This window comes from Schistocerca americana, chromosome 5, assembly GCF_021461395.2.
Source record: "Schistocerca americana isolate TAMUIC-IGC-003095 chromosome 5, iqSchAmer2.1, whole genome shotgun sequence".
Classification (NCBI taxonomy): Eukaryota; Metazoa; Arthropoda; class Insecta; order Orthoptera; family Acrididae; genus Schistocerca; species Schistocerca americana.
The window spans coordinates 309,697,436-309,985,793 of NC_060123.1; the positions used below are offsets into that span (position 1 = coordinate 309,697,436).

Consider the following 288,358-nt stretch of genomic DNA (forward strand, 5'->3'; position numbering starts at 1 on the left):
TACGTCCACTATGACTACATTCAGCAACTGCACAATACGATGTATTTGTAGACATAATTCCAAGAACTAAGCTACAAGCCTCACGGAACAATTCCTTTCCAACTGAACACTTGGCAGGCCAAGAATTACACACAAACTAACGTGTAACACGAACTCACGTGCACACCTTCGATAAAAACACTGAGCGACACCGTTGTAAACAAACTGCAGTAGCTGCCAGGTGACGTCACAGCTCGAGATTCATCATAGCGGATAGAGGAGTGGGAGGTCGCATTTCCACTCCCGTGGATACGCGTTTCCGCAAATTTATACAGGATCAAAATAAAGTAAAACGACAAGTAATGGAAACAATCACTGCACAGAGACTAGAAGATAAACGTAAAATGTTCGCGAAAGCAAAAACATACGTAGACAACAATATTGCTACAGTGTCCGACGAAATTAACACCAACAAACAGTCGAACATAGAATTACGTGATGAAATTTCTGATCTTAAATCAAAAACAGATACACACACAGCAGATATTCAGACAGTGACCGACAGACTCGAACAATTAGAGCTAACACAGGATTCCGATGACATCAAAGCTGACGTTAAAAAACTGAACGAAACCACACGTAAAATGCAAAAACAGATTAATGCCTCTGACACTAAAACCGATGATCAGGTGAAAATACTGACTGAAAAATGTGATGAATTGGCCAGTCGTATTGACGTTATTGAAAATAATAATGACAGCAAATCAGACGATACTTCACCGGTTTCGTTTAACCAAACTCCTGAATTCCAAAATTTACAGCAGACAATCAATGAGATCGATTCGTCTAATAACACATTGCGTAGAAAATTGTCAAGTTTACAGCAAGAGGTAACAGAGATAAAAAATGTTTCAGGGTATAACACATCACAGCAGACGCCACTTTAGGAGCATATTTCAGACTCACGCAGCGCGTATAATTTGGGTAATCTACAGAGAGTACGGGACTTACATTCCGAACAGACACAGACAAATAGATTCTCTTACAATCATGAACCTGTTCCATAATACAGAGACGATAATTTTGATTACAAACATTTTCTGTCAGTAAGAAAATTTAAAGTGTTTAAATGACAGAACACAGATTCATTCGCTAGATTGGATACAACAATTTAGCTTGGCTTTTCCACCAACTTGGCCTGTAACGCACAAACTTGAATTCATTTGTAGTTTTTTAGAAGGCGAACCGGCAACTCGTATGAGACCGATCGCGAGACAATGTTATTCGGTAGAAGAATTTCAGAATGCTTTTCTGTCAGCGTACTGGTCGAAGACGACACAGCGCGGAATTAAAGATCAATTAATTAGTTTACCAAATTATGAGAACTCCAATTTTTCCACTGTCACGCAATTTTTTGAGCATATGGTACAACAAAACCAGTACTTAAGTGAACCATATAGTGAATCTGCACTCATTCATTATGTATTTCTAAATTGCCACGATCATTAAGAGTGTCACTTTTAACGGGTCAGCAAAAAGAAAATATTTCGGCATTCAGGGATCTGTTGCAGCTTTTAGAAGTGCAGCAATCAGGTTATTCCTTCGTAAACAAAAACTTTTCATATAACAACCAAGGCCAACAAACTTACAGTAATTACGGTCAACCACGTAATTTCAATAGCAAAGGTAACAGACGCTTTAGGAACGACAAACACCAGAACTTTAATAACAGACAAAATTCTAATTATCAATATCGTCAAAATTATCAGCAACAGGAACCACATTTTAGTAACAATAGAGGTTTTTCACCACAACAGCATGAAAGTCAGCCGGTTAGCATACATAACCAACAATGTAATGCACAAGGTCAACCAAGCTTTAATGTTTCGCTGCGTGCACGTATAGTCTCAGGTGCAACAAATAGTAACGCACGCCAGCAAGTAAATAGCTACGTACAGAAAACACAGTATTTCAATTCCTATCGCAATGCACCGTATAGGAATGACTATTACGACAGACGTAAAAATAATGAGGACAATTTTCGGCGTACGTTTAATAACAGTCGGTCTTACCAGCAACAAAATGATCAGCAACAACATATTCTCGTGAATGAACCCCACAGTAGATATCATCCAGAGCGTAATACGTCTGGAAGAAATAATAGAACAGTTCAAATAGTAGAAATGCCACAACATCCTCCAGAAAATAATAACACGTCAGATAGAATCTCACTAAATACTGTACAGGTCGCATCTTCCAATAACACAAGCACTACCTTTGACACACAGAATATTGTTCACGAACATGTAATTACTTTTGACGATATCAGAGACACTCTTTTGCAGGAAAGACCAGTTGTTCAAAAAACCATTTCACATCCTGTCATCGAAATTAAAATTGGTTCATCGAAATTTTCCGCAGTAATCGATTCTGGGTCACCTATGTCAGTAATAAATGAAGAAACTTTCGACGAGTGCAACAAAGTGAATACCTATCCTACATTACCATTAGGCAAAACGAAAGTGGAAGGAGCAGTATCGAGTAAAGGAGTAGACGTTAAATTACAGACACATTTATCATTTTGTATTGCAGGTCATACCTTTCACTCAAATTTTTGGATTGTTCCTTTACGAATTTTCTGGTACAACACGACGCAGTTATCGATTTTCAGAATTCTTATTTAATGTTAAAGGATGAAAATGTGCAATTGGCTTTAGAATTTCAGCACTCACTATCTGCGGAAGAACAAACAATTAATCGCACAGAGGTCATTTCCGTATCACGTAACATAGACTGTAATCCCATATTGTTCACGGATACGTACGTACATAACTATAACACTACAGACGACGCTGACTATGACGTAATGCAGATGATTTCTGATAAAGTTAACCAAAGCAGTGCAAATACATACGACGAACGCACGCAACTACACAAAATTCTTTTACAGCAAGCTCCAGTTTTCGACAACATTCCTGGTACTATCTCCGGTTTTGTGTACGAATTTCAAGTCAAACAGCACGACACATTTAAAGCCAAGCATTATCCCATTCCGTATATCCACAGAGAACAAGTTAAGAAAGAATTGCAGGATATGCTTGACCAAGGAATTATTGAACCGGCAGTTAGTCCGTACATAAACCCGTTACATATTGTTAAGAAAAAGATTGGCTCACTTCGCCTCGTACTTGATTCACGTCACATTAATGACATTATTTTTAATGAAACAGATCGACCACAGACACTAGAGGAACTACTACAGAAATTTCACGGTACTGCCATTTATTCTACATTAGATTTGAAATCGGGATTTTGGCAAATTCAGCTTCATCCGAACTGCAGATAGTACACAGCGGTTCTCTGTTTTGGCGACTGTTATCAATTTTGCGAATTACTATTAGGTTTAACTATTTCTTCTGCAGCTTTTATTCGCGGTTTGAATACAATACATCCGACAGAACGTAAAGACAGAATTACAACGTACGTAGACGACATTCTTATCGCAGAAGCTAACTGGTCTGAACACAATGTAATTTTAGAACGACTGTTAGAAACTTTTCATGCACAAGGACTCACAGTTAACCTCAGTAAATCGCACTTTGGCAAAACTTCTATAAAATTTCTTGGACATGTAATTTCAGCTGAAGGCATTGCGTCTGACCCGGAAAAACTTCAAGCTTTACGTGATATTACTGTTCCTACGACAAAAAAACAATTACGCAGTTTTTTGGGTTTAATTAACTTTTTTCGTAAATTTATTCATCACTCTGCTTTAGACACACCTAGATTATGCCAATTGACAGGTAGAAACACTATTTGGTCCTGGGATAAGCAAGCACATTCTGAATTTATGAACCTGAAACATGCTTTGTTGAATGCACCACTTTTATCGCACCCAGATCTTACCAGAAATTTTTCCATTGCCACTGACGGTTCCAACACCGCTTTAGGCGTACATATTTTTCAGGAAATTGAAGAAGATGGCTCAACAGTAATTAAAAACATCGCATTTGCAAGTCGCATTCTGTCATCTGCTGAACGAAATTATTCTGTTACAGAATTGGAAACGTTATGTGTTGTTTGGGCTTTTACGAGATTTCGGCACTTTCTTTATGGAAGACACACGACCGTTTACACAGACCATAGAGCTATACAATTTTTACTTTCAGCTAAATTCACTCACGACAGATTAAGCAGAGGGAAGCTTTATTTACAGGAATTTAATTTCACAATTGTTCACATTCCCGGTAGACAAAATGTTATAGCAGACGCACTATCTCGTTCTCTCAGCAACAATCAGCATGACATCGCAACCAACTTCTGCAAAGCAAATTTCAGCGTTATGCACATTCAACAAGTTGCATTTGAAAATTTTATTTCGTCGTCATTACAGGACATAGCAAAAGAGCAAAATAAAGACAACGTGTGGAAATAAATTAAACACCTTTGGCAAGATAGGAATAATGTTACGATTAGAAACCATTACCATTACACTGTACGCAATGACATTCTGTTTCGCCGCTCTCATCCTGACAGCAACAATTGGTTATTATGCATTCCTGACGAGCTTGTTAACAACTTAATCTGGTATACTCATTTAAATTATGCACATTACGGAGCTAGAAAATGTTTTCTTATACTGAGACAGAACTGTTATTTTTCGAACATGGAGAAACGTATACGACGAGTTTTAGCGTCATGTAAAATCTGCCAGAAAGCTAAGTCAGACACGACTTCACATAATCCTCCATTATATCCCATTGTACCTGTTAAATTAAAACACATGGCCGCTGTAGACATTTTTGGTCCGATTCCCAGAACTAATAGAGGTTTTTGCTACATCCTTGTCGCTGTTGAACTCACTTCAAAATTGGTTACCTTCACTCCGTTACGCAAAGCTACTGCTAAAACCGTTTCGAAAGCATTTGTAAAGCATTTCTTATTTCATGTAGGGCATGTGATGAAAGTAATTTCTGACAATGGATCACAATTTCGTTCTGCTATATGGACACGCATGTTACGAGCTAGAAACGTTTCTCCGATCTATATATCCAAGTACCATGCTTCTTCGAACCCTTGTGAACGATTAATGAAAGAAATTGGTAAACTGTGTAGAATATACTGCCACAAAAGACATATTGATTGGGACACACACATATTCTCATTCCACGATGTAATTAATTCCATTCCAAATGAATCCACTATGCTATCTCCGTCTGTTATACTGAAAAATGTTGAACCACCTAACAAAATTACAGAATTAGTATACTTTCCTACATCTCGTCGATTACGACACCACGAAATAATTAACATTGCGCTAAACAACATCAAACGTGCCGCAGAGCGCCGATGAAGACAGCAAATACAGGTTTGTACACGCCGTGACTTTCACATTGGACAGAAGATATTAGTACGTACACACTATTTATCCAGCAGAATAAAAGGTAAGTGCAGTAAATTTGAACTTCTATACGCAGGTCCATATCGGATTCGCAGCATTCCTCACCCCAATGTTGTACACGTCGAAACTTTGAGAACCAGGAAAAGTAAGGGCAACGACCATGTGTCGAACATTAAACCCTTTCTTGAATGAAACCACTTCATGATTTAACGTGCTATGATGCCACTTATGACCACTTATACAATTATATTCACGTGATTAATTATTGATGACTATCGTATTTTTTCTTGGCAAGTGCCCAGCAAGGTAAGGTTAGCAGGTCGCTCTTCTTGTCGTTACACATCAGACCGTGCATATTTTTCAAAACAAACTTACGTATTTTATGAATAATTATGCAATTCTATGTAGTGACGTATTAATTTTATCAAATTCTCTCTCCATTAAAGTCTTTAATTCTCTCCTCTAGTAACTACACTACGTACAAGCTGGACACAACGAACGTCACATTTTGTCTTTCTTATGTATGTACAATTGTTTTCATGTTTTGTTTGTATGCACTGTGAAATAGTTAAGGTATAAAACACACCAGTTGACTTTGACATTTTTTGCCCTATGATATCTCAACATCGTAACTGTTTTACATTTTTCTTTTTTTTTGCTGCTGCATTGTGATATTCTCTGTACATTTTCGCCTTTGAACACTGTCTATGCTTTTGACATATTACGTTTTCTGTCATGTTATTCTGTATGCTTAATTATGTCACCATAAACCAGTCATTATTTAGTGGGTATATGATTTAAATGCAAGACATTAATCTTTGTTCATCAATTTCAGAAAGAAATGATTCATAAAGGAAATAAATTAAACCGAAATGGGAATTTCAACTACGGAATAGACGAAAGAAGATACAAAAACCTTATGAGGAAGAGTAAATGGATCAGAATTAACAAGCATTAACAAGAATATACTATACACATCGTAGAATAGCAGTCTTAACTAATTTTTTCTTTCAGAATACAAGGCGATTGATGCAAGCTGTCAGACAGAACTACACATCTTAGTTTTAGTGATGAAATATGCTAGAGATAAGGAATAGTTATGTAATGAGTAACGAAGTGATTTTTTTTGCAGATGATAATGAATGCTGATGAATAATGACGAAGAATATGCTACTATGGATAATGAAGTTTTTCTTTACAGGTGATGATAATAATGGAGTTATGATAATGAAGTGATGGATGATGAAGTTTTTTCTTTACAGATGAGGATATTGTTGAAGTTATGTATTTATGCTATGTGATTATTTAAGTATTTGTTGCAGTTTGCTTTGACAGCAGGTGTTATATTGCATAGTATAATGACGAAAGGTTTTGGATAGGACAGCTATGGAACACATTTTTATACACATTTCACTACCTGTTAATTCGAAGTTCAGTACTTTTCAGCACAAAATGCATTTCTTCTTTCAGCTTAATAATCCATTTTTTGTATATTTTCGCAGGAGAAATTATTTATGAAATTAATGTGCTATAAGCAGTTGTTCATTAAATCTATGTCATTTATGAATGTGATTACATATACTCTACTTGTTTCATAATCTTGCCACAGCTGACTCATGACGAATGAATTTACACATTTTCATTTACAGCAACAACCCAAAAGCAAATTTTTTTTCTTTCCCCTGTAATGACCCAACGCAATGCATTGCTAACAAAAAAAATGTATTACCAGTCCCAAATAGTGATACCAGTTTAAGAGAGTTCTGAGTAATGCTGATCAGCTATGAATAATATGTCACTTGAATAATGAATGCTACTGATTACGGTATTGACATGACCAATGATTAATAATGCTTTGTAACTAGGAAATGAATGCTACTAATTATGCTTTGTAACAAGGAAATGAATGCTACTGATTATGCTTTGTAACTGGGAAAAGAGTGCTACTGATTACTGTATTGAGATGATTACTGTATCTAATTGACCAATGATTAATAATGCTTTGTAACTAGGAAATGAATGCTACTAATTATGCTTTGTAACAAGGAAATGAATACTACTGATCATTCTTTGTAACTGGGAAATGAACGCTACTGATTACGGTATTGAAATGATCAATGACAATGTTGTCTGTAAATCAATTAATGAACATCTTTCTGTAATACTACATACATGGTACAGAAATGTTCAATAACTGGGCTATGAATGCCGCAAACTACTAATGTAATTCCCAATGAAGACTAGTATGTGACTTAATGTCCTTCACTTTCTGACCTAACTACCCTGAATTACTGTAATATCCATTTGTCCTGTATATCCTCTTGATCATGGAGCACTGTATTTGGTTTTTGCACTAATTCTACGTTGGTGTGCCTTGTAAGAGCGTGGTGTTGACACGACATGCTGTCCACCACCGTGAACGATGGAGACGTTATTGTGGTTGCACTGTTTGGTGTACCTGATGTACTGCCAAAATGATAACAGGGAATATTACTACGACATTTCAGTGTCTTGGGTACGCTGATAAATACTTCTGGGAAAAGAACTTCAGATTGTCTGACTTGGTGGTGTACTTCTGTGGAAAGATATGGACTTTCAGTGCAGCTGTGTGCAACCTAAAGTGCTACAACCATGATGCAATCCTTCCCTTTCCTATCCTAATTCTTGTAACATAGTGAAAATCATTTTTTGCTAACATCATTTGTATTCATGGCCTATACATTATTTTTCGAACTACAGTGCGAGTGCACTTTTGTTATTTTCTAACATGATTACTACTCATTGTATGTACATTTTGATTTGCTGATATATTCTGAACTACAGTGCGTGTGCACTTTTGTCATTTTTCTAACATGATTTCTACTTATTGTATATACATTTTGTGATTTGCTGATATATTCTGAATTTCAGTGCATGTGCACTTTTGTTATTTTCTAACATGATTACTACTCATTGTATGTACATTTTGATTTGCTCATATATTCTGAACTACAGTGCATGTGCACTTATGTCACTTGTCAACATGATTGTTTGCCATTATGTTTATTTGTTGTGAAAATACTAAAGAGCTTTTCAGTGCATGTGCACTTATGTCATTTGTTTTATACTCATTGTATATATATTTTGTACTCGGTGCATGTGCACCACATTTACTTCGTGATCTACATCTGAATATTCTGTGATTGTAAAGTTAATTAGTTAAGAAAAAAATTTGTTACTCATGGCAAGTCCAAATGACTCACCATCGCTGCCAAATTTTTGTCCCCCCAGTGGAGGGTTATGAAACACGTATGTATTCAGTAGCAGCGATGGCGAGGCATGACAGAATCTCTGACCAGAGAGTTATTTATCGTTGCTAGTCTGCACTTGACCGCGCGTGAGTGCAGTTGTTGCACGTAGCGAGTCGCGAGAGCATGTACGTAGTTCAGTTCCGAGTTGGACGCTGTTGCGTGTTGGACTCAGTTTCGAGTCGGAGTTGTGTGTGAGGAGTCGGCGGGCGTCGACATGGGTCTTTGGTCACGATTCGGGACGAGGTATATTGTTAAATAAGGTAATGAAGCAGCATTGCGCACATCTGATAATGTAATGTATGTTAATTGTAATTAATTTGTTCAAGAAATGCCCCAATAATAATTTTGTTTTCAAAGCAGTCATTTTTAAGAAAAGAATTATTACAATTGAAAAAATATTTCCCATGCTTTTCCTCCCAGAATCAATTTATTAGATTAATTATTGCACAGGGCCTAAGGTCAGCGATGCTGCCCTATTATTGTGGGTTTAATGATTAATGTTCATTTCTCAATTTTTGTGTCAAGTTTACATTGGGCCATTATTTTTCAATATTTTTGTAGCGAAGGTACAGTTGCTTTTATTTCAATTTGACAATTTGACTTGTTTTGTGGGAGCTCAACAACATTTGGGTCATTATTATTCAGTAATTTTGTGGGGACTTAACATTTTTGCACATTTTCATTATCATTGACTTTTATTACTGTGGGAAGCTAACATTTGGCACTATTTGCAATTCTATTCAATTCTTTTCATTTTCATATTTTCACAGGGAGGTTACACTTAGCACGATGTCCATTTACATTTAATTAATTATTATCTTTCATTTTTGCGGGGAGGTTACAATATATATATATATATATATATATATATATATATATATATATATATATATATATATATATCAAGACAATTTAAATAAAAAGAAATAAATCAGTTTATATTTGGACATTTATTTTAACACTCATCATTGTTCCATTAAAATTTCAGCATATCAAACTTGATTCATAACGAAACTGGTGCCTTATTTCGGATTGCGAAAATGTGAGTCTGTAATTTTACGGAATACATCAAATAGGGAGACAAGATTGGGCGACTACATACAACACTGCTTACATAAAATAACACACGAAGAACTCTGAAACATATCCAAGAGGAAATTAACCACAACCAACCGATTCAATTTTTACCCAAAGAAGTTACGTTCGGAGCGCAATCCTGTCCGTCATGAAATTACCACACACTGGTGTTATACTACCTCTCTGTGAAATCTTCCTGAAAAGAATAGCTGAGGGCTACTTAGATGCTTACACCACATGCTTCACGTGGTCAAGTTGGTTTACACATAGAGTGCAACTCCACTATAATTTTGATAATTAAAATAAATTACATCGATATGCAATTTACAAAAGAAAAACCTCAAACTGGTTACTATCGTCTTACTATTAATCTGATGGGTCAAAGAATTGTATAAGCACGTGGTACTGGTCTCACAAAGTACACCCCACGTGGGTTGAACATAAAGAAAATATGCTATATTGAAAAATATTGTCAAGACGAGACATTATAATCTCACGCACATTCGCATTTAAGATTGATGATCTTAGTTAGAGTTACTGATCAAGACGTGGTTCCACTTTATTCACAAAGTAGTGACAAAGCAACTACTGGAAGATATTCTGAACTTCACACTCGAATTACACTGCGTTGCAATTTAAGATAACATTAGATATTTTAGAGCTAAACCTAAAATAAAGGTGATTAAATTTCCAGTTAGGCTGAACTTAAGAAATTCATTGTCCTACGGACTTAGCAGACATGCGCTTAGCTGGAGATCTTATCACTTCAGACTCCCGCCGCGGACCGACTGACCTGGGCCCCTACCAAGCGTGCTTAACAGATGTAAACGGAAGTGACCAGAGAGGCAGCTTCCTATACCAACATGACAAGGGACGGGCAGGACTATACTAAGAATAGAAACCCCTCTGCTTTTAGGAAGCGTAGCTACCTGTTCCGATGTTGGTCCTACTGTTCTCTAGCAGACAGGCTTGTCTGCTACCATCAAGCATGCAACTAGAAATACATTTGCTCATTCATCCTCTCACACAGAAGGGAAGGGGGATGACAGTATCTTATCATATACAGTATATAAAAGAAAGCGGATGTAGGTTCCGTAAGAGACTGTGTGACATGAATTACATATAAACTGTGTTTTAAAGTGTAGTAGTGTGGCAGATCGTTCTTGTTTATGTGTAAAAGTAACACGTTTCACCGCTAAGTCTCCTCCCAGATAATGAGAAACACCACAGTAAATTTAGAAGAGGAATTTATGCTGTAAATGACAACAGATTTAAGAAATTAACATGAAAGGAATCCAACAGAGACCTTTCACTGTTTGGAGACCAAAGTTCCCACACTTGTCAGATAAATGAGTTTTTTCTCTTATTATTCCTGTCCCATTCGGTTCCTGTTCATCAGACAGCTGCACAAGACCACTTGTATCTGGTGTGTGAAATATGTCAATAACGTCAAGATGATTTCAGCTAGTGCTGGGAAGATCATGCCACAATGCACATACACTTAGTGCTGCAAGTGAGTCTCTCCCACTGCTATCAATGTTATTAGAAAACCCCATCCATGGTTGAACCAAACTAGTTGGTGAATATACTTTCCCATTATGTCACCAAGGTCATCTATGTTTTCTGCTGTCTGCACTTCATTTGTACGTATTACATGAACTTTATGGTCAGATTTTGAATGAAAGTTGGGATCTTGTACATTGTTCACATTGGCCGATGTTGCACAAAAAAACTGTCCAGCTTAACAAGTCTTGTGCCGTATGCACAGTGTCATATTCCTCATTATCGGTACAATAACTGCCACTGACCCGGTTGTTGGGTGTGTCAAGGGTGCAACACCCGACCGCTCATAAGACGCGCTTGTCTTACACCTTCCTGCATTTCAGTTGTAAACTCTGTAGTCTATGATTATTACAATGCAATCATTAAATTCTTTTGAGTAAATGCATGTAATTCTTGCAAATATCACTCGGCATTGCGACTAGCGTTGCGAATATAGAGCGGTAACATACGTTCTGTACCCACGGCAAACATTTCTGTGCCCATGTCTGTGTCCAGATACTTAATTTGTTCTCACCAGTAATCGCAGAAACCTTTCATTATGCCATGATCTACTTCATACTTACTACTGCTTCAGAAATCTATAAGCAGTTCTCGTTGAGTTTCTACAGACTAACACTCGTTTAAAAATTTGTCCTTGGACTCCTGTAAATCGTTTCAGTCGTTAGCTACATCATTCCCACCCGTGATATATCCAGCTGCACAAGAAATTTCCTCTCATGCAGACTAGGAGAATGATAATCTGTCCACAGATTTCTGTGTGAATAGTTTCAGATGCACATTTCTGTTCAGATCGAAATAACTACGTTTTTGACATCCAATCAATGCAGCTTCTTCTGATGTAAGAGGTGAATGCTCTAATACACTCCTTAACAACTTCGAAAATTGTTTGTCGGTTTTAACTAGCTTCTCGTGAACTACTTTATAATGGGGCAGCCACTGTGTCTGAAACGACACATGTTGTTTGCTCTCCGTTCAGCGTGCAACCTATCTCTGTTACATGTGCCATAAAATTAGTGTGTTAATCAAACATTGTCTTGTCACTGATATTATTTAATTCTTGGATCACTGTCTGCTCATGTTAAAACACTTCTGCTCGAATCCTCAGTGAATCTGCAGCAGACAGTTTCGTTCATTTCCAACCTTTTCAATAAGTTACTTTCAGATCCCTAATGTTGGGCCTCACAATTTTTGCACACCTCGTTAAGATCTGAATTTACTTTTGAAACCAACTTTTTCAACTTTTCATTAACCTGCTGTTGTAATTTTATTCTGTGTAGGACCAGCTGTTATCAATGCTATGCCTTACATCTAATTTTAACTTTGGCATTTCTATTGACACATGAGAATTAACATTATATAACTCAACTTTTACACAGCAATTGACATTTAACTTTACCTTGTGATGCTACAGAATAATGTGAACATGATTTGTACTTACAGTCTGCGCTAGTAATATTCTTGACAACATTCAACAATATATATACCGATTTGCCTCTAAAATTAATCACTGCAGTGGTCAAAACTTTGTGTACTGTTCCACAAATTAATATTTAATTCACAGAACGTACAGCACTTACGTACTTCCTGACCAGGCAGTGCCAATACTCTATGTATGATGTTGACTTTAATACCAATATGAGCGGATACTGAGTGTATGCCCCCATGAACCAGGGACCTTGCCATTGGTGGGGAGGCTTGCGTGCCTCAGCCACACAGACAGCTGTACCACAGGTGTAACCACAAAGGAGGGGTATCTGTTGAGAGGCCAGAAAAACATGTGGTTCCTGAAGAGGGGCAGCAGCCTTTTCAGTAGTTTCAGGGGCAACAGTCTGGATGATTGACTGATCTGCCCTTGTAACACTTACCAAAACGGCCTTGCTGTGTTGCTACTGCAAAAGGCTGAAAGCAAGGGGAAACTACAGCCATAATTTTTCCCGAGAGCACGCAGCTTTACCCCTTGAGTAAAATATTCCAGAAGTAAAATAGTCCCTCATTCGGATCTCTGGACAGCGACTACTCAGGAGGACGTCATTATCACGACAAAGAAAACTGGCGGTCTATAGATCGGAGCGTGGAATTCAGATCCCTTAATTGGGCAGGTAGGTTAGAAAATTTAAAAAGGGAAATGGATAGGTTAAAGTCAGATATAGTGGGAATTAGTGAATTCGGTGATAGGAAGAACAAGACTACTGGTCAGGTGAATATAGGTTTATAAATACAAAATCAAATAGGGATAATGCAGGAGTAGGATTACTACTGAATAAAAAAAATAGGAGAGTGGGTAAGTTACTACAAACAGCATAGTGAATGCATTATTGTGGCCGCCGGCCGCGGTGGTCTAGCGGTTCTAGGCGCTCAGTCCGGAGCCGCGCGACCGCTACGGTCGCAGGTTCGAATCCTGCCTCGGGCATGGATGTGTGTGATGTCCTTAGGTTAGTTAGGTTTAAGTAGTTCTAAGTTCTAGGGGACTGATGACAATAGATGTTAAGTCCCATAGTGCTCAGAGCCATTTGAACCATTTGAGCCATTATTGTGTCCAAGATAGACACGAAGCCCATGCCTACTACAGTGGTACAAGTTCATATGCAAACTAGGTCCGCAGATGACGAAGAGGTTGAAGAAATGTATGATGAAATCAAAGAAATCATTCAGATAGTGAAGGAAGACGAAAATTTAATAGTCATAGGTGACTGGGATTCGATAGTAGGAAATGGAATATAAGGAAACGTAGTAGGTGAATATGGAATGGGGGTAAGAAATGAAAGAGGAAGCTGCCTGGTAGAATTTTGCACAGAGCAAACTTAATCATAGCTAAGCCTTGGTTCAAGAATCATGATAGAACGTTGTATATATGGAGGAGGCCTGGAGATACTGGAAGGTTTCAGATAGATTATATAATGGTAATACAGAGATTTAGGAACCAGGTTTTAACTGTAAGACATTTCCAGGGGCAGATGTGGACTCTGGCCACAATCTATCGGTTATGAACTGTAGATTAAAACTGAAGAAACTGTAAAAAGGTGGGAATTTAAGGAGATGGGTTCTGGATGAACTTAAAGAACCAGAGATCTTACAGAGTATCAGGGAGAGCATAAGGGAACAATTGACAGGAATGGGGGAAAGAAATACAGTAGAAGAAGAAAGGTAGCTTTGAGGAATGAAATAGTGAAGGCAGCAGAGGATCAAGTAGGTAAAACGACGAGGGCTAGTAGAAATCCTTGGGTAACAGAAGAGATACTGAATTTAATTGATGAAAGGAGAAAATACAAAAATGCTGTAAGTGAAGCAGGCAAAAAGGAATACAAACATCTCAAAAATGAGATCGACAGGAAGTGCAAAATGGCTAAGCAGGGATGGCTAGAGGACAAATGTAAGGATGTAGAGGCTTATCTCACGAGGGGTAAGATGGATACTGCCTACAGGAAAATGAAAGAGACCCTTGGAGAAAAGAGAACCACTTGCATGAATATCAAGAACTCAGATGGAAAACCAGTTCTAAGCAAAGAAGGGAAAGCAGAAAGGTGGAAGGAGTATATAGAGGGTCTATACAGAGGCGATGTTCTTGAGGACAATATTATGGAAATGGAAGTGGAGGTAGATGAAGATGAAATGGGAGATATGATACTGCGTGAAGAGTTTGACGGAACACTGAATGACCTAAGTCGAAATAAGGACCCGGGAGTAGACAACGTTCCATTGGAGCTACTGACGGCCTTGGGAGAGCCAGCCCTGACTACACTCTATCATCTGGTGAGCAATTTGTTTGGGACAGGCGAAATATCCTCACACTTCAAGAAGAATATAATAATTCCAACCCCAAAGGAAGCAGGTGTTGACAGATGTGAAAATTATCAAACTATTAGTTTAATAAGTCACAGCTGCAAAATACTAACGGGAATTCTTTACAGACAAATGGAAAAACTGGTAGAAGCCGACCTCGGGGAAGATCAGTTTGGATTCCATAGAAATGTTGGAACACATGAGGCAATACTGACCCTACAACTCATCTTAGAATATAGATTAAGGAAAGGCAAACCTCCATTTCTAGCATTTGTAGACTTATAGAAAGCTTTTGACAGTGTTGACTGGAATACTCTCTTTCAAATTCTGAAGGTGGCAGGGGTAAAATACAGGGAGCGAAAGGCTATTTTGTACAGAAAGCAGATGGCAGTTATAAGAGTCGAGTTGCACGAAAGGGAAGCAGTGGTTGGGAAGGGAGTGAGACAGGGTTGTAGCCTCTCCCTGATGTTATTCAATCTGTATATGGAGCAAGCAGTAAAGGAAACAAAAGAAAAATTCGGAGTAGGTATTCAAATCCATGGAGAAGAAATAAAAACTTAGAGGTTCGCCGATTACATTGTAATTCTGTCAGAGACAGCAAAGGACTTGGAAGAGCAGTTGTACGGAATAGACAGTGTCTTGAAAGGTGGATACAAGATGAACATCAACAAAAGCAAAAAGTCGGTAATAGAATGTAGTCAAATTAAGTTGGGTGATGTTGCAGGAATTAGATTAGGTAATGAGACACTTAAAGTAGTAAATGAGTTTTGTTATTTGCGAAGCAAAATAACTGATGATGGTCGAAGTAGAGAGGGTATAAAATGTAGACTGGCAATGCAAGGAAAACGTTTCTGATGAAGAGAAATTTGTTAACATCGAGTATAGATTTAAGTGTCAGAAAGTTGTTTCTGAAAGTATTTGAATGGAGTGTAGCCATGTATGGGAGTGAAACGTGGAGTATAAATAGTTTAGACAAGAAGAGAATAGGAGCTTTCGAGATGTGGCGCTACAGAAGACTGCTGAAGATGGGTAGATCACATAACTAATGAGGAGGTATTGAATAGAATTGGGGAGAAGAGAAATTTGTGGCGCAATGTGACTAGAAGAAGGGATTGGTTGGTAGGACATGTTCTGAGACATCAAAGGATCACCAATTTAGTATTGGAGGGCAGTGTGGAGGCTACAAATCGTAGATTGAGACCAAGAAAGAGCACAATAAGCAGATTCAGAAGCATGTAGGTTGCATTAGGTACTGGGAGATGAAAAAGCTGGCACAGGATAGAGTAGAAGGGAGAACTGCATCAAACCAGTCTCTGGACTGAAGACCACCACAACAACAACAACAACAACAACTGAGTGTATTACTTGTCAGGAAATATTTTGTAAGCAGTCTATGATTATGTATGTAAATGGTGAGTAGATGCCCTGCATGTATTGGGTTTATACTATCCCTTTCCAGTATACATACCACCCATATATGTATGTGCATTCTTACACAATTTCACATACATAGTACAAAGATCCAGGTGTTGTAAGAGGTTGTGAGTTGTGTTTGAATTTCTAAAACAAAATCTACAGTATCTTTCTATACAGACTCAAGTACTAGAACCAATAACTCCCTTTTTATAGATACATGAACACCTATAAAGTATCCTTTTGTTAATACTTAAATAAAATTATAAAGTGACTTCAGTAGTCCTGCAAACTTGCTAAGAACTTAATACATCTTAATATATTTTTGACTTGTACATACCTTCCATATGATGCACTAGCTTTATTACTGTTTAGTAAATCGTAATTCACGTATTACTAACACTTTTTTCCTTTTACAGCATATAAAATGCAACAGTAAGTGATTTATGATTCTTTAAAAGTCAGTTGGACATTTACTATATCACTGACTTGTTGTACATATAATATAATTACGTTTCGTTATTACCCATGAAAGCCTCAGTATTCCGCTTATTTATGGTTAAAATGCTGAATATTTGGGGGAAACCTTGCGATAACAAACATTCTTTTACTTACAGTTTACCAAATTAGCGAAACAAATTTCGTGCCTTAGTTCTTTTGTCGTACAAATTTTGCTAACTTCAAAAAAAGAGCAAGTTAAATGCCAAGTGAAAGATGTGATATTAGATTTTTCTTATTATTTACCACTTCCTCCTTTTATGAAAATTACTATTAACTAGACTTGGCCACTGTTTCTATGTTTCGATACAGTGTATCGATACCTGGAACTGTTTCAGTGCTTCGGAACGGCTATGGTTCATTGTTTCGAAACAGTGGTGTTTCATTCCGCCCCTGTCTCGGATCTCGAGCCAGACACAGAAACTGTATCGTTGTTTCAAAATAAGACTGTTTCAGTCCACCTGCGCCTGGAACGGACTAATTGTATCGAAATAGTGATGTTTCATTCCGCTCTGTGTCGGACGAGATTCGGGCTCGGCACAGGTACTGAAACACAACATACCACTTCATGAAACACTTTAAAGAGTATCGAAATCTTTTGACAAGCAATAGCATGAAGCTTAAGATGTCCGAAAATAAAGCTTCGTTTCTAGCTGACTGTCCTATTCCGAAATGGCGTAACATCTGCTTTATAAACACTAACCAAACAATAAAACAACTCATACTATTCGCATTCAAAATAATAAATATGTGAAAATCATTCAGTTAAATTACACTTTTTTTACAACATACGCTTCTCTGTTACTATTCGCATTCAAAATAATAAATATGTGAAAATCATTCAGTTAAATTACACTTTTTTTTACAACATACGCTTCCCTGTTTATGTACAGTAATCATATTAAGAAACGCAAGTAAGACTACAACATTTTTAAATAAAAAAAGGCGTAGAGTGACAGTTATTAGACATGTACATTAATTTGATGTAGGTATAATTGCAACCAATCTGTTTGACATATCACTGATAGTGTAATGGTGAATGGGAAGCATCGTAAATTTATAGTAATGGTTCTAAACACTTTGAAACACAAAATTTTTTCTGTTATATTTTATTATTTGTTCGAATTATTTGGCGTTATTTGTGAGTATATAGTCACTGTGTCTATTATCCACAATGATTCCCTTTGTGTGCATGGAAATTAGCAGGATGGGTATATTAGCCATACTAATGAAATGTGGGAATCCCAGTAGCATATGTGTTGTTTCTGCAGTTTGCTCCCACCTCCAGTTCCGTTCGTGGTGGTTCTTCTGCCTTCAGCTAAGGCTTTCCTCAGCCAATTGAAAAGTATGAAAATCACATGACACAAAAGCAGCGCATTTGCTGCAGGAAATACGAAACTGCCAAGACGCCTAAGTGATGGTTTCATACTTTTTGCGATATGATTAGCGCTCTCGCACCTCATTTGTGTTTATATGGACATACTTATACAGTAGACATTCAAGATGATAAAATGTGTAGGTTTATTAGATTACAAAACACAAACTGTTTCACTGTTTCGAAACACCGTATCGAAACATTACATTGTACTGTTTCATTTGTTTCGAAACATTTACGTGTTTCAGTTTGCCCATCTCTACTATTAACCATTTCTTATACATAAAGGAAACACTCAATTACCTTAAAGAGTACGGGATGGGACCACTAGCCACAGGATAATGAACAAATCAGATCACAATCTGATTTCAACAAATCCTTATACCAAACTACCAATAATAATTGCTTGGTTAAGATAAGATCTATCACCACAATACTGCGATAACCTAACTGTCCATACACGCTCACTCTCGACTCCATTATTTCTCAAGATCTCCCCGCAATAACAATGCTGTCATGCATTTATTACCAGTTCTGTCAATGATAATCGGAACCTGCCTTCCTGTATTTTGCCTGTAGGAAACTTGAGAAGCTACAACATTACCTGGTAAGCAAAAGCTCTATTGCCAACTTACAACATTTGTAAGTTAGCTCCTACTTATGTCTGGATTCCCAGACGCACATCATCAGTAACTAGTCTAGCTCCACGAGTTCCCAAGCTCAACTGCATAACCCATTAGGCCCACCTTGAACCTTTTTGGAACCATTAAAGCAAACAAATATACAGCACTGCCATAACTTTTTGACAATTAGTATAATATTAAGAGTGGCCTTCAGTTCATCGTCTAATGGCCACCTGCTGCATGCTGTAATGTCTTTGCGACTCAATATCGTTATGAGTACATGTTTTTTAGTAGCATTAGTTCCTCTTTGTCTGCAACTCATATTTGAACATCAACATATAAACATAAATAGATGACTCATGAAAAACATCATTTTTATGACAGTATACACCCAAGCGCTGAGGCAGCAAGTTATTACTGTAACACTAAATAATATCAAATCTTTTGAGCTGTCACAGAGCTCTCTCCCCATCTTAACTTGCTGCAAAGCATCTGGTTTCTAAAATTTCTTTATACAATATTAATTTTCTTTTTTACTTTAACTTAGATATTATGATCTTAAACGTATTTTCTAAATAGTAATTTTAAATGTAACTGGTGCTTAAATATCAACATATGAATGGTAGTATGAGAAGACTACTTTCATCTTTTTTTTTAAAAAAAAAAGAGTTTTGTAGGGTTTCGTAACTTTAGTTTCTGAACTGTTACAGTTTGCATTTTTATTACCCTGCAAGTTTTTCAAAGCACCCTTCATAGAGAATTGCAAAATAATCTTCAGTGTGCTCAGAGATCACACACAATACTAACTAGGAAAATAAAAGGCTTAGCTGATGGTCATTCCGTTTTCTGAGAGTTAGTTTAGCCACTTCCAGTTTATAATAAGATTCCTGATTCTGGCAAACTTTATCAACCAACTACTACTCTGAGGTGATTAGCCTATAAATCAGGTTATTTCTTAGATACATAAAATATTATAACTACACGCTTTACCTAGTACATCAGTCACTTAGTTTCAAAATAAATTTGGTACACAGACAGAAAAGATAATGTTGTCACAATGACCCTCTATGGTGCACAGCAGGAAATTAATACAGGTATTTCTAGTTTTAGAGAGCTAAAGAAAGGGAAAAGTAGGGAAAGAGGAGATCAAAGCTGAAGAGGAAAAGAAAATAGTACATCAAGATTATCATCCTTGATATCAGTTACACTTTCAAACTAATATAGCTATACATAATGTACTAACTAAATACGCTTCTAATATACTTACTTAAAACACCATACATGTCATTAAAACTATCTTCTCACATTTTTATTTCATAACCTTAATGAAATTTCACCATATGCACAAATGCTCAGAATACCAGCTAATTACTACCTGCTCCTTGTGCCGATGAATATCTTCAACCAAATTCTGATAAAACCTCAACAAGATAAAACTTCATAACAATTGTGAAATAATTGCGTAACTAGAACCGTCGTCTTGCTATTTCTGTTGTGCCTCATGGCTACAGTAAGTGCATTCAACAAATGAACCACAATAAAGCTTGATCTTTCTTGTAGGCCCAAGGCAATCTTTCTTTCATTTCAAACTCTTTTTCGCTTTCTGTCATTTTGTTCGCTTTAACCAAAAACTTACTTCAAACCCTCTTTTCCTTTTTCTAGCAATTCTTTTCTTTTTCTCGTATTTCCAATGTAATAATAATTTTTCTATCTTTTGCTGTCTGAGGGACAACTTGGCCCCTTTATTTAGCATAGACTTGATCAACTCCTTAATAATAACAATAATAATAATAATAACAGATTAAGATTCCTCTTCTGTTTCTCCTACATGGTATTTCATCTTTCTCTTACATTCATATCCCTTCATATCCATATACTACACTGGGCTTATCACTCGACGTAAGTGTATTGCTTATCAACCCCTTTTCTAGTTAATCATTTTCTTCCTTGGTTAAAGTAGACGATTATGACCATATGCTCATAACATGCTTCTCCCCATCCGTTTCTGTACTACCATTACCTTACTCGTTGATCTCTATCTCTTCCTGTAGTTCTGCTCCTTTCTCTATTTCACCAGGGACTGTAGGTAGTGCACACAGTAACCTTCCTACTTCTCATCTGTCATTTATTACCTTATTTTGTAATTCAGAGTAGTGCAATAGAAAGTTTAAGGTAACAGTGACTTGTTTACTATTAGAAAATTGTAACAGTGACTTGTTAAACTATTAGAAAATTAAATATTAATTTTTTCCATTTTATAGCGAAATGCTTGGTCAAATTTCAGAAGAAGCAATTTTCTGGCATCATATTGTTTTTTACTTTCACAAGGGCAATAATGTAACAGTTGCTACAAAAATATTTTCGATGTTTATCCATGTGCTTAGGAAGTTTGAAAATGTGAAAGGTGGTTTTCTAAAACCAAATCTGGTAATTTTAATCATTTCAACTCGTATCAATTTAGTAAACCAAGAATATTGGAATGTGATACCTTAACAAGCGACTGGAAGCAAATACATGTCAAACAATCGAGGAACTGTCATGCAGTGTTAACCAATCGTAGTCGACCATCCAAGAACATTTTCAACAGGTTGGTAAAGACAAACAAGGCTATTCATGTTATGTTATGTTAACCGGGGACCTAGAAACGATGGAGAGGCTCTGTCCCCAATGCAGCCACAATGGTGTGCAAGCCCACGATGACTACCACAGTCCACATCACCCCTCCACTGCCCCACACCGAACCCAGGGTTATTGTGCAGTTCGGCCCCCGGTGGACCCCCCCAGGAGCGTCTCACACCAGACAAGTGTATCCCCTATATTTTCGTGGTAGAGTATTGGTGGTGTACATTGTAACCTCCCCAGAGAAATTTGAATGACAATGATTAAATGTTAACGAGAATAGAACCTAGTGTAACCTCCCAGCAAATAAAATAATTTATTGACAATGACAATTAAATGAGAAATACCAATCTGAGCCATGTGTAAGCTCCCCACAAAAATGAAAGTCAATTCAACAAAAATGAAATCTCAGTGACAATGAAAACGCAAATAGACCGAAATGTCGATCTTAGGCCCTGTTCTTACCTCAGTAAAATTGCATCTGCTCTTATTTTTCGCCATAGCTTGGAGGAAATGCATCGCAAAAATTCTTTGAACTTAAGTAAATTTTTTCTTTAAGGAAATGCATGGGAAATTTTCTTTCAATAAAATGTTTGTTTTGTTAAAATGCTTGGTTTGAAAACAAAATTATCATTGGGGCGATTCTTGAACAAATTAATTACACTTAAGATGCATTACATTATCATATGAACGCAATGCTGCTTCATTACCTTATTTAAAAAATATACCTCGTCCCAAATCTTGACCAGAGTCCCATGTCGACGCCCGCTGACTCCTCACACACAACTGCGACTGTCTCTCACGCGCTACTACATGCTCTCGTGACTAGCTACGTACAACTGAACTCTCTCGCAACTCGACCGCAACTGCACCTGCCGACTCCCTACATGCAACTGAACCTGCCGACTCTCTACATGCAACTGAACTCTCGCGCGGTCAAGCGCAGACTAGCAACGATAAATAACTCTCTGGTCAGAGATTCTGTCATGCCTAGCCATCGCTGTACTAAACACATACGCGTTTCATAACCCTCCACTAGCGGGGCAAAAATTTGGCAGCGATGGTGAGTCATTTGGACTTGCCATGAGCAACAATTTTTTTCTTAATTAATTAACTTTTACAATTTACAAAATATTCAGATTTAGTACATGAATTAAATGTGGTGCACATGCACCGAGTACAAAACATTCCAGACAATGACAATGAGTACAGAAAATATGACGTAAGTGCACAGTTACTGACGTTCAGCACAAAACATATTAACACATGACATAAGTGTACATGCACTGAAAAACTCTTTAGCATTTTCATAACAAATAAACGCAATGGTAAAAAATTATGTTGACAAGTGTCATAAGTGCACATGCACTGCAGTTGTGAATATATCAGCAAATCACAAAATGTATTAATAAATGGCAAAAGTGCACACGCACTGTAGTACAGAACATATCAGAAAACCACAAAATATATACGTAATGAGTACAAATGGCATAAAGTGCACACGCACTGAAAAACTCTCTAATATTTTTACGACAAATAAACCTAATGAGTACAAATCATATTGACAAATGACAAAAGTGCACACGCACTGTAGTACTCTCTAGTATTTTTCTACAACAAACAAACAAATCAAGGAGTGTAATAAAGTGCACATGCACTATAGAAGTCTTTAGTAATTTCAGGATAACTGATCTTATTAACAAATGAAAGGAAGTGCACACGCATTGTATATGACTTTTTCATTTTACAAGAATTAGGGAAGGAATAGGAAGGATTGCGTCATGGTTGTAGCACTTAGGTTGCACGCAGCTGCACTGAAAGTCCATATCTTTCCACAGAAATACAACACCAAGTGAGACAATTTGCAGTTCTTTTCCCAGAAGTATTTATCAGCGTATCCATGACACTAAAATTTCGTAGTAATATTCTCTGTTATCATTTTGGCAGTACATCAGTTACACCAAACAGTGGGACCATAATAACGTCTTCATCGCTGACGGTGGTGGACAGTGTGTCGTGTCACCACCACGCTCTTACAAGGCACACCAACGTAGAATTAGTGCAAAAACCAAATATAGTGCTCCATGATCATGAGGATGGACAGGACAAATGGATATTGTAGTAATTCAGGGTAGTTAGCTCAGAAGGTGAAGGACATTAAGTCACATAGTAGTCTTCATTGAGAATTACAGTAGTAGTTTGCGGCATTCATAGCCCAGTTATTGAACATTTCTGTACCATGTATTTAGTATTACAGAATAATGTTCATAAAATTAACTGATTATAGCAATTATTGGCATCATGGGTAATCGTATTACAATAAACAGTGGCAGTCCTTGGCCAGTTACAAAGCATATTTAGTATGACAGAATAATGTTCATAAAATTAACTGATTATAGTGAACATTGGCACTTATTGGCCAATTATAAACCATCAGAAGTCATCATTGAAAAGGACCTAATGAATGGCATAGTATTAACATAATTCATTTAGTTACACTAATTATTGGCACTCAGTGGCCAATTATAAACCATCAGAAGTCATCATTGAAAAGGAGCTAATTAATGGCATAGTATTAACATAATTCATTCAGTTACACTAATTTTTGGCACTCAGTGGCCAGTTACAAAACATCAGAAGTCATCATTGAAAACAGGAGCTAATGAATGGTATAGTATTAACATAATTCATTTAGTTACACTAATTATTGGCACTCAGTGGCCAGCTACAAAACATCAAAAATCATCATTGAAACAGGAGCTAATGAATGGTATAGTATAACATAATTCATTTAGTTAAACTAATTATTGGCACTCAGTGGCCAGCTACAAAACATCAAAAATCATCATTGAAACAGGAACTAATGAATGGTATAGTATTAACATAATTCATTTAAACTAATTATTGGCACTCAGTGGCCAGCTACAGAACATCAAAAGTCATCATTGAAACAGGAGCTAATGAATGGTATAGTATTAACATAATTCATTTAGTTATACTAATTATTGGCACTCAGTGGCCAGCAAGTATTGAATAGTACAAAACATTGTTCATCATTCAGTATTATTCAGAACTCTCTTAAATGGGTAGCATTATTTGGAACTGGTGATACATTTTTTTTTTTGTTAGCAATGCATTGCTTTGGGTAATTATAAGGGAAAGCAAGAAGAGAAAAAGAAAAAAATTTGCATCTGGGTTGTTCCTGTAAATGAATATGTGTAACGTCATTCGTCATAAGTCAGCTGTGGCAAGATTATGAAACAAGTAGAGTATATGTAATCACATTCATAGATGACATAGATTTAATGAACAACTGCTTATAGCACATTAATTTCATAATTTCTCCTGCAAAAATATATAAAAAATGGATTATTAAGCTGAAAGAAGAAATGCATTTTGTGCTGAAAAGTACTGAACTTCGAATTAACAGGTAGTGAAATGTGTATAAAAATGTGTTCCATAGCTGTCCTTTCCAAAACCTTCAGTCATTATACTATGCAATATAACACCTGCTGTCAAAGCGAACTGCAACAAATACTTAAATAACTACATAGCATAAATACATAACTTCAACATTATCCTCATCTGTAAAGAAAAAAACTTCATTATCCATCACTTCATTATTTATATTATCATAACTCCATTATTATCATCACCTGTAAAGAAAAACTTCATTATCCATAGTAGCATATTCTTCATCATTATTCATCAGCATTCATTATCATCTGCAAAAAATTACTTCATTACTCATTACACAACTATTCCTTATCTCTAGCATATTTCATCACTAAAACTAAGATGTGTAGTTCTGTCTGACAGCTTGCATCAATCGCCTTGTATTCTGAAAGAAAAAATTAGTTAAGACTGCTATTCTACGATGTGTATAGTATATTCTTGTTAATGCTTGTTAATTCTGATCCATTTACTCTTCCTCATAAGGTTTTTGTATCTTCTTTCGTCTATTCCGTAGTTGAAATTCCCATTTCTGTTTAATTTATTTCCTTTAAGCATCATTTCTTTCTGAAATTGATGAACAAAGATTAATGTCTTGCATTTAAATCATATACCCGCTAAATAATGACTGGTTTATGGTGACATAATTAAGCATACAGCATAACATGACAGAAAACATAATATGTCAAAAGCATAGACAGTGTTCAAAGGCAAAAATGTACAGAGAATATCACAATGCAGCAGCAAAAAAAAGAAAAATGTAAAACAGTTACGATGTTGAGATATCATAGGGCAAAAAATGTCAAAGTCAACTGGTGTGTGTTATACCTTAACTATTTCACAGTGCATACAAACAAAACATGAGAACAATTGTACATACATAAGAAAGACAAAATGTGACGTTCGTTGTGTCCAGCTTGTATGTAGTGTAGTTACTAGAGGAGAGAATTAAAGACTTTAATGGAGAGAGAATTTGATAAAATTAATACATCACTACATAGAATTGCATAATTATTCATAAAATACGTAAGTTTGTTTTGAAAAATATGCACGGTCTGATGTGTAACGACAAGAAGAGCGACCTGCTAACCTTACCTTGCTGGGCACTTGCCAAGAAAAAATACGATAGTCATCAATAATTAATCACGTGAATATAATTGTATAAGTGGTCATAAGTGGCATCATAGCACGTTAAATCATAAAGTGGTTTCATTCAAGAAAGGGTTTAATGTTCGACACATGGTGGTTGCCCTTACTTTTCCTGGTTCTCAAAGTTTCGACGTGTACAACATTGGGGTGAGGAATGCTGCGAATCCGATATGGACCTGCGTATAGAAGTTCAAATTTACTGCACTTACCTTTTATTCTGCTGGATAAATAGTGTGTACGTACTAATATCTTCTGTCCAATGTGAAAGTCACGGTGTGTACAAACCTGTATTTGCTGTCTTCTTCGGCGCTCTGCGGCACGTTTGATGTTTTTTTAGCGCAATGTTAATTATTTCGTGGTGTCGTAATCGACGAGATGTAGGAAAGTTTACTAATTCTTTAATTTTGTTAGGTGGTTCAGCATTTTTCAGTATAACAGACGGAGATAGCATAGTGGATTCATTTGGTATGGAATTAATTACATCTCGGAAGGAGAATATGTGTGTATCCCAGTCAATATGTCTTTTGTGGCAGTATATTCTACACAGTTTACCAATTTCTTTCATTAATCGTTCACAAGGGTTCGAAGAAGCATGGTACTTGGATATATATATCGGAGAAATGTTTCTAGCTCGTAACATGAGTGTCCATATAGCAGAGCGAAATTGTGATCCATTGTCAGAAATTACTTTCAACACATGCCCTACATGAAATAGAAAATGTTTTACAAATGCTCTCGAAACGGTTTTAGCAGTAGATTTGCGTAACGGAGTGAAAGTAACAAATTTTGAAGTGAGTTCACCAGCGACAAAGATGTAGCAAAAACCTCTGTTAGTTCTCGGAATTGGACCAAAAATGTCTACAGCGGCCATGTGTCTTAATTTAACAGGTACAATGGGATATAATGGAGGAATATGTGAAGTGGTGTCTGACTTAGCTTTCTGGCAAATGTTACATGACGCTAAAACTCGTCGTATACGTTTCTCCATGTTGGTAAAATAACAGTTCTGTCTCACTATAAGAAAACATTTTCTGGCTCCGTAATGTGCATAACTTAAATGAGTGTACCAGATTAATTTGTTAACCAGTTGGTCAGGAATGCATAATAACCAATTGTTGCTGTCAGGATGGGAGCGGCGAAACAGAATGTCATTGGGTACAGTGTAATGGTTTCTAGTCGTAACATTATTCTTATCTTGCCAATGGTGTTTAATTTCTTTCCACACATTGTCTTTATTTTGCTCTTTTGCTATGTCCTGTAATGACGACGAAATAAAATTTTCAAATGCAACTTGCTGAATGTACATAACGCTGAAATTTGCTTTGCAGAAGTTGGTTGCTACGTCTTTCTGATTATTGCTGAGAGAACGAGAAAGTGCGTCTGCTATAACATTTTGTGTGCCGGGAATGTGAACTATTGTAAAATTAAATTCCTGTAAATAAAGTTTCCATCTGCTTAATCTGTCGTGAGTGAATTTAGCTGAAAGTAAGAATTGTATAGCTCTATGGTCTGTGTAGACGGTGGTATGTCTGCCATAAAGAAAGTGCCGAAATCTCGTAAAAGCCCATACAACACATAATGTTTCCAATTCTGTAACGGAATAATTTCGCTCAGGAGGTGACAGAATGCGACTTGCAAAGGCGATGTTTTTAATTACTGTAGAGCCATCTTCTTCAATTTCCTGGAAAATATGTACGCCTAAAGCGGCGTTAGAACTGTCGGTGGCAATAGTAAAATTTCTGGTAAGATCTGGGTGCGATAAAAGTGGAGCATTCAACAAGGCTTCTTTCAGGTTCATGAATTCAGAATGTGCTTGCTTATCCCATGACCAAATAGTGATTTTACCTGTTAATTGGCATAATCTAGATGTGTCTAAAGCAGAGTGATGAATAAATTTACGAAAAAAGTTAATTAAGCCCAAAAAACTGCGTAATTGCTTCTTCGTTGTAGGAACAGTAATGTCACGTAGAGCTTGAAGTTTTTCCGGATCAGGCGCAATGCCTTCTGCTGAAATTACGTGTCCAAGAAATTTTATGGAAGTTTTGCCAAAATGCGATTTACTGAGATTAACTATGAGTCCTTGTGCATGAAAAGTTTACAACAGTCGTTCTAAAATCACATTGTGTTCAGACCAGTTAGCTTCTGCGATAAGAATGTCGTCTACGTACGTTGTAATTCTGTCTTTAAGTTCTGTCGGAAGTATTGTGTTCAAACCGCGAATAAAAGCTGCTGAAGAAATAGTTAATCCGAACGGTAATTTTCAAAATTGATAACAGTCGCCAAAACAGAGAAAAGCTGTGTACTTTCTGCAATTCGGATGAAGTTGAATTTGCCAAAATCCCGATTTCAAATCTAGTGTGGAATAAATAGCTGTACTGTGAAATTTCTGTAGAAGTTCCTCTAATATCTGTGGTCGATCTGTTTCATTAATAATAATGTCATTAATGTGACGTGAATCAAGTACGAGGCGAAGTGAGCTATCTTTTTTCTTAACAATATGTAGTGGGTTTATGTACGGACTAACTGCTGGTTCAATAATTCCTTGGTCAAGCATATCCTGCAATTCTTTCTTAACTTGTTCTCTATGGATATACGGAATGGAATAATGTTTAGCTTTAAATGTATCGTGCTGTTTGACTTGAAATTCATACATAAATCCGAACATAGTACTAGGAATGTTGTCAAAAACTGGAGCTTGCTGTAAAAGAATTTTGCGTAGTTGCGTGCGTTCGTCGTCTGTATTTGCACTGCTATGTTTAACTTTATCAGAAATCATCTGTATTACGTCGTAGTCAGCTTCATCTGGAGTGTTATAGTTATGTACGTACGTATCAGTGAACAATGTGGAATTACAGTCTATGTTACGTGTTGCGGAAATGACCTCTGTACGATTAATTGTTTGTTCTTCCGCAGATAAAGAATGCTGAAACTCTAAAGCCAATTGCACATTTTCATCCTTCAACATTAAATAGGAATTTTGAAAATCAACCACTGCGTCGTGTTGTACCAGAAAATTGGTACCTAAAATAACATCTGTTGTCAATAAAGGAACAATCCAAAAATTTGAGTGAAATGTGTGACCTGCAATACAAAATGATAAATGCGTCTGTAATTTAACGTCCACACCTTTACTCGATAGTGCTCCTTTCACTTTCGTTTTGCCTAATGGTAATGTAGGATATGTATTCTCTTTGTTACACTCGTTAAAAGTTTCTTCATTTATTACTGACATAGGTGATCCGGAATCGATTACTGCAGAAAATTTCGAAGATCCAATTTTAATTTCGATAACAGGATGTGAAATGATTTTCTGAACAACTGGTCTTTCCTGCAAAAGAGTGACTCTGATATCGTCAAAAGTAGTTACATTTTCGTGAACAACATTCTGCGTGTCAAAGTAGTGCTTATGTTACTGGAAGATGCGACCTGTACTGTATCTAGTCAAATTCTATCTGACGTGTTATTATTGTCAGGACGATTCTGTGGCATTTCGACTATTTGAACTGTTCTATTATTTCTTCCTGAAGTATTACGCTCTGGATGATACCTACTGTCGGGTTCATTCATGAGAATATGTTCTTGCGGACGATTTTGCTGTTGGTAAGACCGACTGTTATTATATGTACGTTGATAATTGTGCTCATCGTTTTTACGTCTGTCGTAATAGTCATTCCTATACGGTGCATTGCGATAGGAATTGAAATACTGTGTTTTCTGTACGTAGTTGTTCCTTTGCTGCCGTGTGTTACTATTTGTTGGATCTGGGACTATACGTGTACGCGGCGAAACATTAAAGCCTGGTTGACCTTGTAGACTGCATTGTTGGTTACATATGCTAAGCGGCTGACTTTCATGCTGTTGTGGTGGAAAACATCTATTGTTACAAAAATGTGGTTCCTGTTACTAATAATTTTACACATACTGATGATTACTATTTTATCTCTTATTAAAATTATCGTGATTGTCATTTCTGGAGTGCCTAATGAAAATTGTCACATTCGGTAAAAATTTGTCTTATCGGGTTTTCATTACTTATTCTTAATCCTAGATAGAGCAATAGTTAAAGAGCTGTTTTGATAGATATAAAGGATAGTAGAAGAGAAGGCAGCAGTGCAGAAAACTAAAGATGAAACAGCACTACTACAGCTCGGGGCCCTATGCACGCTACGGCACATATTCATTAAAGCGTAATGAATCCCCTGAGGTCAATTACGCACTGCAAATAAATTTTACCTTTTGCGTTACAGGCAATAGCGGTAAAAATCCGAAAGCAAATTGTTGTATCCATGCTAATTCCACTTTCTGCATTACAGGTAATAGCGGTGAAAGTACAAAAATAAATTGTCGTATACAGCTCAAAGCGTGTACCTGTGTTCTGTCATTATTAATTTCCTTTGATTTTCTTACAAATGCAAATTGCTTATAATCAACGTTCTCGTCACTGAATTTGAGAACACGTTCAGTTTTGTGTGAGAATCTGTTTGTCTGTGTCATTTAGGATTTCAAGTTGCGTAACTTTTCAGATTTTAAGTCGCGTAGTCTCTGTAAATTGCTCAAATTATACACGCTGCGTGAGTCAGACAAATGTTCGCAAAGTGGCGTCTGCTGTGATGTGTTATTAACTGAAATATTTTTTATCTCTGTTACCTCTTGCTGTAAACTTGACAAATTTCTACGTAACGAGTTATTAGCTGAATCTATCTCATTGACTGTCTGTTGTAGATTTTGGAATTCAGGTGTTTGATTGAATGAAACCGGTGAAGTATCGTCTGATTTGTTGTCATAAGTACTTTCGATAACATCAATACGACTGGCCAATTCATCATATTTTTCAGTCAGTATTTTTACTTCATCATCGTTCTTAGTGTCAGAAGCATTAATCTGCTTTTGCATTTTACGTGTGGTTTCGTTCAGTTTTTTAACGTCAGCTTTGATGACATCGCAATCCTGTATTAGTTCTAATTGTTCGAATCTGTCAGTCACTGTCTGAATGTCTGCGGTGTGTGTATCTGTTTTTGATTTAAGATCAGAAATTTCATCACGTAATTCGGTGCTCAACTGTTTGATGGTATTAATTTCGTCGGACACTGTCGCAACATTGTTGTCTATGTATGTCTTCGCCTTCGCAAACATTTTACGTTTGTCTTCTTGTCTCTGTACAGTGATTGTTTCCATGACTTGACGTTTTACTTTATTTTGATCCTGAATAAATTTGCGGAAACGCGTATCACTGTTTTGTATGTGCTGATTAAAGCGCTCGTTAGTTTGAGTGTTCTGTTGTTCGAATTTCGCGTCTATCTTTGCGTCCATTGTGCGCGAAAGTTCTGCTGTCATTGCTTTAAACTCGTCGCGTAATTGTGTAGCCTTTTCAGAGCATTGTTTACCGACTGCGCTAATTTCCTCTCTCAGTGTTTCTGTTGTAGCTGTTTGCATATCCCTTAATTCTTGAGCAACAGCTTTAATTTCTTCGCCACATTTCTTTGAACAAGCCTCAATTTCCTCGCGTAACTGTACCTTAGTGTCATGACACTGCGCAGCAACGGCTTTAATCTGTTCACTAAGCTGTCTCGAATTGTTGTCTAATTTTTCATTTAGCTGTTGTTTGAGATTTTCGTTATTTTCTTTAAGCTCTTGTTTATGATCTTCTTTAAGTTGTTTGGAATTGTTATCTAGTTTTTCATTAAATTGTTTAAAAAATCCCATAATTTGATCCAACCCAAAATTAGCATTTCTATTCTCTGTGCTGTTTAATGGTGGATCTGGAACTGTCTCGCTTTCTGTAACCATTTGGTTATTCTGAGATTTACAAAAAGGTTTGCCAGTCGAATGTACACTGTCGGTCACTATTTCGGAATTAAATAAATCCGTCCTACTTTGTGTATCCTGTTCATTTTCATTAGACAAATTTGTCTGTTCGTCACGTGAATTTAGTAAACCGATAGTGTTAAGCTGGGCAGCGCTCATTGCAATAGAACGCCCCGCGTCATCAATTGTCGTCATATTAACAGAGGACACAATTGAGTTCGTTTGTTCATCAGTAAGATAAAAATTATCATTAGTGGTTGGAACGCATTGATTGCCAGTGAACGCAGGATTGTCATCATTACACTGCGTGTCACAATTACTATCGGTCACGTTGTTTAAGTCGGTAATTTCGTTCATAATACCTCGCGATACCCTATTCACAGTCTTTCGCGGCATTTTTGCTATAGTCACAATTATTCACAAAAGAAATAAGCACAATGCAAAGTGCAACAAACACAAATACAACAGAGCAACGAATTGCCGATGATCTGAGGAAAGAAATTCACAAAATTAGTAAAAGCGTTGCACCAAATGCTAATTATATTTAAGCAAATAAGAGCAGATATCTGACTGTTTCTAAGAAGATTCCCAAAGAAATAAGATCCTGGACTGGATGTCGCCAAGTGTAACCTCCCCAGAGAAATTTGAAAGACAATATTTAAATGTTAACGAGAATAGAACCTAGTGTAACCTCCCTGCAAATAAAATAATTTATTGACAATGACAATTAAATGAGAAATACCAATCTGAGCCATGTGTAAGCTCCCCACAAAAATGAAAGTCAATTCAATAAAAATGAAATCTCAGTGACAATGAAAACGCAAATAGACCGAAATGTCGATCTTAGGCCCTGTTCTTACCTCAGTAAAATTGCATCTGCTCTTATTTTTCGCCATAGCTTGGAGGAAATGCATCACAAAAATTCTTTGAACTTAAGTAAATTTTTTCTTTAAGGAAATGCATGGGAAATTTTCTTTCAATAAAATGTTTGTTTTGTTAAAATGCTTGGTTTGAAAACAAAATTATCATTGGGGCGATTCTTGAACAAATTAATTACACTTAAGACTCATTACATTATCAGATGAGCGCAATGCTGCTTCATTACCTTATTTAAAAAATATACCTCGTCCCGAATCTTGACCAGAGTCCCATGTCGACGCCCGCCGACTCCTCACACACAACTGCGACTGTCTCTCGCGCGCTACTACATGCTCTCGCGACTCGCTACGTACAACTGAACTCTCGCAACTCGACCGCAACTGCACCTGCCGACTCCCTACATGCAACTGAACTCTCGCGCGGTCAAGCGCAGACTAGCAACGATAAATAACTCTCTGGTCAGAGATTCTGTCATGCCTCGCCATCGCTGTACTAAATACATACGCGTTTCAACGTGTACATGGAAAACTTGTTTGCCCAGCGATCGCCGACACAGTGTAACTGAGGCGGAATAAGGGGAACCAGTCGGCATTCGCCGAGGCAGATGGAAAACCGCCTAAAAACCATCCACAGACTGACCAGCTCATCAGACCTCGACACAAATCCGCCGGCGCAGCTTCCCACCCGGAAAGCCCGCACGGCCAACCAGACAGGCTGAAGCTAATCATACACCACGTGCAACTTATTCCTTCATCAGTACAGTGGAGAAGCGATTTTTGATCCCTTGATCACTGGAGAAAAAATATTCTTGGGGCCATTCATTTTGAAGTACTGAAACCTGGGGAAACTGTACCGTGAACTACTAGATCGAGTAAATCAGTCTTTAATTGAAAAATGGCCTGTGGTGTCACCGCCAGACACCATACTTGCTAGGTGGTAGCCTCTAAACCGGCCGCGGTCCGTTAGTATACGTCGGACCCGCGCGTCGCCACTATCAGTGATTGCAGACCGAGCGCCGCCACACGGCAGGTCTAGAGAGACTTCCTAGCACTCGCCCCAGTTGTACAACCGACTTTGCTAGTGATGGTTCACTGACAACATACGCTCTCATTTGCCGAGACGATAGTTAGCATAGCCTTCAGCTACGTCATTTGCTACAACCTAGCAAGGCGCCATTACCAGTTACTATTAATACTGAATCATGTACCGTCAAGAGCGACGTTCACCATTAATGGATTAAAGTTAAGTATTCCACCAGCTACGTCCGTTTTTTCTAAAGTCTAATTTCCTTGTCCTGTTCCAGACCTCACACCCGCCTGCGTGAGCTAAAACGCGTGCCTTTTGGCTTCCTCTAGTAACCCGGTGTTGGCTCTCCTGCCAACCACAACATTGGCGACGAGGCAGAACCGCGTTCTTAACTATACTGCCCTGATTTACTTGTGTAATGGCTTCGACACCATCTCCAGATGTACTGTCCGAATTTTATCGCTTACAGAATCAGCAGATGCAGGCCTTACTGGATGCCCTTGGACAGCTCGTCCAGGGTCAACGTGCAATGCAAAACGACATGGCAGCCACCGCTCCACCGCTAATGCAGCCACAACACGCAGTTGCACCAACTTTTCGGCCTTTTGATGCTGCACTGGAAAGCTGGACGGAGTGGTCACGCCAATTTGGATTCCATCTCGCCGCCTACAGAATTCTAGGTAACGAGCGGCAGCCGTTTTTGTTGTCTTCGGTCGCCGTACAAACGTACCGTGTGATAGTCAAATTATTTCCCCGGCGCGACGTAGCAACTCTGTCCTACGACGATATTTTGTCTGCATTAGATGCATATTTCAAAGAATCAGTCAATGCAGTTGCCAAATGGTATACCTTCTTTCGTACAAAACGTACGGCAGGTCAGAGTAATCGGGAGTGGGTTGCAACCTTGCAAGGCCTTACTAGGGATTGTGCTTTTGAGTGTCAATGTGGACTCCCTTATTCAGATACTATGGTACGTGATGCAATTGCACAGAACGTTTCTGATGTTCGTATAAGGGAACAGATTTTGAAACTAGTCAATCCCTCCCTTCAACAAGTGATGGACGTATTGGATCGGCAGGACACACTTGATTTTGCTCAGGACTCATTTGAAACTTCGCCACCCGTGTGTCAGGTTAACCGGCCCGCAGGGCGAGCTGCACGGAACAGTAAACAGTACTCGCGTCCGGCCATGCCGCTGCCGCCAGGCTCTCAGCCACGGGTACCGCGCCGGCAAGCAAATGCAGTGCTAAAATCATGCCCGCGGTGTGCTACTAGACATTCGCGTGAAAATTGCCCGTCACGCCAAGCTATTTGCTTTTACTGTAATAAAAAAGGACATGTTCAAAGTGTTTGCCAGAAAAGGCTCAGATCGGAAACTCAAAATCATTCCAGGCCCTTTGCTTCACGCCGGAATCTGAATCGAACCAAGGATACTCAGGCTCGCGAAACTTCGCCCATGGAAATTCATATAGTCCATTCCACTCCGCCCAGTGCCACTTTCTCTAACAGTGACTGTGTTCGTCCCACAAATAGTGTGCGTCGACATCGCCGGAACTCCCGTCAAGTCGCAAAGTGATTTTGTACCAGTGTCAGTTCACGTTGCACGAGACAGTCGCTCTTCTCGTCAGCAGGGCAATAAACTTTTAGTGGACTTGGACATTAACGGCAAAGTGATACCATTCCAGCTCGATACCGGGGCTGCAGTTTCACTGATCACTCAAGACACTTACCAACTGCTGGGCACACCTCCGTTGCGTGCCGCAAATGTTAAGTTAACTAGCTATTCAGGTCAAGCGATCCCTGTGTTAGGACAGTGCAGCCTTCTTGCAACATACAAAGGACAAACAAAACTTGTGTCATTTTACGTCATTTGTTCTTCTTCTGCAGTGAACTTGTTTAGTTTCGATTTATTTCAGTTGTTTAACTTGTCTATAGTAAATCAGGTCCTATCAGTGAACCAGACTGTGCCTTCAGACAGTGTTTCTCGTCTATGTGAAGAATTTGCAGACATTTTTGCACCGGGCCTCAGTTGCGGTAAGAACTATAAAGCACATTTGGAACTGAAAGTAAACGCGCAACCGAACTTTTTCAGAGCGCGCAATGTTCCCCACGCATTGCGTGATGAGGTCGCAAAAAAATTACACTATTTGGAATCACAAGGTGTAATTGAACGTGTGCAGGCTTCTCTCTGGGCATCACCCTTGGTAATTTTGCCAAAACCTTCCGGAAAATTGAGACTTCGTGTGGACTTCAAGACAACAGTGAATCCACAAATAGTGACTGCAACTTTTCCTTTACCCTGCCCGGAAGATCTTTTTGACAAACTGTGCCCGGGTAAATATTTTTCGAAGTTGGACCTAGCAGAAGCGTACTTGCAGATACCAGTGGACGAAGAATCCCACGCATCCTGGTTTGTATCGATTCAAACGACTGCCATTCGGGTGTGCATCCGCCACTGCATTATTTTAGCAATATCTACAAACTGTTTGTGCGTCGGTCCTTACTGCAGCAAACTATCTGGACGATATTGTGATCTCCGGAAAGACGGAAGAAGAACATTTAGCCAATCTCAGAACATTATTTCAGGTCTTGCGACAAAATGGTCTTCGCTTGCGGAAGGACAAATGTGTGTTTTTTGCTCGTGACTTGCCCTACCTGGGACATGTACTCAACGCCCAAGGCATACATCCCAGTCCCGAGCACCTCCGTGCCATACAAGACTTGCCCTCGCCGCAGAGTTTGAAGCAGCTACAGAGTGTGCTGGGAAAAATTAACTATTATCACAGATATGTGCCACGTGCCCCTTCCATTTCAGTTCCGCTTCATCGCTTACGGAGTAAAGGTGTTCCGTTCGTCTGGACGACGGCATGCGAACGCGCCTTTCGCCAGTTGAAATCGGCGTTGCTTTCCAATACTTGCCTTACGCCATTCGATCCCCAGAAGCCCCTTTTGTTGATGGTAGATGCATCGGATTTCGGGATCGGTGCTGTGCTTGCGCACAAAGATGGATCGCACGATCGCCCTATTGCCTTTGCGTCCAAATTGCTCACGTCTGTGCAAAGAAATTATTCACAGATCGAGAAAGAAGCATTGGCTCTCGTATTTGGTGTTACAAAGTTTCATGATTTATTGTATGGTCGTCACTTTACCATCATCACAGACCACAAACCTTTGACATTGCTTTTTCATCCGACCAAGCCTGTACCTCCACGTACAGTGCAGAAATTCATTCGCTGGTCTATTTTCCTCTCGCAGCACCGCTACGATATCTTGTATCGGTCCACTGCTAAGCATGGAAACGCCGATGCATTGTCCCGTTTGCCTGTTGCTGAGGATAGAGCATTCGATTCCTCCGAACTTGCTTGCATGTTCATTGATTCGGAAACCGATGACGTGGTCGAATCGTTTCCGATTGATTTTCGTCGTGTAGCTACAGCCACAGCTTCCGACCATGTCCTTGCTACCGTTCTGCGTTTTGTTGCTACGCAATGGCCCTTGTCAAAGTCACGGATCGGGGACTCGTTGGTTCGCCGATTTTTTGCTCACCAAGAGAGACTTTTTGTACGACGTGGTGTTTTGCTGTTGCGTTCAGATAATGATCAGTCCACGGTCGTGGTACCACGTTCGTTGCAGTCCTCTGTCTTACAGCTTCTCCACCAAGGACATTGGGGTATAGTGAGAACGAAACAACTTGTTCGTCAGCACTGTACTTGGTTCGGAATCGATGCCGCGATTACGAATACGTGCTCTTCTTGCATGGTGTGTGCCGAACAACAATCAGCACCACCGCGGAATTCTTTGCATGGCCAAAAGCCACTTACCCTTGGCAACGCTCACACATCGATTTTGCTGGTCCATTCTGGAATGCTCGATGGTTGGTTGTGGTAGATTCATTCAGTAATTTTCCTTTTGTTGTCCGGATGTCTTCCACGACGTCATCTGCCACCATCCAAGCGTTATTTGCTATCTTTTGCATTGAAGGTCTTCCACAGACTATTGTTTACGACAATGGCCCACAATTCATGTCCGCAGAATTTCAGTCATTCTGCAAGGCCAATGGTATTCAACATCTGACGTCCGCGCCGTTTTCGCCGCAGTCAAACGGTGCCGCTGAACGATTGGTCAGGACTTTCAAGTCACAGATGTTGAAGTTGAAAGAGTCGCATTCTCGGGAGGACGCGCTATTGCTGTTTTTGTCCTCGTATCGCTCTCAGCCCCGAGATGGTCGCTCGCCGGCTGAGTTGCTCCACAGTCGCTCTCATCGAACCTTGATGTATTTGCTACATCCGCCGCATCAGGTTCCTGTGCAGCGGGAGACACCTGCTTTTGCCCCAGGCGACGTTGTCTACTACCGCCACTATCGAGGTTCACGGCGTTGGCTCGAAAGGCGCATTCTTCGCTGCCTCGGCCGCGCTATGTATCTGGTTTTGGGGGCCTCTGGTGAGGTGCGTCGGCATCTCAATCAGCTGCGCCTCTGTCGTCGCACGGGATCTGCCGCTGCCCGTCTGCTTTCAGCGACGGTGCCGTTCGGTCCTCGCCCTGGGGACCCATCTACTGGCTCGCCTCAGCCCCAGGTGTCACCGACGCTGCCTTCCATTTTGCCCCATGGCGACGCGCCGCCGCCACCGCCGCCGCCGCCGCCGCCGCCTGTTCTCCCGCCGGCGACGCCCGCAGTGTACGCGTCGCTGCAACCGCCGGGCGCCTCCCTGGGTCACACGCCGCCGATCGCTTCCCGTGACCAGTTGTCCTCCGACATGGAACTCTTGCCCGCTCCGGACCATATGTCGTCTTCGCCCGTCGGGTGCCCCGGCCTGATGGAGGTCGACCCTACGGCCCCTCCTGTCTCTCTGCGGGCGCATACACCGCATGTTGGCGTGCACCCTGGAGCAGGTTTTCAGGCGTTTCCTAGCTGCCCGCGGTCCGAATGGCAGGGTGCAGGTGGCACAGCCTCGCCTGTTCTTAGACTCCCCACCTCGTCGCATACGTCAACATGGGGTCCTCCCCACGGCGGGCGGAAGCCTTATGCCACAACCGTACGCCGATTTGCGGGGGAGGAATGTAGTGTCACCGCCAGACACCACACTTGCTAGGTGATAGCCTTTAAATCGGCCGCGGTCCGTTAGTATACGTCAGACTCGTGTGTCGCCACTATCAGTGATTGCAGACCGAGCGCCGCCACACGGCAGGTCTAGAGAGACTTCCTAGCACTCGCCCCAGTTGTACAACCAACTTTGCTAGTGATGGTTCACTGACAACATACGCTCTCATTTGCCGAGACGATAGTTAGCATAGCCTTCAGCTACGTCATTTGCTACAACCTAGCAAGGCGCCATTACCAGTTACTATTAATACTGAATCATGTACCGTCAAGAGCGACGTTCACCATTAATGAATTAAAGTTAAGTATTCCACCAGCTACGTCCGTTTTTCCTAAAGTCTAATTTCCTTGTCCTGTTCCAGACCTCACGCCAGCCTGCGTGAGCTAAAACGCGTGCCTTTCGGCTTCCTCTAGTAACCCGCTGCTGGCTCTCCTGCCAACCACAACATGGCCAGTGATTGCCAACAGACAAGGTTGCAACATGATAATGCAAGACTGCACTGTGAACGACGAACCCTGGAGAAATTAATGAGTATGGGTGGGAGATATTGCCTCACACACCATACTCGCCCAGTATTGCGCCAATGGATTTTCTTTTAGTCTACTCGCTCCATCTTTTTGTATGTGGCAAAAAATATAACAATGTGAATGATATCAGAAATGTTATCTCGAGATATTTTGGTCGAAAACCAAATGATTTTATCAATCTGGCACTGAAAATTTGTAAACTAGTGGCAAAACGTTGTTGATGATGAGAGTGATTGCATCATTGATTAAAAATAAAAAGTTTTTAAAACCTTCCAGTTACCCTAATTCTTGCTCCAGTTCCTCATTTCTGGTTTTAAATACATTTGTAATTCCTCACTATGCTTCCTTATTTCCTCCACATTATTTTTCTTAATTTCTACCTGACCTTTCAAACTTCCTCTTGTCCAGCTATATTTGCGCTGAAAAAGCCTTTAGGTCTCTTTGATTTTGGTAAATTAACACAGTATATATTGGTTGTCTGTTATCAACATTCAATGTTTGTGATTTCCTCTACCTAACATCTACACAGAAATGTAATCCACCAAAATTAATATTATCCAATTACTAATAAGGTTAAACACTCTTTCCTTTTCTTCTAAAGTATATGAAGATCTTCAACAAATATCACACAGTCGAGATTCTATACAGCACGGTACTTGGAGAAATAGATTGTTTACTGCTCAAATCTTTATGGTTATGCCTCCTCTGGATTGTAGTCTCGTTCACATTGAGATGCCTCTGTAGAAGGTAGATACTAGATACACTACATGCTATCTCCTCTACTTCCTTATACATAGCTATTGACATTTTCAGAGACTAAAAAAAGTTGAAAATTAATAAAACCCATAAATTGCAGGTATGGATTCCTGCCTGGAAACGGAGGATAAAAGGTCCTAAGAACACTGTTTGCCACAGTAGAAAGTTCCTGTGACCATATGCTGTTTCTTGTGTGTTGTAGACTGTTTGATTGATGAAGTGTACCTGTAAGCAGCAGAATGGTCCAGTATTCATGTTGGGAACAACCTGAGATGGTGTTTGTGTACAGCCAAGCAGATGGAAACAGTCGAGAGCCATTGATAATATCTTTATAGAAAAGTCAAATGAACAAAATTATATTACAAAACCAATAGTCAATGGCCTCTCAGACCATGACATGCAGTTCCTTCTGTTAAATGTTAATACTGAACAGGATATAAAATCTGTTAAATCTGAGCTCAAGAGGGTAATCAGTAAGCCAAAAATTGATTATTTTAGGACACTCCTCAGAGACATTCACTGGACTGATGTTTACAGTGCTCATGGCATGAATGAAAAATATAACATTTTTGCTAATAAAGTGCTTACCTTATTTGAACACTGCTTTCCCCCAAAACTTACCAAGGTTAGAGCAAAGTCTACAAAGAAGCCATGGATTACTCGAGGAATAGGGGTATCTTGTAAAACAAAAAGAAAACTGTATCTGTCAATCCGAAACATTTCCAATGTTGATGCTATAGCACATTATAAGAAATACTGCAAAATATTAAAGACTGTAATACGGATGTCAAAGCAAATATATTACAAGGAAAAGATAGTCATATCAGATAACAAAATAAAGACAATATGGGATATAGTGAAGGAGGAGACCGGTAGAACCAGACATGAAGAGGAACAAATAGCATTAAGAGTAAATGATGCATTGGTGACAGATGTGTATAGTGTTGCAGAACTTTTTAACAAACATTTTATAACTGTTACTGAAAAGATGGGGTTATCAGGTTCGGTAGATGCTGCTATGGATTACCTTAGACCAGACATCTCAAGTAACTTCCATAATATGAATTTGACCCTCACTACCCCAACAGAAATAATGTCCATCATAAAATCTTTAAAATCAAAAACATCTAGTGGGTATGATGAAATATCAACAAAGTTAATTAAAGAATGTGATTCTGAGCTAAGTAACATATTAAGCTATCTGTGTAACCAGTCGTTTATCAGTGGAATATTTCCCGAATGGCTGAAATATGCTGAAGTTAAGCCACTGTTTAAGAAGGGAGATAAAGAAATAGCATCAAATTTCCGTCCAATTTCACTGTTGCCAGCATTCTCAAAAATTTTCGAAAAAGTAATGTACAGTCGTCTTTATAACCATCTTATCTCAAATAACATACTGTCAAAGTCACAGTTTGGATTTCTAAAAGGTTCTGATATTGAGAAGGCTATCTACACTTACAGTGAAAATGTACTTAATTCATTAGACAAAAAATTGCAGGCAACTGGTATATTTTGTGATCTGTCAAAGGCATTTGACTGTGTAAATCACAGTATCCTTTTAAGTAAACTAGAATATTATAATGTAACAGGAAATGCTGCAAAATGGTTCAAATCTTATATCTCTGGCAGGAAACAAAGGGTGTTATTAGGAAAGAGACATGTATCAAGCTATCAGGCATCATCCAACTGGGAACTAATTACATGTGGGGTCCCACAAGGTTCCATTTTGGGGTCCTTACTTTTTCTTGTGTATATCAATGACCTTTCATCAGTAACATTACCAGATGCCAAGTTTGTTTTGTTTGCTGATGATACAAACATTGCAATAAATAGCAAATCAAGTGTAGTCTTAGAAAGATCAGCCAATAAAATATTTGTAGACATTAATCACTGGTTCCTAGCCAATTCTTTGTCACTAAACTTTGAAAAAACACACTACATGCAGTTCAGAACTTGTAAGGGGTGTCCCAAGAGTATATGTCTAACATATGATGACAAGAAGATAGAAGAAGTGGACGGTGTTAAATTCTTGGGATTACAGCTTGATAATAAATTCAACTGGGAGGAGCACACCACAGAACTGCTGAAGCGTCTTAACAAATCTCTGTTTGCAATGCGAATTTTGTCAGACATAGGGGATATAAAAATGAAAAAGCTGGCATACTATGCTTACTTTCATTCCATAATGTCATATGGGATTATTTTCTGGGGTAATTCATCAAGCCAAGCTAAAGTTTTCCGGGCACAAAAACGTGCAGTAAGAATTATATGTGGTGTGAACTCAAGAACATCCTGCAGAAGCCTGTTTAGGGAACTAGGGATACTAACTACAGCTTCCCAATATATTTATTCCTTAATGAAATTTGTCATTAAAAATATATCACTTTTTCAAACCAACAGCTCAATTCATGGAATCAATACTAGAAATAAGAATAATCTTCACAAGGATTTAAAGTCACTTAGTCTTGTACAAAAAGGTGTGCATTATTCAGGAACACACATTTTCAATAACTTGCCAGCAGCCATAAAAAGCTTAACAACCAATGAAATTCAGTTTAAGAGAAGCCTAAAGGATTTATTGGTGGCCAACTCCTTCTACTCCATTGATGAATTTCTGAGGAAAACCAACTGATTTGTATATAAGTACAACATAACTTCTGCACAATTTCAGTGCAGTAATGTGTTCACTGAAAATTTGTGTGTGTGTGTGTGTGTGTGTGTGTGTGTGTGTGTGTGTGTGTGTGTAAGTATAATCTAACTTCTGCACCATTTCAGTGCAGTAATGTGTTCATTGTAAATAAGTATTACAGTAGTTGTATTACATGTTTCTTACCTTATAAATAAATATAAAACTTTTTTATTTTAAATTCAGTGCAATAGTATTTGTAAAATGACTCTTAGTGTTCATTAAAAAATGACGATCATTCCACTTGGGACCTGTGGAATGGTACATTAGCTTATTTGTTTTAGTTTAAATATTTGTCATGTATTGTTGTTTTTCTGACATGTTCCACATCCTGGAGGACCTCCTCACTACGGATCAATTGGAATGAAAGTAAATCTAATCTAATCTAATCTACCCAAAACAAGTTCCCTCACAGATACCAACCACATCACACAACATTTCAAGTCCTTTTTGGGCATCTGTGTGATCATGGGTCCTTTTAAGACAGATGGACATTCAAGGAGGTGACGGACTGTGTGTATACCAGATCTGGAGGATCGGGTCCTGCTACTCGACTGTTTCCATCTTCTTGGCCTTACACAAACACCATCTCAGCTTGTCCCTGACAAGAACACCAGACCAATCTTCTGCGTACAGTACACTGCGTCAATCACACAACCTGCAACACACAAAGAACTCATGTCACATGGTCAGAGGAACTTTCATTCACCAGACACAAGTTCATAGAATATTTTTTCCTCCATTTCCAATCAGGAATTTGTAAAAAAGAGGTTCACGTACTGTGAACTTAGAGGGGAGGTTTTTGAAATTTAGACTCCTTAAAACTTAATTTTGATGCTAATCTGAGCATTCTTAAAAGGGGGATACAACATTTGTACTAATAAGAATGTTCTCATGTGTACCAACAATCTTTTATTACATGTTTTATTAATTAAGTTAAACACAATTTCTCAGTTGCCTAAACGCAACAAAAAAGAAATTACAGAAATGTGAACACACTTAAATTCGAACTACAAGACGTTAAATAAGGGAAAAATCTTAAATGTTTTAATTTACAGTTTATATAACTGTCAAAACCTTTGAAAAGATTTCGTTGCATGTCCCCCCTCTTTCTCTGTCCTTGCTGTTGGTGTCCATAGCAGAGTGCCACCCATAAAACAGTGAAGATTTCAGTGATTTGAAGGGTCAAAACGAATTAGCGATGGGCCATTCCACTTAAGAAAAAGTAGTGAAGGGACAGTTTTTGCTAACAGATAGGCTCTGCCGCTAGTAGTGATCATATTAACATTCACTAGATGACAATGGAATTCTCTTGGTGGTACTTGTCAATAGAAACTAATTTGTGAACTACTTTGCTTTGTATTCACATTTACCATCAAAGTTCTCACAATTGTCAAAAATAATCTCATGAAATGCTTTATTCGTACTTTGCTCATTCAACTGAAAGTGAACTGCAAGTCTCTCAACACATTTTTCTCCTAAATTTCTATAGTATCCCATCTCCAAATCAATTGTTACGTTTTATCGGTGTGTACCATCAGAAATCAAGCACTATATATATATATATATATATATATATATATATATATATTTTGAATAGCATATTTCATGACAGGTGGATTGGTCGTCGAAGCATATATATATATATATATATATATATATATATATATATATATATATATATATATATATATATATATATATATATATAGGGTGGTCCATTGATCATAACTGAGCCAGATATCTCGCGAAATAAGCGTCAAACGAAAAAACTACAAAGTCGAAACTTGTCTAGCTTGAAGGGGGAAACCAGATGGCGCTATGGTTGGCCCGCTAGATGGCACTGCCATAGGTCAAACGGATATCAACTGCGTTTTTTAAATAGAAACCCCCATTTTTATTACATATTCGTGTAGTACATAAAGAAATACAAATGTTTTAGTTGGACCACTTTTTTCGCTTTGTGATAGATGGCGCTGTAATAGTCACAAACATTTGGGCACAATTTTAGATAAACAGTTCGTAACAGGTAAGTTTTTTAAATTAAAATAGAGAACATAGGCACGTTTGAACTTTTTATTTCGGTTGTTCCAATGTGATACATGTACATTTGTGAACTTATCATTTATGAGAACGCATACTGTTACAGCATGATTACCTGTAAATACCACATTAATGCAACAAATGCTCAAAATGATGTCCGTCAACCTCAATGCATTTGGCAATACGTGGAACGACATTCCTCTCAACAGCGAGTAGTTCGCCTTCCGTAATGTTCGCACATGCATTCACAATGCGCTGACGCATGTTGTCAGGCATTGTCGGTGGATCACGATGGCAAATATCCTTCAACTTTCCCCACAGAAAGAAATCCGGGGAAGTCAGATCCGGCGAACGTGCGGGCCATGGTATGGTGCTTCGACGACCAATCCACCTGTCATGAAATATGCTATTCAATACCGCTTCAATCGCATGCGAGCTATGTGTCGGACATCCGTCGTGTAGGAAGTACATCGCCATTCTGTCATGCAGTGAAACATCTTGTAGTAACATCGGTGGTACATTATGTAGGAAATCAGCATACATTGCACCATTTAGACTTCCATCGATAAAGTGGGGGCCAATTATCCTTCCTCCCATAATGCCGCACCATACATTAACCCGCCAAGGTCGCTGATGTTCCACTTGTCGCAGTCATCATGGATTTTCCGTTGCCCAATAGTGCATATTATGCCGGTTTACGTTACCGCTGTTGGTGAATGACGCTTCGTCACTAAACAGAACGGGTGCAAAAAATTTGTCATCGTCCGGTAATTTCTCTTGTGCCCAGTGGCAGAACTGTACACGACATTCAAAGTCGTCGCCATGCAATTCCTGGTGCACAGAAATATGGTACGGGTGCAATCTATGTTGAAGTAGCATTCTCAACACCGACGTTTTTGAGATTCCCGATTCTCGCGCAATTTGTCTGCCACTGATGTGCGGATTAGCCGCGACAGCAGCTAAAACACCTACTTGGGCATCATCATTTGTTGCAGGTCGTGGTTGACGTTTCACATGTGGCTGAACAGTTCCTGTTTGCTTAAGTAAAGTAACTATCCGGCGAACGGTCCGAACACTTGGAAGATGTCGTCCAGGATACCGAGCAGCACACGTCCGTTGGGCATTTTGATCACAATAGCCATACATCAACACGATATCGACCTTTTCCGCAATTGGTAAACGGTCCATTTTAACACGTGTAATGTATCACGAAGCAAATACCGTCCGCACTGGCGGAATGTTACATGATACCAAGTACTTATACGTTTGTGACTACTACAGCGCCATCTATCACAAAGCGAAAAAAGTGGTCCAACTAAAACATTCATATTTCTTTACACGAATATGTAATAAAAAATGGGGGTTCCTATTAAAAAACGCAGGTGATATCCGTTTGACCTATGGCAGCGCCATGTAGCGGGCCAACCATAGCGCCATTTGGTTCCCACTTCAAGATAGACGAGTTTCGTTCTTTGTAGTTTTTTCGTGCCTTCAGTTATTGTGCTTCCAAGATATTTAAATGCACTTACTTGTCCTATTTTAATATTGAACAGTCTGCGTCTTGTACTGATGACCATACTCTTTGTTTTTGCTGTGTTTATTTGCATCCCATATTCCACACAAGCTTCATTGAGATCGTTCAGCGTGTTATTCACTGTCCGCTCACTTTCTGCCACTAATACCATGTCTTCATCAAATATTACACATTCTGTTCTCTTTCCACCAATAAATATTCCTCTTTTCCCATCCAAACCTTTGGCAATAATCTCTTCAAGGTATACGTTAAACAACAGTGGGGAAAGGCAACAACCTTGTCTAACACCTCGTCCAATGCTACCTCCTTCTGACATTTCATTTCCAATCCTTATCCTTACTTTCTGGTGTAAATGTAGATTCTGTATCAGTCGTATCTCTTCCCTGATCTACTCCTTTCCTCTTCAAAATATCCATCAGCTTGTTCCACTGAACTCTGTCAAAAGCGTTTTCTAAATCTATAAAAACAGCAAAGATTTCTCTACCTTTTTCCGTTTATTTTTTCCCTATAGTTCTTAATAGGCCAATAGCATCTCTTGTTCCTTTTCCTCTTCTAAATCCGAACTGCTCCTCTGCAATCCCTCTATCCAGCTTGCCATATAGCCTTCTATTCAACACTCTCAGCAAGACTTTAGCTGCATGAGAAATTAGACTGATGGTCCGGTGCTCTTCACATTTTTTAGTGTTTACTACTTCAATAAATTACCTAACCTGCATCGAATGCCCTTCACTGAGAACTGAAAATTAAAACTTCAGCTCATGTTGGCATTTAACCCTTCGACTGCTATATGCACGACTGGCAGTCTCACCGCATGTGCTTCATTACTCTCAACCAAATTGTTTACATTTTAGGTATGTAGATGATACCCTCATGCTGGTAGGTGGCAGCCAAACAGATATCGAAAATATCCACCAAAAACTTAACCAACTACACCCTAAAATTAAATTCACTATGGAAACTGAGAAGCACAATACCATTACCAGATCAGGTCCCAAGTTCGAGTCTCGGTCGGGCACACAGTTTTAATCTGCCAGGAAGTTTCACAATACCATTAATTATCTAGACCCCACAAGTAGCAAAAATAATAATCGCCACATATGTGATATCTATGGAAGGAATACTACTTCTGTCAATGTACTATAAATGCCTATTCCTGTCACCAAATGGCTCATAAAATAACATTTTTCCATTCAGTGATTAATAGATTAAATAACCTCCCATTAGAAAAGCCAGAAATTCAAAAGAACTTAACACATCTCTTTATATAGCCTATACAGATGATTTTGACCCTAGCATAATCACAAAATTATATTATAAATGTAAAATACCAAAGCAGAACACAACACATAGCGAGATATGCCTAACTCGAGAGACATCACCGACACAGAAAAAAAGATACATACCAGCAGTCTACCTTGGTAGAATCTCCAACAGAATTAATGCACTTTCTAAAGCCGCAAATAGTCAACTAGTCATTTCGCGCCGCTCACCGTGTGCTGGGTGCTGAATGCTTCTGGCGCGCTCGCCACGTGCAATGCTTCCAACGCGCACGCTGTTTTTCGGCTTTCTGTTTTGTTCTGGTCTTTGGAAGAATTGGGATATTTATTTACAATATTTACAATTCATTTCCGTGTGAGGTACATTTTTATTATAATGTACATACAAACAAAGCCGTTTACAATAGTGATATAGAATGAGATTTTCACTCTGCAGCGGAGTGTGCGGTGATATGAAACTTCCTGGAAGATTAAAACTGTGTGCCCGACCGAGACTCGAACTCAGGACCTTTGCCTTTCGCGGGCAAGTGTTCTACCATCTGAGCTACCGATGCACGACTCACGCCCGGTACTCACAGCTTTACTTCTGCCAGTATCTCGTCTCCTACCTTCCAAACTTTACAGAAGCTCTCCTGCGAACCTTCCAGAACTAGCACTCCTGAAAGAAAGGATATAGCGGAGACATGGCTTAGCCACAGCTTGGGGGATGTTTCCAGAATGAGATTTTCACTCTGCAGCGGAGTGTGCGCTGATATGAAACTTCCTGGCAGATTAAAACTGTGTGCCCGACCGAGACTCGAACTCGGGACCTTTGCCTTTTGCGGGCAAGTGCTCTACCATCTGAGCTACCGATGCACGACTCACGCCCGGTACTGACAGCTTTACTTCGCCTACCTGTACCACATGCGTTTGTCATTCTATCATACAACCAACAAAACAGATCTGGGCTGGTATACCAGTTGTCGACAAAAAGCATTTCTCAGTTCTCCAGGTAAGGTTGGAGTAACGTGGCTACTGTATTTCCAGACACTCCCATACCATGACTATCAACGTCTGTCTGTGCGCCAATGTAAACGATAAAACCTAGTACATAATTTGTCCTGGAATCGCAAATTACAAAAAATTTAATTCCAAACCTACCTCTCTTTGCTGGAATATATTGATGTACTTTCAGACAGCCTTTGAACAGCATCAGAGATTAGTCTATACAGAGTTTCTCTTAAGTATAGAAAGGTTCCTTGAACATTTTTCGAAAATGTTCTACAATAGGCCGGATTTTCGATAAGTAATTCCCATTTAGGGCAAAGTGTTGTCATGGAAATGCAGTAAATTCAAAGCAAAAAATATCAGTCTCTGCAGATTACTTTGGAAAAAAATTGTTTCCAGCAAAGGATCTGTCGACCAATGCCAGTTTTAACTTTTTCACTCCAGCCATCAGAAAGGAAGGCTGACACATTTGTGTCACTTCATTTGTTTATTCTAGATTTTGTCTTTGGTTTGCAATTGGCTGATCAATACGTATAATACTTATTTGCCTCGTAGCAAATCATTTCAATAGTGTCTATATTTACAAAAAGTCTAAAGAAACAGAGGCAGCTCTCATTTTCATTTACAGGAGCTTTCGTTCCTGATGAGAATTCGTAGAACTGATGCTTCTTTTGATTTATGTTTTCACATCTCCATTTGTTTTTTGTCGTCCTTGTAAGTCGCTGTGCGTCTTCATTTGAAGATGATGAGCATTGAATAGAAGTATCCAGCTGCGGACTTCCTCTCGATGTCATAGGCTTTGCACTAGTAATTACAAATGGAGACTAATGAGAATCAACAACGTCCGCAGATTGTAAACTATTCGTAAGAGAATCTTCTTCATCTGACTCGCAGTCTAATGATGAGCACAGTGATTCTTCAGAGTCACTCTCCATCAACATCTGTATTATCTCTTTGGAGGTGAGGAGCTTTTTACATGCCATCACAATAAGTAAATTCACTACGCAAACACAAACGAATAATAGGCGACTGATGTCTGAACCAAGAATAGAGTCTCGCAGAAAGGCACGAAACTACAGTTCGTCAGAAATGACAGTAGCATCATCTGTTGTGTCTAAAGCAAATTACTTGGACAAGTGCTGTAAGGATCCACTAAAAGCGCTGATATCGACTTATGTAGTCGTGTTCCGCATATTGAAAAGCCATCTGATGTGGTTAGAGCAAACGATGAAGGTGTGGCGAGAGTCAGTCAGTAGCTCTGCAAATAAACAGACGTCTTCTTCAAGCACAGCTAAACAATAGGCGAGCGAACGTCTCAAAACTTCTACAGTAGTTGGCAGCACCTGGGGCACGGCAGCACTGAACTGCTGTGGCAGTCAGCTGCACCCAGGGCATGGGGCGCTCGAACTGCTCTAGCAGTCAGCTGCAGTCAAAAGGTTAAACTCATTGTGGCAGAGTTGCCACTTCATCTACTGCTGCAGAATAATATGGATAGGATTTGCCCAAGTAATTTGTCTCCAGTGACACTGCTGACAATATTCAATAATACAAATACTAATGTACCTCTAAAATGAATCACTGTAGTGGTCAAAATTCTGTATGTTGTCCCACAATGTAATATTTAATTCATAGAATATACTAGCACTTCAGTACTCCATGACCAGACAATGCCAAAACTCTATGTACAGTGTTGACTTCAACACCAATATAACCAGATACTTCATAATATATACACTCCTGGAAATTGAAATAAGAACACCGTGAATTCATTGTCCCAGGAAGGGGAAACTTTATTGACACATTCCTGGGGTCAGATACATCACATGATCACACTGACAGAACCACAGGCACATAGACACAGGCAACAGAGCATGCACAATGTCGGCACTAGTACAGTGTATATCCACCTTTCCCAGCAATGCAGGCTGCTATTCTCCCATGGAGACGATCGTAGAGATGCTGGATGTAGTCCTGAGGAACGGCTTGCCATGCCATTTCCACCTGGCGCCTCAGTTGGACCAGCGTTCGTGCTGGACGTGCAGACCGCGTGAGACGACGCTTCATCCAGTCCCAAACATGCTCAATGGGGGACAGATCCGGAGATCTTGCTGGCCAGGGTAGTTGACTTACACCTTCTAGTGCACGTTGGGTGGCACGGGATACATGCGGACGTGCATTGTCCTGTTGGAACAGCAAGTTCCCTTGCCGGTCTAGGAATGGTAGAACGATGGGTTCGATGACGGTTTGGATGTACCGTGCACTATTCAGTGTCCCCTCGACGATCACCAGTGGTGTACGGCCAGTGTAGGAGATCGCTCCCCACACCATGATGCCGGGTGTTGGCCCTGTGTGTCTCGGTTGTATGCAGTTCTGATTGTGGCGCTCACCTGCACGGCGCCAAACACGCATACGACCATCATTGGCACCAAGGCAGAAGCGACTCTCATCGCTGAAGACGACACGTCTCCATTCGTTCCTCCATTCACGCCTGTCGCGACACCACTGGAGGCGGGCTGCACGATGTTGGGGCGTGAGCGGAAGACGGCCTAACGGTGTGCGGGACCGTAGCCCAGCTTCATGGAGACGGTTGCGAATGGTCCTCGCCGATACCCCAGGAGCAACAGTGTCCCTAATTTGCTGGGAAGTGGCGGTGCGGTCCCCTACGGCACTGCGTAGGATCCTACGGTCTTGGCGTGCATCCGTGCGTCGCTGCGGTCCGGTCCCAGGTCGACGGGCACGTGCACCTTCCGCCGACCACTGGCGACAACATCGATGTACTGTGGAGACCTCACGCCCCACGTGTTGAGCAATTCGGCGGTACGTCCACCCGCCCTCCCGCATGCCCACTATACGCCCTCGCTCAAAGTCCGTCAACTGCACATACGGTTCACGTCCACGCTGTCGCGGCATGCTAACAGTGTTAAAGACTGCGATGGAGCTCCGTATGCCACGGCAAACTGGCTGACACCGACGGCGGCGGTGCACAAATGCTGCGCAGCTAGCACCATTCGACGGCCAACACCGCGGTTCCTGGTGTGTCCGCTGTGCCGTGCGTGTGATCATTGCTTGTACAGCCCTCTCGCAGTGTCCGGAGCAAGTATGGTGGGTCTGACACACCGGTGTCAATGTGTTCTTTTTTCCATTTCCAGGAGTGTATTACAATATATTTCGTAAGTACTCAGTGACTATGTATACAAACAGCGAGTAAATGTCCTGCATGTGTCAGATTTATATTATTTTTTTCAGTACATGTTTTAATTACATATTCATATGCAGTCTCACACAACTTCACATACATAGTACAAAGGTCCAGGTACTGTAAGGGATTGTGTGTACATGTTTGAATTTCTAAAATAAAGTCTACAGTATCTTTCTATGCAGACTCAAGCACTAGAATCAATAAATCCCTTTTTTATGCGTATAGTAACCCCTATAAGGTACCCTTTTATTAATACTTAAATAAGATTACAAAGTGGCTTCAGTATTCTTGCAAAACAATGCTGGAAAGTTAATATGTCTTAATATATTTTATAAAATGTAAATATCTTGCATCTGATTAGAAAGAATTACTATTGTTTATTAAGTCACAGTTCACGTATTACTAACGCTCTTCTACAATATTATTGAAGCATGGATCTTTTCTTTATTGAGTATTACGATTACAGCGTAAGAAATGCAACAGTAAGTGATGATGGTTCCTTAAAGTGCAGCTGGACAGCTACTATACCGCTTACTTGTATTACCGATGAAAGACTCAGTATCCCACTTATTTTCAGTTAAAATCTGAATATTTGGGGAAATCTTGCAGTAACAAACATTATTTCACTTACAGTCTACTAAGGTATATGTACAAATTATGTGCCTTCTTTCTTTTGTTGTACAAATTATGCTAACTTCAAGGAAAGATCAAGTTAACTGCCAAGTGAGAGATATGATATTAGCATTGTTCTTATTATTTAAAAACTGCTATTTATCTTCTTTTTTCCTATCAGTAAAAAGGAAGATTTGGTATTGTGACTTTCTGGGAGGTGTTTCTTTCAAATTTAGACACCTTAAAACGTTATTTTAACGCTTCTTTATCATCAGAGGTGTTGCTACAACATCACAAGTGAAGAACTGTATACATATTGTAAGTAGGCTGTTTAGCTTCTTTTATTGGTAACGCCACCTATGTATGAAAATCACTGGTTGTGCTGTGTGCAGTCTGTGGCTGCTTTGCATTGTTGTCTGCCATTGTAGTGTTGGCCAGCGGCAGCTGGATGTGAACAGCGCGTAGCGTTGCGCAGTTGGAGGTGAGTCGCCAGCAGTGGTGGATGTGGGGAGAGAGATGGCGGAGTTTTGTAATTTGTCATGAACTGCTATATTTATATATGATGATATCAAGGTAAATACATTGTTTGTTCTCTATTAATATCTTTCATTTGCTAACTATCCCTATCAGTAGTTAGTGCCTTCAGTAGTTTGAATCTTTTATTTAGCTGGCAGTAGTGGCGCTCGCTGTATTGCAGTAGCTTGAGTCGTGAAGATTTTTGTGAGGTAAGTGATTTGTGAAAGGTATAGTTTACTGTTAGTCAGGGCCCATTCTTTTGTAGGGATTATTGAAAGTCAGATTGCGTTGGGCTAACAAAATATTGTGTGTCAGTTTAAGGACAGTCGTGTATAATTGTTCAAAGGGGACGTTTCATAATATGGTCTATGCAAATTAATTATTCGCTTTATTTATGTCTTCACCTGAAATAATGTGTAAATGATCATTATCACCTAGATAGACGAAAAATATGGAAATTTTATCTTTAGACTATCATTCACTAATGTGGCGAACAGAGAATTACTAATATCTTTGTTCACTCTTTATATATCTTTCAAAATATTATTTAATTTTTCTTTCTTTTTTCTTGGACTAAGGGTTAATTTACATAAAAATTCTATATACTTCAAATGAAAAGGCAGACCTGACTTAATTTTTCACCAATCAAATATTTATTTAATCATGTTTTATCTTTACAGAAAACAAAGAACCTAGGCACCAGCACCATTTTAGGCCCTGAAGTTATATGATCAAATCAAAATTATACTCCTTCATGTGTTGGCAAATGCATCCCATTGATGTTCCCCTTATGAATGGCCACTCACTGCAATAATTCTGTATATGTACGATAATTAAGCCTTAAGCTCACATTAATGTTTCCTTTAGGCTACAATTTATTAACAATTTGTAAAAAGATCATTGAAATTTTTGGTCAACACACACACACTGTATGACCAGATTGGAGTCCCATTTTAATATTTCTAATGTCTATTAAGCAAAACATCCTGCAACTGAGTCAATACCTCACTCAATGCACATCACCAAGCTAATCTACAGCAAAAATGAAGCGACCACTCAGTTACCTTAGTGGGTGCTAAACAAACCACTCTCTAACACAAATAAAGCAACCTTTCAGTCAACTTAGTGGGTGCCAGGATCACTAGCCACAAAATATTGAGGAAAACGAAATTGGTTTCCAGTCTGATATCAACAAATCGTCAACCAAACAACCAATAATTATTTCTTTGTCAAATGCATCTCTATCGCCACAATACTGCAATAATCTAACAGTTCATATACACCCACCATTTCATACCGTTATTTTACAAGATCTCCCCATATTAGCAGTGTGATCATGCATTTAAAACCAGTTCCATCAATGATAGTCAGAACTTGCTCGACCGTATTTCACTGATGGAAAACTCTAGAAGCTACAAAATTTCCTGGTAGGCTCTCTCTGTGTAGTTGACGTAGCACACTTGTAACCTAGCTCCAGACTATATCAGGACCCTCAGACACCTACGATCAGTACCTAGTCTAACCCTACAGGTACCCAAAGCTCGACCAAAACCCCACATAAGACCTATGAAGACCAATTCTGAACCTTTTGGAACAATTAAATCAAACAAATGTACAATGCTACCATTACTTTTGACAATTCGTATAGCTGCTGATCCACCTTCTAGGGGCCAACTGCTGCACGTTGTAACACCTTTGCCACTCAAGATGCTGTTGGGCGATTTTGCAGTGGTGGTCGTTTGTTTTTATCTACGATGTGTATTTGAACAACACCATATAAGCAAAAATTCATAACGACACATGAATAAACACCCTTTTTGCGACAGTAATCACCCAGTCTTTCTCGGGGTATTCCTCTGATGAATTCTTTTCTGGTTATCAGCCGAGTGGTGGCGTCGTCTTGTCGCAACATTTCAATGAGTTTCGTACCCATGTCTATCGCCAGAAGATGATGGGTACGAAATTCATTGAAACGTTGCGACAAGACGACGCCACCACTTGGCTGATAACCCGAGAAGAATTTATCAGTATTCACCCAATTGCTGTGCCAACAAATTACGCCAATAATATTACTGTAACGCCAAACATAATCAGTTCTTTTGATTGGCCATAACGTCTTCATTACCCTTACTAATTTAATTCATCAACTCTAAATTGAAGCTATCTAATGTTTCAGGGCCTATATCAGTATTGGCAATTCTGCTACATTATCTTTCTAGTGTGCCCAACAGCTGATAAAGTATATGAGAACTTAGTTGTGGATGTATTCAGGGTTGCATTGTCTGCATCTATACCAACTTTCTTCACTGCTGAATGTCACCTCTCTACTTCATCCCAGACTCCCTGGAGCAACCCCCCCCCCCCCCCACCTTTGTCTGGTTGGGGCCATAACTTATACAAACTTTTTGGCTAAAGTACCCGGTCTGTTACTTCACTCTCGCCTCCTCTAGCAAGCAGTATGAGTTTTCGCCTACAGCTGCTACTGCTAAATGTTGTGTTTCTTACTCAAAGGTTAGTGCTGGAGGATCTTCTCCACATTACCCACTCGATTATTTGGTTATTGCATCGTTCCATGGTAGTTTCTGACAGCACTCTATCCTGGCTTATTATTTTTTCCACAACATCCCATATCATTTTCGCACGAAACGATGCAATATTTTGAAACATTTTCCACTATTTCCTCTCATATTTTAAGTTAATTTTGACTCGGAATTTTAATGTCAAACGAAACAAAGCTCAGTGGTTGACAATAAAGATAAAATAACTGATGTCCAAACCCAAAACAACAAAAGTCTAACAGGGATGTGTGGTGCTAGTGAATAGCAGACTTACCTTGTGGATGTACACCTCTGAAGTCCAGCACCACATCTTTGACTTGTTAAACTTACCTGATCTTACCTGCAGTGCAGTTGCCAGTATGTTGCGCTCTACCATATGAACGCCGACAACGAATTAAACTATGACAACAACTCTCTGGTACAACTTGTTACACTGTAAATAAATAATAGACAAATTTCGTAAAAGCCAAATATATTTCTGAAGCCATGTGGCATCCAAATTTATAGGTTTACATTCGTTACAGCAACTGCACGAAGTTCACATCTACATCTACATCTACATCTACATTGATACTCCGCAAGCCACCCAACGGTGTGTGGCGGAGGGCACCTTACGTGCCACTGTCATTACCTCCCTTTCCTGTTCCAGTCGCGTATGGTTCGCGGGAAGAACGACTGTCTGAAAGCCTCCGTGCGCGCTCTAATCTCTCTAATTTTACATTCGTGATCTCCTCGGGAAGTATAAGTAGGGGGAAGCAATATATTCGATACCTCATCCAGAAACGCATCCTCTCGAAACCTGGCGAGCAAGCTACACCGCGATGCAGAGCGCCTCTCTTGCAGAGTCTGCCACTTGAGTTTATTAAACATCTCCGTAACGCTATCACGGTTACCAAATAACCCAGTGACGAAACGCGCCGCTCTTCTTTGGATCTTCTCTATCTCCTCCGTCAACCCGACCTGGTACGGATCCCACACTGATGAGCAATACTCAAGTATAGGTCGAACGAGTGTTTTGTAAGCCACCTCCTTTGTTGATGGACTACATTTTCTAAGCACTCTCCCAATGAATCTCAACCTGGTACCCGCCTTACCAACAATTAGTTTTATATGATCATTCCACTTCAAATCGTTCCGTACGCATACTCCCAGATATTTTACTGAAGTAACTGCTACCAGTGTTTGTTCCGCTATCATATAATCATACAATAAAGGATCCTTCTTTCTATGTATTCGCAATACATTACATTTGTCTATGTTAAGGGTCAGTTGCCACTCCCTGCACCAAGTGCCTATCCGCTGCAGATCTTCCTGTATTTCGCTACAATTTTCTAATGCAGCAACTTCTCTGTATACTACAGCATCATCCGCGAAAAGCCGCATGGAACTTCCGACACTATCTACTAAGTCATTTATATATATTGTGAAAAGCAATGGTCCCATAACACTCCCCTGTGGCACGCCAGAGGTTACTTTAACGTCTGTAGACGTCTCTCCATTGATAACAACATGCTGTGTTCTGTTTGCCAAAAACTCCTCAATCCAGCCACACAGCTGGTCTGATATTCCGTAGGCTCTTACTTTGCTTATCAGGCGACAGTGCGGAACTGTATCGAACGCCTTCCGGAAGTCAAGAAAAATAGCATCTACCTGGGAGCCCGTATCTAATATTTTCTGGGTCTCATGAACAAATAAGGCGAGTTGGGTCTCACACGATCGCTGTTTCCGGAATCCATGTTGATTCCTACATAGTAGATTCTGGGTTTCCAGAAATGACATGATACGCGAGCAAAAAACATGTTCTAAAATTCTACAAGAGATCGACGTAAGAGATATAGGTCTATAGTTTTGCGCATCTGCAAAAGCTTTGATTAGAATTTACGAACCCCCCCTTGACCATAACTTCTTACTCTTGATCCGACCATACTGAAGAAAAAGTAACTCACACACAAATTTCCACAGCTACGCTGCCATAATTCCACTACTCTACGCAGTATACTACCTCTGGTACCTGCCGCGTGGGAGTTGTTACCACCACACCAGGATAGAACAGGAATTGCTGGCACTTACTAATCCAATGTTCTCCCAAAATCAAAATTATAAATTAATCTCTCTGTCGCAACCATGTGCTCATCAGTGACCATAAAATCACAACACTTAGGCAGTACAGACGGGAGTAGTCCAAGCATCCAACTTACTGACATGAACTGGAGGATGGCACCGCGCCTGGCGTAAATGTAGCACATTATCAAACATAGTCTAAGTCTTCATTGTCACAAATCCAAATATGCATTGACAATACCAAACAAATTCATTTCCTAGGTGAGTTTACCCTCTGAGACGTTATTGACTTAATATGCACAAAAACAAAGCTTATTATACTATAACTGTGGAGCTGACATTCGCTGCATCTTCGACCGCTCCAACTGCCAGGTGCATTCTCTTAGCAATTGCATGTCACCTGTACTGCTGCTCATCGTAGTGACGTCACACCATCCTCTTTAAGAACGGTTGATGCTTTTGACGTTATAATAGCTTACATCGTTGCTCCATTGTAGAAACTCTCAGAATGAGATCTGTCAGAATTTCACCTACCTTCTAACTGTCTCACTATGTAACTTTATCATGCACAATTATTCTTCTTCCCTTCCGTGCTCCTTTAGACTCTTCCATCAGATCGTACAAAGGGCCTTACAGTTCCACAAACTACATATAATTTTGCTTAGGACACAGTAGTATGAATCTGTCAGGTTTTGAACATTTCAGACAGCATGAGCTGAGTCTGGCCCACAGTTGCCTCTGGCTTGCACGGTTTCAGATCAATGAACTAAATTAAAATTTTAAATATCTCTTAATTCTCCACTTCTTGTAATACAATTTCTGTTCATCTAGATATAATTCCACCTGAGTATGAGGAGTGTGATAAGTGTGCACATTGGACAGGCATGCCAGTACCACATCTCAGACACTGCAGAATTACGAAGTCCATTCTTTTCTGTATCGCCCAGCGCGAGATGTATTTATCTGCGTAGATGATGAGGATTTGATGGCATCTGCATTACCGATGATCGACGAGCAGTATTGTAAGCAGCATGTCTCACTATCTATGCGCATTTGTAAGTTTTCATAAATGCACAATACTTATTAATTGTATCTGGTTTTAGAACTACTCAATAAGAAACTAATTATGAAGCCTGTTTCATTAGACGTCTTTGAATGGTACAATGCAATTGCTGATTACTGTTTATGTTAAGTATTAGTTCATGTATATTTTCTTCTCATATTTTTATTGTTTTTTTTTTCACACTTGTACGCACATAATACTTATCTCTCTTCTTTCCATAGAAATGTTCGAACCCATGCAGGGACGTTCCACCCTCTCATGACAGGTCTCAGCATGGGAATACACTTCTACATTAGGGCTGTCTACAAGAATGCCATCGATATCGTTTGTAGACTGCAGTTACCTGTACAGTTCTCTCATGTTCAACAATGGAGCTCTTGCTGCTGCTTCGTTAACGGATTGTTAGATCTCAAAAGCCAGAGAGCAGGAGCTGAAGACTTCCGACTTTTGACGGTTTCTGCCGAATGAGGACTATTAATAACTTATGAGGTGTAAATAAACTCTCTTCTTTATTATGCATCACACCAAAATCAGTGCTGCCATAAATAATAAGATATAATTTTGTTTACTTTCAATTTGTTTTAGGAAAGATTGTACAGTCACTAACTTATTTGCAATAATGATGCGTGTAATTTATATTGTGCAATATTTTTCATCAATATAGTTAACAGAAGTACTGTTTTCCAGTAACGCTTAATTTTTATAAAACGTATGGTACTTACAGAATTTGCTAAATCTTCACAGAAAATATTGCAAAATGGGAGAGGGTGCAGTTTTGACAATTCTGTCAAGAGTTCAAGATCACTCGGTTGTTGTTGTTGTGGTCTTCAGTCCTGAGACTGGTTTGATGCAGCTCTCCATGCTACTCTATCCTGTGCAAGCTTTTTCATCTCCCAGTACCTACTGCAACCTACATCCTTCTGAATCTGCTTAGTGTATTCATCTCTTGGTCTCCCTCTACGATTTTTACCCTCCACACTGCCCTCCAATACTAAATTGGTGATCCCTTGATGCCTCAGAACATGTCCTACCAACCGATCCCTTCTTCTGGTCAAGTTGTGCCACAAACTTCTCTTCTCCCCAATCCTATTCAATACTTCCTCATTAGTTATGTGATCTACCCATCTAATCTTCAGCATTCTTCTGTAGCACCACATTTCGAAAGCTTCTATTCTCTTCTTGTCCAAACTATTTATCGTCCATGTTTCACTTCCATACATGGCTACACTCCATACGAATACTTTCAGAAATGACTTCCTGACACTTAAATCTATACTCGATGTTAACAAATTTCTCTTCTTCAGAAACGCTTTCCTTGCCATTGCCAGCCTACATTTTATATCCTCTCTACTTCGACCATCATCAGTTATTTTGCTCCCCAAATAGCAAAACTCCTTTACTACTTTAAGTGCCTCATTTCCTAATCTAATTCCCTCAGCATCACCCGACTTGATTAGACTACATTCCATTATCCTTGTTTTGCTTTTGTTGATGTTCATCTTATATCCTCCTTTGAAGACACTGTCCATTCCATTCAACTGCTCTTCCAAGTCCTTTGCTGTCTCTGACAGAATTACAATGTCATCGGCGAACCTCAAAGTTTTTATTTCTTCTCCATGAATTTTAATACCTACTCCGAATTTTTCTTTTGTTTCCTTTACTGCTTGCTCAATATACAGATTGAACAACATCGGGGAGAGGCTACAACCCTGTCTTACTCCCTTCCCAACCACTGCTTCCCTTTCATGTCCCTCGACTCTTATAACTGCCATCTGGTTTCTGTACAAATTGTAAATAGCCTTTCGCTCCCTGTATTTTACCCCTGCCACCTTTAGAATTTGAAAGAGAGTATTCCAGTCAACATTGTCAAAAGCTTTCTATAAGTCTACAAATGCTAGAAACGTAGGTTTGCCTTTCCTTAATCTTTCTTCTAAGATAAGTCGTAAGGTCAGTATTGCCTCACGTGTTCCAGTGTTTCTACGGAATCCAAACTGATCTTCCCCGAGGTTGGCTTCTACTAGTTTGTCCATTCGTCTGTAAAGAATTCGTGTTAGTATTTTGCAGCTGTGACTTATTAAGCTGATAGTTCGGTAATTTTCACATCTGTCAACACCTGCTTTCTTTGGGATTGGAATTATTATATTCTTCTTGAAGTCTGAGGGTATTTCGCCTGTTTCATACATCTTGCTCACCAGATGGTAGAGTTTTGTCAGGACTGGCTCTCCCACGGCCGTCAGTAGTTCCAATGGAATATTGTCTACTCCGGGGGCCTTGTTTCGACTCAGGTCTTTCAGTGCTCTGTCAAACTCTTCACGCAGTATCATATCTCCCATTTCATCTTCATCTACATCCTCTTCCATTTCCATAATATTGTCCTCAAGTACATCGCCCTTGTATAGACCCTCTATATACTCCTTCCACCTTTCTGCTTTCCCTTCTTTGCTTAGAACTGGGTTTCCATCTGAGCTCTTGATATTCATACAAGTCGTTCTCTTATCTCCAAAGGTCTCTTTAATTTTCCTGTAGGCGGTATCTATCTTACCCCTAGTGAGATAGGCCTCTACATCCTTACATTTGTCCTCTAGCCATCCCTGCTTAGCCATTTTGCACTTCCTGTCGATCTCATTTTTGAGACGTTTGTATTCCTTTTTGCCTGTTTCATTTACTGCATTTTTATATTTTCTCCTTTCATCAATTAAATTCAATATTTCTTCTGTTACCCAAGGATTTCTACTAGCCCTAGTCTTTTTACCTACTTGATCCTCTGCTGCCTTCACTACTTCATCCCTCAAAGCTACCCATTCTTCTTCTACTGTATTTATTTCCCCCATTCCTGTCAATTGCTCCCTTATGCTCTCCCTGAATCTCTGTACAACCTCTGGTTCTTTTAGTTTATCCAGGTCCCATCTCCTTAAATTCCCACCTTTTTGCAGTTTCTTCAGTTTTAATCTACAGGTCATAACCAATAGATTGTGGTCAGAGTCCACATCTGCCCCTGGAAATGTCTTACAATTTAAAACCTGGTTCCTAAATCTCTGTCTTACCATTAAATAATCTATCTGATACCTTTTAGTATCTCCAGGGTTCTTCCATGTATACAACCTTCTTTCATGATTCTTAAACCAAGTGTTAGTTATGATTATGTTGTGCTCTGTGCAAAATTCGACCAGGCGGCTTCCTCTTTCATTTCTGTCCCCCAATCCATATTCACCTACTACGTTTCCTTCTCTCCCTTTTCCTACACTCGAATTCCAGTCACCCATGACTATTAAATTTTCGTCTCCCTTCACAATCTGAATAATTTCTTTTATTTCATCATACATTTCTTCAATTTCTTCGTCATCTGCAGAGCTAGTTGGCATATAAACTTGTACTACTGTAGTAGGCGTGGGCTTCGTATCTATCTTGGCCACAATAATGCGTTCACTATGCTGTTTGTAGTAGCTTACCCGCATTCCTATTTTCCTATTCATTATTAAACCTACTCCTGCATTACCCCTATTTGATTTTGTGTTTATAACCCTGTAGTCACCTGACCAGAAGTCTTGTTCCTCCTGCCACCGAACTTCACTAATTCCCACTATATCTAACTTCAACCTATCCATTTCCCTTCTTAAATTTTCTAACCTACCTGCCCGATTAAGGGATCTGACATTCCACGCTCCGATCCGTAGAACGCCAGTTTTCTTTCTCCTGATAACGACATCCTCTTGAGTAGTCCCCGCCCGGAGATCCGAATGGGGGACTATTTTACCTCCGGAATATTTTACCCAAGAGGACGCCATCATCATGTAATCATACAGTAAAGCTGCATGCCCTCGGGAAAAATTACGGCTGTAGTTTCCCCTTGCTTTCAGCCGTTCACAGTACCAGCACAGCAAGGCCGTTTTGGTTATTGTTACAAGGCCAGATCAGTCAATCATCCAGACTGTTGCCCTTGCAACTACTGAAAAGGCTGCTGCCCCTCTTCAGGAACCACACGTTTGTCTGGCCTCTCAACAGATACCCCTCCGTTGTGGTTGCACCTACGGTACGGCTATCTGTATCGCTGAGGCACGCAAGCCTCCCCACCAACGGCAAGGTCCATGGTTCATGGGGGGGGGGGGGGGGGGATCACTCGGTACGAGTCTCGAAATCTAAACCAGTTAATATTTACTCATTTCGAACAGCGCCATTTCTTTCCAAAGTTTCATGTCACCACGTAACTGGGCCAAGCGTTTTCAATTCAGAGAACACACAGTTGGGTACAAATATTTGGACATAGTTAAATTATAGTACCTATCTGCCTCCACGTCTCCTACTTTGTAGTGAAATTTTAGTCCAGCACCATGGAGCGCTTCGTTTCCCAGGGGCTTGGGTTCTGACGGGTCCTGATGTAAAGACTTGTGCGTAAGCTCTCGTAAGAATTAAAAAAGTGCGAGAGCTGTATTACTCGTAGATGGTTGGAGGAGGGAGGGAAACCACAACAAAATCTGAGTTATTTACTCCTTCCGAACACAGTATCGTTATGGTTGCGAATCTATTGAATACCCTTTAATTTATATCTCATGGTTACATTACTGCCGTCATTTGCGGTGTTGGATTCAAGAAACGTAATTATTTTAGTATGTACTTATACACCGAAAATTTTTCTATGTTACAGTTACGGGTAAAAAATGTGGTGTGTTGTCTCCCAGGCAACACGTTATAACAGTTATTACTGGGTTCCATTGCAGTCTCGGATGAATACTGTCGTGTTTACTGCTTTCGAATTGAAATGTACACATAGCACTGATGTGCTCGATCGTGAAAGTAAAACCATACTCCATCACAATGTAAAAGAGTCACTGAAAGATTTCTTCACTGATCTTTTGGCCTTATATATTAATGATAATAGTACATCAACACACAACACTAAAGTTTCCTTGGTGAATCTTTGTCTACAAAATCGCCAGGATTTTGTTCCGCCGAATAGACTGTGCTAAACGACAATAGGTCGATCGTTGCTTTGCGTGCTAATGTTGTGAATGCGTTTCAAACGAAGATGGCGGTATTAAGTATGTGTTTTGTGTTGATAAACGAATGTTTCGTTTCTTGCAATTGTGATGTTTTGAAATAACGGGTTATTATGAACATTAAACAGATTATATTTTCAGCGAAACTTTGCCTTCTAGTGAACATTTCCGCCGATTCATAACGTGAAGGTTATTTTTGTGGTGGTGTCAGCTGCAGTGTAGCATCGGTTCTGTGTGTAAACATAGGTTATGTGTACGCTATATTGGTCGCAGTTATTATAGTGGCCGCAATACAAGTTATATAATCCGTGAAAGAAAGGAGAAAAGTTTCACGTACATCGACTGTTACGATGTTTGTTGAACTTGTTACGGACTGCAAAGTTTACGAAGTACTAATAAACTTGAGGTTATTAGTTTCTACCGGGAAATGTTTACATTTTGTGTGATTTGTTTTGTGGGTGTGACATCGAATATCATTTCATCATGTCGGTATTCAATGAGCATCAGTTTGAGAAAAGACTGCAGTTGCTGAAGGATTCGCAAGACAGTATACAAACACTGTCGGCATGGTGTCTTCAGCACAGACAGCACCACAAGAAAATAGTTGCAACATGGCTTAAAATATTGAAGAAAGGTAAGCAGTCATAAGACGCCTTTGTACATACAAACAATTGATCTGTCCATTTTTATTAAATGTGGTTTAGTTGTTACTATCATTAAGTTTTATAATCACCATGTTCCACTTGGGTATGATTATCGCATAGCGTATCATGTTTGTATTTTCTAAACAGTCGGATTGCTGTAACTTCAAGGTTGAAGGAAACAACTCAATTTCGTTATAATACAGAAGAGACACTGTCCATGTGATGATATTTCTCATATATTTCCTGTCACTGAGCAGGTTTATCACACAAGTTATTGAAATTTAAATTATTTATCAACTGCATGAATTAGTAAAAAATATTGTGTCATAACGTTACACAGTGCCTTCCCAAAGGGTGCTGCTCTTGCAGTGGATCAAATGTATTCACTCTTCATGATTTTGTGTACGTACTCTGAGACTAGAAGAAGACAAAAATATTTTCAATAGTAGGGCCTACTGTACTGTCATTTTTTTCCATAACATAACTGTAGGTTACATTAATTCAGTCATGTAATATCCGGACAAGTATTTATGGATTTGTCCATCTATTTCACATAATTGAAAGACTACTTTTAATTCCAAATTTTAATTCTTCCCCCCACCAGCACCTTGACATTTTCATTTTCATCATCGTGTATGGTAAACCATTTCTATTCCCTTCCATGCATGAGATGTATCTGTACCAATTTTGCTTGTGATGTGAAAATCATCAAAGGCAACAACTGTTTATTTGTCGTATGTATTAACCAGTGTGTTTCATGGAACATGAGAAGAGAAGTGTCTTTCGATTTTCCAGTAATCTCTGAAATTAGCATTGTAAGCATTATAGGTATCCAACAATAGTCCTTGTAGCACCTCTCTACATGTTTTATAAGCATGTATTATATCATATATGACCTTTTGATTTGAAATACAGATTCAGTAACACATTCATAAAAGCAATGAAAATAGTTTTTTTGGCAGTTTAGTATGTAGACCCTGTTACGCACATTTGTCACTGCTGTAGTCCAGTAGTTGGATTTTAATAGATAAATATGGGAACACATTGCTGATTTTGTCTAGGCTAACCTAATTTAAGAGTTTACCTGAAGTTTATGCAGGTTGTTGAGATCTGGATGGTCATGATGCTTTTGCAGCTCATTATTGCAATGGATATTCACCACAAGATTTTATAACTTAGTGCTGAATGCGTTTGTAGTTTCACAAAGTGCAGTGTGAACTCAATAGGCCTGCCAACTAAATGAGACTTCCCATAAACAGTGTCATTTCTTCTGTGTATGTGTCAGTCCAGTTTATTCTCTCTCACTACACAATGAATTTTTCTGCTCAGTGGAACTTGAAACTGTTTTCTTCTTTACATTAAGTTCAGCAGTGTCTTCATAAATAAATCTCGGAAATTAAAACAGTTCTCATTTATCCACAGTGAAGTCTGCATACACTAAATTTTCTTTGTGCAGAAACTTATCCTTCATTCTATCAAAATACGAACTGTCGTTTCGCCACTGAGATGAATACACTAAGCAGATTCAGAAGGATGTAGATTGCAGTAAGTACTGGGAGATGATGAAGCTTGCACAGGATAGAGTAGCATGGAGAGCTGCATCAAACCAGTCTCAGGACTGAAGACCACAACAACAACAACATTGTTCTTTCTGTTTCTATCTCTAAAATAATTTATCACTAATTTCCTCCCCTTCTTCTTTGTATGCTGTGCAATTAATGAAAAGCACAACATCTTACAAAATTTGAAGATATGAAATACACACACTTCTGTTGGACTTAACATTAAATTTATTGTGTTTATTTTCCTTAAGACTCTAGGTGAAGGCTATGGTTGATATGAAAGTAATACTCATAAAACAACATCCTGTACCAGCGTCTCACTCTTGAAGCTGTTCAAAACTATGCACATCTCTAGCTAGTGTGGTTTGATTTCATGAGAACAATGGATTCCTCACTGATAACTTCTGTCCTTGCGAATGAGTTAACTGTAAGCTTAACTACAGTTACATGACGCCCCCCCCCCCCCCCCCCCCGAGTTGCGTATTTCGTTGGTGACAGGGAAAATCAGGTTTTGCTGACAGATGGACCTGTAGCAAAGCCAGAGGCCGTGTTTAGGTTGGAAAATGACAAATTGTTTTAGAGTTGGTGAAGGCAATGAATGTCAAAGCAAAATACCTGGTTGTAGTGACAGATTGATGTATAGCTTAGCGTGATGTCTGGGTTAGGTTGGAATATGATAATAGGGTCGACAGAAGGGTCTGATCCAACGCGTAGGCTTTGACCCGTGACGTAAGGGTGTTGTCGTGTCTGACGTCATGACAGCGCGGAGTTTGGTTTGAGTGTGGCTGTCTCCAGTTTCATTTTATCTTATTTTATTTACTTTTCTGATCTGTTCGTTCTATCTCGTGTGTTTTTTTAAACACTTATAAATTATTTTAATTATCTGTTTCCTCGAATTTCTGTTTTAGTTTATTATATTTATCTTTCTGATCTGTTCGTTCTATCCCGTGAGATTTTTTTTTTAAAAAGACAAAAAACACTAATCGGCTACTGAATCATCTTTATCTTCTATGGGTTGCAGGGGTTACGACCCCTGGGGAGGTGGGTGGGTATTCATGCATGGCTGTCTTCACTTATACGTTGTAGCTACGCAAGGCGTCTAAATTTGTTTATATTTAGTTTGCCCCCCACCCAAAACACCCCATTTCCCGCGCTTGTCCCGTTAGTGTCATTAGGCTTCTTGTGGAAAGTGTGTGCGTTTGTTTTTGTTTCCACCATATTTGTGACGTCATGGGTCAAAGCAGACGGGTGGGATCGGACGCTTCCATATTTCCTGATAATATTTATGTGAGCTGGCAAAGCCGACAAATCTCAACATGAAAATAAGATTACTGTAATAGATTGATGTATAGTGTAGCCTGAGATATACTATACATTCATTTTGTATGTCTTGTTTCTGGAAATTCTGATGGTATTGTTAAATTTTAACCGTATATAATAAAATAGTAGCTAACTTTATTTACAAACTATAGGAAATTATTAAATAATGATTCACTTGTCAACTTTCCATGATTCATTGTTTGAAACCTTACCAAGAGCAGCATTCAGTGGAAAGCTACTGACACCATAAGTGCACTTTGGGTCATTCCATGTCAGTTCAAACAGGGGCTCCAGCTCATAGTCTCAGATTTGACTGAAATTTAGTAGGCTACACTAATTCTACCATGTGTGGAACACTCGTGTACAAAGTATTAGTTTCCCCTGCGAGTTAGTTCCAGAATTATGACTTGTGAAAGAAGGTGGCATGACTCGGAAATTGCAACCCGCATCTGCCAATCTATCTTCAGACCCAGCTTCAGGTCTTAATAACTTTGGAACTATTCCACACAGTCCAGTGAAATTTATACAACCCAGTAACATCCATTTACAGAACACACTCCGTGAATCAAAACACCTACAACATATTTTTGAGGGAAAATAAAAAATTCCAAAATGTGATTTAAAAAATGTAATACGTTACATATTGTAGGTGCCCTCTATGCCAAATATAATTCACTCAAAAAGGGTATAAAATTTTTTGTGGTAAGCTTAATGTGTCCTAAATACACACAGAACTCATCATGCCCATATCAGTCACAAAAACTCAGTTCCATGCACACGAAAATACAAAAATTTGAAAAATTACCTGAAAAACATGGATTTTTGAAGTGTGGTAGCACAAAAGGGACAAGTGGTAGCCAATCCAAATTTCACACACTGCATAAGTAGACCATAATGATATATATCTCAAAACTTCAGCATCTTATTGCAAGACATTTGTGTACAATTTAAGTTGACATGTATTTGGTGATGTGGCCATTGTTCCACAACACAAATTTGTAAAAACATATCGTAAACTGTTCTGCTTCTTCTTATCCTCTCCCACAACTGTTTAATCACTAAGCAGCAACAGATTAACACAACCTATCATTAATGTTTACTGCACCTTAACTGCTAAAAACCAGTCGATTGTGCTTCGAACAGAATTTCTCCCGCACTTTAGCTACTGTACTCTGTACATTGAGTGGCAAATTGTACTATCTTCCTGACACTGTGGTAGGAACTGGAACTGTCATAAGAATATGTTCAAAAGGAATCCAACACCTGTCTGCCAAACGTGGCCAATGAAATGATCATGCTGGTCCTGCTGGTGCCGTGAAGTTCACAAATACATCACCTTCTGCTTCACAGCACTCTGCAACACATCCTGAGTACCATTTGTCATCATAAACAGCAACCTGGTTGTATGTTGCTGCTTTTGCTTCTGAATCCTGAGTCAGGCACACTGTGAAGGCACATGTTGTGCATGAACCTATAGTTATAACTGGACAGTCTGCTCATCTGCACGTTGTCAGAGTCCACTGGAGAGAAGTGATGATGGCTCCTTGTGCCTGCAGCAGTTTTAACATGTTCTAGTCTGCTTTTTAGCAACTCTTCGACTGATTTCGAAACATAGAATGATTGTATGCCAGAGATATTTTTCTGTACCCATGTAAATAATTGAAGAGGTGTTAGAATGTGACCTTCTGGTGCTGCAGACTAGCCCGTGATGCCATGCACCTAATGGTAGCACCAATACCATCACATACATTTTTACCATGACTTTTTGCACAAAAATTCCATTCTGCGTTAATCTGAAAACCGTGGTAACGCATGCAGAAATTTTTGAGATTTTTACAGTTTTTGTACTGACTAGCTGCCCCATCACTGAAGTATTTTGCAAAATGTATGTGAGGCAGCTTGTTTTTCACATATGCCATGACAGTGCGAATGTGGGCATGAACTGCAATGGCATCATGAATTAAACAGTCACTAAAAATGCACGGGTTCATGACAGACACATCACCTGATTCACCTCTATAGTAAATTGCAAATGGCTGGAGAGTTGCTTGACAGTTGTCCCAATGTTATCCTTGGATGACATCTTGACCTATAACTGCATAATTTTCAGAAAAGTCTAGTATTACTATAATTTCATCTTGTTTCAAATTATCCTTACAAAACTGGAGATAAGCCGATTGTGCCGTCGCTGTGAAGCTGTGTGTGTGGTCAGTTTGTCTGTTTTTTGACAACACACTTCAACAAAATCTTCCATTGCACTTTGCTTTGTTTCAAGACTTGTGCGATCCGTGTGTGTCCATTGTTTATAAGAAACAAGTTCATCGTCATCCATAAGGAGTTCACCATACAGTTTGTTATTCATGTGTTGTGCAAGATTTGCCTTACCAGGACACTTTTCACACACTAGCAGCTTCATTGCACCTTTGTAATCCAGACCAGAATCCTTTATAGCACCAAACATCAGCTTAACATTTTGATGGGTCTCACATACACAAACATTGTGTGTGCCCCTTGCACTTACAGGCACAATCCATTTTGGCCGAAGATTGAAAAAAGATGATAAACCTACTTTGGTGTTGGGATACTTTTCCTTGAATTCTACATGTAGTTCTGATATGTTGCCTAGCAACAGTCTTTTTTGCATCTATACACGTACATTTCCCATTTTGACTGTTACATAGTCTTTTTTCCAGGCGTTATTCCTTGGGTTGCTTTTATTTTCCTAGCCTGCTTTACCATATATGTAGAAACATTGAATTCCTTTGCAGTGTAGTCAATAGAGCAGCTGGAAGGTGCAAGGGTAAGAATAGCTACTTTTTTCTGACGTGTGGATATGGCACATTTTTCTTTCAAATCGTGCACAATTTTGTCCAAATCAGAGCATTTCTGGCATGATTTCTGTTCCTTTGGAGCAGATAGTTCTTCCTCTTCCACCATTAGTGTGTCAGCTATTTTGTGTTTTAATTCCATTTGAGCTTCTTGTAGTTTTCTTCTACCATAGCTGGACCTGTCTCTTTTCCCAACTTTGTGTGTCTTCATGGGAGACAAACCAAGAGCAGTCACTGAAGTATTTAATTGCTCATCCGCTGTGGTTGTAGGTGGCTGATACTCTTCATCACTGTCATGTAAATTATCAGAATATTCTTCATTTTTTAGCCGTGTAACACACATGGAACATGACTTTTGTCCTGGTTTCATGTTAAGTCCCATGCACTGATTCACTTTCCATACTGATTTTATATCAGTTTCTCTGAGGCTACACTTCACTGTCTTCTTATGAATCCGAAATGGATCAAAACAACTTCTTTGTAGGGAAGAATACTTATCCAGAAACACTTTCATATGATGATAACAAACACTAAAGTTTCCTGGAACTGTACTTCTTGTGCCCACGGGGTGTATCCTGGATCTCCATAGCAACAAATCTTGGTCCGATTCATCCAGAGCATACAGTACAAAGCGAATGCCACATTTTGTTCCATATGTTGTTTTATGACATTCACATGCTTGTGCTCTACCAATACTGCAACTTGTTTGAACAAAAGCACCACTAGTAGTCTCTTCTGCCTCCATACTGACTTTCCACGACAGTACTGACCAGCCTGAACTAGAATCTTCAAAACATGAGTAACTTGCAATTATTGCTTGTTTCTTTTGTCGTTCCTGCCTAACAATGACTCAGTCTGTCCCTGAAAACTACCATTGTTTAACTTTCTGTTGCCTAATGGTTCCCAACAATTGCTGCAGCTTTATCTGAAACAAGCTGCCTGCATCATCACTATTACTTGCTAAATCGTGTTAAAAGAAATGTAATCAAATACATCTCTGTCAACTTTTATTGTACACAAATGCCTTGCAATAACAAGTTGAAATTTTTGCCACATATTATATTATGGTCTACTTGTGCAGCGTTTGAAATTTGGCTTGGGTATCACTTGTCTCTTTTGTGCTACCACACTTAGAAAATCCAAGTTTCTCAGATAATTTTTCAAATTTTTGTATTTTTGTGTGCATGTAACTCTGTGTGACTGATACGGGCAAGATGAGTTCTGAGTGTGTTTAGGCCATATTAAGCTTACCACAAAAAAAATTTATACCCGTTTTGAGTGAATTATATTTGGCATAGAGGGCACCTACAATATGTACCTTCTAACATATTATATTTTTTTGATCACATTTTGGAATTTTTTATTTTCCCTCAGAAATATGTTGTTGGTGTTTTGATTCATAGAGTGTGTTCTCTAAGTGGATGTTACTGGGTTGTAAAAAATTTCACTGGACTGTGCGGAATAGTTACAAAGTTATTAAGACCTGAAGGTGGGTCTGAAGATAGATTGCCAGATGCGGGTTGCAATTTCCGGGTCACACCACCTTCTTTCACAAGCCATAATTCTGGAACTAATTGGCAGGGGAACTTAAAATTTTGTACATGCGTGTTCCAGACTTGGTAGCATTGGTGTGCTAAATTTCAGCCAAATCTGAGACTATCAGCTGGAACATTTTCTCAAATTGGTTGAATTGAAATGGAATGACCCACATGATGTGTTTTCTATTGTCTTTCACATCAGTAAACAACAACAACAACAACAACAACAACAACAACAGTAGTGGCAGCAGCAGCAGCAACATCAACAATACACATGCTTACCGTACATCCTCACTACATACACTTTTACTTGTGAATTGTACCCAATCTAACATACAGTGTCACTACTTTGCACAGTTATGCCAGGGGTTAGGTCAGCAATACAGCCACTTCGAAACAGTATGCTTTGCTGCAGTACTACTAGCTATTGGGGGGGGGGGGGGGCAGAAGTAATTGAATTGTGATATGCATTACTTGCCTTATTCGTGCTGGATTTTGAAATCTATTCAGCTCTCCAGCATTATATTCTTTGAAGAGTTTATAAAATATTACTTCAGTTCACAAAAGAATACCAACATAAGTTCATCTGAGAGGAAAAAGTATCAGCCATTCCTGTCATTAGCATTTCTAAAAAATGCTGGAGACTTCCATTCTTTGCATGTGCATTCTCATGCATAGATGTAGCTGGTAGATTTCATCCACTAAGTACTGGTATGGCCCCATCTCCACAGTTGGGGGGAGGGAGCAAGGAGAGGGGATGCGACTTATAGTTGCATGATTACCAAGGTTTATGGGTAGTATCTCTTATCCCTTTTTCCAGAGTGACCTTCAGACACCAGCATACTTGCATGCTTTATTGTTCCCACAGTGGTTTGCATCCAAAGAAGACAAACCTCTTAGTGAAGAAAAAAGCAGCTGTCAACAACTTTAAAACAGATCCTGATGTGGTCATACCTAATGCAGAAAAACTATGCACCATTGTTATGATGGACCACAGTGGTTACCTGATGGAGGGTGTTGACCAGGTGTCTGATTCTTTCACCTAAAAACCCTGCAATTGTGATTGTCTCCCAGAATTCCATTAAATGAAATCCAAAATCAAACATGTAAGCCCATACTACTATGTCTGTGACAATGTCATCTCATTATTTACCCCAAATAACCTTCAATTCCAGTGAGCTCTCACTTCTTCGGCTCCTCTCTTCCTCTTTCTAGGAAAGGGTCCCTGGGGTCACTCCCTTCCCAGGTTCCTTCCAGTGGCAAAGCGGACACCCGCCAGTGGCTGAAGCATCCGCAGGTAGCTGGTCGTAGGGCTTCGTGGTCCTCCTCAGTCCCAGAGACTGAATCAGAGAAGCCCTCTCAGCTAGAGAAACCCAAAGAAAAGCGTGAGAATTCAAAAACGAAGACCCCAAGAACAAGGAAGTTACGGTGGCACCCACACCACTGTTACCTACAAGCTCTGTGTCTGAGGATGAGGTGGAGATTCTGGTGCTCACTGAGGACCAAGATCTCGCCGGACCCTCAGACATGATAGTTATAGACTGCTCAAGCAATAAGTTGATGGCAGCAGGTGACCATGAAGCGTAAACTGCTTCATTGAATGCTCCATGCCTTCACAGTCTCACAATGACATCATCCTCCAGTGGAATTGCGGCATTTTTTTCCAACGCCTGGCTGAGTTATGGCAACTGTTAAGCTTTACACCAGCTTTCTGCATTGCCCTCCAGGAAACCTGGTTCCCGGCAATGCCGACCCCTGCCCTTTCTGTGGTTATAAGGGATATTACAGGAACCGTAGTGATTATAATTGAGTGTCAAGTGGAGTTTGCGTTTATGTCCTAAACTCAGTCTGTAGTGAAACAGTGCCCCTTCAAATCCCTCTTGAAGCTCTGGCTATCAGGATAAGGACGACACAGGAAATAACTGTCTGCAATGTATATCTTTCTCCAGATGTTGCAGTACTTCTGACTGCATTGGCTACACTGATGGCTCAACTCCCTAAAACCTTCCTTCTATTGGCAGATTTTAACACTCATAACCCCTTGTGAGGTGGCACCATGCTCATTGGCTGAGGCAGATATGTCGAAACTTTACTGTTTCGGTTCGACCTCTGCCTCTTAAACACTGGCGCCGCCACACACTCCAGTGTGGCTCATGGCAGTTACTCGGCCATTGATTTATCACTTTGCAGACCAGGACTTTCCCAGCTGTCCACTGGAGAGCACATGATGACCTGTGTGGTAGTGACCACTTCCACGTCTTCCTGTCACTGTCCCAGTGTCAGGCCCATGGATGACTGCCCAGATGGGCGCTAGACAAGGTGGACTGGGAAACTTTCACCGCTGCTGTCACCGTTGAATCTCCCCCACATGGTAACATCGATGTGGTGGTTGAACAGGTGCCTACAACAATCATTACTGCAGCAGAAAGCGCGATCCCTCGCTCGTTAGGGTGCCCCCGGCGAAAGGCAGTCCCTTAGTGGTCGCTGGAAGTCGCTGAAGCAAATCAGGAGTGTTGGCAAGCTCTACAGCGGTGTAAGCGGCACCCTTCCCTGGAGCACCTCATAGCCTGTAAATGGTTCCGTGCCTGTGTTCGCCAACTTGTCAAACGACGGAAGCAGGAGTGTTGAGAGAGATATGTCTCGGCCCTTGGGTGCCATACGTCACCTTCCCAAATCTGGGCAAAGTTTAAATGTGTTTTCGGGTGCCAGACCCCAACAGTTGTTCCCGGTGTTAACAATAATGGCTTGTGCTCTACCAATGCAAATGCGATTGCCGAGCGCTTTGCTGAGCACTATGCTCGAACCTCTGTGTCGGAGAACTACCCTCCAGAATTTCACACCCTCAAACGGTGGATGGAAAGGAAAGTCCTCTCGTTTGCCACCCACCACAGTGAACCCTATAACGCCCCATTTACAGAAGTGGTAGCTCCTCAGTACCTTTGCAGTTTGCCCCCACACAGCTCCGGGGCCAGATTGGATCCATGGTCAGATGATTAAACATCTCTCATCTGACTACAAGTGACATCTCCTTTTCATCGTCAACCAAATCTGGTGCGATGGCGTCTTTCCGTCGCAATGGTGGGAGAGCACCGTCATTCTGGTGCTTAAGCCTGGTAAAAACCCACTTGATGTGGATAGCAATCGGCCCATCAGCCTCACCAATGTTCTTTGCAAGCTGCTGGAACGTATGGTGTGTCGGCGCTTTGGTTGGGTCCTGGAGTCATGTGGCTTACTGGCTCCATGTCAGTGTGGCTTTCGCCAGGGTCGCTCTACCACTGGTAGTCTTGTGTCCCTCGAGTCTGCCATCCAAAAAGCCTTTTCCAGATGCCAACACCTGGTTGCTGTCTTTTTTGATTTACGAAAAATGTATGACACCACCTGCTGACATCATATCCTTGCCGCATTATACAAGTGGGGTCTCTGAGGCCCGTTTCTGATTTTTATCCAAAATTTTCTGTCGTTCCCTACTTTCTGTCTCCAAGTTGGTGCCTCCCATAGTTCACCCCACATCCAGGACAATAGGGTCCCGCAGGGCTCTGTATTGAGTGTCTTTCTATTTTTAGTGGCCATTGATGGTCTAGCAGCAGCTGTAGGACCGTCAGTCCCACCCTCTCTGTATGCAGATGACTTCTGCATTTCGTACTGCTCCATTAGTACTGGTGTTGCTGAGCGTCGTCTATAGGGAGCCATCCACAAGGCACAGTCATGAGCTCTAGCCTATGGCTTCCAGTTTTCAGCTGTGAAGATGTGTGTCATGCATTTCTGTCGGCGTCGTACCTTTCATCCAGAACCAGCACTTTACCTTAATGACGATCCACTAATTGTCGTGGAGACATATCAATTCTTAGATTTGGTTTTCGACGCTTGTTTGACATGGCTCCCTCATCTTTGTCGGCTTAAACGGAAATGTTGGCAGCATCTCAATGCCCTCTGCTGCCTGAGCAACACCAATTGGGGTGCATATTGCTCCACGCTGCTGCAGCTCTACAGAGCCCAATTGTTCAATCCCGCTTTGACTATGGGAGTGTGATTTATGGTTCGGCGGCACCCTCAGTGTTGCATTTGCTCGACCCATTGCACCATTGCAGAGTTCGACTAGTGACAGGAGATTTTAGGATGAGTCCGGTGACCAGCGTACTGGTGGAGGCTGGAGTCCCTCCATTGAAGATCAGACGTACACAACTGCTTGCCAGTTACATTGCACACATTCATAGCTCTCCTGAACATCCTAATTACTGTCTTCTTTTCCCAACCACGGCGATTATGTACCTCCCGCATAGGCGGCTCAGGTCAGGGCTAACGATTGCGGTTTGTATGCGATCGCTTCTGTCTGAACTGGAGTCCTTGCCTTTATAACCTCTCCTCAAGGTCCATTCACATACCTCCATGATATAGCCCTAGTCCGAAGCTTCACCTGAAGCTTTTGCATGGGCGTAAGGACTCTGTTAACCCTGCGGCTCTCCGCTGTCACTTCCTCTCGATTCTTGACGTGTTCTGGGACTCTGAAGTCATTCACACTGACGGCTCGATGGTTGATGGTCGTGTTGGCTTCGCCTACATTCATGGTGGCCATATTGAACAGCATGCCTTACCCGATGGCTGCAGTGTATTGACTGCAGAACTGGTGGCCATATCTCGTGCACTTCAGTACGTCCATTCATGCCCTGGGGAGTCTTTTCTTTTATGTACTGACTCCTTGAGCAGCCTGAAAGCTATCGAACAGTGCTACCCTCGTCATCCTTTGGTAGTGTCCATCGAGGAGTCCATCTGTTCCCTGAAACAGTTCAGTGGTGTCCGTCTGGACCCCTGGTCACTTTGGAATCTAAGGAAATGAACTTGCTGACAGGCTGGCCAAATGGGCTGCACGGAAACCGCTTCTGGGGATTGGCATCCCCGCAATTGACCTGTGTTTGTTTATTACGCTGCAAGGTTTTTCACCTTTGGGAGATGTAGCAATTAATGGGACCACGAATGTGTGGAAGTCCTCGATGAGGGCCTCTCGCAGGGAGTGTGTGGTTTTCTGCCGCCTCTGCATTGGCCATGCCTGGGCGACCCACAGCTACCTCCTGCGCCTTGAAGACCCACCTCAGTGTCAGTGCGGCGTCCGGTTGACAGTGGGGGGGTCGACCCAGCCACTGTGTAATCTGTTTCATTGTTTTACTCTCTTCTAACTGTTTCTTGCGGCTTTCTGTTGTTTTCTTGTTCTCTTTTGTTCCTTTTAGTGCTTGTTGCCTTTCCTTTGTTCTTGTGGTTCATTTCTTTCTGTTCTGTGTTATACGTATTGTATATTTGATTCTCATGTGTGAGGCATTGTTTTATTCGGAATAAGGGACCGATGACCAAGCAGTTTGATCCCTTCCTCTGCCCCCCCCCTCCCCCTCCCCTTTTTTAAACCAGCCAGCCAGCATTGCTAGCACATAAAGTCCAAACCATAATGTCTGTGAGATTAATGTGTAACTGATATGAAAAGCAGCTGTTTCTCAACATGCCAAACCAGCAAATTATGTATCAGAACACATGTTTTTATGTGTACATTCATTTTATATTCATCTCATCATCAGGTGATTGAATTTATTTGCACGTCGTGAACATTGTTCCTTTACTGATGAAGTTTTACAACAGCTGTCTTAAAAGTTGGTGTGTCAAACTTCTGCAACACCTTTGCTAAGGAAACGATGTTCATGACATGTAAATAAGTGTAAACATCTGAAGATGGGATGCTAGGCATCTTGAAATGTCATCATGGAAAAATAAATGGTTATAAAAACAACTAGCTGCAGCTAATTCATTGTGCATTACCTTCGGTTTCGACAGCTGCAGCATTCTTATATGTCCGCATTCTTATATGTTGGCTATCAGATAGGCTATCCCAGCCGACAAGCAATTAGGTGTAACTTTGTGATTTTTTGCAACAGGTAGGTCATTCGAGTGTTTGAGATTTACTGTATTAATATTCACAAACGCTATCAGCCAGCAGTTTTTAAATATTTGCCAAAATAATTTTGGTGACTGCTGATATAGGCATGGGTTGCTTCTGCATCATTAAATAAATTAAGCCATCATTTCTTTGTTAATTTTATGAATTTTGCACTTGAACTTAACTATGTAAGTTGTATTATACAGAGGCCAAATTGGAAAAATGCAAACAACAGGACGGTGAACTGTCAAAATGATAACTCTCACCCCCGCATCCACAATATATATTGGTGGTACTGAGAATATTTTTACTGGCATCAGTACTGTTCATAATTAAATCAGGTATTGACAGTAAGACAATAGTTGTCCTCAGATGGCCATTATATTGAGGTATTGTCAGTAATGTTGAATGTGTGAGTGCCTCATAACTTGCTGAATCTCCCACAATTACCATACTAGTCACACTCAGGTGGTTCAAATCTCTATCCCGCCATTCAGATTTAGGTTTTCTGTGACTTCTCTAAATCACTCTAGGCAATTGCCGGGATGTCTCCTTTGAAAGGGCATGGTCAATTTCTATCTCCATACTTGACATCATCTGAGCTTGTGTTCTGTCACTCGTGGCCTTGATGTCGATGGATGCTAAATCCTAATCTTCCTTCCTTCCTTCTTGTCGTGTAAGACAGTAAGGCCACTTGTGAAAGCATTCGTGCCATAAACAGGATGTCTCAAAAGAAAGTTTATATTTGAAGAGCTCTCTGTGCATGCACAACAGATTGGAGAAGAGTTGGAGGTACATTCATCACTTTCTTGGCCTTTAGGAATTCAGGCGATATGGAGTGCTTCTTGGGAGTGGACCACACATTCTGTGTGCAAGAATTTTACATAAGCGGTGATTCGGCGACTATTGCAAGGAGGAAATTTTGCCATGTTTGTCAGTTGCATGATGTAAATGATGATCCAAATGTTTCCCTTAACTGGAAATGGATCAGAACAGTTGAGAAGACTGGTTCAGCACTGGACAAACTGAAATCCGGACGACCTAGGTCATCAAGAATAGGCAAATCCATGGAGAATGTAAATTGGTCTGTTTGTGACGATTCTGACCTCTCCAGTCATAAGCCTGCAAGTTCTTTAAATGTGTGAAGATCATCACTGCATCGTATTCTGCAAAAAGACCTTAAACTACACCCTTACAAAATGCAATTGGTGCAATGATAAAGCTTCAGTATCCCACACATAGGTGCTTTTTGTTAATGGTGTGACTTAGTGTCCTTCATTTAACATCATCTTATTTTCATCTGAAGAGTCATGCCAATAAGCAGATTTGGCACAACTGGAGTGCAACAAATTCTAAGCAGAAGCATGAGAAACCTCTTCATACACTGAAAGTTACCGTATGACCTGCAATGTTGGCTCAAGGAACAATCAGCCCATAGTTTTTCAGGGATGAGAGTGGCTCTGCGGTTACAGGGAATTTGGAGTGTTATGTGATGCTGTCAAATGCCTTTTTGGTTTCTGAATTGCAAAACTGTCTTGGTTTTAACCAAAGAACAAGGTTTCAGCAAGACAGGACCACAGCACACACGTCCAATGCGTCTATACTGCGAGTTCATGAAATTTTCCATGACAAATTGACCTCCAGGAAGAGTGACATAAATGGGCCCCCATGCCGTCCAGATTTTTTCTTGTGGGGATATGTCAAATCTAAGTGTATGTCAATAACCCAGCTTCTCTGGAGCAATTGAAAGAAAGTATCTGTAATGAAGTGGCAGTCATCCCAGTGTCTACATGCCAAGCCGTCATGCAAATTTTTGCTCATCATTTAAATGAGGGCTGTAGGCATGCTGGATTGCATTTAAATGACATTATTTTTAAGAATTAAATTCCTTAACCTGTATATTTCAATAATAAACAAAGATTTTGTTGATAGACTTTGACCTCTATATTATTTTGACACATCAAATATAAACTTTCTTTTGAGACACCGTGTACTAATTTTGCCGTAACATTTTAGCCTCTTACATGGATTTGACCACCTACCAGCAGCCAAAATTGCCCACCCAGTGGCAGAATATACTGCCAAACACGTTGTACTTGATTTTTCAGTTGCTGCTTCACAATACATGCCATCTGGATCCTCATCCAACACTACCCCACTAAAAAAAAAAGCCCTGATTTTCTGCATTACATTGATGAGAATTAAGGAAGTCCTTATAGTACATTCTTCAACCTTTAAATTCTCATGCCTTCAGTCGCTACTGTCTCTTGTGCCAATATCTCTCACTTCACTCCATTAATCTACCCTCACTTGCCTCCCTCCCTCCCTCCCTCCCTCCCTCCCTCCCTCCCTCCCTCCCTCCCTCCCTCCCTCTCTCTCTCTCTCTCCCTCTCTCTCCCTCTCCCTCTCCCTCCCCCCTCCTCTCTCTCTCTCTCTCTCTTGTCTCCTTCTCCTATGTTGTACCTTCTACGTCCCTTTACAACTGAATCCCCCACATAGTGTGCCAAGTTGAACTGCTTGGTGCCACATTCATACCCCCTTTCTTTGTTGCTTCTGTTCTGCTCCTAGCCATATTAATCACTCCTGCCACCTTACCTGTCTTCCAAACTTCATTTAAATTTTACATTGTGGCATCCAGTTTGATCCATGTGTTCACAACAGGTAGATAAGAGGACCTCCTTTTCTGATGAGAGTTTGCATTGTGGATCTGACCTTGTTATCATTTTCCCTTAATATGGTCACAATTAGAGACCCTGTACCTGCACTGCCCTACTATTAATCTGTTTTCATTCACTATGTTTGTGCAGGTATCCTTTTTCATGTTCCATTTTCATGTTCTCTTAATCTCTCAAAAACTGTCATTTGGGTCAGTTGTCAATATTTGTCTAATAAACAAGACAGGTTATTTTTTAATTTCATTATTGTGACTCGGGTCTGTAAAGAATTTGGTAAATCGCTATTCACACTGCACTTTTACTTGAATGTGCCAGCATGTCGTCATTAAAAATTTGTTGGATGGTCTAGTTTTGCTCTTCATCTGGCCAGTATTCCTGCTGGAATTTATTTGTAAATTCTGAGTATTTGGTAATATTTTTGTTGGTATCTGCATCCCATTTATAAAATGAAGTAGACCAGTTGCTTGCTTGTTTCAGCCTGGCACAGACTTTAAAAATCAGTGGCAACCCGTGGAAACTCCTTCAAGAAACATAACAATACCCGTTTCTTCAGATTCAGTATTCACAATTAATCTCTCTCTTTTCTCTCCTCACAGTCACCTGTTGTTGTTGTTGTTGTTGTGGTCTTCAGTCCTGATGCTGGTTTGATGCAGCTCTCCATGCTAGCCTATCCTGTGCAAGCTTCATCATCTCCCAGTACCTACTGCACCCTACATCCTACCAACCGATCCCTTCTTCTGGTCAAGTTGTGCCACAAGCTCATCTTCTCCCCAATTCTATTCAATACCTCCTCATTAGTTATGTGATCTACCCATCTAGTCTTCAGCATTCTTCTGTAGCACCACATTTCGAAAGCTTCTATTCTCTTCTTGTCTAAACTATTTATCGTTCACATTTCACTTCCATACATGGCTACACTCCATACAAATACTTTCAGAAACGATTTCCTGACACTTAAATCTGTACTTGATGTTAACAAATTTCTCTTCTTCAGAAACGCTTTCCTTGCCATTGCCAGTCTACATTTTATATCCTCTCTACTTCGACCATCATCAGTTATTTTGCCCCCCAAATAGCAAAACTCCTTTACTATTTTAAGTGTCTCATTTCCTAATCTAATTCCCTCAGCATCTCCTGATTTAATTCGATTACATTGCATTATCCTCGTTTTGCTTTTGTTGATGTTCATCTTATACCCTCCTTTCAAGACATTGTCCATTCCGTTCAACTGCTCTTCCAAGTCCTTTGCTGTCTCTGACAGAATTACAATGTCATCGGCGAACCTCAAAGTTTTTACTTCTTCTCCATGAATTTTAATACCTACTCCGAATTTTTCTTTTGTTTCCTTTACTGCTTGCTTAATATACAGATTGAATAACATCAGGGAGAGGCTACAACCCTGTCTCACTCCCTTCCCAACCACTGCTTCCCTTTCATACCCCTCGACTCTTATAACTGCCATCTGGTTTCTGTACAAATTGTAAATAGCCTTTCGCTCCCTGTATTTTACCCCTGCCACCTTCAGAATTTGAAAGAGAGTATTCCAATCAACATTGTCAAAAGCTTTCTATAAGTCTACAAATGCTAGAAATGTAGGTTTGCCTTTCCTTAATCTTTCTTCTAAGATAAGTCTTAGGGTCAGTATTGCCTCAAGTGTTCCAACATTACTACGGAATCCAAACTGATCTTCCCCGAGGTCGGTTTCTACCAGCTTTTCCATTTGTCTGTAAAGAATTCGCGTTAATATTTTGCAGCTGTGACTTATTAAACTGATAGTTCGGTATTTTTCACATCTGTCAACACCTGCTTTCTTTGGGATTGGAATTATTATATTCTTCTTGAAGTGTGAGGGTATATCGCCTGTCTCATACATCTTGCTCACCAGATGGTAGAGTTTCGTCAGGACTGACTCTCCCAAGGCTGTCAGTAGTTCTAATGGAATGTTGTCTACTCCTGGGGCCTTGTTTCGACTCAGGTCTTTCAGTGCTCTGTCAAACTCTTCACGCAGTGTCATATCTCCCATTTCGTCTTCATCTACATCCTCTTCCATTTCCATAATATTGTCTTCAAGTACATCGCCCTTGTATAGACCCTCTATATACTCCTTCCACCTTTCTGCTTTCCCTCCTTTGCTTAGAACTGGGTTTCCATCTGAGCTCTTGATATTCATACAAGTGGTTCTCCTTTCTCCAAAGGTCTCTTTAATTTTCCTGTGGGCAGTATGTACCTTACCCCTAGTGAGATAAGCCTCTACGTCCTTACATTTGTCCTCTAGCCATCCCTGCTTGGGCATTTTGCGCTTCCGTCGATCTCATTTTTGAGACGTTTGTATTCCTTTTTGCCTGCTTCATTTACTGCATTTTTATATTTTCTCCTTTCATCAATTAAATTCAATATTTCTTCTGTTACCCAAGGGTTTCTACTAGCCCTCGTCTTTTTACCTATTTGGTCCTGTGCTGCCTTCACTATTTCATCCCTCAAAGCTACCCATTCTTTTTCTACTGTATTTCTTTCCCCCATTCCTGTCAATTGTTCCCTTATGCTCCCCCTGAAACCCTGTACAATCTCTGGTTGTTTCAGTTTATCCAGGTCCCATCTCCTTAAATTCCCACCTTTTTGCAGTTTCTTCAGTTTTAATCTACTGTTCATAACCAATAGATTGTGGTCAGAGTCCACATCTGCCCCTGGAAATGTCTTACAATTTAAAACCTGGTTCCTAAATCTCTGTCTTACCATTATATAATCTATCTGATATCTTCTAGTATCTCCAGGGTACTTCCATGTACACAACCTTCTTTCATGATTCTTGAACCAAGTGTTAGCTATGATTAAGTTTTGTCAGGACTGGCTCTCCCAAGGCTGTCAGTAGTTCTAGGGCACTAGAAATGACTTCTGTACACTACTGTGGTTATGGTACTTACATCGAAAATTCTGCGCAATTTTGTTGCGAAGTTGCAGGATTGTATTTTTCAAATATTCCAAAATATATGCAGCACTTGTATAATTTGCACATCACCATGTTGTGCAAAGCATCACACACACACACACACACACCAAAAAGTATTTGCCACATATTTGGTTGACACAAAGACTGCAATCTTTGTGTCAACTACACATGTGGCAAATACTTTTTGGTGTGTGTGTGTAATACAAGTGCTGCATATATTTTTTAATATTTGAAAAGTACAATCCTGCAACTTTGCAACAAAATTGCGCAGAATTTTCGATGTAAGTATCATAACTACTTAACCTCACATATTTATTTATTCTGTATTTCATCGTTTGGAGGTTAGTTATGTTTCCATAGGGCACTTGTAACACTGTTTCTACCGTAGGGCACCAACACACCAAGAATATTTCGCCACGGTGGAAGAATAAAAATCGAAAGCTGATGATTATGTAAAGTGTATCTTGCAAATCACGTGAACAGCCGTCTGATGATGAACTTGTCAGTTCAAAACCGGTTACGCCGGCTGGTGTGGCCCTGCAGTTCTAGGTGCTTCAGTCTGGAACTGCACTACCGCTACGGTTGCAGGTTCGAATCCTGCCTCGGGCATGGATGTGTGTGATGTCCTTAGGTTAGTTAGGTTTAAGTAGTTCTAAGTTCTAGGGGGCTGATGACCTCAGATGGTAAGTCGCATAGTGCTCAGAGCCATTTGAACCATTTGAAACCGGTTACGGTGCTATTTACTTAAGTAAATAGTAGTATTAATAGTGGCTGGTTGCTGTCTTCTTCTCTGTAAGAATCAACCTACATGAAAATAATTGGACTGATGCACATAATAAGGGGCCTGTACCACTGATAAGCAGGTGTAGAGTTATGTAACACATATCATGCTTGTATATGATGAGCTGTATTATGACCTAAAACCTCTGCAGGAATCAAAATTGATTCCACAAATAGTGATCTTGTGAAAACCAACTTACTTTCTTTATCATTAGGTTCCAAAGGGGAGTACATAATGGAATCCAGGTTATGCTGTATTCCTTGGTTTCTTGAAGGCATTCAGTGTAGTTTTACTCTGAACCTAGTGAATAAATTACAAGCTTGCAGAATGTTGTATTATCTTTGTGACTAGGTGCAGGACTTAAAAGCAGATAGAACTCAACATATCATTATTAGCAATGCCAAATTATCGGGTGTAAAAGTAATTTCAGAAGTATCCAGAGGCTTAGTTCCAATGTTGTTAACATTCAAAGTACATAGAAATTAGCTGTTGAATAGCACTTAAGCTGTTCATGATTAATGCTAATTGTGAAGAGGAAAGTCTTAATGTCAAAAAATTGTAGCAAAATGTAAGAGACAGATGGAAGATCACTGCTTAAAAATTGGCAGAGATATCCATTACTATTCAATTACCAGTCACAGGAAACTGTAACAACCTGAAAATAGCAGGGAGTAACCATCTGCTATGACCTAGAGTAGAATTGCCTCACACAAATGGTTGTAGAAAGTGTTAAATGTGAGACTGAGATTCATTAGAATAATCCTAAAGAGATTTAATGTACCCATGAAAACATACATTACGAAACCTTTGTGTGAACAATTCTTCACTATTGTTCATCAGTTTTGGAGCCTCACCAGACAGGATAAACAGAACAGATAGGGAAGAATGATGAATTTCATCATGAGGGTGTTATGAGCAGATGTATCATTAAAACTCCAAGTGTGAATGTTCCAAGCAGTGAGGCATTATGTTATCCCCCCCCCCCCCCCCCCCGCCCCCCAGCGAGGCATTATGTTATCCCCCCCCCCCCCCTCCCCCCCCACCCCTAGTACATCTTACAAACTTCATACTCTTGCATACACCATTCATGGTTGGAATAGAAAAGGGGGGCAATCATATCTTTTACCACACACCAAAAGGTGGCGTGAGGATTATATATGTAGGTGTAGTGAATTTGTTATTAAATTTACATTCAGTTTCATAAAATATGCCTTGTTCATGTAAGAAAAAAATTATTACTCACCTCAGAGTTCTTCACCAGATTGAACACTGATTTCATTGAGCAATGGTATGCCAGAAGTTTGCATTTAACCTTACGTTTTTTCAGTTTCAGAATGTTTTATTCTGCTGTAATTTGCATCCTCGGTAACAATAGTATCAGGGTACAGCCATGCAGTGTCAACAAATGTGTCTTGCTGTTTGGTGTATCCTCTGATTATGGCTTGTTTACAACTGACCTATCTCCATTTTTATAAATCTGTGAAGTGCTGCTACAGAAAAGTGCCAAAATTTCTTAAATTATATATCTGCATTGCACTTGGACCCAGATTGCTGGCACCAGTTCATGCAGTTGCCTGGAAAATGGGAGGCTTGTTGCACCACATGGCCATTGACTCTGTAACTAGCAGGCAGCCACACCTGTGCTATGTTTTCTTCCTTCAGATGGTTCCCTCAATTTGCTGGCAGTTTTGCACTTGGTAGATCGGCATCTGCTTTCTTGACTTCAGGTGCAGCAAACATTCAGCCATCTGCATTGTTTTGATACTTGCAAGACAAGCAAGGACCTTTGATGCTATGCTTCTATAGTGATAGGCACTTCTCAAGGAATTGTTTTGTTCTGCATGTTATTCTTCTTCACAATATTGGTGTTTCTTCAGTTAATTAAATCAAATATCTTAACCTCCATTATGAAACCAAAAGCAGCTATAAGGGGACACATGTTGATTGACGAAGCTCTTAACGTGGCTACCAAAAATTAGTTTGGGTACAAAACTTCATCTCTACACTGAATATACAAAATCTTGTCTCTGCTCTATCATACGAACACCCACAAAATGTTTAATGCTGGATAATTAGCAAGTCACACCAAGTCTGTTTACACCATACAACTGCTGCTGTTGATTCTAAAATATATGTTCATGCTTTCATGTTTTGGCTGTGGCACAAAGAAGCCGTCAGAAAAATTTAAAATACGTATAGTACATTTTTGTATATAACTAAAAAAACCTTTTGTCAGTTAAAATTTTCATTCACTTGGAACAACAATAGTAATGATAATGTTGATGAGAATAATAGTGATGATAATAGACATTTTCCAGATTCTTTCTCAGTATACCATACAGTGGTTCACAATTGCACAAGAACTCTGGGAATAAGAGTAGCATAGCAACTGCGTACAGGAGAGAGGACACCACAATCCCTTGGTTGTTTTTATAGTGGTTTGTCATGTTTTCCTTGTTATTAAGGTGGATGCACCTGTTTGTAAACAAGGCTTCTAATAAGTGATGCTAATAATTAGGAAAATATAAATTGCTCTTCCTTTTCCTCTTCTCCAGTAACAAAGGTTCATGACAACAACTTTTCTGCCACTCATCTCACTAAACTGGGAAAAGTTGATGGTCATTTAGATTCAGTTTCTGGTAAATTAAGTGAATGTATCTTCTTTGTTATGACCCACAGAGCTCACTATACCAACATGGATACTGCCGATTCTGAAACTCCCTTCCACAGAGTGATAATTCATTTGGTAAATATCCATTCCTTTAAGCTGATCTTTCAATTCAAGTCCCTTGCTGTCCCTGAGAGAATTATAATGTAACTGGCAAGTCACAAAGTTTTTATTCCTTTTTCCTGAACCTTAAAGCCCTTACCAAATTCCTCTTTGATTTCCTGCAAAGCGTGCTCAACGTATGCACCGAATAACATAGGGCAGAAGCTACAACCTTGTCTCAGTCCCTTCTCAGTTACTTCTTATGTTTCATGTCCTGTGACTCTTAGTACTGTGATCTGGTTTCTGTACAATTTGTAAATAATATTTCACCTCATGTAATTTGCTGAGATTACTTTCTTCTGAATTACAAAGAATGTATTCCAGATGGCATCTATCTTTCCTCTATTCTTGTGTACTTTTACAGCCTTGTATTTGTTCTCTAGCCATTCTGGCTTGCCCATTTTGTACTCTCTGGCAGTCTCATTTTCTATATGCCTGTATTTTCTTTTGCCTGCTTCACATGCTTCATTTTTATATTTTCTCTTTTTGTCAGTGATATCTTACATGTTGTTGTTGTTGTTGTTGTGGTCTTCAGTCCTGAGACTGGTTTGATGCAGCTCTCCATGCTACTCTATCCTGTGCAAGCTTCTTCATCTCCCAGTACCTACTGCAACCTACATCCTTCTGAATCTGCTTAGTGTATTCATCTCTTGGTCTCCCTCTACGATTTTTACCCTCCACGGTGCCCTCCAATGCTAAATTTGTGATCCCTCGATGCCTCAAAACATGTCCTACCAACCGATCCCTTCTTCTAGTCAAGTTGTGCCACAATCTTCTCTTCTCCCCAATCCTATTCAATACCTCCTCATTAGTTACGTGATCTACCCACCTTATCTTCAGCATTCTTCTGTAGCACCACATTTCGAAAGCTTCTATTCTCTTCTTGTCCAAACTAGTTATCGTCCATGTTTCACTTCCATACATGGCTACACTCCATACAAATACTTTCAGAAACGACTTCCTGACACTTAAATCTATACTCGATGTTAACAAATTTCTCTTCTTCAGAAACGCTTTCCTTGCCATTGCCAGTCTACATTTTATATCCTCTCTACTTCGACCATCATCGGTTATTTTACTCCCTAAATAGCAAAACTCCTTTACTACTTTAAGTGTCTCATTTCCTAATCTAATTCCCTCAGCATCAACCGACTTAATTTGATACATTCCATTATCCTCGTTTTGCTTTTGTTGATGTTCATCTTATATCCTCCTTTCAAGACACTGTCCATTCCGTTCAACAGCTCTTCCAAGTCCTTTGCTGTCTCTGACAGAATTACAATGTCATCGGCGAACCTCAAAGTTTTTATTTCTTCTCCATGAATTTTAATACCTACACCGAATTTTTCTTTTGTTTCCTTTACTGCTTGCTCAATATACAGATTGAATAACATCAGGGAAAGGCTACAACCCTGTCTCACTCCTTTCCCAACCACTGCTTCCCTTTCATGCCCCTCGACTGCCATCTGGTTTCTGTACAAATTGTAAATAGCCTTTCGCTCCCTGTATTTTACCCCTGCCACCTTCAGAATTTGAAAGATAGTATTCCAGTTAACATTGTCAAAAGCTTTCTCTAAGTCTACAAATGCTAGAAATGTAGGTTTGCCTTTTCTTAATCTTTCTTCTAAGATAAGTCGTAAGGTCAGTATTGCCTCACGTGTTCCAACATTACTACGGAATCCAAACTGATCTTCCCCGAGGTCGGCTTCTACCAGTTTTTCCATTTGTCTGTAAAGAATTCGCGTTAGTATTTTGCAGCTGTGACTTATTAAACTAATAGTTCGGTAATTTTCACATCTGTCAACACCTGCTTTCTTTGGGATTGGAATTATTATATTCTTCTTGAAGTCTGAGGGTATTTTGCCTGTCTCATACATCGTGCTCACCAGATGGTAGAGTTTTGTCATGACTGGCTCTCCCGAGGCCATCAGTAGTTCTAATGGAATGTTGTCTACTCCTGGGGCCTTGTTTCGACTCAGGTCTTTCAGTGCTCTGTCAAACTCTTCACGCAGTATCTTATCTCCCATTTCGTCTTCATCTACATCCTCTTCCATTTCCATAATATTGTCCTCAAGTACATCGCTCTTGTATAAACCCTCTATATACTCCTTCCACCTTTCTGCTTTCCCTTCTTTGCTTAGAACTGGGTTGCCATCTGAGCTCTTGATATTCATACAAGTGGTTCTCTTCTCTCCAAAGGTCTCTTTAATTTTCCTGTAGGCGGTATCTATCTTACCCCTAGTGAGACAAGCCTCTACATCCTTATATTTGTCCGCTAGCCATCCCTGCTTAGCCATTTTGCACTTCCTGTCGATATCATTTTTGAGACGTTTGTATTCCTTTTTGCCTGCTTCATTTACTGCATTTTTATATTTTCTCCTTTCATCAATTAAATTCAATATTTCTTCTGTTACCCAAGGATTTCTATTAGCCCTCGTCTTTTTACCTACTTGATCGTCTGCTGCCTTCACTACTTCATCCCTCAGAGCTACCCATTCTTCTTCTACTGTATTTCTTTCCCCCATTCCTGTCAATTGTTCCCTTATGCTCTCCCTGAAACTCTCTACAACCTCTGGTTCTTTCAGTTTATCCAGGTCCCATCCCCTTAAATTCCCACCTTTTTGCAGTTTCTTCAGTTTCAATCTGCAGTTCATAACCAATAGATTGTGGTCAGAATCCACATCTGCCCCAGGAAATGTCTTACAATTTAAAACCTGGTTCCTAAATCTCTGTCTTACCATTATATAATCTATCTGATATCTTCTAGTATCTCCAGGATTCTTCCAGGTGTACAATCTTCTGTTATGATTCTTGAACCAAGTGTTAGCTATGATTAAGTTATGCTCTGTGCAAAATTCTACAAGGCGGCTTCCTCTCTCATTCCTTCCCCCCAATCCATATTCACCTACTATGTTTCCTTCTCTCCCTTTTCCTACTGACGAATTCCAGTCACCCATGACTATTAAATTTTCGTCTCCCTTCACTACCTGAATAATTTCTTTTATCTCGTCATACATTTCATCTATTTCTTCATCATGTGCAGAGCTAGTTGGCATATAAACTTGTACTACTGTAGTAGGCATGAGCTTTGTGTCTATCTTGGCCACAATAATGCGTTCACTATGCTGTTTGTAGTAGCTAATCCGCACTCCTATTTTTTTATTCATTATTAAACCTACTCCTGCATTACCCCTATTTGATTTTGTATTTATAACCCTGTAATCACCTGACCAAAAGTCTTGTTCCTCCTGCCACCGAACTTCACTAATTCCCACTATATCTAACTTTAACCTATCCATTTCCCTTTTTAAATTTTCTAACCTACTTGCCCGATTAAGGGATCTGACATTCCACGCTCCGATCCGTAGATCGCCAGTTTTCTTTCTCCTGATAACGACATCCTCTTGAGTAGTCCCCGCCCGGAGATCCAAATGGGGGACTATTTTACCTCCGGAATATTTTACCCAAGAGGACGCCATCATCATTTAATCATACAGTAAAGCTGCATGTCCTCGGGAAAAATTACAGCTGTAGTTTCCCCTTGCTTTCAGCTGTTCGCAGTACCAGCACAGCAAGGCCATTTTGGTTAATGTTACAAGGCCAGATCAGTCAATCATCCAGACTGTTGCCCCTGCAACTACTGAAAAGGCTGCTGCCCCTCTTCAGGAACCACATGTTTGTCTGGCCTCTCAACAGATACCCCTCCGTTGTAGTTGCACCTACGGTACGGCTATCTGTATCGCTGAGGCACGCAAGCCTCCCCACCAACGGCAAGGTCCATGGTTCATGGGGGGATCTTACATGCTATACAATAATTTCGCCTGGGCCTAGTCATTTTTGCCTATTTGATCATCTGCTGCCTTCACTATTTCAACTTTCAAAGGTGCCCATTTGCCTTCTTTTATCTTCCTTTCCCCCCGTTTCAGTCAGTAATTGCCTAGTGTGTCCATTGAAGCTCAACTACTTCTCATTCTTTCGATTTGTCCATATCCTATTTCTCTAATTTCCTATCTCTAATGTCTTCTTCAGTTTTAATCTGCAGTTGATAACCAATAAATTATGGTTAGAGTTCACATCTGCATCTGGAAATTGTTTGCTGTTTAAAATCTGGTTTAGAAATCTGTCTTGCCAATATATCAGCTATATGAAATCTTCTGGTGTCATCAGGTCCCTCTTTCATGATTCTTAAATCAATTGTTACCTGTGATTAAATTATGACCATGCAAAATTTCACTGAGTAACTCCATTTTTATTCCTCCTCCCCTCTCACTCTGCCATGTTCTATTATTATTGCTTTTCACTTGTATTTTGTACTGTTTAATTCCAGTCCTCCATCACTAACAAATTTTCATTGCCTTTAACTACATGAATAATTTATCATCTCTCCTCATACCTTTCTTCGATCTCATTATCACTATCAGAGTTAGTAGGCCTATAAACTTGTACTACTGTGATGGTTTTTGGTTTTGTGTCTGTCTTGCTACTGTAATGCATTCACTATGCTATGCATAGAAAGTTACCCCATTTCTTTTTTTTTATTCACTATTAAACCTAGTCATGCAGCATCCCTAGTTGATTTTTTACTTATAATCCTTTATGCACCTGTCCAAAAGTCCTGTTTTCAACCTGCCCATTTCCTTTTTTTAATTTCTCTAACCTACCTACCTGATTATAGGATCTAATATGCCATGCTCTGACCCATGGAATACCAGACTTTTCCATTTTTAGTCCTCTGCAACTCAGTTGGTAAAAATGGAATCCTAGTACATTCATTATGTTGTCCATCTGCCTGTCCCAGTCTTAAGATCCATTTTTTCAGGAACAGCAGAGGTATCAAGTTGAAATTTGTTTCACATATTAAGGTCTGCAATCTGTCGGTGGTGCAAAAAAATTTAAGCTTCAAAGTCAATGCAACCAAAAGATACAACTAGTTTAGTCACTTATTTTTATACTCGCAAACACACTCATCAAAACGTGTAGATAAACTAATTATATACATACAGGGTCTGGTGGCCTAGTGATAAAGCAGATGCCTGGGACCCCAGAGGTCATGAGATCGACTCTTGGTTAGACCACGGATTTTTCAGTCTTGGTTGTAACATTGCCTTTTACCTCTCAGTGATGTGAAGAGTTGCCAGAAACAACATGTGCTTCAGATTCCAAGTTGAACTGTAGGCCCCTTTCCCCAGTCGCATAACTTGGATGTCCCCCAGGGGGCCCACAGTCCTTTTGTGGGTACGTGCATGGCGTGCACGGGCCCCCGAGCTATTGCAGTCTCCTTTCCTTTCCAGGCTGCATTACCATCCCTGTTCCTCTCCCTCCCTATCCTTGCTCCTTTGTCCCTGCCCCCTCTTTTCCCTCTTGGTGGTCTTCTTTATGTCGACCTGGCTATCCTCCTGGCTTTGTTTTGGTCAGTGCTATTGTTTAGTTTGTTGTTTCCACTTCCTTTTCAGCATTTTTGGTCCCCTTGGGGTTTGACCTCCATTTCTAAAATTTTCCATTCAGTGTGAGCCATTTGAGGATGAACTCCCTGCCTAGCTTCCATGGTGCAGGTTCCTCTCCCCCTCCCCTCCCCATTCCCTTTGCACCGTGGCCTCACTCCTGCTAGGTCACCAGCATGGTAGCCAGTCCATGTGATGGGGCTGTTAAGAACACACTTCGCTGAGCCCCCTGAAACCACAGGGATCACACTGCTAGTACCTGAGCTGTTAATGCTTCATGTATGCCCAGGAGCGCGGTGCTCATCACTTTGGGGCACCAGAACTCCCGGCAATGGCTGCCGTGCCACACGGCCCTTGCTGTGGCTGCGTGGCGCCCATGGGGGGAGCCCCTGATCGGTGTGGGTGGTTCTAGGGTGGACGCCTTGCGCATGAAGCAACAAAAGCTTCACCATCCTGGCCATTCTATGGCCATTTCTAAGTGTGGTAGCAGACGTGACACTCCTTCTGATCCTTCGGCCTTCTCCTCCCTGGCCACCCCCTGTGAGGAGGGTCAAACTTGCTGGCTTGGGTTGAAACCTTTCCCTTGGTACCTGGTTTGTACCGGGACAGATAGCGGAAGTTTTGCCATGACTGAGCCTTTTTTTTTCGTGGAGACGATTGAAGATAAGTATGGCGAAGTGGAATCGATGAGTAAAATGTGGTCCAGTGCTTTGCTCATAAAGACATCTTCTGCTACCCAATCTGACGCCCTGCATGCTTGTGACCATCTCAGTGATGTCCCAGTCTCTGTCACGCCCCACCAATCTTTGAACTCAGTACAGGGCATTATTTTCCACCAGGATCTTCTTCTCCAAACTGACGAGGAGCTCCGTGCTAGCCTCGAGCGGCGAGGGGTTCGTTTTATCTGCCGTGTACAGCGAAGCCCTCCAAACAATCGCACTGCTGTGGGTGTCTTTATCCTGGCCTTCGAGGGCGATGTCCTCCCAGAGAAGGTCAAGGTAATGGTGTATCAGTGTGATGTAAAACCTTATATTCCACCAATGATGAGATACTTTAAATGCTTATGGTTTGGACACGTGTCTTCCCATTGCACCATTGATCCCCTGTGTAGTGACTGTGGGTGCCGGCTCCATGAGGGGAGTGCCTGTGCTCCCCTGCCAGAGTGTGTAAATTGTCATGGACACATTCTCCATGCTCGCGTGCATGCCTGGTGTTTGTGAAAGAAAGGAGGATTCAAGAGTACAAAATCTCAGATCGGCTCACTTACACTGGCGACTTGGCAGCGTGACCGACTCTGGTCCGTTCGCTTCCCATTTGGACTCCGGCTTGAGAATCCTCCAGTTTGTTCAAGCTTCGGCATCGGGTCAGTATCCGCCCACGTTCCTTCTCCTGAAAGAGCACTCAGAACGACTGCTTTTGTCTTTTGTTTCTCGCTGCTTGGAGCTCTATAATGCCCATTCAGTGAGTGGGAATTCACCAGCGCCCTCGTCCTTAGTCCTGACACGTCTCCTGGACTGTATCAGGTACATAAGCAAATGCTCCAACACTTATCGGTGGCTGGTCACCATCGTACACTGACCCTCTTCAACTGTCTGTGGAATGAGGGAGTCTTTCCTACCCAGTGGCAGGAAAGCATTGTTGTTCCAGTGTTGAAGCCAGGGAAGCCACCTCTTCAGTTGGAAAGCTACCGTCCAGTTAGCCTTACCAACACCCTCTGCAAGCTCCTTGAACGCATGGTGAGTCGGCGGCTGTTTTGGATCCTTGAATCCCGCGACCTTTTGTCATTGACTCAAAGTGGTTTTCACTGTGGCCACTCTACGGTGGATAACTTGGTCCACGAGGAGTCTGCTATCCAGTCAACTTTTGCCCATCGGCAACACCTCCTTGCAGTCTTCTTTGATCTCCATAAAGCCTATGACACCACTTGGCGCCACCTCATCCTCACCACCCGTCATGAATAGGGCCTTTGTGGCACTCTGCCCATTTTTATATGTAACTTCCTTTCTTGTCGCTTCTTTCGGGTCCAAGTTGGCTCCTCCTACAGCATTCCCCATCAGCAAGAAAATGGGGTTCCACAGGGTTCTGCACTGAGCATCCCTCTCTTTCTCATAGCCATTAATGGTCGGGTGACAGCTGTTGGGCCGACAGTGTTCCCCTCTTTGTATGCTGATGATTTTTGTATCTACCTCTTAGTAACAAATAATCCTGAGTTAATAACAAGCATCAAAACCGATTCAGGGATTAGTGAACACAGGGTTGTCGTAGCGAGATTGAATATTGTAATACCCAAATCCTCGAAAAATAATCGAAAAATAAACCTATTCCAAAAAGCAGATAAAAATTCACTTGACGCCTTCCTGAGAGACAATCTCCACTCATTCCAAATTAATAATATGAGTGTAGACCAGATGTGGCTTAAATTCAAATAAATAGTATTGGCAGTAATTGAGAGATTTATATCAAATAAAGTAACAAATGACGGAGCTGATCCTCCTTGGTACACAAAATGGGTTAGGACGCTGTTGCAGAAAGAATTAAACAAACATGCCAAATTTAAACAGGTGCAACATTCCCAAGATTGGTGATCTTTTACAGAAGCTCGAAATTTAGTGCGGACTTAAATGTGAGATGCCTATAACAGTTACCACAACGAAACTTTGTCTTGAAACCTTGCAGAAAATCCAAAGAGATTCTGGTCGTATGTGAAGTATGTTAGCGGCAAGAAACAATCGATGCCTTCTCTGCACGATAGCAGTGGAGATACTATCAAAGACAGTGCTGCCAAAGCAGAGTTACTAAACACAGCCTTCCGAAATGCCTTCACAAAAGAAGACGGAAGTTAATATTCCAGAATTCGAATTGAGAACAGCTCCCAACATGAGTAACGTAGAAGTAAATATCCTCGGAGCAGTGAAGCACCTTAAGTCACTTAATAAAAGCAAGTTTTCTGGTCCAGACCGTATACCAATTAGGTTCCTTTTGGAGTATGCTGATAGATTAGCTCTGTACTTAACAATCATATACAACCGTTCGCTCGACGAAAGATCCATACCCAAAGACTGGGAAGTTGCACAGGTCACACCAATATTCAAGAAAGGTAGTACTAGTAATCCACTAAATTACAGGCCCATATCGTTAACGTCGATATGCAGCAGGATTTTAGAACATATGTTGTGTTCGAACATTATGGATTACCTCGAAGAAAATGGTCTATTGACACACAGTCAACATGGGTTTAGAAAACATCGTTCCTGTGAAACATAACTAGCTCTTTATTCACATGAAGTGTTGAGTGCTATTGACATGGGATTTCAGATCGATTCCGTATTTCTGGATCTCCGGAAGGCTTTTGACACTGTACCACACAGGGGGCTCGTAGTGAAATTGTGAGCTTATGGAATATCATCTCAGTTACGTGACTGGATTTGTGATTTCCTTTCAGAGAGGTCACAGTTCGTAGTAACTGACGGAAAGTCGTCAAGTAAAACAGAAGTGATTTCTGGCGTTTCCCAAGGTAGTGTCATAGACCCTTTGGTGTCCCTTATCTATATAAACGATTTGAGAGACAATCGGAGCAGCCATCTTAGGTTGTTTGCAGATGATGCTGTCGTTTATCGACTAATAAAGTCATCAGAAGATCAAAAGAAACTGCAAAACGATTTAGAAGAAATATCGGAATGGTGCGAAAAGTGGCAGTTGACCCTAAATAACGAAAAGTGTGAGGTCATCCGCATAAGTGCTAAAAGGAACTTCGGTTATACGATAAATCAGTCTAATCTAAAAGCTGTAAATTCAACTAAATACCTAGGTATTACAATTACAAACAACTTAAATTGGGAGGAACACATAGAAAATGTTGTGGGGAAGGCTAACCAAAGACTGCATTTATTGGCAGGACACTTAGAAAATGTAACAGACCTACTAAGGAGACTGCCTAAACTATGCTTGTCCGTCCTCTTTTAGAATAACGCTGCGCGGTGTGGGATCCTTACCAGATAGGACTGACGGAGTACATCGAAAAAGTTCAAAGAAAGGCAGCATGTTTTGTATTATCACGAAATATGGGAGAGAGTGTCACAGAAATGATAAAGGATTTGGGCTGGACATCATTAAAAGAAAGGTGTTTTTCATTGCGACGGAATCTTCTCACTAAATTCCAATCACCAACTTTCTCCTCCGGGTGCGAAACTATTTTGTTGGCACCGACCTAAGTGCACCATATGAGATTGGGATAATAGAGAATTGTGAAGGTGGATCGATGAACCCTCTGCCAGGCACTTAAATGTGATTTGGAGAGTATCCATGTAGATGTAGATAGACGTAGATGTACGTCGCTTCCTCCATAATGGGTGCTTCAGAATGCTGTCTACAGTGGGCAATCTGCCGGGCACACTCACGGGCTCTGTGTCATGTATTTCTGCCATCACCGTACAGTACAGTCCATCCCCATCCGGACCTGTTCCTTGATGGCCAGCCCCTCGAGCTGGTGGACACCCATAGCTTCTTGGGTTTGGTTTTTGATGCCTGGTTGACATGGCTCCCTCATCTTCGCCAGCAGAAGAGGACATGCTGGTCCCATCTCAACGTTCTTAGGTGTCTGTGCAATACCTCCTGGGATGCAGACTGCTCTGTTCTCCTGCGATTGTTATCAAGTGCTGGTCCAGTCTCGTTTAGACTATGGAAGTCCTGTCTATGGTTCTGCGTCGCCTTCGACATACAGATACTAGACCCCATCCACAACTGTGGGGTCTGACTTGCGACTGGTGCTTTCCGGACTAGCCCCGTACTTTGCCTTCTCGCAGAGGTGGGGATTCCACCACTGCGAGTTTTGCACCAACAACAGCTGATATCTTATGCGCTCCACATTCACTTCACCCCAAAGCACGCTAATTATGGTCTTCTTTATCCAGACATGGAAATCACCCTGCCGCAGTGGCAGCCACAATGTGAGCTAACCGTGGCTGTCCGCATTCAGTCGCTCTTTTCTGAGCTCCAGCTGTTCCCTTTACAGCCTCTTTTCTCTGCTCACACACGTACCCCTCCGTGGTGCATCTCTCGGCCGCAGCTCTGTCTTCATCTCTCAATCCATTCAAAGGATTCTGTCCCTCCTATGGCTCTTCACCACCACTACAGTTCTACTGTCTCCTCAGTTCCTTTCAGGGTTCAGAAGTGACCTATACTGATGGCTCCATGTTTGCTGCCCGCACTGGTTTTGCTTACACCTATGCACGACGCACGGAACTTCGTTCCTTGCTCGATGGCTGCAGCGTTTTTACTGCATAATTGGTAGCCATCTTGCGCACACTGGACCATATCCGCTCCTGTTCAGGACTATCCTTCACTATCTGTAATGACTCATTGAGCGGTTTGCATGCTATCGGCCAGTGCTTCCCTTGCCACCCGTTGGTCATCGCTATCCAGGACTCCTTTTCTCTCCTTGCTCATTGTGGATGATCGGTGGTTTTCATTTGGACCCCAGGCCATGTTGGGATTCCTGGCAAGGAACTTGCCGATCAACTGGCTATATTAGCTACTACCAGGTCATCTCTTGCTATTGGCATTCTGGAAATAGACCTTCGCTCGACATTACTTTGTCAGGTTTTGGGCCTTGGGATGCAGAATGGCACATACTTTCCCCGCCGAACAAGCTCTGAGGGATTGAGGATTCTACAATTCCGTGGCCGTCCTCCTTATGGGCCTCTAATAAGGCCTCTGTCGTCCTACGCTGGCTCCGCATTGGCCTTACTTGGCTGACTCACGGTTATCTCCTCCGTTGTGAGGACCCCCCTCTCTGTTGTTGTGGATCAATGTTGACTGTGGCTCACATCTTATTGGACTGTCCCAATCGAGCCACCCTGCGATGAATTTTAACTTTTCAGACTCGTTACCCCTTGTGTTGGCTGACACTGCCTCAGGGGCGGATCTCATTTTACGTTTTATTCGTGATGGGGGTTTTTATCACTTTATTTAAGGGAGGGACCTTCCACCTTATTGGTGAGTGGAGGGGATGGCAGGCCCTCTTGCTCTCCCCTTCGCCCTGACTGGATTGGCTTCAACTGGGCTTGGTGGTTTACCCCGGCCCTCTGATTTCCCACTCCTTTCCTTATGGGGTCTGTTATGTCTTGAGCATCTCTCTTGTCTCATGTGCTTCTTCCTTCACACCCCTGTCATTAGTCACTTTCTTTCCCTCACCTCTTCTTCTTCCCTTTTCTTTCCTTCCCTGTCAATAGTTTATCATTTAGTTCTCTCGTCTAATATGGAATTTTATTGATTTTAGTTAATTCAAGGTCTGAGGGACTGATGACCGCGTAGTTTGGTCCAGGGACACGCAATTCGACAAAGTGGCGTACAGTAAAAAGATTTGTGTCACACCATTGAGCCACACGAAATAATAATAATAATAATAATAATAATAATAACCTGTATACATAATTAAGTTTGTACAGAACCCTCAGAGTACATCCCCTGCTCACATTTATCCAGAATTTTACCTCTGGAGGAATATTTTACCTAAGAGGATGCCATCATAATTAAGTCATACAGTACTGCCACATGCTCGTGATAAAAATAATGTGGTGGTGTCGTACTTAATAAGGTTACATTCCATTGTACTGCACTTTAATGAAATGTACATGCTAGACTTCTTGCATACTTAACAACTCACTGTAGGCCTACTAAAATGATGTAAGGCAAGAGAACATTACCTCTCAGAATTTTTGGAGTAATGCTCTCCTTAATGCACAATGCCTTCCTTGTAGCACACCTCTCAGTCTAGTTTATTGAACGTTTCTGTGATGCTCTGGCACTGACTCAAGAAACTGGTGAAGAAGTGTGCCCTTTTGATAGATAAGTTCCAAATAGTTGTTGTTGTGGTCTTCAGTCCTGAGACTGGTTTGATGAGTTCCAAATTAGTCTAGTGTAATATATGTTTTATAGATATGTGTTAACAGGGACATTAAAACATGAAGAATAATGAGTACTTCATTGGCGACTGAGCAGCACTGCTGTATGGTGGTAGCAGTCAGTGCACGCCACGATGGTGCTGAGAGTACTGGTTTTTGTTCGTGTTGTACTGTTCCTGTTAATACGTACTATAAAACAAATATTGCACGAGACTAATTTGGGACCTCTCTATCAACAATAATAATGGCATCTGTCCATCCTTGAGGGATGATGGTGTAGCATGCTTGGTTCAGAGTCTGCAGCGTCTGCTGTGGCTAAAAAGTCCCACTCGAGAGTGGCAGTCCCTACTGCAGTTTGGACATGTGAAATTTGAGGGACTTCGAACAGAAGCCGCTCTGTCTCTTCGCTTTGTCCTCTTCCTGATTTGTTCCTGTGTGCGTTTGTCCTCTGAGAGCTTGACGCCGTTGCGCACAGTTACTCGCCACCTGATACGGTCATCTGCAATGCTTTCCCAGTGACTTGGATTGATTCTGGTCTTGGTCAGGTCTCTCTTGCAGACATCCTTGAAACGAAGATGCGGTCGTCCCACTGGCCTCACATTTTCCTGAAGTTCGCCGTACAGCAGCTGTTTCGGTATCCACTCAGGATCCATGCGCCTAACATGTCCCAACCATCTTAGACGTCGATGACTCAGAAGTGCAAAGATGCTGGTTGTGCTTGCATGATGAAAGACTTCGGTGTTGGGTACTCTATCTCTCCAAGAGATCTGAAGGATCTTCTGGAGACAGCGGAGATGGAAGCTGTTGAGTCGAGATTCATGCCTAGAAAGAGTTGTCCATGTCTCTCAGCTATAGAGAAGGGTGCTTATAACACAAGCGTTGTAGACTTTTAATTTAGTTTTTGTGGTAAGCAGTCCGTTGTTCCATACTCTGTTTTTCAATCTAGCCATGACAGATGATGCCTTTGCGATTCTGTTAGTAAGTTCAGTGTCCATGGACAAGTTGCTACATATTGTGGATCCCAAGTAGGTAAAGTCATCAACTATCTGGAGAGGATTGCCATCAATGCTAATGGATGGAAGGTTGGTAGTGCTCTGCGCCATGATCTTAGTCTTTTGAAGGCTGATGAGTAGACCAAACTTTTCACAGGCATTTGATAATTTGTTGATTATATACTGCAGCTCATCTTCTGTGTTCGCTACTAGAGCTGCATCGTCCGCATATAACAACTCACGGATAACGACTGTATTTACTTTGGTCTTGGCCTTGAGGCGAGCAATGTTGATAAGATTTCCATCAGACCTCGTATGTAGATACACTCCCTCCTCACAGTCTTCAAAGGCAAATCTGAGCAGAAGGGAAAAGAAAATCCCAAACAATGTAGGAGCTAACACACACCCCTATTTCACACCGCTATTTACAGGGAATGCTTCTGATGTTCTACCGTTGAAGCAAATTGTTGCTTGTGTTTTCTCATGGAAAGAGACAATTATCTGCAGTAGTTTAGGTGGGCATCCAATCTTCTGCAACAGTTTGAAAAGCCCATTTCTGCTCACTAAATCAAATGCTTTAACAAGGTCAATGAAAGCAATATAAAGTGGCCTCTGCTGCTCACGACATTTCTCTTGTAGCTGTCTTAAGGAGAAGATCATATCTACGGTTGATCGGCCGGGCCTGAAGCCACACTGAGATTCTGGGTAGATTCTGGAAGCTAAGATCTGTAATCGCATTAGGATGACTCTTGTATAAGCTTTCCCGGCTACACTTAGTAATGAAATGCCTCGGTAATTGTTACAGTCACTTCTGTTCCCTTTCTGTTTATATAGAGTAACTATCCTCGAATTCCGCATACTCATCGGGACATAACCTTCTTCCCAGCTGGTTGTGATAAGTGAATATAAATGTTTGAGAAGAACAGACTTGTTATACTTAATAACCTCTGCAGGGATCCCATCTTCACCTGGGGCCTTTCCATTAGCAAGAGAATCTACTAAGTTCTTCCATAGTAGGCATTGCATCTAGTTCTTCCATAACTGGCATTTGTTTGATGGCGTCACATGCATCCTTGCTAACTTCATTCTCGACTGCATACAACTCGAGGTAGTGTTCAACCCAGCATTCCATTTGTTTGCCTTCATCAGTAATGACTTCACCCGTCTTGGACTTCAGAGGAGCTGTTTTCCTGACAGTTGGTCCAATTGCTTTCTTAATACCATCGTACATTGCCTTAGCATTCCCAGAGTCGGCCGCTTTCTGTATACCTACACATAAATTCAGCCTTGATGTTTGCTGTGCCCTGTTCTTTGCTTTTCGTAGGTCATCTCGAGTTCTTTCATTTGGGTTTCTTTTGTAAGCAAGCAGGGCTTTCCGTTTGGCCTCAGTGACTGGTTTCATTTCTTCCAAATTTTGCTCGTACCAGTCCTTATTTCTTTTTCCTTTTATTCCATAGGCCAATACTGCTGAGTTGTAGATTGCACCCGAGAGTTTCACCCATTTCTTATCAACATTCCTTTCTGCTTGCACATTTCCTGGGAAAGCACTTTCAAAATTACTGGCAAAATCCTGCTTTCTTTGTGTGTCATGAACATGATCTGTGTTGATACGGGGATGACCTCTTGGTTTAGCGTGGTGACATTTCTTAGGAGTGAGCCTCAATGTGCACGCCACTAGGGCGTGGTCTGTGTTGCAATCAGCACTATGATAACTTCGTGTCAGTAGCACATTTTTGAGACCAGTATGCCTAGCTATGACTAAGTCAAGTTGATGCCAGTGATCTATCAAAAAGGTACAAAAATTCCACAATAAAAATGGTTTTGTTTGTAATGGGCAAGAATTCGACACTTTTGGCCAACACTTGGCATTGTATGAATACGTGATGAAAAATATTTGTTTGGGTTGACTCCAGCTACACATTTGCAAAAGCAAAATTTCAGATATCTGGCAAAACACCAGATAAAATGCATTTGATGACTTTTAGGAGGGATTCCCAAAATATATCTCTGTTCTGTGTGGTTAAAGAAGAGAAATTCCACATAGGAATATCAATGAGGTAGGAAAAGGTAGATTGCTGCATACTGTAAAAAAGACACATTACGTTCCAGACAGGCACAATTAAAAACACCTACACAAAGCTTTCAGCCATAGCCTTCATCAGCAAAAGAGAATCACATGCCATTCATATACACACGCAAGCACACCTCATGCACACATGACCATCAGCTGCGGCATCTTAGGTCAGAATGTGACCATCATGTGGAATGGCATGGAAAGGCAGCAGGAATCTGGAGGAGCAGGGAAGCGGAAGGAGTAGTAGTGTATGGGTGGGTGGGTGGGTGGGGGTGGGGGGTCAGAGGAACAATGTCTCTCAGAGTGTGCAGGGACTAGAATGCCAAAAGGTGCAGTATCAGGAGGTTGTGAGCCAACGAGGTGGGGAAAAATGGAGCGAAAAGGAGAGAGGAGCAGGGAAAGATAGGCAGGTAGTTCACAGAGGGCAGCAAAAGAAGAGGCTGGGAGACAAGAATGGGGAGGAGTTGATAGGAGTGCTGAGATGGAATTTGTTAGGTAGAGTGTGTGGGGACAGTATGTTACTGTAGGTTGAGGTCAGGATAGTTATGGGAGACATCTGCGCAGTACAGGAAAGCTGGTAGCGGAGGGGAGGAACTAGATGGCTCAGATAGTGAAGCAGCCATTCAAATCAAGCATGTCATTCTCCACTGCATGTTGTGCCACAGGGTGGTCTACTTTGTTCTTGGCCACAGTTTGATGATGGCCGTTCATCCTGGTGGACAGCTGGTTGGTAGTCATACCAATATAAAAATATGTGGAATGGTTGCAGCAGAGCTGGTAAATGATATGACTGCTTTCACAGGTGGCCTACTCTCTGATGGGGTAGGATAAACGTGTGGCGGGACTGGAATCAAAGTATGGTGCAGGTGGATTGGGCAGGTTTTGCACCTGGGTCTTCCACAGGGATGTGGTCCTTGGGGCAAGGGGTTGGGATTGGGAGTTGCATAGGGATGGACTAGAATGTTGTGGAGGTTGGGTGGGTGATAGAACACCACTTTAGGAGTTGCAGGAAGGATCTTGGTTAGGATGTCCCTCATTTCAGGATATGATGATAGGTAATCAAAGCCCTGGGGTACTCCTTTCTGGCTGGTTCTTGGAGGGTGGTGGGAAGGATTGGGGTTACGAGAGGAAGTGGCACAGGAGATCTGTTTGTGGACTAGCTTTGGGGGATAGTGCCTGCCTGTGAGGGCGTTGGTGAGACCCTCAGCATACAGAGCAAGGGAGTTCTTGTCACTTCAGAAATACCTCCCACGGTGGCCAAGCTGTAAGGGAGGGATTTTTGCTGTGAAAGGGATGACAGGTGTTGAAAGGGAGGTACTATAGGTGGGTGATGGTTTTCATGTGGACATAGGTATGGGTGGAACTATCAGGGAGGAGGAGATCAATGTCAAGGAAGGTGGCACTCTGGTTTGAGCAGGACCAGGTGAAGCATATGGGAGAGGTGGTGGTGTGGTTGTGAAGCAATAAAGATAAGGTGTCCCGGCCCTGAGTCTAGATCATGAAGATATCAGCAGTGAACCCTAACCAAACTAAGGGTTTTGGGTGGCTGGGAAGGCTTCATCTAGAAGGCCCGTATACATGTTGGCATAGCAGAGTGCCACGTGGGTGCCCATTGTTCTGTCACAGATTTGTTTGGATACATTCTCTTCAAAGGAAATTTAGTTATGGATCAGGATAATGTTAGGAAGGTGTATGAGTGGTTTGGAGTCTGAAGAACATTGTGAAAGATAGTACTCAATAGTGGTAAGACCAAGGGCATGAGGGATGTTGGTGTATAAGGAGGTGGTGTCAACAGTGACAAGTAGGGATCCAATAGGTAAAGGGGTGGGGATTGTGGAGAGTCGGTGATGGAAGTGGTTGGTATCTTTGATGTGGGAGGCTAGATTATGGGCAATTGGTAGGAGGTGTTGGTCAGTGAGGGCCAAAATTCTTTCAATGGGGGAATATTAACCAGCCACAATGGGACATGTAGAAGGTGTGTGTATGGGGAGTCATAGTGGTGAGAAGGGAAATGGGTTTGGGGGAGAGATTCTGGCAGGGGACTAAGGCTCTAAGCAGGGATTGGAGGTTGAGCTGGACTTCTGGGATGGGATCACTATGGTAGAGTTTATAGGTGGAGGAATCAGGTAATTGGCAGAGATCTTCTACCAGGTAGTCACTGCTATTCATAACAAGAGTGGTGGGATCTTTGTCTGTAGGTAGGATGATTAGGTCAGGATTTGTTTTAGGTTGTGTATGGCTATTCTTTCTTTTGCTGAAAGGTTGGTACTCTTTAGTGAAGAACCTGTGGAAGGATGGTGATGCTAAGTTGGGAAGGTGACCAACGGGTGGTTAGCTGGAAGGAGGATGGTATCATGGTTGGATAGTGGTATGAGAGGCAGGGTTCAGTATTGAAATTAGGTTGGAAGGATTGGCGACAGAGAAGTTCTTCCATGGGAGGTATCTGGAGAAGGAGAGTAGATTTTTGACAAGTCCAGGTGTAGGGCTAAAGAAGAGGCCTATGAATAGAACTGAAACTTCTATGGAGCTGGGTGTTTTGGTGGGAATGTTAATGCAACAGCGTTATGGGAATGTTTCAGCTCTGGATTTTGTGGAGTGTTGGTAGGGAGTTTTGATGGATGTGGCAAGTTGGTGAGGTTTAGGTGCTGTGAGAGGTGGATGAGGAGGAATACAGTGGATAGGATAGGGGTTGTAGAGTGGGGTCCTGACATGGGAGAATATTAGCTGGTTAGATAAGTTATGGGGGTGCGTTTTTGGAATCCTCCTCCAGGTGTGCTGGAGAGCAAGGAACACAATTTCAAAGATCTGAGATATAGAGTAGGGGTTGCACAGTAGTAGTATCTTGCGGAGGGAACGAGGTAATTCTGGGATGCCTGTGCGACGGAGATGAATTTTGGCAGTACCGGGGACTGGCAGAATTCGAAAAGGTGAAGGTCATTGTGAAATGAGGGGTGGGATCCAGGGAAAGGAATTTTTATGGTTAGGTAATTTGGAGGACCCATGGTTTAGGCAGCATTTGGGAATTAGGATATGGGACTGGGCTTTAGCCAGGGAAAGGGGTACCTTCTGAACCAGTGCAGAAAGATAAACCAGTGATCCATTATGGCAGGAACGCTGTAAAGAAAATGGGAAAGATGCGGTGATGGACAAAATTAGGTGTTGATGGTTGTGAGAGGAGCTGGATAAGAGAAAAGATGCATAAAAAATGCATCAAAGACATGCAGAAACACATACAGATAAGTGAAAGTACGCACAGATATCCAAAAATACACACAAGTACATAAAAAGGCAAGAAACCATGCAAAAATATACACAAGTATGTTAAAAACGTACAGAAACATGGAGGAAATGAACGAACAAGTTTGGGAGTGTTTGCGAGTTGTGATAAGGGAAGAGAGGGGAGGTGGAAGGGTTAGGTCAACTATCATAAGTTCGTGTGGCGTGGGTAGGTGTGGAAATAAGAATCTAGAGTATGTCGGGCAAAGGGTTGAAGTGGGAGTAATAGGAAGTAATATTGCTATGACTATTGTAGGAATTCTGGGGCATCAGATGCTGCATCAACAATCCACATGGTCACGAAGCCGGTGTTGTGCGTGAACGATTGTTGATACAGTGTAGCTCGGAAGTAGAAGCGGTATGGCGGGTGGTGAATAAACATAAGAAAGGAGAAAAAGTAGGTACACTGAGAACAGTAATGCTATAGAGAAGAGTAACAAAGGAAAATAACACAGGGTTGTAGAATGGAAGAAAAGCTGCTCGCAAAAATCGAACAGAAACTGCACATACGAACATCAAGAATGTAGGAGAGGGTAGATGGCTAATTACCGTAAAGAAGACACTTTAAGTTGCAGAAGAACACAATGAAAGGAAACTTACATATAGCTTTCGACCACAGAGAAGCAGGTGCGTGCGCGCACACACACACACACACACACACACACACACACACACACACACACACACACACACGTACACACGTGCGCACAAGCACAAGCACACCACACTCAAACATGATCACTGATTCCGGCAGCTCAGGACAGAATACAACTATCATGGCCGATGGCAGCAGCGATCTGGAGGGGGCGTTCTTTTTCTTCTTTCGTAGGTTCATTCACTGCCTCCCATACCACATCTACTTCCGAGCCACACTGTATCAACGACCGTCCATGTGGATTGTTGATGCAGCATTTGCTTCCCCATATTCTTTCTTCTAATAGTTGTAATTCTATTTATTCCTATTCATCTCACTACATCTCTCATCATGACATATTTTAGTGTCTTTCTTCCCACACCTGCTTGTACCACACAAACTTATTATCTTTGACCTGACCCATCCCCCCTCCCCCACTCGCCCTTATCGCAAAATGCACATGCACCCATACCTCATCCCTTCCTTTTCCCCAAATTGTATAAGTTTTTAATGTACTTTTACATGGTTTCACTCATTTTTACATATTTTTGCGTATCTATGTGTACTTTTGTTTGTATATACATTTTTCTGCTCATATTTACATATTTTTTACGAGTCTTTTTTCTTATCCAGCTCCTCTCACAACCATCTACACCTATTTTTCCCATTTCCATGTCATTCCCGTTTCCTTTACACCATTCCTGCTGCAATGGTCCTCTGCTGTATCTTTCTGCACCATTTCAGAAAAGTACCCTTTCCCTGGCTAAAACCCAGTACTACGTCCTATTTCTCAAATGGTGCTCACAGTGAAAATTACTTTCTCTGGATCCCACCCCACCTTTGAAAGTGACCTTCATGCTTTCAGAGCCCACCAGTCCCTGGTTCTTGTGAACCTGCTGCTGCAAAAACACACATCCATGTCCCAGGCATCCCAGAACTACCTCTGTTCCCTCCACAAGATAATACTACTGTACAACCCCTGCTCTATATATCACATCTCTGAAATTGTGCCCCTTGCTCTCCAGCACTGCTGGAGGAGCATTCCAACCACCACCCCCATAACTTATCTAACCAGCTAATATTCTACTGCCATGTCGAGGCTCCATTCTACAGCCCCTATCCTATCCACTGTGTTCTTCCTCATCCATCTCTCACAGCACCTAGACCTCACCAACTTGCCACACCCATCAAAACTCCCTACCAACACTCCACAAAATCCAGAGCTGGAACATTCCCATAACACTGTTGCGTTAACATTCCCACCAAAACACTCAGCTCCATACAAGTTTCAGTTCTATTCATAGGCCTCATCTGTAGCCCTACACCCGGACTTGTCAAAAATCTACTCTCCTTCTCCAGATACCTCCAATGGAAGCACTCCATTGTTGCCAATCCTTCCAACCTAATTTCAACACTGAACCCTACCTCTCCCCTTTCATACCACTATCCAACACAGCCTCCAATCTCTGCTTAAAGCCTTAGGCCCTTCCCAGAACCTCTCCCCTGAACACATTTCCCTCCTTACCCCTATGACACCCTACACACACACACACACACACACACACACACACACACACACACACACACACACACACACACACACACCTTCTACATGCTCCCCAAACTCCATAAACCCTGTGATACCTGGATGACCATTGTGGCTAGTTATTGTGCCCTAACTGAAAGAACTCCAGCCCTTACTGAGCATCACTTCCAACCAATTGCCCATAATCGAGCCTCCCACATCAAAGATATCACCCACCTCCTTCATCGACTCTCACCATCCTAACCCCTTTACCTCCTGAATCTCTGCTCGTCACAGCTGATGCCATCTCCCTGTACACCAGCGTCCCTCATGCCCGTGGTCTTACCGCTATTGAACACTATATTTCCCAATGTTCTTCAGGCTCTAAGCCCACTTCCTCATTCCTCTCTTACCTTACTAACATTATTTTAAACCACAACTCCATTGCCTTTGAAGGGAAGGTATACAAACAATTCCGCGGCACATTCACCCACATGGCACCCTCCTACGCCAAACTGTTTATGGGCATCTAGAGGAGACCTTCCTGGCCTCCCAAACGTCAAACCCTTTGTCTGGTTCAGGTTCATTATAGATATCATCATGATCTGGACTTGGAGGAGGCGAGACACCCTTTCTTCATTCCTTCACACCTCACCATCTTCTCCTCCTCCGTCCACACCTCTGTCCGCATTATACCCACCAACCACCAATAGTACCTGCATTTCATCAGCTGTCATCCCTTTCACAACAAAAAATCCCTCCCATACAACCTGCCCACCCGGGGATGGCATATCTGCAGTGAACCACATCCTTTGCTACGGCTTTGATTACCTATCATAATGACCTGAAATGAGGGACATCCTACCTGAGATTCTTCCCACCTCTCCTAAAGTGGCGTTCCATTGCCCACTCATCCTCCACAGCATCCTAGTCCATCCTTATGCCAACCCCAATCCCAACCCCTTGCCACAAGGATCATATCCCTGCAGATGCTGAGGAAGCAGAGGCTGCTGCACTCTCGATTAAAAACGGAACGCATAAATGACGACAAGCAAATGTTGGTAGAGATTTGTACATCCGTGAAAAGATCTATGTGCAAAGCGTACAACAACTACCACCGTCGCACTTTAACAAAAGATCTGGCAGAGAACCCAAGAAAACTGTGGTGGTATGTAAAATTACTAAGTGGGTCTAAGGCTTCCATTCAGTCCCTTGTTGACCAGTCTGGTGTGGCAGCTGAAGATAGCAAAACAAAAGCTGATGTTTTAAATTTCACATTCAACAAATCATTCATTTAGGAGAATCATACAAACATGCTGTCATTTAACCCTCAGATAGACTCCCGTATGGACGACATACTAATTAAGACAAAATTTCCAGTTGGTGTGGTGAATGGCACTAGCCCTAAATTTGGAAAAAATCTAAGTTAATGCAAATGAGTGGAAAGATCGATTCTGTAATGTTTGTATACAGTATTACTAGTGTCCTGCTTGACAGACAGGTCATTTAAATATCTGGGCATAATTTAGCAAAGCAATTTGAAATGGATGAGCATGTGAGAATTGTGGTAGGGAAAGTGAATGGCTGACTTTGCTTTATTGGGAGAATTTTAGGAAAGAGTGGTTCACTTGTAAAGGAGACTGCATGTAGGATGCTGATGCAACCTATTCTTGAGTACTGCTTGAGTGTTTGGGATCCATTTCACGTCAGACTGAAAGAAGATGTTGAAGCAATTCGGAGGCGTGCTGTTGGATTTGTTACCAGTAGTTTCAAACAACACGTAAGTGTTACGGAGATGCTTTGGGAATCCTTGGAGGGAAGACGATGTTCTTTTCAATAAACATTAACGAGAAAATGTAGAGGAGAGGAATTTGAAGCTGATTGATGACCTATTCTATTGCTGCTATCATCCATTTTGCGTAAGGACCCCAAAGATAAGAAATGAGAAATTAGGACTCATATGGAGGTACACAGACAGTCGTTTTTACCTCGCTCTTTTTGTGAGTGGAACAGGAAAGGAAGTGGTGGTACAGGGTACCCTGTGCCCTATACACTGTACAGTGGCTTTCGGAGTGTTGATTAAGTGTAGATATAGAAGATTCAGGTGCAAGACCTGCCAAATCCACCCGCCCATCACTTCCTATTCCATTCCTGTCACAGGTTTACCCTACCCCATTGGGGGATGGGCCATCTGTGAAAGCAGCCATGTCATTTACCAGCTCTGCTGCAACCATTGCACAGCTTTCTATATTGCCTTGACTATCAAATAACTGTCCACAAGGATGAATGGCTACCACCAAACTGTGTCCTAAAGCAAAGTAGACCACCCTGTGGCATGACATGCAGCGGAGTATAACATGCTTGATTTGAATGGCTACTTCACTACCCGAGCCATCTGGATCCTCCCCTCCACCACTGAACTGCACAGATGGGAATTATCCTTACAACACGTTCTCTGCTCCTTTAATTATTCTGGCCTCAACCTACACTAACATACTGTCCCCACACACTCCACCCAACAGTTTCCACCTCCTTTCTCTTATCATCTCCTCCCCATTCTTGTCTCTAAACTTCTTCATTTGCTGTCCTGTGCCGGCGCACCTACCCATCTTTCCCCAATCCTCTCGTTTCCTCTCCCAACCTCCTTTTCCCACAACCTTCTGGTACTGCACCTGTTGGCATTCTAGTCCCTGCACACTTTGCCAGACAGCATTCCCCACGCATACGCTACTATCCCTTCCCTTCCCTGCCTCCTCTACATTGCTGCTGCCATCCCACATGGTAGTTGCATTCTGGCCTGAACTGTTGGAGTTGGCAGTTATGTGTGCATGAGGTGTTCTTGCTTGTGTGTATGAATGGTATGTGTTTCTCTGTTTCTCTTTTTCTGATGAAGGCTGTGGCCAAAAACTTTCTGTAAGTGTCTTTTAACTGTACCTGTCTGGAACTTAATGTGTTGTCTTTACGGTAAGTAGGAATCTGTCTTTTTCTGCATTCTTGATAATATATTCCAGGATATTGCCCTTAATCTTCGGTGCCACTGGAGGCAAGCAGATTGGATCTCATGATACACTAATAATGACTTCAAAATAAATGAGAGTGCAGGAAGTTTCTATTATAATTTATTATGTCACAATCACCCACAAATATATAATATTCATATTACCGGTTTCAGTATTCACCTTACCATCTTCAGATGTGATTAACCCACTAAAAAGCATTTCCGAGTTATATAACAATTACAGTTAGGCACTTTGAAGATTGTGAAATGTAAAATATATTATTATTTATTCATACAAAAGAATATTTCAATGCTTGTACACTTCCTGGAAGTAAAAATCAAATTGCAGAATGCTGTTTTCTTCAGAAGTATTTTGTTTGAGCAGACACACCATTTCAACTAAGACCTTAGATTTGTCATTCACATTTCCATTACCTGAAAGTTTTTGGCACTCATCCTTAAAATTTCTGAAGATAAATCTTTCTGCTATGTAATAGTTTAAAATTTGTAGCATTTTGCTTCACCCTGTAAATCATACAGCTGTCTGTATTGGGAATTTGTTATACTTTACCAATATTAAAATATGATCTTAGTGAGAAATTGAATATCCGTTCTTTTCCACCCCTTTTTGTCCATATCTTTCACTGCCAATATGTTCTCTGCACTGTCCTATCTATCAGGAGTGTCTGAACACCCCTATTTAATGCAGAATTGACCACTAGATGTCACAAGAGGTGGGCCCACCAGTATAAAAAAAAAGGGTGGGAGTATATTGTTGCCAGTAGAGGAGAAGTAACAGCAGAATGGGTCAGTTAAGGGAGATCAGTGACTTCAATTGTGGGCTAGTCATTGGGTGCCAACTGAGTAATAAATCCATCAGGGACATTTCAATCCTCCTAAAACTGCCAATGTCAACTGTTGGTGATGTGACTGTGAAGTAGAAACGTGAAGGAACCAAGGCCAGGCAAACCTCATGTCCTGACAGACAGGAATTGTCCAGCGTTCTATAGAGTAGCAGTAAAAAATTGCATGAAATCAACAGAAGGAGTCACTGGTGAGATCAAAAGTGCTACCAGCATTTCAGCAAGCACAGGGACTGTGCACAATAAGTTAAAAAGAATGGGGTACAGTGGTTAAGACTCTTTTCATAAGCCACACATTTTTGTAGTCAGTGCACACTTGAAGTGATGTGACGAATGATGCCACCGCCTAACGTATAACGGAAATGAGTGATTTGGAGAGATGAATCGCGCTATATCCAGTGGCAACTGATGAAAGATTTAGAGTTATTCAAAAACCTGGGAAAGGTTACCCTGCTATCATGAATAGTGCCAACGATGAAGTATGGAGGAGGTGAAATTACAGTACTGGTATGTTTTTTGTGGTTAGTGCGTGGTTGCCGTATTGTGCTTAAGAAATTTCTAAATGCAGAAGGATGTAACACATTTTGCAGCATTGTGTACTGCTTACAGCAGAGGAACAGTTCGAGCACGATGATTGATCGTATCAGCATGAGAATTTGCTGTGTCATAAAGCAGCATCTGTGAGGCAGTGGTTTATATACAATAACATACCTGTAGTGGACTGGCCTACCAAGACTCCCAACCTGAACCGAGTGGAACACCTGTGGGGTGAGTTAGAACATTGACATCACTCCAGACCCGAGCATCGAACTTCACTATTTCCTCTGGTTTTGTTTCATGAGGAACGATTGGCTGTCATTTCTGTACAGACATCCAGACATCTCATTGAAACTACCCCCAGCCGAGTTCAAGCTTTTGTAAACGTAAAGAGTGGGTACACCCCATATTAATGTCTACTAGTTGGTGTTCAGATACTTTTGATCAGATACTGTATATGTATGAGTTGCTTTAAACTTAATAGCTAGAAATACCTCTATTCACTGAAATAGTGAATGTGAAGATACAGAGCTCCAGAAGTAAATGAGAAAACCTGGATGAGACATAAATGCTGTTATGTATTTTAAGAGAAAAGTGTATATGTAATTAATACAGGACTACTATATCCAAAAACAAAGATGATGTGACTTATCAAACGAAAGCGCTGGCAGGTCGATAGACACACAAACATACACACAAAATTCAAGCTTTCGCAACCAACGGTTGCTTCATCAGGAAAGAGGGAAGGAGAGGGACAGACGAAAGGATGTGGGTTTTAAGGGAGAGGGTAAGGAGTCATTCCAATCCTGGGAGCAGAAAGACTTACCTTAGGGGGAAAAAAGGACAGGTATACAATCGCACACACACCCATATCCAACCGCACATACACAGACACAAGCAGACATTTGTAAAGGCAAAGAGTTCCGACAGAGATGTCAGTCTAGGCAGAAGTACAGAGGCAAAGATGATGTTGAAAGACAGGTGAGGTATGAGCGGCGGCAACTTGAAATTAGCGGAGGTTGAGGCCTGGCGGATAACGAGAAGAGAGGATATACTGAAGGGCAAGTTCCCATCTCCGGAATTCTGACAGGTTGGTGTTAGTGGGAAGTATCCAAATAACCCGGACAGTGTAACACTGTGCCAAGATGTGCTGGCTGTGCACCAAGGCATGTTTAGCCACAGGGTGATCCTCATTACCTACAAATGCTGTCTGCCTGTGTCCATTCATGCGAATGGACAGTTTGTTGCTGGTCATTCCCACATAGAAAGCTTCACAGTGTAGGCATGTCAGTTGGTAAATCACGTGGGTGCTTTCACACGTGGCTCTGCCTTTGATTGTGTACACCTTCCGGGTTACAGGACTGGAGTAGGTGGTGGTGGGAGGGTGCATGGGACAGGTTTTACACCGGGGGCAGTTACAAGGGTAGGAGCCAGAGGGTAGGGAAGGTGGTTTGGGGATTTGATAGGGATGAACTAAGAGGTTATGAAGGTTAGGTGGACGGCAGAAAGACACTCTTGGTGGAGTGGGGAGGATTTCATGAAGGATGGATCTCATTTCAGGGCAGGATTTGAGGAAGTCGTATCCCTGCTGGAGAGCCACATTCACAATCTGATCCAGTCCCAGAAAGTATCCTGTCACAAGTGGGGCACTTTTGTGGTTCTTCTGTGGGAGGTTCTGGGCTTGAGGGGATGAGGAAGTGGCTCTGGTTATTTGCTTCTGTACCAGGTCGGGAGGGTAGTTGCGGGATGTGAAAGCTGTTTTCAGATTGTTGGTGTAATGGTTCAGGGATTCCGGACTGGAGCAGATTCATTTGCCACGAAGACCTAGGCTGTAGGGAAGAGACTGTTTGATGTGGAATGGGTGGCAGCTGTCATAATGGAGGTACTGTTGCTTGTTGGTGGGTTTGATGTGGACGGACGTGTGAAGCTGGCCATTGGACTGGTGGAGGTCAACGTCAAGGAAAGTGGCATGGGGTTTGGAGTGGGACCAGGTGAATCTGATGGAACCAAAGGAGTTGAGGTTGAAGAGGAAATTCTGGAGTTATTCTTCACTGTGAGTCCAGATCATGAAGATGTCATCAATAAATCTGTACCAAACTTTGGGTTGGCAGGCCTGGGTAACCAAGAAGGCTTCCTCTAAGCGACCCATGAATAGGTTGGCGTACGAGGGTTCCATCCTGGTACCCATGGCTGTTCCCTTTAATTGTTGGTATGTCTGGTCTTCAAAAGTGAAGAAGTTGTGGGTCAGGATGAAGCTGGCTAGGATAATAAGGAAAGAGGTTTTAGGAAGGGTGGCAGGTGATCGGCGTGAAAGGAAGTGCTCCATCACAGCGAGGCCCTGAATGTGCGGAATATTTGTGTATAAGGAAGTGGCATCAATGGTTACAAGGATGGTTTCTGGGGGTAACAGATTGGGTAAGGATTCCAGGCGTTCGAGAAAGTGGTTGGTGTCTTTGATGAAGGATGGGAGACTGCATGTAATGGGTTGAAGGTGTTGATCTACGTAGGCAGAGATACGTTCTGTGGGGGCTTAGTAACCAGCTACAATGGGGCGGCTGGGATGATTGGATTTGTGAATTTTCGGAAGAGGGTAGAAGGTAGGGGTGCGGGGTGCTGGTGGGGTCAGGAGGTTGATGGAGTCAGGTAAAAGGTTTTGTAGGGGGCTAAGGTTCTGAGGATTCCTTGAAGCTCCGCCTGGACATCAGGAATGGGATTACCTTGGCAAACTTTGTATGTGGTGTTGTCTGAAAGCTGACGCAGTCCCTCAGCCACATACTCCCGACGATCAAGTACCACGGTCGTGGAACCTTTGTCCGCCGGAAGAATGACGATGGATTGGTCAGCCTTCAGATCATGGATAGCTTGGGCTTCAGCAGTGGTGATGTTGGGAGTAGGATTTAGGTTTTTTAAGAAGGATTGAGAGGCAAGGCTGGAAGTCAGAAATTCCTGGAAGGTTTGGAGAGGGTGATTTCGAGGAGGAGGTGGGTCCCGCTGTGACGGAGGACGGAACTGTTCCAGGCAGGGTTCAATTTTGATAGTGTCTTGGGGATTTGGATCGTTAGGAGTAGGATTAGAATTATTTTTCTTCGTGGCAAAGTGATATTTCCAGCAGAGAGTACGAGTGTAGGACAGTCCTACCCAGTCTGTTACCCCCGGAAACCATCCTTGTAACCATTGATGCCACTTCCTTATACACAAATATTCCGCACATTCAGGGCCTCGCTGTGATGGAGCACTTCCTTTCAAGCCGATCACCTGCCACCCTACCTAAAACCTCTTTCCTCATTACCTTAGCCAGCTTCATCCTGTCCCACAACTTCTTCGCTTTTGAAGGCCAGACCTGCCAACAATTAAAGGGAACAGCCATGGGTACCAGGATGGCCCCCTCGTACGCCAACCTATTCATGGGTCGCTTAGAGGAAGCCTTCTTGGCTACCCAGGCCTGCCAACCCAAAGTTTGGTACAGATTAATTGATGACATCTTCATGATCTGGACTCACAGTGAAGAAGAACTCCAGAATTTCCTCTCCAACCTCAACTCCTTTGGTTCCATCAGATTCACCTGGTCCCACTCCAAATCCCATGCCACTTTCCTTGACGTTGACCTCCACCTGTCCAATGGCCAGCTTCACAAGTCCGTCCACATCAAACCCACCAACAAGCAACAGTACCTCCATTATGACAGCTGCCACCCATTCCACATCAAACGGTCTCTTCCCTACAGCCTAGGTCTTCGTGGCAAACGAATCTGCTCCAGTCCGGAATCCCTGAACCATTACACCAACAATCTGAAAACAGCTTTCGCATCCCGCAACTACCCTCCCGACCTGGTACAGAAGCAAATAACCAGAGCCACTTCCTCATCCCCTCAAGCCCAGAACCTCCCACAGAAGAACCACAAAAGTGCCCCACTTATGACAGGATGCTTTCTGGGACTGGATCAGACTGTGAATGTGGCTCTCCAGCCGGGATACGACTTCCTCAAATCCTGCCCTGAAATGAGATTCATCCTTCATGAAATCCTCCCCACTCCACCAAGAGTGTCTTTCCGCCGTCCACCTAACCTTCGTAACCTCTTAGTTCATCCCTATGAAATCCCCAAACCACCTTCCCTACCCTCTGGCTCCTACCCTTGTAATCGCCCCCGGTGTAAAACCTGTCCCAGGCACCCTCCCACCACCACCTACTTCAGTCCTGTAACCCGGAAGGTGTTCACAATCAAAGGCAGAGCCAAATGTGAAAGTACCCACGTGATTTACCAACTGACGTGCCTACACTGTGAAGCTTTCTATGTGGGAATGACCAGCGACAAACTGTCCATTCGGATGAATGGACGCAGGCAGAAGTGTTTGTTGGTAATGAGGATCACAGTGTGGCTAAACATGCCTTGGTGCACGGCCAGCACATCTTGGCACAGTGTTACACCGTCTGGGTTATCTGGATACTTCCCACTAACACCAACCTGTCAGAACTCCGGAGATGGGAACTTGCCCTTCAGTATATCCTCTCTTCTCGTTATCCGCCAGGCCTCAACCTCCGCTAATTTCAAGTTGCCGCCGCTCATACCTCACCTGTCTTTCAACAACATCTTTGCCTCTGTACTTCTGCCTAGACTGACATCTCTGTCAAAACTCTTTGCCTTTACAAATGTCTGCTTGTGTCTGTGTATGTGCGGTTGGATATGGGTGTGTGTGCGAGTGTATACCTGTCCTTTTTTTCCCCCTAGGGTAAGTCTTTCCGCTCCCAGGATTGGAATGACTCCTTACCCTCTCCCTTAAAACCCACATCCTTTCGTCTTTCCCTCTCCTTCCCTCTTTCCTGATGAAGCAACCGTTGGTTGCGAAAGCTTGAATTTTGTGTGTATGTTTGTGTGTCTATCGACCTGCCAGCGCTTTCGTTTGGTAAGTCACATCATCTTTGTTTTTAGATATATTTTTCCCACATGGAATGTTTCCCTATTATATCCATATCATTAATACAGGAATACTATATAGGTAGGGAGTGAATACCATCCACTTTACATATGGAGTAGGGCCAACAGCAATCTAAAGGGAATTTAAAGCCAAGCCAACAAGGTGTCAGTTATAACGTTCCGTTGTTACTTTTCCACTTAATATTTTTCTCTGTCTGGTATTTTAAGTGCTGTTACATCTGCAGTAATACTAATGCATGCCCTGCCATTGTTATCAGCTTCTGAAATAAACCACAATAATTGGAAACTGTAATGAATCACAGTTGGTGTCATTATGTTCCTTTTTTCCCTGATTTAGTTCATTATGGATAAAAGTATATTGATGTTCATGCTTAAGCTAGATACATTTTTTATTTTTTTGACATAATATTTAGTTTATTCTTTCATCTTAAATTCACTGTTTGGTGTTTTGTAAATTCCAGAATTTTTTATTGAAAAATGAAAAACTTTTGTAGTTATGTCGTGAGACATTATACTCTGACAGAAAAAAACCACAACACCAAAAAATTATTAATGTAGTGTAATAAAATTTCAGAAATATATTTGTCTAGGCAACATATTTAAGTATTAATATTGCAAGATCACAGGATAATGTAAGCATGAGATAAACCATTGCAAATGTGAAGTGCTAGTACATTAATAATTGGTGCAACTACCAGAATATTGAATGTAAGCATGCAGACGTGCGTACAAAATTGTGTTTTATAGGTACTGAATCGAGTGAGGTGGCACAGTGGTTAGCACACTGGACTCTCATTCAGAAGGACAACAGTTCAAACCTGTGTCCGGCCATCCTGATTTTGATTTCCAATGGTTTTCCTAAATTTCTTCATGCAAATGCCGGGATGGTTCCTTTGAAAGGGTGCAGCCGACTTCCTTCACCATCCCTCCCTAATCTGATGGGACTGATGACCTTGCTGTTTGGTCCCTTCCTCCAAATCAACCAACCAACAGATGCTGGATGTCAATTTGTGGGATGGGTTTCCATGCCTGTTGCACTTGGTTGGTCACTACAGGGATGGCTAATGCTGTTTGTGGATCACACTGGAGTTGTCGTCCAATGATGTCCTATATGTGCTCGATTGGAGACAGTTCTGGTGGTCGGGCAGGCCAAGGCAATGTGTCGACACTCTGTGCATGTTCAGTTACAGCAGTGTTACGTATGCTAGTTTTATCCTATTAGGAAAAACACTCGAGAATGCTGTTCATGAATGGCAGCACAGCAGGTTGAATCACCGGATCAATGTATAAATTTGCCATCATGGTGTGTCATATAACCACAAGAGTGCTTCTGCTGTCATATGAAATTGCACCCAAGACCGAAACTCCAGGTATAGGTTCTGTGTGTCTAGCATGCAGACAGGTTGGTCCCAGGCCTCAACTGGCCTCCATCTAACCCATGCACGGCCATCACTAAGAGAGAACCAGCTTTCATCACAAAACACAACAGACCTCCATCCTGCCCTCTAATGCGCTCTCGATTGACACTACTGAAGTTGCAGATGGCAGTGGTTTGGGGTGGGTGGAAAGCACGTTACAGCGCATATGACTCAGAGCTGTCCTTGAAGTAACTAATTTGTAATAGTCATTGTGTTACCAGCTGATGTCATTGTGTTACCAATTGATGCTCAAATTGCTGCTGCAGATGCAGTACAATTTGCCAATGCTGTACACCAAACATGATGGTCTTCCCTCTTGGTAGACCCATTTGGCCATCTGAAGCTTGCTCTTCCTGCGATTGAACATTCCTGTGACTGTCGCTGCCAGCAAAAATGTACAGTGGCTACATTCCTGCCAGGTCTTTCTTCAGTATTGCAGGAGGTACATCCAGCTTCTCATAGCCCTATTCCACAGCCTTGTTCAAAATCAGTGAGGTGCTGATAATAGTGTTTTTGTCATTTTAAAGGCGTTCTTGACTAACATAAACTTAGCAGTTGAATCTCAAAGGTAACTGATGCTCACAACTGGTACAGTGTGTATAATACGTAAAGCAAACCTGATTTGCATCCTCATAGTGGCGCTCCCAGTGACTGTCCAGAAATTTGAACAGATGTCAGCTTTCAGATGTAGAAACACACCTACCAACTTTTGGTTATGTTGCACAAATCTTTCTTGGTCTTGCAATTCTTTTTTCTGTTGTGTATTTGTAGAGTTGTTCAAAACAACAGTCTTTCATGGACTTAATGGAGATATTATTGAAATTTCTTTCTGAACCCTTATGTGTGCAAGGTTGAAGATTATGTTTACTTCTGACTGTCATGGACTGAAATAATGTTTGTTGTTTGTAAGTGGAAGGAAAACTTAACTTTTTGTGAATCTGTAATGATATTCAGATCACAGACACTATCCTAAATAGTTTTTCTTTGCTGTTATTATTGTGTGAATAAAATTAACTTCTTTTCGATTTTTTCAGTAAAAGTCGAGCATCGAGTTACACTTTTCTATTTGGCAAATGATGTCATACAGTACAGCAAACGGAAGAATTATGAGTTTGTGGAAAGTTGGGGTACTGCCCTGCAAAGGGCAACGACAATGGTCAGGTAGGTTTAATATTAGTTTTGTGCTGTGTTTTGTGTGTGATTTATTTATCATTTTCAGACTTATAAGGCGTAAAATCTATTTATAATTAAGATGCACTGATATGTCATAAAACAATGTGCAAACTAGTATCGGTCATTGCTGTATACAAATATTGAGATATCATCAAAGTAGCGAAGTGTAAAAAGTTCTTTGCTGTGTGTATTTTCTTATATTGTCAATAATACGAAATCTAGGAAAGTCTCTGAAGAAAGTGTAAGTATTGTGAAAAGTCTATTTTGGAAGAAACGATCAGATTTCTAAGTAATTACTTCCTGATCATTGTCAGGAAATATGCACAGCAAATATGCCAATCTAGAGAATATGCTGGTCAGCGAAGTCAAATTTCGATTGTGTTCTTCCAACCATTCTCTATCACTTCTACCAGTATTGACAGGTACATTATCTTGCTTTAAAATTTCATCTCCCTGAGGGCAAGCATACACCATGTATTGGAAAACTTGATCTCAGTCGATGGACACATACACAAATCTAATACGAATATCCTCCCTATGGATTAATGATCCTGGTAAATGCTGTGAAAACACATTCCTGGAACATAATGCTGTCTCTTTCAAATTATGTCTTAATGGTTGCAGAGTATTCTTTTGTTCTGCTATGAAGCAGTGGATTTGACTCATTGGAGAATGCCACATATTGTCAGTTGCTGTAATCCAACCTTAAAACTGTTAAAATGACTTACAGGAATGCAGGTGAGCAATGTCTTCAAAAACTGCCCTGTCATTTTCAAGGTACAAATGCAAAAAGAGATTGCAATGCACGGGAGTTTTAACTGTTGGTGACCAGAGCACCTCTGCAGCAAAAACCAGTAGGACAACAAAACACACACACACACACACACACACACACACACACACACACACACACTAATAACAACTAGTGCCATACACACCCAAAGCCAACATTGTTATTAGTGAAGCATTAACCAACAATAAATAAGTGAGCAAATACTGTTAACTCCCCCCCCCCCCCCCCCCCCCCCCCCCCAGTGTTGTTTAATCTGTAAGAGAAATATTCCAAACAGAATTTAGGCAAAAACCTCAATATCTCACTTGTTAATCTAATCTTAACAGATTCATTAGTGACACTAGTCCAGTAATTAGAAGTGCAAGTGGGATCAACAGTACCAAGACAGTGTTTTACAATCAAAGATATGTCTGACTACTGTAAACATGTGACTTTATTCTCTGCATAACAGTTCTAATAGCCTGGCTATGGTATGACAAGTCTGAGCTGCAGGGGATAAAGTAGACACCTGCTTAGGCAAACCAGAATTTCCTTTACAGATCCTAAATGGGCCCTAATCTTAGAGGACAGGAAAAAAAAGCTGAACACTGTGTTTTTGCAGAATACAACTGTTTGTGCTGGAAAGACTACCTGCATGAGGCAAACAAGATGTAGACTTAAATGCCACATCATTGTTCTCATTCACAGTTGGTTGATAGCATAATGCACCCCTTATAAATTGCACTATACCCACTGTGGAGAAAGGTAACATCAGAGTGGAGTAACTCTCCTGACAAACTTAACAGGGTCTCAAATGGTATAGGACCTATGAACCAAGATATGAAGTATCTCTTCATGCTGAAATGGTTATTAACAACTGTCAGCCTGAAAATAAAATTCATTGTGCTGTTGACTTCCCATAAATTGCGTGTAATAACATACCATCACCTTTCATCCTGACCAACACGAGGAAGGGAAGACAGCCATCCATTTCCACGTGCATAAAGAACTTAATATTGGTTTGCATTAAATTTAGTTGATTGAAAAAAAAACTGCAAATTCTCACTTGCTTGAAGCCAAATGACAACACAGAAAGTACGCAATAACATTGAGCAACTGAAACAGCTTCTGAGTGAAATCAATGTAAAGATTGTCCTGATGTAATAAAAGATTGTCACAAATACTTCAAGATGCAAGTTGAGCACTCAGTCAGTCACGATTGAGAAACACTGCCAGACATATGGTCAGTATAGGCTGCATTGGCGTTGTCCTAGATTCTGATGGGGTGCACAGTACTCTGAGGAATATACTGATGGCACTTCCAATGTAGGATGTTGTTAAAGTTGAGGCTGGAACTCACATTGACTGCTAAGCTGCTAGATGGCATCCTAGAAATGCTATCTGGCAGAGGAATAATAGGAAATTTGGCTAGTATCAGGTGGCTCATAGTGCTGGTACAGCAGTGCTGTATGTGGCAGATGTGGTGGCCCCAAATACTGCAGCAGCCGTCGCAGGCAGAGTGGTCTGCAGGTGCAATGCAGATGCCTTGAGAGAGCGGCAACCCGCCCTCAGTCCTTTGTGGTGTGGTGTGTGGCTGCCTCATAAGGCACCAGCCGTATGCCACATTCCTCTTTCATCATTCCGAGAAGATACCAGAGGCATCTCGCTGCATAGATGGTGGTTGCGGTAGAGAAGAAAGGCAGAGATATGACAACTTCTTACCCATGGAGAAAACGGTGGAGCCATCCAGGAAAAGTGTACCTGTGGGGGGGAAACAGTAATCAGGCAAGGTCATTGTCGAGAAAGGCAACTAAGCCATCAAAGACAGCATGACTTGGCGAGGCCAGGTTTGTGACAAAACTTCCAGGACTAGAGAACAGGACTGCCAGTGAAGTCCAACCAAAGGTCTGGAGATGGTGTCCTAGAGAGAAGACATTCGCACTTTGTGGTGAGGAGAAGACTCTGGAGCACACAGGAGATGACCAAGATCAGTAACATCCCTGACTTGCAACCAGGATGAAACTGTGCAGAGCAAGAACCAGAAGAAAGCATGTGGCACACCATGAAGGTGCCTATCAGAGAAGAAACCCAGTGCATTAGACATGTGAAAGTCACGCTCAGAAGAGGAAGAGTGCAGGGAAGGACTTAGGACCCGGAGGAAGTGGGTGGCAAACTGGCAATAGGCAGGAAGGACAATGGAATAAAGGACCACACATCCAGAGGAGACTAGGACTGGACAGCAGGGACGACAGAGGATGGGGACATTCCTCTTTCTTACTGAAAAGGTGATAGATTACAGGAGGCTGGAGTCTATGCCACAGGAAACACCAGACAGGAACTAACGGTACAGGATGGTGCATGCGTGCTGGCGATATGGAGAGTGCTACTGGTGTTGGAACATGAGGTGACGCCAGGGCTGGAAGCCACAGGACAGGCAACATTGGAACATGGCACCCCAGCACAGGGGCCGCAAGGCATGCTGTGTAGCACCGATGCAAGCTGGCCGGGAGGACAGCAGCCAATGGGAAACAGGCACTCAAACCAGTGGTGGCTATTGGGATGCAAGGGTGCTGATGGGAATGGCCAGGCAGTAACGGATTGAGAGGACTTCGTGGCAGTCCAAGTGAAATTCCCAGTAGGTTGGCTGATGCAGATGCCTTGTCTTCAGCTGTAGGTGGTAGGTGGAGCACAGGGTGTTGAGCTATCGAGGAAGAAAGGTTGGCCATTGCGGCTGGGTTCTGGCAGAAGGCATAAGCATGGCAGGCAGCTGCTGGGCAGACGAGGGGGGGGGGGGGGGGGGCTGACTGCCGTGATATGCAGACCAGTTGTTGAGAAAGAGCAGGGCCACTGAAGGCAGCTGGGCATGTCAGCAAAGCTTCCAAAACTTGAAGGCATGTGGTGTAGGGAAGTACAGCAAGCCCTGTGAGGACCCTGAGGTCAGTGACCAGATTGAGACAGCACTGGGCAGACCCCCACAGAAGACAGAAAGTGCACAGTGGAGGCTTCTGTCGGAGAAGAAAGCAAGAACAGGAGATGGGCGAGACCCTAACTGAGAAGGAAGGAGGCGCAGCAGTGCAAGGAGGACACTGGAGGTGGTTGTGAAGCTTCAGCAACAGATGGAATGATGGGAGACATGTCAGGATATGAAGGGCCAGGATCTGCAGAAAATAGATGAGCAACAGCATGAGCAGATGAAGAAGGGCAGCCCCTGGAGTGGGTGGCACCTAGGGATTTGGAAGTAAAGGAGAGGGTCTGATGGAGAGGGCCATTGACCAGGCTGACTGCCGAGAGGCACAGGAGGAGCCAGAACAGGACTAGGTGGCACAGGAGCCGGTGGCACTTCAGGAGGAGGCATTACAGTTGGAGGTACTGGATTGGGGGATAGCCAGTGTGGGCAGTACCGATTGAGGTGTCACCAGACCAAATGATGCTGGATGAGAGTCAGTGGCAGCAGCAGTGGGCGTGAGTATCATCGAGAAGGGTGGAAATGTGGTAGTGGTGTTCAGAGCAGCCAGTAAGGTGGGCCATAAATCTAAGGCATTGTCAAAATCTGGCGGAGGTGGGGACAGCAGTGTGGAATCCTGTGGGGGGGGGGGGGGGGGGGGGGGGAGTCATCAGATCAGGCAAGGTGCCACCAAAGAAGCTCTGACATGTGCATGAAGTGTCTTGTGTGATTCAGAAACTGTGTTGTCATGTCCTATCCACAGCACTTGGGGGTGCTGCCACCAAACAGTGCTGTGTAAAGCAAGATATATTCTGGGTGAAACAGAGCAGCTGTTGATCCTGTAACAGAGAAAGCTGCAGAAGGGATGTTGCAGCGTGGAAGGAGATGTAGGAAACATGCAAGAGAGGCCAACAACCAAAATATGGAGGGGGATCCAACATTGACAGGGAGCAGCAGAAGTGGGCGGGCATGGTGAAATGTCACAAAAAGAAAAACATGAGAACTAAGAAATGAAGCTGCACTCGTATGAGACAGAGGCAAGGCAAAACAAGGAACAATAAGATGTAGAATCATGGAAATTGAGAGAGCAAAATTGTGCACAGCAACTACATCATTCGAATGTGGAGGGGGGGGGGGGGGGGGGGGGAACTCAGAGAGGAAGGCTACCTAGTTGAGCACGAGACGTTGGGAACAAAGTTGCAGAGACAGAAGAGTCATGAAATGTTTACCCTCGTGAAATGTTTACTTTTGTCGCCATTGTAGTATCCTTCTGTGGGTGATGGACACATAAGAAGTGAAAGATGGCCAGGTGGCCAAAGACAGTAGTACTTTATTAGAACACGGAAAGTACATGATATAACATTGAGCAATTGAAACAGCTTCCAATTGAAGGCAAAGTAAAGATTATTGTAATCCTATAAAAGATTGTCACTAATACCATAACATTTCTTGAAATTGAAAGTTTCTGTTATGATCAAGAAACTTTATTGTAGGCACGGTTGGTACAGGCTGCCCTGATGGAGTCCTAAGTTCTGAGGAATATGCTTGTGGCACTTCCGAAGTAGTGTGTTGATATCAACCCTGGAAGTCACATTGACTGGCAGGCCATATGGAAGCATCCCTTAAAGGCAGTTTGGTGGAGGGATACTAGGAAGTTAGGCTAATATCATGTGGCAAGGCACAGCAGTACTGTATCCGGCAGATGTGGTGCCCCCAAGTACTGCATCGACTTACGCAGGTGAATTGGGCTGCGGTTGTGTTGCTGATGCATTGACAGAGGCAGCCTGCAGTTCTCTAGTGTGTGGTTGGATCATAAGGCACCAGTCGTACACCCAAAGACTAATGTTATTGAGGAGACTATTGAGATTGTACTAACAAGTGACCTTATAAATACAGATAGAGCTTTTTTTCCCTAAATTCAGCAAGGGGCCTGGCTCTACCCCTGTTTAAGCAGCAGAGGGATGGAGTTAGTGTTATAAATGGCCTTGTTAGTTAAAGTTTCAGTATTAATAATGCCTGTCATTAGTCATCTCGTAGTTGTGTTGTGGCACTAGTTGTTTACTTGTGTTATGTCACTTTTTGTACCATTGTTTAATTTTCACATCTGTGCACCCCAGCCCACTGAGAATTTATACTGCCATGCTCAGTGATCTCTCATGCATTTGTACCGTGAAAATGGTGGGGTATTGTAATTGTTACCTGGAAGCGTTCCTGTAAGGTCCTTAATCATTTGAACTGCTGGGAGAAACTCATGTTTAACACTTTTATATTCTAGGCAAATTTGATTCTTTTATGTCGATTCTGTGCCATTAATATAGGTTCAGATCACCACTTGCAACAGTTTTCAACAAATCGTTGTGATAGTCGCAACGTTGGTAGCCCATTGGATGATTTGTTTATTTGTGATGTGGTCTCTAGTAGCAAGTCAGTTGGCCTGCATGCACTGTCATATCTGGCATTCACTTCCAAAGTGTCAGTGGTACCATATGTATTCACACTGGTTGCCAGTAGTCCACTCACTATACCCTTCCGCCACTGAGACATGCAAATCATTCACAAATCAGTGATTATTGTTTCTTACATCTCTCTATATTTATTTCTGTACCTCCATATTAGTATGCAAAATCCCTACAGACATTACTAGTTTGTTCATGTTGGCCTGTTATTGTCTGAGAGCATCAGTAAGCACATTACTTTTTGCTATAAAATTTCAGTTGGTGAACTGCTTATTGCAAATTATCTCTCTCCTTCACTATTAGGGCATTGTCTGCACAAAAATAGACAATAAGGTTTATTTCAGTTAACGGTCACAATTGTTTTGTGGCTATACCCGTTTCAGTTGTCATTATCAATAGCTCATAAATAGTGCTTAGTTGATGGCTGTGTCAAAACATGCTAGGAGTTAAGTACTCATTGAGGCTCCTACTAGAGCAGCCTGAGCAATATTTATGGGCTGTTGATGATGATGAGACAGTTGATAGGGGTAGAACTGGTAAACAATTTTGTCAGCATTGACTGAAATGAATTTTGTTGTGGATACTGTTAATCTCCTTGCATGTCTGTTTTTTGCAGACAGTGTGTTAATAGTGAAAGAAGGAGATAATATACAGTAAGCAGCTCACCCGTTAAAAAATCATCTGTGTAACCAATATGATATTGAAATCACTGCCTGTTATGTTTTCTGGGTCAAAGAGCAGTTGCACAATGTGGTTTTGGAAGAAGTTTGTTCATCAGCTGTTTGGGCTATCAGACGGGCCAGACAGTAGTAAAAATCTAGGTATAAAAATGACTACGTTTGGATTTATGTGTGTCACCATCCATAACATGTTGCAATATAAAACCAGACAAAAATGAGAGTAAAATCGATAAAACTTAGGTTCTTCCAGTACTGATTGATGGGAGTTACTGCTAGGTACACACCTAAAGAAATTTATGTAAAATACAAAGTATAGAAGTGAAATTTTTTGGAATGAAAAGAGATTACTGAAGGGCAGATAACATAAGAAACAAAACAACCCAACAAAAGTTAGAAGTAGAGGTAATTGAATCTAAAATAAGTAAATATTTCTGTTCCTGTTCCAAACATATACAGAAGATGGTCAGCACATAACTTTCCTAGTTGACATAACTCACAGTATTGATAGAGTGGCAGATAAAAGAAATGTAGAAAGACATAGCAGAAAAAATTCTATAATGTGCTAAGCGTTTCTAGGAGATGGTGATAATACTGTGGCTTGGTAGCGCAGATACTAGTGATACACACAGATTATCGCAGGCTTGCATTTTTTCGGTTGTATCATGTTTTTCGAGTTTTGATGATGGACTCCTGTGTGTGTTTGTGTGCTGAAACCAAAAATGACCTTACTTTTTTCCCCATTACATCAGATTTTTATGCAAATTACAGTTTGTCAAAATGTGTGGAAAAAAACCACTCACAAATATAAAATGTACTGACAAATTTCAATATGTAGAAAATGCTGTCATGTTGGTTTATGATGGAAACGAATTATTGACATCATAAACTGACAGATGGCAGCACTTTCATCATTAAATGTATTGGACATCTCAACTGTTTTTGTTGGCACAGCCATTTGTATGTGTCCCCCTTGATCAGATGTGTTTGTTTCGGCAGATATATGTTAAAAAGCAAACATCTAGTGTTTGAAATGGTATCAAGAGGAAGTAGATGGTTCAGAAATTGAATAGAGTAAAGCAGCTGAAGATAAAGAAGAGGAGTATGAACCTGGCAATTCTGACCACAATCATTTACACAAATTGAACTGAACGATTTGATCTGTAACTTACATCTGACCTAAGAAGCTTCATAATTGCATGGTTCAAGGCTTAAAAATAAGAAATTTCTCACAGCTAATGCTTCATTTTTCTGGTTCAGGTACAGCGAAAAAGATTTTATTCATACTTTTTGGAAGAGGCGTAGTATTCTGCAATGATGTGTGTGGACTGTTTAAGACGTTCAGTATTCCGTACAAAAGCACTTGTTATAGACTCTTCATCAGTTCATTGAAACGAAGCATTAAAGTTGTCCTGCTTCACAACAGAAATGAGTATGTGTCAGTACCCATAGGGCATTCTATACACTTAAAAGAATGGTATGGCAGTTCACAGTTTGTTCTCCAGAAAATTAAGTACGATGATCATAAGTGGATCATGTGTGATGATCTCAAAGTAATATTGATCAGTCTTGGACAGCAAAGCAGGTATGCAAAGTATCTATGTGTTTTATGCGAGTTGGATGGCAGACACAGGGAAAATCATTGTGAACAGAAAGATTGGCCACAGTGTGCTTCATTGGAACCTGGAGTAAAAAACGTGTTCCAAAAGCATTTCATTGAGTCACCGAAGTTCTTCCACCTCTGTGTATTAAAGTAGGCTTGATGAAGCAATTCGTGAAAGCCTTACAAAAAGATGGTAAATGTTTCCAGTACATTTGTAACAAATTTTCAGCCCCCTCAGCCACAAAACTAAAAGAGGGTGTATTTACAGATCTGAAAATTAGCAAACTTTGCAAAGATGGAGATTTTGAAAAAGAAATAGAAGTTGCTGTTAAAGAAGCTTGGGTTGCCTTTAAAGACATAGTAGTCAAGTTTCTGGGCAACAAAAAGGATCTGAATGTAAAGTCATTCCCTGAGATTATGCTGCAGAAGTTCCAAAATTTAGACTGTTCTTTAAGTTTATAGGTTCATTTTCTATGTTCACATTTGGACTACTTTCCTGAGAATCTGGGTGTTGTTAATCAGGAGATGGGTGACAGATTCCATCAGGATATCAAAGAAATGGAAAAGTGTTACCAAGGAAGATGGAATACTGCAATGATAGTGGACCATTGCTGGATGTTCCACTCAGATGATCCCAGAAGAGCCACAGGCTCAGAAAAGCCTGAAACACAGCGTGGCTGGTCCGAAGGGACATAGACACAACGAATAAAATAGTCAGTTTTTTTTTTATTTTCCATGTGGTGTTATATTATTGTCTACTATAAGCTGCAAAATAATCTGTTTTATATGAAACAAATCTCTTTCATTCTGCCATTAAGTCTCAGTTTGTTTTACATATACTAAATTTGGCAAATTGCGATATGCAAAAAATTCTGGCACGATGCAACAGAACTAAGGTCATTTTTGGGTTCAGTGCATCCAGATGCATAGAAATCCATCATCAGAAACTACAAAACAGGACCATCGCAGGGTATTAAGTTGGCAAACAACCAGTATTGAATGATTTTACCATTAGTGGAAATTTGTGACATTGAATCACAAAGACATTAAATGTCCTTTGGAGGGTATCTCCTTTCAGGTTACTTCAATAGGAGATCAAAATTCATCACCGTTGTTCTTCAGGGGCATTTATGGGCTGTTAGTGAGCTACTATACCTCTCATACATCCATTGCATTGTGTGGCAAAGAATCTCTCAATAGTAAAAGTAGTTGTAGTAGCTACCGTACATTTCAAAAGGAATGATATTTTGGTTATACAACTATAGTTGAATAAATGAGATTAACTACCTGTCTTGTCCCACTACAGTGTTGGCACCATAGCTGCTGCCTGCCTGTGAATTATGCCAGTCAAATAAAAAGCAGACAGAACGTGCTGCAGTCCACTTTGGTTAGTGATAGTCAGACAGACAACGTGCTGCAAAGTGTATCGGCTGTTCTGTATTGCACAGACATTGCAAGTGAATTTATGCTTTATTGTCACCCTTGACCATTTCAGACAGTTTTTGATGGCAGTGAAAGCGCTGATTGTAGTATCTTAGTTAGATGGCTTTAAATGTTGACGAAAAAGTGATCAGTCAGATTTATGCCTGGCTTGTCAACTATCCAGTATGTATATAAACATCTAAAATATTTACCTCAGCAAAAATGAAAAATAACTGCCCACTAAGGAACAATTTTGATGCATTCCTGCATACTGTTTTTGACGTAGATCTGTGCCTTCATTCTCTAAGAAGTTTCATAAAAATCAGTCAGTTCTGCGACAATGGATGAGCACTACCAAAGTGTTCTCCCATGAGGTAAAATAGCCAAACACTTCAATTTTTATTTGATGTTAATAAATTTCTCTTCTTCAGAAACACTTTTCTTGCCATTGCCGGTCTACCTTTTGTATCCTTTCTACTTCAGCCATTCTCAGTTCTTTTATTACCAAACAGCAAAACTCATCTATTACTTTTAGTTTCTCATTTCCTAATCTGATTCCCATAACATAACATGATTTAATTCTGTTACATTCTATTACCCTTGTTTTGCTTTTTGTTGGTGTTCATTTTGTACCCTTCTTTCAAGGCACTGATCATTCTTGTCAGCTGCTCTTTGAAGTCCTTTGCTGTCTCTGACAGAATTACCAAGTCATTGACAAACTTTGAATTATTTATTCTCCCTGACCTTTAATTCCTTCTCCAAATTTTTCTTTATTTTCCTTACATTTCATCAGTGCACGAATTTGATCATGTATGCTTACCGCTCATGTCCTTCAGCTCTTATAACTGCCTTCAGTTTATATATAGGTTGTATATAACCTTTTGCTCCCTATATTTTACCCCTAATAACTTCAGAAGTCCAGTATTCCAGTCAAAATTGTCAATAGCTTACAAATGCTATGAATGTAAACCTTTCTTTAACCTATCTTCTTAGATAATTCATAGGGTCAGTATAGCCTCACATGGTCCTATATTTCTCCAGAACTTGGAATGATCTTCTTTGAGATCATTGTCCACCCATTTTTCCATTCTTCTGTGAATAATTTGTGTCAATATCTTGCAACCATGACTTTTGCAGCTGGTAGTTCAGTAACATTCACACCTGTCAGCACCCGCTCTCTTTCGAACCGGAATTATTAGACTCTTCTTGAAGTCTGAAGGTATTTACCCTGTGGTGTACATCGTGGAAGCTAGATTGAGTAATTTTGTCATGGCTGGCTCTGCCAAGGATATATGTAGTTCAGATGGATCTTTGAGCCTCTTTCAGGTTCTGCTCACAGTGTCATGTCTCCCATCTCATCTTCATCTGCATTCTCTTCCCATTCTATAATATTTCGTTCAGTTTAATTTCCCTTGTGTAGCCCATCTGTATATTCCTTCTATTGTGCAGCTTTCTCTTCCTTGCTTAGGACTGGTTTTCCATGTGAGCCCTTTTTTCATACAGGTACTTTTCTTTCCTTAGGACTGGTTTTCCATCTGAGCTCTTTATATTCATACAGATACTTCTCTTTTCTCCGAAGGTCATCGTAATTTTCCTTTAGGCTTTACCTCTCTTTCCTCTAGTTGTTTGTTCTTCTAAAGGCTTGCATTTGTCATCTTGCCAGTTTGGGCATTAGCTGTAAGCCGAGTCTTGTTTGCCTAATAGTTAAAGCAAACTTTACATACAAAACAACAGAAACAGAAATACAAATTAACTTCAACGTATTCAGTACATCTTCAATTGCAATAATTAGTCATATCTATCCAGAAATAGTGTAGCAAATTTGAAAGGAACTTGTTTTCAGGCTGTCCATTGGAATAAACAGAAAAGGGAATTTTAGTAAAATGGTACTAGCAAAGTTATCTGGCAGATGGATCAAAGAAACATGTTCTGATATTAAACAGTGGACTCTAACTGTGTATGTCTACATCAGAAATGAAGCATTAGTAGTAGAGTAGTTGTTTGGAAAGTTAGATAAAGGCAGTTGTTTTAGCAAATACAAGCTCATTTGGGGAGGGAAGGGGGAGAGAGATACTAGGTGTGTGTGGGGAGGGGGGGAGGAGGGGGGGGGGGTACATTCGTAAAAATATACAGTTCAAGAGGGAGAGGGGAGATGAAAGTGTGGAATAACAATAAAAGCTGTAAAATACATAGACCACCAGAGCCTGAAAAGTAAGAAAGGAAATAGCAACAGCAGTGTGTGTGTGTGTGTGTGTGTGTGTGTGTGTGTGTACACATTATTAACATTACGTTAGTACTAGAGGTCTAATGATATTGTGTGTGAGGTGGGAAATCTATGGCTGGTGAGATAAAACCCTGAAGTATCGTCATTTGCCACAGTAAATACTTTAAACTGATGATAATTATGTATTCATGATATCCTGCAGCTTCAGCTGCATCTTTATGAGAGATTAACTTCATAACACATATTGCAATTTCAGTTCTTCATTACTGTCACTGGCAGTTATGGCTGTTAGTCATTTCTTCAAATCCTTGCATGCTGTAGTACAAGGGAAATGAGACATTTGTTAAGGTGAATTCACTAATATTAATTAGCTTAAAAACTTGTGACTGAAAACTAAGAATTTATACATGGCAATAAAACAGATGTTATTGAAGGAACTGTTAATGTGGGGTGGAATGAAGTAGCACATATGATATGTCCAATTAGAACAGCACTAAATAGAACATAAACATGAACAATACTGATCTAGAAATCATTAATGAGAAATTTCCCTGATGTTGCAGAGAAGAAAAGGTGAAGTCCAAAATATTGAGGATATTTCAAGTATGGGATGATAGAGGTATTTATGATGAAGCTTTCATAGCTGATCTACGTGGGCTCATAAGTACTTCAACCAAGAAGACAACAACACAAGAGCCTCAGCCTGATGCAGTTGACTTTCAGGTAACACAATTTGCAGCATCATTTTCAGCTTAGCAGAGTTCACTATGTTGTAATATCATAAATTCCATTTGCTACCCTCAGAAAAGATACTGCATATTAATTGATGGAATGCTCATTTTGGAGTTGATTATGGCCAGATAATGCTCTTGCAGATGCTTCTGTTTGGGGATTGGTATAAATAGTAAATCTCACTTGCTTGTGAAAATTAAGTTGTCGTATGTACCTACAGTAACATATAATATTGTTATGCTTGGTATTTAAGCTATCAAGTAGAGAAGATATTTGAGCTACTACTACGTGTGAGGTCTGCTGTGATTTGCTAGAATTCACTTGATACCACATGGATCGGAAAAAAAGTAATAATCATTAACCATATTGACAGATTAATTATCATTGACTGTGTTATAATGAAGGATAAAAGTTTGTAGTGCAACCAGTGCTAATCTGTAGGATTATCAACCTTTGTGCTCATTGTTCATCATCAAGTATCAAGCAATATAAATCACTTAATTATTATTTATACCATTAATACCATTAAATAGATTATCATTGATTTTTCCCCCCCATCTAGAACTCCTGTGGTGTGTACCGTTTGTTTTCTGTTTTATCCCATGGACTTGGTTCAGTGCAACAAGGGACCGACGACCACGTACTTTGGTCACTTTGAAAATCAAACAAACCAACCACCAACCAATTTCTTGAGTTTCCAGGATTTTCATTTGACTCAGAACATATGCCTCCCTACATATGCCTTCCCCCTTTGTATTGCAACATTGCACAGACACAATATCAGAATTCTGACCAACCAACTTTTATTCTGTTTCCACGTGCAGGAGTATACTAAGACACTGAATGAAATAGTACTTTCTGTAAATACAATTAACTGAGAACTACATTATACACAGTCTAACTTGGAAAATTGTCAGATAAACATTTGTCTGGCTGAGGGCTTTGGCCCTCTGGGTTACAAACGGCTGTTTGGCACATGGTGTAGTGCTTGCTATGCCATCTGTGCCAATATGTGGTGGCCTCTTTAGGCTGGTCGAGGCAGCATGCACTGTTTGATTATGCATGCTCGCTGTATAGTGTTATAGCACTCCTTCGCCCTTGGGGAAAATGTTCTCTGTGAAGATGTCCATGTCCTTATCAGAAGGAGACGATTGTTGGAGCAGATGTCATGCCATCATAGGAAAACACAGTCTGAAAAGGCTTTGGACATGAACAGAAACAGCACCCACTCTCCATGAGAATGTAAGGGAGCTCCGGTGGTGGAGGTGTTGTATCCGTGTCCGCATACAGCCAGGCACTCGGCGACAGAGGTTGCAGAGAAGGCGGCAACGCTGTTGACGATGACGGCAGGGACTGTGGAGGTAGAGGCGGCCCAGTGCGGAGTACACTGCCCAGTGGAGTCGGCACCCACAACAAAGATGATACAGGAGCTGGACAGTGTGTGGACCACGCTGTGGGGACTGGCGTGGATGGTGAGGGCGGGCACGGGCTTGTGGAGTCTCCAGTGCAAGGTTGATTACACATGGGCAGAGCTGATCATAGTGTCAAGATTGCAAGTAAGTGGAGGGTGCGAATGACAGAGAGGTGATGGCCTTGGCAGTGCTGGATTACCACTGGTGTCCACTTAGGGGTCCGGACAAAACCGCAGATCCAGATGGTGAAGCCCGGATGGAATCGCAACGACATGGACACTGGCGGGTGGCCGGGTGTCAGCAGGTGGCTGAGCGTCGGCCAGAGCAGATGAAGCGGTGCATGGGGGCTGGTGGCTGTGAAGCAGCTCTGCCTCACTACGGCCATCAACAGAAGTGAATCTATATGTGCTCAAGAACTTATTGAGAGCTTCCTCAGGAGAAGATTGCTTGATATGTGTTTGAGTTTTGAATATACGTACCAGTAACTCTGCCTTGCCATTGGACTGAGGATGAAATGGAGGGGCGGGTAACGTGCCGGATGCCACTATTTGGAAAAAAAAAAAAAAAAAAAAAAAAAAAAAATCCTGAGGAGCACAAATTGTGGTCCATTGTCCATCATAAGTGTATACAACAATCCTTCCAAGGAAAAAATCTTTGAGAGGTTCGTGATCATTGCAGATGTTGATGTGGGCAGAAAACAGACCACATAAGGAAATTCTGAGAAAACGTCATCTACCACGAGCCAAAAGAAGTTAAGGAATGGACCCACCATGTCAGCATGAATATGCTCTCAGAGGCACTGTGGCAGGGGCGGTGGATGGGGGGCCCTGGGTGCTGCTTAATGGGTGATGCATTGCGAGTTGGCTGCCACAATTCGCATGCTCTCATTGTCAATACCTGGTTAAAATGGGGCAGCAGATCTACAATTTTTTATGAGAAACACCCCAGTGTCCAGGTGGAGAAGGTGCACAACGTCCCACTGCAACACCAGCGGGATCACAATCCTGGGCATAGCCAACAGTAACACACCATCAAGAATATAGTCAGTGGTGGAGTGCATAATTATTACGCAAGGGATCTAACTCCAGGCTCAGTGGTTTATCTGGCCAGCGATGGTGGACGAATTGAACAACCTGATGTAAGACAGGATTGGCCATGACAGCCACTGAAATCCAAGGACTGGTAATTGGAAAAAACTGTCCTGTGTTTTGAGCTTTGATGTCGGAATGGGAACCCTACAGTTCATTCTGATGAAATGCTGGATTGGAGCCAATCAGTATCGAAAAAGAGCGTCTGCATTAGTGTGTTGTGCCATGGGGCAGAAATGAACCTCATAGTTATAGTGCAATGAATAAATAGTGATGCTGCCAGATGGAAGAGAGAAACGATAGGTTTGTGATTAGTAATCAAATGAAATTTAGAACCATAGAGAAAAACATGATGTTTCTTGGCTGCATACAGAATACCAAGGGCTTCTTTTTCTTTTTGGGAGTAGTGCAGGTGCACCTGATTCAAGGTTTTGGAAGTGTACGCAGTAGGGCATTTGGAAACATCTGCACATTTGTGCATGAGAATGGCCCCAATGCCATACTGGCAGGCATCTGTTGGCCTGATTGGAAGGTAACCAATCAAGGTGTCAAGCGTAATTTTGACTTCAACAGGGTAAAAACAACAGGGTAAAAGCATGCTCACAGGCGGGCAATCAGTGAAAAGGAACACCTTTATCTAAGAAAGTATGAAGAGGCTGAGCCTCTGTGGCTGCATTAGGAAGAAATTTATGGTATTACACAATCATTTTGAGAGAGGCTGTGAGCTCTTTGACATTTATAGGACACGGCAAAGGCATAATGGCATCGACATGCAGGCATAACCTAGTGGTGGCACCACCCATGACTTTGAAACTGAGATAGACAAGAGACAGTTGAAAAAACTGTGATTTGTCCAAGTTATATTTCAACCTGGTCTTCTGCAGCATGATGAACAAAGCCTGAAGGTTCTGCAGGTGTTCATCAGTTTAGGAACTGGAAACCACAATATCATCCAGGTAGATAAACTCTTTAGGTCTTATATGAAATGTCATGTTATGCAAAAGATTATAATTTACATTTTAATAAAAGTGTTTGCATTTTTCCATAAGTGTTTCAATCATATTTCACAAGCATTAGAAATCTGAACATTGTGTAAGAAGACCAGTTGCTGTTGACCGAAGCAATAAGAATGCAAGCTGCAGTTGATCTGGAGTTTTGTGGTTGTGGCAGACATCATTTGATTGGCTCTAATTCTCTGGTATTCCTGGAGTCATTCTTTTTGGACCAAAAATCTCTGGTATTCTTGGAGTCAATCAAATGATGTCTGCCACCACCACAAACTCAAGATTAAGATAGTCGGGTATTGCTTCAGTCAACAGCAACTAGTCTTCTTACACAATGTTCAGATTTCTAATGATTATACACACACACACACACACACACACACACACACACACACACACAAATAAATTTTTAGGTTGCTGGTAATGAAATGTCAAGTATACTCGTGCTCTGGACTTTGACGAAAATATCCTGAAACTTCAAGTCATTTATTTGTTTCTGTGTATCTGTGAAGTTCCCTGTGAACATAACTCTTGGAGAAGCTGGCTGGAGCACAGTGGATGTATTTACTTTGACCACTGTGGCACTTTTCACTCAACCGATGATCTGTCGTCACTTTCTGTCTCTAGTGAAGTAACATCACATTATTGTTGCCATTGTTTTTTGAAAGTATTGCCTAAACAACAGTGTGGGAGAGAGAGAGAGAAAGTGCACGTTTTGTTGTTGAGTATCCAAAGTTGCACATAGTAAAGACAGTATTTAATGGCAATCACCTCAGCCAGAGCATGACAGATAGGCTACCAATATAGGGCCAGATTCTCTCTAGCGATTGAATACTTAACTATCAGTGCTGAAACAGATATAGATGCGGTGTCTGTTCTTAAGTTGACCGAGTATACTTGTGACTTTAAGTCTCTGTCAAAATAATAAAAATGAGATAAGTCGGGGGAGTTTATGTTAAGGTGTTAAGATACTGCATTTCTGATATTTAATGTGAAACTATGATTTTTTTTTTTTTAGCCGAACGTTCTATATGATAAAATAAGGAGTTGCAAAACACTTGAAGATGACACTGACATGAAACTGAAGAAGTTGAATGATAGCCATTTATCATTATCTGATGTGGATGCCTTACGAACTCAGTTTAAAGGTAAAACTATTTAATAACAGTCTCTTTTTCTTTATTTATGTATTGTTTTTTAATACAGTTTATTTTTATTCATCTAATGTAACCTTTATGTAGGTAATTGCAGTGTGTCAGTTGCATTGTAACTGCACTTCTGTGAACCTTTGAAAATTAGTTACTACAGAATTGTTACGTAGATTTTGTGTAGCATATATCTACCATACTAATAACAAAACGATGACAAAATGAAAAAAAGTAACAGGTTCAGGGAGGTGCCAAAAAACAAACAGTTTCAGAAATATTTATTAATATGCTGGCTGTCCAGAAGCTTTAGAACATTGTGAGTAAGTGTCATGTTGTTTCCTTTTGGGGTAATGTTGCTTAAAGATGCCCAGCAGGAAATAATTGGCTGATCACTAGTATCAAAATAGAAAAATGACTTCTTTTAAGAGATTTGTGGAGGCTGTGGGCCCAGATATGTATTAAAAAAAATAAAAAAAAAGCTATTAGGTTGAAGCAGTGGTGATATAATTACTTGAAGAGCATCCAAACACAAAATTAAATGGTGTTACATTCGAGATGGTGATAATTCCATGTGGTTCAATGGCTTGGTGCAAAATGAATGATTACCCCTTAAACAGGGAACCATATAAAGCTGGCAGAGTGCTCTGTAACCGTAGAAGCACTTGGTCAGAGGAGGAGACATTGTCAGTAGTGAAGACTGCCACACAGTGCAGAGAGGTTTATGGAAGAGTTATGGGAGATGTAAGAAGCACCACTACTTGTCTGTTGACATTACGTCACATAGAAGTTTTAAACACTGCTAATTTACAAGATCATGAGTCTTATAGAATATCTAAATGCTTGTTTTTAATTATTTCTCGAAGTACTTTTATATCAATAAACACGTGCCAACCTAAACTCCAAAATTTATTGAAATAGAACTTAAAATGATGTACTCTGTTTCTCTGTCATGGTACAATACCTTATATCGTACATCTGTTACATACATAACAGTAAAAGATGTGAATGTCACCTGTTTGATATTGTAGAGCATTCAAGGTGTTACAATGTTTGCTGGACATCAAAGTCCTGTCCATTGATGGAGCTAAGAAAGCTGTTGACATGGATTATGAGTTCATAGACCAGTACAAGTTCGAGACTGTATATATTGCCTGTGGAAGTGCAAAGTTAAGATATATTTTAGAAACACTAGAGTACACAGCAAACTCTATTTATAATAAATTTATCACCTTATGCAATGCCCACAGAATAGTCATGATGTTCATTTACACAACAACTCTGTGCTCTATGAATTTATGAAATAAGTCAGCCATCTGCAAAATCATATTTGTGTGGGTCTTACAAAGTCACTGCGGATGCGCAGCAGCAGAAGCACTAATGTGACAACTAAACTCGTTGGACCCTCAGATATTCCACACTATCCTAAAGTACCATACGCTAATGTCCTACAGTGATAAAAATTATGATGTGGATGAGGTACAATGAAAACCGGAGAAGGAGAACCAAACATTATAGGGAAGTGGTTTCTAAAAGTATACCAAGCAAACAATACCATAGGAATTTTGTGCAAAACAGCACGAAAGAAATGTCATTGAAGTTAGTAATTGGTAATGCACTGCCTATGGAAGGCACAGACCTGGATTTGAAACCCAGTTTAGCATTTGATTCTAAATTATCGTTTGTAATTCTGCATCCAAAAATACTCCATGAACTCATTTGATTACTTGAGAATTTAATACAGTGCTAACAGTCATCATCCTTAAGACCCACACATATATGTTTTGCAGTTCAGAAATAATTACACAAAATACTTTATTGTGAAATGCCAATTAATACTTCAAATGAATATTGGTTTCAAGGTAACAAAGTGGTACTACCAGCCTAATCCCTGCATAAATTGGTATGTGCATGTTATCTTGTCCAGAGACGACCACTCTAAGATTCTAAGCAGAATACCAAACTTTTATTGTGACTGTAGGTGTGTGTTATGAGAACACTGAGGTGTGTATAGATGCTGCAGTGCCTATTTGTTCTATTTTTATATAAATCTTTACTTACATGTTGACATTGCTTCTCTGCATAGTTGCCACCCAAATCCAAACAGTTTTCATACATCGCACTAGGTTCTTAATCCCTTCAACAAAGAATGGTGGTTCCTGATGCTTCAGCTAGCTGTTGACAGCATTCTTGGTGTCATCATTAAACGTGAAGTGCTGAGTAGCCAGCCAGACCTTAGCCTTGGAGAAAAGATAAACACCACTTGGTGCCAAGTCTGCATTACAGGGACAAAGTTGAAAGATCTCCAAGGCAAAAAGTCTTTGTGTTCCTTCATTTGATTTGCAGTATTGGGTCGCACATTGTTGGAAAGAGAATGGTTTGTGGGGTTATCAGGCAATTTTTTTTTTATTTGCCTTTGAAGTTTTGTAAGAGTTTTGGAATGAAAGTGTAATGTCATTGTATTCTCACACATTACTCTCATGAAATATGTTGTCAGAATTCCTTAGCGATCCTAAAAAATCTGTAACCATCATTTTGTGATTTGACAGAGTCTACTTGAATTTTTTGGGCTTACTAATAATAATAATAATAATAATAATAATAAAGATTTTATTGTCTTTAGGCCATTACAGCAATTGACAACGTCAAATGAAGTTACAATTTATAATACAGTGTGATAAGGTATTGACTACTGAAATATTTTAGCTTATATTACAATAAATGTACAGTGGGTCATCTGTTGGATTACTGCATTTTACAGTTGAAGAATTCATTGATATCATAGAACGGGTGGGCAATAAACCATTCATGCAGTCTTTCTTTGAATGTATGTTCAGGAAGATCCTGTATGGCATGTGGCAGATTATTAAATAGCTTGTGCCCTGTGATTTCATAGCTATTTATTGATTTTGATAGTCTGTGGTAAGGCGTGTATATGTGTTTGATGCTTCTTGTGTTGTAACAATGTATATTTTCTCTACGTTTCACATCTTGTAGGTTCTTCTTCGTAAAGATTAAGACATTCTATATATAGAGGTTCATTACAGTCATAACTTTTTGTTTAGTAAATAAGGGTTTGCAGTGAGCCTTATGTGAAGAATTTGTAATTATCCTAATGGCTTTCTTCTGCAATAATAGGATGTCATGTATATGACTACAGTTACCCCACAAGATAATGCCATAGGATATTATACTCTGGAAAAATGCAAAATAAGATGATCTGATGTATGTTTCAGGTACACAATTTCTGAGTTGTCTTAATAAATAAATTACTCTAGATAGTTTACTACTAATATAGTTTACATGTTGGCCCCAAGATAACTTTTCGTCTAAATAAACTCCCAGGAATTTAACAGAACTAGGGTCATCAGATAGTGGCTTGTCTCTTAGAGTGAAGATTATCTGCTGAGTTTTATTTTCATTTAGCAGGAAACTATTTGCTCTGAACCAATATGCTGCATGAGTGAGTGTATTTTCAGCACAGGTTTTAAGATCATTAAGACTGTTACTGATATGGAGAAAAGTCGTATCATCTGCATACAATACAGTGGTGGATCTAATAAACGAGGGGACATTTCCTTACCAACACAAACTACCTGTTTACGGTTGTTGAGATAAGCTTTTAATAGTCTGAGACTGTTTTCTTTGATGCCGTAGAATTCTAGTTTCTCTAGTAGTGGCATGTGCTCAACACAGTCGAAGGCCTTGCTTAGGTCACAGAATGAGACCTGAGCAAAGCCTTTGTTCTCAAAAACTTTGAGGATGTAACTGACTACCGTGTTGATTGCATCAATGGTCGACAGATTCTTCCTAAACCCGTATTGTGTAGCATTAATTATTCCTAGATTCTCAAAGTGAGATGATAATTGTTGGTACATGATGCATTCTATTACCTTGGAGAATGTGGGTACTATTGAAATAGGCCTGTAGCTAGATGGAGAGTCTTTATCTCCCTTTTTGTATACTGGGACGATCCTAGACAGTTTTAACTCATCAGGAAAATATCCCTCAAGTAAGCACTTGTTTATGCAATGGGGAATGCAGTCACACACTTTTTTTAGAAGGTTGGATGATATGCCATATATATCTAAGCTATCAGATGATTTCAGTTGTTTTATGACCCCTTGTACATATCTAGGCGATACTTCGGAGAAGGTTACCATGCTTGTATTTAGTGGCTGTCTACCCCAATTTTGGGAGAGTAACTCTGATGGACTAATGTCTGGTTTGATAATTGCGTCTCCTATTTCTTTCACTGAATTAATAAAAAACTCATTGAGTGTTTGTGGTGGGATATTAATTTTGTCTTTTTTAGTATCTCTGGCAGCACTGTTAATTACTTTCCAAGCGGTTTTGCATTTATTGGTGGAATTATGTATGCTGTTGGCATTGTAGGTTTTTTGGCTTGCAGGATGGCTTTTTTGTATTCATTCCTGCATTCCACATAGGCTGATTTGGCGCAGTCAGACTTCATACTATTGTATATGTTGTACAGTAACAAAACTTGTTTCTTTAGATCTGTCAGCTGTTTAGTGTACCATATATTTTGTCTGTTTTGAGATCTGGATTTGTGGCTGCCGTCCATTATTTTGATTTTCTTTATGGGAATACTATGGTTAAATAGGGTCAAGAATGCATTAAAAAATCTATCAAATATTATTTTGGCTGGCAGATCATTACTTGATGTGTAATGTCCATCAACACTACAATGGCCAAACCAGTCTCTGTCAGCAAGGGAATTACGAAATGTGTTAATTTTATCCTCAGTTATGGGTCTGGTAATCACAACTGTTGGGACAGGTCTGTTTGCATTGCTCCTATTGAGGGGAATTTTACTTGTATAATTTAGAGATACGGAGTCATGGTCAGAGAATGGGAACACTACAACTTTGCATGTGTTTTCAGTGGTCTTGAAGTTTACAGAGATGTTATCTAAACATGCTTTGTTTCTTGTGGGCCTGTTATTAACATGATGTAAATTGTATTGTCTTAGCAAGTTTTCCAGATCTGCAACACTACCCTTACATTTAGTAACATCAAAATCAGCATTCAAATCACCTCCTATTGCAATATCATAATGTAGCCATTTAATATTACTTAATTCACTCAATAGCATGTCCATTTTTTCTAAAAATATGTTAATGCTTCCCTTTGGTGATCTGTACATGGATACTACTATTAGCTTATGACTATTAATGATTATACCCGTAACTTCAAAGTGCTGTTCATCACTCAAGGAATTTAGGTCTAGTTTGGTTATTGTACAATTGAGTGACTGGTTGGAATAAATTGCCACACCACCTCTAATGTGCTTTTTCCTACAGTAGCTATTTACTATACTAAAATTGTCAAATTTGGCAACTGCAAGTTCATTCTCATTAGCCCAGTGTTCACTCAGACAAAAAATATCAAACTGGTTATCAAGTCCAAACTCATTTATGATAAGTTCTTTATCTTTCAGTCCTTGAACGTTAAGGTAACATATTTTAAGATCCATGCTCTTATTGCTTACACACTGAACATTATGGTGATTGGTTTTCAAACGTTTTTCAGGGCTTATCTTTTGGATTTCTGCCTCTTGTTGCCTTTTACTAAAAAATTGTTCACTTGGAGTGGTAGCACATCTACTGTTGTATGCCTACTCTTCCCTCCTACTAGAGGAATTGATGTAACTGCTGTTATGGTGTCTGGAGGCACTGTTGTGGCATCTGGTGACTGAGGAGATAAGGTGGTTGCTTCTTCTTCTGCTGCTTACTGGGCAAATGAGTGCACATTCTCTGTTTTCCTCATCCTCAGTTACAATTCTGTTCAGAAATTCCTCCCTCTCTTCATGGTTGCACTGGAGAAATGTCAAGGATGAGTCCATTTTTTCAATTTTGTTAACATCAAGTGGGCATTTGGTACCCACTGTCAAACGAAACTTACTGTAACCCAACCTCTTCGTGACAGTGTTGGAAAAGTTGTCCAAGAAATGTGAGGCACACCCTCAGAAATTTCGGAAATTGTAAACAAACATCTAACATGCACAATTTTGTCAACATGTTGCACAAGTTCATCACACTTGAATGTCTTCCTTGACACTTTAATAATGCACATATGTGCGTCCGGCTTTGAATTTTCCGCACCTCTCCCTCACCTCTCCGTCACTCATAAGCCTGTCCCCTACTCACGATACAATCAACAATGAATCTTGGCAGCACTGCTGCCTTCCACTTGCTGGAAGTGAATGGTAGAACATATCTTGCAACTGGTTGGAGACACAATAACACTATCCATTTCTGTCCATGACTGCCAACACACTGACAGTCAAAACAGGGAGTTGACTGATGCAGTGTGAACTTCAAAGTCCCTTTTTCCAACCACACATGCACCATGAAGCTACAAGCATTTGTTTATTTTTAATATCCAGCTGGTGGTTAGTTTATGAGTGACCCCTGTACATTTATTTCTTTGCATCTGTGCTTGCACATGAGAAAAGATGCGTAACATAGACACGTGTTAAGAGTCTGTACCATAAGGGGCAATTAAGACACATAGTCGGTATTGATGGTGTGGCTTGACAAGGCTCTTTTTTGTGACATTTGAGTTTCAAATCCTTGTCTAGCCATTTTGTTTTAGATTTCCCATCTTTTACATAAATCTTTTCTGTTAAATTCTGTACAGCTCCTGCCAAACAAATCAGTGGCTGTTTTTTTCCTTAATTGTTTTCCAGCTGATCTGTGGTTCCATGTGTGTTAACATTGATGTCTGTAGGGTATTGCCGGCCGAAGTGGCCGTGCGGTTAAAGGCGCTGCAGCCTGGAACCGCAAGACCGCTACGGTCGCAGGTTCGAATCCTGCCTCGGGCATGGATGTTTGTGATGTCCTTAGGTTAGTTAGGTTTAACTAGTTCTAAGTTCTAGGGGACTAATGACCTCAGCAGTTGAGTCCCATAGTGCTCAGAGCCATTTGAACCATTTGTAGGGTATTGTTTTATCATCATCCTTCTTTTGCATCTCAATACACAAGTTGGAGAAAAATAACTCAATAATAACATTAGAGTAAGGCAAGACATGTCAAATCGAGAACATAACAGTAGGTTCGAAATGCACCATCGTGGAGCTACAGCTATAAAACAACAGCCAATCAGTGATGACCAAACTAAAATTTATCTGATGAGCAAATATGTTTGGCTGTTTCTGGCAGTGCAGTTTTGAACAAATAAGCTGCTGCCATGTTATGCTGTGGTTGTTGTGCTTCACTGTATTTCAAATCTTTACTATCAAACACAGTCTAGATCACATATTATTTATTCCAGTGACCAGTGCCGACACAACTAATAGTGATTTACTACCAGAAGGAGGTTCGTACTCATTGGTCTGAAGATGACCACAGTTTTGGTCAAAACCTGTCACCGGAATAAATAATTTGTGATCAAGACTGTATTTGATAGTAAATATTTGTAATAAATATTGATCACTGTATACTCCCACAATGTATTCAAAAGTAAGTCACTGTGTTTTGTTGCTGTGTCCAGTACCATGCCAAAATTGCCTAATGGAAAGCTACCAGTAGTCAGCAGCTATTGGACTGTGGGTCATCGCTTGAGAGAAACAGCCATTTTTTCACATGGAATTTGATGAAGAGGTACTTCATGGTTTTAAAAATGCTTCCAAATAGCAACAGAACAACAGCCCTCGAACTCAATCCCAGTCATCAGCTTGTTTTGAATGTCACAAAGGGAAATTGTTTGCATCCTTATGTTGCAAAAAATATTTAAGTTTTGAAAGTAGAAAATTAAGCAAGGCAAGCAATTTTTGTACCTGGGTATTAAGGTAGCACTTGTGCCCCACATTGTAAATTTTTCATACTTGATCCTGTTTAAAAGTTGCTACTTTTACTAATGCGTCCCACAATGGATGTGTTAATCATCATGAAGCGTACCAAACATGGTTTCCATAATGGTTTGTTGCACAGTAAGAAATGAGGTGGTATGCTACACAGAATGTGTTCCTCATCACAATTTGTGATGGTAGCACTATCCAATAGCAGTTGTCAGCTAAATATGGTGCTTGCATGACATGTTTTCTTGCATGACATGGTTTATTAATGAAAATAGATGTGTGAAAATATTGCTATGGTAGCTCAATAAAAATATACATGGGCTCCCTTGTCCCTTTGGTATACATGTTGTTCTGTATGTAGTATGCATAAATACAACAAACTTCAACATCCATGAACACGACACAAGGCAAAAAGAAAAGTTCCCTGTACAGTTAGTAAGGCCAACAGATTTTTAAAACAGTGTGATACAAATTTACAATAGTGTTCTTCATTCTTACTGTTTAATAAAAACCCCTAATGGCATTCTTATTACTTCACTTGAAGTAGCAGAATTCTTAGAGCACAGAATTTTAGAATACAATAGATTTGAAACAAAATGGAGCTCACATGAATATGTTCTAAATTTTATGATACAAATGACACTGTCAGTAGATCCAACTCATAGAGTGAGTACTTGATGTCAAGATCTGATAAAGTGTGGAAAGCATATATCAATGGCTGCCTCCTCCAACCAATATTGCTGAAGCAATGCAGTGGCTACTCGCAATAGACACACATCTGTTTGCACTATGAATTTTCTTGAGGAGTCAGGAATGGCGAGAACCGGTGTGATCACAAAGGCAGTTTTCATTATATGAAAACAGCCTCTTAAGACACACACCATTCAAATTTATTGCCCTTTTTGCTCATGTCAAAAAATGACTTGCCTGCTGGACAAAGATAAATATAAACTTATAGAAAAAATTACCATCCCTATAAATTTTGCTACACCCTTCACATTCATAGTATATGAACAATTATAAATTGCTTCCATGCAAGAATTGTCAATAGTAATGCTCTTTGGATTACACAATATGGCATAAAACGACACCTGTGTTTGGACAGATTTAATTTAGAGGTTTGACATTCAGGTCTGCTTCTGTTAGTTTGCTTCGGGATTACCCCCACCCCTCACATGTTCAGCATGGTCATCAAATCACTTACCAAGAATCCTGAGATTGTCTAAATTATATTTACGTCCAATTACATGTTGTTTAGGAGATGCGACAAAACCACCACTCCTGTCAAAACCCAGAAGATCTAGTCTTGCAAAAAGTTTTGCTCTACGTAACCACAAAAAATAGGTATGCAGAAGACGTACCATCCGGTAAGTCTTCCCCAACCGGTTTCTGGGTGACTTACTCAAACTGAACCCCTTTTCCTAAACATTACTGGCCTTCTTCCTTGACCCCTCTTCCTTCAGCTTCAACCCTTCTGCCAGAAGAGAGAGCCACTGACTCCGAAAGCTTGCTAGCTTTAAACCTTTTATATGTGTGTTCTCCTGCTGCCACTGAGGGAATAGATTTTTTATGTGTACAATTACATTATATTTTCAAAAACTGATTGTTTTTGGCGATATATTGTTTATAGAAACATATTTTACATAAAAACTCACTTAATAACAGCAAATAATTACACACTTAATAAATTGAATACAACTTGCTGTATAAACATGAACACAGTAAAGTTATTTTGTCCACTCAATTAATAGAAATGGACAGGAAATATTGTGGAGGTATTGTTTATCTGTAAACTGAAGAGTGGCAAGACTTGCGATGGGGAAAGTCACCTTTTGTGGAATAATTCTATAACTGTTTATGAGCTGACTCAGAATCAGTTTCCCCATCTATCAGTTTAGAGGACTGTGCAGAGAATTACATAGATTCTGTCCATATGTGTATAGTAGAAGGATATGCTGAAAAGTAATGCCTTTGAATTTTTTATGTGAGAACACCTTTTTAAAAAATAAAGCAAGCATTATTAACATTCTACAGCTTTATTCTTCATGATCACATATTTATTTTTCAACATGGTCACCCTGGCAGTGAAAATATTTCTCCCAGCGAGAGACCAATTCGTTGTTACCATTGCCGTAGAATGCTTGACTTTGTTGATGAAGCCACAAACTCATCTATGCTTTCACCACTTCATCACTATCAAAGTGAAATCGTTGAAGGTGTTCTTTAAGTTTTGGAAACAGATGAAAATTGGATGGGGCCAAGTCGGGTCTGGATGGAGGATGATCGATTGCAGTGAACCCAAGGCTTCAAATTGTTGCATCCCAAGGTATCAAATTGTTGCATATGTCGCAGTGCTCATGTAGGGACCAGCATAGCCATGCTGAAGAAGTGTGTGTACCATGTGTGGACGAACCCTTTGAATTTGAAACTCCATTACACATGCTGTTTTTCATGTACTGACATAGTTACATTATAGACCGCCATGTTACACACTACAATTTGGGGCCTTCTAGTGACAGAGGGCTGCTAATATGTATACATGAACAGTAGGGATGTAGAATTTTAATGTTTGTTTTATTTAAAAAGCTTTAAGAATTAATATGTATACATGAACAGTAGAGATGTAGAATTTTAATGTTTGTTTTATTTAAAAAGCTTTAAGAATTTTCATATAAAAAATTCGAAGGCATTACTTTTCAGCACACTCTCGTATTATTAGTGACTCATATCTATATTCCATGTAGCGTTAACGGAATTTGTGGAAAATAAACACACCCTGCACATGCCTGTACACTGTATTGCCTCTGATTTATAATGTGTGTTGTGAAAGAGTTAGTATAACTTTGTGTAACATTGTGTAGTTGCTTATCATGAATTAGAGTGGTAGAGTTTTTGGAGACTTGCCTACTTGCTATTCATTTTTCCGACCCACAAAGGAGGGAAACATATGACTGCATTCCGCCAGTGTACCTTGTTTCACACTTTTAGCCTCCACCCCCTCCCCCTGCCATCCCAAGATACCACCAGAACACAGTATATCCCTCAATAGAGCTCTATTGCTCTTAGATGTGGTATGCACATTTAATATTTCATCTTAACTCACTTCATTTAATAATAAACATTAAATTTATCTACTAAAATGTTATTTTCAATAATTTAACAGTATTATGAAAAAGAAAGTTGCCAGTCACCATATAGCAGAGAGGCTGAGTCGCAGATAGGCACAACAAAAAGACCTGTCTCAAATAAAGCTTTCAGCTTGTAAAGCCTCTGTCAAAAATAGACGACACACACACACACACACACACACACACACACACACACACACACAAAACTTACATACACATAATGGCAGTCTCAGGCAACTGTAGCTACACTGCGAGCAGCAGCACCTGTGCATGATGGGAGTACCGACTGGGTGGGGGGTAAGGATGAAGCTGGGGTGGGGAGTGGTAGGGATAGGAGGCCAGGGGTGACACACACTGCAGTGCTGCTGAGGAGCGTGCAGGGACGAGGTTGAGAGAGACTACCACCTGCTCCAGTCCAGTCACAAACATCACCTATCCCATCAAAGGCAGGGCTACCTGTGAAACCAGTCATGTGATCTACAAGCTAAGCTGCAACCACTGTGCTGCATTCTATGTGGGCATGGCAACCAACAGGCTGTCTGTCCACGTGAATGCCCACTGACAAACTGTGGCCAAGAAACAAGTGGACCACCCAGTTGCTGAGCATGCTACCAAACATGACATCTTCATTTCAATAACTGATTCACAGCCTGTGCCATATAGATCCTTTCCACCAACACCAGCTTTTCTGAATTGCACAGGTGGGAACTTTCCCTGCAATATATCCTATGTTCCTGTAACCCTCCTGGCCTCAACCTTCGTTAGTCATTGTCCTCACCCATCCAGCCTCCCTGTTCCCATTCCAGCACTATACAGCCCTCATTCTGTCATCACACTCAATCTTTTTACCTGTCCCCTTTTCCACCCCCCCCTTCCATTCTTCACCCCTCCCCTGCCCTCCTCCTAACCTCCCGACTGCACATAGCTGCCCTACCCTCTCTCCACCTCGTCCCTGCGCGCTCCCAAGCAGTATTGCACTGTCCGTCACCCCTACCCTACTATCCTTCCCCCTCCCTACCCCAGCCCCCTCCTTACCCCCACCCAGTCACTACTCCCATCGTGTACAGGTGCTGCTGCTCGCAGTGTGGCTTCAGTTGCTTGAGACTACAGTTGTGTGTGTGTGTGTGTGTGTGTGTGTGTGTGTGTGTCTATTTTTGATGTAGACCTTATGGGCCGAAAGCTTTGTTTGTGACAGTCTTTGTTGTGCCTGTCTGCGACTCAGCATCTCCGCTATGTGGTGAGTGGCAACTTTCCTTTTCGTAATAGTACAATAAGAAAGTTGCTACCCACAATATAGCGGAGATGCAGAGTCGCAGATAGGCACAACAAAAAGACACTCATGATATTTTTACATTCTATCCTGGATTTTCCATTGTTTGATTTACAATAATTTGTGATTTTTCAATCCTTTGCATTACAGAAATTATTAGCCCTGGAGAAAAAGGAATAGGAACTCGTTTGTAAAATATTCAATGAGGTAAATTTTGTACTGGGATAAATTTTCACTAGGAGCTGCAGTTTTTGAGTTATTCAACAATGTAGAAAAAGAGTCTTCCAAACGCAACCTCACTTCCTCACTCCACCCCAACAGCCAAGATTATTAATATTTTGTTCATGGCACTCCCTCCTGCCGCAGTACAGAAATTTGCAGCTACACAAATTATATTTGCCCTACTCACCTTTTTTTATCTACGTTGATATGGCTATACAGTAAACATCTTAGGTTTAATGCTCCCAACATACTAACCCAAGAGTTCCTGTCTGGCTTGCAGTTGCATATAGTGTACACAAATTATCTTTTGCAATTTGTGACCCATTTTATTCACCGAGTATTATCACTCATACTTCTTCCAGCCATTATGGATGAACTAGTGTGTTGCCTCAAACTCCGTGTGAACAACGGGTACAAGAGCTGATGTACTGCTCATCAATTAACTCATAAACACAACCGTGTTCTTCAAAGTTTAGCAGGAACCATAAAAATTTCTGCACTTGTACTACTATATCATCCAAAATTTGCCCTTCTTTAAACTGTCCGAAGAACGGGTGGGATAACTCCGCAAACAACTTAGGATTTTGCATTCCCTGTTTAAATCTCTCCCTGGAGCCAACTTTTCCAGGTTTGGCTCATTGACGCAGTTAACCTTCCCCTCATCTGTTCCCAAATTAGCTTCCCATGACTCATGGGCCATGGTTCTGTTTAATGTATCTCTAGTATACACACTGAGGATCAGCACTTGCTCTTCAAGCACTTGGCTAACAGCGCCAGTGCTGCTTTGAGTCCATGTAAACTCTTTAGAGGTAGAATCAGCCACGCTCATCTCTTTTAAACCTATCCCTGGCAACAATATTGATTGCCCTGATACTTTGCCCAAAGCTCTGATGTATTCAGTTATGTGCCTGGGTGCTTGACATCCCTGAGTTTTTAGTTTGTACTCCAGTTCCTGCTTCCTCAATTGACTCACATCTGCCACCTCACCAGCAGCCACCCTGTAACAGTATATATGCCCAGAGACCACAAAACCCCAAAAATATCTTTTTATTGCAAGATGTAATCCACACAGTGCCATCAGCCTTACTCTGCTGCTGTTGTAACAGGCAGAAGGAGAGTGGGAGAACTAGGTTTATTGCATGCATATATTTTACAATACTCAATGACACAAGCTATTTTGAAAAACAGAAGTTAAAGAAAAAAAAAATTACAAGAACATCAACAGATTCTCTCCCAACAAAATATTAAAGCAATTAATCATTTCTTAAGGTTGCACTGTGACTGATGACTGTGGTGACAAAATGTAAATGACTTAACCAGTTAGATTACTTTGAGCAACAGTTGTCCCAAAGTATTTGTAACTGCTGCAGGAGGTGCCAACAACATTCTGTGGCTGCATCACCAACACATCGAAGTCTGCACTGTCAAATTAGTTAGTGCATCTCACATAGTTATGCCCAGTATGGGCAAGCCAGGCTATGAGTTGCTGTCTTTTGGAACTCTTGCCGAAGACTCATCACTGATAATGAATGTAGTAGTGTAGTGATTAGCACATTGGACTCATTTTCAGGTTGATGGGAGACAACAGTGGTCCAACATTGACATTCAAATTGTAGCATGCCAATAATGAATGAGTTAGTCAGAAAACAGGCTTAAAATCAAAGAAAACATAAGAAGCAAAATATAAAGATGAAGTAAAGATAGAAAACAAAATGGATGTAAAGAGGAGGTATAGAGGGGAAAAAAGTACAGTGAGAAAAGTAGTGTAAATGAATGTGAACTGGGTGACTACTGTTAGAGTTTTGTAATTGGCATATAGAACCACTTCTTCTGACACAAACATAAAATATACTAATTGATGGACTGTGCATGATTGACTTGATTATTACCACAATGCATTATGTTTCTGATCATCAAACCTCACATCAGTTTGATCTTGCACAACAAAGAAAATCTTCAATTAAGCTAGACATCATATTACTTCATCACCGAATTTGACTCTTTCTATGATCAGAAATGAAGTACGGTTGTTTAATGACATGTATAATGGGTACAAATGTGTTAGTAGTTTAACTTTAAACTACACTGCCTGACAAAAAACTTAAACACCCAGGAGATGAATCAGATGTTGATGTACCTTTGTATGATTTACACCATTGGCAGGTATATAAATGATTAGAATTGCAACTCTCTGAACAGCCAAAAAAATGAATTAGTATTTTTCATGTTTAATGTTCTTATCATGATGTTGTTGTTGTGGTCTTCAGTCCTGAGACTGGTTTGATGCAGCTCTCCTTGCTACCCTATCCTGTGCAAGGTTCTTCATCTCCCAGTACTTACTGCAACCTGCATCCTTCTGAATCTGCTTAGTGTATTCATCTCTTGGTCTCCCTCTATGATTTTTACCCCTCCACACTGCCCTCCAATGCTAAATTTGTGATCCATTGATGCCTCAGAACATGTCCTACTAACCGGTCCCTTCTTTTTGTCAAGTTGTGCCACAAACTCCTCCCCAATTCTATTCAATACTTCATCATTAGTTATGTGATCTACCCATATAATCTTCAGCATTCTTCTGTAGCACCACATTTCAAAAGCTTCTATTCTCTTCGTGTCCAAACTAGTTACCGTCCATGTTTCACTTCCATACATGGCTACACTCCAAACAAATACTTCCAGAACTGACTTCCTGACACCTTAAATCTATACTCGATGTTAACAAATTTCTCTTCTTCCGAAACGCTTTCCTTGCCATTGCCAGTCTACATTTTATATCTTCTCTACTTCGACCATCATCAGTTATTTTGCTCCCCAAATAGCAAAACTCCTTTACTACTTTAAGTGTCTCATTCCCTAATCTAATTCCCTCAGCATCACCCGACTTAATTCGACTACATTCCATTATCCTTGTTTTGCTTTTGTTGATGTTCATCTTATATCCTCCTTTCAAGACACTGTCCATTTCGTTCAACTGCACTTCCAAGTCCTTTGCTGTCTGTGATAGAATTACAATGTCATCGACGAACCTCGAAGTTTTTATTTCTTCTCCATGGATTTTAATACCTACTCCGAATTTTTCTTTTGTTTCCTTTACTTCTCGCTCAATATACAGATTGAATAACGTCGGGAGAGGCTACAACCCTGGCTCACTCCCTTCCCAACCACTGCTTCCCTTTCACGCCCCTCGACTCTTATAACTGCCATCTGGTTTCTGTCCACCCATGGCCTTTATCTCTATGAACTGTGTGTATGATGTTGAGGTACTCTTGTGGCCAACACAATCCACTGATCTGGTCCCAATAGAATATGTGTGGGACCAGTTTGGACATAGGCTCCATCCCAGTGCCAGCTTCCAGACAGCTGTGGACCACTTTTTTTCAGGTGAGACTTTATGACACCCTTCCCAACTGAATTAGTGCATGCATTCAGCTCATAGGGGGTACAATGTCATACTAATAAGTGGGGTCATATTGCAAAGTTCTCCATAAATTTGGCTCTATCTGTAATGACTGAAATAACATCACGTACCTTGTCAACTCATGAAGCTCAATTTCATCCTCCCCTTCTGGGGGTTTTCCACGCATATTTGAGTCCTTCTGTCAGCCACCAGACTCTCACCTTCATGTAACTGAAAACTTTAGGTAGATATGTACCTTGTAGAACTGGTCACAATGAGAGGGCCTGTCCACCCATGGTATACAGTCGCTATAAAGAAACTTCTAAAGAAACAGCAACTTCTGGATTACAGATGTAAAACAAAGCATAGAGCTCTAGTTTGGAGGGTTGTAGTATAAAACGCATTCATCTGTCAATAGGTCACTACATTAGGACTTCAACTGCTGTAGCATAATCCTATCTAAAGATCTCTCATAAAACATAAGGACTATCTGGTCTCATGTAATGTCTGTCAGTGGTACCAAAGTTTGATGTGTAGACATTCAAGCATGACAGATGAACCAAAATTAAGAATAGCAATGCAAAAGCAGAAATACTGAACTCTGGTTTGTTGCTTTACAAAGAAAGATACAGAAATACTAAAATTTCTAAAATTGACCCTTCAAGTACCAGTGGTTTCTGCCTGAAACCACCATCTCTTTTTTAGAAGTACCAGTGCTTTTAGGATGAAACCACCAATGCTGTTGCAAGACAGAGACATCTAGTGGTACACTGAGGGTCTTCCACGAAAGTAGTGCATTGTATCAATTAGTTATGGTGTTCAAAGTAACAGTCAGTGTGAAGGTTATGCTGCTTGTTTGTAGGAGATGGTGACATGCTGTTTTTTATAGTGGCCATATTGAGAAGGTCATTGACAGTGAAAGTAAGGATAACATGAATTTGAGTTTGTACTACAGCTTTTATGAGTGGTTTCAGAATGAAACAAAATTAATGAAATTGTAGGCCCAGTTTTGCTTGTTATGTAGAACCATAAGCATTATGGGTTCATGAGATTTTTGAAATGTGAGATTGTGTGTAGGAAAAAAGTGAGTATGCTTTCAGATGTAACACATGAAATGACCGATTGAAAGTTTTATGTTCTAGTGGTTCCTTAAAACAATTGAGTGTTTACTTTTTGTCAGGTCCCTCCAGTATTCATTGCTTACTATGATAATAAAGGTTAATTTGTGAAAAATTTTAAAATAATATATTTCCTCATAGTGTTGGTACTGAAAGTGTTAAACAGGTCCAGGTCCTGATGAGACCCCTGTCAGAATCTATGCAGAAATTGCAACTGAGTTTGTTCTATAATGTTTTGTGAACCCCTCACATAAAAAAAACTGCCTTAATGATTTCAAGAATGCACAAGTCATGACTGTCTACAAGAATAATAGCAGAAGTGATCCAAAAAACTATTGTCAAGTCTTATTGCATTTCATCAAATGTAGAATCTTAGAACTTCTGAGCTCAAATATAATGAGGTATTTTGAGTAGAATGATCTCCACTATGCTATCCAGCATGTATTTACACAGATTTACCAATTTGTATGAAGATGAAGTGAAATGATGACACAGGCTCAGTCATAGGTAATGTCAATGGCGGACTTTGGTCTATTGGAAAGATACTGGGAAAATGCAGTCTACAAAACAAAGTGTGTCATCTTTGAATATTTCTGAAGTGTGCAGAACCCATATCAAACTGAACTAACAGGAGATGTTAAACGCATACAAAGAAGGGCAGTAAGAGTGGTCACAGGTTTGTGCGTCTCTCAGAAGAGGGTCATGAAAGTACTGAGAAACATGAATTGGTATACTCTCAAAGATAGACACCAAGTATCCTGTGAAAGCCTACTTGCAAAGTTTCAAGAGGCAATATTAAACGAAGAATCTAGATATATACTTCAGACCCCTTTGTGTCATTCCAATAAGAACTGTGAAGACAAGATTAGACTAATTGCAGCATTCACAGAGGTATTCAAGCAGTCATTCTTCCTGTCAGAATGGAACAGAAAGGAAGGACCTAAAGAGAGAATTTCCTTATCTTCAAAGAGTCAATGGTTGCGCAGTGCAATTCAAGAATCGCTTCACATTATTAAATGTTACATATTTACAAGCTTTCTTTGGCAATGGTTGCGCAGTGCAATTCAAGAATCGCTTCACATTATTAAATGTTACATATTTACAAGCTTACTTTGGCTTTACTGGTGACTGGAATTGTTTTTTGCCAGTTCTCATGGTAAAGGTGCAGTTGATGGCATTGGTGGTACCGTGAAAAAAACAGTATGGAGAACTGTAAATTCATGGAGGGTTACTTATTAACACTCGTTATGATTTTTACGAGTGCGTCAAGGAGAAGCTGAAAGGGATTACAACCCTCTACTTATCATCTGAAGAAATTAATTTAGCAATGGCTATGTTGGATAATCGTTGGAAAGGCGTACAGCCTATTCCAGGATTGCACTAACTCCATTGCATTATAGTAGTTAAAGAGGAAGTTATAAGGTTTTTTTTATTACATCTGCCCAAGAGGTTACAATAGTGATATCATTCATAACCATGAAAATGCACACAATTTGATGTGTAGTGTTGATAGTGAAGAATCCTTGAAACTTACAATAGGAGATTTTGTATTATCAGAGTTGACTGTCACTGGAAAGTCCTGTTCGAAGAAGAAATACTTTGCAGAAGTTCTTCAAGTTGATGAACAAGCTGAGCAGGTCTTGCTATATGCAACCCAGTGGGAAATGCTGGATTTGGCGCACAGAAGAAGACATATCTTGGGAAAATATTTCAGTAATCTCCCAGAAAGTAAACCCACCCAAGCTGTTGAATAACAGGGGACAGTTTTTTTTTCAGTAGTATTGAAATAGGCCTAGTTCTCTCTTGTTTACATTTTTATCATTTTAACATAATAATTAAAGTATTTTCTTGCTGTTTTGTTTTAAATTTCACTCAATAATATTGATGTATCTATGTGTCACACCCGCAACATGAAGGAAAAAAGTATGTTGTCTTTTGGAAGTGTCTGTGAATAAAAGTTAACATATCTTGTATTTTATTACTCCTTTTTTCACTGTGTAAAAAATTATCAACCATCCTGATTAAGAAGTAGAAGACGAAATAACTAAAGAATATGGCTATGTGCAAATGAAGGGTAAAGTTTTGTCACATCCGCAACACTTCTTCCAGATTTTTTTAGCAGGTTGAGTGTAAAACTAAGAGCTAAAATTTTTACAGGAACTTAATAACATGCTCTTCTGTTCACTAAATTAAAGTTAGCCTTACTCTGACGTCTGAAGTACAAATAAATATAACTGTATGCGTGAAAAATGTGACAAAATGTCACACCCGCAACAGTGGAATGACCCAGCCAGTCTTACAATCTCATAACACAAATATTTTAATTCCGAATCTACCCAGTTTTGATGGAATCAATTGTCTACAAGATAATCGCCTTTGAATAATAACAAACTTTGATCAATGCAGATTTTCTGTATGGATTAAATGCACAATAGAAAGCTGTATGAACTTTATTGACAATGTTACTAATTTTGAATAATCCATCTCTTCCAGTGTCGGCATATTTGTCACTAAAATGTAACGTTCTCTTAAGTAACAAAAAGTGGTCTCTTGACATCAGTTCACTAAAAAATGGAGTATTTAGAAAAACACCTGTGGTCCAGTATTCGCTAATTTTCAGTTTTTTAACGCGAGGTGTCACAAATCAAACAGCTATAATCAATACATTTCTTTGTATCCAGTATCTTTCCACTTTGAAATTCAAGAATGTACTGATTCTGGAGTATTCTCCTCGGTGAATAATTAAAACTGATTTGTTTTGTCAGCTATATATTTCATCAGTTCTTATGTAAAGAATAACATGAAAACTGACAGAATACTTAGCTCATTCTGTATGTGACACACGTGTTGTGATAGCATATCATCAAATGCGTGATTAACTAGCTGAAAATAATTTTCTTTTCAGTCAAATTTATCACTAAGACTTGATTTCTTCATAGGCATTTCACGATCACTTTTTGAGTCTTCAGATTCAGACCAACTAACATCTCTTGTTGAAACACGAGACTGCATTGACACCCCTGCTGATATGAACGATTTATGGCTAGAGCTTTTCGATTCTGTGAAATCACTTTCATCAAAATCAAGCAGCTCGTCCTTACTGTCGCTCCTCGTATGAATCTCCATGATTTCTTCCTCAGTGCACCCATGACGTCTTGCCATTTTCTTTGTAAAATACAGAAAATGAAGAAGACTGAAGTAAATTTCAATGAACAGTGAACTGCAGTGCGAAGCCTAGGATCACAACAGACAGAGAATCGGACGACAAGCTAGTGGCCAGAACTGTGAAAGGCTACTGAGGCATGGGGCGGGAAGTCCACTATGCAAGTTATCTCGTCATCAGCACTCAGGTAGCGGTGCATCTATACTCATCATCAGCACTAAGGGGTGGGCAAATGGGTGTGACTTAACTCATCAATGACGTTCAGGGGATAACTGGCGGTGTGACTAAATTCATCATTAGCTCCCAAGGAGTGGCACGCAGCATGACGAGTAAACTCAATAGTCATAGGGTTAAACAGAGAACTTCCATGAAAGTCATTCCAAAACTGCTAACTGCGGTGCAGAGAGAACACTATCTGGAAACTACACAGTACATGCTGGACAGTGCAAAGGGTAACCCCAGCTTTCTGAACACTGCAATCACATGTAATGAGATGTGGAGTTATGGCTATGACGCAAAACCAAATTGCAGAAACAAAGATGCACTTGTAACAGTGGAAACATCTGACATCCTCGCACTGAAGAAAAGCACGGCATTTCCATAGCAGTGTCGAGGTCATTCGACCATTTTCCTCAGCTCTTGTGGGGTGATGCCTGAGTACACATCACAAAGCCAAATTTTTATAAATAGCACTTCAGTGCTTTCATGATGCTGTGTGTTGCAAACAACTAGATCTGTGGTCAGCAAAATTCGGAGCTCAAAACTTGGCAGCTCCAACATGATAACGCACCACCCCATTCTGTGCATCTGGTTCAGATTTTCATCACCAGACACAACATTCCTGAGTTAGTCAAGCTGTCTTTTCCCCTGACATGGCATCATGTGACTTGGGTTATTTCTCAAGCTTTAAATGCCCCTGAAAGGAACATGTTCGAATCAAGAGAACACATCACACAGAATTCGACGGTGTGGCCCATTCCAGAAGACCTGTTCCTTAAGTGTTTTCAGCAACAGCATGAATGCTGGGAGACTACTTTCAAGGGGATTAGGGTTCTATACCACCAAATCAATAAATGTACTTCTGCCAACCAAAGGTTTGATACTTTTTTAACACACCTCAGACATTGAACCAGTTGTAAACCATGTTAACTTCTCAGAACCAGGGTATCCAGTGAACCTTGAAATCTTGAAAACCTGGAAAAATCCAGGAATTTTCAGAATTGGGAACAAAGTAAAAAAAAACCTTAAATTTCTTTTTAAAACCTTTTTTCAGTACTGTTCCCACATTGAACTAAATTATCAGTTTAAACCATCTGTGATATTTCAAATATCACTGAAATATTCAAAGGGGAATCTACATGTTATGCACATAATATCCATTGGTCCAATGTTTAGACAACAATTTGTAACCGTTTTATACTCATCGATCTGTTGCACGAGGTGGGAATCCGAGGAAGCTGATTGGTGCTACTGTGTGAGAGGTGGGAAGAGACAGGGTAATTCATTGCTTCGAAGGCTGCCATAAGGTATAGATCAGCTACTGTGGTAGAAATACATGTAAGTAATAAGTTTTGTAAAAGCATTTTATAGAGACTTCATATTCAGTTTAGTGCTATGTCTAAAATTACGTTAAGCCTGTTGTAACACTTACTGTATCAACTGTTAGATCATTATGGTTGGCAGCAGTTGAAAACACAATGTCATGGTCAAGAAGAGTAATGACTCGCACCAATATGCATCGAACAGATCCGTGGGACTGAATAATCGCTCGACAGGACAGAATGACATAATATTATGAATGAAGAAGTTAAAGCTAGCTGTTGGTTTTACCACGGGGTAATCCGCAATCTTGTATCAATAAATCTGTAGCTTGTGAATGCCTGCTTGGCCATTTTGTTGAGTGGAATGGCAGTAACCTTGAATAGCAATGAAATTAAATCAAGGCTGTTGTAACACAATTATTCAAACAGGAGGAGACGAATGACATTTTAGATGGTTGTAATTGTGTCTCATTTTGCTGCATTTACAAAAAGTTATCACCATCAAGTAATTGTTCACTCTTTTTAAAAAATGTACTTTTCTGTGTGCATTTTCTTCCATTCACAACACTGTGTGACATTTGTAATAATTTTTCTCAATTCACCATGTGTCGATGGAATCATAGAAATGAACAGGCCAGAAATGACTTCTTCATTCATCATTTTTCCGCTCATGCACCTGCACAGGTCAAGTTAAAACAAGTGACTATTCACTGCATAATGGCTACTTGCCATCATGATACGCACTGTTGGATCCCGTTTCTGGGCACTGGTTTCAACTGGCATGAAGTTCAGGGGCTTCATGTATTTGGTAGTACTTTCACAGGGTGCCTGCAGGTCATGAAGTTGTGAAAAAGTCATGAAATTTAGCAGGTGGTCATGAAAGTAATGAAAATAATTAAGTGGGTAGTCATGAATTGTGTCTTGTGTGCCAGTCAGGTGTGCTTCTAGTAGGGAGTATCAAGTTAGTCCTACCCCCAAAAATGTTGTATCCAGCAGTCCATTTAATACATTCACCAGAACTCTTAAAAGGCATTGTTATCTGTAGGGGACTTGTGTGTCCTCCTGTGCAAGCCATGTTAGCAAAGCCTCTGCTACTGCCGTTTGCAACCTTGAGGGACAGATGTGGATGGAGAAGTTTGGAGGTGTGGCTTCGTTGAGCTGTACGTGGTTATTTTCAGAAATCAGTGCACAGGTATTTCGCAAAGGCTGTGTCTAAAATTTGCAGATTTGCAGAGAAGAGTCCTTTGCAATTAAAGATAGTCGAAATTGGCTTGTATATAAACCTGAAGTTATGCAGAGCTCCATTCTGAGAAACTCTTGAGTGACAATTGCCTTGGAAGAATTTGTGCCAAAAAACATATGACTCCACCAACAGTTGACATAGTGAAGAGAGGACACTTAAAATATTGTGAATATTCTGAGAAACAACTGAAACAATTCAATCCTAAGGTCAAACTTCATCAGTTTTTAATGAATTTACTGCAAGGTGCAAACCGTGACCTCGTCAAATTCATGCAGAAGCTGTTACGCATATTTCATGGAAATGCTGCCATTGAAAGAGGCTTTCAACAAGAAGTTTTAGTTGAAAACTGAGAAGAAGATAAAATCATTGAAATTGTTGCAGAAAGAAGTGTTTGTAATGGAGTACGATCGTTAGGTGGTTTACTTAATAGTGAGAAACAACTGAATGTGGACATTACAAAATCAGCGATACTAGCTGTGAAGAATTCTTCATCAAAAAGAGTAGAAGCCTTAAAAAGCTGATTAAAATGAAGTGGCCAATCTTTAAAAGGCCAGTTCAAGAAATAAAAGAGCTGAAAAATAAAAACAACTATTATAGAAAAGTCAAAAGAAGAAGCTGTAGCTTTAGATTTTGAAGTTTCAGTTTTAGCTAAGAAACTTTAACATTTTACAATACCAGAGAAGGAAAGTTGCCACTCACCATATAGCGGAGATGCTGAGCTGCGATAGGCACAATAAAAAAATTCACAAAAAAATAGCTTTCGGCCATTAAGGCCTTTGTCAGCAGTGGACACACATATACACATGCACACACACACTCACACAAGCACAACTTGCACACACATCTGCAGTCTCAAAGAGCTGAAACTACACTGCAGTGTAAGCTATGTTTGTGTGAATCTTATTATTGTGCCTATCGCGGCTCAGCATCTCCACTATATGGTGAGTGGCAACTTTCCCTCTCTCGTATTGTTACATTCCATCCTGGATTTTCCATTGTTTGATTAAACTTTAACATTGAATCTTTTACTGTGAAATTTAAATTTTACAAATTTTGTACCTTAAAAATTATTTATTGTTTTCAGACAAGTTGTAAGTTTTCACTAAATTTCTATGTTAAAACAATTTGTATTTTAATTGATGTGATGATTAATATATCTGAAAATAGTCATACCCCATTCTGTGTGGGAGTTATGATGTTTTCATAGCATTTGATGAATGATATAGTACAAGTTATATGTAGTTACATTATTCACGCTGACATACAATATAAGTGATACAAAAATTATTACATTCAGTTTCATTTCAGACAGCTTTCAGTTCTATAAAAAAGTGTTTTTGTCCTTGTATTACAAACACTTTCAGGAGGTCACAAATATAACTAAAGACGTAATGAAAAAGTCATACCCTGAAAATCAATAGACACCCTGTTTCATTTTTAAGCAGTTGAATGATGGTAGAAAACCCTGTAACAACATAAATAAAGAAAATTTGTAAACTGCACAGACCATCAAATAATAGAATGTGTGCTTGGTAATCACAGTTGGAAATGTAGTATAAACAATAATAATTCGAAAGAGAACAAAGATGCGAAATTGTAGTATGGCTTCAAACAAGGTTGTGCCAGCAGTTTATTCAAAATAGTGTTTTTGCCTTGGGGATGCTGGAATCCCAAAAATGTTGCAGTCACATACAAGCACAACATAATATCGGAAAAGACTTATGTACAGTTGTATGTGAAATAAAGAGAATGGCAGCTGAACACATCATGAAAGCTTTCAAAAGTCTTATGAGCTTCTGTTACAAACGTAGCTGCCACTAGATGCATTCATGCAACATTCCAGATATTCAACAATAAATTTTGTCAGAGTCATCCATACATCACTCCAAGGTAATTTTACAAATAACTTTTATATAACATATAATACTTTTAATCATCTATTTTTAGTGCCGGTATGTCTTAAATTGGTGTGAAGTATCACAAATTAATTAGTTATAAAATATAAAACCTGAAAAAATTAATTTTTTGTAAAGAAATGTTTTATAAAACACATAAGCAACTGATTTTTAGTCATTCTTCTGGAGATGGATAACAGACTTCAGTGGTTTAGTTCAGGGATGAACCAGGAACATCCCTACCCCACATCCCCAATTCCTTAAAGAATTGAACTCCCACGTATAAAACAGCTTCAAACATCTGAAAGAAATGTGCCGGTAGTAAAAGGGTAACAAATTAAAACATAATGCTTGAAGCTAGGACGGCGAACAGTTACTAAGTGATAAACTTTTCTCTTTCGTCATTTTATGGGGATTTAAGTCACAAAAAGTTTAGAAAAGGCTTTAAATAAGGTGTAAAGTCCATTGGAAGTCGCTAAGTGCTCTCATTCTCAAATACTGGATGAATATGGTCCGGGTAATTTGCACACCGTGAATTATGGTGTGTGTTTCCAACTATAATACTTGACTTATTGTAAGATTATATCTCTTAATGAGTAGATTACAACAGAATTTTAAATTTCTAAATTCAGTCAATAATTATATGAAATACAGAAAATAAAATTATTGTTGCCCCTGGAAGCTGTTACTCAACTTGTAATGGGAACCGGTTTGACTGTTGACTGTTTACAAAGTGTGAGGTTGGCTGTACGAGCCGAAAGCGAGTTCGAATATCGTATGGGTTGCCCTGCTATGCACACAAGATTCTTCTCAATAGTAGATATGAGAAACCTTAGTTGCATTCTTAAAATATGTGATGAAAAAGTTAGACCCAGGCTAGGGAAGAAAGAGGGGAGGAGAAGAAACTATCTGGTTGCACAGCGTTTTTTGAGGGAGGTGTAGATTTCATCAAAATTTTGAGAAGTATTATAAACTATTTTTAGTCTGAAGTAAAATTTGTGAATTTATAAATAGGAGAGCCAGCATCAAACAAATCAATATATTCAAAGGCACAGAATGATCCAGGGAATCAGTCTACAGCACAGTCAGATTTACTATCAGATGGCATTATATGAGCTCATATTTTGTGGTTTATGCACACCACCAGGAGTCATTTATCAGTTTGGAGGTCGGCGGACTGTGTAGCATTATTCCCTTCATTATTTCTGTGCACTCAAATTACAGAGAAAATGCAATTACAAAATTCGAAACTTGGTTACAGCATTGCATACAGATTGGCACCATACATGAGACGTAAACATGTTGATCTCATTGACAATTGTTAAATGATTATACTCACATTTGATGAAAGTATGAATACTATTTTTCGAAAAATCCACGTGGATTTATATGTACAATTTTGAGACCATGATAAATAATTAATAACAGTATGTTACTTTGATTTTGTTGTTCTGAAACGTACAAAGGCAAATGATTTGCTTGAAGGTGTAAAAGGATCATAAGTTGCAGTTATGAATGGATGGACGAAATGTGAATTAAAAATTTTTGGATGACTTTAACACAGAACTGGAAGTATCCTTCTATTGTCTGCAAGTGCTCCAAATTGGTATGTGCAGTTTGATTTTATTACATGGTGCTGAACAAAACAAGCACATCCAAAACTAAATGGGAAATTGTGTCTTTTTTAAGCGCACTTTATTATTTATTTCATGATTCATCTACACGAGGTATTACATAACCTAATGAACATTTTGATGCAGTGAATTGTGAAACTCTTAATAAGAAAAATTTCTTAATGAAAATCTACTTAAAAGATGTAAGGAATCTTATTGCAGCAAGACAGTTCAACCTGGATTTTGCTACAAGAAGTGCTCTGAAAGAAATTAAGAATGTATCTGAGATAACCGGAGTTTCATCTTTTCCTAAGTCACTTTGTGGAACAAGATGGGTCGCAAATGCCACTGCATCTGAAAAAGTTGTAGAAAGTCTCAAACATATTTGAACTTATGTAACTGAGATAAATAAATCGAAAACTGTTCCTCAGTCATCAAGTTTCACAGTTGTTTGTGAAGTTGTCAATGACAAACTGCAGGCTCCGAAACTGACAGTCTTCATTTCAACAGCATGCTTGTTAGAACCATTTTTACTCAGTTTTGATAGTGATAACCCAATGGATCCATTTCTGTATGAAGTATTGTATAACCTTATGAATGTTTTGATACAGTGAGTTGTGAAACTGGGAATCTTAAAAAGAAAGTTTCTTAATGAAAATCAATTTAAAGGATGTAAAGAATCTCATTACAGCAAAATGGTTCAATCTGGATTTTGCTACAAGAAGTGTGCTGGAAAAAAAAAATTAAGAATGTATCTGAAGAGGAAATATTGTTGCTAAAGCAAAACGTGCAAACATGCATTATTGGCATAGTAGAGAAGTTGCAAGAAAGATCACTGCTTAAATACAACATAATTTGTGTGATTTTCTGCTTGAATCCACAAATCGCATTAAACCAGGAAGCAGCTCAAAGAAGATTGGTAGTATGTCCTTAAATTTTGGTATCAAATGCAAGAATGTTGGTTCCAAAGGCAGACTGTGTCAAACTTGAATTTGTGGAGATCTACTGAGAAAATAGAATTGAAGACCTGCAGAGAAAATAGAATTGAAGACGAAATGAAGTGTTTTTTGAGAAGTGAAAATCATCTTGATAAATTCTGAATTAATGTAATCAAATTCTCTTCAAAGCCGTGCCCAAATTTCTGAGATTTTGTGCAAATTATTTTAATAATCTCATGTGGAAATGCTTCTGGCAAGTGAGGCTTCTGTGTAAACTCTGAAATTATAGATGAAAATCAAACGGAAAAAAAGATACACATACGACGCAGTCCACAACGAAAATGGAGTTGGCAGTTTCAGCATTGATAAAAGTCTTATACTCTGTGAGTCTTCAGTTTCTCCTGGTATATTTGTTGATTGAATGGTCCACGGGTGTACTGCCGGTTTATAGTGTCCAACTGGCACTATGAACTGGCAGTACACCAGTGGACTGCTCGGTCTTACACACTGTTTTCGCAATGTACATTCTTTGTACAAAGAAGATATGAAACATAAGGCAAGGGAAAGTGAAAGAAAAAAAGGGGGAACGATTATTGAACTAATTAAATCAAGCTGAAATTGAAGAATTAGAAACAAAAAGAGCATATATGTTGAGTGAAGCTTCAAAGGTTGTGGCAAAATTAGAAAATTTAAAGAAATTATTTATTCATTTTTGTCATGACAAATCTATACAGTTTGTTCCCTTTAATCAGTTAGTTAGAATGTATACATATTTGTAAAAAAAAAAAAAAAAAAAAAAAAAAAAAAAAAAAAAAAAAAAAAAAAAAAAATTGTAATTTTTAATGTTATATTTTTTTATTGCCTATGTATCAAGCGGATGGACGTGTATGGGTATGGAGACAAGCTCATGAATCTATGGACCCTGCATGTCAAAAGGGGCTGTTCAAGCTGGTGGATGCTCTGTAATGGTGTGGAGTTGGAGTGACATGTGACGACTCCTGATATGTCTACATACAACTCTGACAGATGACATGTACATAAGCATCCTGTCTAATCACCTGCATCCATTCATGTCCATTGTTCATTCCGATGGACTTGGTCATTTCCAGCAGGACAGTGCGACACCCCACACATCCAGAATTGCTACAGATTGACTCCAGGAACACACTTCTGATTTTAAACCCTTACACTGGCTACCGAACTCCCAAGACATGAACATTATTGAGCATATCTGGGATGCCTTGTAACATGCTGTTCACAGGAGATCTCCACCCCCTTGTACTCTTACAGATTTATAGATAGCCCTGCAGGATTTATGGTGTGAGTTCCTTCCAGCACTACTCCAGACATTAGTTGCGTCCATGCCATGTCGTGTTAAGGCACTTATGCGTGCTTGCGGGGCCCTACACAATGTTTGGAAGATGTACCAGTTTCTTTGGCTATTCAGTGTATTACATTTGTTGGACACAGTTATCCCCAAATGTGGCAAGTATGTGGAAACAACGTACAGCGGACCATTCTGCCACCAAATGTGAATATATGTACCACAACCTTTACCTGTGTAACTCTTCGAGCCGTAGCCTAATTAAAATTATCTGTTTCAGATAGAAGACAGGGAGATGACATGGTTGCAGAAGTTGACTGTGGCATCAGTAAGATGGAGGCTTACATACATGCCCTTGAAGTAGAAATGAAGGAGCGTGCAGTCCTCATTGATCTTCTTGAACAGGGGGAGAATTTTTATAACACACAGAAGGGGGAAGCAAGAGTTGTTGCAAATGTAAGATATTTTTATATGTATGATATGAATAATCACACAGCTGAATAACTTTATGGAAGTTACATGAAATTTGGGAATAGATACATGTTTTTATTCCTTGAAAGTTGTTGTTATCAGTAACTTGAGTAATAAATAAAATATTTGTTTCTTAAAATTTTTCAGAAAGATTTTGAATATAAAAATTTTTTTTCTATAAATAAATACAGCTTATTTCTTCATTGTAAATGGTATTCATTATTTGCAGGCTTACAGGAACTTTGGCAGTCGTGTGAAAAATTTGAAACGTCGTTTGGATGAAATGATACCAACATTGAAAGAAGCTAGCCCTATCCCATCTCCTGACGTAAATGCTCCTTCTCCATCACCTGATTCCGATATAGAATTACCAGGTGAAGCTAATACTACAGGTAAGTGGCTTATTTCTGTTTAGTACTTTGCTAATCGTTTCAACATTTTCATGAAGGCCTCTCTTTTATGTTTGAGTTTGGTATGCTGTATTTCCTTCCCTTTATTAATAACTTTCTATTTTTCAAACCTGATACACTGTGTGATCAGAATTAGGTAATAAGTTTTATGCGACATTTTAGGGAAATGAATGCCAGTAACTGCCTCCATTATTTCACCGTGATGTATCTCGTCGTTAGTCGCGATGCAATGCACCACCAACTACGTGCTGTCTCGGTTAATATAATATGAATAATTGAATGCATTTAAAGATGCCTGAAAACACACACAACACTGGTGTAATATTCTACAGTATTTATTATTTATTTCACAAATCGATTTTCAGCAGTTGCATCATCATCAGGTACAATGGCATAACAGCCGAAAACTAGTTTGTGAAATAAATAGTAAATATCGTAGAATATTACAACAATGTTGTGTTTGTTTTAATTTGTAATGTATAAAATATTCTTCCGAGAAGCGACGAAACAGTCAGTCAATGCAATTAATGAATGCCTTTCTGTCTTTAATAACCAGCTGAGTCGGGCGAGTATATTCTGAACATGATAAGACATTATATTCATTCTTCAGGTGTATTATAAATTAATTAATGTTCTGCAAATGCATTCTTTTGTTGGTGTATCTACTGCATTAATTGGTGCAACCACATCTTGTATGAAATTATTTCATAATTAGTTTCTATCTTTCTTAATGGAAAATAAATTTCAATTTCTGCTTTTCATGTAATTCCCCCCCCCCCCTCCCCCCCCCCCCCCATTTCACTAAAACAATGACACATCACATTGTTAAATTCTATCACCCACCGATAACAACTGACAGTACTGTTGCACAACATTGAAGCATATATCACTTTAAATTGATTTCCTCTTAAAATATCACTTAATATCTGTGATGTGAATGTAATACTGTTTACTCTTTAAAACTACTATGTCCACTTTGCTGTCAATCACACCAATCATCTGAAACTATTAATTCTGCCACAGGAAGCAAAGCTTGTGTAACCATATTGTTCTGAGAATACTCTGGAATTGCCACCAAGAACAAATGTAGGCTCAAGCAATAAAATGAAACTATTTTTCCGTATTGTTCAAAGTTAGTCATTTTAGAGTAGTTATGTTTCTCCTTAATCTAACTTTCCAAAACTGTTAATTCAGACACTTATTCACAAACCGGTAAAACGTTCAATATATGTTCTGATGTACAACATAATTCCAGCAAAAACTTACTCCCTAATAACTTCAGAGTTGTGTGCAGTGATCAGCAGAAGTTAAAATCAAAGTCCTGTCCTTCGGTTAAATACAGCAATCAAAGGCTACTTAAAATTATTCCTTAGGAAGTAAAACTGAAATAATTTTTGTTTTGCTTGTTGATACAAACAATACACTACTCAATAGACATTATTATCACCATTTAAAATAACACTCACTTTATTCACAAGGTATTTGAATAACATGCAGTGGTCATTACAAGCTCAAGATTTTTTTTGAACTGATATTTTTACATAAATTATTTTAAAAATCAATTTTATAATTGTGCACAGAGAAGATGCTGATGGTGATGACACAGTGTTCTAGCTGTCGCGGATCGTCAGCGCTCTTGCGATTAGTGATCCGCACTGTTTGTCAGTGTAACACCACTGGATCACTTGCCAGGATCTTCCCCTTGCGACATGAAACAAACTGAAAAGACACCACCATTTTATTACCTACATCATACATAAAAGTACGTAGTTAAATCGTATACCTTTCTTGCCTACCTGATGCTGCCCAAGTGTAAAATAAAGATGGTGTTGCTTGCTGGAATATGGAGCATCACAGTCTCTGCAACTTTCTTTAAATTTTTGTAGATGTTCATCACCATTTTACGGGGATAATACTCATGCCAGGCAGAAAGAATGTGACCCAATTTTCATTGAGTGGTAATACTCACCAAGTAGCAGAGACCTGATGAATTAAATTTACATGATTTCTGATTGAAAGAGAAATTGCCTCACTTTTGGAGCAATTAAAATAATATTGTGAAAAGAAGAAATGTGTCATTTGCCTTTTAACAGATTAAATGTTTCTCTGTCCTATATTAAGTGTCTAAAACACTTTTGGATGCTGGCTTGAATAAAATTTCTCATTTGTTTTAAAAAGAACAGATATTGGGGAACACTAATAAGAATAGACCCCTTCATAAAGAAGCAAGTTTTAATAAAACTACAATGAAACCCCGCTTTTACTCTTTTCAAGGGAATGTGGGAAAATGTAAAATGAGGGAAATTAAACTGTAAAAGTTTTGTATAGGATACCCCCCCCCCCCCCTGGCACTTTATGTATGATATATGTACATAACAGCCATCAAAAGACTTGTCAGGGACTTGTTTGTTATCTAATGATGGTTTAGTATTTAATAAAAATCTCTGATGTGACTGGAACTGATAACTATCTGGGAAGTTGGAAGTTTCACTCAATTTCATGTTTCATAATTGATGTTTTTGAAAGACAGCAGCTGCCATTCATTATTTAAATAATGAAATACTGCACTTGTTGCATACTTTTTCATGCTTAGCATGACCAGTTTCAAGAATTTTTTCTCGTTGTCAAGTGCAAATGTGTACATAAGTATTTTGTGTGGTGTTTGAAAATGTGTTATTCTGCATCTCTTGCACCATAGTCATCTTTTTGAGGTTATTAGATGCTTTGCCTCATTAGTTATGTAGAAAACCGCACACATATGCAAACTATCACTCGCATTGTTTGCTTGTGTAACATCACAGAAAATAACAAATACTGCACTTCACAACGAGAATAAATTCTCAAAACATGTTTTGCTCAGCATGAATAAAATACGTAACCGGCGCTGTGTTTAAACTAAAACCATTTGAGCAAAGCAAAGTGAATGACGGTGTCAACTAGCACTCCAAGTGGCCATATGCTGAAACACACTAAATATGGTTCGACAAAAGTGTCACGATGATCACAACAATCACGAAAATGTATTTTTGCATTAGAGACAGTATGGAAATGGAAACGATATCTTCATTCGAATGAACCTAGTTACTCCAATCAGCCACCATGCCAAATAGAGCTTGGCAGCGGTGGGAGATTTTTTTCCATCTTTTACATGTTTACTGGTTCAAATCTGCTGAGTAGAGTGCCCTGGTGTCAAGAAACTTAACCACGTGTAAACACTGCTTGATGACCAGCATCGTGCCAGCGTCGTTTTTTCTCCACAAACATTTTTTCTTAATTGCGGGAAAACTATAAATATGTTGAAACAAAATGAGGTGAAAATTAACATTGTGGGCATAGGAAATATGATGGGACGGATAAATAAATGTCATAAATGGTGGGGAAATGCTAATTCTGGGAACATAAAAGCTGGGTTATACTGTATTTGGCAACACTTAACTCGACATATTCAAATATCCATTTCTTGAATCTTGTTACATAAAGTCAAAATATCCACGGGTGTGCTGCCGGTCTATAGTGTCCAACGGGCACAATATTTCGGCGATCATACATGTCGCCATCATCAGGTGAACTGACGGACTAAGCTCCTGTGAACGTGCCGGCACGGAGATCCGTACGCTATGGCTGCTCAGAGGGAACTGGGTTCGGTCGCGGCGCTGGCCGAATTAAATACCCTCCGCCCGCGGCGCGCTCCCTCCGCCGTCCGCGCCCCGCGCCACGGTCGCGCGGTGGAACAGATTGCGATGGCGTCTGAGATGACGTCGGAGTGATGGCTCCGTCCGCCGTGGTCGTATAGTTGGCATTCCATTAATAACTTGCAGCCACAACAGTGTATAGCAGAATCCTAACTTCTTCATGACTTGTAACAAGGACGATTTACTATCCTGAAATAGATCCACTGCTACAAATGCAGCACGTAGCATGTTGAGTGTTGGATATTCCAAAACTCATCTTTCTGAAAAGAGTTGAGATTTGTGACACTCTTCTCAAGGCGCCTCTTCTTCCCAGGTGTCTCCGATTCAGGTGACTTGCCTGAGATTCTTCTTCCGCAAATTTCAACTTACAGATTCTTATCACTGATTCTTTGCTGATTTGTAGGGCAGCTGCAGTTTGCTCCACCACTTAATCCAAAGGAAGCAAAAGCCACTCCTGCAAATTTCTCACTACTATGGCACTCTGGCAACTGGCTGTGCTTTAGGGCAGTGCAGCGGAAGTGCCAACACATTGATAGTCGATTGTGCCAGGCTCCCATTGCTTCATTGGTAGCTGGAGCCGTGCAGCCTGCTGCCTCTCAAGTGACAACTTGTTTCAATCAGACTATATGTGTGGTCCATATTATGCTCAGTTGTGTTCCACACAGGGCTTTGCTGTACTTTTTATTCAAATGATTGGAATCTGCTAGACACATTTAGCACATGTGTTTTTAGTTTTACAGACACATCTTCTACATGCAGATCTGTGACACTTACCACACTTGTCACTGTTCCCTTTGCAGAAGCTCATTTGCCACTTCTTTCACTTTCTGGTTGATTTTGGTTTTGTATCCTCTTCTTCTGTTTGTTGTTTTGCCTGCTTTTTCATTCCCTTGAGTTCGTATGCCAGCTGAAGTATGAACTTCATCCTTTCCATTTTCTTGTTCATTTATTTTGTATGTGACCTATGCATTTATTGCTGCCATGTCCAAAATGTTGTATATGATGTACGTCAACCATATACTATTTTTGTGGTTATTTGATCAACCAATCTACTCTGCACTTTGTTGCATTTCAGAATGTTATGGTTTCAGTTTTCTTCTTTTTTTATTTGCTTATTGCTACTTCAGCCTGTAGTATACTAAAAAAAAGGACATTTATATTCTTCTTTCTTTGAGATACATTCATGTTGCAGTCTTTGTTGCCAGTATGGCACAGGATGGTGGGAGAATGCCTTTCAGCATTTGCCTTATTTATCTCATCAGGGATTTTGTAACGATTCATGTTCATTGTAGCAACCGATAAAGTTTTATTTTAGCAAGTTGCAGAGACATGAAGAAGTTTTCTGTCGTCACATTTCTTCTTTGATTTAGAAATGGCTCCATGAGACACAGAATGACCTACTCTCTGAGTGGTTGCTTCTCTGTATGCATGCCCTCTTTTCCAGGGCATGGGAAAGCATTGCATATATACTTTGTTGCTACATCATCACCAACCCAGAATTTCATATCATATTTATTAGGCTTATTGGGCATGCATTCAGTGTACGTGCGTCTTGGGTTGCTTGCTAATAGTTGCTCGTCCATTGTTATATTTACTCCATGGCAGTCAGAACGAGCAGGATTTTCTATAAACTTTCCCCTAATTTCAGATACAAGAGCCATTTTGTTGGCTGGTAGGCATTCAAACTCGGGTTGATTTTTCATTGAAATGGAGAAATCTGAGAAGCTCTGAAATCTGTTCCTTGTCATAACATCCTTGATAAAAGGAGGTCCCCCAGAATGCAACAAAAGATCATTCACAGACATAACATTTGATTCTGTGTGTTTCTTCATGGGAAGTTGCATTGCTTGTAAAAAATAAGACCAAAAACCCAGATCACAGTATCATGTATTTGTTGACAAATAGTGGGACTATTTATCTCTTTTTAGAACATTCACAGCTAAGCTTCTGCCAAAAGGTGAAAAATTGGTTATCTCCCACTAAGCTTCATCCATAATGACCATCATTGTACAGGCCTGCTGTGATGAGTTAAGGATTGTTGTAGATGAACATCCAAATCATCCTCCTCTAATCCATCCTTGTTCACAATGTCTTAATCTTCATCATCAGTTGTCTTTGGTACAAAAACATCATTGTCATCAATGAAGTCAGTTTCTGATTCAATGTTGGAATTCTGTAAGAGAAGTTACATTTCTTCATCAAAGAGCTAGCCTTGATGAGTCATGTTCGAAAATGTTTTTCATGCACAAAGAATAATACCTCAGTGACAAAATATAAATTGTCGCACATATGTAGCATATATGCTACAGGACAACTGGGAAACCTGGAAAAAAACAAAGGATTTTTTCATCTGAAAAAAAAAAAAATTAGAATTCTGAGAATTTTTCATTATTTAGTTTTTGGTTAAATTTTCGTAGTTTTGACTAGTAAGAACTGATATGTAGCAAAGAATTTCATAAGAACTGATACTTTAACAAATAATTTTACTTTAGCCAACTACTGCAGAATAATACTACAGCATTAAAACATACATGAGAGAATAAAAGACTAGCTGCAAAGAAAATACATCTTTTGCAACAACAAAACACGGTGCTCACACAAGCATCTGCTGATAGCAAAGTGTGTCAAAGGCTTTAGGATGAAGACTATACAATACTTCATAACAACAAACTGCTTTTGATGAGCGTGACATCATAACAGTTTACATTTGGGGAAAATATTGTGAAAATATTGTGATGGTGGTTTGAGAAGCATTACTTTCACAATAAATTTTCTTTTAAGCAAGATGAATTACTTACATTTGAGAATGTGCGAGTGAATTTCTTAAATCTCTGAGTGTTTGACTCTCATTCAAAACATAACACTTTGAAGACCAGCCGCTTAGGAAAATTTCGGGTCCAGAAGACTAGCCATATGCCATTAATTAAAATTTGACTGGGACATTTGTGTTTAATATAACTTAAAGAGTAGCACATGCTAAAAAAGACCAAGCTTCAAGTTTAGTTTGCCATATTTAGTTTAGTTATTTCATAGATTACAAACTATGCAAATAATGATGCCAAAAAGTATAATTATCATTAAAAAAAGGACAGAGTGAGTTCTTGAGCAATTTCACTTGTAATTGACTTTTCTGTGAAAAGTGGCGAAGTGCTCGATGGAACTTGTATGCAGCCAGGTAACCCAGGAAATGTTATACAGCATTGAAATTTATAATCATGCTTGTTAGAAATATGCAGCTGCTGAAATTTAAGCTGTGTGCTTAGGATTCTCCCTAACCACACCATCAGAAACAAAACAGCAAAATGTTTTTGACAACCAGTGTTATATGTGAAAGCTAGCTTCTCTTATATCTGTACTGTATGTTATTAATTTAAACCATTAACTTTTCCCATCTGTGTTTTTGTACTACTTAACAGTGATGTTGCTATTTGTTGACTACATCATGTGTCCTAAACTCTGATTGTCTGCTGTTGATGGCTGGTGAGATCATGTGACTTGAGCTATGATTGGCTGACAAATTGTCATCAATGAAGTCAGTTTCTGATTCAATGTTGGAATTCTGTAAGAGAAGTTACATTTCTTCATCAAAGAGCTAGCCTTGATGAGTCATGTTCGAAAATGTTTTTCATGCACAAAGAATAATACCTCAGTGACAAAATATAAATTGTCGCACATATGTAGCATATATGCTACAGGACAACTGGGAAACCTGGAAAAAACAAAGGATTTTTTCATCTGAAAAAAAAAAAAAAATTAGAATTCTGAGAATTTTTCATTATTTAGTTTTTGGTTAAATTTTCGTAGTTTTGACTAGTAAGAACTGATATGTAGCAAAGAATTTCATAAGAACTGATACTTTAACAAATAATTTTACTTTAGCCAACTACTGCAGAATAATACTACAGCATTAAAACATACATGAGAGAATAAAAGACTAGCTGCAAAGAAAATACATCTTTTGCAACAACAAAACACGGTGCTCACACAAGCATCTGCTGATAGCAAAGTGTGTCAAAGGCTTTAGGATGAAGACTATACAATACTTCATAACAACAAACTGCTTTTGATGAGCGTGACATCATAACAGTTTACATTTGGGGAAAATATTGTGAAAATATTGTGATGGTGGTTTGAGAAGCATTACTTTCACAATAAATTTTCTTTTAAGCAAGATGAATTACTTACATTTGAGAATGTGCGAGTGAATTTCTTAAATCTCTGAGTGTTTGACTCTCATTCAAAACATAACACTTTGAAGACCAGCCGCTTAGGAAAATTTCGGGTCCAGAAGACTAGCCATATGCCATTAATTAAAATTTGACTGGGACATTTGTGTTTAATATAACTTAAAGAGTAGCACATGCTAAAAAAGACCAAGCTTCAAGTTTAGTTTGCCATATTTAGTTTAGTTATTTCATAGATTACAAACTATGCAAATAATGATGCCAAAAAGTATAATTATCATTAAAAAAAGGACAGAGTGAGTTCTTGAGCAATTTCACTTGTAATTGACTTTTCTGTGAAAAGTGGCGAAGTGCTCGATGGAACTTGTATGCAGCCAGGTAACCCAGGAAATGTTATACAGCATTGAAATTTATAATCATGCTTGTTAGAAATATGCAGCTGCTGAAATTTAAGCTGTGTGCTTAGGATTCTCCCTAACCACACCATCAGAAACAAAACAGCAAAATGTTTTTGACAACCAGTGTTATATGTGAAAGCTAGCTTCTCTTATATCTGTACTGTATGTTATTAATTTAAACCATTAACTTTTCCCATCTGTGTTTTTGTACTACTTAACAGTGATGTTGCTATTTGTTGACTACATCATGTGTCCTAAACTCTGATTGTCTGCTGTTGATGGCTGGTGAGATCATGTGACTTGAGCTATGATTGGCTGACAAAAGTGCGTTACATTTGTGATGTCAGTGCTTCGTAAGGCTGTGTTTGAACATGACTCACTGTTCTTTTTAACTGGGAAATCCGGGATTTTTTTTTTTCTTGTCCACATATAAACTTGCACTCTGGTATTGGAATGTGTTGAATATGCATATGTGAAGTTGCATCAGTGAGTAACAAGAACTCTGCATTATTGCTGACTGTGGCTGCTTCATTATTAGATTATTTACATATATTCAATGGTGTTGGACTGACCCCTTCGACTGTTCTATGTACAGGGACTGAAATGTCCAGTAAAATATAAATATTTCGTAAATCCTAATAAATCATTATAAAGAGGAGATAAATTATGAAACGTCATATTTTGTCACGAACGAAGTATAAAAGAGAGAGAGAGAGAGAGAGAGAGAGAGAGAGAGAGAGAGAGAGAGAGAGAGAGAGAGAGAGGGGGGGGGGGGGGGGATGTGACACAAAAGAAAAAACGTGACGGTGTAGGGCTAAAGAGAAAGGAAGTGGTCGAAAATGACATGACCATGTGTATCATGAATGGAGATATGAAGTGATAAAGTAGTAGCAAATATATTTCATCAAGGTAATGTGATAGGAATTTCATTTTTGTACTAAATAAACTTTGAAATTTCTATGGTAAAGAACTTGAAATTTAACAGTGATTGTTTATAAAATTCTGAATGTATCTATTTATCCAGTATTCATATTTTTAAGGGAGATGAAACATAATTGCGATGACTGACTGGAATTCAATAGTAGAAAAAGGAAGAGCGAGAAAAAATTAGTTGGAGAGTATTCACTGGGCAAAAGGAATGAATGATGAAGCTGTGTCATAGAATTTTGCAGAGAGAACCATTTAATATTTGCTAACACTTGGCTTAAGAATCTTGAAAGAAGGTTGTGAACGTGAAAGAGAGAGAGAGACATTGGAATGTTTCAGATACATTGTGTAATGGTTGTTGTTGTTGTTGTTGTTGTTGTTGTCGTGATGACTGGGTGTTGTGTGATGTCCTTGGGTTAGTTAGGTTTAAGTAGTTCTAACAAGGGAACCTCCCCATCGCACCCCCCTCAGATTTAGTTATAAGTTGGCATAGTGGATAGGCCTTGAAAAATGGAACACAGGTCAATCCAGAAAACAGGAAGAAGTTGTGTGGAACTATGAAAAAAATAAGCAAAATATACAAACTGAGTAGTCCATGTGCAATATAGGCAACTTCAAGGACAATTTGAGCTAAGGAACACCGTGGTCCCGTGGTTAGTGTGAGCGGCTGCGGAACGAGAGGTCCTTGGTTCGAGTCTTCCCTCAAGTGAAAATTTTACTTTCTTTATTTTCGCAAAGTTCCGATCTGTCCGTTCATTCATTGACATCTCTGTTCACTGTAATAAGTTTAGTGCATGTGTTTTGCGACCGCACCCCAAAACTGTGCGATTAGTAAACGAAAGGACATGCCTCTCCAATGGGAACCGAAAACATTTGATCGAAAGGTCATAGGTCAACCGATTCCTCCCCAGGAAAACACGTTGATATATTCTATACGACACTGTTGACGGCATGTGTGTCACATGACAGGAATGCGTTGTCGACCCACCTAACTTGTACACTTGGCGAAAGGGTAAAATGATTCTTCTACCTTGCCCGATTTAGGTTTTCTTGTGGATGTGATAATCACTCCCAAAAAAGTGATGAAAACATAAGAGTTTGTCACATAAACTGAAAATAAAAAGTTAAACTTTTCACTCGAGTGAAGACTTGAACCAAGGACCTCTTGTTCCGCACCTGATCATGCTAACCACGGGACCACGGCGCTCCTGGGCTCATAGTAACCTTGATGTTGCTTATCTTGCACATGGATTGCTCAGTTTGTATATTTTGCTTATTTTTTTCGTGGTCCCACACAACTTCTTCCTATTTTCTCGATTGATCTGTGTTCAGTTTTTCAAGGCCTATCCACTGCGCCAACTTATAACTAAATCTGAGGGGGGTGCGATGGGGAGGTTCCCTTGTAAGTTCTAGGGGACTGATGACCATAGATGTTAAGTCCCATAGTGCTCAGAGCCATTTGAACCATTTTTGTTGTTGTTGTTGTTGTTGTTGTTGTGGTGGTGGTGGTGGTGGTGGTGGTGGTGGTGGTCTTCAGCCCAAAGATTAGTTTGATGCAGCTCTCAATGCTACTCTGTCTTGTGCAAGCCTATTTATTTCTGAATAACCACTGCAACCCACATCCTCCAAATCTTCTTACTGTGTTAATTTTTTGGTCTTCTCTATGATTTCTACCCCCAACACTCCCTGCTGATAGTAAATTGGTGATCCCTTCATGTCTTGGAATGTGTCCTGTCAACCAGTGCCTTATTTTAGTAAAGCTTTGCCACAGATTTCTTGTATTTCCGATGCTGTTAAGTACCTCTTCATTAGTTACACGATCTACACATCTGATCGTCAGCATTCTTCTGTAACACCACATTTCAAAAGCCTCCATTTTCTTCTTATTCATTGTCCATGTTTCACTTCGATACATGGCTACACTTAGACAAGTATCTTCAGAAAAGGCTTCGTAGCCCTGAAATCTATATTTGATGTTAACAAATTTTTCGTCTTCAGAAATGCTTTTCTTGCCATTGGCAGTCTCTATTTTATACCCTCTCTACATTTTTGCCATCATCAGTTATTTTGTTGCGCAAATATAAAACTCACCTACTGATTTTAATGTTTCATTTCATGATCTAACTTCCTCAGCATCGCCTGATTTAATTAGCCTAGATTCTATTATCCTTGTTTCTCCATTGTTGACGGTCATCTTATATCCTCCTTTCAAGACACTGTCCATTCTGTTCAACTGCTCTTCCAAGTTCTTTTGCTGTCTCTGACAGAGTTACAAAGTCATTGGCAAACCTCTCAAAGTTTTTACTTCCTCTCCCTGAATTTAATTCCTTCCCAATTTTTTTACTACATGATCAATGTACAGATTGAATAACAGTGGGAATAGGCTATAACCTTGTCTCACTCCCTTCTAAACCACTGCATTTTGACTCTTATAAATGACGTCTGGTCTCGATCTTCCCCGATGTCGGCTTCTATCAGTTTTTTCCATTCGTCTGTTAGTATCTTGCAACTTTGATTTATTAAATTGATAATTTGGTGACATTCACACCTGCCAGCATCTGCTTTGATTGTAACTGGAATTATTACACACTTCTTGAAGTCTGAGGGTATTTCACCTATCTTATACATCTTACACACCAGATAGAATACTTTTGTCATGGCTGATTCTACCAAGGCTATCAGTAGTTCTTACGGAATATTGTATATGCTGTGGGCCTGCTTTTGACTTAGGCCTTTCAGTGCTCTCTCATATTCTTCTTACAGTATCATACCTCTCATCTCATTTTCATCTACATCCTCTTCCCTTTCTGTAATGTTGCTTTTAAGTTCATCTCCGTTGTATAGGCTCTCTATATACTACTCCCATCTTCCAGCTTTCCTGTCTTTGCTTAGTACTGATTTTCCATCAGAGCTCCTGATATTCATACAGCTGCTTCTCTTTTCTCCAAAGGCCTCTACAATTTTCCTGTAGGCATTATCTATCAATCCCCCAATGAAATATGCGTCGAAATCCTTATATTTGCCTTCTAGCCATTCCTGCTTCGCTATTTTGCACTTCCCGCCAATCTCATATTTCAGCTTGTACTCCTTTTGCCTGTTTTATTTACTGCTTTTTTATATTTTCTCATTTCATAAATTTTATTCAATATTTTCTGTGGTATCCCAAGGATCTTTTTGTACTAGGTCTTGTCTTCTCCCCCCTCCCCCTTTTGTCCTCTGTTGCCTTCACCGTTTCATCTCGCAAGGTTATCCAAACGTCTTCTGCTGTATTTCCTCCCTCTGTCTAGTTAGCTCTCTCTGAAACTCTAAACAATCTCTCGTTCTTTCAACTTATCTGTGTACCATCTCATTAATTTCCTATCCTTTTGAAATTTTTTTTCAATTTTATTATACAGGTCACAAAAGTTGTGGTGAGTCCACATTTGCCCCTGGAAATGTTGTATGATTTAAAACCTGTTTCTGAAATCTCTGTCTTACCAGTGTATAATCAATCTGTAACCTTCTGGTGTCTCCAGGTCTCTTCCATGCGTTCAGTCTTCTTTCATGATTTTAAAACCAAGTGTTAATGATTAAATTTTGCTCTGTGCAAAATTCTACCAGGTGATTTCCTCTTCCATTTCTTCCCCACAGTATTTCATAATCACCTACTGTTTAACATTCTCTTCCTTTTCCTACTATTGAATTCCATCCCCATCACAATTAAATTTTCATTTCTCGTAACTGTCTGAATAATTTCATTTATTTCATCATACATTTCTTCAATCTCTTTATCATCTGTGGAGCTAGTCGGCATATAAACTTGGACTGCTGTGGATAGTGTGGTCTTAGTGCCTATCTTGGCCACAATAATGTATTCACTACGCTGTTCATAGTAGATTATCAGCATTCTTATTTTCTTATTTATCATTAAATGTACTCCTACATTACCCCTATTTGATTTTGTATTTATAACCCTATATTCACATGACCAGATGTCTTGTTCCATCTGCCACTGAACTTTGCTAATTCCCACTATAACTAACTACATCCTATCCATTTCTGTTTTTAAATGTTCTAACCGACTTGCCTGATTAATAGATCTAGCATTTCACACTTTGCACCATAGAGTGCCAGTTTTGTTTTTCCTGATAACAGCATCCTTCTGAGTAGAACCTGCTGGGAGATTTGAAGGGGGTCTATTTTATCTCCAGAATACTGTACTAAAGAGCATGCTATCATCTTTTAACAATACAGTAGAGCTGCATGCCCCTGGGGAAAGTTATGGGTATAGTTTCCCCTTGCTTTCAGCCATTTGCAATGGTAAGGTAGAGATTTTGAAATCAGAATCCAAATAACAGAACATTTCCATTACTAGATGTGGCCTTTGACTGTATCTCTTGATAATAAACTGTGGATTAAAATTTTAAAAATCACAGATACATAGGACATTAAGGAATTGGATGTGGATAAATTGAAACAAAGTGAGGTTATCAGGAGTTTCAAAGGGGGTATAAGGCAACAGTTGATTAAAATAGGCAAAAGAAGTAAAATAGAAGATGAATGGGCAGCTTTGAGAGATCAGATAGTGAAGACAGGAGAGAAACAGCTATGCAAAAAGCCAAGGTCCAGGAGGAACCACTGGATAACGTGCAATATATTAAATTTAATAAATGAGAGGAAAGTTTAAAAATGTTGAAAATGAAAGGGAATAAAAATGTCTGAAGGACATAAATTATCAGATATTACAGAATGGCACAGCAGGAATGGTTAAAGGAGAAACTTGAGGGAAGTATTGTGGATAGGGAAGAGGAAATTCGTAAAGATGATTTGGAACGTATGATAAGATGAAAAGAATTTGACTGAGCATTGAAAGACTCACTGAAACAGGCATCTGGTTTAAATGACATTTACAACAGCTATTACGATCCTTGGGAGAACCAACCATACATAACTGTTCCAGCTGATATGTAGGATAATTGAGACAGATAAAATCACCTCAACTCCAAGAAGAAAGTAATAATCCCAACATTGAAAAAAGCAGATGCTGATAGGTGTGCTTGTTACTAAAAATCAGTTTAATATATTAACACTAACTAAGCAGATGAGAATTCAAGACTGATAGAAGCCCTCCAGGTTTAACACCAGTTTTGGTTCTAATGAAATGTAGGAACACTTACTTAACACTAGAACCGCCGGAACTAGTACTATACTTAGAACTGCCGATGTGGTCCAAGTGACCATTTTCTTTGTAAGTACATGCTGTGCTGTTTAATGTAAATATTAATGACCTCGATAACAATGTATCACTTTAATTACGTTTAATAACAGTATCACTGTATTTTACAACAACAATGGGAACATTATATTACTAATATTAAAGAACATAGTTCACAATATTTATCTGCAACCATACTAATTGTATTGCAGTAGTTTTAAAATTAATAGAAATTAATCTTACTGGAGAAACTAAGTACCCATGAATTTATTAAGAGAAAGACAAATCATAAAATATGACCATGTATAGTACCTAATCCTACTTACAAGCATTACAAACTACTGTCTTTATTACTTTATATGTACACGGCCCACAAACATATCTCTTGCATTTACTGCACACTTCATTTGTCTTGTTTCTGCTTTTCCTTGTTTGGCATAGTTTTCTTACTTTCGCAGGAATTTTCGCTTCTCCTCTTTCTTCATCACCATCGTCCTTTTCTTCCTTTTCTTTTCCATCCGTTGGCATCCTTTCCTGATTTCTGGTTTCCATATAGGCTCTACGTGATTCTTCTGCTACATTTAGGATGAAATTCCTCCTACTTATTTTGATCCCCGTCACTAGCTTGAAAATGATCCATGCGTTGATGGTTGCTAAATCAAGGATATTGTGAAACACGTGTACAGGCCATCGACGAGTACCAGAGCGGACAGAATATTTCCTCGACATCTACAGCAAATTTTGTGCTATTGTAGAAGCTCACTGTTTTGGGAAGGTGTTTCGAATTATTTTGTATTTCAACATCTGTGTGCGTGGTGCTATACAGAAGAACATTTTTGTTCTTTTTCCCTTGGTAAACAGTCAGAGCACCACCTTCCCTTTTCAAGAGAACAGACATATAAAGAGGAGTTTTCATTTTTTTTTATAGTGTTCAGAATTCCTTTTTTTGCACAATTAATAGTGCTGACAAGACTAGTTTTCTCTTTTTCCAGTCTCTCCCCAAGTGTGACTGAAGTGAAAAAATTATCAGTAGTCACATTTTGCCCCTTATTGCGATATGGAGCTACCAACTTCATTACTACTTGTTCTGGAAGTTTCCCGTTAGGTGCCCTCTGTTCGTTCTTTCCTACATAAGGGAACCCATTACAAAGATATTTTGTTTCTACATCTGCTAGAAGCCAGAATTTGATTCCGAATTTATCAGGCTTATTTGGCATATATTGCAAATATGGACACCTGATTCTGCTGGGGAAAAGTTGTTCGTCCTCAGTGACATTTAATCCAGGTATGTAATTCAACTGACAGTTTTCTATAAAATGGTTTCAAGTAGTTGATGTTGTTGTTATGGTCTTCAGTCCTGAGACTGGTTTGATGCAGCTCTCCATGCTACTCTATCCTGTGCAAGCTTCTTCATCTCCTAGTACCTACTGCAACCCACGTCCTTCTGAATCTGTTTAGTGTATTCATCTCTTGGTCTCCCTCTACGATTTTTACCCTCCACGCTGCCCTCCAATACTAAATTGGTGATCCCTTGATGCCTCAGAACATGTCCTACCAACCGATCCCTTCTTCTAGTCAAGTTGTGCCCCAAACTTCTCCCCAATCCTATTCAATACCTCCTTGTTAGTTCTATGATCTACCCATCTAATCTTCAGCATTCTTCTGTAGCACCACATTTCGAAAGCTTCTATTCGCTTCTTGTCCAAACTACTTATCGTCCATGTTTCACTTCCATACATGGCTACGCTCCATATAAATATTTTCAGAAACGACTTCCTGACACTTAAATCTATACTCGATGTTAACAAATTTCCCTTCTTCAGAAACACTTTCCTTGCCATTGCCAGTCTACATTTTATATCCTCTCTACTTCAATGATCATGAGTTATTTTGCTCCCCAAATAGCAAAACTCCTTCACTACTGTAAGTATCACATTTCCTAATCTAATTCCATGAGCATCACTTGACTTAATTCGACTGCATTCCATTATCTTCGTTTTGCTTTTGTTGATGTTCATCTTATATTCTCCTTTCAAGACACTATCCATTCCGTTCAACTGCTCTTCTAAGTCCTTTGCTCTGTCTGACAGAATTATAATGTCATCGGCGAACCTCAAAGTTTTTATTTCTTCTCCTTGGATTTTAATACCTACTCTGAATTTTTCTTTTGTTTCCTTCACTGCTAGCTCAATATACAGATTGAATAACATCGGGGAGAGGCTACAACCCTGTCTCACTCCCTTCCCAACCACTGCTTCCCTTTCATGCACCTCGACTCTTACAACTGCCATCTGGTTTCTGTACAAATTGTAAATAGCCTTTCGCTCCCTGTATTTTACCCTTGCCACCTTCAGAATTTGAAAGAGAGTATTCCAATCAACATTGTCAAAAGCTTTCTCTAAGTCTACAAATGCTAGAAACGTAGGTTTGCCTTTCCTTAATCTAGCTTCTAACGTAGGTTTCCTTAATCTAGCTTCTAAGATAAGTCGTAGGGTCAGTATTGCCTCACGTGTTCCAACATTTCTACGGAATCCAAACTGATCTTCCCCACGGTCGGCTTCTACCAGTTTTTCCATTCGTCTGTAAAGAATTTGTGTTAGTATTTTGAGGCCGTGAGTTATTAAACTGATTGTTCGGTAATTTTCACATCTGTCAGCACCTGCTTTCTTTGGAATTGGAATTATTATATTCTTCTTGAAGTCTGAGGGTATTTCGCCTGTCTCATACATCTTGCTCACCAGATGGTAGAGTTTTGTCAGGACTGGCTCTCCCAAGGCCATCAGTAGTTCTAATGGAATGGTGTCTACTCCCGGGGCCTTGTTTCAACTCAGGTCTTTCAGTGCTCTGTCAACGCTTCACGCAGTATCATATCTCCCATTTCATCTTCATCTACATCCTCTTCCATTTCCATAATATTGTCCTCAAGTACGTCACCCTTGTATAGACCCTCTATATACTCCTTCCACCTATCTGCTTTCCCTTCTTTGCTTAGAACTGGGTTTCCATCTGAGCTCTTGACATTCATACAAGTGGTTCTCTTCTCTCCAAAGGTCTCTTTAATTTTCCTGTAGGCGGTATCTATCTTACCCCTAGTGAGATAAGCCTCTACATCCTTACATTTGTCCTCTAGACATCCCTGCTTAGCCATTTTGCACTTCCGTCGGTCTCATTTTTGAGATGTTTGTATTCCTTTTTGCCTGCTTCATTTATTGCATTTTTATATTTTCTCCTTTCATCAATTAAATTCAATATTTCTTCTGTTACCCAAGGATTTCTACTAACCCTTGTCTTTTTACCTACTTGATCCTCTGCTGCCTTCACTACTTCATCTCTCAAAGCTACCCATTCCTCTTCAACTGTGTTTCTTTCCCCCATTCCTGTCAATTGTTCCCTTATGCTCTCCCTGAAACTCTGTACAACCTCTGGTTTAGTCAGTTTACCCAGGTCCCATCTCCTTAAATTCCCACCTTTTTGCAGTTTCTTCAGTTTTAATCTACAGTTCGTAACCAATAGATTGTGGTCAGAGTCCACATCTGCCCCTGGAAATGTCTTACAGTTTAAAACCTGGTTCCTAAATCTCTTGTCTTATCATTATACAAGGTGTTACAAAAAGATACGGCGAAACTTTCAGGAAACATTCCTCACACGCAAATAAAGAAAAGATGTTATGTGGATATGTGTCCGGAAACGCTTAATTTCCATGTTAGAGCTCATTTTAGTTTCATCAGTATGTACTGTACTTCCTCGATTCACCGCCAGTTGACCCAATAGAAGGAAGGTAATGTTGACTTCGGTGCTTGTGTTGACATGTGACTCATTGTTCTACAGTACTAGCATCAAGCACATCAGTACGTAGCATCAACAGGTTAGTGTTCATCACGAACGTGGTTTTGCAGTCAGTGCAATGTTTACAAATGCAGAGTTGGCAGGTGCCCATTTGATGTATGGATTAGCATGGGGCAATAGCCGTGGCGCGGTACGTTTGTATCGAGACAGATTTCCAGAACGAAGGTGTCCCGACAGGAAGACGTTCGAAGCAATTGATCGGCGTCTTAGGGAACACGGAACATTCCAGCCTATGACTCGCGACTGGGCAAGACCTAGAACGACGAGGACACCTGCAATGGACGAGGCAATTCTTCGTGCAGTTGACGATAACCCTAATGTCAGCGTCAGAGAAGTTGCTGCTGTTCAAGGTAACGTTGACCACGTCACTGTATGGAGAGTGCTACGGGAGAACCAGTTGTTTCCGTAACATGTACAGCATGAGCAGGCACTATCAGCAGCTGTTTGGGTACACTACTGCGAATGGTTCATCCAGCAATGTGTCAATCCTCATTTCAGTGCAAATGTTCTCTTTACAGATGAGGCTTCATTCCAACATGATCAAACTGTAAATTTTCACTATCAACATGTGTGGGCTGATGAGAATCCGCACGCAATTGTGCAATCACGTCATCAACACAGATTTTCTGTGAACGTTTGGGCAGGCATTGTTGGTGATGTCTTGGTTGGGCCCCATGTTCTTCCACCTACGCTCAATGGAGCACGTTATCATGATTTCGTACGGGATACTCTACCTGTGCTGCTAGAACATGTGCCTTTACAAGTGGCAACATGTGGCTCATGCATGATGGAGCTCCTGCACATTTCAGTCGAAGTGTTTGTACGCTTCTCAACAACAGATTCGGTGACCGATGGATTGGTAGAGGCGGACCAATTCCATGGCCTCCACGCTCTCCTGACCTCAACCTTCTTGAATTTCATTTATGGTTGCATTTGAAAGCTCTTGTCTACGCAACCCCGGTACCAAATGTAGAGACTCTTCATGCCCGTATTGTGGACGGCTGTGATACAATACGGCATTCTCCAGGGCCGCATCAGCGCATCAGGGATTCCATGCGATGGAGGGTGGATGCATGTATCCTCGCTAACGGAGGACATTTTGAACATTTCCTGTAACAAAGTGTTTGGAGTCACGCTGGTACGTTCTGTTGCTGTGTGTTTCCATTCCATGATTAATGCGATTTGAAGAGAAGTAATAAAATGAGCTCTAACATGGAAAGTAAGTGTTTCTGGACACATGTCCACATAACATATTTTCTTTCTTTGTTTGTGAGGAGTGTTTCCTGAAAGTTTGGCCGTACCTTTTTGTAACACCCTGTATAATCTGTCTGAAACCTGTCAGTATCTCCGCGCTTCTTCCCTGTATACAACCTTCTTTTATGATTCTTGAACCAAGTGTTAGCTATGATTAAGTTGTGCTCTGTGCAAAATTCTACCAGGCGGCTTCCTCTTTCATTTTTTAACCCCAATCCATATTCACCTACTACGTTTCCTTCTCTCCCTTTTCCTACTACCGAATTCCAGTCACCCATGACTATTAAATTTTCGTCTCCCTTCACTATCTGAATAATTTCTTTTATTTCATCATACATTTCTTCAATTTCTTCGTCATCTGCAGAGCTAGTTGGCATATAAACTTTTACTACTGTAGAAGGCGTGGGCTTCGTGTCTATCTTGGCCACAATAATGCGTTCACTGTGCTGTTTGTAGTAGCTTACCCGCACTCCTATTTTTTATTCATTATTAATCTGACTCCTGCATTACCCCTATTTGATTTTGTATTTATAACCCTGTATTCGCGTGACCAAAAGTCTTGTTCCTCCTGCCAGCGAACTTCACTAATTCCTACTATATCTAACTTTAACCTATCCATTTCCCTTTTTAAATTTTCTAACCTACCTACTCGATTAAGGGATCTCCGATCCGTAGAATGCCAGTTTTCTTTTTCCTGATAACGACGTCCTCCTAAGTAGTCTCTGCCCAGAGATCCGAAGGGGGGACTATTTTACTTCCGGAATATTTTACCCAAAAGAACGCCATCATCATTTAACCATACAGTAAAGCTGCATGCAAGTAGTTGATATAAGCGCAAATTTGTCACTTTTCAAACGTTCCGACCGTGTATTTTTTTCATCAAAACGCAGATATTTCAAAATTTCTCGAAACCTGTTTCTGCTCATTGTGTCAGTGATAAATGGGGCTCCCCACTTTTTCGACTACAACTCATCTACTTCAATACATCTGGCACCTAGTGCACCACAAACATATAATAAAGCAACAAATGCATCTAATTCTTCCAAATTCAAACTCCAGGAATCATTTCCAAGAAGCCGTTGTACCTCTGCTTCTGTGCATTTCTTTATGTGTTTCAACATTGATTGATCAACTAAAAGGCGCCAGGCACTCGAAGCATTATGATTTGAGATGTGCTGCTTTGCATGTGGAGTAGGTCCCTGTGTTTCTTTCAATATATTCTATTGACCTATCCTAACTGGATTAGTAAAACGGAAGTCTGCTTCAGTCCACTCCGTGATCCCATCCTTCCCCAGGTTCTGGAAGTGAACCCTCACTTCGTTCTCCTCTTCTACGTCGATTCTGTATTGGTCCACTTACAAGAGGTGCAGTTATTTTTTTACCCAGGGTAGGTCCTTCCCTGGCATTGTTTATATTACTGCTTGGTCCTGGTTCAGCAACTGCGCGAGGAAAGAGACAATTAGAAAGCTACAACTCATTATAAAGATAACATACCACACAATAAAATAGCAGTAACAGAAGTAGCAGTAGAAGTGTCAGCTCTGTTATAATAGTGATCATTATTCATATAGTAACAATAACAATAATAATAATAATAATAATAATATAAGTGAATGTAAATTACCTTCATATTCAGTCTCGGAGCTGTCACTATCCACATTAGCGACAGGTTGGTAATCTTCATCTGTAGAATCTTCCACAAGGTCCTCAACTTCAGGATCATTTTCAGCATCTGATTCGTACAAAAGTGTTACAATTTCTTCATCTGAAAGTGGCCGTGGCCGTGGTTTGTATCGCTGTGACATCTGAGCCATGTCTACTGCTCTGAGACCAGTACTCAAATGTTTATGCGAAACCCAATAGCAAACAATAAATGACATATTGCTTTGTTGAGCTTTTAAATTCAAACAATGTGAATAAACTTCAGTAACCAACATATTTAGTACATTGTTGATGAGTGCTAAGAATAAATCTGGGGAGTGACGCACAACAATCTTTAAATAATCTGTTTTCAAATTTACATGTAATGTGGTCAAATTGACCACTCGGCGGTCCTAGTGTTAAACCTAGAAGAAAGATTTAAGAAGGGGAAATGTACATTTATAACATCTGTTTGAAAAAACTCAGTGCTGCAGTCCGGAACCGCAGGACTGCTACGGTCGCAAGTTCGAATCCTGCCTCGGGCATGGGTGTGTGTGATGTCCTTAGGTTAGTTAGGTTTAAGTGGTTCTAAGTTCTAGGGGACTTATGACCTAAGATGTTGAGTCCCATAGTGCTCAGAGCCATTTTTTTGAAAAAACTCATTGACTTTCTGATTATCTATAACTTGTACGAGGGGTGGTCACAAAATTCTAGTCATCACCTTGAAACAATAAATTTATGTAAATAATTTTTTACCAATAATCAGAATTACTGGTTGGAGCAGTATGCATGAGGGAAAGACAACCACTTGCCTATAGCTGGACTTTTGATGTGGCCAAGGGAATGTGTGTGTGAATTTCTGTGTGGTTGTTTGTGTCAAAGTATGTGCTATTGCTGAAAAAAAGAGCTAATGCTCGAAAACTGGTGTGAATGCTGTTTTCTGTTATATATTACTGTGCTCTGTGCATCAGTCCATTCTAGATGAGTGGTTGCCTTTTCCTTGTGTCATGTCATTAATTGTTTGTTTGTTTGCAGGTACATGTCTGCAGTCTCAGTACATATTGAAATTCCCACACAGCAGTACTGTGGCATACTTGTAGAGGAACTAAATCAAAGTGGCGCAATAATTTGATAAAGTGGAATATCGTGTGGCGATTCATTTTCTGCATATGAAGGGAACGACACCTTCATAGTACATGCTGAGTTGGTGGAAATGCATATTACACAGAGGTTAGGTGGTGCAGACACTCTTCCTGGTTAACCAAGTCTGAATGATGGAGAATGAAGTGGCAACCCGTCTGCCTGTGAAGAGGCCATGCTGCTTGAAGAGCAGCATGTCACAATTGAAGCAGTACTGAAAAATTTTGTACAAATCGGTCATGGATAAGTTTACAAGGTCTAGTACGACATTTTGTACATGACACAGGTCACCACGTGATATGTTCCACAACTACTTACACCAAGACCTGTTGAACCAAGGTAGCAGCAAAAATGTTGCATCTGTGTCACATCAGTTCAGAATAATTTATAATCACTATAAACAAATGCTTGGTGTGCCATTATGACCACGAGACAAAGGAGCAAAGTAAACATGTGGATTCATGTTTACTGAGAATGGGGAAGACCATCATTCAGCAAGGTGATGCTGAATGTTTTTTTGGGATTTACATGGTGTAGAGATAAGAGATCATGCTTTTGACGGACATACCGTCACTGGAGTATACTACCAAAATCAGTGGATGTGTTTCCTGAAGGTTGTCAGAACAAAGCATTGCAGGAAGCAATCGGAGGGGGTGTTCCTGTTCCAGGATAATGCCCCAGCTCATTCTTCAAAGGGAATGGTTAATGCACACTGGTTCTTCTTTTGGCTATCAGATTTTGCATCACCCTCCATATTCTCCTAACATAGCACCCAGTGACTTATACTTCTTTCCTAAGATGAAGAAACAGTTGCTTGGTTGGTATTTCCAGAGTGATGACAGGATGGTTTTCAAGGTGGAAAGTTTCTTGGACAGCCAAAATGCAGATTCATTGTCCACCAAGACATTCATTGTTTGTAAAAAAATTTTCACATTGGTGGGTGAGTATGTAGAGAAGAACCAATGCCATCACCAAGTTTCAAGGTTGTAGCTTGATTTTTTTCAAGGTGATAATTAAAGCAGTATGACCACCCCTATACAGAAACCCGACTGCAGTTATAAGAGGTGGAGGACATGCATGATAAGCTGTAGCTGAGAAGGTAGTGAAACAGGGTTGCAGTGTAACCTAAGAAATTAAAATTAAAGGAGGAATAAATAAATAAATAAATCAGGAAACGCTGAGAAAAGTTCTACACACACATATACAGGATGGAGAACACCAGACCAGGAAAGAAACTACTCGACATCATAACAAAGAGTTAATGCAGCACGGAGTGCCTAAAGCAGATCCAGAGGGACATGCAACAGATAAACATAGAAAATTTCGAAGACCGCAACAAGTGCCAGAGTAAAATCGTGAATGTGAAGTTCGGGCAAAAAACAATGCAACAACCTGGTAAAAAGTGGACAGACAAATAGAAGAGAGAACATTGTGGGAGGACGAAGAGTTTCTGGAAGAGGAAGGGGGAAACATCGAAAAATAAAATCATGAATTCAATTTCAGTCACTCTCCTAAAGGGGAATAATCGATTGAATAAATAAATATTAAATAAAAAACTTTGAGGTGTGCCGATAACATTGCAGTTCTGCCAAAGATGGCAAAGGACTTGGAAGATAAGTTGAATGAAATGGACAGTTCCCAGAATGAAATTTTCACTTTGCAGTGGTGTGTGTGCTGATATGAAACTTTGTGGAAGATTAAAACTATGTGCCGGACCAAGACTCGAACTCAAGACCTTTGCATTTCGCGGGCCCATGCTCGCAGTGAGGACGAGGAGGTGAGGTACTGCCAAAACTAAAGTTGTGAGGACGGATCGTGAGTCGTGCTTAGGTAACTCCGATGGTAGAGCACTTGTCCGCAAAAGGCAAAGGTACTGAGTTTGAGTGTCGGTCCAGCACACAGTTTTAATCTGCCATGAAGAAATGGATAGTGTCTCACAAGGAGAGGTCCCCAGCTGTGGGATTGTCTTTTTGAAACAATCTGTACGGCGATGTCAGTTAGGGTCCAAAGAATCGTACACTGCAGCCACTCTGCCTGGTGGTCCCTCGTCTGGGGGGAATCAGAATTTCTCATGATAGTCTATGGACTTAATAATAATATGTATTTACGGATTGTGTATGTAGTGTAATGGTTAAGGTGATGATCTCATAAGCAAAAGATTGTGAGGGTTAAATCTTGTCAGGTATTTTGAATTTTTTTAGTTCTAAATCTTTATGGAAATAACTCTGATTACTATGTTTACACACATTTTAAATTTATATTTCTTTGTCACATTTTAGTCAACATATTAACTTCCTCATTTGCTCTTGTTTTTCCTTCGTATCATTCTTTTCCACTTTGATTCTTTGTGTATTTGAATTCAATTATTTTTATGTATTCATCATGATGTTTAAACATTTGAAAGTGGTGATCTGTGTGTGAAAAAAAACAATTTAATTATTTTGATTTATTTATCATGATGTTTAAACATTTGAAAATGGTGATCTGTGGGTTAAAAAAACAAAAGATGAAATTATCTATTTATATGGACCATGCAATAGAGTCAGGAATGTATTTTTGTTACAAGATGTATATCATTTTGGAAAACAGTCATCATACAGAAATTCAAAACATAAATTCTTATTGGAACATAGACAAAATAACAAGGATGATGGTTTAAACGGAAGCTGGGATATAAGAAAAATGAAATTCAAGCAAAGTGAGAAATAGAAATAATGAATCATTAACATGAATGTAGACGATAAAAATAGAAGAAATTAAATTGATGTTAACACATAAAAATAATCAAAACCACATGGACAAGAATTACAAGTGGGAAAAGATTGATAGGAAGAAAAAGAGAGCAAATTTGTATTTCATATGTTGACTAAGACGACACGATAGAGGAATACAAAAGAAAATTACATTTAAACCAATTAATTGAATAAAAATAATGGTCAAAGTCATTTCCATAAAGAATTAAAAATAAAAAATTTCGAAATGCCTGACAAGATTTGAATCCACAGTCTTTTGCATGTATCAGTACCGTAACCATTACACTATGCAACCAATCTGTACATTAATGCTATTTTTAGTAGTTATAGAGCATCAACAAAATACTGAAATTTTCTTTTTTCGTCGATCACCTGCAAACAAGGATCCACAAGGGTGAGAGGCTGCAGGCTGTGATTCCTTGGACGTACCATTGTGTAGATTGTTTCAAAAAGTTGATCCCACCACTGGGGACGTCTCCTCATCAGATAAATTAACATTAACAAAAACAGAAGTAGAGCATTATTTTATAGTCAAATTAAATGAAGACTGAAGGAATTAGATTAGGAAATGAGACAGTAAAAGTAATGGAAGAGTTTTGCTATTTTGACAGGAAAATAACTAACAGTGGCAGAAATAAACAGTATATAAAATGCAAACTGGCAATAGCAGGAAAAGCATTTCTGAGAGGGTTAATTTGTTAACATTGAATATAAATGTAGGAAGTGACAAGTTGCAGTTACTCTTGTGTGAGAAACTTCATAGCTTCTGCTTGTCAGAGTACAACTTAAATTTATTTGTAGTGCCATATACTGCACTGCCTGCATTTTTGTAATTTCATTGTATTCTTTTAATGTGTAATTAGATAAATGGATTGTGTAACAGTCAGTAGTTCTGTAAAAATTAATATAATTTTATTAGTAGATTTATGTGTTAATGAAATTACTAGCCAACATTTGGATGTCTGTAACATTCTACTATCAAAAGATTGTTAATTTTTTTCCTTTGTCTTGATTCCAGAGCTGCCCACTAACAGTTTTCTGAACGACTGTACTTCTAATTCGCAGCCCAGTAAGACTGTTGTAATACAAGATGAACAGTCTGTTGACAAAGGGTTCACAAGTTTCATTGGAAATTCATTGCCATTTGACATACAGGTATGTAAAAGAATAATTGATATGTGTTACATAATTTCTTGAGGTTTTTTCACATAAAGTTCTACCCCACTGTAACCGTTTGGTGTTACTAGTAACTTAAGTCAAGTGGTACAAAATAAAGTGGGTTATTGTGAGATCTTACCACATTGTTTGGGACCTACTGTAGTAAATTTTAATGTACATTGCAATTTCCAAATGGTGCAGTTTAGACATGTATTTTAGAGTGTATAGTTGTAATGATTGTGAAAATGAGTAAGGATTCAATTTTCGATTCAGATCTCTACCTGACCATCTTGATTCAGGTTTTGTTCAGCTCCTTAAATCATTGTGTACAAATCGTGAGATGGCACCTTGAAGAAAGACAACTGCTTTTCTCCTTGTCTCATTGAGCTAATATCCTATCAATCCTAGTTATAGTATCATGTTAAACTACATGTGTGCTATATGCTCATGAATTTACAAGCAGTTTGCTCTTCCAGACTGTGATAATGATGATGATTGTAGGATTAGGACACCTAACAGGAGAAAGACTTTGACATGATCAAGTCATCTGTAAAAAGATGTGGGATGTGATAAATGTTTTAGTCACGCTCTTGTTATGTAGAGAGTCTTTTACATCTGCAACTTACCAATCAGTTCCCAATGAAAAATGGAAAAAATATATTTAAATATGACAATTGCTTTTTGTTATAAAATAAAAAGCTTGCTGCCCAATAGAGGCAGATGTCAATTTTATAGATGGACAGATACCTTAGATAAGCAACAAAAAGAGATTATAAGAGTGGTTCATAAATGGCAAAGAAAATAGGAAGAAAGTAGAAAGGAAACCTTCAGCTGTTGAAGAGATTCCCAAAAGAATTGGGCTAAGTTGATTGGATCTGTAGAATTCATAGAGCTGAGACATGTCAAAAGTATGAAAGAGAAAGAAGAGAGATTTCTTTGAAAACTATAGTCCGATCCATGAACGATGGCGGTTCGCACATTCAAGGCATGGATTGCATTATTACTGTCGATTTCAAGCGACAGTTGTGGTATGGAAATACGCGTGCTTTCTGCTTGAAGAAAATTATGTCTCTCGGTTGCTTATGCAGAGTGCGTCACTTACCACCATCATCAGTGATGACAACTCGCAACAAGTGGAATAAAAATGCACTACTATGATAACTTTTAATGCTCGCATAAACTATGGCATTCAGATCAGAGTGCTCAGGACACTACTGAATTCTCATTGGCTTTCAGAGAATGTGTGACGTAGATGCACAGAAAAAGCCTAAACTCAACTGCCATCATACATGACTCCAACTATAGGAGTTGGGTGTCATCTGGAATGACCTGCTGTTTACTTTGAACAGTGAAAGATGGTTGTCAATTGAAATGATGACTGGTTGGATTTAGGTGTATTAAGAAACATAATGCAGGCATATTTGGCAACTGAATTCTCAGAGAAGTGGTTTTAGGTTTTGGTAAGATAGTGGAAAAAGTTACTGTGCGGTATTGTTGTTATACGTCCGGAAGTTTTCATAAAAATTATTGGAATGCCTTATGTGTTGGGACTCAGAATGAGAGCTGTGATGAAAAGAAACTTTACCTTTTATTGATGACTATGCAGTTAAGTTATCATTTGAGTCTCCTGTAAAAAGATCTTTGTTTAATATGACATTCTTGACATGGTCACTGTTTAGGTGAGCTGCAAGAAATTTGTGCAAGTGGTTGAGGTGGGGAAAGAGACAGGAGCTGGCAGAATACATCCTTGGAAACAGTTGAATATATTTTACACAGTTACAAATTTATTGTTTAACATACTACTTCAGTTGTTGGTAACAGTCAGAGAAAAATTAGTTCAGCAATGATAGAAAACAGCTTCACAATTTGTAGCCCCAGTACTCCAGAATACGAAGCCCTAGCCAGAGCTAGTACAGATGATAATATAAGTATGGAATTACAAGATAGCTACCAAGAAGAATATTAATTGGAAGGTGAACATTGTGTATAGCATAAGTGCTGAACAAGTTGTTGGCAGGGACAGGAAAAAAACATTTTATTATATGGCTGATTTTGGTGTTATTTCTTGCCAATTTCAATATTTTTTTTTTTTTTTTGCTAAATGTTAGGTTTTTTGCCAAATTTGTGTTATTTTTTGCCAAATTTTGTGTTAATTTTTTTGCCAAATTTGGTGTTAATTTTTTTTGCCAAATTTGGTGATATTTTGCGCTAAATATGGTGGTGTTTTCACTTGCAATTTTGATTGACATCTTATTTTTGAAGTACTGTGTATACTTCCTTTTTGTTTTAGTTCGTTGTTTTACAGGTTTATATTGAAAACTGCTGACGGGAATACTGTCTTTCAAATTCTGAAGGTGGCAGGGGTGAAATATAGGGAGCAAAAGGTTATTTACAGTTTGTACAGAAACCAGATGGCAGTTATAAGAGTTGAGGTGCACAAAAGGGAAGCAGTGGTTGAGAAGGAAGTGAGAGAGGGTTTAGCCTACTCTGATGTTATTGAATCTGTATGTTGAGCAAGCAATAAAGGTAACAAAAGATAAATTTGGAATAGGAATTAAAATCCATTGAGAAGAAATAAACACTTTGAGGTTTGCCAGTAGCATTGTAGTTCTATCAGAGACAACAAAGGACTTGGAAGAGCAATTGAACGGGACGGACAGTGTCTTGAAAGAAGGATATAAGATGAACATCAACAAAAGCGAAACAAGGGTAATGGAATGTAATTGAATTAAATCAGGTGATGTTGAGGGGATTAGAGTAGGAAATGAGAAACTTAAAGTAGTAGATGAGTTTTGGTATTTGGGCAGCAAACTAACTGATGATGGTCGAAGTAGAGGTGACATAAAATGAAGACCACAACAACAACATTGAAAACAGAAATATGCCTGTGTTAATTACATTATATTTATTGACATCATTATCACATATTTTCAGTATTGAGAAAAAAAAATAAGAAATTTAGGTTAAACCTATTAAACCTGATCAATTAAAGTAAAAAAAAGAAACAAAACTCTGCCACTGTACACTCAAAAGTTTTCAAAAGGTAGCATTATCATAACTTATAAGTTACTTTTTGAGACATTGTGCTGCCAATCCATAAACACCTCACTCTATAGGGGGAAACATTCCACGTGGGAAAAATATATATAAAAACAAAGATTCTGTAACTTACCAAACAAGAGCGTTGGTACGTTGATAGAGATAATAACAAACACACACACACACACACACACACACACACACGCACACACACACACACACACACACACACACACACACAAATTTCAAGCTTTCGCAACCCACGGTTGCTTCATCAGGAAAGAGAGAAGGAGAGGGAAAGACGAAAGGATGTGGGTTTTAAGGGAGAGGGTAAGGAGCCATTCCAATCCCGGGAGTGGAAAGACTTACCTTGGGGGGAAAAAGGGACAGGTATACACTCGCGCGTGGGCGCGCACACACACACACACACACACACACACACAGACACACACACATCTGCACATATACAGACACAAGCAGACATATGTAAAGGCAAAGAGTTTGGGCAGAGATATCAGTCAAGGCGGAAGTACAGAGGCAAAGATATTCTTGAATGACAGGTGAGGTATGAGTGGCGGCAACTTGAAATTAGCGGAGGTTGAGGCCTGGTGGGTAACGGGAAGAGAGGATATATTGAAGGGGAAGTTCCCATCTCCGGAGTTCTGATAGGTTGGTGTCAGTGGGAAGTATCCAGATAACCCGGATGGTGTAACACTGTGCCAAGATGTGCTGGCCGTGCACCAAGGCATGTTTAGCCACAGGGTGATCCTCATTACCAACAAATACTGTCTGCCTGTGTCCATTCATGCGAATGGACAGTTTGTTGCTGGTCATTCCCACATAGAAAGCTTCACAGTGTAGGCAGGTCAGTTGGTAAATCACGTGGGTGCTTTCACACGTGGCTCTGCCTTTGATCGTGTACACCTTCCGGGTTACATAACTGGAGTAGGTTGTGGGAGGGTGCATGGGACAGGTTTTACACCGGAGGCGGTTACAAGGGTAGGAGCCAGAAGGTAGGGAAGGTGGTTTGGGGATTTCATAGGGATGAACTAAGAGGTTAAGAAGGTTAGGTGGGCAGCCGAAAGACACTCTTGGAGGAGTGGGGAGGATTTCGTGAAGGATGGATCTCATTTCGGGGCAGGATTTGAGGAAATCGTATCCCTGCTGGAGGGCCACATTCACAGTCTGATCCAGTCCCGGAAAGTATCCTGTCCCAAGTGGGGCACTTTTGGGGTTCTTCTGCGGGAGGTTCTGGGTTTGGGGGGATGAGGAAGTGGCTCTGGTTATTTGCTTCTGTACCAGGTCGGGAGGGTAGTTGCGGGATGCGAAAGCTGTTTTCAGGTTGTTGGTGTAATGGTTCAGGGATTCTGGACTGGAGCAGATTCATTTGCCACAAAGACCTAGGCTGTAGGGAAGGGACCGTTTGATATGGAATGGGTGGCAGCTGTCATAATGGAGACACTGTTGCTTGTTGGTGGGTTTGATGTGGACGGATATGTGAAGCTGGCCATTGGACAGATGGAGGTCAACGTCGAGGAAAGTGGCATGGGATTTGGAGTAGGACCAGGTGAATCTGATGGAACCAAAGGAGTTGAGGTTGGAGAGGAAATTCTGAAGTTTTTCTTCACTGTGAGTCCAGATCATGAAGATGTCATCAATAAGTCTGTACCAAACTTGGGTTGGCAGGCCTGGGTAACCAAGAAGGCTTCCTCTAAGTGACCCATAAATAGGTTGGCATACGAGGGGGCCATCCTGGTACCCATGGCTGTTCCCTTTAATTGTTGGTATGTCTGGCCTTCGAAAGTGAAGAAGTTGTGAGTTAGGATGAAGCTGGCTAAGGTAATGAGGAAAGAGGTTTTAGGTAGGGTGGCAAGTGATCGGCATGAAAGGAAGTGCTCCATCGCAGTGAGGCCCTGGACGTGCAGGATATTTGTGTATAAGGAAGTGGCATCAATGGTTACAAGGATGGTTTCTGGGGGTAACAGATTGGGTAAGGATTCCAGGCGTTCGAGAAAGTGGTTGGTGTCTTTGATGAAGGATGGGAGACTGCATGTAATGGGTTGAAGGTGTTGATCTACGTAGGCAGAGATATATTCTGTGGGGGCTTGGTAACCAGCTACAATGGGGCGGCCGGGATGATTGGGTTTGTGAATTTTAGGAAGAAGGTAGGGGTGCGGGGTGTCAGTGGGGTCAGGAGGTTGATGGAGTCAGGTAAAAGGTTTTGTAGGGGGCCTAAGGTTCTGAGGATTCCTTGATGCTCCGCCTGGACATCAGGAATGGGATTACCTTGGCAAACTTTGTATGTGGTGTTGTCTGAAAGCTGACGCAGTCCCTCAGCCACATACTCCCGACGATCAAGTACCACTGTCATGGAACCCTTGTCCGCCGGAAGAATGTGATGGATCGGTCAGCCTTCAGATCACAGATAGCCTAGGCTTCAGCTGTGGTGATGTTGGGAGTAGGATGAAGGTTTTTCAAGAAGGATTGAGAGGCAAGGCTGGAAGTGAGAAATTCCTGGAAGGTTTGGAGAGGGTGATTTCGTGGAGGAGGTGGGTACCGCTGTGACGGAGGACGGAACTGTTCCAGGCAGGGTTCAATTTGGATAGTGTCTTGTGGAGTTGGATCATTAGGAGTAGGATTAGGATTATTTTTCTTCGTGGCAAAGTGATATTTCCAGCAGAGAGTACGAGTGTAGGACAGTAAATCTTTGACGGGAGCTGTTTGGTTGAATCTAGGAGTAGGGCTGAAGGTGAGGCCTTTGGATAGGACAGAGGTTTCGGATTGGGAGAGAGGTTTGGAGGAAAGGTTAACTACTGAATTGGGATGTTGTGGTTCCAGATTGTGTTGATTAGAATTTTGAGGTTTTGGGGGGATTGGAGCTGCAAGTGGGAGATTGAGAAGATGGGAGAGACTGGGTCTGTGTGCAATGAGAGGAGGTTGAGGTTTGTCGGAAAGGTTGTGGAGGGTGAGTGAGTTGCCTTTCCGGAGGTGGGAAACCAGGAGATTGGATAGTTTTTTGAGGTGGAGGGTGGCATGCTGTTCTAATTTGCGGTTGGCCTGTAGGAGGATGCTCTGAACAGCCGGTGTGGATGTGGGAGAGGAAAGATTGAGGACTTTTATTAAAGATAGGAGTTGACGGGTGTGTTCATTGGCTGAGTTGATGTGTAGGCGAAGGATTAGGCAGCTGAGAGCTATGGATTGTTCAGTTTGGATTGTGGTATAGGGACTGATGGAAAGAAGGGTTACAGCCAGAGACGGGGACTTTAAGTGTGAGGCCTTTGCAGGTAATGCCAAATGTCAGACAAGCCTGAGTAAATAAAATATGGGAGTGTAATCTGGCTAGGGCGAAGGCATGTTTGTGGAGGGAATGTAAATAAAACTTAATGGTGTCGTTATGGGGATGTTGTGAGGGTGACATGGTATTAGAAGGTGGAAAGCGTAACATGAGGCTGAAATGAAAATAAAAATATATGGGGAGAGATAAAGGTGAACTAGAAAGCAACTGGAGATCTGGTGTGAAAAAAGTCAAAAAAGTGTTGGTTAAAGCTGATTAGATTAGATTAGATTAATACTTGTTCCATAGATCATGAATACGACACTTTGTAATGATGTGAAACGTGTCAGCTTTGTTGATCCTGTGGTGAACTTAGGTTGGTAAACAATGATGTGCACAAAGGGTAGGTGGTTGTTTTGCCTCCAAATCACGTTAAAGGGTGGAGAAATTCAGGGAAGTTTCGAAAAACTGCGTGTAAATGTATTAAAAGGAGTGTAAATGAGGCTCACAATAGTCTGACGAAAATATAGAGGGAAACATTCCACGTGGGAAAAATATATCTAAAAACAAAGATGATGTGACTTACCAAACGAAAGCGCTTGCAGGTTGATAGACACACAACCGTACACACAAAATTCAAGCTTTCACAACCAACGGTTGCTTCATCAGGAAAGAGGGAAGGAGAGGGAAAGACAAAAGGATGTGGGTTTTAAGGGAGAGGGTAAGGAGTCATTCCAATTCCGGGAGCGGAAAGACTTACCTTAGGGGGAAAAAAAGGACAGGTATACACTCGCGCACACACACACACACATATCCATCCGCACATACACAGTCACAAGCAGACATTTGTAAACGGAAAGAGATGTCAGTCGAGGCGGAAGAACAGAGGCAAAGATGTTGTTGAAAGACAGGTAGGTATGAGTGGCGGCAACTTGAAATTAGCGGAGGTTGAGGCCTGGTGGATAACGAGAAGAGAGGATATACTGAAGGGCAAGTTCCCATCTCCGGAGTTCTGACAGGTTGGTGTTAGTGGGAAGTATCCAGATAACCCGGACGGTGTAACACTGTGCCAAGATGTGCTGGCCGTGCACCAAGGCATGTTAAGCCACAGGGTGATCCTCATTACCAACAAATACTGCCTGCCTGTGTCCATTCATGCGAATGGACAGTTTGTTGCTGGTCATTCCCACATAGAATGCTTTACAGTGTAGGCAGGTCAGTTGGTAAATCACGTGGGTGCTTTCACACATGGCTCTGCCTTTGATTGTGTACACCTTCCGGGTTACAGGACTGGAGTATGTGGTGGTGGGAGGGTGCATGGGACAGGTTTTACACCAGGGGCGGTTACAAGGGTAGGAGCCAGAGGGTAGGGAAGGTGGTTTGGGGATTTCATAGGGATGAACTAAGAGATTACGAAGGTTAGGTGGACGGCAGAAAGACACTCTTGGTGGAGTGGGGAGGATTTCATGAAGGATGGATCTCATTTCAGGGCAGGATTTGAGGAAGTTGTATCCCTGCTGGAGAGCCGCATTCAGAGTCTGATCCAGGCCTCAACCTCCGCTAATTTCAAGTTGCCGCCACTCATACCTCACCTGTCTTTCAACAACATTTTTGCCTCTGTACTTCCGCCTCGACTGACATCTCTGCCCAAACTCTTTGGGTTTACAAATGTCTGCTTGTGACTGTGTATGTGCGGATGGATATGTGTGTGTGTGCGAGTTTATACCTGTCCTTTTTTCCCCCTATGTAAGTCTTTCTGCTCCCGGGATTGGAATGACTCCTTACCCTCTCCCTTAAAACCCACATCCTTTTGTCTTTCCCTCTCCTTCCCTCTTTCCTGATGAAGCAACCGTTGGTTGCGAAAGCTTGAATTTTGTGTGTATGTTTGTGTTTGTTTGTGTCTATCAACCTGCCAGCACTTTCGTTTGGTAAGTCACATCAGGGAAACATTCCACGTGGGAAAAATATATCTAAAAACAAAGATGATCTGACTTACCAAACGAAAGTGCTGGCAGGTCGATAGACACACAAATAAACACAAACATACACACAAAATTCAAACTTTTGCAACCAACGGTTGCTTCATCAGGAAAGAGGGAAGCAGAATAAAAAATGGCATGAGCAAATGTTGTTTAGTTTCTATGGAGACATTAACAAGCATGATTGCCTCGCTAGAAACTTACTTTGTTTTAAAGACATGAAAGTAATATGTCTTTTTTAAATAGCACCCTGTATTATTTTATTTGATAATTCACAACTTCACATCAAGACCTGTTCAAAAACATATCCCAGTGTACCATACATGTAAACATGACATTACTAAAAATGTAACACAAAATTTACTTTGACTCTCATGTGCTAGCACATAGTGCAGGTATCTGGGATAACATAACTCATCCACACTCAGTCATTATCAGTAAACAAATGAAAACACATGGAGAGTGCATTTCAGTCATTCAGTCAATCATCTGCAGTTGAAGATTTGTGTGAGTACACCAACATACAGAAAGTAGAAATCCTTTTCATATTGTCATTATTCCACCCTGGATTTTCCTTTGTGCACTGTGGTACATTTTTGAACAGGTCTTGAGTAGGAGAGGATCACTGAATAAAAAATTATAGGGTGGTATAAAAAAAGGAAAATAAGCTACTCATATCTTTGTAATGAACAAAGTTGTAAGAAAGGGAGTCTTGCTGATTAATGACCACCTGATATTTGAACAACATTTACTTGATAGATTTGTTATTTTAATTCTGTTTGGGTGGGGGGGGGGGGGGGGGGTGGGGGGAGCAACTAGAATATTTGAACACTAAAGACAAATTGGCACACAACTGATATTTGACAGTGTCTAGACTACCTGACAATTGCTGTTCAACTAAATTATGAATGGGTTTATATCCTTTAGGATTATCTAATGGCTGAGATCTACTATTTCACATGTACATAACAGACTATTTGTTCATCATTATTATGCTACACTTCAAGCATGAACCTTGAGCTGTTACCACAGACTTGAAATTGATTGCGGCCATGAGAATTGTTACTCTAGTTTGAAGGCACAACCCAGGTGTGTTTCAGTGTTTCCTTTACCTCAGCCTGAATTATTTGTCCCTTCAAATTCATCAAAAACTTGGTGGTTTCATCACAGTTCCATTTCTCACATTAATGAAGCAATTTAAAATGAAGAAGAAGTAACAGTTTTATTCTGTGATATTACATTTCTTGATATTTTTGTGGAATAAATAAATAAAAGATCACATTGTGGAGAGATCTGTAATGCAGTGTATCAGTTAAACAGCATATTTTCGTAAGATGTTAAGTGTAAATACAAAATCCACCAAATATTGCACTGTTAATTCATAAGCACATAAATCAGTATGGGTCCTACGCTGTTTGCTTACATCAGCCAGTCACAGCACAGGATATGCGATTTCAGCAATATGTTTCTGGTGGGAAAATGGAACATTTCAACATTATATTTTATATTTCGTGTATGACATTTTGTTGACTGCACTATCTGTAACTTCGCCCAAGATCCAGGTTATGTTATGAGTTGATAAAACCAATGAACTTGATTCTATAAGAGGCTGTCGTACTACTCGTGCAAGGTAATTTAAATTCTTTGGAATATCGTTATGTGAAGACACTGATATTTGCGTACTGCTGAGTATCCTGTTCTGTGATTGGCTGCTGGGAGCAAACGAACATATTGGCAAGGCTAATGTGATGTATTTGGGGGTTTTCATTCTTGTATCCTATGAAGTTTAATTAAGGCACTGCACTGAAGACATCTCAAAAACACCTCATAGATTGAGCAAAAGTGCTGGAAAATGTGAGGGAGGTGACTGCAAGTGGTACAGAAATAGTGTTTGTTTTAGATAGGTATTTTTGTTTGATGTCATACCTAGGGCCATAGTTCTTTACACAGGAAATTACATGCCATTTTAAGATCATACTTGAACCACAGCCTTGAGGGAAAAGTCCAAATGCAAATTCAGCTTCAATAACTGCCATTTAACAATATTAGTAAACTACTGCTTTCAAACGTATGACATTATTACAATGGAATATAGAATATCATAAAAGTTACATTACATAGCTGAACGCTTTCTGTGTGTAGTTGAAGTGAAGAATGAACTGACAGTGGAATGGTCCAATCTGACAACTTGAAACCTGTCCTGAAATTTTCCACGCAGGAAGAATTCACCAAAAGAAATGAAATGTCAGAATTTTAGCTGCTAAGGTGCACTGCATGAATTTAAAAAGAAAAGTTAAAGTTATTTATTTTTCTGCGTCAAGAACCACTTATAACAGCAGTTAGTACAGCCCTTTCTGCCTTGCTCACAAACAACGAATAAGCAGATGTAGCCATGGCAAAAGAACATAGCGCTGGGTAGCAAGCATACTAAAGTGCACACATGCAAATTTTAAGCAGTTAAACTATACCAAAAATGTCCACAGTCATTAATTTTTTGAACAACTTGCAGTTCATATCGACAGCTAAACTTTTGCATATGTAATTGTTACACAAGTGAGTACCAGAGGAAAGAAAACAAAGTGAATGTATGATGTTACGTTACAGATGACTTCCATTAGTTGGGACTTTAAACTTTATTGACATTAAATATTTTGTAATAATTCAAGTTGTGCCATTCTTAAAATTTTCAATAATGTATATTTTACCAATGAAACAGCACTTTGTCGTCACAAAAATGCGAAGTCTTACTACATGCAGAAAACAAACATTTTCCTCACACCAGGCACATCATTTAACTAAAAAACAAGTGCATTCAATTATTTCAGTCATTACTAGTTGTATTTAGACAGAAGTGGAATGGAATAAGAAATGGTCATGGGTGTTGTTGTGCATATTGTGCTGCATAACATTTTCCTTACATCAGGCACAACTGTTAACAGAAAAATCAATGTACTCAGGTACTTCATAGTCATTACTTGTTTTATTTAGACAGAACTGGAATGGAATAACAAGTGATCATGAGCATTCTGCATATTGTATTGCATGCCAGGCATACTTAATCAAATTCATAAAATGTGCCGATGCAAACTGACAATGCAGAAATAGTTTGAAGTTTAATAATACAGTTCAGCTGGTAAACTTGAAATGACAAAGAACTATTGGAAATTATTTTGTTTGACAACTTTCTGAAAATTGCTTTACACTGCTGAAATATTTTTTATTGAGAGGCTTATCAAACTATTAGCCCTGGGTGGAATCCCAATTGTATTAATGATTTTTTATTGTCCTCCTAAAGACAGAGCAGTTGTTATGTTCAGGCCAAGAGTCCATTATGTTCAGGCCAAGAGTCCAACAACAGCACTGAATTATTTTCTGCAAATAGTGGTAATATGTTTCACATGTAACACTGAAAATTATTCTCTCCTATTTTTCCAGGTTTCGCTATGTCGATTACAGTATTTTTGCAATTGAATAGTCGTGTGTTAATTTTTGGTCCTAACTTGGCTTAATATTTCTGAAGACAGGCAAAAACCAGTGATGCATATCACTGGCAGTGCTGTATACACACGTGGTGGCATTCATCGAATGCACAAGTGACTCTCTCATCACTTGAAATGATAAAGTGCGGATTGGATACAGCTCTTGCACAAAACCTGACTAATTGGCTTTGTACAAAAAATTTTAGAGGATAACGAGAAGCTTCGCCTTCATGTCCACTACAAATTTCTTTGTACTATTACACTTTAATGACAGCTCCTGTACACCGAGCGAGGTGGCGCAGTGGTTAGACACTGGACTCGCATTCGGGAGGACGACGGTTCAATCCCGCGTCCGGCCATCCTGATTTAGGTTTTCCGTGATTTCCCTAAATTGCTCCAGGCAAATGTCGGGATGGTTCCTTTCAAAGGGCACGGCCGATTTCCTTCCCCGTCCTTCCCTAATCCGTTGAGACCGCTGACCTCGCTGTCTGGTCTCCTTCCCAAAAACAACCCCCCCAACAACAGCTCCTGTACACATTTGCTTGAGGTAAACTTCATAATTTTGCTACATCCTTTTCTGTATAATTTCACGAGTATGTTTAACCATGTCAAGGAATGCTGTTTATCTCACTTGCAATAAAGAGTCCCAGTTTTGTAGACCTCCCTCAGTAAACGTGCATTGACTGTCACAAGCAGTTCTAAATATTTGGAATGGTTTTTCTTTCCTGCTTTTGTGAGCTTCATTTTGGCACATATTTTGTGTTGTGGATTGGCAGGAGACCAACCCACTAAATTGAGAGGAAGCCGAAAGGCACGCGTTTAAGCTCACGCAGGCTGGCGTGAGGTCTGGAACAGGACAAGGAATTTAGACTTTAGAAAAAAGGATGTAGCTTGTGGAATACTTACCTTTAATCCATTAATGTTGATATTTACAATATCAATAGCAACTGAACATGGCGCCTTGCTAGGTCGTAGCAAATGACGTAGCTGAAGGCTATGCTAACTATCATCTCGGCAAATGAGAACGTATTTTGTCAGTGAACCATCGCTAGCAAAGTCGACTGTACAACTGGGCGAGTGCTAGGAAGACTCTCTAGAGCTGCCGTGTGGCGGCGCTCGGTCTGCAATCACTGATAGTGGCGACACGCGGGTCCGACATATACTAACGGACTGCGGCCGATTTAAAGGCTACCACCTTGCAAGTGTGGTGTCTGGCGGTGACACCACATTTTGTTCTTTGTGTAAATCTTTACTCCATTTCACAGTTCATATTCTGATTTGAAGAAACAAAACTGGCCTTGCGCACAGTTAAGTTTAAGCATTTTTCCCTCCTTTGGTTAACCAAAAAATCCACTGCTTTTTCTGTGTCACTGAAAGCTATTACTGTACATGTTATCTTCGGGCTTGGAATGTACTCTCTCTTTGTTCTCTATTTTAGTTAGCACGACAATCTAGTTTGGACCACAGTTCATGGAATCGTCTGAGTTATTTTCTGTTCCTTTTAATGTTACCACAATTTCTAATGAAATGTTGACATCTTAATGAACATCCACAAAATTAACTAATAAGTAATACACATGTAGGTCTTCAGAGGAGGTAGGTGATTTTTATTGCGTACCACATTCTTCACATTTCATCTTGCAAGGTTGTGGATTCCATATTACTAGGAAACCCTGGAACATGCACAAAGACAGTGCTGTTAGAAAGTATATATGACAAAATCACAGAGAAAATTAATTCAGCTTTATCTCCATTGTGTGTTAGGTCACATTTGTATTATTATTACAAACTGCTAGTTATAGCATAATTAGTAGTGGAGAAACTTTCGCCGTTAAACAGTTTACATGCTTCCAGTCATCGGCATACAGTATGATGAAATTTTGACACATTTCCTGTAGGTATGAGATATGATTAGATTTAGCAATACTGCGAAGGCTGTTGCTAATTATTATGGATGTTGAATGAATTGCAGATTCAAGCAAATGGAAACTGTGAACAATTCTGTCAGATAAACTATCAGCAGAAACTGAAATTCACTATGATCGCATTGTGCCATATTATCTGTTTACCAGTGTGCTGTCTACTGAGGATATGTGCCTGCCGTGCTGTGCATGTGCTGTCTGGTACAGCTTTGGCAGGGTTATATATTTCTCCAACCACCTAGAGAGCTACTAATTTGGCAATAGTCAACATTAAAAAAATACTTGCAGTTCATCTTGGCAGCTACAATTTTGATGTTATGTTTCTTTTTGTGTATTCTTTCCATATAAAAAATTTCAGGACAGGTTTTGACGCAATACACTGGACAGTTTCCTTGTGTGCCACACAAATGTAAAATACCTCTGATGTTATTTTTAGCCAAACCTTAAATCTGATTATCACTTTTATTTGTGAAGGTAATGATATTTTCTTCATAAGAATAAAGCCCGATTTTGTTGGAGAAGTGAGAATGGATCCTGCATATGAAAATGCCATGCTTTCATGTAGTTACGCAGATAATAGAAGTCTGAAAACCAAAAACAAAGTTACAGTTATCAAAGTGTTTTGGTAGTACCACAGTGTGATTTTGTGATCAGTCATATTTGATACTGTTGATTACATGTGTGCATAGATCAGTTGATAATGTATTAGCAAAGTTTTGCACATTAGTACCATGATAGAGCTTTAGGAGACTCATTTAGTTACTTCACAAGACTTGGATGCTATGAACTGCACATTTTCTGTGTATGTTGGAGACCAAGTGGTACGATAATGACATGTTGGAAGCTGTGAATGCCAAAGTCTAAATCACACAGTGAGAGTGATCTTTAACTGAATAAAGTCATGGCTAACCATTTTCTAGTACGTGTATGGGAGGGGGGATGCTTTCATAATATGGAGGTACTCCTATGACCCGTGTATGGATCTGCAAGTATGATTCTATTAGGTTGGGGCATAAGATCCTAGCATTTTTGTTTTGCATCTTGATATTCTGGTTGTTATAGGTTTATTTATCAATTATTGTTTTTTATTTGTAGGTATTCAAAAACAGTCACAAGTTGCACTTTATATTTTTTATTATGACTGTTTTTGCTCTACAAATGAATAAGAGCATCATCAGAATGTACAGTTTAAAGTTGGCTGACAGCATTAAAGATTGCATTTACAGTTGGCTGACAGTTCTAAAAATTAATTAGGCTGCACTGTAGCACCTAGACTGTATATTCCAATGATGATGTTGTTCATTTGGAGAGCAAAACCAGTCATAATGAAAAATAAAAAGTGCAACGTGTGGCTGTTTTCGAAAACTTATTAACAGTCACTCCTCCTGCAGACAATCCCTGCTCTGTTTTATTTGTAGTTCACTGTTGCTATTTGCGTTCACATATTATCATTTTGTCATTTGGAGGTAGTGAGTAGAGCTGTGGACACTAGGAAACGGGAGTGCCAAGTTGAGAAATTAAAGAATTTCTGGCATATTTTTCTGTTTGAGTGCAATAGAGGGCTGACAGCAGCGCCAACACCAGGAACATTTGTGCCTCATTTGGGGATAATGCTATAAGACAGACCACAGCAAGAAAATGGTTTTCTGTTTTTAAAGAGGATTATTTTGACATTAGTGACTCTCCACATTCAGGAAAGCTTTCGGGGTTTGATGAAGATTGTGTAAACAAATTGATCCATTATGATCCACGTCATTGTACTAAAAAAATAAGCAAATGTGATGAACTGTGATCATTTCACCAATATGCTACATTTGCAGTCAATGAGGAAGGTTCCGAAATCAAGTATATAGTTATCACATGCACTAAGCCAAAATCAGCTGGTGGCCTAATGTGCATATCTGCTTGCTCATCATCAGTGGCTTGTGAACAACACCGAGCATTCCTACACTGTATCATGACTGGTGATGATAAATTGTGTCCTTATGCTAACATAAGGAAAAAAAGGAATGATTGAGCCGAAATGAAGCAGCAATTCACCGTAAAAAGAAATGTGCGCGTCCACAAAAGATAATATTATGCGTCTCGTGGAACAGTGACAGTGTGGTATACTATGAATTGCTTCCTTGAGGCGTAACCATCACTGCTGACATTTTTTGTCCGAGATGTCTTGCATATGCAATCCAAGAACAGTGACCGGAAAGACTGCATGAAGTGATGCTACTCCATGATAATTCCTGCTTGCATTCTGCTAGACTGACAAAAAACCCGTGACGGAAGGTGGGTTGTGAAGTCATTCCACACTCACCTTATTCACTTGGTCTTGCACCCTCGTATTTTCACCTTTTCCATTCTCTGTCAAACAATTTTCAAGGAACTTCCTTTCCAGATGAAAATGCAGTCAGAACATGGCTCGTTGAGTTCTTCGCCTCAAAACCAAGTGATTTCTACAATCACGGAATCAGAAAGTTTCCCCAGTGTTGGCAGACTGTTGTAAATAGTGAAGGATAAAATATTATTGATGATCAAAAACTCTGTTATGTGTATCTTTTGTGTTTATTAAACTTGTGGAGAAATGCTACGAACTTATGCATCAGCTTTACATATCCCGCTGGTGTGAACCTTCAGTAGATAAATACTAGCAACTTCATTGTTTTTCCACTTCTCTAGTGCATCATCTTCATTAGAAAATAAAAACCATCATGAACTTTTGTAATGTAAACTTTTCAACATATGCTGTTTGCTGTTTTCTCATTTCTACTTCTTCAGAGTGGTTTTTTGTGCGTATGGCAATCGAAGATGACAGTGCTTTTTGATATGCATGTGATCGAATAGTGATCCCATAGAGTAGTCTAAGTTTGGATTAGCTGCATTGTAGCGTGGAAAGCAAGTATTGGTTGAGCATGAAACTGCTCGAAGCTGGAGGAATTCTATAAACATCTATCAATAATTGTGACATGTTGTGGATGCCAAAAATCAGTTCATCAGGAACTTTGTGAATGGTGGTAAAGAAAGTAGCCACCATTAGGCAGTCTCTCTTCTGAATCGTCTTATTTAAATGTAACTACCCCTGTATCTTTTTAGAAAAATTTCTTCTCCGAGGCAAGTCGTGATGCAGTACTTTCGTCATCATCACCAGAAACTCCACTTGAAGAGGTACCAATTATTCCTGGTCTTTCTTCTGGAAACAGGGAAGATGAGGTATGGGAAGCTGCTTCAGAATTTTTGTGTCTAAAATAACATAAAATAAAATAAAAAAATAAATTGTTAAGTCTTTCGAAATAGTGATACTATTCACGTTATTGGTTGATCTTCTTTGCATGCTTATCTTAATTCCTTCCTTATCTTTCTTTCTTTACTTTTTTAAGTGAATAGGAGTTTCTTTTGTGTCATGCAATTGGTACATTTGTTTCTAAGATACATTTTTATTTATTTTTGAAGCAGTCCCATCATTCAGTTGCTGATGAGTCTTATGACCAAAATACTGTTCTACCCAGTGTATTTAATTGTTATTATATGTGGAAATACGACCTTGAGAAAGGCAAAGAGTGTCCTTGTTCAGTTGGTGGTGGAGTGTTCAATTGTTGTTCTTTATATGAGGTTTTGTGTTCATACGTTTTGCTTTTATTTGTTGTATTAAATGATGTAATTTGTTGTTTCTGCAGCATCTCTTTATTGTTGTCTTTTCTTTCTGTAATTTATTTTTCTCTTGTCTTTTAATTTTGCTTTTCCACACATGTTGCATTATTATGTCCAGCTCACTTGTTGACGGTACCTATCACAGCATTACGTCATGACTTAGGTTAAAAATGATTGAAGCCTCATTTTTCTGCTGTATTCCATATTACAGCTTGCTTTGTCATAATACTGGTATTTGTGTTTTGTACCACAAGATTTAATTTTTAGCATTTTACTTGTACACAGACAACAGTGAATACCTCGAATAGCTGATAAAAGGTGGAGGAAGTGTGAGAAAAAGTCTCAGAGACTTTTGTAAATGTATGTAGCTAGGACTTGTTACCTTTTTCCTTTTTTATTTCTGCTATTTAGAAAATGATGTAGCACATAGGTCATGAATATTAAATTTTAAGAGCCAAGTTTTAATTGCAATTCATCTATTCACTGTATCTTGAAATCACTCTGTGCAAATGTTCTTTGTATGATGGCACAAATAAAGTCTTCCTCCACGCGTCCCAAATTGAGCTATTGCTTCATCTCTAACAACACTGCTGTTTATGGAAATTTTTTTCTTATTACCATCTCGTTTCTATGATCTGTAGACTGACTCTTTAATTATTAAAATGGATGGGGTATGCTGCAGTTCTTAGAATAATTAGGCCTATGTATTAATTTCATTATTAAGAGATTTCTCTGTTATTAATTGCAAATAGAAGAAAATGTCAGTTTACTGGGGTAAAAAGTCGTATTCAAAGTCATAATTCTGAAATCAGTATCCCTTGTTTTCCATTCTCAGAATTTGTATTTGCCAGTAGCTAAGCCTTTTTTTAATGCTTGGAACTAATTAAAATGTTGATATTAAGTTTGTTTTGTGTTGTCAGTCCTTACATTTAACTTAACTTTCTCTGAAGATGAAACACTGTTCTAACCTTTTTGGTTTATTTCTAGGAAAAATCACTTAAGAATGAGGAAAACTCCTTAGTAAGTATTCCAGCCTGATTTTAACAGTTATTCTTGTTCAAGTAAATAGTTACAAACACTTTCAGAGTAAATAAAAAACAATATGATACCAAAATAAATTTAAATGTGAGGCTTTGTATAACAACAATGGAAATTTCTCAATGGAATAATCCATTTATATTATAAAAATGGATGTGTGTATATGCGCATGTATCTGTGTATGTGTGTGTTCCAGCCGGCCGGTGTGGCCGTGCGGTTAAAGGCGCTTCAGTCTGGAACCGCGTGACCGCTGCGGTCGCAGGTTCGAATCCTGCCTCGGGCATGGATGTGTGTGATGTCCTTAGGTTAGTTAGGTTTAATTAGTTCTAAGTTCTAGGCGACTGATGACCTCAGAAGTTAAGTCGCGTAGTGCTCAGAGCCATATGTGTGTGTTCCCACATCGCCTCCAAAATCACTGGGGTGATTTCAACCAAACTTAGTGTGCATATACCTTACAGGTAGGCGACATTCATTGTGAGGTTAAGAACTGCTTACCTATGAAAGACAAGAGGTTGGAGGTGGAGGTGTAAAAGCCGTTTGGTCCACAACTCATGAATTCCCAAACTTTATTGATCCAGTATTAGAGAATGAGAGCACTCAGCAACGTGCAACAAACTTTACACATAATTTCAAACCTTTATAACTATGTTTCTCACTGACAACCCATAGAAAATGATGAAAGGAAAAATGTTGTATCGCTTACTGCTTTTCCGCTGTTAATGCAGTAAAAGCACTACTTCTTTACTACTAACTGTATTCGCAACACCTCTTACAGGCAGTCTGCACATATACCACTGAATGTAAGTGCAAAATTATGTCATTTTATGACACATAGTCCAGGAGATATGACTATCCACATAAGCTGCTGAATGAATGTACGTACAAAATTATATTGTTGTATGAGACATAGTTCAGGAGATATGTTCTTGGTTCAGGAGTAATGTCTTTATAAGCACTAAGTACAAGGCCAGACACTCCATGGTATTGGCATCAGTGCACAGCTATAAATAAATACCTGGACATGCTGGGTTTCTCCACTAGAGTGTAACAAAAGAAAAGAAAAGAAAAGGCACCCACTCACCTACAGCTAATTGATGTGTGGTGCATAGAAGCTGTCAGCAGAATACGGTATTTATAATAGCTTTCAAGCTTTTGGTCTTTCCCTAGCAAGAGTACACACACCAACATTCACACACACAACCACACAGAGGCTAGCATTTCTTACCTACACTGTGTGTGAAAAAAAGTAGTGATAATGTGCAGTGTGAAAAGTAGTTTACCAGGGCCCTTTTGATTATTACAGTGTATTTTTAATTAAAATCACATCAGGAAAGTTCATAGCTACCGTCTACATGTTCATTGATATTACAAGTACCACTTTGATTGGTGAATTGTGTGATATCAAGTTACAGTCAATCCTTTTATTATTGTTACTTTTTTAATTGCTGTCCCGGACCACATAATTTTAGTTGATTACTTTAATATTTTATTATAAAATAAGTTAGCATTATTTCAGCCTTTTTTTTTCAAATTTGGTTCTCTTACTATTAGAATTGTACGATTTATGAAGAGGTAAAAGTAATGTGGGTTCTGCAAAATGGTAATTTAGAAGATAGCTTCATTCATAGTTAGTGACCTAATTATCAGTTCCATGGAGAGGAGAACAACTTGACAATGAGATCCAGCATCCAAATCCTGAAATACTCCTAAACCATCATGATACAAAGTTACTGAAGTGTCTAATTAAATATGTTAAAAGTATGTATTAAAATACAAAGTTCATGTATCCTTCAGAATGTGAGTTGTGTATTCTTTTTTGTAAATATACGTATTTCAAGATAAAATGGCAGCCACAAAATTTAAATGCGTATTATCAATGTTACACATGCCACTTTAACAATATAATGAGAAGGAAAGTTGGTACTCACCTTATAGTGGAGATGTTTAGTCACAGTTAGGCACAACAAAAAGACTTTCACAATTAAAGCTTTTGGCCTTTGGCCTTCGTCAACAATACACACACACACACACACACACACACACACACACACACTATTCACGACTTTTACATGACACTTTAGGTACCTCATGTTAATAATGACAGGTACCATAAAGCGGGGTGTCATAACAAATGTAAATGAACATTAATTAATTGTTGATTCATCCATATCTAATTGCCAGTCTAATACAACAATAAAGCATAATTAAAAGTTAACGAACACGTGACTCCATAATTACATAGAGGACAAGGTGATTCATAAGTAGTGTTGTACTATTTATCTACATCTAATAACAAGTAACTGCACACAGTAAACACTGCCTTTTTTCTGACATCAGGGCCATGATGATGATACATGCTCCTCCGCTACACGCCATGTGTGTTCTGATTTGTCTTTCTGAAAAGCTGAGTAGGTATCCTTGTGTAAAATAAAGATGCTGAACTCAGGAAAATGTAAAGAGTTCAGGATTTTTCATCACAAATTTTGAGTGTGCAGTATTTTAGTAATGCGATCCAAGGTAGGAGGAAGGGCAGCATCAGTTGTAAATTGTTAATTTGTTATTGCAGATCAGCTTCAGCTACTGTGTTGCTATCTTCAGCACAGTTATATCCATGTCATGACGACTCATCATAAATATAATAGCATATGGTGCCACTTGATGTTACAGATAACAAACATCAGTTAAACTCCGAGTTTCATTGATGTTTGTCATTTGTAATGTCAAGTGGTACCATGTGCTATTATACAGGATGACTGAGAATTAAGTTTATAGATTTTATGTGTCAAAATAAAATAGAGGTTGAAGTCTATCAGAAAATCTTTATTTGTTTTTGAAATATATAGTTTAGGAATTTGCTTCTTAAAAAATAATGTCATTTAAATACAATCCAGCACTCCTACAGCACTAATTTAAACAATGAACAAAATTTTGCATGACGGCTCACCATGGGCTGGATACCACTTCTCTATAGATATTCTCTTCCAGTTGCTCCAGAGATGTCAGATTTTTGACCTACACTTGAGATTTGACATACCCCTGTAAAAAAAATCCATGGGGCTCAAACCTGGACTGTATGGTGTGGGGGCCAGTATATGTCACCCCTCCTGCAGATCAGTTTGGTGGGGAAAATTTCGAAAACTCACAGTACAGGTGCATTGAACGTGTCTACAGTGGCTCTGTCTTGCTGAAACCATGTTCTTTGGTTACAACCAGGAAAATTTTGCAATTGAGGCACCAAAAAGTCATTTAACATCATCACATAACATTCCAAATTAACTGTAACTGCACTACTATTCTTATCCTCGAAAAAATATGGCCAGTTATTACTCAGGCTGATGTTACAGGCCATACAGTAACTTCTGGTGAATGAAGGGTTTTGTTTCCTTCTGTTTAGGATTTGTTCCACTCCATTAGCAGCAATTTTGCTTATTGCTGTGACCATTCAGGTGAAAATGAGTGTTGTCAGAAAACAGAACGATGTTAAATGAAGGGCACTCAGTCACATCATTAATGAACTAGCCTATGTCTGGTATTCTAGGGCTTTAATTCATGCACGAATTGGATTTTGTAAGGATGCAGTTTAAGGTCTTTTTGCAGAATTCAGTGCAGTGATGACCTATACTCATTTAAAGAACTTGCAGGCTTACAAATGGAGATGTTAGGCTCGTCATGAACCGTCCGATTTACATTCTCCATGGATTTGCCCATTGTGGTGACTTTGGTTGGCTGTATTTCAGTTTGGCCACTGTTGAACCAGTCTCCTTAAATGTTTCGATCCATTTCCAGTTAAGGAGAACTTAGCATAATTTACATTATGCAATCCACAATCACTGTAAAATTTCCTCCGTGCTACAGTTGCTGAATCACCATTTTGGTAAGATTCTCACACACAGAACGAAAAGCCCATGCCCGAGAAATTCTCCATATCGACTGAATTCCTAAAAGTCAAGCACCCTCCTCCCCACTCTCCTCCGATTTGTTGTGCATATGCAGAGAGCTCATCAAATATAAACTCGTTTAAGATGACTTGTATTTACGAGTCATCATGATTTGGATAGAAGTGCGCTGAACATAGCTAGATAGAAGTGCGCTAAACATAGCTACACAATAGCTGAAATCGATCTGCAATAAATAGATCAAAAATTTACGACTGATGTTGCCCTCCCTCCTATCTAGGATATCCTTAATTCGATTGTGGAGCACACTGTTCCTGATGCAAATAAACCTGGTTTTACTAGTATGATTCAGTCTGAAAGTATATTTTATAATGAAAGAGATTTTTATCTTTTAATTTTTACAAACTTACCCTTTCTTAGCAACCTCTTTTCTGTGTTATTTAAGTAATTCTTTACTGTTCAGTACATATTATTTAAGATGTTTGTTTTAACTCTCTTTTTAAACATGTTGGTTTTAATATATTTCATGTCTGTGGCCAGTTTATTGTAGAGCTTGAGTCTGTGCTAGCTTTTTGTTTCATTTTTCTCAGTGCGTATAATTCAAGTTTGGTTCTCGTTCCTCAATCATGACTAGTGCTGTTAGTTCAGTAATTAGTTGCATTTTTCCTAATGTACGTAATGGGTTGGTAGATGTGCCCTGATTGTGCAGTCACAATCCCCAACTCTTTAAAAATATTTGTACTTTGAGGCCAGTTACTGTTCTTAGTTATTATTCATGTGACCCATTTATGTATTTTAAGTCTTGTGGTAGTTTATTTGCACTTGAGCCCAAAAAATTATACCAATAGGTAAGGACTGAGTATACATAAGAATAGTATGTAACTAAGAGACAGTTGCTGTTTTACACTGACGACAGGACTCTTAAGGTCATAACAAGCTGATGACATTCATTTTGCTAGTATCTTTGTGTGCTCATGTATTGTCAACTGACAGTCAACATTCATCCATAAAAATTTTGTGTTTGTTACACATTCTATGGAATTACCATCTACATTTAAAATGGGTTTGCAATAACTCGAGACTTTTGACACTTCCATGCAGAGCGAGTGGAGGGGTGCAGTGTTCCTGTACATGCTGGGAGTGCCACGCATACTTTTGGCACGTAGTCATTAATTTGCCTTCAGTGAAGAAGTGTTAAGTAACTAAAAATTATACCAAAGATGCTACCTACACCAATGAATAATTTATGGTGTAAGAAGCTTGTGTCCAAGAGAGGAATCAAATTTTAGCAATAGCTGCTTTCATCTGCATTTCCACCTCACTAAAACTTTTTATGAATTGTTGCCACCATGGCCCATATAAGTTCTGTGAGATTAAAATTGGTGTGGCATGGAAGAATCCTGAGTACATTATACCGTTTCACTATAGTCAGTTCCCGAGCCTGATAGCATGGGTTTTTTTTGGCTTGTATAGCTTTATAAGTTTGATGTAGTTGACCTTTCTATGCTAGGTTCAGGTTTCTCTGATGATATGTACCTGAAACAAATTATCCACTTTCTTCCATTGCCCATTGCCAAAACTTTTTGTCAACACAGTGGAATGTGATAGTGCATTGTCCATTACTATTGTTGAATTTGGGAGAATATTTTGTAAAATTAAATTAGAAAACCATTCTGTGGAAAAACTGTCATTCTTTTCCTCATCATGGTCCCCTTGCTTTCTGGAATAAAACAGCAATAAACAGTTTGGACTGAAGCCATGATATGAGCCATGTGAAGGATGATTGTATAGCCATTGATTCCTGTCGGTGCTTTCATTGTTCCTTTGGCTGTTTGATTCACCCAGACATTTGTCAACCTTTGAAATGCATTAATCTATGTGTCGTCAAGCCACACAATGTGTTCAAACAAAATGCTCCTCGTAGCTTTCAGATCTGGCTTCTCCATGCCATGATCTCAATTCTCTTGGTGATAAATTTCCGATATAAAAACTTTTGGTGACCAAAACCTAGCTTGTGAAGACATTTTGCAGAGATAACTTACTTCTGATAAATAGCTCCTCTTCTTTGGGGCTAAAAGAAGTGTGTTTAATGTAAGGTACTCCTTGCATTGATAACAGCCATACATGTCTGTATATGGCATCCTGCTACAGTGCAACTGTCTTGTTCCCAAATCTGTTGTGATTTAGTTTTTTGCCACTCTCTCCATGAGAGAATGACTTTGTGATGCCTCATCAACTTCATCTTCCTTTCTGTCCTTATTTTCGGTTCTCAAAACCACAGATTCAAGAATGTTAAGTGCAACGGCTTTTCTGCCCACCACTCTTGAAGCATCTAAAATCAGACCCTCACTATTTGCTATCATACTGAAAGTACTCACACACAAAGCAGCCAAATCTGTCCCTTGTCTGTGTATTTGAATTCTGCTTCCAACAATCAATACTTTTGAAGCCAGTGAAAGTGTTCTTGGATAACTTCTTTTATGGCAAACCTCATATTGGGACATCTCATACTGTTACTAACAAAATGGTAATCCTAAAATATTTGATTCACAATCACAGCAGACAAACACACTCCATTGCTTGGATTACACTTTGTGAGGTTGCTCTTCATTGCTCAGTTTACCGATGATTACTCCTTTTCTTGGCTGTGATGCATTCTTTCATTATTATTATTATTGTTTGAGAATCATTTAGGTGGATTTAATTAAGCACAGTGGATTGAGATGTCACTATGAGTTTATTATATTCTCTGTCAAAAGGTATTACTGAATTATGGTGACAAAATAATCATCCAATTTCAGTTTCATTAATGCTTCAATCTTGGATGATATTCTCTACTTGAGAATCACTGTGCAATATTCTTCTGACATGTAACTGTAAAATTCAGTACACTGCTTTCTTTCAAATTCTTCCTCTGACTGAGTGTTTGGTACTGACCAGATCTATGGACTCCATTTTAACATCTGCCATGCTGTAGTATGCTCAAAAATGAGTAATCATAAACCTCATTGAGTTCAGATATCCATAACTGCATGTTGCCGCTCCTCACAGATGTATTTATTTTTTCTCGTACCTATCGAGATGCAGCAGTGGTGACCTCACAGCTTCACTGCTAGAGCTGAGGAAATGGAAGCAACTGATTTGTGAACCAAATGTTACTGTTTACTGACAGCATGGCAGTAGGGTGGACTATACATGCCGAGCCAGTTATGGTGTGGGAGTAAAGCTGACTCATCATTGGTGTTGTCTTGTTGTCTGGGCAGTGGGCGCCATGGTCTTCCACTAGTCAAAGTGGTCAAAAGTCACATGTTATTTTAATCACACTAAAGTGTGACAGAACTATTTTCCTACTCAGACTGAAATGAATGAAATTAACACTGAACGTGTTATTTCAATAAATGGAAAATGCAAGATGAAATAATGACAATTATTTTATTGCTTATTGACCAGTAGTAAACATTTTTGAAGTTTTAATTTGCTGCCTGTAACAGGAATTCTGATGTTCACTTGCTATGGCAGTATTGCTATCAGTTGTTTTCCTGTGCCCAACATTGTCTGGGAAGTCATTGATGTATAGTATATGAAGAAGAATAATGATCCTAAGATACCATCTTGAAGGAACTCATATAGTAGGGTTGCCATCTTCTGCTGAGTCGGGAGATCATATTGAACACATGTTGTGACTTGTGACCATATTATAATAAACATGCCACAACCACCATTATCATGTGTTTCATCATTCCTCCCCTTTTTCTGCACCCACATCACATTCTGACTGCTTGCAGCGCCATATTTCACCTGGAGGCAGAAAGTTGAACTATTATTTTTTCAGCATTAATGAACATACCTAATGTTTCAGCAGCCTGTGATGTATACAGCCTATACTGTAGCACTCGGAACACTGTCAGTTTCATTATAAGCACCTGGTATTACAACAAAATGCAAAACTTGTACATTCATTTTACATCTGACATGAATGGAGAATTCACTGGATTCATATTGGCAAAGTGTGTCAGTCTATTGTACAACTTTCTTTTTGTGGACAAAGATATTTGTATGCTGCATAGCTTGAATGTGTTGGCTGTTTCTTGTGATAATTTTTGAAAATGCTATGTCTTGGGATCCATTTCCAAAATATGGTGAAGATGAAATTGGAATGTGCAACTGCTAATTTTATCATCACATATATTTTGTTGTGTTCTTTTAATCTCTTTTATTTGCTAGTGTGCCTATTGAAGCTCAAGTGTGTAGCTGACAAAAATAGTGTTATAATAATAAGAAAACTAGTACATTATGCCCAGAAAACAGGACGCCGAGAATGCGGATAGTATGGGCACAAAACAAAAAGAAATGTTTCATAAAAAATTTATCAAATCCAAACTATGTTAGTGTAGGATGTGTGCCAATCATTCTGTAGAGTAAGGGATTTCTCATTTTTGAGGGTTACAACTATGAACAGTGCATTTTTTTATATGAGCCAACACAAAATGAAGCTCTGAACCAACTAAATTACACAGAGTCAATTGATGTCAATTGTCAACAGTCAACATGTGATGCTAGTTGTTTCTTGAACAAAAATAGTTAATGTCAAAGTAACAACAGTTCACTTCCTAGGTGGGTAAAAAGGCTATGTGTTTATTTAGAAAGACAAAAGAAGAAATATCCATGGCTAGCACACATAAATAACAATTTCTTGTACGCAAAATGTGGATGTTCTAACTTACAGTTACAACTGCAGGAACTTTTTTTTGAAATCATTAAGAATGTCAAGAAACCGTTAACTAAAGTCAGTGAAATAGGTAATACGATTTTCACTGAGAGTAGTCTCATGATGGATTGATATGTTACTCTTACATGTTTAGCATTTTTAATGCTCCATAAGTGTTTAAAAATACTTGCAGTAATTACATTCTAAGTTATTAAGACACAATTTTACACTACAGTGATTAACCTAAGTTTTCTAATTACTACATTGTCCACGTCCTTCCATTAATAAAATAACAGCTGCTCAGTGTAAAAATTTGGATTTATCAGTGGAGTCCCATACTGAGTCCCTTTACTTTCTGCCTCCAGGTGAAATATGGCGCTGCAAGCAGTCAGAATGTGGTGTGGGTGCAGAAAAAGGGGAGGAATGATGAAACACATGATAATGGTGGTTGTGGCATGTTTATTATAATATGGTCACAAGTCACAACATGTGTTCAATATGATCTCCCGACTCAGCACCATTTTGTATCTGTAACACGCTGTGACTGACAGTTGTGGAGAAGGCTAACCAAAGACTGTGTTTTATTGGCAGGACACTTAGAAAATGTAACAGACATACTAAGGAGAGTGCCTACACTACACTTGTCCATCGTCTTTTAGAATACTGCTGCACAGTGTGGGATCCTTACCAGATAGGACTGATCGAGTACATCAAAAAAGTTAAAAAAAAGGCAGCATGTTTTGTATTATTGCGAAATATGGGAGAGAGTTCACAGAAATGATACAGGATTTGTGCTGGACATAATTAAAAGAAAGGCGTTTTTCATTGTGACGGAATCTTCTCATGAAATTCCAATCACCAGCTTTCTCCTCTGAATGCGAAAATATTTTGTTGACACTGACCTACATAGGGAGGAATGATCACCACGATAAAATAAGGGAAATCAGAGCTCACACAGAAAGATATAGGTGTTCATTCTTCTCGTGCGCTGTATATGATTGGAATAATAGAGAATTGTGAAGGAGGTTCATGAACCCTCTGCCAGGCACTTAAATGTGATTTGCAGAGTATCCCTGTAGATGTAGATGCTTGCTGCAAACACGGTGTAATCAGAGAGATACGCTGTAGCATGCTATCCTTCAGACCAGCAAGAGTTTGGATACATCCCTTACAGACATTATCTTTTAGATAGCCTCAAAACTAGAAGCCACATGGATTTAGGATGCGGTATCTGGGCGGCCATACATCTTGAAATTGCCTAGAGATGATAAGTTCATTACTGAAGGTTTCTCAGAGCAAATCTTCCACCTGACAAGCAACATGTGATTTTGCTTCATCTTGCTTGAAAAGAATAGTGTGGATACATTTGTATTTTCAAAACTGGGATCGCATGTTGCACAAGGAGGTTCTTATAATATGCAATTATCACTGTACACCCAACAGACCCACAAGGTGTCATCTCCCTGAAGAAAAATGGACCAAGAAGTAGTAGCTGAGTGCGTCATTGTTCCTGCACAAAATGTGGTTGAGAAGTGACCAATATGTTACAGTTCTGTGCATTCACAGCACCATACAGAGAAAAATTTTCCTCAGCTGCCCAAAGAATACTCCATAGCCACATGTCATCCATTTCTGTGCATGTAAAAAAATGAATGGCAAAGTCACAGTGCTACAGCCTATCTTAGGGCTTTATTTGGCACACATTCTGAGTCTTGTTGGGATAACAGTGTAAGATGTGCTGCAGAATCTTTTAAACTGTTGACCAGGGGAGTGACAGTTCCTGTGACACAGCATGAACACTGGCTGCAGAATTTTAGGCATGTATTGCATGGTTGGCTATAGCTACAGCAACTTCAACAACCGCTATGGGAAAGGAGCACCCCATTTCTCAGCTGCACCTTCTAATCATGGTTCTTCAAATGTCTTGATCATATTCTGTAGCCCATTTATTGACATGGGGCCTCTTCACAGCTCTTTCTGTTGGCGATATTCGCACACTGCATCAGTGCTGTTGCTGCCGTTCTGATAAAACAACTTTACCAGTAGTACATGGTCTATCTTTTCAACAGCTATTGTGTTTTGTATGGAAAACTTCAATCTTCTTAACCCTTTACACTAATGGTCATCTCAAAACAGAAATCGCCACACATTGCCAAGTGACAAAACAGCATACTGGCATCAAAACTGGAAACATTTCACATTCTTACTGCTTACAGCACCATATTTTTACCTGGTGGCAGAAAGTGGAACTATTGGTTTTCCCCCCTCCAGCATGCTCACTGAGTGTACTGATTAAAAATGACTATACCTATGACATTTCAGTGTCCTGTAACATATGCAGTCTGCACTACAGCACCTGGAACACCATCATGATACCTGCAACATATCAGTAGCATGGACAAAATTTTCTGTTGTGTGTTTTACGTTATAGAACATAGCAGAATATTTGCTGAAAGCCAATGAATTTCACAACATCTCTGAGTAGCATTTACACGAGTTGCCCTATATGGCTCCATCTAGCATAATGCAAGTTATTCCCTTATGTCTTAACACACATACTGTGCCCTGTCATCCTGTCCCTTCTTTAATTAGTTTTTTTCCATGTATTCTTTTCCTTGCCAATTCTGTGGAGGAGTACCTCATCTCTTGTTGTCCCAGTCTACCTAATTTTCAGCATACTCCTGTAACAGCATGTTCCAAATAGTTTTATTCTCTTCTTTTCTGATTCTTGCACAGTCCATGATTCACTTCCTTACAATATTGTGCTCCAGATATACATTCTTAGAAATTTCCTCCTCAGTTGTAGTGAGGGCTGCTCTCTACACTTGTGCTACTCAACTTCTCACATCCTCATTGCTGCATCCATCATCCAGTATTTTGCTTCCAGGGTAGTAGGATTCTTTTGCTTCATCTACTATGTTATAGCTACTCTCATTTTTGCTATTCCTCATTACTTCCAACCTCTCTCTGTTTGTATTCTGTGGTGTTAGACTGTTCATTTCATTCAGAAGGTCCTGTAATTCTTCCTCACTGAAGATTGCAATATCATTAGCAAGTCTTAAGAGTGATACCCTTTCATCCTGAATGCTAATCCCACTCTTGATCTTTTATTTTATTTTTGTCATTGTCAGTGTATAGATTTGACAGTAGGGAACTAAGACTGCATCTTTGCCTTAAATCTTTTTTGTCTTAAATATTTTTTTTTACTTTGACCACTTCTGTTAATCTTCCATTGTTAGTGTACATCCTTAGTTCTTGTAATACTGTATATTACCTATCTTTCCCTATCAATTATACTTATTTGTCTTAGAATTTCAAACATCTTCTATCATTTCATGTTGCTGAACACATTTTATAGGTGAACAAAGACTAAGAAGATGTCACTATTTTTGTATAAATCTTGCCTTCATTCAACATCAGAACGGTCTCTCTCAAAGCCTAACTCTGATAGTCATCTGACAGATCCCCAGTTTTCTTTTCCATTGTTCTGTCTATCATTCTTGAAAGCAACTTGGACATGTGAGCTGTTAAATTGATTGTGTGGTACTTCTCTCTTGTATCTGCCTTTGCCGTCCGTCTTTGGGATTGTGTGAATGACATCCTTCAGAAAGTCCAGTGTTATGCCTCCCACAATATAACTTCCACACACTTACTTGATTAGTTGTTTAGTAATCACTTCCCCCCATGATTTTAGAAACTCTGAAGGAATATTAGCTTTGCGTTCAGCCTTGTTTGATCACCAGTCTTCCTAATTTTTGTTAAACTCCAATTTTAGTACTGGATCCCTCCTGTCTTCCACATAAACATATATATCTTCTTCTGTCTTCTGTCATGTCACCAGACAATTTCTCCACCTCATAGAGGCCATTAATGTACTCTTTCAACCTATCTGCAGTATTATCTGTATTTAACAGTGGAATTCCTTTCACACTTTTAATGTTGTCACCCATGCTTTTAGTTTCACTGTAAATTATTTTGACTTTTCTGTAAGCTGAATATGGCTTTCTGATGACCATTGTATGTCCAATTTCTTCTCATTTTCCCTACAGTTGTTTCACTTTAGTTTTGCTGCACTTCTTATTGATTTCATTCCTTCATTGACTTCTATCCCTCTGTTCCTTCCTGCTCATGAACATTTTTGTATTATTTGGTTGATTATTTGGAGTATTTCTTCTGTTACACAAGGATTTTTCACTGTTGCCTTGCTTCTGCCTATATTTGTTTGTAGATAGTGTCGGAAGTTCCATGCGGCTTTTCGCTGATGATGCTGTAGTATACAGAGAAGTTGCAGCATTAGAAAATTGTAGCGAAATGCAGGAAGATCTGCAGCGGATAGGCACTTGGTGCAGGGAGTGGCAACTGACCCTTAACATAGACAAATGTAATGTATTGCGAATACATAGAAAGAAGGATCCTTTATTGTATGATTATATGATAGCGGAACAAACACTGGTAGCAGTTACTTCTGTAAAATATCTGGGAGTAGGCGGGTACCAGGTTGAGATTCATTGGGAGAGTGCTTAGAAAATGTAGTCCATCAACAAAGGAAGTGGCTTACAAAACACTCGTTCGACCTATACTTGAGTATTGCTCATCAGTGTGGGATCCGTACCAGATCGGTCTGACGGAGGAGATAGAGAAGATCCAAAGAAGAGCGGCGCGTTTCGTCACAGGGTTATTTGGTAACCGTGATAGCATTACGGAGATGTTTAATAAACTCAAGTGGCAGACTCTGCAAGAGAGGCGCTCTGCATCGCGGTGTAGCTTGCTCGCCAGGTTTCGAGAGGGTGCGTTTCTGGATGAGGTATCGAATATATTGCTTCCCCCTACTTATACCTCCCAAGGAGATCACGAATGTAAAATTAGAGAGATTAGAGCGCGCACGGAGGCTTTCAGACAGTCGTTCTTCCCGCGAACCATACGCGACTGGAACAGGAAAGGGAGGTAATGACAGTGGCACGTAAAGTGCCCTCCGCCACACACCGTTAGGTGGCTTGCGGAGTATCAATGTAGATGTAGATGTAGAACTTCTGTGATTGCCTTTTTTAGGGACATCCGTTTCCCATCAACTGAACTGACTCCCCCCCCCCCTGTTGTATTTATTATAATACCACATACAGACTAAATCATCATCATTCCTCTTTGCTTTAGTATCGCACTTCTTTCCACAGTGATTCTTCCTAAAGATTCTCTTAAACTTCAGTCTACTCTTCCTCATTACTAAATTATGATTCGAGTCTGTATCTGTTCCTGGATAGGCCTTAAAATCCATCATCTTTTTCGGAATCACTATTTTACCGTGATACAATCCAGCTGGCAGCTTCTCATGTCTCCAGGCCTTTGCCAAATATCCCTCCTCCTCTTGCAATTCTTAAGCAGTGTATTTGCTCCCAAAATGAATTTTCACTTTGCAGTAGATTGTGCACTGAGTTGTGATATTCTGACAGATTAAAACTGTGTGCTGGACCAGAACTCAAACCTGAAAGCTTCGCCTTTTGCAGGTGGGTATTCCACTGACTGGGCTATCCAAGTGTCTCATGGCTGCTATCTGCAGTTTAGTGCAAAAAATCAAGGAGCCTCCATCATTCTTACTGCTGTGGTTGTATTCTTTAGTTATTCTATCTTTTATCCATTCTCCAACTGCAGCATTCCAGTCTCCCATATGATATTTGAATCTCTCTTAACACAAGATTAATGCTGTCACTAAAGTGTTCACAGTAACTCACTCTTTGCCCCACCTTCCTGTTCATAATGAATCATGCTCCATTATACCCTTATCTTCTTTATATTTCATTTCACTGAATCTTGCTATATATAGATTGAGAATTTGTATTCTCCTTTTCAGATTTTATTATTTCCTTACCACATTCTGACATTTCATTCTCCAACTTGTAGAATATTACCATTTTGTTAGTTTTCCAGCCTTTTTCTCATGCTCTCTTCCCCATTGACAGTCCCCTTCTGGACTGTAAACTATGGTCAGTGGTAGCTGCAGTGTGTCTGTTAAGTGAGTTTCTCAGACCTGAGAGACAGGTTACACTTTTTTGTTCTTCTTTTGTGGTAGGCCATTTGAAATATAGTATGCTGTTGCTATTAGAGTATACAGTGGTTTGCAGTACTTGTAACATACCGTCAGTGTGACATAAATAAGCTTACATTGAAGACACATTGAAAACAATGATTTTAAAGTCCAATACAATAACAACTCCAAAAGTTTTGGTTTTACAGCCCTTGGGGAAATATTAATATTCTATAATATTTATATATTGATCAGAAATCTGCTATCACAGTTCTTGAATCCAGTGATATTATTCCTCGTTCCAAATTTCTATGGCTCCTATACATGTGAAAATATTCAGAATAATAGTAGTAGCACATAATTTGATTAATGTTAAAAATAAAGGCTTGAAGTGCAATGCAATAGTATGAGACTTTGCATTTGAAATCTAATAAGAGAACAACATAAAAGTTACTTAAAATAATATTCATGTGTATGTGTAGTACTTATTTGTGTTCATTGTTGCTGCCATGTTACAGGCTTTTAGTGAAATTGAGTGATTATCCTTTCATTTTCAGGGGAAGCCAATAGAAGTCATCAATTCCAGATCCAAGCCAGAAGAGACATTCAACATTACAGAATTTCTAAAGTCCTTAATACCATCATCCAGCACAACAACAACAGCAACAGCAATTCCAGGTCTCACATTGGATGAAGATGAGCCGGAACCAGAGCCTGCACCACTGCAGAAGCAGATTTCGTATACTTCAGACACAGAAATTCAGAGTACTTCAAATACAGACTATGATTATCCTCCTCTTAGTACATCATCAAGTCCTTTGCAGCCACCACCAATGCCTCCAAATCTGTTCCCACTGGAGGAGACGACAACATACAAATATGAAACAAATCAAGAAACTGAAGATTCATGGAATACAAAACTCCCTCCAAAGTTTCCAACATGGAGCGACACAAACCCTGCATGGCAAACAGATTCTGGGGAGAAAGTTAGTGAATGGATGCCTGTGTTGCCAGTGAATAAAGTTCCCATACAGGATCTCGACACACCAGAGTCCCCACCAATGTATGAAAAAGAAGGTTTCAGTGATCCTGTTGAATACGATGACTCTATTGTAAATTCTACAATGGTCTCAGCTTCTGCAGATGTAGATCACCGCACCTTAGTTCCCCTACCTTTGGCCAGTGCTGGTGCTGCTGAAGAGCCTGCTCCATTGAATGAGCCTTTGGAAGATACAGATCACCGTTTGTTGATCCATATTCCTGCCCCTAATCACAACAAGAAAGATGTTGATCACCGACCAGCACTACACCGGAAGAAGGATATTGACCACAGGAACCTGATTAGTTTGACAGGCTCACCTGTCCGGGATACGCATGCACCTCTTGTACCACCCCCAACACCTCCAGTTCTCTCCTGGCTTCGCGAAGACCAGGATTACAGAGCTGGAAAAATTATCTCAGCATCGGAAAATTCAGTTGAAAATGAAGTTAGTTCTGATGGTGATGTGGACTACAGGAAACCTTCTATTAAAGTTATTCCTCACAAGAACAATATTGGAGATTTGGACCGTACACAGTATCGAGAACAGTCATCAAGATTAGATGCAAACAGATCAGATGATGGAGTTCTTTCAGATGATACTGAGCAAGTAAAGGCAATGCATATATCACCACTTCGGAACAGAGATGACAATGAAGATGCTAAAACACCAACAAAAACATTTCCACACAAACGAGATGAAACACAGGATAATGTGGAGAGTGTTGATATGGAGATGAGTGATGAAGAAGTTAGTGAAACAAATGAAAATGTTGCTAGTTCTTCAATGGGAGATGGTGTTAAACTTGATGAGGATATTGCCCCACTGCCACAGGTTACCAGTAAGACGGTGTCATTCAATATAAATAACCAATCAAAAGTTTTGTTTAATTCACCTCTTAGTGAAGTTGGTGAAGGGTCACCAAAGACACGAAATAGAGTTTTTGGGTGTCATAAAATCCCTACTATTGGTGGTTCAGCACCAGTTCCACGTCTGAGAAATACTCCACCACCGAATGTAACATCTCCAAGGAGTTCTGTGAGAACAGCTTTACTTGCACCTCCACCCCCCCCTCCTCCACCTCCTCCACCACCGTTGCCTCCAGAAACCTCTGGAGGAGCTACAAGCACAACCACTGTAGGTATTACATCTCTTTGTGATCTTTTGTCAGCTAATGCTAAGAACATAAATGTAGCAGAATCTACAGAGACTAATGATGTCCGAAATGGGCAATTGAAGGACACAGAATCCCTCACTGAAAACAGCAACCTAAGTAGACTAACTGATGATGCAATCTGGAATAGTCTTCCTGATTTGGAAGCTATCACAGAACTTCTGAATTCTAGTAGTGGTACTTCACAGAGTTCAAACTCACTTAATGTTAGTAAAGAACATTCAGAATGGATAGAAGATTCACCAGCCAAGACGACTGAAAGCAATGGAACTGGATCAGGTATAGAGACTATTGTTACTGCATCAAACACTCCATCAGTGCAGAAACCACCTGACCAACCATGGTGTGTCCCTGCATTTAGCACAAATGAGAATGAACCTTGGTTGAATGATGAGATACCTGGATTTGAATCTCATGATCCCTTGAGGGTTCATCAGTCAGACAGGGGTAGGATGATCCGAGGCAGGGGAATGGGTCCTCTTAGAGGTTTCCAAAATCCCCCTCCACCTGGCCCCCCTGGACCACCTATGGCACCTCCACCAGGGTCGGTGCCTCCTCCAATGATGAGGGGCCCGTTTAATCCTCGAATGAGACCAGGGTGGTCAGGACCAAGAAGGAATGTCCCGCCACCTCCGAGATTTCCATTTCGTCCCCCACATGATCCGAATGTTGGACGAGGTTTCTTCAGACCATTTCGGGGCAATATGTCTAGGCCATATGGTGGTGGATGGTGAGGCAGCAAGCCATGAAACTGAGGTACAAGGGTAGCTCGTGTAAAACTGTTCATTGTCATTGTAAATGATGTGTATGTTTTCTGTGATAATTTTTCACATTATAAGAGCATTATGGAATCATTGATTGTTGTAATGTGAATAGCAATTTGAATGTTTTGTACCAAAAATGAGAAGATCACAGTTCCTGGATCCTGTGTGTAAATAAAACTGTTGCTGTGAATTAGTGTTCCATTAAGAGCACCTGCAGAAACATGATTTGGTAAAAAAAGTGCTGTTGCCTCACATTCTGTTCTAGAACTCATATTACATTCATTACAACATACCAACAAGTGTGATTGATCAAGAAATATTCCTTTTGTACCTGATTAATGTTGGTGATGAATGTATTTCTATTGAATTTAGACTGGAACCAACATGTTACGTCCCCTCCTCCTATTTTTTGTTGTCTTTCACTATCATTTAATTTCTGGCTTCATGTTGGTGTTCCTGGTCCACTATCCAAGATGTAGGAGACTCATATTTCTGTTCCTGTCATACAAAATAATAGAATGTCTGTAACAATGGGCAATATATTTATTTCACAAGTGATAAAATATGTAACTGTTGTCAAGGACTTAACAGTGCTGAACAAGCTCTGATGACTCAGTACTGGCTTGATTTGTGTTTTATATACTGAAAACAATATTTCTGTCTTGTAAATTTTAAACAAAGCATACAAAATTTGTAAATATTCTTCTTGTTGAAGTTTTTATAAGTTTTTAAAAACCTTTGTGTAAGTGGGGTCGTATATAAGCTCATTTCACTTGTGTAACAGACTGTAAGTGTACTACACTTTTAAAGAAGAAAATATATTGTGGCAGTGAGCTTTGCAGCATGGAAAATTTGAAATATTAAGAGATATCTGTAAATTTTATGATGTTAACCTGTGGTGTTATCACAAGTTCACATCTTAGTTGTTAATTGTTTTATGTAGAGATCTTGCACAATAATAGTCTTGCTTTGATCAACCTGTCTAGTTCATAGAGGGTTACTGAAGAAGCACTACTTTATTGTGTGAATGTAGAGTTGAAAGTGATAGAAACTAATGAAGTGAGCAGTTGTTCGTTGCATTTTATTCATTGTAATGAATGTTCTAGATGTACAGAATTCATTCCCTTGGAGAATGAGGTAATTAAAAAAGTTTGATAACCAAACAAAATGGTTTATTATGACAAGCTTTAGTGTGCCATGTATGACTGCTGTTTTTAGCACCAGTAGTACAATGTATTCATCTTGAGTTCCTTTCATCTGTCTTACAGCATCCACTGCTGGGATTTCCTGTTTGTTTAACAGAAAGATAGAACTGATGAGCTTTCTAGTCAGCAGTTTTGAATGCCCCCCCCCCCTCTCTCTCTCTCTCTCTCTCTCTCCCTGCACCTCCCCCTTCTCCTTTTCTTTAGTAGAAGAAATCTCTTAGAACCTAAATGTTCTAACTTATGATGATGAGTATATTTCAGCATTGTTTACAAGATATCTATATTCATTTTAGAATTCAGTTATTTCTGTTTGGTGATATGTTTTTCATCTAAACTTTGGTTGTACGACAAAAGAAGAGTGAATTACATGTGAAGGAAGCTGTTGATAGTAGAAGTGGCCTTGGAAATTGTTTAGAATACTTTTAAATGCACACAGAACAGGCACAGCCAAAAATAGCTGCTTATATTTGCAGTTCAACAGAATAATATTTTCAAAAGGTAGTCTCACATCTAACTGGTCACAGTTCTGGCATTTGAATAAACACTTTTATGTAACCATAATCACTATTTCATTTGTTTTGTATGTGAATTTCATGTACAATTTTATGTTCTAAGAGGAAACATATTTTGAACAGAAATTTCAAGGAGCCATTGCTGTCTTACCCTTGTATGTTTAATGTGAACTGGACTTAGTTTTTTAGTTATATTCTGATGGTTGTCTGTTGCTAAGTTGAGAAAATTTTGTATGTAATAATTCACTTTTAATTGCACTAAAATTTGTATTGTATATATAAAATGTACAATAGACTCCATTCATTTTAATTATTCATTCAGCGTGGTGATATGAGCAAGTTTGCCATGTTTGTAAAGATTAGAAGGACATGATATAAATACTGAAAATCTGGTCATAGTGTACATTACAGTTGAGCTTTGATTTTTTTCTGGAGTGTGCACAGTTACTTGGGAGTGAAGAGCCACATTTAGTTGAGTTATACATTTCTAATGTAGTTTTTTTTCATAAGAAACAAGCTGTTTATTCATTGATGTTCCATTATCAGTCTCATCACTTTTTTCTTCCGTCTCCTCTTTTCACCTACTGTCTTCTTACAAATTTAAGGTCTATTGTGTGTGATAATGTTACCACAAGTTGACTGCATCAAAGAAGAAAAATTTCCTTGTGATTTATCATGTCATTCCTGAAGCTTCTGATGTCTGATATTAACATACTACCTGTCCAACAATAGAGCTCATGCTCTCATGTAAAGTGTACTTTGCAGAATAAGTTTTAAAGCTTCATATATTTACAGAGAAAAATTGTCAACACTGAAATTACATGTAACAATAGTGCAATATGGAGACAGAAACACAATTGGCTTTGGGACCGAGGAATTCATTCTTCAGGAGTTGAAGGGAAGAGGAGGAAAGGGAAAACTCAGCATTGTCTTAAAAGACAAGGTAACATTGATAAGCCAGTCAGGATTTGTGGATGTGGGAGATACCCTAGAAATCTCAACAATGGGTTTCATTTTAGGTCTAGGTGTAGAGAATTGTGACAGTGCTGGACTAAAGACTGTAGCAACCATGTTTGAGATGTGAAGGTGACATTGTTACATCCCTGTTTCTTTTTTTCTATTATGATCTTTCAATTTCCTTTCTGCCTATCTTTCATTTTTGTTTGTAAGCCCTTCTGCCCAATTGGTATTAAGTAAAGGTAGGTAGAAATGAAATTGAAACATCATAATAATAATAAAAAAAAAGAAATGGGGAAATAACACAAAAAATTGTTAGTTAATATCTCCTCTCACATGTTTTTTGGACTTCAAGAAATTAGTTACATGTTCTTTTCATTTTACCACAAAATAGTTCATTCCTACAGAGCATTCTATTCCTTTCTAATGTGCAGTTTATATATCAGCTTTTAAAACAGGTTTCTGCAATCTGCAGTGCCCAAGAAAGTCAGTCTCTCTCTCTCTCTCTCTCTCTCTCTCTCTCTCTCTCTCTCTCTCTGTGTGTGTGTGTGTGTGTGTGTGTGTGTGTGTGTGTGTGTGTGTGTTTGAGGGCGGGGGGTTGTTATTATCATCAGATATGGAAGGTCTTATGCCAGAGTGAACCAACTACAGACCACATATTTTGAGGTGAAAGCTTCAAATTTCAAGTTGAGAAATACAAATAATTTGAGAGATTTGTGCTCATGGCTGGAAACACTATAGTAGTTCAGCATTACAGTAGAGCATTGTATTTTATGAAACACTTTGGGACCTGTCATTTACGAAAAAAATGTACCACTATAATGGGAGCAATATGAAACAAAGGAGCAGATATATGTATGTACTTTATGTGCATTACAAATATTGAACATACTACACAAAAGGTAGTCATTTAATATTAAAGCAGCCAGACAGTTTGTGAAAAGAGTCCAAAATTGACTTTTGTTTCAGAGTTGAGGTATTCTTTTTTTTGCTCTAAATCTCGCACATGTCTTAAACACAGTAGCTTGACATCACATACTTCTTGTTTTCCAAACCACTTAATAACAAAACAGAGCAGTGAAAAGCTTCCTCACTGGATGGCCCTTTTTTAAAGCCATTGTTGTTAGGCTCTCCTCATTGTTACATGGTTCTTTGTTGTCAATGACAAAGCAATGACTTCAACATCCAGTGGTAATTGTTAACTGTGGTTATTGGTATCACAATCCAGCCAATCTTGAAACTTTTCCTGGTCACTGTCTTCAAATCCTGAAGATTCTTTAGTCAGCCCAGGCAGTTGCGATACAAATGTGTATGGTGCACAAATTTAAATTTGCTGATTGATTGGATCCCATACAGTTAATCTGTGTTTCAGTTGATTGATATTCAATTAATCAATGCTCTACTGTATTTATTGGTCTTTCAGTGCTGTGCCATATTTATTGGTCTTTCAAACACCAGCCACACATGACAAGCCAGAAAAAATTGTTTTCACTACAAAAAAATGCAGTAAAAAACAGAATGACTCAGTTGGCTAATCAGTGTTGCTGCAAGCCCTTGTGGAATGTTTCACATATTATTAAGAACTGTTCTATACATTTTGAATGACATTTTGGGGAAGCTCGCTTGTCTCCTGACACTGTTTTCACCATAAGCAACAGCATCGTGAATAATGTCATGTAATCTATTCCAAAAGTCATGGACTGAGCAAATGAAATAGAGCATAGCTTCAAGGCCTTTCTTATTTGGATTTTTTAATGCTTTTTCTCTTAAGACTCTAGAGGTTCAGATCAGTTGCATGAAGTTCAACTGGCCACTATCTTAAAATGGTCTGTAACATGCATGGCAGTTTTGCCTTGCATGTTCCTACATTTCTCCGAAATCCAAACTGATCTTCCCTGGGATTGGCTTTTACCAGTTTTTTTTATTCTTCTGTAAATAATATGTGTTAGTATTTTGCAACACTAACTTATTAAACTGATAGTTCAGTAATATTCATACCTGTCAGCAACTGCTTTCTGCGAAATTGCTATTATTGCATTCTTTTTGAAGTCTGAGGGTATTTTGCCTGTCTCTTGCATCTTACACACCAGATGGAAGAGTTTTGTCATGGCTGGCTCTCTGAATTCTGTCAGTAGTTCTGACAGAACGTCATCTACTCCATGGGCCTTGTGTCGACTTAAGTGTTTCAGTGCTCTGTTAAATTCTTCTTGCAGTATCACATCTTCCATCTGATCTTCATCCGTCCTCTTCCATTTCTATAACATTGGTTTCAACTTGATTTGCCTCTTATAGGCCCTCTATATACTCCTTCCACCTTTCAGTTTTCCCTTCTTTACGTAGGACTGGTTTTCCATCTCAGCTGTTGATATTCATACACTCATTTTTCTTTTCTCCGATCGATGGCCTCTCTTAATTTTCCTATCGGTGGTACCTGTCTTTCCCCTAGTGAAATATGCATCTAAATCCTTACATTTGTCCACTAACCATTCCTGCTTAGCCATTTTGCACTTTCTGTCAGTCTCATTTTTTAGACATTTGTATTCCCTGTACCTGCTTCATTTGCTACATTTTTATATTTTCTCCTTTCATCAGTTAAACTCAGTATCTCTTGTGTCATTCCAGGATTTCTACTAAGCCTTGTCTTCTTACCTATTTGATCCTCTGCTGCCCTCACTATTTCATCTCTCAAAGCTACCAATTCATCTTCTACTGTATTCCTTTCCCCTGTTCTAGTCAGTTGTTGCCTAACGCTCTGTAAGAAACTCTCAACCAACTCTGGCTCTTTCAACCTATCCAGGTCCCATCTCCTTTATTTCCTACCTTTTTTCAATTTCTTTAGTTTTAATCTACAGTTTATAACCAATAAATTGTGGTCAGAATCTGTATATGTCCCTGAAAACATCTTTCAATTCAAAATGTGGTTCTTAAATCTCTGTCTGACCATTATCTAATCAGTCTGAAACCTTCCAGTGTCTCCAGTTCTCTTCCATGTATAGAACCTTCTTCCATGGTTCTTAAACCAAATGTTAGCAATGAATAAATTATACTCTGTGCAAAGCTCTGTACTTGAGTACCCTGTAAATATTTAATGTGTTACTGTGTATCCTGTAGATGATGTAAAGGAAGACCAATAGCAGAAATGATCTTAAAAAAAAAAAAAAAAAACACTAGATTTCATAATACACAATACTACCATGCATATCCTACACAGAGCACAAAAATAACACGTAAAAATTGTGAACATATGGGTATTTCTACTTAAAATTCCATTCTCCTTGCACACTAAAGTGAACCAACCACATTATTGATGCCTCTGGTCATCAGTGGCTGTAACTACCACCTAGAAGTTTACCTACATGGATAGCTTTGCATATTACATCAAGTAGCTCATTTCTAGGATGTCAGGATCATAACATAGTTAGTTCACTTGGGAGTAAGCCAGTAACTTCACACAACTGTACAGAACATGTAAAGATTTTATACTTTTATTTGTCCGTCCCCGGTAGCTGAATGGTCAGCGTGACAGAATGTCAATCCTAAGGGCCCGGGTTCGATTCCCGGCTGGGTCGGAGATATTCTCCGCTCAGGGACTGTATGTTGTGTTGTCCTAATCATCCCCATCGACACGCAAGTCGCCGAAGTGGCGTCAAATCGAAAGACTTGCACCAGGCGAACGGTCTGCCCGAAGGGAGGCCCTAGTCACACGACATTATTATTATTATTATTATTATTATTATTATTATTTTTTTAACCATGATTATTTTGTATTTAAAATAGTCCTTGACTATTTGATTTGCCAGAAAATGAAAAATATTTGTCACTGGAACTGTAAAAAAATTTGATGTCACTTGTTTGACTCATATGAACTTCCAGCAACGAATTATACCAATGTCTCACCGGACATGATTCACTTTGGGATAAGTGCAAGTTTCTTTTGCACCAGGAGGGCCAGTGTGAAATACATCCTTAATGGTCTTCACATAGTGCTGGTTTGTTTTGCAATAGGAAGAACTGTAATATTCTGAATCAGTAGCTGTAGAAGACAATGTAAGACATATTTGCAGTTGTAGGGAAAAAACTGCAAGGAGACAAAATGGGCAACTGGTGCCTATCTCCGGGTAGCAAAATTTTAAGTACCACCAAAAGACACCTATAAAAGCAGAAAAAACTGCTTGCTTGTGGATCTGTGATCTTCCTCGTGGAGGAGCAGAATCCCGAGGTTTAGAGGACCTATTCGAATGGGGATTGCATTGATTTGCTCCTCTTTTCTAACTTTCCCCAACCTACTCCTTTTTCCTCCTGTGGAAGGAACTAACAGTTCTGAAAGCTAGGATATGTTTTACACACTTGTATGTGTGTATCTGCTGTAACTAGAATTTTTGCCTGCTTCACACAAGTACTGTCATCTCAAATTTGTAATTGGTTTATTCTGGCATACAACCTTCCATATGTCAGCAAACAGAAATAGGATTTTTATTTTAATTTCATTTTTTTCACGTAGCAAAATTATTTCATGTGAACCAGTACTTACTTTTTCCCAGTCATGGAAAAAGTGTAATATTTCCTCACCCTCATTAATAAGATAATCTTCCACTTGATCTTTTAGAACAACTAGTTGCAACTATTTATCTTGACCACTTAATGATGTCTGCTTGCTGATAATAAAAGAACTTGTACAGATTAATCAAACAGTTTGTGAAACATAGTTTACTTTTTTGCTTTTACAATCTTCATTTGAAATTTCTGTTTCCAGTAATCTAAATTTAAGACATGTATAATCCTTCAAGCAATATTATATTGTAATATTATCTCGACCATTAAAAGTATCCCTCACTGTTTCCTCATAGTCTTTTTGCAACATGAACAGCTGTGATATTCAGAACCAGTAGAATGTAAAAGTCAATATTTTTAGTTACAATGTTGATCGTCCCCATTTTGCTGCTTCTTGCGTGATGTTTTCAAGTGGCTCTGATAAGCCTCCTAAAGGAAGTTTGAGTTTAATGTCATATTGACAGCATGCAGCACAAGTGATCGAGGAAACCACACAAAATCTGTATTAGGATGTCTGGATTTATATTTGACTCCAACTTCTGCCAAATGTGAGTCCAGTATTTTCACAATTTGGCCACCTCCCTCAGTGACCAGCGACTCATCAAATCAGGGTCTAATCAGTGTTCCTGAGTTTAATCCCTGCACATCTTCAAGCACTCAACAGTCATTTTGCCAACAGTCACTTCCTCTTTTGCAGCTTGTGATACTGTGCATTAGGAATAATGTTATCACTATTTTTGTTTGTTCAATGAGTTTGTCACCCAGTCCATATTCAGTTTTATTAATTAACCACCTATTTAAGCATCAGCCTCCTTTCTGAAGTCCTCAAGTAGGACAATTCTTTAGCATTAGTTCTTACAATTTTAGTTTTTAACAGTTTTTAAAGGACTACTGAAATTCTTGTAATGAGGCACTTAATTACACATGAGCTTGTTTGGCTTTCCCATAATAGTCACATGTTAAATGGTCAGAGTTGGTATGTTGTTTGTATCTGTGCATGATTGATCTTGTCTCACTATGTTCACCCCTATGCTTTCCCTTGTTGTTGAGATGTGACAGTTATTGGTCACCTTTCAAAAGAAACTTGAGAATAACTCTTAGTCATGTTGGATTAACTTCCTTGGGTTAGCATATGCCCTTCTACACATACTTCACAGCAGACCCTGATACAGTCACATTAATAATGCACAGTAACTTTTGACATGAACCAAATATGTAAAATGAGTGCAAATAGTACTTTCAGCATTTTATAATTGTGTTTTTATGAAAGTAACATATTCAAGCAATGAGGAAAAACAGAGAACTGTAGGCCACTTATACAATTTGAATTGATAAAAATAATAAGCTTGTAAGCATGAGCTTCCATTAGTATATGCATTTGTAATGTTAACTACTTCATGATACATGGTTCCGTGAGTCCTGTACAACATACATGTTCATAATTTAGTCTCTAGCCCATTGCCTGATTTAGAGTTGTTCATCATATTAGAGCTAACTCATCAGTTGATATTGGTAGTCTAACACATGAGAGTCAGTTGCTGTTTGTCTGGCCCACTAAACTAATGTGAATATATGAATTGAATCCTGGAGATTCACAGTTCAGTACATCTCTTAAGAGGAACATGGTTTGATTGACTAGTAAGTGAGTTAATTTGCTGTTACCTTTACCTTTTGCTAAATTATGCAGTGGAGTTACTCTTCCTTTCTGCTGCTTATTATCTTTGGTGATGTACTGGCTGTATCTTTTTACTGTTTATGCCTGATTTTTAACAAAACCACTGGTTAGATGAGTAATACACTTGAATACTGTTTATACTTTGTTTCTTCTGAGATATGACAATCTCATAAAAGCACAAAGAATTTGCCTTGGGTAACTGCTTGCTTGTTATATCTGTCTCAATAAAGTATAAAAGGGTGCAAGGCTGCTCAAGATTACCTAAAAGTAACTTCTTTGCAGAGTTTTGACTTACCCCAGCAGAAAGCACTTATTTGCAGAGTTTTGACTTACCACAGGGAGAAAGTCCAAAACTCAACCGGTTTGATCTCAATTTCCAACAAAAATTCTCTGTAAATCGAAACTGGGGAGCAGTTCAGCTGGTGTTATAATTGTGAGGCTCTGTTTACATACATTGTGTTCAACTTAACTGTTGTGTGGTTCAGAAGCACCAGTGATGAACTTAAACAAGCCAAGCTGCTTTAAGCTGCATTGTCATGTCTCTATACCTGTCACCTCAGCTGTTCTATATCTACATCTACATAGATACTCCACAAGCCACCATACAGTGTGTAGTGGAGGGTACCCTGTACCACTACTGGTTATTTCCTTTCCTGTTCCACTCCCAAGTAGGATAAAAGACTGTCTGTATGCCTCTATAGGAGCCATAATTTCTTGTATCTTATCTTTGTGGTCCTTACATGCAATGTATGTTAGTAGCAATAGAATTGTTTGGCAGTCAGCTTCAAATGCTGGTTCTCTAAATTTTCTCAGTAGTGTTAATCAAAACTAACACCGCCTACCCTCCAGGGATTCCAGTTTGAGTTCCTGAAGCATCTCAATAACACTTATGTGGTGTTCAAACCTACTGGCAACAAACTTGCAGCCCGCCTCTGAATTGCTTTGATGTCTTCCTTCAATCTGACCTGCTATAGATCCCAAACACTTGAGAAGTACTCCAGAATAGGTCACACCAGTGTCCTATATGTGGTCTCCTTTACAGGTGAATCATACTTTCCTAAAATTCTCCCAATAAACTGAAGTCGATCATTCGCCTTCCCTACCGCAGTTCTCACATGCTTGTTCCTTCTCATATCGCTTTCCAATGTTACGCCCAGATATTTAAACAACTTGACTGTGTCAAGCAGGACACGAGAAATACTGTATCTGAACATTACATGTTTGATCTTCCTACTCATCTGCGTTAACTTACATTTTTCCACATAGGACCAGCTCCCATTCATCAGACCAACTGGAAGTCATCTTGTATCTTCCTGCAATCACTGAAATTCGACACCTTACTGTACACCATGATATCATCAGCAAACAACTGCAGATTGGTGCTCACCCTGTCTGCCAAATCATTTATGTATATAGAGAACAACAGCAGTCTTCTGACACTTCCCTGGGGCACTCTCGACGATACCCTTGTCTCTGATCAACACTCTCTGTCGAGGACAACATACTGGGTTCTTTTAATTAAGAAGTCTTCCAACTATTCCCATATCTGTTAACTCATGCTCGTATCTTCATTAACAGTCTGCAGTTGGTCACCATGTCAAATGCTTCCTGGAAATCTTAGAAGTATGGAATGTGCCTGTTGCCCTTCATCCGTAGTTCACAGTACATCATGTGAGAAAAGGGCAAGCTGAGTTTCGCACCTGCGATGCTTTCTAAAACCATACTGATTCGGAGAGCTGCATCAAACCAGTCTCAGGACTGAAGACCTCAACAACAACAACGACAACAACAACAACAACTGATTTGTAGACATAAGCTTCTCAGTCTCAAGAAAATTTATTATATTCAGACTTAGAAGATGTTCAAGGATTTTTCAGCCAACAGAAGTTAGGGATATTGGTCTGTAATTTTGCGGGTCTGTTCTTTTCTCATATACTGTAGTCGCCTGCTCCATTTTCCAGCCACTTGGGACTTCGTGCTGGGTAAGAGATTCACGATCAATGCAAGCTAGGCAAGTGGTCACTGCATAGAGTATTCTTTGTAAAATCGAACTGGGATTCCATCCAGACCTGGTGATTTATTACTTTCAAATTTTTCAGTTGTTTCTCTATGCCAGGGCTGCTTATTACTGTGTCCATATGGGAGTCTGTCTAATGGTGAAATGATGTTCGTACGATTGTCCTGTGTGAGTGAGTTTTTGAAAGTGAAATTTAAAAGTTTGGCTTTCGTTTTGCTATCTTCAACTGCCACACCAGACTAGTCAACAAGGGACTGAATGGAAGCCTTAGACCAGCATAACAATTTTAATAAGACCAGATATCAGTGTTGGTGAACTCATTTTTCAGTAGCTACTAATATTACTGTCCCTGAATTTTAGTAGGTTTCTTAGTACTTTTTTAAGTACCATTGAACATTCTAGTTTGGTTAAAATTGCATTTTTATTTCAGAGTGGAACACAGCAACCATTATATGAAAATGTTACAGCTGCAAGTATTCCTGTAGTTGTGATCAGCTTTGAAGCTGCTGTTATTTATAGCTACAGATTTCTGCTGAGCCTTCAACATGCAATCATTCTTGAAATTAGTATCATCTTTATGTTTGTAAATGTTTCTTATAACAGCAAATAACAAAACTGCTTGTCCCAATCAGTGCCACTGTCATGAACAGACTGTTATGTCATTAGAGGCTTTTATGCTATCAGTGGAGGAATCTGATGTAAACAGAACACTGACACAGAAAGTTAGAAAGAAATAGGAGGAGTAAGTTTCAGCAAAAAACAAGGTGGCACCAAGTGGACTCTAAGAGCCACTCACCTTCCGAATATAATTTCCCTATGCTTCTGGAAGCAACCAAAAGGAAAATAAAAAGTTACATATTTGAGACAAATAGTTGAAAAACTTTGCATTAGAACTGTGTGAAACTCAAGTTTTTTGGTTATTGAGTTTTGTAATAGGGTTGGGGATGTCCATGAATCTGGAAGCAGTTATGACAGCACAAAGAACCTGTAAGAGGATCAGCTGGAACGGCAAAAAATAAGACATAAATATTGGAACAGTTGTGTTTGGGGCAACATTTTATGCAAAAAATCTAAATACATTTATTAATATATTTTTTAAAACAACAGTGGAAATTCCCCTGCTGATAACATGCAAAATAAAATAAAGGAAACACAAGCACTTGCCTATAGTTGAATGCATGGCATTCGAAACATGCGACAGAAACAGTATTTTAGTAGCTTTCGAGCTCTTGCACATACATGCAAACAACTACCCAAACACACGCTCTGTAGCCATGAACATGTGCATTTGGGTGTGTGTGGTTGTGTCCATGCATTAGTTTCTTTAATACTTGAGGAAATGTCAAAATATGTCTGATAGAGGAAGAGACTGAGGGAAAATGTTTTAAGGTTTGAAAGAAATGCAAGAATTAATGTTCACTCCATCAATATTTAGCAGAGATGCCACTAGTTACATTTTAACACAGTACAAATGAAAGCTCTTGGGTTTTCATGAAAGCTTCTGTAACCTGTTTGTAAAATTTTTGTTAATTTTTATGTTTTGTTTCTTATTCATTTGCACTACTGCTACATGATTGTTAAATGAAGCTATTTTATCTGTCATTTCCTAGTTTCAACAATTCTTTCCCAATTGTGTAAATCTTGTTATGTATTGAGATTTGAAGCCAAAATTTCAGGAGAAATATTGTGTAGATAATCATAACTGAATGAGTTTCTTTGATATTCTTGTATTTTTGGTGAGTACCTTTTTGAATTTTAAAATGAACAATATGTACTTACTTGTATTTATAGCAGATGACACCAGCTGTATTTATTCTGGAAAACCCATTGACTGATTACACTATATGAGTTTCAACAGTGCAGATGTGATTTTACTGATTGAACAGTTATGTTCATATTTGAGTTGAATGTAATCATGTTATATGTGTTTAGAGAACTTGAATTTATGTTATTGCTTAGCTTTTGATATCATATTTTTGATGATTTTTTCTATGCCTTTATATTATTAAATTATTTTAATTTAACATTATAACAGTTGGGGAGAGAACTGGCTTCCTACATGTGTTATAACCACTTGGATAGAATTGAATGAAAGGAGTTAATTTGTTTTATTATTGTTACTTAAAAGTTGTATTCTCCTTTAACCGATACTGCTTTTGCAGAAAATGATTTGCTACACATAAAAAATTGTCTCATGATCTCTTAATATTTAAGTGAAAATTGTTCAATTTCTGAATTGCTTAAGGTTTAACAGTCAAGATGTATCAAATTATAACATAGCTATTAGGGTTTTTGCTGTCACTCATCTCTGGTTCTGACAGCAGATGCAACAACAACAATCACAGCTTCTGCAGTTTTTCTACCTCAAAGACATCTATTTTGTATGCTTCTTAATATTATAACCATCTTCTTAGAGCTGTGGCTATGATTTTGAGGTAGATTAAGATTGTCAAAGGTGGTACTTCTGCACATGGCTAGGAGAAGAGGAGGGGCATATACATATGTCTTTAGTGTGTTCATCTTCTGTAGCTATTTTTATAAACTTGTGTAGGAGCAAGTTTCTTCTATCATTTTTATATGAATGAAAATCATCTTTTTTACCAACCTCCATCTGGAAGATGTTTTGTCAACAAAGGTGTGGGAAATAATGAGAATAATCACTGTATATGTGAAGTTTTTTCTGTGAGCTTTTCATTTTTGTCTCTCTCTCTCTCTCTCTCCCTCTCTCTCCCTCTCCCTCCCTCCCTCCCTCCCTCCCTCCCTCCGTCCTTCCCTTCCTCCCCCCCTCCACCTCCCTCCCACATAGCTTTCAGCAGCTGAAATCAATATCTTGTATCTGCTACTGCTTTTCCACTTGTTTCCTATTTCAGTATAACATCCTTTCCTTTTTTGTCTTTATATCTTCAGTTTAGTTATTCCTCACCAGCTTCCATCTTCTCAGAGATACAGACACCTCTTTGTTCCCATGCTGTATATTGTCTTTCTTTGACCTTTGATTGCATCCTGAATGCACTATTAGTGTATCTGGCATCCAAAATTTGCCTGTTGAGTTTATTTCTGAGTGACTGTTTTCGCCTTTTGCGACATAACTGTACATTTTCTCCTCAGTCTCTGTGGCTTTTATATCCGAAGGAAAACAGTAAATACAATTACAGTTGCAATTATGTTGTTCTCTACTGTTTAGTATGTCATTATTCTTGCCTTCTCTGCAAATCAGTGGCAGTTTATTCTGAACCCCACTCACCACTTTCAAAGGAAATTTTTGGGTAATCATCAGAATTTTGATGGACACAAAGTACATAAGAAAGTAAGATTTTATTATAAAGTTTGTCACATTCATAGCTAATGAAGACATAGAAGAATAAATTCAAAATATTAATTATAGCTTTTGGCACCATACATTCATCCATCATCACAGAAAAGAGGAAATAGTTCATTCTGATATCATAAGTCCATCTTTATCTGGAATTTCATACCTGTCTCTCACCACACCCATCTATGTCATCACTATCTCCAGATAGAGGGACTTGCTGTGAACATTAGGAGTACTGTTTTCATTTGTTTATATCTATCTGTATTGGCTGTAGCAGGAACTATAGCTCCAGAAGATAAGCACTGGCCATCCCATCTGTCTCATTGTGAGGTTTTCAAATACATTTTCTCTTCTGAGAGAATTTGAAATGAGGTTTTCTCAGTGGCATTATTTGTTGAAAGCATTTTTGTATCAGGTCATTTCGATTAAAAGATCTCTATCCACAGACTTAGAGAAATGTTGTGCTGGTTTAGACAACAGGCAGAGCGTCATTTTGCTGAACAGGGCATTTGACAGTCAAGAAGAGTACAACTTGGCTTGGGACTGAGTTCCTGCTGTGTTGATAGAACTGAACAATGCTATCTTCCTCTTTATACTGACAAATTAAGAGTCAGCCGGCCGAAGTGGCCGTGCGGTTAAAGGCGCTGCAGTCTGGAACCGCAAGACCGCTACGGTCGCAGGTTCGAATCCTGCCTCGGGCATGGATGTTTGTGACGCCCTTAGGTTAGTTAGGTTTAACTAGTTCTAAGTTCTAGGGGACTAATGACCTCAGCAGTTGAGTCCCATAGTGCTCAGAGCCATTTAGCCAATTAAGAGCCATTCTTAATATTATAGTTTACTGCAAAACAGAGTCAGTAAAGAGAAATGATGTGGTATGCAAAATTGATGATATATTTAATATACACATACGTAGGTCGTAAGTTATGTGTTGCCAAATGTGTATGTTAAACATTCAACTACAGTTTCATTTAAGTTGTTGGTTTATTTAAGTTGGTTGGTGAATTACCAAAGAAAGAGCCTGTGGAGGAGGCTTCGCCATAAAACCCTAGTATCACTGTGGTGATTTGAACAGAATCTCATACAGTATCCTGACAACAGATCCAGAACACTGTGAAAGAAGATGTAACAGTAAAAAACACTGTGGTTATTGGTGCTGTGTCTCCTGTATTATAAGTCAGAGTAGTGGAGCAAAACGAGAGGTGTATTATTGTTTGAAATAAGAATACACACTCTGCTGAATAAGCATGTGGAGGAGGAGAAATGAAGAAAACAAGAAGAAAGAATTATGAAATAGTTACTTCGCAACGAAAACACGTAATTTTCCTACTGGGAATATTATTTCCAGTAAGAAGGTCCTATATCAAAAATTGAGACCATAGGTAATCCTCAAGGGGTGTTTTTTTGTGCTTGATTAGTAGTGTGCTTTTGGGTGTTCTGTCAAGTTGTTGGAAATAAGAACTCATCAGAACACACAGAAGCAATTGAGGCAATAGTTAACTTGCACATGAAATAACAAATCTGTGAATACCCGAAAAACTGTGAAGTAGTAAATAATAGTGGATTACACTGTTAGAGGAAAGAACAAAGTTTGTGAGTTCTTATTATTGAAAGATTATTTGATTGAGTATCTTACATTGTTGTGGCATTGGTGAAAGTTTGTGAGAGAGTTGTACTGTGACTGAATTAAAGTACAGGAGCAAAATGAGGCACCTCTTTGAAAGGCAGAACTCATCTCTGTGAGATACAGATAATGAAAACAGCATACAACTAACTCATCACTCTCTGGATGAAATCTCCAGTCTACAAAAAACTTTTTTTAAAGGTATCACAGTGAAAGTGGGGTGCCTTTTTTTAGGTTACCAATTACATATTGAATGAGGCTTGGACAGCAAACATTGTAGTTTTGACTGAAAATACTTGAAATTTTATTGTAGTATGCCTTAGCCAAGGAGTCACAAAGGGACAGGTGACAGCATCTATGCACTACAACTGCAGAGAAGTTGTAAAATGAAATATATAATCCAAGACAAGATAGCAAAAAATAAAATAGTAGAGGGAGAGGGAACCTTGCTGTAAGAAATAGTTAAAAGAGGCAATATAAGTGGAGGTACTGTCAAATGAAAAACACCCTTGAAGTAAATTAAACCAAATTGATGGTGCAAGTTGTAGGCATAACAGGGAGCTTTATCTCTCAATCTTTTAACATTGTCTCCGCCTTCAAAGTACTTACTGTGTTCCACTTGTCCACATTTGTTACTGCTACGTAATTCAATGATATTTATCAGGAATCGCACAACTGTTGTTAATGTGCAATAGTTCCAAGATATATCAGGTAGAGTGCAATGATATGAACCAAGTTGGCTGTTGAGATGTTTTGCATTTACATCACTTACAGAGGTTCATAAATGGCTGGACTCGTGTTTTGGTTAATGAAGCCAATTGATATAAAATATAATAGAAACGTAGAAATGTCTTAGCATTTTTGATATTGTTTTCCATGTGACTGTGTGCTTTTATAGCTACAATCAAGTTATCATCAAGATTATTGGCCATGAGAATTTTCTGGTGATAAATGTCAAAATAAATGAAAGTGGAAACATTTGAACCCTGACATAAAATGAGTATGTAATAAGAGAGATTAACAGACTCAAGAAATATCAATAAATTAATACAGACTAATTATCATAGAATAATAAATATGTGTTTAAGCACTGACAATTCATCAGAGTACATAGAACCTAAGCAAAGGTGATCTGTAAATATACTGGTGGAAAAAGTAAGACTGTAAGAGGAAAAACTGTAAAATACGAATAACAATAGAAGAGCTAAGAATGAGTTGAAAGTTGGAAATGAGGTACAGATGAATGATGATGTATCACTTATAAATTTCTGTATCAGTAACGCTATTCCCTTGATGCTGTATTCTTTAGAAGTTTCAGTTTTCCTCTGACTCTTCCAGTTTTTTGGTTTCCTCACCCAGTTTAAATACCAAGTGTACTTTTTCATTAGTTATTATCCTAAGTAAAACTTTTTTTTCCTTCCACATATCCATCCATTTCATCTTGTCTTTTGCATTCATCATTGATGTATCATCACCCTGGTAGATAGTATTTCATTGCTAATATTTTTACTCAGCAAACTGTTGTGTTGCGCATGGCAGAGGATTCTTACATGATACTGAATGTCAGAAGAATGACTGCTTAAATACTTAATAGTTTAATTTTGTCTTCCCAATCCTTATGTGAGTGACACGTAGAGACAGAGGACTGAAAAATGTATCCAGATTCTTCACTGAAAACTGGGTCTTGAAAACTTCTGTGGGATAATTTGCTTCTATCTTCAGGAGTGTAACAGTTCAGGTGTTTCAGCATTTATGAAATGCCTGCTGATGAGACAAACAAACCTGTGAGCATTTGATGTGCTCTTCTTTGTATACATTCAATATCACCAGCTTAGGCTTATTTGATATGGGTCCCACACACTTGTGAAGTATTCTAAAATGGGAAGCACAAGAGATCTGTAAGCAGTCTTGTCCGTAGATTGACTGCATTTTCCCAGTATCGTGCTAATTAACCAAAGGCTACCACCTGCCTTACCTATGACTGAGTCTGTGACCATACCATTTCATATATATATATACAGATTGTTGCACTTACGTAATTTTTGTATGAGTTGACTGATTCTTATTGGCACTCTTTGATGTTTTAGTCATGGGATATTACTCTTCTTTGTTCCGTAAAGTGCACAGTTTTACATTTATGAACATTTAAAACAAGTTGACAATCTTTGAACTACTTTGAAATCTCATCAACATATAGAGGAATATTTGTGCAATTTTCTATCGGATAGTATTTCATAATACATAACTGTCATCTGCAAAAAAACTGGTGTTACTATTAACATGTCTGCCAGGTCATTTACCTGAACAACGAGGGTTATAACACAACTCCCTCTGGCAAGCCTGCAGTTTCTTCAACTTCTGTAGATAACTCTCCAACTGAGATAAATTGCTGTGTCATACTTATCAATAAATCCTCAGTCAAGCTAAAACTATGGTTTGACACAATTTATGATTGTAACTTTGTTAATAAACAGCATTGTACAGAGTGAAATGCTTTTAGGGATTCAAGAAATGCATCCACCTGATCACCTTGACCTGTAGTTTACAGAATGTCATGAGAATAGCACGAGTTGGCTTTTCCTTGACCTATCTTTTTGGAATCCATGATGGTTTGCTTGCTGGAGGCCATTGTGCATTTGAGATACATAATTGAGTTCGGAGTATTGAAAGATTCTGCAACAGCTGGTCACCAGTTAGATGAAACAATAATTTTGTGGATAACTTCTGCTACTGCAACTGTAGATAGGTGTGATCTTTTATTTCTTCCAATCAGTGGGTACAGATTTTTATAGTTAAAATGGGATCCAATTCAGTTGCAAATTTAGGAGTAAAGGTAACAACTCACCAAGTAGTAGAAGACTTGAGTCATTCATAGGCACATAACCATGACTGAAAAACTATGCTAATTTTTTAATGAATGTTTTTGCAAGCTTTAGTACACACACACACACACACACACACACACCTATACAGTTACACTGTACCGGCTGAATACACACTATAACTATACAGGTTTGTGTGTGTGTGTGTGTGTGTGTGTGTGTGTGTGTGTGTGTGTGTGTGAGCGCATTCGCGCACTCTAGCTTGAAAAAGGATTCATATGAAGACTAGCAAGTTTTCAGTCTTGTTTGTGTGCTTGTTGATAGCTCAATGCCTCTACTCCTAAATTATTTACATTCTGCTGCAACTTTCCAAACCATTTTCAGCTGCAAATTGTATAGTGAATCTGACACGGAGTCCATCATGCCCTGCAGCCTTGTTTAATTTTAGCTATTCTCAATGCCACTGACACTAATATCTGTATTACTCAGCTTTGCAGTGATGTGAAAAGTAAACTGTGGCAGTACTTCAATGTTTTTCTTAGCAAGTGAATTTTTGAAAATGATGTCCAACATTTCTGCTTATACTTTGCTACTCTTAGTTTCAGTTGCTGTGTCACTCATGACCAGACTTCTTTGGATTTTGTGAGAGATCTTTTGATAAGATTTTGCTAAGGTAATCGTAAAAGGCTTCACACATTGTTCTTTTGACAGCCAAACACGTTTCATTCAGCATCTCTCTATCTATAATTGCACTTGGTTTGCATGTGTTAAGCCACAGTTATTGTTTCTTCAGAAGTTTCTTTACAGTGCCTGTATACTATGGAGGGTTTCCATCATGAACTGTTGTACTAGGCACATACCTATTCACTGCATTGTCAACCATTCTTTCAAAACTGAGCCACAATTCTTCTAGATGCTTCTACTCTGAGTTAAAAGTTTTGCATTCCTCTTTGAGAACTGATATGACAAACTTATGACAACATTTTTATTGAACTTACTGACAGTGTAAATATTCATGCCTTTTCTAGCTGTTCTTTGTAGTATGGCAATCATGTTTACTACGTCTACCCCTGGTTGCTGATACCGGTTTCAGTATCGACTCCTCAAAGAGGTCAAATCTATTTGTTGGCTTGAAGTATAATATATTTTCATCATTATTGGGCTTCTGAACTATCTGTTCTAGGTAGTTTCCAGACAGAGAGAAAGTATGTAACAATATTTTACAGAATGTATTGTCATCACACACACCACTTACAAAACAGTATTATCCCAATCCATTTTTGGATGATTGAATTTGCCATCAATAATGACAATGTGATTGAAGAACCTACATAATAGGCTTCATGTAACATTTTCATTCATATTTGGGGGTGAGCCTGGTGGTCAATAAAACAATCCAAATACTAGTTTATACCCACTGTTGATACTGAGTCTTGCCCAAACAATTTCACATGCAGCTTCCATTTCTATCACAGTGGATTAGAGTGCCTTGTCTTCTGAGACAAGTATACCACCTCCCATTTCTTATTAGCTACCCTTTCACAGTCTATTACCACCTCTTTGGCCGGCCGCGGTGGTCTAGCGGTTCTAGGCACTCAAGTCCGGAACCACGCGACTGCTACGGTCGCAGGTTTGAATCCTGCCTCGGGCATGGATGTGTGTGATGTCCTTAGGTTAGTTAGGTTTAAGTAGTTCTAAGTTCTAGGGGACTGATGACCATAGATGTTAAGTCCCATAGTGCTCAGAGCCATTTTTGAACCACCTCTTTCTTTACTTACTTAGTCTTCTTTGTAGCAGGTGTGTCACTCCCTTTTTCTTTCCTCTTGCTCCCTCTTTCTATTCCAACACTCATTTCTTTCCTTTGAAAAGTATTCTGAATCATATGTTTGTGTGTTGTTGCTGAATTATGGGCTCTGTTGACGAAAGGAAAATATTTTTAACATATTAATATTTTCATATAAGTATTTATTTCCAAAAAATCATTATATTTATATACTCATAATTTTCATTTTTATTTCCCTAGTTTCATTTATTAAATAGTAAATTGGGCATGACATGCATGCAAAAAATTACTGGTAATAGTAATAGAACAATAATGGTCAGTTTTTAAAGTAATGTGGCAATGGATGACAATTCCTTAAGTAAGGAGACCTCCTGATATTCATCATTTCACAGGTTCTGCAAAGCCAGAAACACAGTGAAGTTTGGAGTTTGGGGAAGAGATGTTGCTACTAATCTGACCACATTTCCTGTGTTTCACAGTCACACCATCAAACCAAGTTGCAGCTTACCATTGTAGGGGACATTAGCTAGAACCGTGCTAGGTGCTATCCACAGTTCAATCTTTGATCTGTAAAGGTTTGGGGGGAGGAGGGAGTGTAAGAGTGATGTAGGAAGAAGTAGAATTAAATACTGGAGCACGAATGTGAAGACTTGTGTGATAAACACAACTGTTTAATGACACACTTTTATGGTATCATTGGACCATTTAAGCAGTTGTTCTCAGTGCTCAATATCTTTAGTTGTGATTGGGCATTAATGGGTTAATGATGCAGGTTTAACAGTCCAAAAGCATTTATGTGTATTGTCAAAGCAGTTATGACACACAACACTGAAATGTAAATTGAAAATAATAACTACGAAATTGTTTGGAGCTTGGAAATGCAGTGTTGCAGTGGCTGGATTGATGCTTTTACTTACGTACGTAGTATGTGTAAGTGTGTATACCATCTTGTCTGGTGTCCTGAATACTCACAATTTTCTTAAATAATTCAGTTTGCAGTAGTGGACCAGACCCACTACTTGGTTTTGGTCTGCCATGCTAGTCATTCTTCTTCACTTGGAAGTTAAGCATGGAGCTGTAAGAGAGGCTGTTCTCCAACTAACAACACCAAATCAACGAATTGTAGGATGTCAGTTTAACTTATATATTCTTCAACGACATTCCACATTAATGTCTTGCAGAACACCAAATTAGTATTACAGTTGCCAGGACAGACAGTGTTCTCTATGTCACCCAAGGTCCAAATCAACACCATTTCATATCTCTGCACAGAGAAGAGGAGGTCGCACATTGTCGTGTGTGGCACTATTCCACGGGTCGATCTTATCTCTAGTGTGGCACCAGCACAGAGTAAGCAGCCCCACATCATAGCAGACGATGATGTTTTAACACCTGTACCACTGCTAAGACATACAGCATCCATGGATTACTCTGTCTCTGCACAGAATTTCTCACACAGTAGGCTGTCCAGTCTTTTTACCTAACTAATACATTAAAAAAAAACTTCTGACATATGTCATCAGTTAAGTTAAACCATTTGCTACAAAATAGCGTGTTACAACTACAGAAGATGTGAGTTGTTAAAATAAACAACAGTCATTGACATCCCATTGACAACAGGGAAAGGCATATTTTATCATTTTTATTCCCAGATGCAGTCTCTTTCATCTGATAACAGTTGACCTGGTTTGACCATCACAGATCATGTTCATATCTTCGTGTAGACTGCAGCATGCTACATCATTTGGTTTGTGTTGCTTGTTGTACAATGATCACAAGACGACCAGTGATGGTCAAAATGAGTCAACTGTTTACAGATGACCAATTATGTTTTAATATTATCCAGATACAATGTCAGTCACAGACTTCTCCTTTGACCTCATGTCAGATTTATTTTCCGAGAGGCAGATATGAAAACTATTTTGTTAGTCTTATGTAGGTAGCTAAGCCATTGACAGTGCAAAATCAATTTAAAAATGTACTTTTGTGACACTTATTGCTTCACACTCTTGTTGTGCCTGTGTTGATAATGTTATCACTCACATTCAGGCATATAGATTGTGTTCCACATATTAGTAGGAAAGTTGGAAACGAGTGTTTGCTTCTGTACACATACCATATTTGTAAAATTTCAATAATTTAGAATTTTTTCATACTCAGAAGATATGTAAGTGGTCATGTTCACCACGTGTGTTTAGTAAATTTCTAGAGCTGACAGCTTGTATTTGTATTACAGTTATCACAGTCATTAAAAGTTATGTGTTTTTGTTTTGTTGGATTCCATTTGAAAATATTTCTGCGTGAAGTATGTGATAGGAAATATAAAACATAGGTTTGGTAATTACTGTACATAAGTGGAATTTTTGTGCCCTATGTTGGCCAACTTGCTGCTCCTAACTAGCCTGTCTGTTATTTGTCAGTTGTTGCTGTGATGAGGGTTTTTCACTCCCCCCCTCCATCCAGGTATGTACTCTACCAGGAAGACTATAATTACTGATGTCGTGCAAGTAATCTGAGCTTTGCCTGCATATGTTGATTACATAGTTAATGTTTTGCTTTCCAGGGGAGAATTGTGCCCATATATCTGTTGCTTACAAAAGAAACATTATTGAAAGTACTTGTTTTGTAGAAGCAGAAATGCCTTATGAAAGAACTTACATGCTTTTTCAGATTTTATTCTTTTACATCTTCCATTCTCTATTCTTAAAAGACGGTCTTCACTTAGTGGTGGTGGTATATCTGTGTGTGTGTGTGTGTGTGTGTGTGTGTTCACAAGGCTGCAGGTGTGGAGACATCTGTAGGGAGTCGCCAGGTTTATATAGAGAAACAATAAATGCTTGCATTTAATTTGATTTAAAATTGGTGGAAGAAGCAGTTATCTATGTCCCCCCTTACCCTTGCCGCCTCCTGGCATCGTGGCATGTCCAAATTGAATACTTCCATAGCCTGTTACAGTGCCTCCTACAATAGCATACCATTGTGAACAAACAATAGATGATTGAGTAACAGACTGTCTTGGTGGAAGGAGCAGTTATCTTTGTCACCCCCTTTGCTCCCCTCCCCCCTCCTGACATGAGAGTTTCAATATGTTCACAGTCTTTTACGGGTCCTCTTACAATTGTATATCATTATAAAACAAACACTAGACAATCGAGTAATGTGCTCGGAAATGCCTTATCTCTTTAGTACTTGTAGTTGCATTATCATATCGTGTGAAAATGTAATATCCCCTCAGAAAATTGTCGAATTCACAGAGACCACATCTGAATGGAGCATTACCTTCTTCCAGGAGACATAACATCAGGCACTGCCAATAGAGACACATAAATTGGATAACAACTGTTGGAACCAGAGCTTTCTTCTCTGTGGCAGATAAATGGATTAATTGGGGGGCATGTCATAAATATTTCTGCATAAGGCCTCTTATCCATCAACCCAAAGTACTGTAACTAATGCCACATACCTCTACATCGTTTCAAAAGGTAATAATATTGTTATCTATTTCTATGTTTTTCTATTAGTTACTGGTAGAAAATACTGACAAGTCCAACTGTCTCTCTGAAAGTGTGGTATCAAACTGCCACACAGTTATTTTTTTTTTAATTGGGTTGACCTATTAAGGATCACATGAAATAGCTTATGTATTCTTTTTTTCTCCTTTTTTCTTTCCAGTAATTTTTCATTCTTTCCCTGTCTTTTTCTCTTCTTTCTTCTGTCCTTATTACACCTGTCTTTCTCTGTGTTTTCTCCTGGAAGCCCTTGAAACCTTTTACTTTTGCTCTGAACCTATATCTTTCTCCTCTTTCTTCCTCCATTATTTCCACTTCCCTCAGGTCTGCTTTATATTCTTTTATCCGTGTCATTGATGTTTTGAGGTTTCACAGAGAAGTAAAAATACTTTTTGTTATCCTGTTTTCATCTAGCTTTTTTAGGTATCCAAAGTATGCAACTCTTCTCTTCCCCATCATGTCTGATGTTTATTCTATTTTCTCATTAACTTCTTTATTACTTCTTTAATTTCTATTTCCCATTCTCATAATTTGATCCTAAGATTTTTCTGGTTATTTTCTTTCCTTCTTTTCTATTTCAGCTGACTGTTTGGTTGTATTTAATGAAATGCATTCTGATGCATAAAGGCATTCTGGTTTAATGACAGTATTGTAGTGCCAAAGTTTTGCATTTATGGAGAAAGGTTTCTTGTTATATAGGTTTTTTGGTTCGCTGGAAAAGCCACCTCCATTTTCCTTGACCTTGCTAGATTAGCTTCTTTGTCTAAAGCATTTTGATGGTATTATTTCACCTAGATATTTAAATTTTCTAGCCCTTTTGATTTTACCATCATCAGTTTCCGTATCGTATCAGTCATGTACTGTGTTTTTCTCTCTTCTCTTTTTTTTTCTTTTTCTTTTATCCAAAGATATATGTAGGTCTGCTTTTGAAACTGTTTTGTGTAGGAGCTTTATCTGCGTTGTTGTATCTAATACAGATTCAGAAAAGATGGCAAGATCACCTGCAAAAGCCTGACAGTTAAATCTCAGATGTCCTCTTTTCTCCCAGTTGTGATTCTTTTGATTCCTTCTTCTTCTTCTTCTTCTTCTTCTGTTCTTTTCCTCCATTCCTGGATTACTTTTTCTAGGACACGACTGAACAGCAGAGGAGACAGTCTATCTCCCTGCGCCTTACATCAAATTTTATCTCAAAATCCTTGAAAGTTTCTCTAAAAATTTGATTTTGCATTTTGTATTTGTTAGTGTGTCTTTAATAATTGCCACTGATATGTTGTCTATGTTGTCAGCTCCAAAATATTTTTAAGGTGTTGTATAATGTATGCTTTTTCAAAGCTTCAGATGTTGTTTAAATGCTTTGAGATCACATTCTTCTATACATGATTATGGATTTCAGATTTAAAACTTGTTACACGAAGGGTTGTCCTATTCTGAACCCTCCTTGGTACTCTGGTCCAATTGGCTTGCCAGCCAGTTTTTTGATGCTTTTGAAAGAAGTCACTGAAAGGAGGGATATTCCTTTATAGTTGTTGGGGTCAGTTTTATCTCCCTTTTTTGTAGATTCATTGAATGAGCATTGTTTTTCAATCTTCTGGTGTAGCTTCTGTTTTCCAGATTTTTTTAAAGACTCCATGTAGCCTGTTGACTGTTCCCACATCTGCAGTTTTCCACATTTCAGCAGTTACTGAATCTTCTCGAGGGGCCTTGCCATTCTTCAGATCTTTAATGATATTTTGGATTTCATTCATGCTGGATGGTTCCAAGTTTGTGCGAGTGTATCCTGGATTTTGTTCTGGAAAGTTCACTCTTGTTTCCTCATAGTTATTATTATTATTGTGTTTATTGGTCTTGAGTGTGCACCAAGACAGCTGTGTGTAAGTTTTGATTTTAGTTGATGGTTGAAATATACTTATTATAAGTTCTTAACTATATATTTATATTACATTTTTGTTGCTATGGTTATTATTAATTCTGGGATCAGTGTCTAAACAAATGTAATTAGGAATATAGCTAACATTTTAATTGATCATACAAAAGTTAGGTGCTACTGCTTTTTACAATTTAACAAATTGTTAATAATATAATAATATTACACTTCAGAATGCTACTCAAAACATAAAATAAATATTTGTGTTTTGTTAATGAACTTCATAAACTTAAAATCCGTCCACATGCCATTGATACCTGTCGACCATCATGTCATCCTCTAGTGGGGTCATTTGGTGCAATATGGAGAGGTGTGAGGTCAGCTCATCACTTTCGTGCTCGTCATTTTTTATAACCTTGAGCCGTTACCATTTGGTCAATTAGTTCCTCAGCTGGCATCACAAGGGTGAGTGCACCCCATTCTAGTCATTGTATCAAGGAAAATTTCTGACACCGCTGGGACTCGAACCCAGGTAGAGGTAGAGAACTTTTTGGAGCATTTTTTGGCTTTATGCTGGTGCTTTACTGGGATACATGAGTGCATTGGAGCACAATATCCAGCTCATATATATATATAGTGGCCATTTGGTCTGCTAATTTATTTCTTCCAACCTCACTGTGTGCTTTGATCCATATCATGTTGACAATTCAGTTTTAGTGTCTTGTCTCTTGTGTTGTCACCATAACTTGATAAATAGCTGGGTGGCTATTTAATTTATTATGGTGATGTCTGATAGCTGTGAGTGCTGGCAGGCTCCAGATAAGATTGTCACAGTGTCCTTTGATTTTGCAGTTTTTAAATCTTCCCAAATGACTACATGTTTAACAATTGTAATGGTTGTCTCTGGTCGTAGGTTTTACATTCTGAATGCATTTATTGTGCTATCTGGGCACCCTGTTCCTTCAGCAGTTTTTGGTTCATCAATATATTTTTGCAGGCTTCCAACCACTGAACTATATCGTCCATCAAAGTTTCATTTTTGTTTTTGATCTTGGGGGTATAATCGACATTTGTCAGTACATCCATTTGTTCCAGCATGTGGTAATGGGGTACCTTGGGACTTTTACGATGTTTCTTTAATCTTATTTTAAGTTCTCAGTACTCCCTCGTTATTGGCAGCACTAATTTATTCATCCAGTCGCTTCCCGTTACGTTCTCAGTTGTTAGTTTATTGCTTGGCTGTGCTTGCTTTGCTTCCAATGTACCCCAGCTTCAGTAGATACTTGGACATCATGTACTTCCATTGTAGATGCAGTGATGAGTGTTGTCATCATGACTGTTGTATGTATTCTGAGAGTTCTGTGTTGTATTTTGCCCAGTGGCCTTAAGGAGTTTTCATTCGCAGGTCCATAGCACGTGATCAATAATCTGAATTACTGCAGACTCGTACCTTGACATTGATTTGCCTTACAATTTTGGAACAGATATTATTTTTAAATATTTTGAAATACCTAAAAAAATCTATAGGCACACAACCAGCTTACATTCAAGAAACGCCATTCTTGTGAAACACAACTGGCTCTTTATTCACTCAAAGTAATGATTCTGTTGTGTGGGGTCTCAGATTGATTCCATATTCATAAATTTGTCTTGAATGGCTAGGAAGTTTTCCTCTAGATAGTCCATAAACACATTGGTATATGAGGGTGCCATTCAGGTGCCCATCACTGTGCTAAAACTCCCCACGCCTAGTCTGGTCCTGATTCATTTATGATATCTTCTTGATCTGGACTCAGAGCCAAGACACCCTCTTCTCATTCTTGCAACTACCTCAACAGCTCTCCCATCTGCTTCACCTGGTCCTCCTCAACCCAAAGTGCCATCTTCTTGGACATTGCTCTTCACCTCTCTGATGGCTCCATCCACACATCTGTCTACATTAAACTTGCTATCAACCAACAATACCTGCATTTTGACAGCTGCTATCCCTTCCACACCAAAAAATACTCCCTCATACAGCCTAGCCACCTTGGATGACATATGTTCAGTGATGAGAACTCCCTTACCCAGTATGCTAAAGGTCTCGTGAAGGCCTTCACAGACTGGCACTACCCTCCAAGCCAGCCTAGTCTGCAAACAGATTCCCTGTGCCACATCCTCACACATCCCCAATCCTTCCACCATTCCAAAGAATCAGCTACAAAGGAGCACCATCCTTGTCACCCTATCTCAGCCTGGACAGGAACAACTAAACCATTTCCTTCATCAGGGCTTCAATTCTCTCTCACCATGACTTAAAATGAGGAAATTTGTACTCAAGCTGCTTTCCACCCCTGTGGAAGTGGTGTTTCTTCACCCATGCAGCATCCTAGTCCATCCCTATGCCACTCCTACTTCCAGTCCCTAGCCACAGAAATCATATCCCTGCAGAAGACCCAGGTGCAAGACTTGCCCAATCCAGTCACCCATTGCTTTCTGCTCCAGTCCTGTCACAGTTTCATCCTATCCCTGCAGAGGCCGGACCAACTCTGAAAACAGTCATGTCATATACCAACTCTGCTGGAAACGCTGCACAGTTGGTATGATAACCAACCAACTGTTCACCAGGATGAATGGCTACTGCTAAACTGTTGCCAAGAGCAAGGTGGACCACCCTGTGACAATATGATGCAGCTGAACATAACATGCATTTCAGTGGCTGTTTCACAACCCGCAGCATCTGTATCGTTCCCTTCACCACCAACTTCTCTGAACTATGTAGAAGGGAGTTATTCTTAAAGCACATCCTTCGCTTTAGCAACCAACTTGGTCTCAACTTCAGGTAAATCCACTGTTCCTGCACCCTCACCCAACAGTTTCTCCCTCCCATTTCATGGCATCTTCTGCATGTGCCACTCCCGATTGGTCCGAACAATTTCACATTACGTCACAAGCCATATATGCCTCTCTCTACCACATTCTTAGGCAGCAAACTAGATGGCTCCCTGAGAGCCACAAGCCACCTACACCCAAACCCTCTCCCAGCCTCCCACCTCTACCTCCCTGACACGATCCCCACCCCAACTTAGTCCACCTGCCAAAATGCAGCACTGGCATTCTGATTTCAGCCATCAACATCTAAGGGCATAGGTTTATGTATGCACATGAGTGCATGCACACATCTCTCTCTCTATCTCTCTCTCTCTCTCTCTCTCTGTTTGTGTGTGTGTGTGTGTGTGTGTGTGTGTGTGTGTGTGTGTTTACACTATAGCTTGAAAAAGGGATTACTCAGAAAACTAGTAAGTTTTCTTTATTTTTGTGTGTGTCTATCAGTGTCTCAACATGTCTGCTTTTCAGTGAGTGATCTCCTCCAATCCAAAAGAAGTTTTTTATATGTGTATTCCATACGTAATATTTATGACACTTGTTCTGATGTGGGATTTATTAATTTGTTAACAAAACTAACACAATGCTGACCATTGACAAGAATTTCATTGGTGCATTAGAGTTAATTCTAAATTTAAATTTAACACATATACCAAAGAGAGAGAAAAATTGTCCTTCCAAATATTACTTTGAATTGTAGAAAGAATTTTCATTTATTACGTAAAAATATTTCAGCTTGTTTGCAAATGTACTTTTTTTGTTTGCCAGCCCCCTTAAAGTGCTGGAGTGGCATTCAGAGATTATTATGATTGCATATTTTATTCCATCTGTGTCAGTTAAAGTCAAACCATGAGGAGTAGATATTCTTTTTATTTGCGGTACTTTGCACACGAGTGTGATGTTGTTCAAATGTGTGTGAATTCCTAAAGGACCAAATTGTTGACGTCATCGGTCCCTAAACTTACACACTACTTCAACTTATGCTAAGGACAACAAACACACACACACACACACACACACACACACACACACACACAACCACAAACAAAAACAAAAACACACACCCATGCCCAAGGGAGGATTCGAACCTCTGGCGGGAGGGGCCGCTCAATTCATGACATGGCGCCTCTAACCACGTGGCCTCTCCGCGCAGCTTGATGTTGTTAGAAACCTCTAATAACTGCCTGTTCACATAGTTAAAAAATAAGTAAAAATACTATAACCTTTTTGTCCGTACACATAAAAACAAGTAAAAATACTGTAACCTTTTTGTTTGTACACATTGATGGTAAAATAATTATATAAGTATATTTAGAATATTATCCTTGTTGAAAGATTTTGCACCATTAATAGCTAATACCCGAGTTTGTTTCTATCTCAGAATAATAATCAGTGTGGTATTAATGAATAAAAGTAAGGAAGTAAGCTAACTTTCTGGCATTTTGGTAGTGATCTCTCGAACAGAAAAGGTCTTCGAATGTACAGGCATTAATGTTGTGGTGCACTTGGGCACTACAGTGGGCAGCTGTTAATGTCGCTTCTTTGATGTCTTCAATAAGTCCTGAGGCGGCAAATGCACACAGCCCACTCACGTGGACACTTCCTACTCGTGCTGTGCCCTGCATGCATTTGTAGCCTAAGGGCTAACTGAAAACATCAAAGAAGCAACCATTAACATCTGTCCACTACAGTGGTCATGTGCAGTGCAGGGTTAATAATATGTTGTTTCCAAATAAAAGTTTTCAGTGCTACTGGGATTGGAATATAGTGTGCATTCTGTTTTACGTATCAATTTCCCCCAACTTTGTTGTCACATGTCAAAACACATTCTGTGTCATGTCGAGTTATGTGTTTATCTGTTGTTGATTGGTCTCATTGTACGTTTATCACATTTTTAGAGATAAGCTAATAGTTTTTCCCATGTTCGTTAGAGGTGTTAAATCGATGATGTTGGCAGAAGTAAGTATTATAAAAAAGATTTCAGTGTTTGATGTTTTTGTGCTGTTATATAGTTTTTTCCTAGCCTGTAGTTTGTGTAAAATTTTGTTCATACCTTTTAATTTTTGCCCTTGTTAGTTTTCTGCTTTCACTGTGCCATTTGTGACATTTTAATTAAGCCTTTTTTTACTTTGATAAATCACGTATTCTCCAAAAGGAATTATCAGCATAATGTAATGCTTAGTGATAGTCACTTTATCTTAACACTTCATTTCATCTTTTGGTCATCAGGTGTATGAGTCACTATGTGCCTATCTCGCTTTTGGGACGAGTCAGCTTAAAATCCACATCTGCCCATACAGATATAGGTTTTCTGTGGTGTCTAAATCATTCTAAGCTAATGTGTTCTTAGTTCCTTTGGAAAGACAATGACCAATTCCCTATCCTATCAATATCCAATCCTTGTGTGTGACCCTCTGTAAAGACCTCAGCATTAATGGGAGTCTAAAGCTTAATATTTCTACATTTTGTCATCAGTCATTTAATCTACATCATTTTTATTATTGTCTGTTGTTAAGTTTGTTTTTGTTTGCAATTCACAGGTTCATGTACATAGTTATTGTCCTCATTCTGTATTATGAAAACTGGTTTGCCATACAACAAATGTCCAGATATATAGCAGATGGCCAGCAAATTATATTTCTTGTCTTTTATTTGCTCAGAAAATAATTAGAAGTAGGAAAGGAAAAAGTTTGCAAATGCCCAAAATGACACAAACTCACACACACAAAACACCATGAGATTTGGTTGGTGGGAATACAAAAGTTACCTGAACTCTCAGAGGACTGTGCTGCTGTAACAGTCATAACATCATTGTAGCTCCATATGAACTTCCGTATGAGAATGCTTGTAACTTGAGTAACCTGTACTTTCATGTAGTGAATACTGTATGTGAGAGGTAAAGAGGTGTAAGTCCAGTTTTCACAGTTTTGACTTAAGACCATATTTGTAATACCCACACATTGCTTCATTTGTGGAAGAAGGGCAGTATTCTGCACCAGCCCCTGACCAAATTATAAAGTTTTCCACAAATGAAATAGTGTGTTAAGTATTACAGATATGGTCTTAAGTCAAAACTGGGGAAACTGGACTTACATCTCTTTAACTTTCAACTACAGATATAGTTTTTTTTATACCTTACCAAAGGAACAATATATAGATTAGAATGACTCGTTACCCTCTCCCTTAAAACCCACATCCTTTCGTCTTTCCCTCTCCTTCCCTCTTTCCTGATGAAGCAACCGTTGGTTGCGAAAGCTTGAATTTTGTGCGTATGTTTGTGTGTCTATCAACCTGCCAGCACTTTCGTTTGGTAAGTCACATCATCTTTGTATATGATAAGATGGATCACAGTTATATTAGTCTATTCAGGAACAGAGCCTTATATTTGTTCTCTCTTAATAGCATTATACTGTGATGTTGAAAAATCTGGGATGGAATACAGACATTGGTATGTGGAAAGACAACCAGTCCACACACAGCACAAGCATTTGGTGAGGAACAGACACATACACAAGTATAGTGAGCCATTAAGCCTATACTTTTGAAGTAATGTTAGTGTAGAACACTATTTTGATGTTATGAAGCTGATTGATGTGTTGTTGCAAGGCTGACTAAAGGACTGTTGCACAAAAATAATAATTTGGTCCTGTGAGTATTGGCCTGGCAAATTGAGTATCTGTATCTAGAGATATAAAAGGATTTAAATTGCATGTGTACTCTGCACTGCTAGAACTACAAATGAATGCTTTAGTTTTTTATGTTGTGTATCTGAATCGAGCAAGTACACACTTCAAACATTGTTTGCTTAGAGAAGAGGTACAAACATTGGTTCGATATCTTCATTTTCTAAGTCATAGTGAATATTTGTAAAATGCGTTGCTGAATTTTTCATTAATGTACTCTAGTGGAATGCATGGGTGAGAATGACTCATTTGCAGAAACTGATCTCAGGTGAGATTTCCATGCATCATGTCCTCTATATATTTCTGTTGCATCAGATATTCTTGTGGCTTAAATAGTTTACTTTTTAAGATATTGGAGTATTAGTCATGAAGTATATCACAAAATGAAAGTAATGTTATCACTATTTCTTCTACTTATTATTATAAATTTTTTGAGGTGAATGGTGTGATGATTCACACGTTTTAACCCCTTGTTGCTGTAATCTAAGATCTTTTCTCAAGCACTAGTGCCCACCAAATGCTCAAATTTCTTATTCTGTCTTTTGTGCTTGTGGCACCAAAAATTGATCTCAGAACATTATTCCTGCAAATTGCATTCAGTTTTTGTCCTGCTGTTATACCTCGCTCACTTACTTCTAACCGTTTTGTTATAAAATATTTAATTATAACTTTCCAGCTGCTTCTCAGATGTGTTATGTTCAGCACTTCAGAAACTTGAATCAGTGGACTTGTATAATTATCTTGCTTCCAGGAATTAACTTGCATCCAGCTGAGGAGGATCATATGAAGGACATTAACTTGCTTTCAGTTATAGAGATTTCATGATTATATGTCTCAGATTTTTCTGCAAAAATATATCGTTTGCCTTGATTAAGAACTACAAGTAGTTTTTTTTTTAAATGATAGTAGACCATTTATATTACACTCTCAGTGTGTGTAAATGGTTAATAAAATAGTCATGTATGAAATATTATCAAAGAGTCACTCTTGGATTCAGATCAATTTTATGTACTTTCCCAAAAACATTCCAGATAAATGTTAGGAGATTTCCAAAGCAATGTTGTCAATTTTGCCTCCATTGTTTACAAAATTAGTTAGTGTAACATTTTTAATGACATTGTTGAAGAAAAATATTAATCACTGACCACTTCCATTGGTGTTGGTCTTTGGTGGAAGGGTCAGAGTATAAATGCGAGCCCTAGGAAGTTGATGAATGGAAGGATTAGTCATCCAGATCAAAGAGTCTCAATAGCTATGCTAGATAATAGGTTGATTGCCTGTAGAGTGGTTTCTGTCCAGTAGTTACATTACTGTAAAACGGACATTAAGGATCTCTCTAGTACACTTTCTTCCCTGTTTTTCTGTCTTGCTTTCTACCCCCCCTTTCTCCATTCCACCTTTCGTGTAATTGTACTTCTGCACGCGTATGTCCCCCTCTCAGCCGGACTCAATTACCGGCGGGTCAGGGATTTTCACCTGCCTTGAGATGACTGTGTGTTTGTGCTGTCCTCATCATTTCATCGTCATTCCTGAAAGTGACGCGATTGGACTGAGCAAAGGTTGGGATTTTGTACAGGTGCTGATAACCGTGCAGTTGAGTGCCCCACAAACCAAACATCATCTTCTTCACCCTCTCAGTAAGTACCTGGATTAATAAGCTTAGGTCTCTCTCTTTCTCTCTCCTCTCTCTCTATGTACCTGTTCAGTGCACAACACCATCAGGATACTCCACTTTAGTGCTCTCTCTCTCTCTCTCTCTCTCTCTCTCTCTCTCTCTCTCTCTCCCTCTCTCCCTCTCCCTCCCTCTCCCTCTCACTCTCACTCTGAACATATCAAAGAGCACGAGTGGCACACCTTTAAAAAAAATCTGTGAAAGCTGAGGTAGCAGAACATCAATAGAACTGTGGCAATGACACCGATTTCAACAATGTACATCTGCTAGCCAAGAAAAGCTGCTTTTTTAAATGAAAAGTCTGAGAAGCAGTTGAGATTTCCGAGAACAAATGTAACTTCATTGGAGAAGATACTGTAGGCATCCAGCTTCACAGCTTCTTACCATCAAGGAAGTAAATATGCAGCTATGATGCATGAGGGATACAAACAGTGACCAGGAAGCCACGTCTATGGCATGAGAATATTATTTTGATACCAGTCTTGCTCTGCCTGTATCATCAATGACGATGTGCCACCAATAGTAGCCAGAAGGGTTTCATGCAACAACACCATTTCTTCAGAATAAGTGTGGGAAAACTCCCATTTGTAAATGAATATGACACTGATCTTTGACAGTGTTCAGGTAGCTGAGAACACCAAAAGACCCTGAATAAGGTCCCAGAGGGCCGAAACATCAATTGTGTAAGGAAAAAATGAGTAGGAATGTGACAAGGCGTAACAATCTAGAAGATTTTACTTTATACAAGATAATTATTCCTTATGTGTTTCCAGCATGATTGAAAAAAATGTAGTAAAGTGTGCTCAGTAAATTAACATTACTATTAATAAAACAGTATGTGTGACCCAGTTAAGTATATATAAATGAGAAGGAATGGTGAATGTTTCAAATTTTAGTAGTTAGTGTTGATTGTGACATCATTCCAGAATATCTGGAACGTGGAGGCTAGTTTTCACAAACCAATTATCCATTTCTGTTCCTAATGTAGTTTCCATTATTTATGTTCAGAAGTGTTCTCCACATTGTTACTTCTTATATAATTTTACAAGTTGAATTGAGTACTGCACTCCTCACATTCTACAGCTTTATTGCCAATCCTCTTCTCCTGTACAGATATAGAATTATTTTTCTCATTATGTTTATTATTGAGACAAATAAATATTCAGATTTTTAATTTATGTTTGTCCTGACTGATCTCATCACTGTGTTATGTTCCATGCAGAAATTGTGTATGTATTTAAATGGGTGTGTTTAGAGGTGTAATAATATTTAGAGCACAACATCAAGATCTGGATAGCACTTGTACATTACAGTGTTCTGTTCTTATCAAATAAAACTTTAAGATGTAAGCTTCAACGGTAGTCTTCATTGTAAATACACGTGCAATACATTGTGCCACAGTCATAGTGTTGATACCAAGTATGAAAGTTAGGATATTAAACAAATAACATATTTTCTGTATTAGAAAAATGATGTCCTTTCCTGTCCTCTGTGAGTAATAAATTAAACATGCAAATTGGAGGAAGCAGAAATATTGTCTATTTGATTATGAGATCTTGATGTATTTGTATATCTTATTCTGTTAAGTGTAATGAGGTATTACAAGCTGAACCTCATTAACTGTACAGATATTTTGTGTTTTTAGGTTAAACAAATTGTTGTAATAGTCAAGCACACAATGTGAAATGTCGCTAGTGTGTTTATAGATATTTTCATTGTAATTATGTTGCTATTGTGTACTTTATTAACAATTACAATATTTTTTTTAATATTACTGAATATTTTGGAACAAGTATTCACTTTCATTTATGAAACATCTTGTGTAATTGTACAATCTAGAACATTCATTAAAAATTTTCAGTGCTAAGACAAAGCAGCTGTCACAAGAAGACATTCTGTGAAATCTGTTGTTCCTGTTATGTAATTCAAAATTTTCTTGGGCTTAATAGATTATGTCCATATGCGCTTCCATGTAGATGATTGTTTTTAGAATGAGATTATTTAATTAAAAGTATGTATATGCCCTTTCTCCCAGTTATCTCTCTCTAACAAAATATACACAGTTATGATGAAGTGTGTTTTAAGATGATGTTTAGTTCATGTTTGGGTAAGTACACTGTAGCCACCAGCATAACATGTCTTAAATTTGAATTGTGTTATGGTTCATTTGATTTATAAGTTATTTGCTTATACAAGATTCATTCACTTCTATATATGCAACTAGTTTTCCTAGATAGAGTTTGAAAGTAATTAATGGAATATCAACTTTGTTATGATATGGAATTATTGCACAATTTAATTCAGAATATTTTCTTTGGGACTTTTTTTTTAATTGTCTTCTATGTTTCTCTTCATTGTTGCATTTGTAACTGGCATTCATGTGGTTATGTAATCCAGAAGGATAGTCACTATACTATTCAGTGCAGATACTTAAATCAAGATTGGTGGTTCTATTTATTAAAATAAGATACACAAATTGTGAATGGTATCACAGAAAATGTTGAAAGATACAGGGAGTTCACATATTTAATGTTGATGTCTTAGTATAATTTCAGATACACTGTATGACAAAAAAAGTTAAGCATTCTGAAGAGGAGGAGGAAACAAAAGGAAACTTCATGGGCTTAAAGGGTATGCGATGTTATTTCACTGATTGCAAAATCGAGTCAGAAGTACAAACAACTGGCCAGTGTGGCCCCACCTATCAGTATGACATTGCACCCTCTCTGAGTGGGATGCAGGCATTGACCCAATTGGGAAGGGTTTCATAAAACTGTTGTATCCTCTACTGAGACAAGGTAGCCCACAACTGTCGTAACTGGTCCTTGATTTACTGGCACTGGGACAAAGTTGATGGCCAAGCTGCTCCCTCACATGTTCTTTTGGAAACAGATCTGGGAACTTATTGGCCACAGGAATACCTCAATATCATGCAGACAGTTCATAGACACATGACTTGTGGACTAGCATTGTCCTGTTAAAAAATGGCACCATGATGATATCATCTGAGAGGTACACATGAGGACACAGCATACCCATATTGTACCATTGTGCTATCAGAATTCCCTTAGTCACTATCAGCTGTGACCAGAAGTCATAACACAACTTCTGCCCACTCCACAATGGCAGAAGTAACACTGCAGTACTTCTCCAAAATATTGGAAGAACCGAATCTCCCTTTAAGTCACCATCATGCTTGATGATGATAGTAATCCAAGTTGGTGCAGAACTGAGAGTCATCACTGAACACAATGCAATGGCATTCATCAGCAGCCCACCCTTTGCTGTCACAACATCACTCCAAAAACAGCAGTTTCTGACATAGTGTTAACAGCAGCATATGTATGGGATGATAATTCCCTAGTCCAGTTACTGCTAGTTTCTGAGCAATCATGCGGGATAACACACAATATGGCAGTGATTCCATTACTGTTCTTAGATGGCAGGCACTTATGTGATGGGGTTATGATGTACTGGTGCACAGTGCAGGGACCTTCCCTTGTGGCGATCAGACATGGTCAACTGGAATGCCTCATAAAGCTGAATATGGCACAATTTGACCAGAGGACCAAATGGGCACCTGCATTTTCAATCTCTGTCAGGTACTGACAGTGCTGTCTGTCACAACACTGGTAGTGTGTACTTGTAAATTACAAACATACATTAGTATCTGACCATGTCTTATGGGTGCTCCACTTTTTTTGGGATAGCAGTGTAAACAATCGAATTATAGATTCATAAAATTTCGGGCATGTACCCACATAAATTCGACTTCTTCTTCTTCGTCTAATATTTTGGCTGGAGGTTATTCAGCCTAAATATTAGAAGAAGAAGCTGGATTTATGCGGCTACACACCTGAAATTTTATGGATCAGTCTATGTGCTGTGAAAATATGAAGATGCACGACTGAATTATACGTTGACAGATTCGCTGCCAGTAGAAACCAACTGGACATCTATTGGGATAGAAATGTCTATTAACATGGAAGGAACCCCATTTTCAAGCGAGTATTGAATTTGATTGAGGGGAGTATTGAAACTGATTTAGGTAAGAAAACTGGTATCTATGGTTGGTAAAGACACAGTGTGAACCCAGGTCCTTCATTAGATTGAATTCTGTATGGTATTGTCATTATTATTTTGTTACTGATATGACTAATAAAAAGCATAAGAACTTGTGATTTAATCAGTTTTGAGGCTGGAAAAATACAGGGATGGAGTAGAATGGAAGAGAGGGAAGGGAAGGGTCAAAATATTGAATGTAGATAGGCAGATGATTAGTAGTAAAGGGGAATTGGGGTTATGGGCTATTATTTCAAACTATGGGACAAGGTTTTGGCTCTGTATTTCAGAGGACCTGATACTGGAGGAAAGTATTTAGAAGGCAAGAATTGTATAACAGCTATAAAACAGAGTTTTATGCTGAGCAGAATGCGTTGTATATGTGAGAGGAAGTTCAAATTAACTCTTGTACACAACTTGGTTGTGGCTGTTAATGAGTTAGTAACTCGTTAGTGACAAGTACCACTTTAGCACAACTGAGTATTTGCAACATAGCTGCTAGGATAGACACTTGTATCTTTGTTCAAATAACTTATGTGACTGCAGCTGGGTGACGTCATCGGCAATCACTGATATTTCAACAGGTGCACAAACAGTCATTTTCAAAGAAAAACTGCAGCAATAAGTGGTGCGCAAGGTCATTTAAAACCTTGGTTTACAGAGCTATTCCTGAAAGATAAAACTCTCTCTCTCTCTCTCTCTCTCTCTCTCTCTCTCTCTCTCTATAAACATTGGCACCATTGCACAACCACACATGACCAATGTCAGAAGGTTTCAATAGTGAAAGTTAATGTGGCACAAACTCTGTCCCTACATTTTTTGACAAGGGAGAGAGGAGCATCCCATGCATAATTTAAACAAAAACCTCCATCTCTATTTAAAGGTCACTTTCTAATTTAATTTCATGTGTTTCCTTAATAACACTATCCAAATAGCTGGAAGTGCATATCAGAATCTCCATGTTGTTCTTTTCCACAGGACAACTAGTACGAAGACAAGGTTCAGCAAAAGCAGATTTTCTCAGCTGTTGTTTGCTCATTTATGCTCAGTTCACCAGTCCACCACAGTCCTAATAGTCTGACCAATATATGACATGCCACAACTGCAAGGAATATGGTAGACACCCACCTTGCACAAACCAAGATCATCTTTTACAAAACGTAAAAGGACCCTAATCTTAGATGGTGATCGGAAAACATATTTCACATCATATTTCCACAAAATATGAGCTGTCCTGTTGGAAATGTTCCCTATGTAAGGCAAAAATGTCATAAATTGTGGCACCCCCTCAGTATTATCATTATTCACCCAGCACACGGTTGGTCGATAGCACAATGGACTTCTGCTCTGCCTTTCACCATAACCATTCTGACGCAGATGATACTTTTGTTGTTTGACCTCATGGAGCGAGAATTTGAATGACTTTTCAGAACATCTGAATTTAGTATACCTGGATATTTGTTTGACAGTGGAGGTGGAAAAGGATTGCTGCCTTCCCTTCCTTGATGTATTGGTTAGGAGGAAGGTTGATGGTGCATTGGAACATGCCATTTATAGGAATCCTACTCGCACTGACTTGTATCTATAGGCTCACTGTTGTCATCATCTGTCTCAGCATGAAGGGTTACTTCATACCTTGGTTCACAGAGCCCATGTCATCTGTGACCCTGAGAGTTTGTCAGTTGAGTTAGCACATCATGAGGTCATGGTGCAAGAGGTGGCTATTGGGAGGGCATAAGTAGGGTTGGTTGTGTGTTGGGAGGCACTTTCCCACTTCACTCTTGCCAGTTTTCTTCTGAAAAATGCTAGTGACCCATGGTCTCCGGTATGTACAGTGGAAGAAATTACAGAATTAGTTATTCATTTCCATAAAAATACTGGTAGCATCTTGACTTGTCGCTGGCATCGTCCTTAATGCCTGCTGAGTAATCACAAGTGGCCTTGAGCCTGCTCAAGTTGGCTGACACTGCACACTTTATTCCAGCTGGCTGCTGCACTGGTGGTTCACTGCTTGCTGTGGCCCCAGTGCTGTCTGTATCTTGACTCCACGGTAGTGAATGATTACAGTGTGTGTATTGAACTTACATATGCTGACTTGGGAGGTGCTCTGTTCCCTCCCACTCGCCACGCTTCTACGTTATCTGTCATATTGCGATGATGACTGCCATATAGCCATGAAGTTCGATGTTCACCTGCTGTCCAGGTAGATGTCAGAAATGCTGGCGTCCTGATCCTGGTGGCAAGGAAAGACCTCCAGGTCCTCCCATGTGCGACAGAGGCAAACTGTAGTGTTAACTATGTGACTGTTGATTACAGTGATGTTGCCGCAGCAACTGTTGTTATCCATTGTGTGCAGGGAATGTACAACAGACTTGTGTCAGACGTTACTTTGCTGCAATCAGGGAATCAAGTGCGATCATAATGTACACCTTTGATCCATGTGACTGACTGCCTTCTGAGCTAAGCTGCAAGGATTTTATGGAGCGAATTAGTGGCTAAAGTTTACCTGACGTCATTCATCAATTCTACATAGGGATTACTATTATGAAGGTATCAGCGGTTTTATTCTTCTGCCGTGCTTGTTAAACGAGTTTGTTATCGTGTAGCATTGTTTCTTTCATCACATAACAAAGGTGACATGACCCTGTTGGACCACTCTGACCCACTACATTCTGCTGAAGTCTGCTGCCTGGCTCGCCAGAAACGCCAATGTTATGTTTTGCCCTGACTCAGTTTTTGTGTCGAAATGTTTCCATTGTGGCTACTTCATGTCGACATTGCCATAATGTAGCAAGATAGCTTTGCTCTGGGACTTTGGAAATTTTACCTGTTTTACTGCCCTATACAAGGCTGGTGTGCAACATACCACTCTTCTTTTTCTTTCTTTTTTTAAACAAATTTTTAGGAAAAACAAAAAAGAAAAATCTTAACCTTTAATATGATAACGTTACTCCTCTTATTAAATTATTTATCAGTTTAGCCTATATTCCAGTTTCTCTTCTTCTTTCTGGTACAGCCCATTCCAGAGAGATCTGTGCTTTTGTTATTTTGCTCCTTAGAAAAAGATAAATTGTACAAATGACTGCTAATACTGTGGTAATACTAGAGGCTGCTACACTGATGGTAATTGTGTTCTGCTTCCCCGCCCCCCCCCCTCCCAGCTATATTCCTCAGCGTATCTTAACATTTGATTGACAGAAATTTGCCCCTTTTCTGCATCAATTAATTTATCAATGCTGTGTAGTACCATCGCATATAGTGTGTAATTTAGAAACGAAGTATTGCTGAAGGGATTTTCTGGCCAGTACAGTCTTGGTTATACACTAGTAATTTCTTTAGTACCCATGGTGGTTGCTGGTAGATGAAAGTCTATTCCTGCTATATCACATTCAGTTCCATTGATTACTATGTTGCTAAGCTGTAATTTTACGCTTGTCATTCCTGTAAAAGCCTTGTTTTTATAACAACTCATGATTACCATTTTTGGCATGTATACAGAATAAATCCAATGATTTCCAACTTGCTAAAAATTTGTCCAAGGCTTCATAACTACCTTCTTCGACTCTGGTTCATTTGTATTTCCCAAGAATAAGTGTACTTCACATGATCAGTTATCTGTTTGAACTACCTGTGCAGTACAATTCATTAATGCACTTACCAAGATCTACTGATAGGATTATGTGCATTTTTCGTTGTTTAGATACAAGTAATACTTCATTAACACAAAATCTAATTCATGTGCTAATAAGTCTCCATCCAGTTGGATATGTATGAGTCATATAACACTCAAATTGTGACTTAAAGCTTGTTATGGGGAATTGTGTGTGTGTGTGTATATATATATATATATATATATATATATATATATATATATATATATATATATATATATATATATATATAACAAAGATGATTTGACTTACCAAATGAAAGTGCTGGCAGGTCGACAGATACACAAACAACCACAAACATACACATAAAATTCAAGCTTTCGCAACAAACTGTTGCCTCATCAGGAAAGAGGGAAGGAGAGGGAAAGACCCACTTCCTTTCGTCTTTCCCTCTCCTTCCCTCTTTCCTGATGAGGCAACAGTTTGTTGCGAAAGCTTGAATTTTATGTGTATGTTTGTGGTTGTTTGTGTATCTGTCGACCTGCCAGCACTTTCATTTGGTAAGTCAAATCATCTTTGTTTTTAGATATATATTTCCTACGTGGAATGTTTCCCTCTATTATAACCATATATATATATATATAAAAAAAAACAAAGATGAGGTGACTTACCGAACAAAAGCGCTGGCAGGTCGATAGACACACAAACAAACACAAACACACACACAAAATTCAAGCTTTCGCAACAAACTGTTGCCTCATCAGGAAAGAGGGAAGGAGAGGGGAAGACGAAAGGAAGTGGGTTTTAAGGGAGAGGGTAAGGAGTCATTCCAATCCCGGGAGCGGAAAGACTTACCTTAGGGGGAAAAAAGGACAGGTATACACTCGCACACACGCACATATCCATCCACACATACAGACACAAGCAGACATATTGTGTCTGTATGTGTGGATGGATATGTGCGTGTGTGCGAGTGTATACCTGTCCTTTTTTCCCCCTAAGGTAAGTCTTTCCGCTCCCGGGATTGGAATGACTCCTTACCCTCTCCCTTAAAACCCACTTCCTTTCGTCTTCCCCTCTCCTTCCCTCTTTCCTGATGAGGCAACAGTTTGTTGCGAAAGCTTGAATTTTGTGTGTGTGTTTGTGTTTGTTTGTGTGTCTATCGACCTGCCAGCGCTTTTGTTCGGTAAGTCACCTCATCTTTGTTTTTATATATATTTTTTCCCACGTGGAATGTTTCCTTCCATTTTATATATATATATATATATATATATATATATATATATATATATAGTTTGGGCAGAGATGTCTGTGTGTGCGAGTGTATACCCGTCCTTTTTTCCCCCTAAGGTAAGTCTTTCCGCTCCCGGGATTGGAATGACTCCTTACCCTCTCCCTTAAAACCCACATCCTTTCGTCTTTCCCTCTCCTTCCTTCTTTCCTGATGAGGCAACAGTTTGTTGCAAAAGGTTGAATTTTGTGTGTATGTTTGTGTTTGTTTGTGTGTCTGTCGACCTGCCAGCACTTCCATTTGGTATGTCACATCATCTTTGTTTTTAGATATATTTTTCCTACGTGGAATGTTTCCATATATATATACACACACACACACACACTCCTGGAAATTGAAAAAAGAACACATTGACACCGGTGTGTCAGACCCACCATACTTGCTCCGGACACTGCGAGAGGGCTGTAAAAGCAATGATCACACGCACGGCACAGCGGACACACCAGGAACCGCGGTGTCGGCCGTCGAATGGCGCTAGCTGCGCAGCATTTGTGCACCGCCGCCGTCAGTGTCAGCCAGTTTGCCGTGGCATACGGAGCTCCATCGCAGTCTTTAACACTGGTAGCATGCCGCGACAGCGTGGACGTGAACCGTATGTGCAGTTGACGGACTTTGAGCAAGGGCGTATAGTGGGCATGCGGGAGGCCGGGTGGACGTACCGCCGAATAGCTCAACACGTGGGGCGTGAGTTCTCCACAGTACATCGATGTTGTCGCCAGTGGTCGGCGGAAGGTGCACGTGCCCGTCGACCTGGGACCGGACCGCAGCGACGCACGAATGCACGCCAAGACCGTAGGATCCTACGCAGTGCCGCAGGGGACCGCACCGCCACTTCCCAGCAAATTAGGGACGCTGTTGCTCCTGGGGTATCGGCGAGGACCATTCGCAACCGTCTCCATGAAGCTGGGCTACGGTCCCGCACACCGTTAGGCCGTCTTCCGCTCACGCCCCAACATCGTGCAGCCCGCCTCCAGTGGTGTCGCGACAGGCGTGAATGGAGGGACGAATGGAGACGTGTCGTCTTCAGCGATGAGAGTCACTTCTGCCTTGGTGCCAATGATGGTCGTATGCGTGTTTGGCGCCGTGCAGGTGAGCGGCACAATCAGGACTGCATACGACCGAGGCACACAGGGCCAACACCTGGCATCATGGTGTGGGGAGCGATCTCCTACACTGGCCGTACACCACTGGTGATCGTCGAGGGGACACTGAATAGTGCACGGTACATCCAAACCGTCATCGAACCCATCGTTCTACCATTCCTAGACCGGCAAGGGAACTTGCTGTTCCAACAGGACAATGCACGTCCGCATGTATCCCGTGCCACCCAACGTGCTCTAGAAGTTTGTTGCGAAAGCTTGAATTTTGTGTGTATGTTTGTGTGTCTATCGACCTGCCAGTGCTTTCGTTCAGTAAGTCACCTCATCTTTGTTTTTATATATAATTTTTCCCACGTGGAATGTTTCCCTCTATTATATATATATATGTATGTGTCTGCTTGTGTCTGTGTATGTGCGGATGGATATGTGTGTGTATGCGAGTGTATACCTGTCCTTTTTTCCCCCTAAGGTAAGTCTTTCCACTCTCGGGATTGGAATGACTCCTTACCCTCTCCCTTAAAACCCACTTCCTTTCGTCTTTCCCTCTCCTTCCCTCTTTCCTGATGAGGCAACAGTTTGTTGCGAAAGCTTGAATTTTGTGTGTATGTTTGTGTTTGTTTGTGTGTCTGTCGACCTGCCAGCACTTTCATTTGGTAAGTCACATCATCTTTGTTTTTAGATATATTTTTCCTACGTGGAATGTTTCCCCATATATTGTTGTTGTTGTGGTCTTCAGTCCTGAGACTGGTTTGATGCAGCTCACCATGCTACTCTATCCTGTGCAAGCTTCTTCATCTCCCAGTACCTGCTGCAACCTACATCCTTCTGAATCTGCTTAGTGTATTCATCTCTTGGGCTCCCTCTACGATTTTTACCCTCCACGGTGCCCTCCAATGGTAAATTCGTGATCCCTTGATGCCTCAAAACATGTCCTACCAACCGATCCCTTCTTCTAGTCAAGTTGTGCCACAAACTTCTCTTCTCCCCAATCCTACTCAAAACCTCCTCATTAGTTACGTGATCTACCCACCTTATCTTCAGCATTCTTCTGTAGCACCACATTTCGAAAGCTTCTATTCTCTTCTTGTCCAAACTAGTTATCGTCCATGTTTCACTTCCATACATGGCTACACTCCATACAAATACTTTCAGAAACGACTTCCTGACACTTAAATCTATACTCGATGTTAACAAATTTCTCTTCTTGAGAAACGCTTTCCTTGCCATTGCCAGTCTACATTTTATATCCTCTCTACTTCGACCATCATCAGTTATTTTACTCCCTAACTAGCAAAACTCCTTTACTACTTTAAGTGCCTCATTCCCTAATCTAATTCCCTCAGCATCACCCGACTTAATTTGACTACATTCCATTATCCTCGTTTTGCTTTTGTTGATGTTCATCTTATATCTGCCTTTCAAGACACTGTCCATTCCGTTCAACTGCTCTTCCAAGTCCTTTGCTGTGTCTGACAGAATTACAATGTCATCGGCGAACCTCAAAGTTTTTACTTCTTCTCCATGAATTTTAATACCTACTCTGAATTTTTCTTTTGTTTCCATTACTGCTTGCTCAATATACAGATTGAATAACATCGAGGAGAGGCTACAACCCTGTCTCACTCCTTTCCCAACCACTGTTTCCCTTTCATGCCCCTCGACTATTATAACTGCCATCTGGTTTCTGTACAAATTGTAAATAGCCTTTCGCTCCCTGTATTTTACCCCTGCCACCTTCAGAATTTGAAAGAGAGTATTCCAGTTAACATTGTCAAAAGCTTTCTCTAAGTCTACAAATGCTAGAACCGTAGGTTTGCCTTTTCTTAATCTTTCTTCTAAGATAAGTCGTAAGGTTAGTATTGCCTCATGTGTTCCAACATTTCTACGGAATCCAAACTGATCTTCCCCGAGGTCCGTTTCTACCAGTTTTTCCATTCGTCTGTAAAGAATTCGCGTTAGTATTTTGCAGCTGTGACTTATTAAACTGATAGTTCGGTAATTTTCACATCTGTCAACACCTGCTTTCTTTGGGATTGGAATTATTATATTCTTCTTGATGTCTGAGGGTATTTCGCCTGTCTCATACATCGTGCTCACCAGATGGTAGAGTTTTGTCATGACTGGCTCTCCCGAGGCCATCAGTATTTCTAATGGAATGTTGTCTACTCCCGGGGCCTTGTTTCGACTCAGGTCTTTCAGTGCTCTGTCAAACTCTTCACGCAGTATCTTATCTCCCATTTCGTCTTCATCTACATCCTCTTCCATTTCTATAATATTGTCCTCAAGTACATCGCCCTTGTATAAACCCTCTATATACTCCTTCCACCTTTCTGTCTTCCCTTCTTTGCTTAGAACTGGGTTGCCATCTGAGCTCTTGATATTCATAAAAGTGGTTCTCTTCTCTCCAAAGGTCTCTTTGATTTTCCTGTAGGCAGTATCTATCTTACCCCTAGTGAGACAAGCCTCTACATCCTTACATTTGTCCTCTAGCCATCCCTGCTTAGCCATTTTGCACTTCCTGTCGATATCATTTTTGAGACGTTTGTATTCCTTTTTGCCTACTTCATTTACTGCATTTTTATATTTTCTCCTTTCATCAATTAAATTCAATATTTCTTCTGTTACCCAAGGATTTCTATTATCCCTCGTCTTTTTACCTACTTGATCGTCTGCTGCCTTCACTACTTCATCCCTCAGAGCTACCCATTCTTCTTCTACTGTCTTTCTTTCCCCCATTCCTGTCAATTGTTCCCTTATGCTCTCCCTGAAACTCTCTACAACCTCTGGTTCTTTCAGTTTATCCAGGTCCCATCTCCTTAAATTCCCACCTTTTTGCAGTTTCTTCAGTTTCAATCTGCAGTTCATAACCAATAGATTGTGGTCAGAATCCACATCTGCCCCAGGAAATGTCTTACAATTTAAAACCTGGTTCCTAAATCTCTGTCTTACCATTATACAATCTATCTGATACCTTTTAGTATCTCCAGGATTCTTCCAGGTATACAACCTTCTTTTATGATTCTTGAACCAAGTGTTAGCTATGATTAAGTTATGCTCTGTGCAAAATTCTACAAGGCGGCTTCCTCTTTCATTCCTTTCCCCCAATCCATATTCACCTACTATGTTTCCTTCTCTCCCTTTTCTTACTGACGAATTCCAGTCACCCACGACTATTAAATTTTCGGCTCCCTTCACTACCTGAATAATTTCTTTTATCTCGTCATACATTTCATCTATTTCTTCATCATCTGCAGAGCTAGTTGGCATATAAACTTGTACTACTGTAGTAGGCATGGGCTTTATGTCTATCTTGGCCACAATAATGCGTTCACTATGCTGTTTGTAGTAGCTAACCCGCACTCCTATTTTTTATTCATTATTAAACCTACTCCTGCATTACCCCTATTTGATTTTGTATTTATAACCCTGTAATCACCTGACCAAAAGTCTTGTCCCTCCTGCCACCGAACTTCACTAATTCCCACTATATCTAACTTTAACCTATCCATTTCCCTTTTTAAATTTTCTAACCTACCTGCCCGTTTAAGGGATCTGACATTCCACGCTCCGATCCGTAGAACACCAGTTTTCTTTCTCCTGATAACGACGTCCTCCTGAGTAGTCTCCGAATGGGGGACTATTTTACCTCCGGAATATTTTACCCAAGAGGACGCCATCATCATTTAATCATACAGTAAAGCTGCATGTCCTCGGGAAAAATTGCGGCTGTAGTTTCCCCTTGCTTTTAGCCGTTCGCAGTACCAGCACAGCAAGGCCGTTTTGGTTAATGTTACAAGGCCAGATCAGTCAATCATCCAGACTGTTGCCCCTGCAACTACTGAAAAGGCTGCTGCCCCTCTTCAGGAACCACATGTTTGTCTGGCCTCTCAACAGATACCCCTCCGTTGTGGTTGCACCTACGGTACGGCCATCTGTATCGCTGTGGCACGCAAGCCCCCCCACCAACGGCAAGGTCCAAGCTTCATATATATGTCTGTGTATGTGCGGATGGATATGTGTGTGTATGTGAGTGTATACCTGTCCTTTTTTCCCCCTAAGGTAAGTCTTTCCCTCTAAGGTAAGTCTTTCCCCCTAAGGTAAGTCTTTCCGCTCCTGGGATTGGAATGACTCCTTACCCTCTCCTTTAAAACCCACGTCCTTTCTTCTTTCCCTCTCCTTCCCTCTTTCCTGATGAAGCAACCGTTGGTTGGGAAAGCTTGAATTTTGTGTGTATGCTTGTGTGTCTATCGACCTGCCAGCGCTTTTGTTTGGTAGGTCACATCTTCTTTGTTTATGAAACATTCCACGTGGGAAAGTATATATAAAAACAAAGATGATGTGCCTTATCAGAATAAACTTTAACTTCAGAAAAATGATAGTAAAATGCTATACTGCATTCATTTATGGAAATAACATGCTGCAGACCTGCAGAAAATTCCATTTTTGCTTTCAATAGCCTTTGCAAAAAAATTTCTGATGTTAGCAGTTTAATGCTCAATTGTTTATGCATAGCATGGTGGATAGCTTCTTGAATTTTTTCCAATGCTATTCTAGCACCACCTACACTGTTTGCTAATTCTCTCATTAGCCTAGCTATGCCTACTTTGCTGCCCAGTGTTTTTAGATGATTCTATTTTGTACCTAAATACTTATTTACGGTAACCATTGTATCATTATTATACTGCAGTAATTCCATTGTTCTTTAATACATTCTTTTAGTTGTGTTTAACAAGCCTTGCTCCATTCCCGTATTTTGTGTAGTATCCCAATCCGCTATTGTTCCTGTAGTTTTCGCTACTTCTTCACTTGGTTTATCGTACTATTCAAACTTGAAATGTCGTCATCTGCTGTACTAAACGTGGTTTTTGGTAATTCCTCACCAGCACTCAGCCATCCCCTCTTCCTCCGTCACGAGAATATGGAATTGTACCTGTCACATGCTGTGACAACTGTCTCAGCTTATCATAGGAGAACTTAAGTTCATAATACTCATTTCATATATTCCCTATCATATTGCCCTGTTTTGCTTCCTTTAGTACTTTAAAAAACATATCTTGCAATCTTTTCACTTTGTTCCTTACCTCCCAGATGTCAAATGTCAGTCTCAACGACCACCTGTGATTCATGAGAACTATGTCCGGCTACTGCACGAACAAAAGTCCATTCTGTAAAGACTGGTTCACAATTCCTTCTGCTCCAATGATGAGCAAGATCATAACACTTGCTATTCTCCATCTAGGTGCCATGCTTACTAACACACAGAGGAAATAATTTATACATGAAACAAAGGAAAAAATCTACATCCACATGTATGGCCTGTCCTGTAGTATTTCTTTACTCTTTTGCCATCTTAATTCTAGTTCATGACATCTCTGCTGGTACTTGAAGAAAGGAATCTATGGCCCCATGAAAAGGTTTAATTGCATTGAAGTTCATCCTGGTAATTGTAACTTTACATTTACAGCTGACTTTACCTCAACCAGTTGGTAATGACCTTTTATAGGTGACTTTACATCAAGCAGTTGTTAAGAACCCTGAAACTTTGTTGAAAACTTTTTGGTCTTATCTGCGGGAGTGTAAGGGTTTGCAAGTAATACCCATTGACCTATTCAGTACTGTGGAAAATTCATCTCACTCAATCCCACACACTCTTGATGTGCTAACCTTTCTGTGTTGTCCATTTTTATCTTTTGCCAGACTTCCTTTAGAGTTTTTGTGAATACCTTAATGTTTTCACATTATTTTCCCAACTTTGGTTGAATCCATCGAAAGGATGAAGCATTTTTCTTCCATTACCACCCTGTAAGGTGATAACCCTTTTCCTACGTGAGGTTTTGAACTGAAGGCACACATAACATCCCAGTCTAGGTGTTGATAATTCATATAATGGCTTTGCATCTTGGATTTAGACCTATGAACTCTTTCTGTTTGACTATTTGTCTGTGGGTGGAATGGACTTGTATGTAATTTCTTAACTTTGAATAAATGATACAACTGCTTAATGCGACCGGACATGAAATTTGTCCCCTTGTCTGTAATAACTGTTTGTGGTACCCCAAATTTAAGTATCCAATGATTTACCATAGTGTGAGCTGCTATACTTGCTTTCTGACCTGGCATTGCCACCATTACCAGATACCTTGAGAAGTGATTGATAATTGTTAATTGAGCTGCTATACTTGCTTTCTGACCTGGCATTGCCACCATTACCAGATACCTTGAGAAGTGATTGATAATTGTTAACACATACTTGTTACCTGATGGACTCCTGTGAAACAGCCCCAAAATATCTGCTCCTATCATTTGAAATGGATAGTTAGATCTTTTGATGGTGTAAATCAACACATTGTGCACAAGGAATACACTACTGGACATACTGTTGAACATCAGTGCATCTTGTTCTCCACCAGAACCTTTGTGTTAATCTTGTGTCCCTTGTTCTCTTAGCCACATGACCCAATAACATATGACCATGTGCTTATCGCAGTTCTTCTATCTGCAAAGCTGCTGGAACTACAACACACAGTCCACACTTGGTTGATCTACACAAAACCCCATCTTGTATGACAAACTTTATAACTGTTTGCAATGCGTCTGACACACTTTACCATTTGCTTGTGCTACCATCAGATCTTTTAGATCAAATACAAAGACTTTCAATGCCCTAATCTTCCTACTACGTGTGTCTGCATTTGTGTGTATTAACACCTGGTTTCTGAATCACATCGTATTGAAATTCACTTAGTTGCAAAACTCTTCTCATTAGACGACTTGAAGGATCTTTTAGCTCTAGTAGCCATTTTAAAGCAGCATGATCAGTAACCAATGTGAACTTTTGTTCGATCTTAGTAAGCTGATGGGATTCTTGTGCAACTGGGTGCCCTTTCCCAAAGCTGTATCACTTGCATCACATGACAACATTAATTCTTTTGAGAAATCGGGAAAAATCCAAATGGGATCTGACGTTAATATATCTTTTAAATTTGTGGAATTCTACTTGACACTCAGGTGTCCAGCTAAACGTAATACATCTCGGCAATACTTTTGTTAGTGGTTGTGCCATTTCAGGAAATCCCTTCGTGAATTTTCTATAGTAGTTTGCTAATCCAAGGAAAGATTGCAATTGTTTAGCTATCTGAGGGACCAGAAAGTCATATACTGCTGATGTAAGGCATGGATCTGTCCTTATTCCATCTTGGATAATTGTATGCCCAGACAGAGTACTTGTGACTGTGCAAAGTGACACTTGTCAATGTTAAGTATAAGTTGAGCCTTTCTCAACCTGTCAAATACCATCTCGAAATGCTGAATATGCTCTTCCAAACGTTTTCCGAATATAATTATATTGCTGAGATACATCATGCATTTGTTTGGATGTAAACCTCTGAGGACTCCATCTAATAAACATCAGCCCGAAAGGTATCCTACAATATTGGTAGTGACCAGAAGTCATGGTAAATGCTATTTCAGGTCTTTCCTCAGGGTGTACCTCAGTTTGATTATATCCACTTCTTAAATATAGGGTTGAAAAGAACTTGCACTGATCCAAATTATCTAATGTGTCAGTAACATTAGGGATCAGGTATAGATCTGTTACTGTTTTTCATTTAAGAATCTGTAGTTGCAACATTTTATTTGTTCCATCTTATGACTTACCCACAATCATGATACTCACTGACCATGTTCTGTAATTGCATCTGATAACTGCTGATTCACTATTTCCTCTACTAAAGGCTGTAAATGCTTAGGTAGCCAATACTGTTTTCTAAATACTGGTGGATGATTGCCAGTTGGTATTCTATGTTGTGTGATCGGTGGAGCAGGTAACACTCCTTGTGGATTGAATAGGTCCCTAGAGCATAGTAACACTGATTCCATTAATGACCTATCTTCACCCTAAAGGTATTTAACTTTTTCTCGCAACACAGGTATGTCGATGGTTTGCTCTGTTCTACTTTGTACCCTAGAATTCTCAGTATCTTCCTCTTTGAGAACCTCTAATGTGGCTATCAGTAATCCTTTTGGAAGTCACAATTCATCTCCCCCAAAATTACCCAGTCTTATTGGCACCATAACCTGGCCGTTAACATCTCTTGTACATGTTACACACCTATGTACAAAACAATGTTGCTCATCCAACATGCCATTAATTAGTTGGAGGTTCTACCAAATGCACTACACCTTGTGGAATGTTATTATGTACTGGTATGCAGATTAGTTTTGCTGTGTCTGCTGGTACTCTGTCATGCAAAACAACTTTGAATGTAATTTTATATACAGTTTATTCAAAGCTATCTTTGAAATCGGTGCATTTTGTGATAGAGAGACATTTGCAGCTGTTATACTCAATGGAAATAACTTACCACTGAGTTCAATTGTACATTGCCAAAGGCTGATTCTAGCATGGTGCCTAACCAAAAAATCTAACACAAGCATCGCAGCGATACCTTGTCCCTCAGTTGACAACACTTTCATTTCCCACGAAATCTTGTGTTTTCCATTTTAAACACAACTGTGTTGTCCCAACTGATTCAACTGCATTGCCACATATTGTGTGCAACCTATACTTTGGCTCTTGTAGTCTGCTCTTAACCATGAGGTACAGACTGACAATCGATGGGTTCTGTCCTTTTCATAATTTAACCTGTTCTGCAAGAGCTGATACTGTGTCTGCTGTAGTAGCTGCTTGCATTTTTGCCATATTTGTGCAGTTTACTTTTTTATCACTGTAGGCCTTATACACCACACACAATATACACTACAGTCAATATCAAAATTTACTTATTATTTCGTCTCATTTACACCCAATGACAGTTCTTAACAAAGCTCTCTTTTGCATGACCTTACTGCAAGTGGAATGTATTACAGGAATAAACCTATCATCACAAGGTGCTCTATGCCGAGACAAACTACAGATTTTAATCTACTGGTACAAAATACACTTTACTATAATTCCCCTTAAATTCAGATACTAGGTTTTGCAAAAAGTAACTCTGAACTCACTGTGTCCTATTCTGGACATGATCACCCCCAAAACGTATTTGTGTGAGAAACAAAGCATTTCATTGACTCACCCCACAGTTGTAACTGCTGTTGTGGCTCTGTACGAAATGCTTCATACAGCCTTCTGATGTAGATGCTGCAAGTGTCAGAAGCACCACCAGTTCCTGACATCAAATTTGCAGAGACAAATTTTTGAAGGTGTAAGTAGAATTGGTTCTGTGTCGTTGGACACTCTCCCAGTTCACTTCTTACCAGTTTTCCTGGGAAAGATGGTAGTGACCTATTGTGTCATAAGCGGCCTTAAGCCTACTCAAGGCAGCTGAAACTGCACATTTCATTCCAGCTGTTGCACTAGAAGTTCACCACTTGCAGTGGCCGCAGCACAGGCAGTACTGTGACACCATGGCAGTGAGTGATGGCTGTGCATGTCTTGAACTTATACATACCAACTTAGGAGGTGTTCCGTCTTCTCCCACTCACCATCCTTCTTCGTTGTCCATTGTACTGTGATGATGGTGCCCATGTAGCCATGAAGTTTGACGATATTGGCCTGCCATCCAGGCAGGCACTATTCAGTTCACAGTAATGTCAGGAACACTGGTGTCTTGATCCTGGTGGGAAGGTAAAACCTCAAGGTCCTCCCATTTGTGACAGAGGCAGACTGTGGTGTTGAATTCTGTGACTGGTGATTATGGTGAGAACGCAGCAAATCTACACCAGACTTGTGCCAGATGTCACTTTGCTGCAATCAGTGTGAATGTCATGTACATCATCCATCTGTCTGACCGATTGCATTATGAGCTAAACTGAGGAGGTATTTATGGAGCAAAGTAGTGGCTAATGTTTACCTGACGTCATTCATCATGACTGCTTAGGGCTTGCTATTACAAAGCTGTCAGCAGTTTTCCGTCAGCTGAACTTTCGTTATGAGTTTGTTATAGTATAGAACTGTTTTGTAAAAGCTCTTGGTAGTGTTTGTTGCATTCACCATATCCTTTATTTCATCACATAATGAAGAGATGTGGCCCTCTTTGGCCACTCTAACCCACTACATTCTGCTGAAGTCTGCTGCCTGGCTCAGCAGAAATGCTGATGTTACGTTTTGCCCTGACCCAGTCTCAGTGGCAAAATGTTTCCATTGCGGACGCCTCGTGTCAACATTGCCATAATGTCACAAGATAGCTTCGCACTATTACCAGTGGCAACAGTGAAAGACAGATCAGACATGCATTGCACTACTGAACAACTGTGTACTGCATAAATGAAGGTAATACTGAGGTGGCACCAAGGTCTACAGCCTTTTCTCCTTATGCAGGGAACATTTACAATAGGACTGGCCTTATTTTGTGACAATAATGTGAAAAGTGTGTTTTTTGACCGTCATCTAAGATTAGGGTAATTTTTAGATTTCATAAAGGATGATCTTGACTTGCAAAAAACGGGTGTCTACCATACACCTTGCTGTTGTGACATGTCATACATTGGACTTTGGAGGACCAATGTACAGAACATAAGCATCATATGGATTTCCAGAATGAGATTTTCACTCTACAGTGGAGTGTGCGCTGATATGAAACTTCCTGGCAGATTAAAACTGTGTGCCGGACCGAGACTCGAACTCGGGACCTTTGCCTTTCGCGGGCAAATGCTCTACCATCTGAGCTACCCAGGCACGACTCACACCCCGTCCTCACTGCTTTACTTCTGCCAGTACATCGTCTCCTACCCAAATTCGAGTCTCAGTCTGGCACACAGTTTTAATCTGCCAGGAAGTTCCATATCAGTGCACACTTCACTGCAGAGTGAAAATCTCATTCTGGAAAAATCCCCCAGGCTGTGGCTAAGCCATGTCTGCGCAATATCCTTTCTTTCAGGAGTGCTAGTTCTGTATGGTTCGCAGGAGAGCTTCCGTAAAGTTTGGAAGGTAGGAGACAATGTACTGGCAGAAGTAAAGCTGTGAGGATGGGGCGTGAGTCGTGCTTGGGTAACTCAGATGGTAGAGCACTTGCACATGAAAGGCAAAGGTCCCGAGTTTGAGTCTTGGTCCAGCGCACAGTTTTAATCTGCCAGGAAGTTTCATATCAGCGCACACTCCACTGCAGAGTGAAAATCTCATTCTGGAAACATCCCCCAGGCTGTGGCTAAGCCATGTCTCCGCAATATCCTTTCTTTCAGGAGTGTTAGTTCTGCATGGTTTGCAGGAGAGCTTCTGTAAAGTTTGGAAGGTGGGAGACGATGTACTGGCACAATTGAAGCTGTGAAGGCACGTCGTGAGTCGTGCTTGGGTAGCTTGGATGGTAGAGCACTTGCCCGCGAAAGGCAAAGGTCCTGAGTTTGAGTCTCGGTCCGGCACACAGTTTTAATCTGCCAGGAAGTTTCATCATACGCACTTATAACAGCTGAGAAAATCTGCGTTTATGAAATACTATCTCGGCACCAGTCATCATATGGAATAGAACAACGTGGAGACTCTGGTATATACTTACAGCTATTGGGACACTGTAATCAAGGAAGCACTTGAAATTAAGTTAGCAAGTAACCTTATAAATAGACATGGAGATTTTTGTTTAAATTTTTCTGGGACTTCTGCTCTCTCCCTTGTCAAAAAACAAAGGTACAGAGTTAATGATACCTTATTCATTGGGTATTAATTTTCACTATCAATAACTTCTGATGTCAGTCATCTTTGGTTGTTTGATGGCGCTAATGTTTACACTGTGTGTGTGTGTGTGTGTGTGTGTGTGTGTGTGTGTGTGTACGGGTGGGTGGGTGGGTGTGGGGGGTCGCGCACGCAGTTTTCATGTTGTTGGGGTCTTCAGCAGTCCAGACATTGATTCGATTATCCTGTGTGAGTCTCTTCATCTCTGAATAACTAACGCAACTTACATTCTTCTAAATCTGCTTACTGTATTCATCTCTTGGTCTGCCTATATGATTTTTGCCTCCTCCTCCTCCCCCCCCTCCCCACACACACATACATACACACACACACACACACACACACACACACACACACACACACACACACACACTCTTTTCCCTCCAATACTAAATTGGTGAACCCATGATGTCAGAATGTGTCCTGTCAACTGTTCCCTTCATTTAGACAAGTTGTGCTACCAATTTTTTGTCTCCCCAATTCTATCCTCCATATTAGTTATGTGATCTACCCATCTAATCTTCAGCATTCTTCTGTTGCAACACATTTCAAAAGCTTCTATTCTCTCGTCTTGTCTAAACTGTTGATCGTCTAAGCTTCACTTCCAGACATGGCTACACTTCAGACAAATGCCTTCATAACATATTTCCTGGCACATACATCTGTATTTCATGTCAACAAATTTCTTTTCTTTGAAAATGCTTTTCTTGCCATTGCCGGTCTATATTTTATATTCTCTCTACTTCAGCCATCATCAGTTATTTTGCTGCCCAAGTAGCAAAACTCATCTACTACTTTAAATGTCTCATTTCCTAATGTAGCTCTTTCAGCATCACCTGATGTAATTCAACTACATTCCATTGTCTTTGTTTGCCTTTGTTGACATTTATTGTATCCTCCCTTCAAGATACTGTTCATTCCAATCGACTGGTTTTCCAAGTCTTTTGCTGTCTCTGACAGAATTACATCATCTGCAAACCTCACAGTTTTTATTTCTTATTCCTGAACTTTAACTCCTTTCCAAAATTTTATTTTGTTTCCTTTTCTGCTAGTGAAGTGAAGGTTGAATAACGTTGGGGATAGGCTACAACCCTATCTCACTCTCTTCTCAACCCCTGCTTCCCTTTCATGCGCCTTGACTTTTATAACTGCTGTTTGATTTCTGTATAACTTTTTAATAGCCTTACACTCCCTTCATTTTACCCTTGCTACATTGACAATTTCAAAGAGAATATTGTGTGTTATTTTTCTGAAATTGCTCTCTGTAAACTTAGGTTTTAAATTCCCTTCCACAGTGCTTACTTGCTGGAACTTTTGCTCAAAAATAACTGGATGTGCACCTGTGAAATATTGGCAGTTGCCAATGACCTCACCCGTGTACATTTCTGTAAGTTAATGAACATGTACATGCTGGGAGAAACTCAAGTCCCACTTGTACCTTTGATGATATAAAAGAAACTACAGGTCTGGAGAAGGTAGTGAAGGCAGAACATTACAAGAGACTAAACTGAGTTATTCATAAGGATGTGGATTTGGGAGTAGTGATAGAATGATGGACAATTTCGTTGGGGTGTGGAGAGCCTGTTGAACAGGCTACTTCTGAAGAGGTATATAATGCCAAGGTCAGTATTTGTTGTGGCTGGTGGGCAGTAATATGAATGTTTCTAGGAGTGTGAGAGAATATTTCCTGAGAGATTTATAGACTAGGTGTCAGGGATTCATTCCAGTGATGAACCTTGACACTGATTATGCCTCCCTCACATTCCAAAGCAGTCCACTGTCAGGTCAGTGTCACATCCTACACGTCTGGTCATGTACAGACAACTGTGTTGAACAAGTGTTTCAACAGCACCTCATTTTCCAGGCACACTATGTGGCCCACACCCCTTTCGGTGGCCAGTATCAACACAGCTGAGGAACTCAGTTCACAGACTTCATGATCCCTTTCTTGGTGTCCATGCAGTAATTGTCATAGACTCCTCTTCCCATTTTCCCTATGTCAACCCCACCAGTTGACAACATCCTGTCAAATTGAAGTGCTATTTGCAGATATCTGTGTTTCCTTTTTTGTGATGACGGTTTTTTTGGAGCCATCAAAGAGATAGAAGTCAATATTAAAGAATGTACCTTTCTGGGTGTGAGAAATCTGGTGAAATAATGTAATTAATTTAGTCCACCTCAGCTCCCTGGAATGAAGAACCAGGTGATTATCCACTGTGATCAGGGAGTAGACGGAGCTATGATGTGGTTGTGATGTCAGCAATGGTGGACTCCCCAACAAGAGATGCTGCTGAACGATTTTTTTAATAGAAACAAATGATGTACTGTATATATTCATACTATTAGTATTGTTCTTTCAGCTTAAAAAAAAAAAATTGACATGTTCCACATCGACGAGGATCTCCTCAGCATGGATCTATGGAACGAAAAACTAATCTAATCTAATCTAAGGCACCACAATTAGAGTTGATTGTAGTGCCAGCACAGCACCCCAAGCATTTTAGTGCCAACATTGGTGTTGCTCCTGCTGTTCCATTGCATACCCCAAATCCATCTCAGATGTGATCCGAATGTGTGCTCCTAAACTGGGACACTCACACACAGTCTGCATCTGTTTCATGTTCGAGGGCCAGAAACAAGAGATCCAGAAGTGTTCTGTGAGGCCACTTATATAGGAGCCCCACCAGGGTTCACTCATTGACAGATATGGACCTGTAACAAGCTTGGAAGGTATTGAGCACTGAAGCTAATCTCGCAGACCTTAATATTTTAATATTTGAATTTTAAGTGTTCTGTTTGCCCACTTGAGGCTGGATGGAAAGGGTGTGTGGTAAGATATTAAATGCCATTGCATGTTCAAAACATTTTTAAATTAGTCACTCTAAACTGGGGACCATTGTCAGTTGTCAGCAGGCAGGGCACACCCTCTGCTGTAGAGATCCTTTCCAAGGCTCCCACTGTGTTGACTGCTATTGTCATCAACTGGAGGGGACTAACCTATGGGAATGGGAGGAGAAGTCCACAGTGATTACTATATGGTCACCAAGAAAGGGTCTTTGTAGTCTGCATGAACTAAGACGCACAGCTGTCTTGGCACTGGTCATGGATAGAACAACTGGTGTGGGGCTGGCTGGTGTGCCTGGCGAATGAGACATTGTAAAACGATGAATTCAACATCATTGTCCACGCATGGCCAGTAGATGTTACTCATCTTCAAAATCCTGCAGTGGGAGTGATGCAGGACTTGAAGCACCTAACATTGTAAGTTGGACGGTACCATCATCTGCCATTGTTCATCATCTTCTGTAAGAAGCACCACTCATTACATAGCCTGAAGTTCTGCTGCAGATGAAAAAAAGTAGTGAAGGCCAGGTGGTTCTGCACTGGTGAGCTTGGTATGTCAACTCGACTGGACATACTGCAGGACCTGTTGAAGAAGCAGGTCACACCTAGATGATGTACCAACATCCCAAGAATTTATAGGGAACTCATCAAGCTGTCTGACTGAAAAAAAACCTGTCACTTGATGTTTAAATTCATATTCCAAACCTATCAAAAGATGAAAAAAAAACATCTGCATTAGAATGATGAGCAGAAGTGTGATTGTGAATGGAGTGTTGGAAATTTGTCAAATAGAGAGCCAGTCAACAAAGACTATTGGAGTAAACTCTAGAAATTTTACCTTAGGTCAAAAAATTGGCAAGGGTTGTTTTTGGCTGTAAATAAGAAAAAAATTACTATCGTACAAAAAAAAAAAAAAAAAAAACCTCAAAATTTATAGATACCAGGGATGATAGCGCT

General features: G+C 39.6%; 2 protein-coding genes across 3 annotated transcripts in view; one reads left to right on the forward strand and one right to left on the reverse strand.

Annotated features, from left to right (window-relative positions):
* LOC124616335 (THAP domain-containing protein 2-like) overlaps positions 1–55 on the reverse strand; it is a 714-nt gene extending 659 nt beyond the window's left edge. The window contains exon 1 of the mRNA XM_047144642.1: positions 1–55. This exon is cut by the window's left edge and continues 659 nt beyond it. Within this exon, the coding sequence (XP_047000598.1) occupies positions 1–55 (55 nt within the window).
* Positions 56–63,853: 63,798 nt separating this feature from the next.
* On the forward strand, positions 63,854–230,143 carry LOC124615947. Of its 2 annotated transcripts, XM_047144147.1 has the most exons (10): positions 63,854–64,476; positions 119,452–119,578; positions 132,252–132,411; positions 136,943–137,072; positions 166,024–166,199; positions 166,444–166,606; positions 192,672–192,808; positions 209,589–209,705; positions 211,131–211,163; positions 226,362–230,143. In XM_047144147.1, exons 1-10 carry the CDS (start codon positions 64,326–64,328, stop codon positions 228,750–228,752), a joined length of 3,585 nt encoding a protein of 1,194 aa, XP_047000103.1. In that variant the 5' UTR covers positions 63,854–64,325; the 3' UTR covers positions 228,753–230,143. The 2 variants fall into 2 exon arrangements, with proteins under 2 accessions (XP_047000103.1, XP_047000104.1); XM_047144148.1 differs by lacking the exon at positions 211,131–211,163.
* Positions 230,144–288,358: the final 58,215 nt, after the last annotated feature.

Excerpts from the sequence above, each read along its gene's own strand:
- LOC124615947 (XM_047144147.1), top strand. The coding sequence starts at position 64,326 with ATGTCGGTATTCAATGAGCATCAGTTTGAGAAAAGACTGCAGTTGCTG. Across the intron at positions 166,607-192,671 it reads AGGTGAAGCTAATACTACAG|AGCTGCCCACTAACAGTTTT; the intron begins GTAAGTGGCTTA and ends TCTTGATTCCAG. Across the intron at positions 209,706-211,130 it reads CTGGAAACAGGGAAGATGAG|GAAAAATCACTTAAGAATGA; the intron begins GTATGGGAAGCT and ends GTTTATTTCTAG.